This window comes from Thunnus thynnus, chromosome 8 (genome assembly GCF_963924715.1).
Source record: "Thunnus thynnus chromosome 8, fThuThy2.1, whole genome shotgun sequence".
Taxonomy (NCBI): Eukaryota; Metazoa; Chordata; class Actinopteri; order Scombriformes; family Scombridae; genus Thunnus; species Thunnus thynnus.
This window is the reverse complement of record NC_089524.1, coordinates 26,817,538-27,095,071: the sequence shown is the minus strand read 5'-3', so window position 1 is coordinate 27,095,071 and position 277,534 is coordinate 26,817,538. Positions and strand designations below refer to the sequence as shown.

Genomic DNA, 277,534 nt, shown 5'->3' with positions numbered 1-277,534 from the left:
TTCTGAAGTTATATAATAGCTTTTGTACCTTAAAGATCTCTTCCAGACATGTTTAAGATGTATATAAAGTACTTTACTTTGAATAATAGTTTGAGTCTGATATGTTTTTTTCCACAAAAAATGTTCAATTGTCTTGTTCAAATCCTTCAAATTACATCTACTCCTTCTCCCTCATTAAAAATTCCTGGATCTATAAATATGCAAATATATTTCATTACAGAAGTTTAAGTACTTCACAGAAGATGTCGTCTACTTCACTGTAAAAGTCTATTCTCAGTGTTTGTGCACTGGAGGCTTCAAGTTTCCACATCACACTTGTGTAAATTGAATATTGAACGAGGATTGGCTTCAAAACTACTGTATTTGTGACATCACAAATCATGCTCATAGGCCCACCACTTAAAATTAGATTCTCAATAAGCACAGAGAAGATAGATAGATAGATAGATAGATAGATAGATAGATAGATAGATAGATAGATAGATCGATACTTTATTGATACTTACAGGAAATTACTTTGTTACGGCAGCTACATTCACAGTCAAGACAACCACAGGAGACATCTAACGCTGAACATAACACATCTAAAACTAAGCACAAAAATACTAAAATAAATTACTTAAATACCTAATTGTACTAATAAAGCAATACAAAAATATATGTAATATACACAATGTGTAATGTGCAACATGTGACTTGTATTATCTATAAATATAAAATGAAAAAAATATATACATGTATAAATATATGCACACACATATATACATAAATACACAGTATACAATATTATACTGTACATACACCACAGTAATTATTTGTGCACATTAAACAGTCTGATGGCAGCTGCTGAACCACCTCCAGAGCATGAAGTGGGTGTGTGGGATTGTTCATCATTGAGTTCAGCTTTGAGAGCGTTCTCACCTCTGCCTCCTGCTGAATTGTGTCCAGTTCAGTCCCAATGATGGCGCTCGCCTTCCTGATCAGTTTGTTAATTCTGTTCCTGTCTGCTGCACAGGCACCCTCCCCCCAGCACACCACAACAAAGAGAGCAAACAGAGCACTGGCCACCACAGTCTGGTAGAAGGTGCACAGTAGAGGCCTGCAGATGTTAGGATTTTGGCCTTCTTTGCCCCTTTTTGGACACTACCTCCATGTAGATGGTCCAGTCCAGCTTGTTGTCCAGCTCTGTAACTGGTGACAAGTTCCACCTCAGTACCCTGAATGGTAACTGGAACTGGTTTGGGCCTCTTTCTCCTAAAATCCACAACCATCTCCTTAGTCTTTACATTGTTGAGCTGTAGATGGTTGTGGTTGCACCAATCCACAAAGTTCCCTCTATACAACCAACAACTGCTGTGTCATCTGAAAATTGTGCAGTTTGACACAGCCTTCTAGTGTCAAACTCATACATACATTATCCTGCACATTGAAGCTCAAACTTCCAACTGAAGGAACATGAAGAAACGGACATTTTTGAGTGGAGTGGGACTTTCAATTTTTAATAGGTGAAGTGCAAAATCCAGACATTTTAATCTAGATGTGAAATATTAATAGATATGAAGTAACATGTCTTTTTTTACCATTTAATATTTATTTCAGCACTCCTTGCACCCTTCACTTCTTTGCACTGTTTGAATCCTGTTTAGAGTCCACAGAATATATACATAGTAATTCCTTGTGTATATTTCTCAAGATTGTTGTGTTGTTATTCTGTGTAAGTACATTGAGAGCCACTTAACCAGAGTCATTTTTAGAGTCAGTCTGATGTTCATACAAGTTTACGGTGGAGTATTAGTATTAGTCATAATACTACGAGAAAAAAGTCATAATATCAGATTTAACCACTGATAGCCCTGCAGTTAAGCTTCCAGCCATTTCCTCTTCCACAAAAAGAGGCAATTTCTTCCTAGTCCATGTGGTTCTTTCTTTGGAATAGACACAGTCATTTGCACAATCATTTCAAAGTCCTGATACTCATAATCTGGTGTTGATGTGCCAACCCTTGTCAAAAAGTCCTGTAGGCTTTTCATCTTTTCCAAAAGAATCCTTTATGATTCCCATGAATTTCTAAAAATCCTATAGGAATTCTAGAGGAAAAGATTTTGGTTCTTTTTTTATTTTCTCAGTCCTATTGGAAATCAGCTTTGCTTGGTTCCAATAAAATCCCTTAGGATTCCTATAAATGTCTAAAAATCATAGACAAGACTTTTTATCCCCTTTATAAGAAAAAATGTTTGGTTCTTGTAGGATTTTCACAGTTCTATTGGAAATCTGTTTTATTTTCTATTATGTTTTACAAGACTTTTATTCATTTTTACAAGAATCACCAATATGACTTATTCCTTACATCAAAAACACACTTGGTTCCAGTGATCAGAATTAAAGATTTGAACGAAGTGTCTCCTTCATAGCTCCACTGAAAAACTGGTTTATGCATTAATCTCCTCTAGGCTAGACTACTGTAATGGCCTTTTTGCGGGACTTCCCAAAAAGACAGTGGGACGGCTCCTGCTAATCTGAAATGCTGCAGCCAAAGTATCACTGGGACAAGAAAAATTGAACATATTACACCTATACTTAGATCACTTCACTGGCTTCTGATAAAATACAGAAATGATTTCAAAAAACTGCTATTTGCAAATCACTTAATGGTCTAACTCCTGAATACATCTCTGACCTGCTCACTGCTTACAACCCCTCCAGAACCCTCAGATCATCAGACACTGGTCTCCTAACTACCCATGACCAGAAGTAAATCTGGTGAAGGTGCATTCAGTCATTATGGGCCCAATCTCTGAAACAAACTGCCCGATGATATAAGATGTACCACAGCTGTGTTGTCTTTTCAAAGCAAGCTAAAGACCTAGCTGTTCTCTCAGGCCTATGGCTAGCTAGTGCCTACATCTGTCTGTCTCTCTCTTTCTCTTTTTGGGTGTATGTGATTGGTTGTGTTGCACAGACATATGTCTGGGTGTGTCTGTGTAGGTGGGTGGGCAGGGGATTCATTATTTTACGAATTATACTGTATGTATTTAAAGATGTATAAATGATTTATTTTGTTTTTCATTTTGGTTCATATGTGTTGTGTGTAAAGTGCATGAGATTACTTTGTATGAAATGTCTTATACAAATAAATTTGATTCATCTTTTATTGGATGCATGTGGTGATTGTAAATCTTTTAAAAGATTAAGTATTTTGTTATATGTGAAACCTATACTAAAGTATAACTTCACAATATGCTCTACATTCTTCATTTTAATGCAGACAGCAGAATGCTCCTCTGATATTTCCCCCTTAGAGAGGTCCTGCACACTAAAGCGTGTTTTTTTTTTTAGCTGTAAACTACATTATATGACTGTACTGTGATGAAACACATCAATTCTGGTATTAATATTGACATTGACACCAAATTTATAAAAAATTAAAGTTAGCATTTCATGGATTGAAAATGACTCAACCTGTCATCTGCTGTCTAAAATCAGCGCTGAAAAGGCGGGGCCAATGCTGACGTAGAGTCGACCGTGGGGAGTTCTTTATTTCATGAAATTTATATACATGGTAGAATTATAACGGCCACCTCCACAGCCCCGCGCTCATTTTCAAATATATGCCGATTGAGAGATACAGTTTTAGCTTTAGGAGCTAACAGCTGCGCAAGCTTGCTGGAGGGAATCTCTCCGTCTTCAACTGTCCACTAGGAACAAAACACAACAGAAATGCTCCGAGCTTCTTGCCCTGCAGCTTTTTAAGTCTCCGGTTGTCTGTTCTTGTGGTTGTCTGCTGTTACCGAAGCTCCGCCGAAACTGTATTGTCTGTCATGTGAACCTGTCTAAGGAGCAGCTCTGTCTGTATGCCAATTTCGGCGGACCTGTCTCACACCCTCCTCTCATCTCATCTCCTTTCCTCTCCTCCTTTCCTCTCATCTCCTCTCCTCCTCTCCTTTCCTCTCCTCTCCTCTCTTCAGCCCCTCCCCGCCATGCAGTGCAGTGTGTGGAGTTAAGCTCAGACCTGCTGTTGCACATACACTTTAAATAGGCTAAATAGGCCATTACAATTTTTTTTTTTTTTTTTTACAGTTGACTCCATTCTATTTATCCTTTTGCTCGAAATACTATGACCTTATTCTAGAGATCTCCGATTTTATTCCTCTCAGTGTGGCACTTATACTCCGTCGTACAAGTTAAGTAAATTTCTAAGTTTATAGGCGAAAGAATACCAAACGGCTTGTGGTTGCTATGGAAAATGTCTACAGCAACAGTCCCTCTGGGGGTGGAGACTAAGGCCGCCATTCATCACGAAAGATGACGGACAGCTGTATAAACCAATCCACGGTCGTCACATATGACGGTGGCCAATGAAAATGCAAAAAATTGTAGCTGTAGTTAGATAGAGGGCGCAAGGGCAGCAGCAGGTAATAGAATTTCTGAGACCAGACAGCACCGCAAAAGACTAGCTAATGGTAAGCCAAGTATCAGCTAACTTACATGACTGCATTTAAATGCTGGGAGCAACGTTAATTACATATTTAATGGGTAAAAAATGTGTGTATGACGTTCTTGGTTTCCCGTGCCAATCTAGCTTAAATGTAACGGTGACGTTAGCAATCTTGCTACCGCTTGTTGTGTCTCAGCATCTCAGCCCGTCTAGGAGCAGCTCATTTTACTGTCTGACAGCAACCCTTGATGGAGCTGACATTACTGTATGTTCACAGGATGATACGCAGTCCAAATGACTGAAGTTAATAACAGTGTATTAAATTACGTTTTTACAATCTCTTAAATTCTTGTAATCAAAGCTTGCTCAGTTTCAGCATAGCTTTACAATATACTCTTTCGTCTCTCTGCAGAGCCAGCATGAGGTGGCAGTCATTCTACTAACATGGACAAGTACGAAAGGGTGAAGAAAATTGGGGAAGGTTCATTTGGAAAGGCCATCCTTGTAAAATCCAAAGAGGATGGACATCAATATGTCATTAAGGAGATTGGCATATCTGGAGTAAGCACCCCATGCATAATATTCCACAATTTCAGTATTAATTTGAGCTCCCCTTTATTACCTTGCTCTTTCACATTATCTGTCCCTCTCATTTTGACAGATGTCAAGTAGAGAGAGGCAGGAATCTCGGAAAGAAGTTGCCGTTCTTGCTAACATGAGTCATCCAAACGTTGTGCAGTACAAGGAGTCTTTTGAAGGTATAAATGATCCACAGGTCATCTACTGCAATGATATCCTGATGCATACACTTGTTTGAATGCATGTTACTTATGCTGTATAAAAAATCTTCTTAGAGGGGGGCTGCCTATATATTGTAATGGACTACTGTGAGGGCGGAGACCTTTTCAAGAAGATCAACTCCCAGAAAGGAGTACTTTTTTCAGAAGAGCAAGTAAGCTACTAACTCTTCTAGACAATCATGAATGTTTAGGATATGCCAGTTAATCTTTAAGGTGAAACTGCACAATATGTGGATAGAATTTATCATAGAACACTTGCTATTCCACTTTGCTGTACCCTTCTTTAAAATGTATTTAAACTCTTTAAATTTTTAAAATGATTTCCCTGGTCATTAGAATTACAAATATGTAGTGCAAGTTGATACTTTTAAGTGTGGCTTTACGTTCCTCTGCCTTTCCTAGATCCTGGATTGGTTTGTACAAATTTGCCTGGCACTAAAGCATGTCCATGACAGAAAAATTCTCCACAGGGACATCAAATCACAGGTATTGCTTCATGCACCACATGATCTTGCCTCAGCGTTTTTTTATTTGTATTGTATTGCCTCATGATAATGACACTACATGTCTTTTCATGATGTCTACATAGAACATCTTTTTGACAAAAGATGGGACTGTGCAGCTTGGTGACTTTGGGATTGCAAGGGTACTAAACAGGTATGTAAAATGTCATCTGAATGGATCTGCAGATTTCTATAAAGCCAAGATTAAAATGTAAATGGTAAAGCATAATACAGTCTGCTTTCCATTCTATTCTCATTTCCAGCACTGTAGAACTGGCAAGAACATGTATAGGAACACCATATTACCTGTCACCAGAGATCTGCGAAAATAAACCATACAACAACAAAAGGTACTAACTTGATGCTCTTGAACACCACGATGTGTTTGTCTCATTTGTGGTGTAAAATAACATTTAATAGTAATCCAGCGGACAAGTTCTCTCCTCACTGAAGTGACTGTGAGTCAAGCTGGATTAGGTGGTGGCTTCTGGGAGATGTCAAGGTATCATGTCTCCTCATTATTGAGCGAACCTGGATGTGTATATCTACAGCAGGGAGTTACTGTAGTATTGATTTCCTCTTAAACTATTTTAAGTATGCATGTAACATAATCCACTTTAGTAGACTGAATGAAGTAAATTTAGCAGAATCTCAGGGATAAAGGAAATGAGTCTAGGACTTGATCATTCAATAACTGATAAAGTCTGATATGTTGTGTTTTAAAATATATTGGAGCGTTGTCAATAAACTTAAACCTCCCAATCTCAATGTCCAATTTATGGTTTTCTCAGCAATGAAGTCCTTTTTTTTTTCTCCAGCTTGCAAGTGACTTGATACCTTATTGAATAAATGTAAACTTACCCTCTGAACTTATCCCAGCCTGTCTATTTGTATGCTCTCTCCTCTGACTTACCCTACTTTCCCTCCCTCTGCAGTGATATTTGGGCCTTAGGCTGTGTCCTGTATGAAATGTGCACTCTTAAGCATGCAGTAAGTATTCTGTGTGTGAGCTGTTTACTAATTCATGTAAAGCATAGCAATGCCCTCTCACATACTGATTTAGACCTCTTCACTGTATGTCTAATGGTTGACAGACAAGAATGGGTCATCTTTCCTTTCCTAATTTTTTTTCTGTCGTGGTTGTAAATATGTACTAAATGTGTTTCCTCTCAGTTTGAAGCTGGCAATATGAAGAACCTAGTTCTGAAGATCATACGAGGCTCCTACCCCCCAGTCTCTGTACACTACTCTGCAGAACTACGTTCTCTCTTGGCACAACTGTTTAAACGCAACCCCAGAGAGAGGCCCTCAGTCAGTAGTATACTGGACAAACCCTTCCTCTCCTGTAGGATACAGAGGTTCCTCACACCACAGGTGGGGAGCACAGTTAGTTGTCTTTGTTACAGTCTGAATTTAAATAAACCAGACTGTGCTCAGTTATAAAACATTTATTCTCTACTCCTTCCAGATTATTGCTCAGGAATTCCGCCATGCTTTCCTTCACAAGCAGCCTAAAGTGGGTGTGGTGCAGGGGTCACCAGGTAAGCAAACTGTGAATTTGAAATATGTAAGGGTGACTTCAAAACTTAAAGCCCCATATGTGTTGGTTTTTTCTAATGTGATTCTTGCTTTTTTATATATTTTATACATTGGCGATTTTAAGGGTGCTCCAGCACACCTAAATTCAGCATCCCTAAAACCTCTAAAAATTGTGAGAGTGAGTTAGTAAAACAATGTTTTGTGCATTTCTCCTTGTATCTGCTTTGCTGTAACTTGATCTTTTACTTACTTTGGAAAGTTCTGGTCATTATAATTGAGTCTTTGCCTCAGGTTTCATTAACTGACTGATGGTCCTCTCTAAACCAGGTGTATTATATTGAAATCTGTGATTGTTCATTCTGAACCATTATTATTATGTGAAATTAGTGATTTAGCAGGGGTTAAACACTTTTTCAAGGCACTGTATGCATGTCACATTTTCATAAGGGGCTGAGCCCCCCTAAAGCTCTGATCCTAGAATTGCCCCTGATTTTAGATATTCTTATATATATCTATTACATAGATTTTGTTTGTTTTTAAAAACAAAATGTGGTGTGTCTTTTTAGATGCTACCAGCAGTCACCAAATTGGAATTTTTAAAATCATACACATAGGAGGCTGTAAAGTCACAGTGAAATGACTTTCATAATAGCTTTCATAAGGTGATGTATTTCTGATTGAAACAGAATATATGGGCGGAGTACAGTTACAAAAGGGATTTGTTGAAATCATTCAGATTTGATTGGATTGCTTTAAAGTGGCTGTGGCATAATAAACAAGATCTTTACAAAGCTGTAGAGAGATTTGGAGCTGTAGAGCACTGTTGGCCTCCACCCACACATCCCTCATCTGTGTGGTCAGATCAGGAGGTGGATGATGAGAGAGAAATGAATAAATTAGACCTCAAACACATTCTTTGGATATAATATAAAAAATGTTTGCCAACTGATGTCTAAAAATTGATTAAAAAACTTTTTCTTTTTTACTTGTGTGACTAGCCAAGCGTCCTGCCCCTGGTTCCATACCACTTGCCCCAGCCCAGAAGATAACAAAACCAGCCACCAAATACGGAGTGCCTTTAACTGTGAGGAAGGTGTCAGACACAGCCAAAAAGCCTGCAGAGAGGAAACCGGCAATTAAACATAAACTGGTTAGTAGGCTGTTGATGTTGATGACAAGTTGCTATGATATCTGAGCTACATATTTTTCACTCTGGGTGTCAAACAGCTCTATTTGATGTTGAGCTCCTAGTCTGGTATGTCAGAGGCCTCTCCCATCTCTGTGTGTGTTTTTACATCATGATGTGTTGGCAACCTCTGAACCCCAGTGTTATATGTTGCTCAGGCCCCTCTCCCAGCAGCCCCCCAGAGAAGAGTGAGTCAAGTGGAGGAAGAGAGGAAAAAACAAGAGGTACAGCTGAGAGCCCCACATAACTTGTATTTACTATTAGATCTCCCTCCTTTTTCTCTCCCCATTTACTCACACATGAAGGTCCCTTCCTACCAGCATTTTTACTTTTCCTCCTGCTCATTTTGATTCCTATCGTCACCCGTCTTCCACTCCCGGGCCATTTGGATTGTTCTGCCTGATTTAGCTCTCTCTTTTAACCAGCCTTTCCCTCGTGGCCTACCTGCCCAGTGACAGAGCAGTCCTCCTGCCTCTTGCCTCAAAGTGGGTCTTATTAAGATGTCTGTTTTTGATTGAGATGCTTTTGCCTTATGCTGCAGGATGGTTTCAGAAAGAAGAAGATGGAGCTGATTGAGAAAGAAAGGAAACAGAGAGAGCAGGTGAGCACAATGTTAAATATCTCTGAAAGGTTTCTGATAGTTTTTTACAGTTGAAGTCATTTTCTGATCTGTGTCTCCTTCAGATGTTCCTGTTGAAAGCAGAGCAAATGAAGAGATATGAAAAGGAAAAGGTGGGTGGTAAATATGCGCGTAGTGAGTATATTTGATATTTTTCTTATTTTACATATCAAGTCATTACTGTAGTGAGTGGGCAAAGCATTGGAGAGGGTCAGTTCACCACATGTCATCATCTAAGACTTGAGTAAGCTATGAACCTCTTCTTACAGATTAATCGAATAAACCAAGCCAGAGAGCAAGGCTGGAAGCATGTCTTGAGTTCTAGTGGAGGTAGTAGCCCAGAGAGGAAGGTACTGGACACCTATTTCCTTTTTTATAATATAGAGCATTCCTCATGCTATTGACTGACACAACAAACTTTTGTCCTCCAAACTCAGGGTTTTGTAGGTGGTGGGAAGAGGGCTACAGGTGTTGGCCCTTATCCTGCCCCAAGCTCCATTCAGGGTCCTACTCCATCCCCTGTCCTAAGCAAAAGGCCATATGAGCACTACCATGCAGTTCTTGACCAAATGACTAAACCACAGTCCAAAGATGTCAGCAGGGAGGGATTTTCAGCAGGAGCAGGCGGTCCCATTCGGTAAGTTCGGATGTCTCCTTTGTTTGGCAATTTAAGGTGTATTGAATAATTGTTTTAATGGCGTTGCCTCCGTGAAAGAAGTGTACCGGCTGCTGCTGGCCCAGTGCTACCCAACGGCCCTGCCCGAGTCTTAAACCCTGATGTAATCAAGAGGGAACTACAGAGGCTGCAGCACGTTTCAAGACAAGCCCACATCAGTAGGTCAGTCTGGCAGCTTCTGTCTAATCAGTAAATGATGATCTGGATTGAAACTCTACATCCTGCTCTAAGTATCCATTATTATATTCTGTCTTCAGGCAGCGTGGTCACATGGGTGGTGAACGGGCCTATCAGGTTGAGGAGTTTTTACAGCGTAAGAGAGAAGCCATGCTCAACAAAGTCCGTGCTGAGGGACAGCTGGTACGTATTGAGACTTACACTGGAGTTGAGTTGAACCTGTTAAGAAATACTGATCCTTTTTCCATCGTAGCAATCATGACACCTTGCAGACTGGGTATGGTTTTGTATGAACAGAGCTGAAAAGTGACACTGATGTATCTCTTTCAAATATTGTAATTATTAAAGCTCTATTAAGCAACATTTCTAATATTAATACTGAATCTAATGGTCCTGTGTATTGTGAAAGGCTTACTAGTGCTGCCAAATCCACGGAGAAGCAGTTAAACCACACAAGATTATAGTATATCAAGGCACTGTTACTGTTAGTTTGTTTTAGATTTTTTTGCCCTCATAGTGGTAAAAGTGGTAAAAATAGTCTAAATTCTGGGCACTAGGGTTCACCAGAACTCCAAAAGAAACTAACAGACCAGTCTTGACATATTATCATCATCCATGTTGTCATAGCTAACATGTTATCACGCAAGTCAAGTCAATTTTATTTGTGTAGCCCAATATGACAAATCACAAATTTGCCTCATGGGGCTTTACCAACTGTAAGCAATACAACATCCTCTATTGTTAGACCCTTGATTTGAATAAGGAAAAAAACCCTAAAGAAACCTTTACTGGAGGAAAGAATAGAAGAAAACTCAAGAAGAGCAACAGACGAGGGACATGCAACAGATGTTGTGTGTACAGAATAGACCAAGAAAGCAAAATGACAAATAAAGCATGGACAAACAGGATGACAAAATTATAGATGGATGGATTGATAACATATGAATAATCTGATTGGGAGGATGTCAGGCAACTTCCAGGGGCCACCAAAAACAGATACGACATGAGCCACGTGACCTCCATGACCATGGAGACCTGGGAAGAGGACAGACTACACATACACACAAGGAAACTCACATCACACTATTCACATACACAGATGAAGGAGAGACAAGAATCCACACGCACAAGGGAGGGTTTGGAAGAAAGGTGCAGCTGAATCTCCTGCACGATGAGGAACCAGAAGCAAATCCTCTGGAAACCAGCGTCTGGGTTTTCAGCTCACCACAGTAGATGGTTAACTTTCCTCACCAGCCAGCTGCTAACTTTGTTGTACGGTCCTTGGCTGGTTTATCATCTGATTTGTTTAAAAAAAAAAAAAACTGCCTGCTGGAAACAGCGTTGATAAGAATGGCAAAATACAACCGGTGTCTAAAACTAGAACTAGAACTGGGCTGAAAAGCTCCATAGAACTGCAGACTTGGGTGATAACTCTGTGAGTTTGTCACTTGTGTGGCCCATTATTACTTTACATGTAGTCATTTGATTCAGTGTTAATATGAAAAACATTTTTTTCAATGTTAATATAAAAATATTGATCAGTGAAGCTTTAAATATCTCCTGGCCCCACCTCGTGACTGTTGTGGCAGTTAGGTGTAAGGGGCTGCGTCCTTCTAAAGTGTGCTTAAATTGAACGGTAAACAGGGTACTCGCCAAAACTTGACAGCAATCTATGGAAGCCGGACTGGTTCGATTCGGTGCAGGAGACCCAAAGCCAACAAAGAGGAGGAGGTAGGAGCCCAGGCCTGAATGCCCAGCCTCACACTCCACCTCACCCATAGCACGTCTGGCTTGGCTCGTCTTCCTTCATATGTGCACAAAACTCCCTGTGACGCACCCATAATTCAACCCAGCAGCTCAAACCCACTCTTTGCACAGTGTTTGGTGTCCCACTGTCCAGTGTGAGCTGTTCCACCATTTATTTGCCTTTCCAGTAACGGCTGTTGTTATTCACAACAATCAATCCCATAGTTTTTTTATTATTATTATTATTTATGGTGTATTTTGTCCCATTTTGAATAACCATGCCATCCTATTTTTGAGTTGTGTAATCAAGCTTTTTTGCTTTGAATGGAATACATAAATATATTCTTTTTTTATAAATGTGTTATTTTTATTCTGGCTGAATGGCTGATTTGGTCATGTATACGTAGATGCTAACATTATGTGGTCTGAGTGAAATGTTGCCTTTTATAAGTGGTATCTTTGTATGCTAATATTTTTGTATGATTTTAGCCGCAAATATCAACGCTGTATCCTGCTCTGTGTGCGTGTCTGTGTGGGCGTGTTCAGCATACTGTCTTTTAACATTTTTGTATTTGTTCTCAGGAATACTTGGCAAGACTGAGGCAGATCCGCTTGCAGAACTTCAACGAGCGTCAACAGATCAAAGCCCGACTCAGAGGAGAGAAGGTACTGTCCTCAGACACTTAAGAGCCTGAGAGCACTCTGAATGAAAGTGTTTTCATCTCCTGGCTATTGTTGGTGTCTGTTTCAGTATGACAGTGATGGTTCTGACAGCCAGGAGTCCAGTGAGGAGGCAGAGCTCAGGAGAAAGAAGATAGAGGCTTTAAAAGTGAGTCTGCCTGCAAGTATACCATTTGACGCTTTTCAATGTAAATCAAAGCTATATTTATAGAGCTCTTTTTAAAATATGTTTGGAATAAGAACAACATATACTAACATTACCCCAAACACTGGCACAATGATACAAATGAATAGATATTAAAAAACCAACAAAGGAGTCAATCTAAACCTGGAGTGGAACGACCAACAGTATTGTTTCAGACTGTCTCAGCCTTTGACTTGTATTCTCGCTTGTTTTATCAGGATTAGAGTCCTTGAGGTGAGTCGTGCAATCCTGTAATCAATCCTGCAATTATCTGGCAACTAGTGTAGAGAAAGCAAAACAGCTGCTTTGACTGCAGCCAAAGTGTGAATTGTGAGTGAAACAGGAATAAACATGACCAGAAATTAGATTACATTATAGAAAGGGTCACTTTTTAAGCAAAAGATTCATTCTTCTTTGTTTTGTGTGTATTTGTGCAGGCCCAAGCAAATGCCCGTGCTGCTGTACTGAAAGAGCAGCTAGAGAAGAAGAGGAGAGAAGCACATGACAGAGAAAAGAGAGCTTGGGAGGACCATGTAAGCTTTTTTATTCTGTGTTTCACCCTAAAATCCCTGTAGTCAGTACTATTACTTGTCCTTACTGGTGCATTAGTTTAAATATAGTCTAATGTTGAGTATTGTGTATTGTGAAAGCTTGCAGCTCGTGGGGTGAAGGTTGGCATAGCAGCAGGAAACATAGCAGCGGCAGCAGTAGCAGTATCAACTACCTCTGACAGTCCTCTTCCACAACCCAGTCCCTCTCAGCCAGACCCAGCTGCCAAAGCTCTAGCCCTGCCTGCATCCGAACCCTCCACCCCTGCTATATCCATGACTGCTGCCCTGAAGAATGTTGGAGCTGTCAGTATACATGAATATAGTCTGCATACATCATAGTGTTGTTTGAGAATGTATTCCTTGGCTATATCAATTTTGCAATTTGCATTTGGCAGATTACTTCACTAAAAGAAAACCTGCCAGAGCCAGAGACTGCTGTCGGCATCCAGGTGAGTTTATGAGTTGACATTAATAAAGCAAGGATTCTGAATCTTCCCTGATTCAATATTTAGAAAGATAACACTACTTGATGCTTTTCGTGTATCAGTGTGAGAAAAAGCAGATTCTGCGCAGACTTAACCAGAACCTAAAAGCCCAGAGCCCAGTGGAGGAGGTGGAGGAATCATCTCCACCCGCTGCAGAGCCAAGTCCTGCTCCCCAGCAGAACCAGTCTGACGCAGAGAAACGTCCCTCTTCAAACGGAGACCGCAAGAAGTGGGAAGCAGCAGAACTGCCTGTACTTCCTGTGGCACAGCACACCTTAGAGGAAACTTGTGTGACTACATCTAGTGAGTTAATGTCCAATAAGGATAGATTTACAAGAGTATATAATTATTTTTTGTGTTGTACACTGATGAAGTTTATCAGCTGCTACACTTGTCTCCAAAGTATGGTCTTTATTTGTGTTTTTTGCTTAAAATTGGAAGAACTATACATATTATTTAGCTTGCCTTTTATATAATGCCTGTCAGACATTAGTGCTTCTGTTTAAAGAGTCTTACATCAGAGGTTTTGCAAGATGTTTTGCTCAGCTTTTTTCTCTAAAATTCTCTCTCTAGCCATCTCAGTGTCTCCAGAAGAAAGGCCGTCATCTGTTGGAGACAGGAAGAAGTGGGAGGCAGGAGTTCCTCTTGTCCTCTCTGTAGCCCAACAAACTCTAGAGGACTCATGCATCAGGACTATTGGTGAGTTACCTTCCCCCTGAGACAGAACACATATGCAAATTTCCTGAAAATTATTTATGTGCCCAGTGTGGATTGTTTTAAGGCCCATTTTCTCTCATTCTCTGTGTATGTATGTGTAATGACTCAGAGCAAACAGTGGGTGAAGTTATACAGATGGACGTGCTACAGGTAGAAGCTCCTAGGAAGGTGTGGGGAGTGAGTCCAGACTCTCAGGTGCTGAAAGTACTTCAGGAGGCAGAGGTTCAGCCTCTCACCCAGCAGCTGGAGAATGTCAGCATCTGCGAGGAGTTTTCCAGCCCTGGTTAGTCATGTTTTTACTATCCAACCAAGGCTAAGTACAAGCAGTACTCAAAAGTACAAACAATTCTAACCTCAAAGCATTATTCAACTATTTTTAACCTGGACTTTGATTTTTTGCCACTGTTTTTGTCACTCCTTTCTGCATTTGGCGGAAGACAGTGTGTCTGCCCAAAGCAAACTCTGGACAACCACATAAAGGAAAGGGAAATGTTTGGGATTGAAGAGTACAGAACACAGTTGTGCTCAGCCAAAGGTTTACAGAACTAAAAGGGTCATGTACACAACAAAGTACAAATGGAGAAATATACACACATTGATAAAGTTTTGATGAACCTGTCAAATTGTTTGTCAGTTTCTTCAGTGTCGTGTTTATACATTTTCAGTTTTTGTTGACATTGTCAGAAAGGTGATAATTCTACTTTGTTTATTATTCAGGTCGTAGTGGGTGGCCATGGTGTATTGGAGTGCGTTATATTGAATGGTGTTCCTAATATTTTGTCCACTCCATTAACATACACAAGAAAAATTAGGAACACTTAATGCACTATAATGCACTTCAGTACACCATGGCCACCCACTACGACCTCAATAATAAACATAATTATCACCGTTCTGACAATGTCAGCAAAAACTGAAAATGTATAAACTTCATAAAAGTAGAATTTATGGCAGCACTGTTGTATTAGATTGCATTAGATTGTACAGGTGTTCCTAATAAGGTGGCCAATGAGTGTGTATGTATGTGTGTGTGTGTGTGTGTGTGTATATATATATATATATATATATATATATATATATATATATATATTGGTATAAAGTCATTTTTGTCATTAAGAAGATAAGATGAACCATTTGTTACATGGTTAAATTTGTACTCTTTGTGTGCTGTTTTAGAGAATGCATGAATGATTGAACTAGCAGTATATTCACTTACTCATTTACTTCACTTTCCAGATAAGCCAAACCAGACGGCGGTGGCAGAGGTGGTGAAGCCTCAAGAAGAACTGACCTCTAAGGCCAGTCCGTCAGCTGTGTTTCAGAGCCCAGAGGTTCAGAAGGACAGTGCAGCCACAACAGAGGCCTCACCCAACCTTACTGAGACTCAGGGTTAGTATGTCACTCAACCTTATGGATCAAATATTATAGCTTCTCATCTAAAGTATATTTGCAGCACAGTCCAACCTATCTGGCCTGAATTCTTTCAGATCCATCAGACTTGGAGTCAGTGGTTTTGGAAGAGAGCCCCAAACAGGCTTCACATCTGCCAGCTGCTGTGCAGCAGGCATGGGAGACGGAAGCCCAACAGCCAATGTGACTATTCATATTTATGAACCATTTATATTAAAAAAGACATTTTCCCTTTCACACCAAAAAGTGTTATTAATTCTGCTTCTTTCAAAATTCTCATTATTTACTTGATAAGAGGTAGAACTCTTTTTTTTAAAAAAAATAGATTACCCACTGTATTTACAATCCCAGTGTATTTCAATTAACAAGGCCACTGTTTCACAGCTCCAACAGAAGCATAAAATGTTGATTTTTTAAAAATTTTTTTATTCTGGAGTCAACAATTTCTTTAATGCTGAAGTTTACTTCACTTACAGGCCACCAGAGGGCGTTACAAGACCATCAGGCACCAAGGAGGTTGAGAAAAGTGCAGAGAAACCAACAGAACCATCTGGTGAGATTAATATTTAGTGACTCAAAGCCACTTTATTTTTCAGCATGATTATCATATAATTTAAATGTGCTCTTCCTCTCCCTCTCTCAGGTGTAGCACAGTACGAGGAGTCCCTGTTTATGAAGTTGTGTTCCCCAGCCCACCGACGCACTGCTGCCCTTGCGATCCTCTCAGCCCAGTCCTCTATGGATGAATCATCCTCCTCTCTGGCCTCTCGCTCGCGCTCTGTCTCACCTCTGCGCTCCAAACACCACAACGCCCTCCTCATTGGTCTCTCCACAGGCATGTTTGACGCCAACAATCCCAAGGTGATTACTGGCTGAACAGGAATAATATATATATATATATATATAAATATTCTTTTTTTTTTTTACTGGAAGTAACATAGAATAATAAAAGGTCTTTTTTACACACTCACTGTAATTACCTAAAGGATCACATGACCATGTGGGATTCATGACATTATTAGATGTTACAGTGATCAGGGGAACGATTGTTGCAGGGGTTGAGGAAGCTTACACTTGTTCTTGTGCCTGGTGTAATGTAGAGGCTTGTGTGGTATTTTTAGGTAGGATTTCAGTCTTCTTTATTAATGAAGGGGACTGGAATGGAGCCAGAGCCATTAATCACAGTCTAAACCTGCAGTGGGTCTGATAGGACAGAAAGAGCATCCATCAACCTATATCTTTCATAACCTTCATCAAGGACATTGAGAATTCAGAACCCAGCTCAACATTTTTCATATTTTCACAAAGAGCTAAATAGACTGTGAATGTGGTGGATTTTGTGAGAGTGCTTTTGGTTGTTCCTCGCTGTTTGTGGGTGTTATTAATGAGATTCCCCATATTTCTTATGTGTAATAAGAAATAATACCACAGGCGATTCAATTAACCTCTACATTACCCATATGAGTTTATCCTCAATTACTGTAAGTCACAATAGTTTTCTGAACATAACTGTTCAGAAAACTATGTAACATAAAATTCAAATGTTTTAGCATAATTTCTGTTTCAACAGTGATTCCAATCAAGACTTCCTGTCCTATAACCATCTTAATATTCATATTACTGTTTTTTTTTGTACTGTCAGATGCTGCGGACATGCTCTCTTCCAGACCTCAGTCGTCTCTTCAGCTCTCTGCAGGACTCTGCAGGGACTGCTGAGGCTAATGTCGCCCCAGACAACAACCTGGAAATCGAGGACCTGGATGAGGCAGCTAAAGATGACGACCAGTCGGAGGCTGAGGAGTAAGACAAACACACTCACAAATGAAATCTCAAAGGCTGTTGTATGTTTACTGTGTTTTTAAATGCAGGGTCTCATGATAAAATATAAATAATATAATGAACATATATTTGTGCAGCCCTAAGAGGGACCTTAATGGAGAGTGATATCTTGCTTTACCCTCATTCTGTCAACCTGTCGATGACACAACATGGGCTTTTATTCTGCAAAGAAACTCCTTCAATACAGCCAGTTGCTGTCATACTGTGTGTTCTAAAAATATGCCCTCTTTCCTAGCGCATATGAGGATGAAGACCTCCGGGACATCAGGGCCTCCATGGAGAGATTGCTGCAAGAAGAGGGCGACTTAATGAGGAGCCCTCCAGAGGATGGAGCTGGAGACTTTAATGGGAACCCTCCAGAGGGCGAAGATCAAGAGCTTTTCAACAGGATAGCAGCTGAGATTGAGCAGGACAACAATCAGATGGCTGTAGATGATGATGACGATGATGATGATGAAGATGAGGAGGAGGAGGAGGAGGAAGAGGGTGAGGAGGAGGAGGAGGAGGAGGAAGAGGAGGAGGAGGATGAGGAATGCTCTAATGGGAGTCCTGGTGATGAGGAAGCGGGGGAGTTGCTTACCAATGGTGTGGGAGAAGAGAACCACAGTAATAACAGTCAGCTCAATGAAGAGTGGCATTCAGGTAGGAGGAGTTTAAGTCTCATCAAATGATTATAATGTAGTTAATATGAATTATTAAGTTTTAAAGACAGCTTGCAAAAACTTGAGCTTGAAAAAAATATTTTGAAAAAATATTTCAGGTGATTTGTGCGTTTCATTATTTTTGCAAACTAAGACCCAAATGCAAAATATAGCAGTAAATATATGAGATGTGTAACCCTGCTGCTCTATAGATGGTAGTGGAGAGGACCAGGGGGGAGAGGCTGAGCATCACGACAGCATCTTCAGTCGTCTGGAAGAGCTTCGCTTCAACCTGGAACAGCAGATGGGCTTTGAGAAGTTCATTGAAGCCTACAATAAAATTAAGGTGTGAAATGGGTTTTTTTTTTTTAATCTCTCTGAATGTTGAGGTTGTCTGTGCAACCTTACACTTAAGTGTCTGGACATAAGACTAATCAAACATATGTCTTGTGTTTTTTTGTGTGTGATTCAGGCTATACATGAAGATGAAGATGAGAACATAGATCTGGGCTCCAGTTTTGTCTTAAACATTTTGGGAACTGAGCACCAGCATCTTTATCCCAACATCCTTCATCTAGTGATGGCAGATGGTGCATACCAAGAAGGTTAGTGACAATACTTTGCTGATCATTTATCTTTTACCTCCTTTTCCATTGTGTCTCTGAAAAGCTGCTTTTCTATTTAATCCATCACACTATCAGAGCCATTTCCCCTCCTTTTTTTATTTTATTCAACTCAGTTTTCCCAGCACTAGTTCCTCCTGAGTTTTTAGGTCACTTGTGGAAACCACAGAAATACATGTGCATCTCTTTTTTAAATGTTGTGGTCAGCAACTGCGTTCAGTTGTCCCCGTTAGCAACAGTGTTGAATTGTCCTCAATGGTTTTCCCACAGCACAGAGCTGTGCAAGAGCAGAGTGTTTAATCTAATCTCTGACATCCTATCCTCCTTTCTCACGTCACTATGGCTTTACCAAGTTGTGAAAGAACTAAATAGATGTGAAACAAACCCTTAACAGTGTCCGTCTGCTCCGTCTTGCTCTGTCAGACGGGGGCTACAGCAGATACAGAAAGAGGTGGGGGGGGGGGGGGAGAGTTATTGTAGTAGCTTTGTATACTTTACTGACTACTATCATAAACAAATTATTCATCACATAAACGAAATCTGGTCTAATTTCAATGTAAACAGACCAAAGTTTAAGAGGACTTGGCTGTGGCTTTTAGGTCAGTTCTAATGTTCCCCATTAAAAGTTGGGTTACAAGTACCAGTCCCATCTGTGTTATGGACAGAACTGCTGTCATTGTTTTACCAAACCTTAAGATTAGCTATAAGGTTGAAATGGTTATGTTAAAATTAGTTTAGAAATGGTCAAATTAAGGTATAGATTTGGTATGACAGTCCACTTCAACTACAATGGGATTAAACATCGTACGTTTTGCTTATTCCTGGTGTCTCTTTTTATGAGGATACATGGTCTAAACAGTGACCCCTGCCTCTGTGATTATTTATCTGTCTCAACATGATTCTCTCTCTCTCTGTCTCTCTTCCTTGTAGATAATGATGAATAATGTTTTGTGAAATGGAGCTGCTGGCAGCTATGACAATCTGCTAGCTATCTGATGTCTTCCCATGACGCACATCATTGGCAGAAGGATCTATGCATGAAGTGTCACAGCCATGCATCTAACAGTGTTTCAGGCACACTTGCATGATGAATAACTAGTACACTCGAGGCTGCTTTTCATACGTTGACTATCAGCACCTGACACTATTTTTCTTACCAGTGTTCATTCAAAAGTGCATTACCACGTACATGTTCGTATTAAAAAAAAGTTAACTTCAAGGTTCTGTTAAATGTTCATGAATGTCAGTGTCTGTAATTGAACGAAAACACATGTATTGTCACACTGATTGATAGCATAAACCCTGGTGTGGTTCACTTAGACTCCACAGTGGCATTTAATGTGGGCAAAAGATCTGGTCCTCTCAGGTGCTCTCTTTCTAACTGTCACACACTCAACTAGCTTCAAGACATAAACCAGGTCACTATCAAAACAATTGTACCATGGTTACTCATAACCAGTTGAACCTCCTTTTTCTTACAACTCTTTTCACCAAACAGGAAGTTAAATATTATCTAAAGCATTTTCCACATTTCTTACTGTTTCAGTTAACCCAAAGTGATGTTTGTGAGGCTGCTTTATGTTGCCAAGATACTGTAGCAAGACTGTGGCATGAGAGTGGTGGGCAGGATGCAGTGGGCCATGTCAGATTGATGTTCAGTGCAGCGATTTGTACTGATGATGTAAGCAATGGTATAGATGTTAACAATAAGTCTTATTTGATAATAAAATAAATATTGTAAATCTTTATATGAATAAACACTTTTTTTAAGAACCTGAGGACGTATGTTTTCCATTTCTTTCAACCTCACTACCATGTACTGACTCACTGTGGATACATCAGTGCTTCCAAATAGAGGTCTTACATTAACATGTTTATTATTTAAAACTTAGAATAAAATGTGATTCAAAAGGTTGAAAAGAAAATCAGTCTTTTTTTTCCACAGGTCACTACACTGTGCTGCCACTGGTGTGTTCACAAGACTATTTTCATCCACAGCCTTTCAACAGACCACTCACCCTTCTGTCAGCTAGCAAGATTTATATGTAGTCACAGTCCCAGTGGAATAATATAACAAGAGCCTCCAGTGTTCTAACACCATGTCTGATTTAGTGCAGCAGGAGAAGTGGATGTGTTAGAGCGTAACCGAGTAATTGACTCTAGCATCCCTCCAATAACAATGCATTAACAAGTTTGACAATGCAGTATTGCAACCTTTCGTGACTTAAATGCTGTAGTAATTGTTTACTTCTATTCTCTCATTACTCCACTGAAATCATTCAGTCAATTTGACATGAATTTCCCAAATGTGTGTTCATGATGTATGACAGAATTCAAATGTAATCTCATTTTTGTTTTTATTTACATGTTTGTCATCATATACATCAAGTATGAACTAGTCAGCACTGTAGTATGAAGTTGTTATGATAAGAAACCGTAAATCATTATAATCACATTTTTTAGATGCTAGTAAAACTGGCATTGGAGGTAATGAGCAGACATTACCATGGAGATTAGACCAGAAATGGGGGCAGTAATCATCAGGTCTCTATGGGGTGTTGTGCTCACAACAACCAACAACCAACTTTGATCTTGTCAACTAGCTTTGATGGATGACGCTGACTCATTTCAGACACCAACCGTGGCATAAATCTGCCATTGAAATGAATGCAAATGCATTTTTGCCATCTTGGCTAAAATCACGCCATTATTCAATTCAAATGTAAAGGCCCAACACGCCTTTTCAAGCCGAGGTTGCACACTGTGTGCCAAATTGAATATGCAAATGCAAAAGAAATTTAACACTTCAATTTCATTTTGCATCTCAGGTTTATGTTTATATTTACATTTTAAGCAAATGTAAAATAAGTTTTAACTTTTGTATTAAAATTTTGGTGGTAATGACATTTATATAAAACACACGTGTGGGATCTGGCTCAGCACTTAAAGGCGCTGTACACAACAGCAGTTCATTCAATATTTATGGTGCACAGTGGCGTAACGTTTGTTTGTTGTTTCATTTCTGATTTAGTAATTCTGTTTTATGTCCTGCTATGTGACTTGTATTATGCAGCGGTGGTTGTTTTATCTCAGTCGTGCATTTGCATTTTACTTGTTAAGAGGAATATGCAGTACATTAGGGTAGGCAACTGTCTGCACAAATACCAAGATGAGAACAAGAAGGGGGTTCTGACTAAATGCATGTGGATTTCTTTGAAGTGTTTAATAAAGAAAGAATATTATAGGCTCAGTTTGGAGTCACAGTACGGCAACATTGTTGGTTTTGTTCACGTCTGTTTCATTAGAGTGTCAACTTTTTCACCTTGAATTTGGCTGACTTGTTTTTGAAGTTGTAGTATACTGTAAATAAAGGTAAGGTAAAGTATACTGTAATAAAAGCTTAATTACATACACAGAATGCAACAGATTCAGAGCTTTGTTCATGAGGTCTGTTAAATTTGACAACTGCACTAAACTGAGACCTGGCTATGAGGAAATCAAGACAGATCAGAATATGACCTACAGGCTACAGCCTCATACTTTCCCACCCAGTTTCTCTGGCTGACATCATACTTGAGATGAATAAATTCAGTTCTCTTCCATAAGGCCCGTGTTTGACTTGATCCCAGCTCTCAAAGGAAAAATCACCCCACAGAGAAATATACGCACTCAACCAGTAACAGGCAGTGTTCATTGACATTCAGCTTGAGTCCTTAATCTAATTTAAAAGCAGGTTGCCTCAGGCTGAGTTAGTAAGTTTGAAGGCCCTATCAAAGTAATACAAATGGAGATCACTGGACGTGAGCGTCCTGATCTTAACAGTAAGCCAGAGAGATTTTGGTCTAGTTTCAATTAATCCATCATTTTAAAAAAGGTTAATTTAGTATTGTCAGCTTGTTATTTTGAACATTACAAATACACTGTGTTAAGTCTATTTACAGTAATGAACTGTACAAGAGGGTAATATTTCTGTCAAGGTTCGTGCCTTCATGGAAATGGGGACATATGTCTTGTCACGTCCTCTCCTGCTTTCCTCGTCCCCATTTATAGGCAGTAACACAGCTGTCACCTCCATCATATACGAGCGTGTGTCTGTGCGCAGTGATCTTGTTTTTGCCTTCAGGTGCTGCCATTCTGACAGATTATTGCCTTTCAAAGACTACAAATCATTCCTGGTGCCTTTCTGAATAGCATTAAATAATGTCTGCTGAAGCCTTTTCCACGAAACAACGCTGAGTGTGTGCAGAATGTCAGTGTGTGATAATACATAGGGGTCAAGCAGAAAAAGAGGGCAGGGGCTATTGTCTCAGCAGAGGTGGAGGGGCGGAGCGCTGCCTCCTCACAGTGTGGAAATATGACCTGAGGGCTCCTGCCAGCCCCCATGGGATCACATGTGACAGAAGAGCGCCACCTCCATATAAATCTCCTTCTTTATTGCTCTTTTCTTCCTCTCCTTCATCTCTCCCTTTTGCTCAATATGCAGTGTCCTCCAGAGGAGATAAAAATAAATCAAATGTTTATTGTCTAGCTGTGTCTCATTTGTTTTCCTCTCCCTCAAGTAGTTTTGTAGTTGTGTCTTTGAATGTGAAGGTTATTAAGAGTCAAAGGTCTACTCCAAATGTATTTTTTCATATTAAGCAGCAGTGCTTGTGGAAAACTGCTCTCCCTCTCCCTGTGGGCCATTTTGTCTATTTTTATATCAGACATGACAGATCCATCCGTTTGCTTTTGCCTCAAGAAAGGATACAGGAAAGTCTAATGTGAAGAAGGGCACTATTGTTTATAATCTCACTGAAGCAGATAAGGTTGGTTGTAAATGTATAAAACACTAAACCCATTAATAGCCACAACATTAACTCTTGTAAAGTAGGACTCTGTATCATTTTATCATCAACTGTATCATTGTATCATTAACTTTTGTATTAGTCTGATAAACAGTGCCCTGAATTAATTGCAGTACAGGCTACTGTTGCTGAAGAAAAAGTGAGATATCTTAAATCTGTTTGTTTTCACTAGAAAATGCTGGAAAATGTCACCACCAGATGTCCCTATTCACTCTCCGGTACTTGTTGAACTGATGTATATTGCAAAATAAGAATTAAAGTGTTCCTTAAAACGTAGGCCGCTAATTGATGCTTACTATATGCCCATGAGAAAGAGTAATACGTCAGCACCTCTCTTAACTGTATCTGATGTTTAGAAAACTGCAACCTAACAGAGTCTCCTTCTGAAATGTAACACAAAAAAAATCCAATATTATGGTGATAATTTGAATAGATGCCATTTACTGGAGTACCATAAGTATTGGCTTTAAGCTAAAACCATAACATATCCATGGGGCTGGCCATATATCGGAGAGGAAACCAAGTTATTTTCCACTCCGACCGGGAAAAGATGCTGCTCTTTGACACATCATTACACGATTCAGTTCACGCCCTTTTGACAACACTAGACGCAGACTTCAGGTGCGCCTCGGAAATTCCATAGTGAACGTCAGTAGACCCACTGTCTGGCTTTCAAGTACATTTATGCAGGTAATATGATAAATAAATGACCATACTTACATTGAGTATTTGTTTTTAGTGGTTAGTTTCCTCCATAATGGTATAATGACAAATGACAATCCTGTAATGCAGTGTCAGGACAGGACGACATCCTTTTGTTTGATTTCCCTGTTCAACAGTTGTGTTTTTGTAACTTAATATTTAATTATATCAATTTCTGACATTATCCACAACTTACTTACTGTTCAACTTACTGTATTTGCAGACGTTTGAGCTCAGATAATGTGCTGGTTGGTTCGTGTGTACTTTTCACACACCGTAATTTACTTCTTTCCCGACTGCTCTTGAAGCCCACATACTCCCTCCCCCTCTCCGCTTGTTTCCAGCAGCAGAGTCCCGCAGAACAGAATAACTAGCATGGCGCTCGGTGCACTCCCGTTCCCTCGCCGGTGTCCTTTTCGTGTTAGGTTTCCCTAAGCGTCTGACATAGGTATGTTTTTACTATACGTTGTACGCTTTTTAATGAAAGTCTGTCTTGTAAGAACAATAGTATTTGCCGGCTGAACACTCCAGATAAGTGGCTTGTAGATTTCTAGGTAGCTTGCTAACTAGTTAGTAACGTTAGCAAGGAGGCAAGAATTGGGAGATACGAGGCAACAAGAGGAGGAGTCCTGTTTTGGAAGAGGTAAGCAGGGCTGTATTTAGTGGGCGAAGTGTTTTTGAGTTTTAAATAAAATGCTTTTTGCCCGAGAAGTTATAAAAAATCATTTTTTGTCAAGTTTGGTTGTGGTAAAAACTTCTAAATGTTAGTCGGTTAAAAGGTGGCAACATTAAAGTAACATTACCCGCTCGCTAGCGGCTTGTCCCTGCTAGCAAATTTACTTAATTTTGCACATTGGTAGTTAAAATGTCTTGCATGTCTGAGAAAACACGACCGAGCTGAGTAGAGTGACTAAAAACTCACTGAAGTCACAGTACACGTTTTTCGTGCTGTGTTACGTAATATTGACATTTTTTTCTGGTGTAACGCTACACTGTTACAAGTTTGAAACACTGTGTGGATTTTACAATTGAAAACTCCTCCTGTGGTGTCAGCAGAGGACATGTTGGCTGATTTGTTTTTTTTTATCATTCTTAAAATAAAGTAAGTTGACTACATTCTTGGTAAATCCCCAAGCATGTTTTCGCTCTTGAAAGACAAATCACAGTCTTTCAGTCCAGCTCCATAGCTGTAGTTTTCTCTTTTCACTGCTGAACTAGCAAAAGTTCAGATCCAGGGATACAGGATCGCAGTTTACAGGTGTAGTTATCGGCTGTCGAGTAAATCAGATTATCTTGACCTTTAATCTCTTGTTCGTAGTAGTTTGTTTTTTTTACTAGTGTAGCTTCAGTATTAAATAACTATTTGCATAGAATAAAATAAATGTGGCGTCATTGTGTCAGTTTTTCAGTGGGGCAACTGAGATGTAACATTTTTTTTAAGCTCAACAGATGAAGCAACACTACACAGCTTCTGCCATATGTGATGTCTGTTGCATGCATACTATGACCTATTTCTTTTGTGCACAGTTGATTAATTTACATGTCTTGACCTTCTTTTCTAGCTGATGCCATGGCCATAGCCGAGGCATGGGAGTGACGTGACAGTACTGGTCCTGTATCAACCTTACCAGCATCATGTTTTTCTGCTGAGTTAGAGGCAGAACGCACAGAGAATGGACGAGTCAGTATTGTTGGATTTGCTTGAGTGCCCTGTTTGTCTGGAGCGGTTAGATGCCTCGGCGAAGGTTCTTCCCTGTCAGCACACCTTCTGCCGCCGATGTCTCCAAGGCATCCTAGGCTCTCGTGGAGAGTTGCGATGCCCAGAGTGCCGGACGTTGGTGGAGTGTGCTGTGGATGAGCTCCCCAGCAACATCCTCCTTGTGCGCCTGCTGGATGGCATCAAGCAAAGACCTCGAAGGGCTGGTCCTGGGGCAGGAGTCTGCACAAATGGTACATCTGGAGCCGTGGCCAGGGCACACAGCAGTGGGACCAGGGACCAGGGCACACCAGGAGCACAACCCCAGCGAGCTCAAGCCAAGAGCACCCTTGTGCGGGTTAGTATACTCACTGTGACTGAACATGGATCAGTGAGCATGAATCTGTGTTTCCCATTGTTGGTCAAGCTGAAACAAAACAGTGAAAATCTGTGTGGATTAAAAGCAGCATGTTGCATTACTGGCTCTCTAATCTTTGCTGCGGATTAACTGTTATCATGGTGATCCAAAAGCCAGCCAGTTGACTAACAGCCCAACATTGCTAATGGCAGTGAATGAGAGCAGTTAATAGTAGAGCCAGCAAATGATTCTGCTCTCTGCGCCAAGTGCAGCTGGGCTTTTCCCGTAAGGAGGTTTCTCAGTTCTTTCATAATTGCTGACATTGTCACATGCCAAAGTCTTTCTTGCACTTGAGATCCCTGCCGTAGTGCTGCTGGTCAATGTATATGAGAAATGCAGGGTGCAACTACAGGGTGGTTGTATTATCTGCAGTACTGAAAGTGTACTTAGAGGCTGAAGAAAAATGTGAAATGCTAGGAGTCTGTGTTTCAGCAGAATAATTCAAACAGATGAAAGAGAGATGAGCTTATAAAAACAAGGAGTAGTTTACGCTTTCTATAAGCCCATGGAGACACAGGTTAATAGTAATACAACAGTATTTTTGTTCCTTAATGGTTACATGGAACACAAGATGAAACCAGATTGAAGCCAACAGATGTCATGGCAATCCTTTAGTGTGTTCATGCTATTTTAATGTAATTTATTGGATCTGTGCCTCTAAAAAAAAAAAAAAAAAAAAAAAAAAAAAGTGCTTTATTTCTTGATTATTTACACTCCTCTCTGGGAAAGTCAATCGCCAGCCCTCTTTTTGCAAGACATTATTGGTCACATTATGTTTTATGACTGGTTTACTTTGAAAGTTATTGAAATCTGGGATTACTGTTTTTTTCTATTCTGTTGTGTACCCACTAACTGCTGCTGTTTATAAGTCATAAAACTCAAAGCCACATTTGTGTGTGAATGTGCTACTTTCTCTGAGCTGCCCAGACTAATTGTTATGGAAATAAAGTATTTCATTCAAATACATTCAAAACTTTCAAAATATATTAAGCAACAGTAAAAAAACAAAACAAAACAAAAAACTGTCATCTCTTTACATCACAGTTAATAGGATGGCTTTAAGATATATTATTGTATTATATTATATTTGTATTTATTACACATTGAAAACCTGGCTCCAAAAAAAGAGAGCAAAAAAATGTGGAAGACCTGTGGGCCCCTCTCTGAGCAGCTCTGGTCTCCACGAAGGGAGGATAGGGTAGATGAAAAGATGTCAAGGTCCTGTGTAGAATCATTGGAATGTCAAGGCGCTGATAATGTATCTGCCGAGCCATGCAGGTACGAAGATCAGAGACCTTGCTGTAAATCGCTACCGGGGACCCGCCTCATTTGCCATAGTATCACTTCAGAAGATTTGTGCTCATTTCAAAAGCTGTTTGTGCATTGTGGAATTCCCCTCAATTCTGAAAAGCCTGTTCAGTGGAGATAAAGAGGTAGACACTTGAAACTAGCACAGTATTTCACCTCTCTTATGTTTTTGAGATTGACAGTCAATTATAGTTCCTCAGTCTGGGCAAGGTAGAATGCTCTCCCATACACACTATAGGAAAGTGTTGTGTGTGAGTGTGTATAATCAAAACCTTATTTTCCTTGTATTCCAACTATTTTGTAGAAAGTCATGTTACTGACTAATGGTGTCTTTCGAGTCTTTCCTGCCGCCCAAAGGCATTCTGCTAATGACAGAGAACAAGAAAAGACATGGCTGTGCAGGTGTAACATTTTCAGAACATAAAAGGCAGAGATCAAAGCTCTTGCTGATGGCCCGGCCTGATCCCTGGCCAGTGCTCCATGGGGACTGAACGCTTCACTGCCCCTGGGTGACACCCTCACTCCCACTTCTTTATTGTCCAGCGTTGTCTGTCCCCCGATATTTGTGGTAACTCAAGGTTTGAACCAGTTCCTCTGGTGCTGTGCCCCTGTTCAAGCAAAGCTCCACCTCTGATTCTTATATTGCCAGAGAATGGCTGGGAGGGGAGAGTGCTGGGGATTGCCTGACAGATGCACAACAGGGTTTTGTCTTGGGTCCCCTCTGATCTTACAGAGTGACCGACACACATGGAGTGGCCAAGAGAGATTGTGTGTGTGTTCGTGTGTGTGTGTGTGTGTGTGTGTGTGGATGACTACCAGTAACAGAAGCTGATGAGTGTTAAGTGAAGGTGTCAGGACCAAAAGGGACAAATGTTTAGTGAGTAACCTTGCACAGTCAGCTTTCTGCCCCTCCTCTTACTATCTCCAGGGTTGCAGCAGTTGTTTGACACTCGGCCCTGGCATTTTCTTTGATGGTAGGGAATGAAAAGGCTTGTCTTGAATGTCGAGCTGTGGTTGTCTGGCCCTTCACAGTCAGGTTGATGACTCACCTCCATGGTGCTCCGTTACACGAATGTTTTTTCTTCCTCTTGCCCTTATTGACTCATATAACACAGTATTTTGTTCGCACAGATTGGGAACAGACACCTCAGTGGTATTTCTGCGTGAGTGAGTAAAGCCATTGGAGCTGTCTGGAAGTCAAAGGTCAGGGTTCAGGAGTCATGGTAGTCAGGGGTCGGAGCCAACGAGGGAGAGGAATTAGAAAGAGATTTCCCTGGATGTCTTCAGTTATCATTACAGTCCTCTGGAGAGTTGAGCCTGTACTCCCACAGACTTCAAACACAGCTTCTTATATGATTGTTTCTGCCTTTGTCATAAAAGCTTTAGTGTTCATTTTATTGTTGATGTGCATTAGCCATAGTTAGGTTACATCTAGTGCCCTAATATGTAAAATAATCGTTATGTGATGAGGCTTAAATTTACAATCATTTCAGCCAACTACCTATTGAATGCAAGTGTGTTTTGCTATGTGTCTGCTCAGGTTTGTCTGTCTCTTTATGTGTTTAGGTAATGGGAAATGAGAAACTATTCTCTGCTAAGCTCTTGGGGATGTAATTAGGTCATTCTCTTCTTGGGTAATGAGAGCTTTATACAAGGAAAGTTTTATTTTTCTTTTTATAGGCCTCTTACACTTGATAGCCCCTTCCTTGTGCCATTATTTCTCATTATCTTCAAATCCATTGAATCGATTCTCAACAAACAGGAAGCAAAACACAGCCTATTTTGGTATTATTTGCTGGTGATTGATTAAAGTTGTCTTGAACAAAATGTTTTTGTTCCCAGTTATTTTTATAGTAAGATTGTGGTGTGTTTTGTCCTATCACTTTGTAGTTGATTTATTTCTTCAGAGAAAAAGAATGTTGTTTATGGGTTCCTTATGCAGAGGTATCTCATTAAAATTCCTGTGCACCTCCCTCGTCTGAGGTCGATGAGTCACGCTGGCCCTCTTTGATGACATCATATTGTTGTTGAAGCCTTTCCTCTTGGCCGGCTGGCTGACCTCTGCCTGTGTGACAGAACCCCGTCATTACACCCTCACACTGCCCACATACTGGCAAACACATACTTACTGCTTTCCACTGGGAATTTTTTAAGAGGGCTTTGGTCTATTCATTCCTGCTCTCTCAACACACTCACACTTTTCTTTTGCCTCCTCTGTATTTCCCACGGAGGGCCACAAGTAACCGTGACCTTCTGGACAGTGCTTGTCAGGGATTTTGGAGCCACCTGTAATTTTCTCTTATGAGACACAGACACAGGCTGTATTTTTCTCCCATATTTCTGCTGTGTACCTCCTCCCTCCCTGCTGTCTAAATCCAGGCTGGAGCCTGTTAAAGGTCTAATGAGATTAGAGTTTATTAGACAGTGAGTCGGCACAGCTCCCCGTTCTCCTCTTACTGCTGACTGCTGACTCTCATTCTGAGGAAACAAAACACTTGTTATTTAGTGTAGCTTGTGCGCCTGTGTCTCTGGTTGCCACTATGTATTTTCTCACACTTATCTAATACACCTAAAGTCAGTTTGTTTCTTGTTGACAAGTGCTGTTTTTTCAGTGCCATATTTGTAAATTACATTTTAAATGCATGGCATGGATTGTGTTGTTGTCAAAAATATCTAGAAAGCGGAAAATAGAGGGATTTTCACACTATATCCATTCCCTATACTGCTCATTCTATTCAGGCTGAAGGTTGAGTGGCACCTATCCCATCATGCATTGGGCAAGAGGAGGTGTATCTGGACAGGTTGGCACTTGTACTGATAACATACATAGACAAACGCATTCATCATCACTTTAACACCTATTCGCAATTCTCACACATTCTCACTTTACCATCCCAACCATGTTTCCGAAAACATACAGTGAATGAGCAAGAGGTTGGTTATGCTGTGGGAAATGACTGTCCTCCATGTATGAGTTAACATAATTCCCAAGGAGAAGTTCAAAAGACCAAATCATGTAATTTTTAGGTGCAGCCATGGTTGCCTCCTCATTGTAGGGTAACACTGCCCTCTTGATGAAGGGTGTGTGGTTGTCTTTGTCTTTTTTGTCCTTCAAGATTTTCTAGCCCAAACACAAAGAGAAAAGACTTGACTTGTATTGTTCAGACTCCTTTTAACCTCTTTCCCCAGACAGAGAAGGATGTTTTGCGTTAGTGTGTGTGTCTCAGAGGAATGCCATGAGAAGTTGCAGGTCACTGTTTCTCCTCAAAACATTGGGCTTGTCTCATCTCGTCCCACTTGCCAGCTCACATTCGCCTTCAGTAAACCTTCTTAAAGTATCAACATGTATTTATGTGTATTTTCTGTCTGTTCTTTTCTGTAAGACATGCCGTTCTTTGACTCACAAGTCAATGTGGTGATTTGAAAGGATATTAGAGGTCTGTGTCATATGCATAAATAAGTCCTGTGGTTGTGTTGATAATCATGCATGCAGTGACATGCCTCTGCACCTGACAGCCCCTGGGCAGACTCTGCTGTGGCGGTTGTATCTTGTTGCAAGACATCTTTTCATATTAAGACAAAGTACAAGCCACCTGACCATCATTTTCTGGACAGTTTGAACTGTCTAGCTCCCTATGTGAACTGGTGATTACATTCAACCTCATTGTGTACGGTTTTTTTTTATAACGAAGATGGGTAAATGTTTGTTGTCATTTCCAGGGGGTTTAACACTAAACTCTGGGTGGTCCACCAACCAAAAATGCCATATTTGCCAATGGACTACACCCCCCCCGCTTCTTCCGTCCATGTCTCAACTCCTGCCAAGTCTGTCAGCATGACAATAGTAAGGGAAGCAGCCATGACCTTACTTACCACAGTGCTATCACACCTGTGGGGGCCAACAAAAGCCTTTTTAGCACTCGTTTTACGTGTGTGGTCCAGTGGACAGGGCTCCTTGAGAAAAATATATTGTTGAAATATCAACAGTTTGTTTTACAGCCCACTTTCAGCATTCATGTAGTCGTATAATAATGCAATTTATACCAGTAATTCCAGTCATTTTAGGTCAACTAGTGTCCTAGTCTGTGTGGTATACCCTGACAACAAATTGTTTTCAGTGGAAATGATTCTTTTGACTGTTTTGTCAGCTGTTTGACAACATGTCTCCCATTGTGTCCTTCCCCTATTCCCAAGGTGCCCCTAATACCTGCCTAGCCTTAACAGAGCAGTTTGACCTCTCACCCTGTGTTGTTATTGGTGGACCAGGGTTGGTCATCCATGGGCCGTTTGACTGCTGGCATGTTAAGTGTTTAGTTCCCATCCCTAAGGCAGAATCATGATTTGCGGGGAGTTTTCGTTTTCAGTTGTTTGACCTCTGACCCAGGAGCTATTACTGGCGCTTGATACATCTTCAAGCAGCAGTGACTACCTCTGGCTCACCTTGCTGCTCCATAAGAGATGTGTGGTCCCGGCGCTCCCTTGAGAGATGGGGAAAAGAATGATTCTCTCAAATATTTTAAAAGTTTTCTTCAGATTTCAGGACTTCTTCTGTAAGCCTTGTGTGTTTGCTGTTCTGCTATGTGCTGAAAAGTTTCCTGTTTTTCTTTGAGGCCCAAAGGTGCAGTTAATCTGCGTTTGTCCCCTGAATGACATCTTCGTTCTAGCTGTGAGAAGGCAGTGGGGTATCCAGTACTAAGTCCAGGGGATGAAGTACTGCGCTCCATCATTCAAAGTGATAATGTATTATTTTGTATATGTTCTCTAATAAGAACGGTATGAATGTTACTGTCCATCCACATCTGATGCACCATGGGTTGCCATAACATTCTCATCTGCAGGCAGAACAGTAGTCATTATCAGTAGAGACTTTGGAAACTATAGACTGCTCCCTAAAGCATACGTTTTTAGTTGAGGTTGTTTGTCAAGACTGATTTGGAGGTAAACAAGTGCTACTAAAGTGATGTGAGAGACTAAATTGCAAGATCCTTAGTCCAAATGTCTTATCATTCCAGTCGTACAAGAAATGTCTCTTTTCCTATACAGATTAGGAATAATAAGAAATAATCAGTATTTCATTTTGGAAGACAGTGACACAAAACCAGGCTGCAGAAAGCCTGTGTTCTCAGTTACTCCCCATGTGTAGGGTCTCTCTTGCTGACAGCATTTGATTAATTATTGATGTTGATTTGAATAGGGGAAAGTACTGACTAAAGACTTGGGGTTGGGGAGGCTTTCAGTGATAATATGCTTTCAGCACACACAAGTACTAACTAGAGAATAACATCCCCACTCATATCCCCATCATAACTGTTCTGATTATAGGCAAATGTACTTTGAGCCCATTTGTTTTACACAAACACACATCTAGCCTTCTGTGACTTTGGCCTGGGGAAGCCAGGGCAATGTTTGTTTTAATGAGTCACAGACTGATTTTAGATCCATGAGGGCTCATTACACAGTGCACACCCACAAAAACACAGGTGTGTAGTCAGTACACAAACAGACCCGTGACCACATTATGTTGAAATGTCAGTGCAGGTTTAAGCCAACCAGCTTGTATTTCTATTGATAGGAAGGTGTGGTCTCATGCTGATAATATCATGGGGAGGCTCATTAGTTCCCATGTAAATAGACATCCTGATTTGTTTTAGAGGCATCAACACCTGTCTCTCTTTTCTTCCTCTTAATCCTCTTAATGGTATTACTGTGGGCTGAGTAATCACAGCAACCTGGGATTTTTGAAATGTTGGTCTGTGCCAGCAGAATTGTCTGCTTGTCAAATGTTCCTGGTCTTATGAGCTCTGCCCATGAATTTGCCTCTAATGGCCACGTTGGTCATTAGAGGCAAATTCATGACGAGTGAAAATGAGTCCAAAGCGTCTTCCGATGTTTTTATTGCAGAAACAGAATATGTCAAGCTGCCCAGTACCACTGTCACAGATGACAAGGAGCTCAAACAGACAAACAGGCAGTCTTATAACTGTTAACAGCTAGAGAAAATAAGTGCCAGGGGGGCATCTTATGTTCAGGCCAATACGGTACTAGCACTATGCTGTACCACATAAAGCACAAGGACCTGGCTGCCATGTCCGAGGATGGTTCGCAGTCGCACCCAAAGGTCACGTCGCTGCTAGTCAGGGGGAGAAAGTGTGATGCGTGCCAGTCCATGGCCATCACCTAGTTGGTGTGCTGAATAATTGAGACCAGTATACTTCCAATCAGTGTGGGCGAGGGATTGAGCCCAAGTACGTTATGCCATTTACTAGAGCTACTGTGATGAAAGGCATTGAAAAACACTTTGAGGAGAAGAAGGATGAGCTAAAAGTCAAGCTAGCCAGGGCAGACAAGCTAGCTCTGACCACTTACTGCGGGACAGCTCTCACAAACAAAGTTACCAGTTAATGGGTGTCGGTCTGTCGAAAGCAAAATTAACCGAAACTGACATCCCCAATTCCCTGCAAATACTCATTTTCTTCTATACTCATATCACTGAGAATATAATTTGGCTTGCCCTGTTTTACATTCGATTCATTACTGTAAAGAAAATCTGAGCTGTACTCTCCAAGCAAAAACCTGAAGCTTTTGTCAAAACAAGACTGACATGAATTAGTTAAAACTGAGAAGTTTAATAATGTAACCTTTGCAGAGGAACAAGAATCTAATGAGGGCCCCCAACTCTGAGTTCCTCAGATTTCCTCTTTGACACTCTCGCTTCAGTACGTGATGCCTCACTAAACATTCAGTGGAGTTAAAGAAAAGCTAGCAGCTACATGTTACATCTGGGTTGAGTCGAGGGTGGAATGGACAAACACACTCACACTTTCTTAAGAAAGTGAAAAATGGTCAGTGCTGTGCAGCTTCTTGAGTCTGAGAACAGATGCAGTGTTTGTGCCTTGGCCCTTTGCCAGCACTGTGTCAATATCCTGGCTTTGTTTGTCCACTGTAGAGGCGTAGAAATACCAGCCAATGCAAGCAAATGTTCTTCATTTGCCCACTGGTCTGACACGCAACACTGGACAATTGAGAGATAAGCAGGCATATGAGAAACAGTCAGACACTTAATAAAGATAACTGAGGGACAACATAGTAGTAGAGGCTATAGCAGGTTTTGTTTGAGGTTCGGCAGCCTACAGAGTCTTGTCCAGTTCCTTGTCAAATTTCCCCTCGACTTCCAACACTGCGTAAATCGAAGTCAGCCCAAGCAGAGCAGGTGGCTCGCACTGAATGACTAAGAGGAACAAAAGGCCACAGACACTGCACGCTTTCACCAGCACAGTGGAGAGTAATGTGAGGAAATGCTTAGTATTCAGCTCATATTGACTGGTACTCAATACACAGATACTGTGACATTTGTGAACCAATCCCTCTGTAGCTTGGATACAAGCTAAGTTCTTACGTGCAGCACTTCTTAGTGCTAATCCAGCACTGAAATAATACTTTTTACCCAAATATTCTATTGATTAGTGAGGTATTCACTCACCTGTTTCCACTGGTTGTACATGAAAACTTTTTCATTGCAATAGCATTACAGTCCTTTTGTCCAGTGTATTTAAATAGTTCTACAGTGTAATCAGATGTTTGGTAATTCAAAGAGTGTTAGAAATAAATACTATGTGGACAATGTCCGCTACCATGCTTATACATTTTGCATTTGTTTGACTGTTTTCTTGATGCTTAAAAACTATTTGGAATATGTATCAAATGATAGTTATCATTGGCTCATCAACTATGTACCCTAGTTCTTGCCTGCCCGAATTGTTCTTGTTTTACTAAATTAGTCAGGGTTGTTTACCCAATGTCTGTGTCATAGAACGATGATATAGGTCCAGGATGTCATGCCTTGCCTCCTCTGCCTGCTTCATTTTCTTTTCAGTCTTTTGATGTGACAATGTTTCTCTGCCCTTCTCTTTCTAGCTTGTATCTTGCTTCCTTGCTCGCTCTGTCTGCTCTGAAATGTGAGTGGGTTCCTGTGAGAGCAATTGTTAAGCCCAGTGTATGAACTGGCACAGAGTTAAAGAGTTCTGTTCAAGCAGACTGGGTGATCCCCAGGCCACCCAGAACCAGCCTTTACCCTCATCTGAGGCCAGCCAGGTAAAGAAACCAGCACATACACATTAGGCTGCACAAAGAAATCATGTGCCAGTTCATGTGTTAGGGGTTTCGTGTAATTGCATTTTCACAGTAGAACCTACACATACACCCAAACACACGAGAGCTTCATGAAAACCGTATGTGTGACAGCTCTACAGTGTGTGCAAACGCTCTCCCATAAATCCATACTCCCTTCCTGCTAAAATGCTTTCTTTCTGATGATTAATCTGTAGCTTACTTAGTGCACTTGGCTCAGACATGTCTTGATTGTATATCCATGTGTTGAATGTTTTTATAGACCCCACCACCAACTCCACCTATCTCTTTAGACAGAAATCTCAATGTACTTCCCGGTTTTGCACATGGCAGCCTTAAAGGGCCTGTACCTCAACTGGCTTTGATCATGGTCTAGCACCCACATTCCCATGAGCCCCCCAGGCTACAGCTTAAGGTCAGGAACTGGCAGTAAAACTGTAGATTGCTGGGGTCAGTGAGTGGTTTAGTAACTGGCACTCAGGAGAAGAAAACATTGTCTCTCTTGGTATAGAAGTATTAGACTAAGTGAGAGATGCTGTCACTGGCCTGGGAAATGGATGAACATGAGGAGGAACAGGAGGAGAGTTTCGAGGGCTTTCGGAAACTTCCTGTTCTTCTCACATGTGATCCGGGCTTCCATCTGGCCTCCAGACTGTTCTCTTTTTGTGCCTGTACACTAATGTGGAACCTCATTTGCTAATATGTAGTGAGGGGAAACAAACAAGCACAGTGAGTTGTCATACGGTGAAGGTCTTGGAAAGCTTGAATGGATTATTGCCTCTTTCTGACTTTACGTAATGCAGTCAAGAAGATAAATGGTTCCCACAACACTAGGGCTGAGCATTTCTTAGATTTTATGGGTTCTGATTTCTGCTTGTTTTCGATTATGGAAACCTGGCTGGAAGTCACATTTCAGTAAGAAATGAAACAACAATAATGAAAAAGCAAACCAACTATATTTTCAAAAGATTCAGGCCATGTTCAGACTAGGCTTGCCACAGTAGTTGTTGTTACCGGTGTTACACAGTGTTCGGGCATACATTGATTACATTGCTTGCCCACTGTCCCCACCGTTGTTTTGCTTTTTAAAACCCATTTAGTTCACTTTCCAAGTCCAAGTATTTTTGTCATTGTATAAAACAACAAAATGGCGAAGCCACATAGTGCAGAAATATGATAAAAGTGGTAATAAAAATAGAAGAAAATATTGTATCTACACTGTGTGGGAGAGCTCGAAGCTGCTGCGTCTGTGTGCGCCGCCATCTTCCACCACATCATGTATCAGCGCCCACATTCATCAAATAATAAAACTTTTAATTTGTAAAATACTAAGCATATTATCAATACTTACTTGGACGACAGATGCTACAGTTATAAACTGAAAGTGTCTGCTCCGTGACCGTCCACAGCAGCAGATTTGCAGTACACAACAGCAGAGTGAGACGTCTGTCCTCCCTCTCTGTTGTAAACACACGTAGCTGTTAGTGAGCAGCTGCTTTCGTCACCTCGGGTCTCGGTTAGGGATGCACGATATTGGACTTTTTGCCGATATCTGATATGCTGATATTTCCAACTCATTGTGGCTGATTGCCAATGCCGATACCGATATATGCACATATTTTTTCCAGCTGGCTGAGGAGACTATTATGCATGCAAGCATCAATTGTACTAAGTATGGTCAAGAAAGACAATATATGAAGGAAGAACGAAGGAAGACTGGAGGTCAGGAGCTCAGCGTTAAAACTTTAATGAAGTTATCATATCGGCCTCTCATAATCAGCAGAATTCACCGATGCCGATATTTCATTTTAGAGCTTTTATCGGCAGATACCGATGACGTGCCGATAATATTGTACATCCCTAGTCTCGGTGCTTGTTTTCTGCAGAAACTCTCCCGCTCTCTGCCTGCTCAGCCTGTTCTCAGTATGTCTCTCTCCGGATGGCAGACAGGGGCTCTGGTTCTGGTTCTAAGCGGTGGTTGTCCTCTGGTTCGTCCCTGTGTCTGTGTGTGATGCAGCCCGGCTGTACACAGAGGACATCGCGCTGGCAGCAGCAGCCTGAAGCCTGCCGTCACTAACTCATAAGTAAGGGGGAGATCTAAACTAAAAATCAAAAGTTACAGATCAAAGTAAGAGCTCTACAGATATTGAGTATCATTGATGAATATCTTATCTTGTAAAATGTCCGGTGTAACCCGTAACACCAGTGTTGTCACAAGTTTATTAACCGGTGGGAAAATTTCTGCACCATGGCATCCCTAGTTCAGACCAACAATTGCACTGCATCAAAAATGTAGCCTCCTCATTAAATTCAAATAACCATTAGCATGCTGAGTGTGGTCCAACAAAAAAAACATGCAAGGTTGTCAGGCAAAGTTGATCCTCACCCAATAACCAAATGGAAATGTCAGTTGTTTGCCCAGTCCAATGAAATTAGTATCCGACAAATGGAGGTAATTTATCACATTGATGCACAAATCCTGTAAATCTAATAATGCCATGCAACAATTATAATTTCATTGATTTACAATATTTCTCGCAGAGATGACTATGGGATGATTATTGGAATAGTTGGGTATGTAATGCACATTTTGAACGTTCACAGCTTTACACTTGTTTTTAGTTGGGTTTAACACTTTATATTCTTGAGCATAATGAATTAATTTGCTTGGGTACATTCTCTATACCATGCTGCGGTAAAGGTTTTTTCATGTTAGAAGAATTTCCTCCTTTGCATGAAATATTTTTAAGTGATTAGTGAGCTTTAGAGGTCCTGCTAGGTGGATTTTGTTACCTTCGGACAGTGCCTGGTTAGCTGTTTTTCCCCAGTTTCTATACACATGCTAAGATAAACCGCTCCTAGCTTGAGTCTTATGTTTAACACGCAGACATAAGAATGGTATTGATCTTCTCATCTAACTCCTAGCAAGAAAGCGAATAAGCGTCCTTCACAAAATGTGTAATTATTTCTTTGAGGTGATGGCCAATTCACCACTGCCCTGGGCCCCATCACTGCAGCCTCTCCCAAGACTGGACGCTGGCTGGATTCTAAATGACACTCTTTCATAAGATTCACTGCACTGTCAAGAGACCCATAAATAGCCCAAAAAGTGCTCCTGTGTGGAGTTTCCATAGAAACCAGAGAATGGGAGTTTTTCTTTTGTCTCAAACTGAGAGAGAGACAACAGCTCTAGATGAGCAAGCTGTGTCATGAGGTTCTGCTGTGACAAGAGCTGCTCATCTGAAAGTCCCTGTGTCACAGCTTGATTTGAACGCCAGCAAATAAGGATTAGGCATATTTATATTATAATTTCCTTTATTTTAATTGAATCGTATTCTTAGTGATCCTCATATTTATGCTTTTTGGACATACTGCCCTTAAGAACTGTATATTCAGATCCAAGTAAGTTACTTGCACTGAAAGATATCCCAAATCTCTTGGTAAATTCATGGGCAAAGTAAAACAGATAGTTCATCTCTCATTCATTGGTATTGTTTTGCCCAACAATGAGGAAATGTTACCTAAGATTGCAGATATTTCTCAACAGAATACAAAGAATATAATACATACCCATTGTCAATATATTTAGACAATGGTGGTTTTTGTCACAACCATAGATGGAATAGACCTTAAACAAGATGGAAAACTCATTCCCAACAATACAAGTAGATGCACAGTTTCAACCTCTGCCTTCAACCAACCTGATTTTTTTATACATAGTGAATCACTTAATGTGCTTAGTTAGTTTTGGTTACATCTAAAAATACTTGCTTTGATAAGCTTGATATCACTGCCGTTTGTCTGCCTCTCTGTAGCCCACTCCCTGTATTTTATACCAATAATTCCTCAGGTTTTTAGACAGAGTGGGGAGTTGGAGAAAGACTGCTGTACAGTGGTCATTAAAAAGACCATTAGGAATCAATTTAAACTAATGCAGTGCTAATGGAAACAAGATGGTCCCTGCCCTCAGTATTCCTCATTTCCCACCATGTGTCACTTATTGTGCCACAATGTTGGTGGCAAGATCTTCAGTAAACAGTGATCTGGTAATGAACAACAAATGTCCTATGGCCACCTGGTCAGTGTGGCAGATGCTGCTTGTGCTCCCTCTGGTAGAACGTCTGACATGTCTTGTAGAAGTGCAAACCTGATAGACTAAACCCTCCCTTGCACATAGCGTTTTGGCAGTAGCACCACTCCTCATTTTGAACCCCCTGCAGAGCTCCTGGAGGTGCCCATATGGGAGTGTAGTCATGTCTGGCACTTAGACGTAGGGGGTAAAGGTTTCTGTCTACTGTGGTTGCACACAACCCTTGAACTGCTGACGGAGCAAAAGTTACCTGTAACCTTGATGCATTACAGCTGTTTCATACAAGTGAAAGAAAGCTATTTAATTTTATGTTTGATGCATGTCAGGTTCATAATGTTAGTGTGATTTTGTTGTCTGAGCCATGCTTATAGCACAACAGTTCAACAATGTATTTAAAGAATCTTTTACAGAACACCTAATTCTTTGTCTTTAAAACATTACTGTCTAAAAGCAAGCTGTTAGCGTGATTATCCCCATCTGACCTAGTCTTACCTCCATGGGTTGTGCTTTTGTGCCAGTCTGTTCACTGGTTGTTGACATTTGGCTGTGCTGTAGAGCAGAACACTTTGGTAATTCAGTTATAATCCAGTCCTGTGGAAGAGAACACTTTAACAGCCAAATCCCCTTAGCACACAGGTCTAATTGCATTATCTGCTATACAGGGGTAATTGCACACACCAGCTGATGCTCTGCACATTGAGCCTAATCTCTCTTTCTTTACCTCTCTCTATCTCTATCTTTGTCTGTTTATCCGTCTGTCTCTTGCTCATACACACACAGGTAAGTTAGCATTGTTAGCACTCTCTAGCGCAAGTCAAAACTTAATTAAGAAAGTGGAGTAAAGTTTCACTCCAGGTATAATGTTTCTATACTGATTTCCAGCAAAGCTCCTCAGTGCTGTAGCACATTGATGGATGAAGGTTTCAAATTGTACCACTACCTGTTATATACTTCACTGATCAGCATATTCACCGCCGTGTCAAGCAGTCTACGAACCAAAATATACCAAATCACTTATTATCTGGGTATCTTATTTGACAGTGCAGGTATAATCACCAGTTTGAGAAAGCTGGGCTGCTGGATACTGGTATACAGGTATTATTGTGGTTTTAAATGTTATTGGTAGTATATGAAAAAGTAAAGGTGCAGTCTAAGAATTTGTTTTTTGATATAGTTTTGTTCATAATTTGCTTATTGTAAAAAATAGGAGTTATAATTAGGCCATTTTGAGGGCCTCAAAATAAAGAACCACAAGCTTCTTGTGCCCCACAGACTGCTTATTGGTTACCTAGAGTCTAAGTGGGGTGTTGCAGCTGTGTGTAATCATGTACTTCAAATCTTGAAAGAAGCTAGTAGTCATTAGACGTTGCCTACAGATTCTCATTAGAGTAGCAACAGTCTGATACAGTAACCTAACAGTGGCTTATGCTGCTGTATAATTGCTTCCATAAACTTTCACCGCAGATGTTGAGAACAATTGAAGAGGTGGAGTGAGGAAAAAACTTGGTTGCCCCTCCTTTGACCAGAAAAATTCTGTCGGATGTTGACGTCTTCTCTTGTGGCTTTCTGGTGTTTGGGCCTGAACTTGAGGCAGAACCTCCCTTTTTTTTTTTTTCCTTGCCAGAGATTCATGCAGAGATGTACCCTAATGCAGTCTTCCTCCCCCTCGGGAGGAGTTAAAAGCAATAAAAGCAAGGAGGATCTTTCTGAGTATGTGATTGTGTGTGCTGCTAGCAGCCTGAGATGACGCTTTTTTATAGTATCTCTGTGGTGGCAAGTCTTAAGCTCTCTTCTGTACATTCCTATTAAAAGCACAGTCCCAACTCTTTTCCAGAGGGGACGTTTGGTCAGGACTGCTGGTGCTCCTTTATGCGGGTCCACTGCAGACACAACAGCACTGTCTCCATGGACGCAAACCGGATATTAACCCCCACCCCCCAGTTTTCCTCTGTCTTGCGCACCCACACCACCTCTTACATTCATAGGCCTCTACAGTCAGTCTCTCCCTCTCACTATGTTAAGCCGAGTGAAACATGGAAATGTAACTCTGCTGACAACCCGTCTTTCATGAGGCCAGGACAGGGAGATCAAGAACCAGCTGTGAAGTAGTGTGGAAACAAAACATACTACTCTGTCAGGAGTGAGTGTGCTCTATGTTGACCAATACAGAACTCCATCAGGGAAAAACCTCACTTTCATTCAGTTGAAATCAGTAGGAAAATCATGACTTTCCACAGTCTAACCTGGCTAACAGAAAGGACACATTGTTCTGGTACAGTATTTGGACATACAGGACTTTATTTACTAACATCTTTTTAGGAGTGCAATCACTTTTGGCATGTGCAAAAGCAGTTATGTAACAATGCTGACTTTGGACACTGTGCTGCTGCTAAAGGTTTTATTAAGTCTTGACCTCTGTGTACAAACAAGCACTTACAAACTTCACAGTTTCAAGAGGACAAGCATTTCATATTTACCATGTAATTAGATCCCATTGGTTTTGTGTAGCGTGAACCTGTTCTGTCATTTGAAACAAAAATGGCAGAGCTTCCACTTTCATTTGCATTTTCATCACGAAGCTCCCTGCCAGGCCTGGGTGGGCTCAAAAGCCCGTTTTCCCCTGAAAGGAGGCCCAGTTCCAGTGCAGTGTGCAGGGGGCTGCAGTACCCCTCCTCCCACTGCTCTCTCCCCACAGGCTGGACCAGCAGAGCCAGAGACCGATTGGCTCTGTGCTTCAGGCTGTGTGATTCTCTGCAGCAGGGTAATGTCACCCTGGCTCACCATCACGGCTCATTCTGTACTTTTATTCTCCTCTGAGCCTTTAAACGGTTCATTAGCCTTTAACAAGACTGCAGAGCCTGTTCCAAGCTCTGCTTTAACCCATCTCTCTCGGGCTAACTTTCTCACCCTGGCAGTATCCGCATGTGTCCTAGTAATTTTTCTTATCTCTGTCCATATTTCTTGTCGACTCTGCAGTTGTTGAGATCAGTCAGTTGGCAGTGTTTGTGATTCTGATCACTGCTAAGGATGTGTAACAGCAGTGGGATAAATGGTGGGGGGTTGGTTTGAACTGAAGCCTTCCTCATGGACACCCACCCTGAATGGAGAACATTGATGCTTCTCTATCCTGCTACTCCCCCCCCCCCACCCCCACCTCACTCCCTGGTCCCTCTTTCCCTGGATTGTCATTCCCTGAATGGGCCTTTCAGGACTCTGGGCTAGCAGACTGAGATACAAAACCTTCCTCTGCAAGATAAAGGGACAGGGCCCTGGGCCTTCTGAAGGCGTTAGTCGGCTAGTCACAACCAGCCGGGCTCATCACATTTAAACTGTGAACACACAACACATAGACCTTGTCACTGTCAGGGCATGTACTGTCTCTGTAGAAACACACACTCACAGATGTGTGAATCTTTTTTGTTTGTTGTGTTAAAAAACATACTAAATTCCCTCAGTGCCTGTTTTCTGGTTAATTAAGGAGTGACAAGGCTGACTGTGAACGCTGTTTTGAATTGTGATGGCTTCTATATCTATCAAGCTTGTTATAGTGCCTCTTTGAGCCCTCACTTGAATATTTTCCATTCCTGTTCTCTAGCACTGTTGTAGTACCTTTCTGAAAAGTGCGCTTTCGATTAATGATTCATTTTTCATGAATCTTGTCCCAATTCAACACCATATATTAAAACTAACTTCACAAAGAGAAAGTATAATGTTTTGCACTGCAACTTTTAAAAGCTGTGAGTAACCCTTAAATTTCTGTTCTACACTGAAAAGTCAAGCAACTTAGAAAGCATTCCATCATTGCTGAGTATACTTAATTTTGCTGCTTTTTCAATGTTAATCCACCACCATTACTCGTTAGAAATAGAATTAATATGTCTTTATTCTTGTCATCACTCTTTCTCACACCTCTCACCGTCAATCTCTGTTTTCAGGGTGTACCTCAGCTCCCTTGTGCCAAGGCGCTCTACAACTATGATGGCAAGGAACCAGGAGACCTCAAGTTCAGCAAGGGTGACATCATCATCCTGCGTCGGCAAGTGGACGAGAACTGGTACCACGGTGAGATGGGTGGAGTCCACGGCTTCTTCCCCACCAACTTCGTCCAGGTTATCAAGCCGCTGCCACAACCGCCACCTCAGTGCAAAGCCCTCTATGACTTTGAGCTTAAAGACAAGGAAGCAGACAAGGACTGCCTGCCCTTCTCCAAGGTGAGACTGCAACACCCACAGCTCTGCCATGTGGTCTCTGTAGTAAAACAAAAATAACTCTGATTACAGTGACACACTGTCATCTAAGCCTTAATTTTCTCAAGTTATGTGTGTGCTAGTATGTAAGGGTTGTTAACTTAAACGTCTAAAGAAATGGTTTAGATTCTGAGATGAATGTCATATAGAGCGAAGCACAACTTAACTACAATAATGAAGTGGTTCTATCTGTCCAGCTGTTTGGTTCATACTTAGATGCTTTTGTACTGTAGTCAGTTGTTTATATGCTGCATGAGCAAAATAGAAACAAGCTTACTAAGTAGTTTTACAAACAAAATGCCATGCCTCAGACGCCAGCTTTTTTACTCTTGGGCATGTTCCCTTTAATAAAACATTGACCCTACCTCATTATTTCTGTTCCAGTGTTTGTTCCTCAAGGATGAGAAACACTCTTAGTTAGCAGCATCATTAATTATGTTCTTCCTCATGCAGCGCCGCTCTCTGTCTTTATATTTCAGGACGATATCCTGACTGTGATCCGCCGAGTGGATGAAAACTGGGCAGAGGGAATGCTGGGAGATAAAATTGGAATTTTTCCCATCTCATACGTTGAGGTAAGAAAACAAACTAGATTCAGTGCTTTCAAAATGTCACCAGTCATTAGTGGAGCAAATGCCTTGTGAAGATCAGCAGAGTGCTAAGATCCTTTGAACACATCTTGCAAAATGTGTACAATACTCAATATATTCTCTTCTTTTGAAATGCTCATATGTTTTATTGAAGCGCTAAACATGTCTTTGAAGATTTAGATTCAGACAGTCTTAACCTCTCTGAGCTCCACAGGTATCACTTAAAAGCTTTTGGAATAATCCAGACAGAATTAAGTAAATCTTTGTCCTTTAAAGATCATTTCATTTTTTACTTAAAAGCTGTCAGTGGCAGCGTGTGCTCCATTCGTATCAATATCATAAACAAGCAGAAACAATATTATGTTGGAAAACTTGTGTGGTACAATGAAAGAATCTCAGAATAGTCTTTCAGTCTTGAATAAAGTAATGGGTTGCGGTATGTCTTTTTAAAAAAACAGTTTTCTTTTTTCCTTTCATATGTATTTTATCCAGGTGCAATAAATATTCATATTTTTATACACTGAGTGGGTGTTTTTCATTAAAAGAATATTTCAAAGGCTATATGTTGTTTTGTTTTTACACAGCAGGAGAGAATATTTTGTTTTGCTCTATCTAGATAGTATACACTCATGTTTCAGGTTTCATAAACACATACAGCAACATCACAGACATATAGAGAAGAACATAAAAAGTTTTTTAAGTGAACATGTAGGTCATAGTGTTGTTATTGCTCTAGATGCTTTTGTTGCCCCCTCTAGTTATTTATATACAGTAATGTACAATCGCTGTTAAGGGTGGTCTTGAATTTTATGAGGTTATGGTTCTCCACTTTGTATTTAAATTTTAATCCTGCATGTCTGACTTAATGTGCTGACATGTCAGTGATGAACCTGCACAGGCTCTCTCCTGGATTGGAGTCAAATGCTTAGCTTTTATGTCCTAAGTAGAGGGAGCTGCTTGGGGCGATGTGTGACAGCAAGTGAGAGCACCCTGTGATTAACTGAAATCTCTTTGATTTTTACTTACAGTCACACATGACAGTGCCTGAAAGGGTCACAAAGCCTGCCATTTCATACCCTCCCTCAGAGTAATATGTTCCGTGTTAAGACCTGATAGGTCATTCTGCTGCTCACCATCTCTACAGACTAGATAAAGACAGATAAAGATGGAGAGTGACAGTTTTCATGATCACTCTAATACTCCTAGCTCTGTCACTCCTTCCCCTCTATCTGTTATTTCCACCTTACTACTCTCTCAATTACCCCCTGCCCCTTTCTCTCTCTCCTAGTTCAACTCGGCAGCTCGTCAGCTTATAGAGTTGGACAAGCCGTCAGACTCCAGCGGAGACTCTGGTGAGGGGGCCTCCTCAGGGCCCCAGAGCAATGGTGCCCAGCGGGCAGGGGAGAAGAAGAACAGCAAGAAGCGACATTCCTTCACCTCTCTCACCATGTCCCACAAACCCATGCTAGCTCCTCCCCCCCAGCGCCACTCCATGGAGATTAGCGGCCCGGTCCTCATCAGCTCCAGCAACCCCACAGCAGCTGCTCGAATCGGGGAGATCAGTGGGGGGCTTTCCTGCAGCGCACCTTCACAGGTAAGATACTCCACAGGAAGGGAGGAAATGGAGGTCCCCTCTAGATATGTTGACTAAAATCATAAAATTCATATACAAAAGCATGGAACATAAGCTCCATTTAACCATTTACAACATGTGTCCTTTTTCACACTTTACAATGGGGCCACATTCGTCTATGTACTGAACACAAAACTGAGAAACATGCAGCACTTACAACATTACTATGTACCCTCACTCTGATGCTTATTGGCCACTTAAGCTGTTTTCACAGATGAACTCCAGACAATGTCTTCTCACCTACTGGAAATACAACATTTGGTTTAGGCGAGGGTTGCAGAAGGCAGGACATGACGTAAAAAGTAGGCTGCGGTTGTAATTCAGCATTTTTAAGCTTATTACTGGAAATAAAACAGCTTTTATTTTACGAGAAATCACAGGAAGTCCTCTCTCCCATTGGCGCTAGCTTCACAGCGGAGCGTTATGGCCCAGTCAAAACAACACAGCTTAGCTTGCCTGCTGTGTTTATCCAGTGCCAGCCACATGATAGAAACGTCATCAGCGCACCCATTTGCTCGCCGTGAATTCTCTGGAAAATTACCTGCTGTATTCACACATGGGTTCAATCAGCCATTACATAGACTTTGTACGAGGGAGCTGGCACGGTAAAGTCCGTTTCATGTAGGGGCCGACTGATTTGGACATTTGCGTTCACATATACAACTCCTCCAGATAATGTCTGGAAAATTTCAGGGTTGCAGTGCATGTGTGAAAAGGGCTTTAATGTGGCATTCTTAAATCCAGTGTACTGGACGAGATGACTCTCTAAACCATCTGACGTGTCAATATCCCGTTCAGTGGTGTTTAATTGCATAACTGAAAAAAGAACAATGTATTACACAAATCATGGAAAACAAAAAGTCCAGCTTCAGCTCTTTTTGTTTTCACAAGATGTTTGTTGCTCTTCAAAGGCCCCACTCTCCTTCTGTCAGCAATTAGGCCAACTTCCCTTTTCCCCATCATACCAAACAGGCCATTGCTCCATCCAAGCGTTTGAAATCATGGATGCGTGACTCCACTCGTCCGCAAAAACGACTCCAGCTTAGCCCTCAAGGTTTCCACATCAACCCCGACATGACAGCAACTCACAGCTGCTTTATGGTTGCCAGCCGCTGGAGACTGAAGGCTTTGACTTGGTGCTAGACAGTCAGAGGAACAGACATGCACGTGGACAGGACAAGTGTCATTTGTCTTTGTCTGAGGCTCTCTGAGTCCATTTAAAATAGGTAAAGAATAATAATCAGTAAACTGTATAGAATTACATAATCAGGTGAAGGTGATCTTTTTCATGATTTCAAAGTTATCTTTTTTTTAAACGTCAGCTGGCTATTTACTTTGTTGTCTAGACTGTATAAAGACAGTAAGGACAAGTGGTTTGACAATATTCTGATGGTTTGGCTGGTAGCTAACTCTGCTTTTGTATTATTTTTTGCTTTTTTGTTCATTTTTTCTCTTGAACATACCTTCCGTGCTGTCTGGTTATACCAGACTTCCTGAAATGCTGTGCTCCAAAACTCCCCGTTAAGCTCAGTCATTAATGTTTCATCTACAGTCTGCATGTTAATGTGTTTCTTTTGTGTGTAGGAGACGGAGAGAGTTTGTGCCTACAGTAAAGTGGATCTTGAGAACCCTCTGTCTTTTTTTTTTTTAAACCCAAAAAATTTTCATGTAGATACGATGATATGATTTATATTTCATCAAAGACCTACCATGCGGAAGCTGTAATCATGTTTTTAATGACTCCAGACTTGGCTTTTTCCCATCAATCATTATCAGGATACTTTTAGAATAAAAGAAACCTTTATGCATGCCTGTAAAGTGATCCTCCTTGGTGACAACAATATGTTTGATTTACAGATCACTGTGTTAAATAAAAACACAATAGAAAGACACTCCAGGCACTGTATGCACAGGCTCTTTGCTCTTCTCTCCCTCTCTTTCACCTCTACTCATCTTCTCTCCTTCCAACACTCAGACACAATGACAACAAAGGTAAGCCCTAGTTGCCTAGGGGGCTGAGAGTCTGTCTTGAAAATGAACACTCCTCCCATCCACAAATGTATGAGACAAGATGAGGAAAAATTGTCAAGGAACAAAAAAGGGCTGCTGTTGATGGCATTCTTCATAAAGAAAATGATTTTCTTTTAATGCAACATACTTGACCTTTAGCGTAGTGTTATTTATAACGATGTATACAATGTAGGCATACACAGACATGTCACTAACAGTGTCACTTTTGAGCACACTGTTACATTCTGCTTTCCTTTGGCACACCACATTGCACAATAGATAAGGAAGCAGTGAAGACAGAGTCTGGGGTTGGTCTGCTTTCTGAACGGTTCACCTTAAGAGGCGGCTTCTGTCTGGAGCAGTCATGCATAGAGAGAGACCACAGGCTACAGGGAGATATTGTGTGTCCAACAGTATAGCCTTGTTACCAAGACACTACCATGACTCACGTGGATGACTGGCCGGGAAAACCACCTCTCTTTACTTGCCCAATGAAATGTCCTGCCGGATGGTCACCTGATTTCAGTTTGCCAATCAGATCGTTAGACGACCAATGAGGTTATGGCTAAGTCACTTAGATACAAAGCCACATGTTTGCGTCACTGTTCAGTGAGAGTCATTTTCACACAGTGTGACAGAATGGGATAGTGTTTTTAAGATGAAATTGTGGTATGTTGTGCTCTAAAATACCATAATATAGTTATGAATGTCCTGATTGATTACAATCATGAAGTGTTTACTTCAGCACATTTCATATTTTTCATGAGTGAGTAGAGCTTTTCCACTACATTGGATTCAGTGGGCTTATTTATGTTGACAGGTACACATTTGCACAACTGGACTAATCGTGACCCCACCCCCGAGTAGTCCTGTTACTACAGCAACGGTCTTCACATTTCCCTCTGAGACGAGCTACACACCCATCCCTGTGGTAGGTGGAATCTTCTACAGGTCTGAATCTCACGAACCTATCAGCCAAAGCAACTAAAAAAACAACAAATATTGTTTCAGTAATGGATTCAAGTTAGTACGTTGCTCTATCTGGAATGTTACTGTGGCTCAAGCCAAAGAAAATGCATTTGTATTTTCAAAGTAAGTTTTTTGACAGTTGAGACAATTTGCACATTGTTTAGTTCAGACAATTATATATTATGTTATACATTCATGTGTTGATGTGCATTTGTCATTTGGTAGTATTGATAGCATTCATTTAATACACTTTTATGTGATCAATGCAAAACCTTGTTGCATTTCTATACCATGCTGCATGGAATAGATATTAGGGTTGAACATGTTTGCATAAAATTGTATAAAAGGACACTATTTTATACTATGCATAAAATGGTATAAAATGTTTCCATTGTACCGATAAATATGGGCTTGATTAAGCCGACGCACATAGTAATGTTACCTTCAAGAGTTTTGCTTTTCCCTGAGAAGATGAGTTATTTGAGATGAGAAGATCTTCTTCCTCACTTTGCATAAACTGTCAACAAGTAACATTGTTACTTCAGGCTGTTAAAATGAGAAACTGTTAATCTGGATTCTGTGTCAAATAAGATACAGTAGCTTTATTGTTCCGCGTTTTATCAACAAACTCTATAAAAGTAGTGACACCTTGTAATCTTTTAAGTTCACCTGTTAATACGTTTCTTACAGTTAATGCTGAGGAAAAATAAGTACAACTAAAAATGTCAAGCAATCCCTTCAGTCTACTCAAAACAGCACGTACACTTCCTGTCTGTCTATGTGTATGCTCTGGCATGTGGAGTTTCTGAATGAGCAGGAATGTGTACACAAAAGGTTGAGCTCTCCGCTTCACTTGGGAACTCTACATGATGTTTTTGTACAGATGATTTCTCTAGCCTGCAGGCAACCTAATTATCTCAGCTCAAGCGTCAGCAGTGAACTGAAACGCACATTGACACTCACACGTACACATCGGCCTATACACATACCGCAGGGCTGTCTGAGTGCCACTCTCCTCCCCCATGGTGTCATGGAAGCTATTACTCTGCTGCTCAGTGCTGGCAATGTTGAGCTTTTGAAGACTTGTCTTGCTCATAGGTGTAGGAGTTGGTTTCACTGTCATCCTAACGCACTGTGCCTATTTGGGCTTTCAGTTTTTCACAATTTCAAAAAAAAAAAAGTTTTATGTTTTCATGTGCTCTGTGTTGATTGAGCAAGTTTGTTACTTAGTTTTAATCCTGCTCTGTGAAATAACAGAAGAAACAACCTAGAAGTACACAAAGGATACAAGGAAAATGTAGCGTCATGTCAAAAGCTTGAGTCACTTTTGACATTACAGACATTCAACAAGGCAAAACAAGTGAGTCGAGATGAATCCACTCATGGTTTGTTTGAGGGTTCTTCTGAAGTGTGTCTACAGACCTGTTTTTCATTTCATATGGTCCCAATTAAATACTGCAATGGATTTAACATCTAGCTATGTGGTCTCCTAGCAACAAACAAACAAGCAGAATAGGAGATTCTCGTTTGCAAGGGGAAGTCAGGGACAAGACCGTAGTATCTGCCAAGCCTGACTCTCCCTTGGTATCGGCAAACTGGAGGGAATAACCCAGATGACAGATGATCTCTCATACTCTTTCCCTCTTTGTTGCTCGTAAACAAACTGGTTTCTCCTCTTACGCAACATACACTCTCTGTTTTTTTTAGGCTCACGTTACTTGTTTTTGTCTTTCTGCTACATACTGAGAGGAAGTAAATGATGAATTGTCGTCAAATTAAGTAATTAAATATTTGGTACTTTCCAGCTACTGATATGATTTTCTATTCTTCTTTTACAGGATGCTCTCCCACCACCCCCACCTCCTCCCCCACAGTCCTCTGTCTGTGGAGCAGCATATTCATTGGCTGCCGGACAGAGACCCTCCCCCAGCATAAGCGACCAAAGTGGGAGACAAAGACCCACAGTGTGAGTTATAAAAACAGTCCCACACAAAAATATGCAGTCTTCTTAAATGTGCAGTGAAATGTCAGAAGCAGTTTGCACACCAATGGCCCAGGGCTTTAATGCACACGCTCGGTTCAGAGGGGAAGGCCTCGCCCGTCTGTGACCCCTCAGCTGTCAGTGTGAGGCTGCAAAGTGTGAGCTTGTGCACAGGTGAAAGGGTTAAAACCTGTGGGTAACAGTCTCCTGGGTCCCATTGGAGATCCTCTCTGTCACCCTTGACTTTTGACCCCCTCACCCTTACCCCTCATTACTCCTCCAAGACACTACACACCTGATAAGAATTAGATCCACCCATGCCTACCCTCCCGCCGTCATCTGTGTCTGCTTGTGCATGCACGTCAGACTCTGAGGCATTCGTGTTCCCATCCCCCTGACAACATTAAAATCAGACTGAAAACATCCCAGCTGAGACTCCTATCTTCTTGGCTGCCATTCCAGGCCTGTTCTTGCTCTGCTTTAGAGAGATGACCCGCAAATTGTTTTGTCCCCCAGTGTTAATATTCTCTGAGTCAGAGGGCACAGTCTCTGCTGGAGGGTCTCAGAGGAAATGATGACAGATCTACAGCTAGACAGCGGGAGAAATCCAGAACAAATGGCATGCTGTTCGAAACATCAAACTGCTTTTATTTTCACAAGGGAGACGATTCTCCATATGTTTGTGAAATGCCTCATCTTTGTTTACTGTTTGTTCCGGATCCAGCTATGTGGCGATGTTCCCCTATACTCCCCGTAAGGAGGATGAGCTTGAACTAAGGAAGGGAGAGATGTTTCTGGTGCTGGAGCGCTGTCAGGATGGCTGGTTCAAGGGCACCTCCATGCACACCGGCAAGATTGGAGTCTTCCCTGGGAACTACATGAGTCCAGTCAGCAGGTCAGTCATTTATTATTGTCAACATACACTCAGTCACACATACACAGTTTTTTTTTTCACATATACTGTGATATATCTCAACTTCTACTTGATGGATTGGCACAAACTTTGGTAAAGACATTCATGATCCCCTGACTTTTCCTCTAGTGCCACCATGAGGTTTATTTTTTAGCAATTTATTGAAATATCTTGACAACATTTGGATGGATTGCTGTGAGATTTGGTACACACATTCACAGTACCCAGAGGATGAATTGTAATAAATTTGATCTTGTGACTTTTCATCTAGTGCCATCATCTGGTCAAATTTTGATGTTGTCCAATACTTTGGTGCCAAACTCATGACATTCCCATCAGCCTCAGCTGTGTAAATGGCAAATGTTTGCATGCTAACATGCTAAACCAACATGGTGAACATGTTAAACATTATACCTACTAAACATCAACACGCTAGCATTATCATTGTGAGAATGTTAGCATACTGATGTTAGCATTTAGCTTGAGCCTCACAGAACCGCTAGCATGACTGTAGACTCTTTTTTTTTAACATGAAGTCTTAATACATTTTATGAGATTAAAAAATGAGTTCTGTTGCTGTGATGTTTTCCTGTTAAATCAGACTGCTATGTCTCACCCCACTTCATGTCCTCTGTCCTCAGGACAGTGTCAGGGAGCACCCAGGCCAAAGTGCCCTTGAGTCTGTGCACTCAGGCTGGCAGAGGAGTCACCATCGTCAGCCCCTCCTCTGCTCCTCTTGGGGCCATTGTTGCAGGGCCCGACTTCAACAAACCCCTCGCTGTGTGCTCCAGCTCTGTATCTGCCAGCTCCCAACCTGCAGCTGTGGTAACAGCAGCTCAAACAGCCACAGGCCAGCAGCCAAAAGTCCCACTGCACGTCAGCTCACAGATGACTGTGAATCAGGCTCGCAATGCAGTCAGGACAGGTAAGTTCACTGGAAAGAGAGCAGTAACTAAATGTTGCATTTTTTGTATGAAAAGGGTTTCAAATGTCTAATATTGTTTATATCTCATTTACAGCTGCATGTCACAATCAGGACCGGCCCACAGCAGCAGTGACACCCATCCAGTCTGCAACACCAGTAACCTATCTCCCACACCTTGCAGTGTGCCCACAGCCCCCCTCCTGCCCTGCTCAAGGCTGCACCCGGGGCGGAGTGGCAATGGGCTGTGCCGCTGCATCCCTGACCCCACCCAATGTCAGTGCAGCATCCCTGGAGGGTGATGCTTTGAGACCTGTACCTGTCCTCACTGTGCCTGTTGGTGCTGGAAACAGCTCTGCTCTCAATCCCGTATCTAACAATACAGCTCTCGCCTGCAGACTGGACATCAAGGTTGGAAATGTTGAGATAATATCAAAGCTTCCATGAATAAAATTTGATTTTGTATCCATTAAACCATTGCTTTTGCAAATGTCTAATGATGTTTGCATGTTTTATCATGATGGGGATTTTGTCTGTATTTCTAGCATATTTTACCAGCTTGCTAGATGATTGAAATGCCTTGCAGTAGTTGTTAGTGTCTGAGATTCCTGATGGCATTTTTTAGAATGCTAATCATACTGAAAGGATTTACCAGAAACAATCAACAAGGAGAGGTTATTACTATGCAAAGACTGTTTGTGAAAGAAATAAGAATTTCTCCTACTATACTGGTGTCCGTAGTGGAGAAACAGTTCCAGGCACTAGATTACACCTGTCTGTGGTTTCTGAAAATCATTTGCGTCTCGTTGCCTCAGGAGTTGGTGCAGTTCTCTAACATAAAAAAATGATGCTGTCTTGTTGCTGCAGAGAGAAAAGAAAAGTCTTCTGAAGCTGTTGTCCTCCAATAAGAAGAAGTCTCGTCCTTCACCCCCCTCCTCTCCCACCCTTGAGGCGGAACAGGCTGCTGCTGGAGAGGCGCTACAAGGTGCCATGGGGCCTGACACCTCCCCTCCCTCTGGCTCTGTCAGCTGCCTGGAGCCCGAACCTTCTACTGCTGTTGCCTCTGCCTCTTCATCCTCCTCTTCCTCAGTCTCAGACTCCTCCCATCGGAAGAGCACTCCCCTTGACGGATGTGTTCCTATCGCTCCTCCTCCTCGCCAGCCGTGCTCCTCTCTCTTATCTCAACAGCATGATGCACGGCCCATCATATGTGAGAGGTACATTGATTTAAATCTACAAAATCCACAGTTCCACGGCATTGTTTGGGATTGTCCTGCTTATCTGCCTTTTAAATAGAAAGTGTAACACTATATCACAGGTATTCTGACTTATCAGTTGTCATTGTTGGAGTGTCTATCATTCACTGAATGTGCCTCTGGCTGTCTTCCCCAGGTACAGAGTGGTGGTATCATATCCTCCCCAGAGCGAGGCTGAGCTGGAACTTAAGGAGGGCGACATTGTGTTTGTTCACAGGAAGAGGGAAGACGGCTGGTTCAAAGGTACGCTGCAGAGGAACGGAAGGACCGGACTGTTCCCTGGCAGCTTTGTAGACAGCATCTAATACACACACCAGAACGAAGCATGGTCACCACCACCATGACCCAGCTGAATGCTGCTAGCCACCGTACAAACCAAACAGATCAGCTCTCGCAAGGTTGCTGGGACAGATGGACACTTTTCAGAGCCTGATGTGGCTCTTGTAACTGAAAAAGAACAATAGTGGCACATGAGAGAGAGCTGCAGAGAAGAACAGCGTATGTTGTCAATGGAAGCACAGTGGACAGAGTTAGACGAGAGCACACGACTCATGAACTTTTCCTTTTTGTTGGTTATTTATATCTTTGTAACAATTCAGCTGTTAAATGTGTGCCTTGTACTGTTCCTCACTTTATTGTACATACGGACACAAAGATGATTAGTCCTAAAACAACCAGTATGAACTATTGATATAGATATGTTACACATTTTAACTTATTTCATAGATTGGCCTTTTTGTAGTGCAACACATTAAGGGGTTAAGCTGGCACATGCCTTATGCCATATTCTACCATATCAAATATACTTTTCCCTCTTAGACTGCTGATTTTTCTGTTTTACCATCATTTCAAACTGTCAGCAGATAAGAAAGGTATATTAGATTCAGCAGACCAGAACAAATGAGCAGTGTCATCATCACTTGTGCGGTATAGTAGGAGAAAGGACACTTCCCCAGCTCCAAAGGCATTACCTAAACCTGAAGATCGTAAGAGAGATCTGCTATATTGCACATTTGAGTACTCTAGCTACATTTCACAGCCATGTGAACATTGCACATCACAGAATATTTCTGTGAGCTATTCACAGGCCTCCAATTTGTTTTCTCCTGGTGCGGCTGAGGCTGAAGTGCAAAGGACTGTTACCTGCAGTGATCAAATATTTGCATGTGATTAGCAAAGCCATCTGCAGGAGACGATGTGGCGATAGACGTGTTGCACGATTGTTTGGTTCTGCCTTTTTAATATGCGAAGAACACACTCCAGAATAGACTTTGCAGTCAAGTATTGCTTACTTTGTACCTTCTATGTATTTACTGACCAGAGTAGCTGCTCTCCTAACCCCTCGGCAAGAGCCAAACCCAGACGTAGCTCTACATCACAAGAGCGACATAACATTTCAGTATCAGTTCACAAGATTTTTTTTCAGTGTGTATTTATGTTTGTTACAAATTCCACAGAGGCTGAGACCTGCTGCTCTTAAAGAGTCTGTCATATAACTAACCTGGACACGCTGTAAGGCACACAGGACACAGTCACCCTTCAAACAGGTTCTCAACGTTTATATACTAAAACTCGTTCCTAATGTGACTTGTGGCAATAAAAACACAGCTAGCTAAAGCACAGAATGTTTGCCTAAAGTAACATATCATTATGTCACTACATAGGAAGACGTATTTAGTGTAATTCTGTTAAGTCTCAAAAGTTGTTGTTTTTATTATAGAAATCAATCACTTTGACCCCCTTGATTTTTTTATTTTTGTGGTTGGGTTTTGTTGTACATTTCTCTATACAAAGTTTTTAATGTAAAGTGTTGTATTGACTTGAATTACTGTAAGATTTCTTTGTGATTGAAGGGGATTTGGTTGTAGTTTTTGTGCTTGTTAAACACAAAACAAAAAGACTGAGCAGTTATACAATGAAAATGAAAACTAGTTTTTCGTCAAATCAAATATGTCAATACATAATTTCTCTTTTTATATGTATTCTCAGAAATGCATTGGATAAAGTAAGGAAATTGTACAAAGTAAAGGTAATATTAGGAATCATTATAGACTGACCCCTCCTGCCTCGGTGGACCCCACAACAGTTAATGTGACTTATACATCTGCTCTTCAGCAAGTCCTATGATGTCTGAGGGGGGTATTTAAACACTTACGAGTTGACTCAATCACTGAATCGTGCCAAATTTGATATTTGGCTTAGATAATGAATTTACTGACTGAATTTGACCCAGAGTTTCAAGTTGTTTTTCTCTTTGTGAGTGTTTTGTTGTTGATTGAGGGGGACCACTGTGTAACTGACTGCTGGAATATGTTGTAGTTTGTTTGAAATTTGAAGAGCGTGTGGAAAATGATGGTACAAATCACTGTTAGGGCCTTTTTTCTTTTGTCTTTTCTGAATTGGTACTTATGTAGAACTAACCTGATGTTGCATTGTTGTCTTGGCAATCACCACACCAACCTCAGGCTCTATGCTAAAATGTTCCTCTTGAGTGTCTTTTCATTTCACTGGTAAGCCTTTAATATCCACATCAGACTTACTACAACACAGATACACACATTTATCATGACATATGCACTATAACAATTCTAATCATACTGACTTCTTCATGCATATGCTGCACAGTTTCAGACTCAACATGAAGCATTACTTTCAATAGGTACTTAACTTTCATGTTTTTGAACACATGACAACTTAAGTTTGCTTGATTTAACTTAACACAATATTCCTCATGCCAAGGTGACTTACTTGATTTTTTTTGTCTGTAGTTAGTCTGTTGTATGTCTGAAAATGGTGAAACTGAAATCAACCTATTTGGCACAAGTCTATTATGTGAAAAACATTCTGAAGTATTTGAGGGAATAGCACATTTTGTAAAAATCTCTATAACAATAAAAGCTAATGGTTTCCATAAGTTCCTCAGGCTAATTCATTGTTTCATGACAGTAATGTCATGTTCTCTTTGCCTCTTTTTTCTCCAGTGACTTTGTATTTTGTTTGACACTTGCAGCCTGGGCAGAACCATCTAAGCAGAAGTATTATGAAAAAACATAGACTGCTTTTGACAGGACTGAGAACTCATGTTCCTGCTGAGATCCTTCTTCCCTGTTCTGTCACAGGGCTTGAATGGCATTAGTAGCTAACTCAGGTTCTGATTTTGACAGAAAGTATACACACATATAAATTAACTCAGCAGAGACAGTTGTTAAATGTGTTTGGAGTACAGCACAGTACAGTACATGTGGTCATCAGTGACTCTAGGATTAAACATTTCATGCTGTAGAGGAGTCTTTCCTCTTCTCCTGTGACATGCATTGGAGCAGAGTGTTGCAAAGAGAGGTGAACCTTCCCAGTGTGTTCAGCTGGGAAGCACTGACAGGAACTGACAAGCACCCAGAGAGGTCATTGTGCTGCACACAGCTCCCTGCAGAGGATGGGTTACCATGGAAATGAGTTATTCCAATTTATGGGCACAACACTATACTGAGCAGGAATAATAAAACCTAGACTTGCAGGCAAGTATAACGGGGTCAAAGCACCCAGACAAAATTCAGACCCGCAGCTTCACCAACAAAAGGCAGTTCGATCCTCAGCTCCTCCTGTCCACGTGTCAAAGTGTTCTTGGGCAAGACACTGAACACCAAACTAATCCCCATGATCAGACACCACCTGTCATCGTAGTGCGCTGTGTGAGTGTGTATCACAAGGCAAGTGAGAGTCAAATTGTAAAGCACACAGTATTCAAATTAATCCGTTTACCATTGTACTGCTCTAGCAGACACGCTACATAGCAAGAAAGCAGAAACTACCATTGTACCACTGCAGGTCCTGAATTCACACAGCATCTGGCATGTAGTCTGGACTACCATCCATTTGTTTAAAAGAACACTGAACTCCATGAAAATTGTGAGACAAGGAGTAGGAGGTGGAAAACCCAACAGAAGAAAAGCAGGCAAACAATCTGTCTCAGATGGCATTTGACCTTTAAATAATGCCTTTTATGCCCTGAAGCTATAACGCTACATATAGGGCATAAGATAGTGCGTGAGACCACACAAAGCTAAGTCATTTTAAATGTCAAACATTGTTATATTGTTTCAAGCAAAAAAAAATTATAATAGGAGAAAAATGAGTGTTTATTTGTAGCTATAAAATGATTAAATATATAGATGACACCAATTGAAAATTTAATAATGCATGCATTTAAAAAAATTGACCAGCATCTGATTTGCAAACCTGACCAAGGTGTAATTAAACCACCAGTTATTTGTGTGACAGGCTATGTCTGTCTCAATCAAGTTAAAAAGGCATCAGATATCCACACAGACAAGGAAACTTCAAATGATGTGAATATCTTCTACAGCTGGAAAACAAGAACTTTTTTCAGTGTATTTAAAAAGAAAAACACCACCACAGAACATTGAATTTATTTTTCTGTCAAAATGCCAAAAATTATAAATGAAATGTGATTATAAAAAATATTAGCCAAAAAATAAGCCAATTTTGACACAAATAATCCAGTTCTTTTCAGTATCTGCTGTTTCATCCAGTACTACAGTTTTCATACTTGAAAACTAATTGAAATGCTAATATGATTATCCTGTTACACAACCTTGTAATGTCACCAAGCATTATGCTGCAGGACTAACATCCAGCACAAAAGTCTTGAGCTGAAAGTCAATAGTACGTGCAAGGCCACATGAAAACATAGGCTGATAACACTGATAGTTGCAGTGACCTCCAGTTTGTGATCTTAAGTACCTTTGCCTGCACAATTACTTTTGTGTCATGTGCACTGACTCCACTATGGGCACCATAAAGCAATGAATGAAATGTCCTTCCTGGAGAAAAAGAATCAGTAAAAATACACTGTTTAGTTGGTTTGGACCTCATTTTTAACTGCTTAATCTAAAGGAAATAGTGCATGTGTAGCACATTTTACAGTAAAAGATACAATTGCATAAACGCTTTTTGTCATTTGGAGAAAGAACTCAGGAGGATTTCTTCACATAAATAATCCCGTAGATGTAAATACATGTTGAGAATTATCCTAGTGATATTTTTCAGTATGCTGCTGCTTCATCCACCACAGTTTTATTCTTAAAAAGTCAAAGTGGATATGCAAATAAGATAATCCTGTTGCACCACTTATTACGCCTCTCAGATCAACGTATTTTGCTACAAAACCAAGATCAATTCAAAATGACCATAAAAATCCTGACAGGCGTTGACAGGTTTTCAACTCGCAATAGATGGTGCTGATCCAGATGACAACCAGTCACTTAACACCCTGAGCTAAATCCCAGGACAATGGCTTGTGTACAGTGAGCAGCAGTAGACCACCACTTGAAAAGGGCTTTAAGAAATCTCAAGTATCACCAGTAGCTCTTGACTAACATTGACATGACAAAATACATGAAAATATCCTGCATAAACACATGATTTTTGGTGTCATTTTGAGTAAGTTTGTAAATCAGGAGGGATTCTTAATATAAATGAGACAACAGATGTATATACAGGTTGAGAATGATGCCAGAGATTTTTCATCATCTGTTTTTTCATCCAATAACAGTTTTACACTTAAAAAGTTGAAATACAAGTTAGATAATCATGTTTCACCACATAAATAATTGTGTGTCAGATGTATAGTCACAGTGTATTTTGCTACAAAAACAATATAATGGACAAGTGTCTTTTGGCAGTGCACCACACCACTGCGGCATGCTCATGGATGTATGCTAGCCGCCTTAGCCAAGTTAGCTTGGTAAGAACATTGCTGTCTTTGAGTTGTAAATAGGTTAACAGGAGTGTTGAAGGTGAGGATTTGAATTAGATGCATGTGTTTACATATAGGAGAGCCTATGTGTACAAAGTGCAGGTGAAATATTCGTAGCTGCCATTTAGAGTTCAGGAATTGAGTGTCAAGGTCGAGAATTTATTGTTAATGTTTAATGTTTAAGCTCAGGGTGTGTTCAGGCTCCCACTTTACAACAAGAACCAAATCCAAAAATGTCAGTTATTGACATTTTAGATCATGTTAATTGTTCATTTTTTATCCATAATAGTTGAAATAAGTTTAATTCATTTTGGGACCTACATTGATTAGTTCTCCTGGATCATCCTTTTTGTAGATTATTCTAAAGAGGAGAAAATGCATCAGTGTGGTCAAATAGTACAGGTGCATTTGTGAAGCAAAGTAGGCTACATGTGCAAAGTTCAGGACATTCAAACAATCAAAACAGGAAGTAAAATATATGTACACATCACCATGAAAACATATAGGATTGACCCATGACCTAAGCCTCAATACTGAATACTGATCAGGCAATGAAATACTAGATTTCTCTGAATTGGACTAGGGCTAATATAATGCGTGTGTAGATGCAGGGACACGATCATAGATCCACATCTGAGTGTGTACGGGTCTGTTGGCAAGAATCATTAGATCAGTTGGGTGTGAAAGTGGGGAATAATGTCTCAGTGCTCTGAAGGTGATCTGAATATAAATGAGGCCACATTTCTCTCTCTGTAACAAACATAGTTAATATTAATGAACATTGCAGTAAAGAGTAATAACATTTGAAGCAAATTACGCTGTTGGTTCTCTGTATTTCTCTGCTGCAGCACAGATGTGACTCATATGGCTCAGGGATCACAGGTCCTCTCTGGCTTAGACTGAATGTGATTTAACCTCAGCAGACCAGTCCTGCAGAGTGTGTCTCTCTGATGGACGGTCCAGGTGTAGGTCAAGGCCACTCTCAACATTACTCCACTTTTTGTACACCAGTGACAGTTTTGTTTTCTTCATGAGATGTATTTCCATGGGGAGCAGTGACACATGATGCAAAAGGATAATGAATTTACAATTTACAATCTATGTGCTATTTCAGCGTGCAGTGTAGGGCCATCTGGTCAACATACGTCAGTGTTAATAGAAATCTTCTAAAAAAAAATACTCAGAGAGAATTCATTGTGGCCTAATTATTCCTGTGAAATAAATGTAGTCTTACACAAATATCCCAGAAAATATTATCCCTGATATTAAGACATTCATATGATGATGCTAATAAACTACAATAAAATCACTATTTGGTACTGCACACACATCCAACAGCAGTAACAGAAACATTTTTCTGTACTGACTCTGATGACCTTTGCGGTTCTTGCTTCCTCAGCCAAACTGTTGCAAAAAATACACATACAAGGATGTATATAGGTTTTACTTTGCCACAGGTCTTTTTCATGAAAGACAGTTTGACATGTCACAGTAGCAAAAGCACAGGTGTGGCAATAAACATAATGATGGTGACTCCATTTGGACAAATATTAATGTGTACTTCAGCTACCAAGAGGCTTTCACAAAATAGAAAGAAAGGACTGATTAACATCGACTTATTTCTATACGGGCATCCTTGAGAGAGAGTGCCAGAAACAAAATGTAAGAAAGCTTTAAACCTCATGAGGAATGTATGTGGTTATGACTGGGGGCTGATAAACACTATCACTGTTAATTATACTGTATACCAGGCACTAATGAGATCCACTATTGATTATGGATGTATAGTATATGGAAAAACATGTAAAACCATTTTACAAATATTAGTCAATATTAAGAAATATGGTACATGAGACAGGACAGGAATGGAGTTTAAAATCACTACTGAGCTCAAGACAGACCTTCAGGGAAATCAGAAGGGAGTTGATAGGTTATATAATACAGACAAGATTAGGAGATAGTCTAGGGTGAGATTTTTTGTTTTGTTTTTTGTTTGTTTGTTTTGTTTTTCTATAAATCAATCAGTATCAGGTGATCCAATGCCATGAATCTACACACTCCGACAGAGAGGGTGGCGATATGCACCTTTAATGTTAGTTTGCCATCAGCCAATAACACGAGGAAGAAGCAAGAAGAAGAAGCGACGAAGAAGAATGAGACAGCCGTGTGTCCACTGCGCCATCTATCGACTAATGCTGAGTAACACAACAACACTGAGAACAAACATGGCGCCGTCATTGAGCACCTACTTCTGATATTCAGTCTTTTTCCAGTCAATAAACTCACTTAACGAGGAAAAGCACCGTCGAAAATAAGGTAAGTAACAGCTAGCTGTAGAAACTTTAGCATGTGACTGTAGTTATGTAGGTCAGAAAGTGCTAATATTACCAGACAGCAATGTGACCCTAAAATAACAGCCGCTATTAGCTTGTCATGACCTGACTGAGACCATTTCGCTTGATAAAATTGAAAAAATTATTATTAATCTCCGTTAGAGTTTGTTGTTTAAAGTCTGTTTTAAGTAACGCTGGAGTTTTACAAACGTTACAACCCCAGCTGTTATCAGACAGCTTATATACACTTCATGGTGACTTTATGCATTTTTTTTCTCCCTCTCCTGTTATTAAAGCGTAGTCAGTTAATCTAATAATGATAATAATAATAATAATAATAATAATATAATAATAATAATAATAATAATAATAATAATAATAATAATACAATTTTATTATTTATAGAGCGCTATTCGGGGTACTCAAAGACACTTTACATAAGTTAAAATAATGATAGAAATCAATACATTAAAACATATTTCATGTTATGGTATTTTCTTTATGTGAGCCACATGTTGTCAATTTACATACTTCATATTTCATCGGGGAGTCATTTTGTACTGTATAGTGTGATGAAAAATGTTATAATGCACCCCTGGCTGCAGTGTTGTGATGTGCAGTCTCTCCTGCAGGCTCATGTCCAGGCTGGCGGTGGTGTGTGGGGGGTCCAGGGGTATTGGGAAGGCTGTGTCCCGCCTGCTGGCAGAGAGGGGCTGCAGGCTGGCTGTTGTCTCCAGGAATGAAGATGCTGCCCGAGCCACTGTGTCATCTCTATCTGGAGGTACAGTACTGTACTGTGTGTATATGCACAGAGACATGGATACGTACACACCAACATACATATTCTGTATATCTATGTGTATGTTTCAATAGGCAACATGTAAACCTTATGCATTGAACCTCAGTCACTATTGTCTTTCTCTCTCACTTTCCAGTCCTGGGCTTTTCAAGCACTTTTGGTTTTGCCAATGTTTTTATTTCTTCACAACGCAAGCTCCATGAAATTTGAGCAATTACAAAGAATGCCACATTGTTTTCCCTGCTGAGTTGATCTCACCACAAAAGATTTTCTTTCATAAGCCAGACAAAATTAAATAAATGTTGAAATTTTGAATTCACATACTGCAAAAGCAAATCTGATGCTGACAGTCTACCCTCAGTTTCCTGCCAGCCCACACACAGAGGTGCAAACACACAGTGGCATTTCTTTTGCTTTTATGCTGTACAATAAAATAAATTCAGACCTACAGTACCTGCAGCTGGTACAAACAGATAGCAGTCTTGTAACCATCACCTTACTCACAGACCCTCTGCATCTGCCCTCTAGCTGACCATGTGGCTTTCAGCTGCGATGTCTCCAAAGAGCAGGAGGTACAGAAAACCTTTGAAACGATCCAGAAGACCTGTGGAAACATCTCTTATCTTGTGAACGCAGCTGGCATCAACAGGTGAGTAGGCACTTGAGCGGACTCCTCTGCTGAAGCCCTGCTGTATCTGCTAAAGTACATATGGGCATATTTATAAATGGATATAATGCTTTTTATAGAAGAAACTTTAGCAGACCTGTATTATTGTGGTTCTCTGTTTGTTCAGGGATGCTCTGTTACTGAGGACTAAGCCGGAGGACATGGTGGCTCTGCTTCACACCAACTTGCTGGGCACCATGCTCACCTGCAGAGCAGCACTGCGCAGCATGCTGCACACCCAGGGAGCTGCCATTGTTAATATTGGTATTTACTGCTTCAATAGCAGCCATGAATAGTGATGTGTTTTCAATTTGGTCACAAGGTGGCAGTGTGTATCACTGCTACTCATTAGAGTCACTTCATTTTTGAAGGATCATGAGTATTTTTGCATATTTTAGACCATTTACTACAAGTCTCTTACTGCCAATCTGCCTTTTATACATAAAATACATTTTTAAATGAATGATGAGAAGTTTGAAGATATTTTTTCATCAGTTAACACTAACACTTTATGATAATGCACTTAAAATCGAGGACATCTACAACACTCAAGAATGCAGGACGGCTGCAAATTAACCAGTATTGAATTTGCATAATGTGTAAGAAAATGAATCATCTGTAAATTGATTTCATTAGTATACAGACATAAATTAAAACCAGTGGCTGACTAGAAGGAAGGAAAACCTCACCCATCAGTGTGTTTTTGGCTGTAATGTAAATTATAAGTGGTTTGTATTAAGTGGGTTAAAACCCTCTAATGGTCCTTTAAGCATAATGGCTTCAAATAGTGGCTTCCTACCAGGAGTTTATTTTGAAACGTTTCTGTCATGTTCTTACTGGATGTCTGTTTCCTGTTTGTAGGCTCTGTTGTGGGCCTGAAAGGGAATGCTGGCCAGTCTGTTTACAGTGCCAGTAAAGCTGGTCTAGAGGGCTTCACACGCTCCTTAGCTAAAGAAGTTGCTTCACGCAACATCAAGGTCAACCTGCTGGCTCCAGGTACAGTACCACTCCACCTTTCCCTCTCTGTCCTGTCAGCATCTTCTCTGTCCTCTTTTTCTGTCATCGTATTTGTCTTTTTTTTCATGTTCCTTCCCTCTCTCCCCTCCAGGTTTCATTCGCACTGACATGACTGCAGGGCTGAAGGAGGAGGACGGGGTGCGCGGTATCCCAATGGGGAGATTTGGTGAGCCAGAGGAGGTAGCCCAGGCTGTCATCTTTCTTTTGGAGTCTTCCTACATCACAGGACAGGTGCTGGTGGTGGATGGAGGGCTGCAGCTGGCCATGTAGAAAACAATGCCAGAGTGAATGTCTCAATCTGCCTTTTCTTGATGCTCGATGTTACTGATGACTGAGGAAAAGTGAACACTTTGCACTTAACAAAGCTTCATGGCTGAAGATGAATGTTGCTCTGTGGACACATGAAATTCAGTCATATCTGGTGAGCCATCGAACTGTGAGATACAGTTTCTGTTATCTGTATCGACTGTTTTCTTGTCAGAATTATTTCTGCAAAATACAACAGCGCTACCTAAAGAATGATCAGAATCTTTGTACAAGTTGTAAAAAAGCAGTTACTTTTTGACATAGAGAGACAAACGCACATCTTGCAGAGGATCACTGTCCCGCTGCTCTCTGTCTTTCTGCTGAGTCACTCTGTCCAGCCACAGTAGGCGTGGCCTGATGTGTGTGACAGTCATGACTAACGCTGCTGACTCCAGAGTGTCTGGCCGAGTCCAGACCTCCGTGCCCTGAGGTCCTAAATTTGATCAGTAGATTTAACGCTGTTGGTCTTTTTCCATGACTGTAATGCGGCCGACACTGATCGCAGTGCTCATGTTTTGTTCCCCCACCTCCCCTGGGAGACCCCCTCACAGCCGGCACATGTTGCCCCTCCACCAGCGGCCCCCTGAGCCCACCTCTGGAGGGGCCTGTCGAGGGGCCAGGCATGTTGGGCTGCAGCTGGAGGAAATTAGAGGTGGAGGTGGGGGGGAGGGATATTTTTAGTTCTGGGAATGTTTTGAGTGTCTGGTTACAGCTCTGGTCCTGTAGTGTGGATGGATGGGGTTGGAGGTTGGCTGTCATGCTCAGTGATGAGATCTGAAATGCTGCGTTGCTTGTTACTCCTCCAGTTCCCCTCACTGAAACACACTGTTTTATGTGCACTTGTATCCTAAATGTTTGATTTTTGATTAAAGGATTGGATTACATTATACGCCGATTAGCATTCTGAACAAATTATTATTATTACTTTTTTCAAATGATTATATATTTCCACTGTGACTGATAATGTGTTTTTTGGCATTCTGGTATTGTTTTAGGAGGAGCCTACCAGTCTATAAAAACATCTCACGCTGTCTCTGAAGAGTTTGATTTTTATTAACTTTCATAACCTAAAATAATATCAGGAGAACAATCCATATACAGGCATTGATTGGCATAGAAATGTGCAGTAACAGTAACAGTCAGCTGATGCAAGCTCTGGACAGACACAGAAAAAGATGTCCACTTTGTATAGTATTACAGAGGTGACAAAAATAGTAGATATAAATATATCTTGCTTTTCACTTTTCATCAGCTTAGAGTGTTTGCTGCCCCTGAATACCGGAAAAAGTTGTGTTTTTATACACCCTGGTAAAGATTGTTTGGCATTGTACAAGTGTCCAAAAAATAACATGCAAAGAAATTGTGTTTGCGTTAAGCCTAAAAGTGATTTAAGGCAGTAAATATATTTATAAAACTTCATGATACAGAAAAGATAGTTTTATCGGTGAAAGTTTGACAAAAAAAGGTTGCTGATATAAGTTATGTCAAGATTGTTGGGAAAGTAAATAGTCTTTTTTTTTCATACAAAAATAAACTGGACAATCTGTGATGCGTGTGACAAATACACTGAAACCTTTCACAGCACCCTCTCTTGAGTGAGAACATTTCAATTCACACCACTAAAATAAACCATCAAAGAAAGAAAAAAAAAAAAATCACCAAAATGACCCGCCATCACCAAAGTTTTTCATATATTCCATTTTTCACCATCACGACTGTCGTCTTCACCACTGCCACACTCACTGCTTCACATCCCTTCATCAAATGTTCACTTACCACATTAAAGTTGATGTCCATCACAAAAACCTGCTTTTTCCATCACTGTCTCGCTCTGCGTCTGTTGAATCCAACCATTCTAGCCACAAACAAACCGACAGATCTCACTCATGTGTAAACATCCTTTTCCCCCTTTTGCTAAAAAACCCCACTAAACATACTGTTTGTAAGGCCCGGCCTTGTCCAATATCTGTAATACTATGCTAATCTATGACTTGACAACACTGAGACTGTAAGATACTCTAACTACAATCAGATACTGTAGATATCAGCACTGTGCCACACAAGCCCACATAATAAACATTTGTGTTCTGGGTTCTCTCCTTCATCAAAGCTACGATGCTTTGAGTCATTCAGTCTCTTAAAGTCATCTTTTCTCCGGCATGTCCCACGTCTACACATAGTTGGGTGGAGCGCTACTTATAGATGCGGTATTAGCCTGTGTATTGCAAATGGCACCACTTGAACATGCATAGTAATTCTATGTTTCATTTCAACTTGTTTTTATCTTTACATACATAAAAGGCACTTAAACAGGAAACCATACAGTTCATGAAACGTGAGAGAGCATATTTATGAGCAGTCTTTTCTTGTGGTAAACACTTCAATCACTTTCCAGGTCCAGTTGATAAAATGAAGCAAACTTGATGAATTCTGTAATATCATGGTTTGTGTCATACTATAAAAACATGAAAACACCGCCTCTCTCTCTGCCCACCGACCCTTTAGTTCTGTATCTGCAGTTCAATGATAGAGTCCCTCAGGTGGACAAGGTTATATTCTGCCCTTCCTCTCCGTCATAAAGTATCTGTTTCAGGAGTACTGGGAGTAAGGGCAGCTTTAAGGGTTTTTCTTTTTTGTGGTGACGTGCTCATCCTCGCGCCTCCCTGTGGTCTCTACAGGTCGTCACTCTCCACCAGGCCACCGGGTGGCAGTGGGCTGGAGTCAGGGAAGAAGGCTGCCTTCACGTCCAGGCCTCTCTCTGTCAGTGCGGCGTAGCGGCTGGTGGAAGGGCGCACCTTCTTGGGCTTAGGGAGGTTAGGCTGCTGCCACTGAGCTGAGGATGGAGCAGAGAGGGTTGAATGTATAGAAAAGAAGTAAAACACACAAGAAACGCTTCACTCAATGAGCAGTGTGCGTTTTAGAGTCTGAACTTACTGTGGACATCGAGGCGTGCAGTGCTGGATACGATGCCGGCGTCATTCTTGGCTGACACGGTGTACCAGCCAGCATCTTCTTTCATGGCTGGCTGGATTATCATGCACAGGTAGCCACAGTTGTCCTGATGCATGCTGGGAAAGAACATTGACACAAATTTAGGGGAGGTTCTAAGTATCCTGTGGACATATTTGGGTAAAAATGTAGGCTGAAACAATCATCAAAAAGTATTAAAAGTGCTATTTTGTCTTTATTTGTTTTATTCACCTGACTCTGTCGGTGTTGTGAGTGAATGATTCATTCTCCCTTTTCCAGAAGATTTGTGGGTAGGGAACCCCTGTGACACGACACTCCAGTCGCACGGGATGACCCTCCGCCACACTCGTGTTCTGCAGCTTCTCGACGAACGAAGGGGCCTTGTGCATCTCTTTAGCTGTGGAGAAAGTGTGTTATTGAGGCGCATACTGGCTCCAAATTATGTCAATATGTCTCCGCTGTGCCCGTGCCAGCTGTCACATGCAGGGATTGTGTATGTTTCTGTTTACCTGCAACAATGAGTTCCAGGTTAAAGGAGTTCTGGCCAGCTCGGTTGCTGGCAATGCAGGTGTAGATCCCTGCGTCACGGCTAGTCACTGGCTCGATGACCAATGAGTGCACACCGTTTTCCCTCACCAGCATCTTGTGAGCTGAGTCAGGGCGGATGGTCTGTCCGTTCAGCTGCCAGATGAGGTCAGGAGTGGGCAAGCCGCTCACCTACAGGTGATAAAAAAAAAACATTAAAATCCGCTGAATGTTGGAAGGCTTGTTCGTAAAGTGAGCGATGCTTGGAGTTTGTGCAGTCAGCGCTTGTTTTTCTTGGAGAAAACGAGTATATTAGCTGCATGTGTTCTGTGGGGGCAGTGCGTGTTTATTGGGAGTATGAAAACAGCAGTGTTTGGTTAATCTGTCTGTGTTGTGTTTGTCTGGAGGAGCCTGGTCGCCTGCAAGCTTTGTCATGGCAATAAACTGCTCTGCCAAAAGGCCCAGTTGCTCTTTTCAGAGAAAATCGACACCTGCTCCACCCCGCCCCACTGGAAACCAGGCCACTGTGGATATGTATATGTGTGTTACAAGTATGGACAGATATCACAAAGGAGTAGAGACTAGACTAAGCATTGATAAGTAATTTTGGAAGCAGCCCAATACTCTTTCTGCAGACGGGACATTTTTAGCGTGGAAAGTTTGGAAACCTACAAACGATCTGGAAATAAATATTTGCTATAAATATCTTTGACATTAAGGGCTCAGAAGGAATGGAGACTCAGTTTATTTTTAATGAGCATAAAAAGACGGCCTTTTTATAGTGAGTTAATTGCGGGTCTGTTTTCTTTTATTATATGTAACCGTTTCAAAGAGTTCCTAAGTGCTGAAGGCTGAAAGGAGGCGAGGTGAAGACGGAGAGGATGAAGAGACAAGAAGGAGGAGGAGAGGCGGGAGAGGTGTGTGGGGGGGAAATAATTGCAGAAAACCTGATCCCACTTAATCCCTGAAATGTGACACCTCTGTATTCTCCCTGTCTGCTGCGAGCCATTCATAACCCAAGGAAGTGATGAAACATCTCGTCTCCGCTAGTTTTTAATTCCCTAAAAAAAAACAAAAAAAACTCGAATGCACAGGATTGGAAATGTTTCTTTGGCAGCGCTGACATGGAGCCTCCCTGAAAGCAATACAGACATTGAATTAAAGGGCGGATCTGAAATGGGTTTCTCTATTACTGTGATTAACATATTCTCTTTGGTGCAGGCATTTTTCTTCTCCAGTCGTTTCTCTGTTATTTTAAACCGTCTTGCTTTCTTTCCTTTATCAAAGAATGGATACCTTCACCTACAGTATATTAGCACAGTAGGTTAAATCACAGCAGGAGTTTGGTTGTTGGCTAAATTATCCCGTAAAACTAAACCTGCTGTAAGTAAAGAGGCAAAGGCTTCAAGTAAAAATGGCAGATTTTGACATAAGCTGTCCACAAATTTGGCCTTGAAACTGCGGTCATATGAAAAAGGTCTTCTTCGCATTCAAGTTCATAGCTTGACATGCCATACTAGACAAAAAACACAGTGTATAATTTGTTCTTTTCTGCTTCTAAGTTTTAGCGCTGTGTCAACTCATATATTGTGAGAGCTGACCAATACACTCCAGTGACACCTTATAGTGACTGTTTTACCAAAGGAAGCTGCATTGTGATAAATATAAAATAGATTTTTGTGAGAAGGCAAACTGTGTCAACTTTAAGTGTTTTTTGAATAGATTAGGTTGCACTCTCAGGAGTAAGGGGCATGTATCTACCTTGCAGTCCATTCGGCACAGTCGGCCTTCCTGCACGATGAGGTCGCCGGGAGCCTGCAGGAAGTGAGGGCGGAAGTGACGCTCTTGGATGTTATCATTCTCATCACCGCTGTCTCTAGACCTGGACCTGGGCCTGATACACGGAGGGAAACATACGGTATTTGACATTAAAAATCAACATCTGGGTTTTTTGGAAGCATTTTTTAAACTTTTTAAACTTTTTAAACCATAAAACCTAATGGTGTCACATGCATTATTTACTTTCCACAGAGCCATTCTGTTTTAATTTGTTCAATGTAAACTCCTTTTGGAGCATGAAACCCAATGCTTTTTGGGGAATCATACATATTTTCTCAGTGAGAACACACAGGTTCATTTGATACATTTCTGAAACACGTGCAATACTCCTTTAAATATAAAAACTCTCCAATTTGCCCTCCACATTCATGCTTCCTTTTATATTTCCGCTTTCAAAGACATAATATGAACTTCTGAGGCCTTTAGTCTTTGTTTCCTGCTCTGGCTTCCGTCCACTTGCTCTTTCTTGATCTATGAGAGTCTCCTTCAGCCTTGTATTGCAAGTCAGAACCCCAAGGTGTTCCTGTGATTCTGCCCTATAACAACAATGACATCAGCACTCTGCCTGCACGTCAGCCAGGGAGGGAAAGAGAGTGGGAGACAGTGATTGTGATCTCCAACTCCAATCTTCTCACTCAAAACATCTCTGAGTTCTTATCTAATCAGGGAGTGTTCATCTAGATAACAGATAACAGGTGTTTTTTTTCTATGTTCTGTGAAGGGTGTCTGCCATCTGAGTGTCTGTGATCTTCTAAGCATTTTTCAATATCTGGACTCGGATGAATGCATACTGTATATACAAAGTCATTAGAGCAATGAAAAACAGAACAGAACCAACAGGTGTTCCCTCTCATTAACACTAAGCTTTTCTTTCCCGAAAGGACAGTTCAACAAAGGGAGAAAACTATGATTCAGCTCACAACAAACATTTGTGTAAATAGCAGCTTCTTGGAACATTTTACGTCAGAACAACACACTTGTAAAACTGCGCAGAAGTGCGAGCGAGCACAGGAGTCGCGCAGATGGCGAACAGCCTGCAGCACATGTGCCAGCCAGCAGCTCGAGCTTGTGAATAAAATACCAAGAAAGAGATTTCATCTGTCTTTTCTTCTCTCCTTCTCCTGCCAGTCAGTGAAGCCTTACCTGCGCATGTGTCCAGGTGTGGAACGCTGGCTACGGCCTCGCTGGTTCACCGCCTGGACCATCATCCTGCCAGTGCAGCTCACCCTGCCCTGTGAGGGGGGAAGAGAGACACAGAGAAAGAGGGAGCTTATGAGGTGTTGACACTCCACCGCGCCACAAGTAGTAGTCAGACTGTGAGGAGGAAATAAAATGTGAGTGTTAGAGCTGGAGAGGCTGTTAGAAAGCCTGTAGCACATGAACTTTTGACCCCTCACGGGGGCTTTAGTGATTTCCTGTCTCATTCAACGCCCTCTTCCTCTTCAGGCCGGAGACCATTATCTTGATACTCATTATTCTCTCGCTAATGAGGGCTAATGTCTGCTATGGGCAGCCAAACAGGCGTGTATATGCATTGTTATTTCATGAAAAGGTGCAAAGAATCTTCATTAATATCCCATGTTGTGTTTTTTTTTCCAGAGAACGGCATCCGTCTGTTCACCTCGGGGTTGCCTGCCATAATGGTGTAGTTGCCGTCATCATCCAGCGAGGCTGCAGCTGTGTGCAGAGAGCAGGTTCCATCAGCGTCACGGCTGATCCTGTAGTGCTCGCTCCTCTTGGAGATCTGCTTGCCATCTTTAAACCAGTAGACCTATGACACAAGATAAGAGAGAACAGACAAAAATGAAATGTCATCTTTAAAATGTCTTAATCCGATGCTCTAACCCTTTTTTGCCTCTATCTTTTTGCTTTTTGTCATCACTTCACCGTGAGGCCTGTCATCACCATTTCATTAATGCGGACAGAGCCAGGCAGCCAGCCCAGGCCAGTGTGAGTTCTTATCACAACACAGAGCATATGTGCAATATCTACACCCTCCATCATCAACATCACACATCAGCAACTCCCGAGCAAGGAAGCCAAGTCATCATAAATGCCTCAAAATGACTGAATATTTATCTGCTACTAATAATCAGCACATCACCCTCACCAAGTATGTTTAATCATTCAGGGTGATGAAATTCTTTCAGTGACATGTCGAAACTCCCACCTTTGGTTTTGGGTCTCCATTAACCTTGCAGGAGAAGGTGACAGGCATGCCCTCAAAGACTTTGAAGTGTTTGAGTTTCTGGTTGAAGGATGGTGCCACCCCATGGCCAGCAGAGTCTTCGTCGTGCTGCACGTCGTCGTCTGACTCCTCCACCGGAGAACGCTCCAGACGGAATTCAATCTCGCTGATCAGGCGCTGCTCAAAGCTAGACACCTTGTATTCCTAAATGGAAGAGACAGAAAAAGAGAAAGATTTAGAAAGACAAAAAAACGAAGCTGATCAGTAGTGAGAGTGGTTTTTGTGATCACGTGGCAAAGGCAAGCACATTTAAAAGCGTGCAATGTCTGAAGAAAGCTACACACTTATTAACCTGTTTTCATTGTCGACCAAACTACCAACTTTCTCCCAGTTTCCTAATTCTCTCTCTACCCTGATGAGCCACTCCTCCTACCCGCCATCTCCATCAATCTGTCATCACTGGATCTCTGCTGAGGCAGAGGGAACATCTGCAGAGTGGCATGGTCTGATGACACATCACAAACATAATGACAGGCCTCAGGCACAGCTGCATAGCCAGCATTTATCCTCCTAAACTCACTCTGCCGCTTATAAGGACAGCAATTGCAGAAGTGGCCTGTCCTGCTCTAGTGAGGCATCATCCTATAATAGAAGAGAGGCAGCTACTGCAGCACGAAATGTTAAAAAGGAATATTGTGTTCGTTTTACATAGTACTTTAATATCAAATGCATTGGAGCAGTAACATTGTAGCATGCATTGCGTGATGGTGGCAGATTAAGTACAATCGGAGTAAAACCAAACGTGCTTGTGTTGCAATCAAGCCTGAACATGCTTCAGTATCTGAATCAATTCATACTACACATACTGAACAACAACATACAGTAAAAGCTACAGAGGCCATGTTTCATACATGCTCAATCTCTGTCATCATCTGTTGTGTTTACCAGACACACCTGCCTTTGAATGGACTAAACTGTGAATATGGAACCACAGTGACTAAAAAGCTAATTCTGTATTGCTGCCTTTTGTTTGCCACTTTTTCTGTTATCAGCTAATTTTCCACACCCGATCCTGTTCCGTTCAAAGTGAACACATCCAAAGCTTTTAGCGTGACTTTGTGTGCACAGTAACGCATAGGGAGTGTCACACAGAGTGAATGAAAAACCAGAGAGTGACAGAGTGGAGAGAAACAACAGTTTCATTAACCTTTTGGGGGAAAGATTCTCTATCTGATGACTTGCCTGCCTGTTGAGAGAAAATAAGAGGTTTTATGTGTGTGTCCTGAGTGTGTTTCAGTGTGTATAATCTTACCTGCTCCCAAAAAGGAAAGACACAGTATCAAAACAACAAAAGACATCCTGCACATATGACTCATGATACATTGGCACTGATGCATTTCCAGAAACATTTCCAGAGCCATGCAGTGCTGCAGTGCCCCAACCAATCCTCCTCATGCCAACAGGCAGCATCACTCTGGGACAGCATGGTGTTAACTTGAATTTATCTGTCAGTGTGGACAAAACTTTGTGCTCTAGTGAAGTTCATTATATCTGCACCGTGACATCACCGAACCAATCAGAGTGTGCTTCCTGATAAAGGGGGATACAACGTAATTCAGAGCCAATTTAGCATCTGTGAGCCTTCCATTTTGTCCATTTAATCCTTCGAGTGACTGATGGTAAGCAGATAAAGGGTCAACTTCAAAAACCAAAACTGACAGGCCTAAATCTTTACTACTGTGATGGACTATAAAAAATGTACTTATATATATAATGCCAACAAATACTTCCTTCTATAGGATTAATATAAACCTTTGATACACATAAAACTGTATTTTCCTTTACATGGTAGTGCATCTATGATTAAAAAGCCAACAATGTGTGGAATTGCTATTTTTGCATTTCCACAGAACATTTTGGTGGCTTGCTATCAGACAAATAGCTACATGAGCCTTCGGCAGTGTCACTGCATGTTTGCAGCAACGCTGGCTTCTAATGAGTTTGCATAAACAGAGCTTTTTATGGAGGGCTCTGGAGGACTTGGACAATGTTTATACTCTGCTTTCATAACTCGCTGTTCAGCAGTGTTTAAAGGTGTTTACAGAGTGTTTACTCTGATTCAACAGTGTGTAAAGGAAAGCCTGTGGTCATAAGACAGACATAATACCAGGGGAGTATCGGTGGACAAAACAGAGAGGTGCTTCTGCCGTACACATGCAACAGTGGGATTTGCTCGTGTAAAAAAGTCAATGCTACTAGTGTAGACATGTTGGTCAAACGCTTCCATGCCTGCATGATTTCAAGTGAGAGTGCATATGTGTGTGATTTTCCCCTCCAGATGTGTGGATCCTAAAAAAAGAGCCACCATACCTGTGTGACCTGTGGCTCCTCCTCTGAGTCCTGTGTGTTTAAGACTGTGGCAGCGTTGTCAGCACCCAGCAGTCTGCGAGCCATCTTCTCCTCATAGGTTAACCTCTGGAAGCAGGGATTAATGGGGTCAGCGCAGGTTAGTGTGTGAGTTGCACAACACACACTTAATACACACAGTCAGCTAGCTACTGTATCTTGTGTTAATCAGGGATGGAGAAAACATTATGGATTTATTTTGAGGGAGCATGAAACAGAAGCTCGTTTTTAAGTACACTTTTATGGGGAGCGTTTTTCTTTCATGAACAGTTGTATGACTTGTTGGGACGCTTGTTAATCTGTGTTAATGACGCTCTCATTCTCTAATTGCCTGCAAACACACAGATGTTTCAGTAACTGAATAAGGCTTGAAAACACACACGCACACGCACACACACAAACACACACACACACACCTGTTGACCATTGCTTATGCGCTCCTCTTTAAAGCGCAGTTTTCTCTCCAAGTCCTGGATGACGGCGTCCTTGGACCCCTGGATGTCCGAGTCAGAGGCGATGCGAGGTGTCCTACTGCCCGAGGACTTTCTGGGAAACGCTTTGCTGTAGAGGGACAAAACAGAAACATTTGTCAACATCAGAGTGGTGGCTCGCCGCTCCGTGACACACACACACACACACATTATCTCAACATGTTGCAGCTCTTCTTCCCTCTCTAGTTCCTTTGCTCCCTCTCCGACTCTCTCACATCCACCCTTATCTGGACTTGTCCAGCTATGGCATTCCACAATGTGTCTTCTTATCTCTCACAACTCTAGCAGGAATGCCAGGGTGAGAGGGGGAGTGCAGCAGTGAGTGAGGGGCTGATGAAAAATTACTGGCAAAGAGCTGAAGGTGGAATGTCCTTGATGCGGGAAAAAAAAAGCAAATTTCTCCTTACAGATAAGCCATCACAAGATGATTTTCTATACAACAAGAGCTCAATATTAGAGAGCCCAACAACATAGCAGCAAGACTCTGTGACGTGATATATCTTGACAGAGAGATACCCTGCAACTTGGCCGTATACGCAAACTACGATACAGAAATCTGAGTGTTTATTTGATTTTGACACACCTTTCACTCTGAGGCCCTTGTGTATATTTTCTTATCATATGGGGTCTAAAGCTCTTGTACCTTGAGCTCACTTTTGTCTCTATGTGTGTGGGTTTGTTCGTGTTTAAAAAGGGCTCTTTAGTTAGAGTTTTCCTGTAAACATGCTGAATAAAAATGTAAACATGTCATCTTCCATCTAGGGTCAGACATCCCGCCTCCAACTGCCAGCAGGTCTATCGCCTGAGACACACTGTCCCAAGTTTGATGCTGTGTATAAAGAACTTACAGAACTTTATGTAACTTGAGAGACACTGTAAAGAAAGCTCTATCTGTAAATGTGTGTGTAAGGGTGACTCACACAGTCCCGTTGCCTTTAGGGAGGCCCAGGGCATTAACTGTAGGACTGCCAGGTGAGGAAGGTGTGGCGGGCAACACTGAGGACAGGAAGCTGGAGGCTGGAGACGGAGGGACGGAGGAGAAAGGCGAGGACAAATCTGAGTGGGCTGGAGACATGGGCATGGGTGGAGGTGGAGGAGGTGGGGGAGGAGGGAAGTCTTGGGCGGGGCCTGATGGAGAGGACAGGTTACTGGAGCTGAAGAAGGGCGGCGGTGGAGGCGGGAAGGAAGGAGAACTCGGGGACTCCAGGCTGCCGGCCTTGGTGAAGGGGGGCATGGTGACCCTGTTGAAGGGCTTGTGTGGGGTGGGAGGAGACAAGGGGGAGGACAGGCTGGACCCTGAGGAGCCTGAGGACTGGGTGACGTAGCTAGTCCCCCCGGGGCTCTGAGCAGCGATGAACTGCTTGGGCCGGGCGTAGTTGAAGGTGCTGGCCTGCATGGCTGCGTTGTTCTCCAACTCCTGGAAGGAGGGAGGAGGGGGGAGAGGTGGAGTTGATGGAGCAGGTGGAGGCACTTCCTGAGGTGGTTGCTCGGCTGGAGGCGGGACTTCCTGGCCTTGCTGCTCCTGCTGCTGCTGCTGCTGCTGCTGCCAGTTGGCTGCTTCCTGCTGCTCCAAAAGAATCTGGTCCTGCAGCTGCTTCAGCTGAGTGGCGTTCCTGCGAAGAAGAAACATGCTCATCAGTGACACAATCACAAGCTAAAGTCATCTTATGTTTTCTTAAAGCATTTTCATTCTTTATGGGGGAAGGGGAGGGCTCTGTAATAAAGTAACAGACTTGTAAAAATGTTACAAAAGAATACGGCTGTTTTCAATTTGTGCATGACACCATAGCCTGGTCTCTATCCAACTGTAGTCAGAACACAACTGGCAGAAATGTTGGATGCCAGATGTGAGAATAATCAATGTGTGTGTTAAAATGCCAATCAGACTGTTGGGGGGACAACCCAGTCAGGAAGAAAGACAGCAAGTTGTGAAGATGTTAATTATTAAAGATATGAAGAGGTTTGAGGATGACATCAACACACAGCCGTCAGTCTGAGGGTTTTGAGCAGTTGAAGTGAACTGTTTTTCCTCTGGTCTGAAGGTGATAGCTTGTCAGGCCTGAGGCTCAGGGAAAGTAGTGGTATGTGCACAACATGTGTATGTGTGCGTGCGTGCGTGTATGTGTGTGTTCTGGGAAGGAAACCACTGCACCAGCAGCACGGCCTGATAGGTTATCAGCCCCTAGCCTTTAACAAAGACTTGTTAAAAAGCCAGCCTGTTGACAATACATCAAGTATGGTAAAGGAATCAGGAGATAAAGTGTAATACTGAAGAAAACTGCTCTGTTCCTGTTGTTTAACTGTGCAGTCATTCACCCTGATGGACTGTGAACTGGTGAAGAGACAGAGCCCAGATATGTTTTTCTATCTGTGAAATGGGAAAAGTACGCAGTTAAGGTGTGGCTTCTGTTGTTTGAATGGCATCGTGATGAAAGAAAAACAGAAATGTAATGTTGCCGTGTCATTTTGCCAGGGATGGGTCATGATGATGATGAAGTATTGTGTTTTTTCACAGAGGTGTGGTTGTCCAGTCTCTCCCCCAGTGTGGTTGATTCAGAGCATTGTCACGCCAACGTGGGTGGGAGAGAATTTAGAAATTTTGTAGTGTCATCTGACCCAAATCTAACATTTCTCTTTTCTGAAACAAACTTTATAAGCATCAGGAAGGTTTTAAAAGAAGACTAACTTTGAAAACCACAAGAAAGAAGTGAACTCATAGAATCTCTCACGGATCAGGGAGATGTGGGTCGTTGGGAAAGGCTGAAGTTATAAACCTTCAGAGTATAAAGCTACGTATGTGTATCTGAGACTGATGAGTTCTTCATAGGCAGCCTGTTCAGAATATACTGTACATCCCAGTGGTGCATGTTGTCAGGAGTCCACCAGGACTGAGTTCACGTGCCCAAATCTTTTCCAGATGTTGAATAATCAGCAGAGTCTTTCGACTATTTTTCATCTGTGAGAATGCAGGAAAGAACTCCCTTCACCCCCCCCCCCCCCCCCCGTATACATTTGCAAACTCAAACAACACAAGTGAATATTCGACTAAACTGACAGTTGTAGCATATTGAAACAAATCCTCCGCTCACGCCAACAGCAACATGACTGATTAGTCTGTCCTAGCCAGTTATTTTGGTCATATGCTCCCCTCCAGAGGAGACTTCACATGCCCAAATAAATAGTCATTAATTCAAAATTGCGTCCATTGCGATCATTCCAGCTCGTCACAACCTGGTGCTCTCCTTACAGGATTCACTGACCGCAAGAGAGCCACATGAGCTACGATCTATTCTCTGTATACGTTTTCCTTTACATTCCCCAAAGGTCTCCTCTTCAGGCCTCGACCAAAAGAGTGCTTTTACAGGAATAGTTTGGCAGCTCCTGAGGCTTGCAGCGCTCCGCAGCGGTTTGATTCCTTTTTTGGCTGTGTTCGCAGAGCGTCAGGCAGAAGCACCCTGCCCGTCGGCTCCAGCAGAGAGGAAACACACTTCATTTCCTCACCGCCTCATCCCTCTCTCTCCCCGGCACACCGCTTTACTGCCTCAGCATGAAAGACCTCAAAGACCTTTACAAAAGATTACCTTTTTGACACCCTCCTACTGCATGTAGAGTGTTGTATTTTAGAAGTTAATTGTAGAAGTGAGTTTTTTTCCCCCCCTCTTCTCTCTTGTTTCTCTGAGTATGTATGAGCAGAAGGCAGAGTGGATGTTGTCCAGCTGTAACTGACATCATCCCTTTGCCTTAAAAGGTGCTCTTTACTTTCTATATAAAGCAACTACTGTTAAACAAGCACCTTCATTGATTACAAAGCCAAACTGCTGTGCAGGCGCCTCATAACGTACTTCCTCTCTTTTAGTATGGTCAAGAAAATCCTCAGTTACACAATTAAGTCATCCATCCATATTAAGATGCACTGACATGACATTTGACTTCCATCTTCATCATTCAACATAATAGATTTCTAATTTTGCCAGTTAAGATCTGACATTTGGCACGTATCATATTTTGACATTGCATGAAAAGGTCAGCTGGTGTTATTTGCAGCTGCATGAGTAGTTTTGCAGCCCACTTGAGGATTTACATCAAGCAAAGGACAAAGGATTATCTAGACTCTGTGACCCTGCAGCAGTGCAGCCTCCGGCTCTGATCGCTCAGACCACTCCGACCACAAAGTGCACGTCAAGGCCGTTGTATGCACACTATGTCCCGCCTGTTCATCCCAGCTGCCTCCATCTGCATCTGCACTCTAAAACAGTACAAGCCCTGCTAAAACCAGACCTTGTGTAAATGATTAGAAAAGGTATCTTGAGAAGCAGAGCAGGCCTCCATCACTCCCTCTTTCTTTGTCTCTGCTGTGGCGGAGCAGGGTTGAATTAGGAGGGAAGTGTTCCTCTGTCGCCATGCCAACAGCCCAGTGTTTTGCTGTTCTGGTCTGAGCCAACTGGCCCACAGAGCGCTGTGCTTTGGTGAGAGAAAATGCTCCAGCTCCTCTGTCTGTCATTCCAGCTGTAACACTGCATTACTCTTAAGTCTCTCCCTTTCATTGCCTCTCTTTTCTGCCCCAACTTTTCGTGGTATAAATAGGCAAAGCAGTTAAGTGTTATGTCTTCCCATTTTCATCCTGAAAAAGACTTTAGCTTGGGCTGGATCCTGTCTGTAAATTCTTTAGTTGAGTGGGGGGGGGGGGCGGGAGAAATAAGGGCAGAAAAGGCAAAGAGGAATCTGGTCTGAAGTAACTTTGTCTCTCCAGTTCCTGCATGGAAAAGCTCAATAAAGGGAACCCAGAACAGCTTGACAGTACCTTAAGAAAGTGTGTTTTACAACCCTGTGATGTATCAGTGGGACCCAGCTGAACACTGCGACGTGCCAGACACAGCAGGTCTTTACCAGCAGCATCTTGTTTTAATAAATGAAGAGCTCAACGTCTTAAATGGCAGTGTTGCTTGTTTGTGCTTCCTGAGCAATAACGACCCGGAGTGCGTGAGAAACATATCCACGGCTCCGCCGCATATCTGAGCAAGCCGGGAGCCGTCAGTGGGTTTATATACCGCCCATCTCGTTAGCTCTGAAGTTGGCTGAAAAGACGGAGCTGCTTTAGTATGACTTGGCCAGCTGATGACAGGAAGCGTGCAAGGGAGAACAGGAAGTTGTTGAGTGTACATGGCCAGTAATCAGGGGTTTCCTTCTGTAAACAACAACATGAGGGAAACTGAGGCCATGTCTGTTCTCTTTAAAAAGGTGTTTAGAAACAAAAAAATAAGGTTAAAAAGCATATTTCAGCAGTAAGTGGAACGAGGGAAGGCTTTAGTGTGTGTTCTGGCTACTTTCAGGCTATAGGCTCATTGTGTGTTTGCATTAAACCTCTTTGTATTTGTTTCTGCAAACAGCCGTGGCTTATTAACAGAATGACCTTGTCATTTGTAAATGATTTATATCCAAATAGTCAAATTGAGCTCTAGTATCACACCTACAACACAAACACAGCCTGGAAACCAAGCCTGAGATCATTGCACACACACAGTGGTTGATCTCAATCGTGACTTCATGACAGTTGAAATTCAAGATTAAATCACCACAGTTCTGTGGGAAAACATGATTTTCACTTGTTTACCCTTCTAAGACGTACACACCTATCTAGTCACACAAAAATTGACCTGCATGTTTTTCTGCGCCTACACACGCACACACCTGGTTCACGGTTCCCTCAGTTGTGTTCACCAGTGAGCATTGCATCACTGCCACAGTGCGTCAACCTCAACTTGTCTGATGCCCCCGAGCAAGAACAGAGCATCAGTCTGACAAAGCGACTGAGCTGATGTCTGAATCACTGTCAGACGGACAGACTGTGAGTAAGACAAGAAGCTGTCTGTTTGAACTACTGAATAAATTGTTTCTGGCTTTCAGTAGGCACGGCTTAATTGAATAGAAGTAATCATCTCTGACTGGAAATGTGGCTTTCTAAACACTTATTGAGAAAGTCACCTCACACTCACACATCTAACAGGAAAATGTGTCACTATAGTGTTGTGTAAATATAGTTTTCTGGATAAAAAGTTTCACAAGGATGAGTCAATAAACAGAAAATTAATTGGCAATACTATTTTTTTTAAAAATCGATTAATAGTCTATGTGATTTTTCAAGAAAAACTTGCCAGATATTATCTTCTCCAATCAGAGCATTTTCTGTTTTTCTCTGTTTTATGTCATTGAATTTTTGTCTGATCAACAGTTTTTGGACTGTTGATCAGACAAAACAAGCTACTTTTCAACTACAGTATAAGGTTACATGCAAACGTCATATAAAATAATTCAGAATGTACATGTGGGAATTAAGAAGAAGCCTCATAATACAGAGAAACTGAGTCATTGCACATACACAAACACACAAATCAGGCAGTTTAAGCATAATAATGTTTAAATGTAAAATCCTCATGTCTCTTCATCTCTTTCTCTGTCTCTGGCACACATCACTCTCCTGACTCCCTCCACCTCTCCGTGTCTGCCTCTACTTCTACTTTCACCAGAGAAAGCAAACCAGCAAAGGAGCCACTCCAAGTTTCCAAGAACATTTCAATATAATCTCACAGGCTGTCTGACCCCTAAAAACCAAACTGCTGCTGCAGGGAATTCAATATGTCACACATACTAAAAAGTGTTTTATTCCTTGTCTCCAGCTTCCATTCATTGACTTCCTCCCTGTCAGCTGACATGTTCTCTCTCAGCCTTTGTTCCTCCAGTATCCTTAACGTATTTTCAACCCCTATCCTCCCTGGGTACCCCCCCCACCCCCCCACCCCCTCGTTCTCTTTGGCTCTAATTGCACACACACCACATAAAACAGAACCAGACTGTTTTCCTTTCCCCCCTCTCTTTAAAACGTAGCACAGAGCGTTTTTCTTATTCCAGCCACGCCAACAGTTCACGGCTGCTCCGATCACCCACTTTCTCCCTGCCCCACTTTTCTTTCTTTCTTTCCGTCTTTCCTCTTCTACTATTATTTTCCGCTTCGCTCTCTATTTGAGCTCGTATTTCATATCCAAGTGTAGGTGAAGAGGGCTCTCCTCCACAATCAGTGAGCCCTGCTTTCCTCTATATACCTCCATCCCTCATCTCCCCTCTCCTGCGCCTTTCGCTATTTCTGTCCAGTGAGACAGGCAGTGCTTTTTTTTTTTTCTTTCTTTCTCTATAGCAGGAATGCTGAAGACATTCTTCTCTGGATTGGAGTGGGAAAGACATCGCCATCAAATGGGATTAGCAGCAGGAGTGGAGGGAGAGAAGGAGGAGGAGGAGGAGGAGGAAGGGGAAAGGAAGAGCCAGAGAGAGAGAGAGAAAGAGGGGCACAAAGTGGCTCAGAAGAAATCAGTCAGTGAAGAGTTACAGGCGAGCAAGACACAAGCTTTCTCACCTAACAGACTCTATTGTGTTAACTAATCCATCTGACTCCAGCGAGGAGCTCTGCAAACAAATGAACCTCGCCACATAAACATAAGTCGAGCTGTATCACAGACACAACACTAAAAAGAAAAACTACAGACTTATCTTTGTTAAAGTCACTTTTCTTTTCTCTTAATCTTTTTATGAACTCGCTACCGTTCTAGAGCCTCCGGCAAATGAATGGGTATCTCACTCAGTCTCTGGGTTCTCCCAGAAAAACCACACACCAATTCTGAGAACATATGATTTAAACATTAACATGCAGAGCTGGTAAACCATTCAAATGTGGAAAAGAAGAATCATTACCTCAATCATTTGTTCTCTCTCGCCCTTATTCAAAATCAGCACAATTAAAGTTAATGGCAAAGTGATTCATTTTTAGTCTTGGTGCTTTTTAAAAAAATTAAATAATAATAATAAAAACCCACAAAACGTTTTCTCTCTGAGAGCTCGAACACTAAAAGTCAAAGAAAAGCATCATTCAGTTCATCTTTTATCAATTTCCCCACTGTTCTCTCAGTCCTGCTAAAGTTTGCTTAATTTGAATGAGTTGTCAGTTTACACGAAACAACCAGGAAGAGTTTTACCTTCAGTGTTGTGGTGTTGGTGTGTGGCAGCTCTGATATTTCCCTGCAGGAGAGTGAACTACGTTGCAGTGCTGCCCTGCCAGGTGTGAGGAGCATATATAGAGCGCTGAGCGGCCAGACAGTGACAGACACAGTCGCTCCCTCTCTCTCTCCCTCTCTCTCTCTCTCTTTCTCTCTCCCTCTGCATGAGTCAGTCTGTCTGTGAGCTCCTCCTCTTCACAATAAAAGCTCCCAGTCTGCCCAAGACCAAGCCCTTTCAGAATAAAAGCTCAGCCATGTACTGTAACCAAAAATAACAAAACAGCTTTCGCAGAAAAAGAAAAGCTCTTTAAGAATGAGAAACACCCACATCCAACTGCTTTTTCCTTTACTCCTTTTGTGTAGAGATTCACCGATACTGATACTGATATCAGATATTGGTCCAATACTGACTCAAATAGCTGGATCAAATATGGTGACAATGGGCTGATCTGGTATTGGATACCATTATTTTAATAAATAACAATTCAGTAAATTTATATCAATGTATTTATTTGTTACATTTTGTTTTACAAAGTTAGGAAAGCAACGTTTAAGTCAAGTCTGATGTTGCCTTACACATAAAAGAATGATCCCAGTCTCTTCCACACAGTGCGGCATACAGCTTATTAATTAAACACTGGTATTGGATCAGTACTCAGTATTGGCCGATATTTAAAGCCCAGGTATCAGTATCAGTATCAGGACTGAAAAAGTCCTACTATTGTGCTAAAATTGATATTGTTTCCTGACTGGCTTGAGACTAGAGAGGCAGGATGATTGAGGAGAAAGAGTCAATTTTCAGATTTTTCAGACATTTATCATCTGAACAATTCTTTTCATAGTTTCAAGTAACACAAATGAGATTTGTCCATTGTGAGGCAACATTTGAAAAGACGTCCTGTCTGGGAATCAAATCCACATTCTCCGTACTCTTTATGGCCAAACAGAAACATTATCTTCCCTTCACACATTGACAGATCTCAGTAACTATTATCTACATGCCAAGCATATAGAACACAGAGGATAATAGTTTTATGTAAGACGAGGACCTTTGGAACAATTTGAGTATTGGACACGAAGTTCCTGTGCCACTGTGTTTGCAAACACTCCCATCACAACCGCACAGATATGGTTTCATTCACTGAAACATCTAAACGACTATTCGGTTACTCAATAAAAGAATTTTTCTCCCTCATTTTTGTGGGATGAAACAAAACCTTTTTGGGTAATTTATCATTTCTATTTTTGTGTGTAATGCCTCTATTTTTAGAGGCGGTGTGTGTTTTCCAAGCGGCTGATGAGTCACAGCGCGTTGAAGGAAGGTGGGAGGCCGGGGTTGTGGTCCAGTGGGCTCTTGTATGCATTTGTAAGTGTGCGTATAAAGTGTGTGTATAATTGTGTGTGTATTTTGGGGAAAGGTCAAAGAGTCATTAGGAGAGGGTCCTGTCTCTAAAGGTGCGAGTCATTCCCCATGTGTTGACTCACTGACACTTACAGGCGAGTCAGAGTGAATCTCCTCTGCGCTCAAAGTCGGCTTTTAGCAACATGAGTGACTACGCTGTCATGAAACTAGTGTGTGTATACATTATGCTGTTATGTCACACACACCCTGTAATTAGCAAACACAAGTGGAAGTTGTGGGAGTGTGTCTAAAGGAGGATACTGTCTATACCACACACGCAGCCACACAAACACACACCACTCGCACCACCAGCAGGGGGTTAGGATCTAATCAGAGGTTGATTGACCTCATCCGGAAACAATGTGATTCTCTGAGTGTGTGTGTTTATGGCAATGTGTATTTATCTGTGTGTTTCTCAGTGTTTAACATACCGAGGTGTTCTTTCCTGGGAAACACAGTCTGCTTTCTGTGAGGGGATCACTGAGGCCTGTTAGTTTCCATGCTGTCAACTTCCAAACATACACCCTGCCTGGTCTCTCGCTCCCCTTTTACATCGCTCCCTTTCCCTCTGCTCACCCCTCTTTCCTCCAGCCCCCGCTTCGTGTTATGAAGGTCAGCCCCGACAACTCTCTTCCTTATTTGGAAAGTTTCTCCATTCCATGCAGGTCATTCTAGCTCGACCGACCAATCCGGTGGTTAGTTGGTCTGTTGTCTCAGCCAATCCTGTGTCTCCCATTTCCTTTTAAGGACTGCCCATCTCTGACTCTCTGGAGGTTGATGTGAAATTATCTGCTTTCCTGCTCTCTTGTGTCTCCGGTGACTTCATTTAGCTTTTTATTCTCTTTCTCTCCCTGACAACAATAAACTTTCTCTCTGTGTCTTTTTCCATAGACTGCTAATCAAAAACCTCTTTGGCTTGCCTTCACTGAAACAAAGGTATCCATTAGGGAACTGATCCACAGTCAGAGTCTCACTTCCATTTTTTATTAGATATTTGATGATGGAGAACCGCAACTAAAGTTCTCAGTGTGTAGCCAGTGCCATATGTGGTGCTTAAACATGCATGTTTCCTGCTTTCCATAAAACCACAAGCAACACCTCGACAAGAAAGTGATTGTTAATACTTCATTAGAGAGTTCATGACTTGCACCTCGTAAACACAAACACACTGCTGAGAGGAAGCTCTGAGTCACGGCGCAGATATGCGACAAATCCTGGCAGCCAGAGCTCCTTGCTCAGCAGTACAACACAGAAAGAATATACATAGATCCTGCTTTAAAGGAAAATCATACAGATAGTCTGAATTTAAAAAAGGCTAAGGGACATACGGCAGCATCCAATCACCTGCTGCTGCTGCTTCTTCTGTAAACACTCCTGCAAGTAGAAGTTGTGTATGTGTGTGTGACAGTGGGAGACTGATGAGGACTGTTGGCAATGAGCAGTTTGTTGCCTTTAGTTTGTATGCTGTTCCCCTGACAACAACCTCATTGGGGTTAAAGAGGTTTGGAGCTACTGCAGAAATCATTTAATCTCAGTGGTATGGCAATTATGTCAGCAAACAGGGATTGAGAAGTATAAAGTCAAGCTGCATGCAATACAGGCCACATTAAAGTGGATTAGGCCATTCCTCCTCTTTATCGCTGCAGTGTGGAAGTATGCAGAGCCTGGAAACATTAAAGTCTGTTGGTGTCACTTACACGCTGACAGCCTGTCGCTCTAAGCTCCTGCGTGTTTGAGATCGCACATGCCGTGTTTGTGTGTGTAACATTTGGGTGATTCAATATGAGTGTATATCATGATGATTTGATCATATCATGTTATCGTTTAAGAAATGCTGTCGACCAAATTTCAAGCAAGTTGTGCTCACAAATTTGTGAGATGATGTTCGTCTGATATAATACATAACAGTAGAACACAGTTAATTGCACTGAACATCAATTTGATTATTTTATGTGATTTTACATTTGCTATTAGAGCTGCAAGGATTAGTTGATTATTTTAGTAATTTTTTTAAAGCAAAAACAGTAAATAATGAATTCTAATAAATCATAACAGATATTTTCACTATTTTCTGACATGTTATAAACAAAACAATTAGTCAAGAAAATAATTGATGGATTAATTGATGATGAAAATAATTGTTAGTTGTAGTGCTATTTACAATATTGTGATACATATCAACATCAGAAACATATTTTTATTAATATTATAATATTGATTTCAGCAATAACTCCCAGCCCTAGTGTGTGTGTTTGTGTACTGCACGTTGGATCATGTTGTTTTCTGACAATGCTTCTGGATATGGCAGTAATCTAATTGTCTGCAGTGTGATTCCCTCATTGACCAAATCTTTCTTCCTCCTCCCTTCACACAAGCAGACATAGCTCGACCTCTGCTTTCCTTACAGAGCTACTTCTGTTTCAGCTGCACTTCAAATATCAATTCAAAACTCCTTATAATCAAGCACAGGAACTGCTCGCTGTATTCCAGTCAATCCTTAGTCTGCTTAAATTAACAAACATAATTTCTCTTTCTTTTTTCACTCTCTGCTTCCCACCTGCATTTACAAGTCAGTCAGTCATGGTCGTTATTAGGCCCTTTGCAAAAACATCGTAGTGAGAAAAGTTGAGGCTCTGTTAAATGCTGACGTGTGCCTGTTTTTCATCATCAGTCATCTTAGCATACTGTGTGAAAATGAACATAGAAAAAAAGCAGCTCGCGTATAAAAAGCACTTGAAAAAGCACTGGAATGAAATCCGTGCAAGAGAACAATTACAACTGTCAAAGTTGATTCCTGGTCTTATGAAAGAGAGATTAAACTGGGGAATGATTCGAGGATAATTGTTGCCTCTGCTACTTGTGCTTGGTGTGTGACGCCCACCCAGACATTATCCCAACCTATAATATAATGTTTTACCCCTATTATCACGGTCGATATCGTGGTGGTCACACCTTAACGTGTTGCTCTGGCTCGTTGCTTTTGACTGTCTCGTCCTTTGTCTTGTAATCTTGATGTGGTTTCTCTCGTTATGTCTTAATGTTTTACTGCATTCTATGTAGACTCAACCTACAATCTGTAGGTATAAAGATGTCTTAACAACATAAGGAAGTCAACAAGACATTATTTAACTGCTACCATACAGAAATCCGGACATCAAAAATGTGAAAACACGAGACAACTTGCACATGTTTCTCCTCCAGTACTAGTAGGGGTGTGTCATAATGCCAAAACGTTCTTGTGAAATGTCACACTAGGCAAGCATGAACCTTTATTAATATAAGAAAGCTGACAATGTACACCAGCAGCCTGGACATGTCATCCATCAACACCCACTCACAAACATGTGCATACATGTGCGTGACTGCACACACACACACACACACACACACACACACACACACACACACACACAGATTTACAAGCTCCAGGTGTTATCAGTCTATTATGATGTGACTTTACAGATGGGTTACGTGTGCACAGTTAAACCCTGGAGATCCCTGAAGAGAGAGGAGTTGTGTTGTTGAATCAGGAGAGACCATAATTCTGTCCAACATGGCAGTGACCTTATTTTGAGATGAACAGTTTCATCAAGCTGAATTATAGCTTGTAACATAATATCCTCTCATATTATGCCTCATAGCTATACAGTAGCTTTATTTAGACCGTTCTGCAGGAGCTACAGTGTATCATGACCAGCTCACACAATCAAACAGGCTCCAATCCCACCATAACCTTTAGTTACCTCACATAACACGTCTGCTTAAAGTAATAAGTCACTGTAGCAAAACATTTTCTGCTTAATCCTCAAAGCAGTTTATGAGAGGGCTACCAAAACACTGGCTGTACATGGTGTCACTTGTTAATTTTATCCTGCTTACAGGAGTCTGAAAATAACACATCCATCAAATCACCAACCAAAGCAAGTAACCCAAATATTATATGTTTCAATCACTTTTTAAAAAATTCCAGAAGAGGCTACAATGAGATAGTGCTGCTAATTTGCCATCTATTTTCTACCATGTGGTAAAGGCTTTTGCTTTCTTTCCAGACCTGAGGGTTGGTTCAGATCCAACTAGCCAATCTGAGCCTCTCCCCTGAGAATTTCCTTTGATTCTTATCCTGACGTCTGGCATCAACACTGGCCATCAAACCCAAATACTTACCAACCCTAACCCCTCTTCCTTCGGCACTGAAAAACAGCGGTCCTGTTTTCACAACTCAGGTCTCTTGCAGTTCCTCTTGCCTGCCAAATCACACAGCTACTTCCTCCATCTCATCAGCTCAGTGTTATTTGAAGCAAAAATCATCCCTGAAACAGGCTTCCAGTATGTTATTCCTATGATTTAGACCAATTTATTCAAGATTTGTGAACACGAACACATTTCTCCAACAGCTATAAACACTGGTGTTAGGATTGTAATGTTATTTGATGCAGCTGCCTCTTTATAAGTAAAACTGGGTGCTGTGAAAATCCAGAATGATTTTTGGGGATATCCTCATATGAGTAACATTTACTTGGGAATAAAAACTTAACTGTGCAGAGAAATAAATAATAAATTCTAGGCCCTTGTGCCTCAAGTTAACTGCTCACTTAAATAATAAAACTCCATCCATACTGATCTACACTGCCTTTATGTAAATGCAGTGAAACAATTAGGCTATTACATGATATTGCCCTATTTAAAAAAAAAAAACAAGACATTAGGGTCATAGTTTCCATGCTGTCTATTGAATTTACAACAATTCAACAATTGGATGCATTGCTAGAAAGGTTTGTGCTTATTAAAAAGAACTCCTGTAAAACGGAAAACAAGCACTTAAAGTAACCAGCAAGGATCATTTTCAAAGGCTGCAGGCTTTGCTGTGCTCTGTTGATGTTTCACAGCAGCATGTGTCTCACAAAGAAACATCAGTCTGCCCGGGATGTGCCACACAACAAACAGGATATGATAAACTCTATGATGAGCTTGGGGGCTTTAGTTTCAGAGTGGTCATCCTCTGTTGCTACACGTTACCTGAGGAAACACAGCGCAGTTTGGCAGAAACATGAGCTTTGGTTAATGGCAGGGCTGCTGTTTTTACTGTGTAATTACAGAATTTAAAGGGGAGAGGGCAGGAGAGTGGCAGTTTATGTGTTCTAATTGCTTCACAGTTGGGAGCTGATTGTTTCTAGCGGTGTGTTCATGTTGTTATTGTGGAAAAACTCAGAGAGAAGCAACTTTATTGTCTCTCTGCTATTTGGAGCGAGAAATGATACCCAGCATCTCTCATTCATCGAGGTGTCGTACATAAAAGTCTGAACTGAAGATTAATCTCATATTTGTTTGAAATATATATATGCTACAGTTAAATATATGTGTGCACAACACATGGAGAATGTATTTATCAAAGACTGTGCTTATTCTTTGTGACAAAGTCTAATGGTATATTCATCTCTCTTGCCATATGTAAGATCTGAAATCTAATATTGAACTTTTTATTCTGACTTTTGCATCAAATAAACACAAATAAACAGCAAACTAAAATATTGAGGGCTATTCTCTCTATATATTATCTCTCTCTATAGGACTGGCACTTCCTACTGAGAAGCCCAGTAAGCAGGTCAGATCTTTTGATTCATCCAGGGTATGCAAAATTTGCTCCAACAAACATACATAAAACAAACATACATAAGTGTCATTTGCATCCGCTGATTTCACTCCGTTATCGACAAGCTTCCTCTGATTTATCAACCCACAGTGTAATTATGTAAAGTTGTTTTGGTGGCATGTGAAAGTGTAATGAATTTGATGTGACACGTGCTTTAATATAATTTCTACTGTTGATTCTGTGTTTTCATACCATTATAGCCATAACTTGGATAGGAAAGGCTACATGTGGCGCCACTCAAATCACACCCAGAGCATCACGCTCACAGCCAAATATTTACCTGTAATTTTCTTCCTCCTCCTCTAAATTCCCAGCTCTGGAAGCACAGAATTAACAAGTCATAACAATTATGTCAGCAGATATGCAACAACACCCATGAGCAGGAATCAAATCCAGTACACATGCAGTGGCATTGGGCTCTGCAAGGCAAGAGCTTCACTATACTGTAGCCAATCTTGAATACATGCAGCCTGTCACATCACAGCAACACTGTTACCAACTGTTGACATAGTGCACGTTGTTACATACTCTGACAGTCATTCTGTAATATTGAAAATAAAATTGCCCTATAAAGGTAAGTTAGATGGCGAGAAAAGGGAAAATGTTGACTGTGAAAAATTTTAAAAAGGGCAAAGAAGTGAAAGAATACACTTTATGATCAGTGTCTATGATTATTTATGATCACCATACCCCCACTCCCCTATTTATTTCTTGTCAGCCCTCAACTATATGATGTTTAATAAAGGCAAAAATACCTAAATGCATCAGCAAGTGCAATTAACTCCATGCACAAGAGGCTTGTTCACTGCAGTCTGTAGAATCTCAGGAAAAGGGACCACTGAAAACAAAGTCATTCAATGCCCAACTCTCATCTAACAACAATGACATCCTACCTGATCCCTATAGAGCTCACAGAAAGGTGCTCAGGAAAAAAACACACAATGGCTCTCTCCTGGGCTGGCCATGCAGGCCGAGGTCAGACAGAAACAATAGGAGCCATCCAGCAAAAGCCAAACAGATCTGTTTACAGCCACAGACAGATAGACAGCAGCTGGCAGACTCGCCCTGGCACACATGATGCCACACTGACACTGACATAAAGGCAGGGGAATGCTTTTGTTCTAAAACGGCCTGGGATTCCCCCTTTAACCCTTTCACAGCACTATCATTTCCACCAGATTTCAGGCAGTCCTCCCAGTCTGTCTGCTTCCCACCAGCCCCCCTTAGTGACAAGCTTGCCCCCGGGGCACAGACGCACGGGGACATGACAGGTACTCACAGCTTTGGTTTGGGCTTGGTAGGCAGAGGAGGGCCGTCCTTCCCAGGGGATGGAGACAGCTTTCCTGTGGTTGGAGGTGAGTCTGGTGCCACCTGGGCTGGACTTTGGACATCTGTCATAGGGTCAGAATGAGGCAGAGGTGCAGGAGCAGGTTGGGGTGGTGGTGTGGTCTCTTTAGGCGGGCTTGGAAGGGACAAGGGATGTGGAAGTTGGCCATTCTGTACAGACCCTTTCCCTTTGTCCTCCACCTCTGAGCCCAACTGTACTGGAGGCAGGGCCGAGACACTGGGCCAGATCTCCAGCTCCTTGACATGAACAGCCTCAGTGCTGGGCTGAGGCAGCATCTTGGGTGGCAGCTCCAGGAGGCTGATCTCTGTGGGTGGGGGAGGAGGGGGGAAGGCTGCCGCATCCTCAAACCCAGAGCTATCACCAGACATGCCATTACTGGATGAGTCCTCGGCTGCTGAGGGAAACAAACAATAGGAAAGTGGAAAATGTTGGACTTGAATGTTTAGTTTTTGTTCTCGCCATCAGTAGAAGATTATACACACACACACAAGGCTGCACCACAGCTGATCTGATCTAAAGCAGCAGCTGGAATCAGTCAGGCTGATGCAATTCCTGTTTATTCAGCCTTTCCTTTGACTGTGCGATGAGTCCTGTACTGTATATACACAGAATACATGCAGAAATATTTGTGTCCTGCTGTACTCACACAGAGCTGCATATAAACTCACTCCTCTCACCCTTTATCCCATACAGACAACATAATAATAAACAGGACGAAAGATGGTCATGTTGTTGAGACATACCATACTAGTTTTCAACATCAAACCACAGAAACTCCAGTAACTGCATGACTATCAGAGGTCAGTGTAATGACCAAGCACTGATTCATTTTCTTCCGTAAGTAGACTTAATCAATCGGAAAATATGCATTTAATTTTGTTGCATTTTTAAAATGATACTGTATTTACTTCAATAAATAGTGTAGCCCTTAAATCATCATGAGTAATAAAACATAAAATGGACTTCATCTTCAGTCTCAGCTTCATCACTTATCAAACAAAGTCTTTTCTCTTCAGGTAGAGAAGTAAACTGACCTGTTCCTACAACTGATGGTGATGTAGCTGAATGCAACTGTGCACACAGAGATCTTTGACTTTGGGATAAATTCTGCTTTACATGAGCTTCCACACTGTAGTTGTTTTTCATCAGACAACATGTTCTTTATTTAGGTTTCTACCAAACATCAACAGACCATCTTTCTTTGTACATCAGGAAGAGTTAGTTGCGGTGGGAATCATGAATATTATGCTGTAATCTGTTTTGGTAAATAAAAAAGAATCAATCATACAAAATAAGGATTTCACCTCATTAATCCAGAGGTGTCCATGCAAAATGTCCCAATCAAAAATCTCTCTAGTGAGCCTCTGTTGAGGCGTGTTCACAAGTCTGTTCCACAGTCAGATCATCTCACATTTCTGACATTAGGTGGTTTCATCCACCTCCAATCTGAAACATGACACGCACAAGACTTATACAGTTGTGTATAAGTACAAAATCCCAGATCTTTACAGAGTTTGCCTTTGATCAGCACTGATCCCAGTTCCCTACCTGCTGAATTCACTAAAACACTACTACACTAATTATAAGTGAGATGCTCATCCAAAATAAAACCTAAATATTTATACTGGTCACCATATGACAGCACTGTTGAACCAAGTTTAAAAATAACTGCACTTCTTGCAACTGATTGCTGCCTGAAATGTGCTATTTTTGTTTTATCTTGGTTTACCATAAGTCTCCATTTCCAGCACCATTCAGCATGAACATTTCCTGTAGATCTTTTTCATGTTCTGCTAGTAAAATTATATCATCAGCATAAAGTAAATAAAATAAATCATCCCCCAGCTTACAAGATTTCATTTAAAAGCTAAATCATGAACATAAACAGAGAACAGTGTTGGTGACAACACGTCTCCTTGTTTAACACCAAACTGTTGGAAACCATCTTGTTTTAAACTCATTAACTTGAACGCAGGCAACAGGTGCTCAATAAAGAGACTTAATGGCATTAAACAATTATCAATCAACTCCTGAAGTTAGCAAGAGAAGAGGTCTCTATTTACCCAATCAAACACCTTCTGAAAATCAATAAAACATAATAATGTAGACGTATTTTCCTTAATTCTTGTTTTGACAGCTGATGTAACAGTATATACATGTAATCAATAGCTTTTTCTGAAGCCATTTTCCTACCAGCAAACTTGTCCTACAAGTCTGTGATTAAAGAGCAATGAATACATTTATACACGGTGCTGATAAGGCTAATGCCTCTATAGCTAAGTGCTAATTTGGGATCATTTGTTGATGCTTTAGGGATAAGTTTAATGTTGATCTTATACCACTGAGAAGGAATAATGCCATCATCAAAACAAACCTGAAATAGCTAAAACAGAAAATAATTTAAATAATTCTCTTCACTTCATTAAAAATGTCATCGTTACCAGTAGATTTCCTAAATTTACTCTTTTCAGTCACCTTTTATATACATATGTATGTATAGTCTGACTGAAGATTTCACCCTTTCTGTATGTCCGTGTGCATCTTCCTGACACTTCCTGACCAGGTCATGTGACACTGGTGGAAAAGCTGTTCTGTGTGAGAATATCAGACACTATTAAGAAGTAATTATTCATTAATGAATTAACACAGACAATGCCATTATTGAGAGGCACTGCTCTGCTAAACTAGAATATCTCAGATTTAAGCTTAGACCTTTCTATCTGCCCAGAGACTTAACATCTACATACATCCCCACCAGATGCTAATGCTAAGCATGCAATGAAAGTATTGCATGCTGCCATTAGCAAACAACAGACTAAATACCCAGCTGATGCCAAGGTGTTCTAGTTCTTATATAGTGTCGGGGGGCATGCCAGTCCCCCCTCTACATCATGGATCCACCATTTCAGGCCTGCCCAAAAAGTTCTGAACACAAACATGGTGAAAAACAGTTTAATGGTCTAACTCTACAATTCAGTACTAGATCGTTCACAGTCTTTTCACAATTATTTTCTAAAATGAATAATGTGTTTCAAAAGAAATCTTTTGATTTTCCTTCACACAGACTTTAATAAATATATTTAGAAATATGAGGAAACTTCCCTCACATTTGCACCATTTCCAATTTAACGTTTTACTCCATAATTCCAAATTCTGTCTGTATACATTAAATAGATACTTTATGCAGTGTAGCACAAACGTATTCAGTTCTCTGAAGGCTAATAAGATGACACCTACGTAGATGCGCCTGTGTAATCTTTTAATGCAGTTTTAAGTTCCAGACAATTATATTTCTGCACATGCATTTGTCTATCAGATATAGAAAGAAGAGTTTGTCCTGCTCTAGATGTTTATAAGTAAAAAGGTACTGTTGTTGATGAGAAATTATATGACTGGAAAATATAAACTCCAAACTCATAATTTCAGTTATATCCTGACCCCAATTGTGATATATGTCCGGTAATTAATTGGTTAAAGAGGATTATTTAGTAAAAAGATCAACATTTAACTGTATTTAAACTGCAAAACCAAGACAATAGAAACAAAACAATAGAAACATCTGCAAATATAGACACAGTTTTCAAAAGTGTTTTTCCAATTTTTTAATGTGATTTTCCATACTGTGAAATTTCGAACTGTATTGAAAAAATATACAAAAAACATTTATTCTTTTGATGTATTTAATGAGAGAAAAGAATTAAATGGGTGAGAGTAATGGGTGTTTGTGTATGTATGTGTAGGGATACACACACACACACACACACACACACACACACAAACATAACAGGGATTAGGAAATGCATAAATATATGAAATGCATGCATTTCATATATTTATGCATTTAATAAGAGGAAAAATGGGAAGGTAAAGGGGAGATTAGGGGTGAGGGTTAATAGTTTTGGGGAGTAGGGTTAATGGAGTAGGATTAGTGGTTGAGGTCTGGTCTTGTAGGTATAGTTTGGATGAGCTGTGTGGGGGAGGATTTCAGTGCATGATGGGGTTGGGTGGTGTGGTGATGGGAGAAAGGTGCAAGATGGAGAGCTCCAGTTTATTTGAATAACTGGTGGAATCTTTTCCACAGAGATTTCTTCTTGCTTTTCTTGGGCTCTTTGGCTTCGATCTCGATCTCTTCCATCTGCTTCTCCAGATCAGCCATCCTGTCAGTCAAGCCACCGCTGGCTCCCTCCTTCTCCTCGAGGGTCTTGTTACTGAGAGACTCCAGTAGAAGGGACTTTTCCTCCTTCCACTGGCACCTCTCGTTCTCGAGGTCCTCTTTAGCCTGCTTGAGTGCTGCCAACAAATGGGAGGTCTCATCTCGCTGCTTGGCCAGGAGACGGGACCTGTCCTCCTCCCACTGGTGTGTTTTGTGTTGCAGGTCCTTGTTTGTCTGGACCAAGGTAGCCTCCATTCTAAATGTTAACTCCATGTTCTGGGCCAAGACCATTTCCATCTCTCCCTGCTCTTTCTTCTCAGCCTCCAGAGCGTTTTCTAACTGCCCAATTTTATTGGAAGCTTCACTGTTGGCCTGCCTCTCTTGAGATCGTTTCTGGACGCACTGGTTCACAGTAAGTGTTCACAGTAAGTGTTCACAGTAAGTGTTCACAGTAAGTGTTCACAGTAAGTGTTCATAGTAAGTGTTCACAGAAAGTCTCTGTGTCTCACTGCTGGAGGTTTGAGATGTAAGCTGAGATTCGAGAATCGTTTCAAATAAATATATAGATAAAGTTATTTAAAAAAAAAAAAAAAAAAAAAAGATTCTAGAATGCTTTATGCAAATGAGGCCTTTACTGCATCATAAAAACTGGTGATGTCACAAAGGAATCTCAGCTTCTCAGACCTCCAGAAGTAAGACACATACATCTTACTGTGAACACTTGCTGTGAACACTTACTGTGAACACTTACTGTGAACACTTGCTGTGAACACTTGCTGTGAACACTTACTGTGAACACTTACTGTGAACCAGTGCGCCCAGAAACGATCTCAAGATGGAGACAAGTGGAAACAAAAAAAGCAGGAAAGGCAGGAACAAGAGGATCATCAAACATATCCCGCGTACCTCCAATCAGGGTGGTGCTCCCCTCAGCCCAGAAAAAAAGTCTGTCAAGACCGAAGACCGGGCCATCAAAAAGGACCAAGAGGAAAGGGAGAAACCTCAACCGGTGGTGGAGGAAAAGAAAGAAAAACCTCAGCCGGTAAACCCATGGAAGAAAAACCTCCAAGAGGGGAGCAACCTGGTGTACTGCCAGGTACATAACAAAGCTGATTACCCTGCCCTGCCGAGACGACATTTCAGGCAGGGTCAGATGAGACAGGAGCCAGAGTTACCAACCACAGCTCCAGAGTCACAGCCTGCCAAATCACCTGAGGAGGCAGAGCCTGTCACAGCTCCCCAAGAGCCAGAGCCTGTCACAGCTCCCCAAGAGCCAGAGTCTGCAACAGCACCTGGAAAGCCAGAATCTGTCACAGCTCCTCAGGGGCCAGAGCCTGTCACAGCTTCCCAAGAGCCAGAGCTTGTCACAGCTCCCCAAGAGCCAGAGTCTGCAACAGCACCTGAAAAGCCAGAATCTGTCACAGCTCCTCAGGGGCCAGAGCTTGTCACAGCTCCCCAAGAGCCAGAGCCTGCCATGTCACCTGTGGAGCCAGAGCCTGCAACACCACCTGAGGAGCCAGAGCCTGTCACAGCTTCCCAAGAGCCAGAGCCTGCAACAGCTCCTCAGGAGCCAGAGCCTGCCACAGCCCTCCAAGAGCCAGAGCCTGCCACAGCCCTCCAAGAGCCAGAGCCTGCAACAGCTCCTCAGGAGCCAGAGCACGCCATTGCCCTCCAAGAGCCAGAACCTGCCACAGCCCTCCAAGAGCCAGAGCCTGCCACAGCCCTCCAAGAGCCAGAGCCTGCCACAACCCTCCAAGAGCCAGAGCCTGCAACAGCTCCTCAGGAGCCAGAGCATGCCATTGCCCTCCAAGAGCCAGAGCCTGCCACAGCCCTCCAACAGCCAGAGCCTGCAGCAGCTCCTCAGGAGCCACATCCAACCACATTAACCAAATTATTCGCTGATCTAGGGTTCACTGTGACAGCACAACAGCCTGCATGTCCTGTCCAGAAAACCAGTGTGGAGGTCTACTGTGAGCAGACCAACCAGGCTCTGCTCCAGATCCCTGAGCTTGAGCTTCAAAGGATCGGAGAAGAGAAGGAGGAGCAGATCTCTAAACTGGCAAAGGAGAAAGAAGTCCTGCTAAAAGAGGTAGTGCAATGGAAACAATTGCTGAAGAGCCAAACAACAGAGGCAAACCTCCAGCAAGGATTTCTAAAAGCTCAGCTTTCCAAAGAGAGGCAGGCCAACAGTGAAGCGTCTAATAAAATTAGGCAGTTAGAGAACGCTCTGGAGGCTGAGAAGAAAGAGCAGGGAGAGATGGAAATGGTCTTGGCCCAAAACATGGAGTTAACGTTTAAAATGGAGGCTACCTTGGTCCAGACAAACAAGGACCTGCAACACAAAACACACCAGTGGGAGGAGGACAGGTCCCGTCTCCTGGCCAAACAGCAGGATGAGACCTCCCGTCTGTTGGCAGCACTCAAGCAGGCTAAAGAGGACCTCGAGAACGAGAGGCGCCAGTGGAAGGAGGAAAAGTCCCTTCTACTGGAGTCTCTCAGTAACAAGACCCTCGAGGAGAAGGAGGGAGCCAGCGGAGGCTTGATTGACAGGATGGCTGATCTGGAGAGGCAGATGGAAGAGATTGAGATCGAAGCCAAAGAGCCCAAGAAAAGCAAGAAGAAATCTCTGTGGAAAAGATTCCGCCAGTTATTCAAATAAACTGGAGCTCTCCATCCTGCACATCTCTCCCATCACCACACCACCCAACCCCATCATGCAAGATACAAGACCAGACCTCAACCACTAATCCTACTCCATTAACCCTACTCCCCAATACTATTAACCCTCACCCCTTATCTCCCCTTTACCCTTTTCCTCTTATTAAATGCATAAATATATGAAATGCATGCATTTCATATATTTATGCATTTCCTAATTCCTATTATGTTTGTGTGTGTGTGTGTGTATCCCAACGCATACATATACACACACACACACACACACACCCAAACACCCATTACTCTCACCCATTTAATTCGGCACTTTTCTCTCATTAAATACATCAAAAATATAAATGTTTTTTGTATATTTTTTCAATACAGTTCGAAATTTCACAGTATGGAAAATGACATTAAAAAAATTGGAAAAAACCTTTGAAAACTGTGTCTATATTTGCAGATGTTTATACTGTTTTGTTTCTACTGTCTTGGTTTCACAGTTTAAGTATAGTTAAATGTTGACCTTTTTACTAAATAATCCTCTTTAACCAATTAATTACCGGACATATATCACAATTGGGGTCAGGATATAACTCTGAAATTATGAGTTTGGAGTTTATATTTTCCAGTCATATAATTTCTCATCAACAACAGTACCTTTTTACTTATAAACATCTAGAGCAGGACAAACTCTTCTTTCTATATCTGATAGACAAATGCATGTGCAGAAATATAATTGTCTGGAACTTAAAACTGCATTAAAAGATCACACAGGCGCATCTGCGTAGGTGTCATCTTATTAGCCTTCAGAGAACTGAATACGTTTGTGCTACACTGCATAAAGTATCTATTTAATGTATACAGACAGAATTTGGAATTATGGAGTAAAACGTTAAATTGGAAATGGTGCAAATGTGAGGGAAGTTTCCTCATATTTCTAAATATATTTCTTAAAGTCTGTGTAAAGGAAAATCAGAGATTTCTTTTGAAACACATTATTCATTTTAGAAAATAATTGTGAAAAGACTGTGAACGATCTAGTACTGAATTGTAGAGTTAGACCATTAAACTGTTTTTCACCATATTTGTGTTGGTGGATCCATGATGTAGAGGGGGGACTGGCATGCCCCCCGACACTATATAAGAACTAGAACACCTTGGCATCAGCTGGGTATTTAGTCTGTTGTTTGCTAATGGCAGCATGCAATACTTTCATTGCATGCTTAGCATTAGCATCTGGTGGGGATGTATGTAGATGTTAAGTCTCTGGGCAGATAGAAAGGTCTAAGCTTAAATCTGAGATATTCTAGTTTAGCAGAGCAGTGCCTCTCAATAATGGCATTGTCTGTGTTAATTCATTAATGAATAATTACTTCTTAATAGTGTCTGATATTCTCACACAGAACAGCTTTTCCACCAGTGTCACATGACCTGGTCAGGAAGTGTCGGACAGTGTAACAACAACAACAACAACACAGGAATATCGTGTAAACAATATAATTCTACTTGCTAAATATAAATCTCCCCCTGTATTTGAAGTCATTAAAAATCATTATCAAAGACATATAGTATTTCCTGTTTTTCATCATATTGGAGAAGCAGAAAGCGACAGGTGATTAAACAGACAGTAACATATTGTAAGGAAAGTCTCCTCATGTTTGAACGCAGACGGTATGAATCCTCAAGCAACAAGACGGCTCTTCCTTCAATCCCCCAGGAATGCTGGCCAACAACACATCAGTGAGATTTACAAACCTCTCACTGACCAGACCATCAACACAATGTCCTGTGAACACAAACTTTGACCGACAAATTCACAATCCAGTGTGAACTGCAAGCACAATGTGGATAAACATCACCTCACCACTGGATATCACAACTCACCTGTAGGGACCAGTGACCAAGTGTGTTTACCCATACAAGGAATTTGACTCCGGTTTCTCGTTCATCACTTACACACAGTTCCAAGAACAATGTTCAGGAAGATGCACACGGACATACAGAAAGGGTGAAATCTTCAGTCAGACTATACATACATATGTATATAAAAGGTGACTGAAAAGAGTAAATTCAGGAAATCTACTGGTAATGATGACATTTCTAATGAAGTGCAGAAGTCTCCTAAATTATTTAAAGTTCTGTTTTAGCTATTTCAGGTTTTTTTTGATGATGGCATTATTCCTTCTCAGTGGTATAAGATCAACATTAAACTTATCCCTAAAGCATCAACAAATGATCCCAAATTCGCACTTAGCTATAGAGGCATTAGCCTTATCAGCACCGTGTATAAATGTATTCATTGCTCTTTAATCACAGACTTGTAGGACAGGTTTGCTGGTAGGAAAAATGGCTTCAGAAAAAGCTAGAGCTATTGATTACATATATATATTGTTACATCAGCTGTCAAAACAAGAATTGAGGAAAATACGTCTACATTATTATGTTTTATTGATTTTCAGAAGGTGTTTGATTGGGTAAATAGAGACCTCTTCTCTTGCTAACTTCAGGAGTTGATGGATAATTGTTTAATGCCATTAAGTCTCTTTATTGAGCACCTGTTGCCTGTGTTCAAGTTAATGAGTTTAAAACAAGATGGTTTCCAACAGTTTGGTGTTAAACAAGGAGACGTGTTGTCACCAACACTGTTCTCTGTTTATGTTCATGATTTAGCTTTTAAATGAAATCTTGTTGATATAATTTTACTAGCAGAACATGAAAAAGATCTACAGGAAATGTTCATAATGAATGGTGCTGGAAATGGAGACTTATGGTAAACCAAGATAAAACAAAAATAGCACATTTCAGGCAGCAATCGGTTGCAAGAAGTGCAGTTATTTTTAAACTTGGCTCAACAGTGCTGTCATATGCTGACCAGTATAAATATTTAGGTTTTATTTTGGATGAGCATCTCACTTATAATTAGGGTAGTAGTGTTTTAGTGAATTCAGCAGGTAGGGAACTGGGATCAGTGCTGATCAAAGGCAAACTCTGTAAAGATCTGGGATTTTGTACTTATACACAACTGTATAAGTCTTGTGCGTGTCATGTTTCAGATTATGCGTCTGTCATTTGGTGATTCTATGAACATGTGAATTATAACATCAAACATTACACAGCTATTGGATGGGTTTTTGGAAGTTCATAAACTTTCAACAGTTTTAGTGGTGATATGGGATGAAACCACCAAAAGTCAAAAATGTGAGATGATCTGACTGTGGAACAGACTTGTGAACACGCCTCAACAGAGGTTCACTAGAGAGATTTTTGTTTGGGACATAAATATAACTAACTAACTAACTAACTAAATAACTAACTAACTATATATATATATATATATACAGTATATATACAGTATATTCACCTTTTGATAACAAGATCTGCTCTTATCAGATTTGCTTGAAGATGGTTTAGATTGAATTTTGATATTCATTATTTGATGCTTTTTATAAAGGGCATTATAAAGGACCAAAAGTAGTACAATTAAAAGTAAATGCATCTGTATGGAATATTGTTACTCGTCATTGATGAAATTAAATGCCTTTAGATTGTAGAAAAGCAATGATGTGCAGTCTCGGACATCATCAATAGATTTTTTAAGGGCCATTTTGAAGCCTGGAGTGGGTTTATGCTTTCCATCATTATATTACTGTTACTAAAGCTCAAAAATCTAAATTTTGGTTAAGGTTAACATGTCCCCCCCAAAAGCTTTAACATCCTTTAAATGGAGCAATAGTTTAAAAATTTGCCACATGGACACAAACTAGAAGAAGACCCTGAAGTATTCTGAATAGTCTATAGACTATGTAAATCAAGGCAGAATTTGTGTGTGTGTGTGTGTGTGTGTGTACGTTTTTTACAGGATAGTAAAGGAACTGCATCTTAATGCACTCCCACATTGGCTTCAACATGGTGCCTGTTGCTTGTTGGTGTCCAGATGCTGCCTTGTGACAACATGCTGACCATCTCTTTGTGTCTGTGTTGGACCCACCTGCAGTGACGGTGAGTTGGGCTGTGCTGTTAATGGAGCCGTACGGGTTGGAAGCAGTGCAGCAGAACAGACCTCCGTCCTCTGGAAAAGCCTCAGCAATGACCAGAGTGCAGATCTCCTCTAAGAAAAAAACAACCACCATCAATGCGCATTTAATGATCAAACTGTTTGTGATCCTAGAAATTAGATTTGTAGCCTGAAGTAAGTCATGATAAAATTAAAAGACTTGAAGCTGATCAACAACAGCGTCAGCACAGGCATGGAATGGATGTTGACACTCGATTTGTTTGTAATGAGACTTGACAGAAACATTAGATGGACAGGAAGACAATTTATGTGCATGGTAGAGTGATGGATATGTGGATATGTCATGTAGACTGGTGACTCACTATACACAGTCAGACACACAGAGAGCAGCAGGCAGAGAGAAGACAAACAAGCATGGACGTAACTATTCATGGATAACAGACAGACAGGCACACACATACCAACACACACATAAACGCTGGAACACAGATGTTCAGGGACGTCTGAGTGACTCACAACCTGTAAGTAACACCTGAAATGACCACTGAGTCACACAGGTGGGAAATGTCTGACGTAAATTAACGTATTGGCCATTGTTTATCTGTGATTTTGTGTGTGTGTGTGTTTTATGTGTTTGAGTTTGCGGATGGTGGGGTTTCTCAGACGTAACCAGGGACTCCTCCTGACTGGTAGATGTGATATTGAGAGTCCTGTGAGACAAAGACTTATTCATTCGTGATTTGCTGTAGTCATAACCAAGTGAAAGGTTGTGGCTGATAATGAGACCGTCAAATTCCAGACATAGCTAATAACCCATTACTAAGTTTAGCCACTTACTGCGGTTGGGAACATGTTGTAATTGACTAAGTCATACCATGATAGACCTGGGAGGAATTGAGGTGACATACCTGGCTCAGCTGCAGATCGAGGCTCTGATTGCCAGTAGAGAAGAAAAACAGAAATACTTAGATTATTAGCATATATGGATTCTTAATTTGGTGCTAAAAATGAGAACACAAAAATTATTCAGATACAATTAGCTTCATGACCATTAAGAAGAACGTCTCACTTTTCTGGAGAATACGGAAATCTGGAGAGTCCATGATCTCCTCTCCCTGGCGGTACCATCTGACCTGCAGAGGAGGACTACCACGGACCCTGCACTCCAGAACCACCACCTGGCCCTCGGATGCCTGGGCATCCTGCAACAGCTGCACAGAGGAGGGATAAATAAGACAAGGAGGGTTATAACAGTAAAAGAGAAGCAATGAGAAAAAGGAGTGAGTGAGTGAAGAATGACGAGGAAATGAGAAAAGACTGAAACCGGTAATGAAAAGAATAAATCTTCTTCAGAAGAGACAGATGTAGATGTAGATAGATGGAGAGAGAAAGAGGGTTGAAAGTGACGCTTTGTCATGCAACACCATTTGAGGAAATGAGCGTCCAGGAGAACATTAGTTTGCTGGTTTTAGGTCTTTTTTTATGGTGCCGTCCACTCAAGAATGAACTTGGAAACCAATTACCATCCATTCACTCCCCTTTTAGGCTAATGAGTACGGCTTGTCTTCAGATCAATCACAGAGTCACTTTTGTTTGTTTTTCCTCTGGCTAATATGATTCTGTAAAACATCACATCTACAATAATATGTTGGTATACACTCCTCCAAGCACCTGACATTTTGTTGGGGTCTATCGGGTCCATCAGCTGTGGTCATCATATAATCAAAAAAGTCCGTTCTGCCAGATGCCACTAAATTCTACACACTGCAAATTTAAAAATTTGGCAAATGATGATGTGAAAGTGAACATTTTATTTTACAGGTTGTCAATCTTAATCTTAAAGTAATCTTTTCAACATTTTTTTTATCATCATTGAACATCAGGATTTTTACAAGACAACCTTCTGATTCTTATGTATATTATATTCTCATATAATTAAACTAACCTATACATATGTGAAAATGGTGCCTTTATGGCATTACTATAGGTGTAGAGAGGACTCTTCCTCATCATCATCCTTACAAACTTGCAGTTTAACCCCTGTGTCTCACCAATCCTATGACACTTCATAGTGTAGGTGAACTAAAAAAACATCCGTGTAGGGGCTGACGGAGAATCCACCATCAGCGCTGTGTTGTCACTTCTGCTGGTTAACAGCGCCAGAGTGGTGTTGGCGGGTATATCCATCAACAAGAGGCACTCAGTGTCAGTGTGGATAAATGTGTTGTGAGCCTGAGCCTTTCTCTTTCTCTGTGCAACTGTGTGTGTCTTTGGTATGGGTATGTTTTGGGAAGACCAAGGGTGGACTGTACATCATGAGTCTGACAGCGTATGTACATGTGTGTGTGTGTGTGTGTGTACGTGTATGTGTTGTACGGGTGACATCACAGTGCTGACTTCAGGCGAACGTCCTCTCAAAGAGATGATTAAAGCCTGAAGCAGTTTGTAAAGGAGGTGGGTAGGGGTGAAGAAAAACAAATGTCTTTTTGTAATGAAGGGGAAAATGATTTAGGGTCTGACTGGCTGGATGAGAGTGAAAGAGACCTGACCCTTGTGGGTTTGGCAATGCTGTTTGAAACTCTGCCTTAGCCCGTCTGAGTCCCACCATCACAAGACCCACAGCCTGAGGCAGAGGGAGCCGGGGGGCTGTTGGGGGGAGTGTTGAAGAGTCTGAGTTGGCAAAGGGCGTTCTTGAGCTGGAAGTGGAGCTCTCATCAAAGCCTGTGTTTTATCTGACCCCCACTGCTGAAAGCCACAGCACTGCACACTGCTATTACAGAAAGGCAAAGAGTCTAAGTGCATGTGTTTTAGGTTCTGTGTATATACTGTGTGTATCTAGAGCTGTTGTCATGGTTTGGGCAAGGTCCCTCCGTTCCAATTACGGGAAATCTCAAAACTACAGTGTACAAGATATTTTAACCAATAGTATGCTTCTAACTTTGTGGCAACAATTTGGGGAAGTTCCTTTCTGATTCATATCAATGCCTCTGTGAATGCAGGAATGTCTATTAAGAAATGGTTTTACAAGACTGGTGTGAAAGAACTGGTCTGCACAGAGCCCTGACCTCAAACCCGCCCCTTAAGAATGAACTGAAACACAGACTGCAAGCTATGTCCTATCAGCCAACATCAGCACCGGACCTCACTAACGTTGTTGTAGCTGAATGGGATCAAATCTTTCAGCCAGATTACAAGATCTTGTGGAAAAAAATTTCAGAAGAGTATTAGTGCCCATGGTTTTAGAATGACATGTTCAACAATCACACACTGTATGGGGCTAATGTTTGAATGTCCACTTACTTTTGACCATTTGTATGCAGACTTACCTTGGTGAATATAGGAGGACCTGACACATCAGCACCATACAGTGATGACACCGGGCTCTGCATCTAGAAGACAACAAAAACTTACTTTCTGAACTGGTGGAGTTCATTCAGAAAGGGGTCTGCTCGTGTCACTGAAGAGAATTTTCCAGATCTTTGACCATGTGTCTGAACTTATGAGGCCCTAATTCACTTTGTACTTCAGATGGCTTACTCGCTGCGGGGGCTGAGACAGGGACTGGACCAGCGTGGAGCGATGAGGAAGGACCTCAGGGGTTTTGGGTGATGATGACCGTATTGTCAGGGACATTGAAGTGGTCTTCTTCTGCACTCTAAAATAAGCAAAGCATAAATCAGCACCAAAGAAAAACACTTTGCCAAGAAAAAAGGAGGAATTTCACTACTCTATATGCTTTTAGTTAAAATATGATACTTGAATCAAAGAAAATTGGCTCCACAGCAATTAAGATGATATCAGTGTTCTTGGCCTCAATGTATAAACAGAAAGGGAATCAGGAAGTGGTCCAAATGGAGGCAAATTTATACATAGAGATAATAATCAAAAATATTTAGAGAACTAGACATCACTCGGAGAGGGCACTTTTAAATCCTCAAATGCAAGTGAATTAGAACTATTACTAAACTACTAAATTTCATGGCAATCAATCCAATAGTTGTCGAGACATTTCACCCAAAACCATAAATTTCAACCTTATATATGGTTTCCTCATAGAGGAAAAGTCAGGGTGTCATCCTCTGGATACCACAAATATTTTTAGCCATGGTGCTAGCATGACTAAAAATTTAAAAAGTTCAAAGATGTCCTATTTTGCAATGTTGTAGGCTTTTAAGAATACATGCACCCACATCCACATCTGCTCTTTCACACATGGCCTAACTTCACACCAAATGAACAAGTAAAAAAGTTTTTGAGATTGCTAAATAACAGATAAACAAATGGGACAGAAAACAAAATCTCCTTGACAGAGACTACCTAGAGTTGGAGTTTGTGAACAAACAAGAGAGAGGCAAAGAAATACAACACAATCAAATATCTATTGGACTCAAGACAGTTAGATGTATAAAGACCAGGACTAACAAATATTTTCAGTGCAGTAGAAGAAAGATTTGTGAGGGAAGACAGAAAAGTAAAAGAAGAGAGTGAAAGTGGACAGGGGGTTAAAAGTTTAACATTTGACATAAGTACAAGGGACAACCCTGACAGTTTTTTTTTTTTTTTTTTACCATATTAACCCTCTACACCCCATTATTTAGATGGTGGCCTATGCACTGGGTCAGAGTTATGGCTCTTTAAGTGCCTTTTAAGGGTCTAGTTAAATAGCAGTAGGCAGCAGACCTGATTAGCAGCTGAAGGACTCAGTTAACCTGTTCAGGGGTTCAAGGTTCATTGGGTCATGGGGTCACAAGCGGTCATGCAGAAACACACTTACTGAGGCATGGTTCCTGATCTGGACTTTGATGCTCCTTCTCCTTCTGAGTCTGATGATGAAGCTCCTGCAATGGGACAAAAAGAATTCCTGTATGATACAGGCCACCTCTTCAATAGTAAAAAACTCAAATATAAAAAATAAGACAGATCAACAGATTCCTGGGAAACTGCGCTGCTGTTTTTATATGTGTTATTTGTATGTCAAAGCTGTGACTGTATTTCTCATAAACCCTGTATACAAATCATGTTGCTGCTTGTCCTTGTAGCATATCCACTCTTATCCACTAATGATGAAATCTCTGTTGTGCTGGAAGAACAGATTTTGTGCCACAAAGCAATATTCACTTTGTCCTGTAAAGCATTGCAGCAGATTAGCAACCATGGAAGCCCACATAATGTGAAAATTGTCAATTTCATTGCTGACCTTCAATGTAAACCTCAGCAGAGGTATTGTCTGCTCCGAGACTGTTGGAGGCCACGCAGGTATAGCGTCCTGTGTCGTCCTCAAAGGCTTCTGCAATCACCAGTGTGTGCAGGTCACCATCCCTACTGATCTGTATGTCAGGAGAGCTGAGCAGCTCACGGCCTTCGCAAAACCACCTGGGGGAGGAGGTGAATCACAATTTTGGTTACTTTCACATGTTATGCTAGTAACATTACATGCATGCTTTGTCCAAAGCAGCTTGCAATAAGGTTACAATGCAATAGAAACAGCAACTGAATTGCAGTTGAATTGATACAATGTTTCAAGAAGAGTGACACACATTAAGTCATGAAAGGACAGGTTCACAATTTGTCTGTCCTAAAACAACAGTCAGGTGCCCATATGAACATTGAAACAGGTTTTTCTCGCTGTAATCATTCAGACTGGTGCTCCACATAACTGGTGTTAACGCTAGCAAACTGCACCATCTTGAGTGATAAACACAGCTAGCATTAACCAGAGCAGAAAAACTGATGTTTAAACTTATAAAACATAAAACCTGATAAAACACACTATATCTCATTATGTCGCCTAGCCTATATACATACATTTCAATTAACTATTACCTGATTAAGCTGGATTGATTTTTGGAACTGTCTTAGGTATACAATTATGCATTCAAATCGCTGACATAATATGGTTAATCAATGGTCCCAGAGATTATCAGTCATATAATGTCACCGTTGTCTTGTGGCCTTTTGTCAAAAGATATAAATGAATATTCCAGTAAAAACTTACATTATAGACTACAAGTAAAAGGAATTATTACTGAAATGTATGTCCCTTTTCAATTAATCTTATCTGACAAGCAAAGGCTGTTACTCTTCTTGACAAATATTTGAGCTTAAATATACCTTTGCCAAATATAATGGAGGCCAATTTAACCAACATTAATAACTACTCACACACGCCCTCTGGGCATGTCTAAGTTTATCTGTCAAACATCAGCCACCCTGAGGCAGCAACAAGACACTGTGTTACGGGAAGCAGATACACCCTTCCCCTCCTTCCAATCAGAGGCCTGTGTGTCTGGGCAGGCGCCTGGGCCATGTCCCATCTCCCTGGGGTCTACTGACATGGACTTTGTTCCATGATCTAGGACCCTGGAGGGATGAGAGAGTCTAAAACACAACCAGCTTCATCCGTCTCATCTCTCTTCACAGGGTTATGATTAAAGCCGATCTCCCAGCACCATGTTACCACATCAAATACAGGATCAAACAACAGGGGTCACATAGCTCATCTCCTACAAACACACACACATAAGTGCTGCCCTCAAATGTCAATATTGTGTGAATCCGTTGCTTAGTACATTACAAGTACATTATGACACATTCATTCAAAATACTCACACTCCACACACTGCACAGCCTATCATACCCTATTAAAAAAGAGGGCATATACTGTCTGTTGTTCACCTCTCGACCTCTGCATTGACAAGTCAAGTCAATTTGATTTATATTGCGCCAAATCACAACAGAAGTTATATCAGGGCACTTTTCACATAGAGCAGGTCTAGACTGTACTCTTTAATTTACAGATACCCAGCATTTCCCCATGAGTAAGCACTTGAAGACAGCAGCAAGGAAAAGGGGGCAGGAATTCCCAAAATGCCAGAAGAACAGCTGTTCTGTCTGTCCAGAGCCCTGACCTGAGGACATTCCAGCTATCTCGGAAAGCTGCATAAAAATTCCCAACATCCTGCTGCGTGGCCATTATTCGATTTCATACACTCTGGTGTGTCAGTCATGCAGCAGGCCAACTCCTGTTCCAGAAAGCAATCCATCAGCCAAAATATTCAGACAACACTTCATACTCTAGGATTTACACCTGACAGAGTGGGTGTGAGAGCGGAGAACGAGACAGAGAAAGTGAGTGAATGAATGGCAAGTACAGGAACAGGAGGTGAACGAGCATGAGTCAGGCTGGGTCAGACAGGAAAAATTATACGCTCTGCCATTGTTGAGACAGATCACACTGAGTAATTCGTCAGTGCCAGTGACAGGTGGAGCACTGTAGAGCCTTGTCACCCTGTTTTTGCTCGCTCTGCCGCTGTTTTAACGCCAAGTCCCCTGTACAATAGACTCTTCTGGGTAGTTCTTCTGTCTTATCACTTGATGAAGTGAAACAACGGAAACTTGGCTGGCTCTGTCACGCTGCCAGACGTCGGTGTGTTAAATGATAGGAAACAGATCGTGGCGTGAGACTAATGAAGAGTTGTTCATGGCACGAGCAGGAAGACCTTATCCAACTGGAGTATCGGCCCTTGAGGCCAAGAGTCATCCGCCACGCTTCAAACAACCCCGGCAACTATCTGTGTATCAAATACATGATCTAGACAGAGAGAGGCTGAGGCAATAGAGGGATCCTGTATAGCATGATTTTGTTAGATGACAAAGTACAAAACTGACAGCAGCCAGCAATTGAAAGTAAAAAGTTGATTGAGGAAACCAATATGTATGTGTGGTTTTAAAATCCATTTTTCCGGATTATAACCCGGCGGAGAAAAGGGAAAACAACTCCTTTGGGTGACTGCCATGTCTGATGGGAATTTGCATGAGAAACTCAGGTTTCCTTTGTTGGTTAAACCTCACGACTTTATTTTAAGTCACTTAGTGTATTAATCATAATGGTTCACTATGGATTTGGCAGCCATATGCTCTGAGTTTGATGTGGACCACACAATACAAATCCCCTTCAATATAGGGGAAATCATTTGGACATTTTTTGAGCACCGTTAAATTAAACACATACAGGAAAGGGCTTAATGTAACACATGACATCATTGAACTAATGACTCTGGTTTTTGTGATGGGGGATGTTGGGGCTGTTAGAAGTACGGTAAGTGTGTGTTTTGTGTATGTGTGTAACTATAGTGAACAGAGGCGGACAAACAGTAGGGGGATGTGTTTTCAACAGGGTGGCCTGAATCTGTCGATATCCCAAGAAAAGAAATGACAGCATTTTCATGCAGCAACGTATGTGAACTAAAATGCAAAAGTAGAGTTGTAATTCAAGCATTCATCAGTGGTCTTGTGAGTTGGGGTTTTTTGTTAAAACATCTTCAGTAGTTTTCCACTCTGGTTATGGCTGAAAGGTTTACCAGGCTCTTCTTGCTGCATCTAAAACACAGACGATCTGCTAAGTGGTAGTAAAGGAATGGAAATGTAAATTTGTTTTGGGCACAAAATTTGACGAAACACAGAAAAGGGGCACAGGACTCAGCTTGTGTTCCTCTGAGGCTTGACTGAACATAAACTAGGAAGCACAAACCATTCCCAACAAGCACAACAATAAAACCCCTTATTAATCAACCTTAATGATCTACCATTATGCATAATTACTGAGTAAACTCATTTAGAGACAGACTGTAATGTTTATTTAATCCCTTCTCCATTTCTGTGGAATGTGCTGAACATTGTGCTAGGCCTAAACTGCATGGTGTGTTTTCCCCAGATGGGGAGTGGGGACTTTGTTGAGTCACATACAGTCTAGCCGGCAAAAAAGGAACTCAACCATCAATAGGCTCATTTTGAGGGGAAGCAGGGCGTGTTAGAATAGCAGTCACTCAGTGCTCTGAGAAAACCGAGTAAAGGTAGGAATCTCTTGGCAGAATATAACTTTACCACCCATTTCCTCTTAACACAATACCATTATAAAACACAGCTATTCAAAACATGCATACCAAATAGAGGAGAGTAAATCCTTCACGAGACACGCCTCACCTCTTCATTCATCTCCCACCCATGAGGCACCCACCCAGCCAAGATGGTGATTAAACATCCCGCCTTCACCATCGATCCTGTCACCAGCTCTCTGAGTAAAGATAGCATGTGAGAAAGCAATTATACGCAACTCATTTTAGACAATTGAGGCCAGATGATGGCTCATATCAACGGGAGGATGGTCTTGTTCTCATGGTGCTCCCTCTGCTAACCTATTCACATTTAGATGAAGAGAGCATTCCACAGAGGAGGCCAAACCAGAGCCTGTTGCCCTGGCCTCCACAGTGCGTGCTAAGGGCCACACTCTCCTCATCTGACCCTGTTGTTATTTGCTGCTGTTGATGGAAAATTTTTTGAAGCAAGGCTCAGTTTCACCACAAACCCAAACGAGTGGAGGCCAAAGCGGAGGGAAGAGAAAAAGAAATAAGGAAGATTCAATCACAAACTGACCTTGACAGGATGTAGGAGTGACAAGCTTGCGTAAACACACCCACCCACCAGTCATTCAACAATCAATATAGGATGTAAGGCATGGATAGAGTAGATATATATTCCCTGAGACATGTTTGTCTCTGTTTTTAACTCCCAAGTTTTCTCTCAGTGTGCAGTTTCTAGGCAACGGACCACAGAAGTCAACAAAAGTAAAATTGGACAAGAAGAGCGGCATCTAGGCTGTCTTTATCTCTAATTACAAACTACAATAGAGGTCAGCTGAGACTATCCAAACTCTATAGCAAGCAATGTTAGTTTTATTATCCACGACAGAGAAATCTCCTAATTCATGCAAACATAAAATGGAAAGCAGATTAGGTTCCCTCTTTCCCATGCATGCTGACTGAAGCCAACAATAAATGGAGTTCTATAAGGCTCAGTAAAAGCACAACCTCACTATAGCCGCAAAATATTGATCCCCACCACAGCCCTCCTTATTATACAGTAGTAATTTTCTATAATACCATATAATGCATAATTTACCTGCCTTACAGGTATGTAGTGGTACCAATATTGGAATCTATCCTCCCTAACACACAATCACAGAGAAAAAAGCATTTTATGTAACAACATTAAAGCTGCACTAATCAATTTTAAAAAATAAATAAATAAATGGTTCAAAGCCACTGTTTAGACCATGTGAAATGTGAAAGGGTTCGCTCATAATGACAAACCCACAGAGAATTATCATATGGGTCTGCAGTTCCCCTCAGTTCTGCACAGCATTTTAATGTCTTTCAGCTCATTGTTTTGGTTTTATGGCCTGCAACTTTCACTGCTCTCACAGCATTGTTTCCAGATACAGCAGGCAGCTGTTCTAAGTGAAATTGTTCTGCCCAGCACCAAATACCAGACAGACAAAATTAGCAACTAGCTGGTGAATGTAGCGGAGCATTTAGCAAGCTAATTACTGACTTATATTTCTCATGAGTAGGTGAAGACTGAAACAGAGCTAAAGGAAGAGCGAATACTGGAATTATGTTCAACTAGTCACCAGAAATACAACTCCAAATGAATGCTAATGTTGCTCCATGTCTGCTGGGTGTATAAGAAGGCCACTGTTTGCTAACATATTATCCCTATCAACATTAGAAGGCCATAATATGTCAAATGTTTGTGTGTGATGTTCTGCCCTCAAGTGGCCAAAAATGCAACTTGTGCTGCTTTAATGTATCGGTCTAATTTTATATTGCTTAGTAAACATTAGCAGAGGTAGTTTGTACCAGACTGTTCATTATTTAGTATTGATGAGTTTAACAAACATAGTTTAATGTTGGGAGAAAGTGTTGGTATACTACTATTTTGAGCATTGTGGGACTGAATAATCTTAAATGACAAATTTGTTCATAAGTAGTTCATGTCTGTGTGTTTATAATCTAAATAAAGCTGCAGTACATGTATTTGTCTTTAAGTGTTGCCATCTGGACTGACAAAGAAATATTAGCACTCCAGAGTTGAGTTTAAGTGTTCTGCTATGTAAACACAAATGTCCTGATTAAAGATGATAAATGCTGGAATCCATCTTAATAAAGCAGCAGGAGCCATTTGATGATGGAGCCACGCTAACTGGGGCACAGGATCTCGGGTCAGAGTTCACTGGAATATTCCGGACAACAGACAGCTGCAGATGACAGTTGGAGCTCTGACCGGAAGCAACTAAGGACATTTTTCTCCCAGGAATTTTAACCAAAAGGGAGGGTAGCTACATTTGCAAAGTCTCCTTCATGTTGTCCATCAACAGACATTGTCCACTGATGCATTACCTCAGCGTTAGTGTGCCAAGCAGACAAATGGTCCAGACTGAATCATCATGGGCATTAATATAAAATGTCAAGTATTCAGATTGTGATTTGTTTATTGGTAACTACTATATACACTGCTACTGTACACACAGTTCTTGCAGTTTAAATCAACTGTTCAACTGTATCAGTCAGTGCAGGAATTCATTTTTTAATTGAATCAAGTGTGTGTGTTTGTGTGTTTGTGTGCATCTATGAGTGTGTGTGTATGTGTGTGTGCATCTATGAGTGTGTGTGTGTGTGTGTGTGTGTGTGTGTGTGTGTGTGTGTGTGTGTGTGTGTGTGTGTGTGTGTGTGTGTGTGTGAGAGAGAGAGAGAGAGAGAGAGAGAGAGAGAGAAACAGGGACTGAAATAATGACAGACATGGGCAGCAGCTGAGCTACAAATGCAATCACCTCGGCATTCATGGGGATGCCCCCACCTGCCGTAACACACACACAAACACACACACCACACACACACACACACACACACACAAACACACACACACTTGCATGCACACATACACATATTCAACTTAATTTCAGTCAGTCTTGTCAGAGGGCCCAGAGAAATCAACAGATTTAAAAGAAGTGAAAGGCAAACAGGCTTTTCATAGGTTCATTCATACATTCAAACAGAAATTACGCACGTTCAGTGTATCAGCTGTTGTTTCAGAGAGACACACTACATTTTTCCTTAGTTAAAAAATAAAAGTTATCAATGTTCGCTTAACAGACCAAAATCCCCAGCCAGGTTCAATGAGATGTTAACCACATGACCCTACTCTCATTCAAGGTGAGTGAGTCCTGAGTCTGATAATCTCCCTTGAAACAATCATGTATGTCTCGACTGTGAAGATCAAATAAAAGAGATTCACCACATAATCTCTCACCTGAGTATACCAGCAAATGATATCGCTGATTAAGATGGTTGTTTAGCTTACCTGAGCCGGCGACCTGCTCCCAATCAGAGTAATCAAATTCACTAATGATTCCCTTGATCTTAGGTTGCACACAGAGACTCTCCTCCTGACAGCATGACACACACTGAGCCACTGACACTCTCACACCGGGACTGCCACTCTGAGTCATACAGTCAGACATACACACAATGCTTGGACTGAGCAGAGGGTTGAGAGGGAGGGAGCAGCCCAGAGCTGCCAAATTCCACACAAGACAGAGGGGCAAAAAAAAAAAAAAATGTTAAACACTAATTTAAAGACAAAAACTGTTTCAGTGCAGCCCATGTTAAATTCATTCATGTAATTCCAGTGGTTGGGAGAATGGTCTTCTTGTTTTTTCTTGTTGATACCCAAACTAGTCAGACCCATGGACTCTAATCCCATCATGACTAAACACAGGTAAACTTCCTCAGATGTGGTACATTTTGTTTGATACATTTTGAAAAGCAGATCAACAACATCATGTAATTTTCTGGCTCTTTCTTTGTGAATCTCCCAAACAAAAACAAAACTTGTGATTCGTTTGGTTTTGCTGCCTCTATACATGCCCGGGCCACAGTCTGCTGACCATCAAAAGCACCACAGCAAACCCTGGGCTTGGGCCAAATAACCCTGTCACCATGGAAACCCTGGAGGCTATGATCTGTGACTGCATGAAGGGATAATGATGAAAATAAAAGATGACAAAGCTACAGTATGTACTACAGTGTGACACAAATACAGGGGGTACTAAACAAACCGGACCTTGATGAATCCCACATGCCAGAAGTAAGTAGGCCACTTAAAAAGCCCAGTTAGGACTGAACAAAAATAGCTTGGATAAGTCAGGATCTAAATAGACCACTCTGAGTTGGCAGCACCTGGCATGTACAAGACAGATGGCTGTGGCTACTGTGTCTGGTCATGCTTTGTGCACACACATACACACAAAATGAGACCATATAATAATCCCGAGCGCTCCTAACGCCAAATTCACCTAGGTCAGCAAATATAAATGTGGTATTTGTGGTTTGGTTAGAGCAAGAGGGATGATTTCTGATGCACAGTCCAGCACAGAATGAAAGGGTGTGGTGTGTTTCACTCTCTGCAGGGGCTCCATTCAGGCTTTAAGACAAGCAGAAGTAGTGATATTTTTGGTCACTGTCAGTGAAGACCCTGAGAGCTCACCGCTGGGACGTGGCAAGTGGGATTATTTGTGGTGCTTGTTACTAGGAAGGTCTGCTCTGCCTGTGTTTGTGTTGACTGTACGACATAAACATCTACGATGAGAACAACACACACCTAACAATGTCCTGTCCTAGTGGCACACACTGTAATCATGCGGTTCTTTTATTTAAATTCTTCTGGTTTGTGGAAGAACTCGCTCCCATTTGTAGTGATAACAACATGAAAAGCACCGTACTTCCCCTAAGTGACTATAAAACATGGGTTAATAAGAGGAAGGGCTTTTACGGTCTCTGGATGTTCCCATTAATTAGCAAATGACTGACAGCGGCCTTCTCTGGCCCGCTGCTCCGTCTGACTGGTCTCCTCCTCGAGAATTAAAACAGAATTCAGGAAAATCTTTCCAAGATATGAGTCAACAAGAATAAAGAGATTCCTCCCTCGAAGCAGCATGCTGAATTTATTAATATAAAAACAAGCACAGGTGCACATGGACGCATGAAAGCGCTCTCTCACACACACAAATGCAGAAGAAATGTCTCATTCACACCACAAACAAGCAAACATTCATGTGTATTCAATCAGACTCCCACTTACGCTCACTGTTTCATTGTTTGAATAAGGACTTTCAAGGGTCAGTTGAAATCACAGAAAAATGGGGGCATGTTGCCACGGCATTTTCTGTTTTCGCTCCAAGGAGACCAAATGACACTAACAAAAACAGAGACTATGTCCTCTAATGATGTCATACAGTGAGGACAATATATCCCAGGAACTGTCAAATAATCCAGCATGAAAACCAACATAAGCAACATCCAGGAGAGCCCCAAATTAAACATATTAGACATATAAAATAAATGAGTCTGCATATTTAAACAGCAGCCTCTACTAAAAGGAAAAGTCAACATTAACAAGATCAGACTCTTTCTTGCTGTTTTTGAGACCAGCTTAGATATCACAAATGTTTTTGGCACTTTGTGAATTGTTTGTACAATAACAACCTTTCTGGGTACATGTGAGTTTAATTCTGTAACTGGATAGTTTTGGGATGGAGGAATTTATTTTTTAATTATCAGGGAAGCCATCATGGGCCTAATTAAGCCAAACTTTAGAAGTCCCCTGCTCACACCTTTAGCAGAAAGGATCGTTTAAATCAGATGTTTCAGAAAATTTCATTAATTTACAAAGTTCTTCCATTACCACAATCATCGATCTTCCTGCCACTGAGTAATTACAGCTGGAGACAAACCACATAACAGTCTGTGTCAGCGCTAATTTTAGGTATGTATCATAACTTTCTGGGAACAACAATTAGATGGAGTTAATGCAATAGCTCAACCGCACAGCTCAGATCTGTGGTCACATGTATGGTTATGTTCTGAGTCATGTGCAGCACTACTACTTCAGCAACTGTCATTAGTTTAAGAAATTCTCTCTTATGTATTTACTCTCTGTCCTGACTTAGTTGGCATCCGGTTCACTTATTTCCAGGTGCATCTGCTGACTCAAGAAACTTTTTATACAGAGGAAGCAGCATACTTCTGGCCATCTGTAGGCCAAGACAAGTAAATGTACCGAAAAAAACAAATGTGCATAATTCCCGTTCCAACAGCCACCCACGACCTTGCTGCAAACATACAAAAACATCTGTTTCCATGGCAGCCAAACCACCTCTGCAGGTGTGTGGGTGGATCAGTACTCTTGACTATTTTCAATTCTGAAGCCAAATCTTAGCCAGCCTGAGATAGTCTTGAAGAGTGGAGATAGTAAGCAACACACTTCACAAACTTGAGTCAGCGCTGAACTCAGAGGGGACCGGTTACACCCTGTTATTCTGCCGTGTTAAAGAATGAAAAAGACAAGATATTGCTGTAAGATATTGCCAACAAAATACTACTAGAAGAGATAAAAGGCAACATGCCAAAGTTGCTGTAGTCAGGGATTGAACTCTGCAACCTCTCCTCCTCACTCTGAATTTATGGACTCAGATCTAAACTCTGATCAGACACATATGAGCTAAACATGGAGCATCTTCCTTTCTTGCCCCTCCCCTTTCCCTCATATGAAACCAAACCCTGCAGACCCTCCACTCCAACTGTCTCCCCCCCATGATATCAGGAGCTTCAGCACTGAACTGAAAGGGGGGGGGAGAAGAGAGAAATTTTATTCAAGTGAAAGACAAAAGACAAACTGAGCAAGAAAGATACATATCTTGAGTTCCTACGCGAGACAGTTTAACATTCACACAGCTGTTATCCTGTCACATGTACATGGGAAGGAAGACTTGAGCTTGTTTTTATGAGTCCCATATGACCTCTCGTCTGCTTGTAAAGCAAGCACCCCAGTTTTTACAGTTTTAAGATGAATCCTGACACACAAAAAGCACCAAGGGACTCTGCTGTTATTTCTATACAGGCAACAAAACACTCAAAAGAAACACAAACACATACGTATAACAGCACACGCTAAATTCCACCACCACAGCATTGTCAAAGATGCATAATTGAATTGGGCTCAACATCAAACACGGCTCTTTGGCAGCCGCACAGGAATCCAACGTCCAGGAAAAATAACAGCCTAAAATATCTCATCAAAAGGCAGATTACTGTAAGCTGAATCTAATGGCCATGCCTTATCAAGCATGATGAATAGCAGAGAGTCATTTAACAGGTGAACAGAGGAATGTAACCCAGTGCTTACTGTTCACAGGCCAGCTGTGGAACAGACCCTGAGGCCCGGATGACTCAAAACTACAAACCTTAACTGAGTGCAGAACAGAGACAGACAGGACCAGAGTGTCTCGGGGGGAAACTGGAGTCCTTGCCATAAACAGGCTCTGGAAATGTGGCAGATCTGTGATGCCTCAGCCACTCCTAAACTTGTTTATGTGTACTAGGCTAAAGTTTTCAGTGCACTATACTTTAAATAGTGAAGTTTCTGGCCTGTATTTGCTGTGAGGTTGAAGTAATTTGAGCTGTTGTGATCTGGCTGAAAGTAGTTTGTCTGAGCATTCATGTGTCACTGACCATGGGAGGCAGGATGGAGATGGTTAAGTGTGTGTGTGTGTGTTTACTGATGAGGTCAAACAGGCCCACTGACACTCGGTGCGGAGGAGAGGCTTCAGTACAGAGGAAAGATTTATGGAGTGTCCTCTGCCCATCCTCCTGTTGAACTTGTCTTAGATTACCATCCTCCTGCCGTGCATGACTGCTGCCTTTGTCCGCAAAAGACATGCTTCATATTAAATCTGGTATTCCACTTCTTCAACTGTCACTGATCCACTTATATAACTCTTAACAAATCTCATTTCCCTCTACTCTCACTCTGCTCCCTTTCTTATTTAACCCTCTCTCGCCCAATTATTAGGTTTAATAGTAATCTATTGATGCTGTCTAGGTTGATTATCTACCACAGGTTAAAACATTCCTTTTTTTATTGTGTCATCTCATTAGTACATCCCAATTACACTGTTATAAATTAGGATAAAAAAGCTCACATGACAAATCCTTTTTCATTTTTTCATGCTATACAAGACTCATCCACTAAGCACTAAATGTGATTTCACCACGGTGTTGACAAAGAGCCCAGAATCTTTTTGACTGTGTGTATGATCCAGGCACAATTAGACGTATAACTGCTGGATTAATAGCTGCAAATATAATACACTTAATTTAATGCATATTATAATATATTTAACTGCTCAAGATTAAAAGATAGAAACATGAAAGGGACAAAAAAGGGAACAAACATCATGATTGAAGCTGCCTCGTGTAAGTCGTCCATGGTGGAAGCAAGTCGGTCTGACCGGATAAGAGGATTAGCATGAATTTTAGGATTGTACGTGATAATAGGTCAAAGTCAGGAGATTTCTAGCCTCTGAGGCTGGAGAGGGAGCAGGAAAAGTCTCACCTCGTTGGGTGAAAACTTCACACCCTGTCTCCAAGCCAGAGGAGGGCCAGGGGCCACCGCTGAGGCTTAGACAGGACAGCGCCATTCGTCACAACTGCCATTAACATACCACTGAGGAATCGCACTGACGTGTGTCCATCTGAGTGTTTTACTGCTGATATCTTGATGTGTACAAGTGTACAATCTGCAGTAGGCCAGATGTGACAGTGGTAGAGGTGGTGTGTAGTCTGTCCAGTGGTTGTGACAATGATACTCCAGCTCATAGTGCAAGTTGCTTTGTCTATTTATAGTTACCTCACAAAATTCTTTGGCAGCCTGCAGTGAACAAGCTCAAATGTACTCATGCCTTGAACACATCTTCTTACACGTATAGCACACAGTCATGAACACAGTTCAGTTATCAGCATGGTGAGAACTAAATCATACGTCAAACTGACTACCTCACATCAACTTGCAAAAACTCCATACAGTATCCATAGTTAAGCTTCCACCTTCTTAAATGTTTTCATGTTTCAGGAATGTTAAGTTTATGCGAAATAGCCCTCTTATAGTATTCATTTTGAGCATGAGTGCATCCCCACAGGCTCTCTCATTATTTGGAGCTTAAATATGAATGACATCATGCTTGCAAAAGTTTAACAAAAAAAAAAAAAAAGAGCAGGTATTAAAAATACTTTTTCCTTTCCCCTCCTCCTGCGGAGATCAAATGAGTCCATGAGGGAGAATTGAGAATTATGGCCCTCCTGAAACAGGCCAAACAGTCAGCATTACAGTCGGGCTACGTCATGAGTCAGCAATGGGTCACCTGCTATGACCTCATACCAAGACTGTTTCACAATATGTAAGAGGAAGTGCTACTGTAGCCATTTGCTAGTACAGTAACTACTTCTACAACAACAAGCTGGTGAGCCAAACTGACATCTTTCCCTCATCTGTGAGAAAATGTTGGAAGTCAAGTAAAAAAGTCTGCAAGAAATAAAGAAAAACAACTGACCAACCAAACCATTGAGAACATTTTTTCTCATGTCTTTGTATTTACTTAACATGGACATGTTTCATTGACATGAAATGGTTACAATCATGTAATTTTATGCTAAATGTCATTTTATGTTTTTTTATACTTCACATAAGTTGAATTCAAATGTTTTCTCCATTTTAGATGAACTGAAAAACATCTATATTGACATAACAGCTGGACCGGAAAACCATTATGGTAGATGTAGATGTGTTTTTTGGCCTATAAAAAAGAAAACATATAGATTATCTGTTTGATTCCCTGCCATCTTCATGTTTCATGTTTCTTATTTGCTTGAACCAGAAGAGCCCATAATGTGCATCTGTCCACTAAGCTGTCTGAACATTAAAACAGGGTCAGAATCTGTGGGAAAATACTGAGATTGAAATGAGGTTATAAGGTATAAGATAGTAGATGGTATACAAGGTATGATGTATATGATACATAATAAAACCAGGACAACTGATCATGTGACACAACTGTTTTTTAGGTGGGCTTTTTTCCAACTTTAGTTTCTCTGTCATGGTTTTGGTATCTCTGATCTAATTATTTTTCTTTCAGACTTTTTAATTGGTAATGTCATACAATGTCTCACCAACTATTTAAACTAAAATAAGAAAGCAAAATTGTAAAATGGTGAGTTGTAAGAGGGGAGTCAAATGGAAAAATTTGGGAAGTTTCACAACAAAGACATTTCGCAACAAATAATTGGTTTGTATGCGTGCGTGTGTGTGTGTGTGTGTGTGTGTGTGTGTGTGTGTGTGTCTGCGCGTGTACATTCTTTTGTGTCTATGTGCTGCTGGCCCCTATGGTCCAACTGATCAATATTAGCTCGAACTAAGTAGCATGTTTAAATTTAAACAAGGATCATACTATTTGACAACAAATTCCATCATCAATCTAAGGAATGTCGTCTTGTCCCGACGTTGGAGACACTGCCTTGTATGGATTTCATAGCAGAATTCATCGGCGGCCTCTCATCTTCCAAATGTTTCCCATGTGGTTTTGTGTATTTGGTTGAAACAAAGAAGCCACGGCAGCTCTCTACTGTAACTGCCCATCTCTCTTCATTCAACTGCAAGTCAAGTTTTCAAATACCTTGTTTGCACAGCAGGCAGTTAGGGTAATGACATGGAAGAGCATCAGACAAAATGCCTAAAATAGCACTCTGAGCACGCCACAATTGGAGATGGATTTTCTCTCTGTCTGCATTGCCATAGTGAGAAATCAGTCATCGGGCACCCGCAGCGTGTTTGGTGTTCTGCACAACCAGACCTCACACCATCAATTTTGTTTAGAAATGCTCTCTTTAACAGCACAAACACACACAAGGGTCTTACGCTGACTGCATGCATTCCCTGTTCCCTCATGCCAACAGCTAATCTTAACCCAAAACTCGCCCCTTAAAGACATAAAGAAAGCCCAAAATGACCTCAGACTGAAAAAATGCACAAAGTGCTTCCCACAAGGATACTGCACACACGCATGCACACATCCCAATACCAGAGATGCATCATTATAAACAGAGCATTGCATAAAACATTGTGTGTGAGGAGCATGAGGACATGCTGAAGAATACCAGGCGCTCAGCACCATACTCTGGCCTGAGACAAATTGTGGCTGGCCACAGAAGACCGCGCCCAGCACCCAACCACCAGGAATGTCTCTTTCACTGGCCGTGCAAAACGCTGGCATCAGCTCAGCACAAACTCATTAGTCTGAGAGAGCGAGGTGAGGAGGTGAGGAGGGGTGTCACCTGCTTTGACTGGCAACTGCATCAAAGGCCCTGCCCATGGGAAAGGAGCACTGAATGGAAATAAGGCATTTGAATTCAACCTTTGTGAGATTTTTTTAAGAGGGACACACATGCACACACATGCCTGTACACACAAATATAAATAACAGAATACACATACGTTCATAATCAAACTTTCATAATCATTGAAAAGGGGTAGGTTCTTAGCAGTGAGGAAAAAAAGTTGAAGGGAAGCCTTTTATCTTACTGTTGGAACACATAAAAACATGACCTAACCTCCGAGATGTATGCACACACATGCACTACGCTACACGTACACTATAAAATGTATGAGTTTAAATGGCAAACTAATGTTGAGCAAATTAATGTTTGAGCAAGTATTTACTGTATGGTTAGTGCTGATATTACATTTTAATTGTAGGTTAAAAGGTCTTGTGAATCATCAAGACATTCAGTATAATGTTCATTTGCAAGCCTTGTATTAAATTATATTGTAAACTCATCAAAACATATGTTAATAATGTTGCAGCAGAGAAAGCATTGACTCTGAGTTTCTCCTCCAGCTAAGATGCAGAAGACAAAACTACCACTGCAGCTGCACCTCTTAATATTTCACAATGTGCATATCTTAAAGATGCTTCCAGAAGATGTAGTTTTGTTTTGAATAATTAGTTATTTGCTGCCACCTAGTGTTCACAAACAGTAGATGGGCCAAAACAGGAAGTCACAGCATTTTTTTAACAGTGCACACACACATACACACGTGCACACACACATATGCACGTGCACACACACACACACGCACGCGCATGCACACACACATACACGATACTGAGTGCTTCTCATTGAAAGAACTCACATTGCCTTCAAAACACACAGTCCATCAAACAATTAAAACTGCAGCACACATGTGCACTCAGGTCAAGATTCTTCCACTGCGTTCTGTTATAATGGCTAAATTCACTTTCAACATGTTTTTAGAAGTTGCAAAGGAAAAGGGCAAAGTGCTTTGCTACACCTTTTACTTTTCCACTTCACTTCTCCCAGCTTTCCATTCATTTTCTCTCCATGTTATATAATGTCCAGTACTGCCACAATGTCTGGGCTCTCCTGTTTCCCTCTGGTTAAACATGCTACACACTACCTTCATATTCCCCAAGAAGGTGTGGGGAGATGTAGACTGGTGACTGAAAACGCCTTGTCATTGCATTGCCTGCATTCCTGTGCCTGGCTCCTGTTGGCCTGAAGACTATTTATACAGCCGCAGAAGAGGCCCTTCATGGCCTGCCGGGGAGATACATGTCCTGGGCCACTGACTTTATGTCCTCTGATTGCACAAACACCTAAAAACACATTGCTTGCTCAAAACTCCCTGAACCGGAAACTCTTTTACTCCAATGGGACTGTTTTGAAGGGTCTGTAATTATAAACTCAGACAAGACAAAGACTGGTTAAACCCACAGTATTTTAAATTCTAGGCAGGATTGCAAGGTTTCCAAAGAAGCCGAACATGTCAGGCTAAATGACACTGAAATGTGTATAAATTTATAACACATGTAGAGAAGTGCAGCTATAAACTGCATATTGTAATTGGATATTTCTCAAAATGCTGTAAAGTGCTGGAACAAGTAGACAAAGAATACATATGTGATGTTACATGGTGTGAAAAAACAGTTTCAGCATACTTAGATGTTAAGGATTAATTTGAAGGAACTATTTTGAATATTAGGGTTTAAAATAATCCGTATGGACAGTACAGTGATGCAGAATCACTCAAAGTCAGCCAGGAAAGCAACTATTTATGATGGAACACACAACAACACTCCGTGGAAAGACCGTCCTTACTGAAATCATGATATTCAAATAGGTTGCAACTTTAATTAGTTCAGGTATGTCTCTATAGTAAACAGCAAGGATGTTAACTGAGCTGTGAGGTTGACATATCTAGAAACAAGAGAGGAGTGTATTTTTAGTTTGCTGATCAACTGGTGTGAATAACCAGGGGCAGAGGTTGCTCTGCTCTCGAATGGAATAACAGTTCATCCAGGAATAAATTAGACAACGTCCCCGCTTCAACTGGCACAGGTACCAACGGATTAATGTGCTTACACAGAGTGGAAGATCCCCAACCCGAAACCAGGTGCTCTGCTTGTCAACACATCGGTAACTGTCACCCTCTGGCCGCCTCCCACCTCACTCACCTTATCTGCTAACAGGCAGACCAGTAAAGCTAGATCCTAACGCTCGGTCTGGTCAGCATCAGTCACACTGTGATACAAAGGTCTGTTCATATAGGTCAGTGCATTCTTGGATCATCTTGAAACTCTGAATGTTAGCAAGGAGGTTTTTACTAATGCTTGTGTGATTGTACTTCAGCAGGTAACATTCTGAATGATCAAGAAAATTAGTTTTCTTAAAGGATCAATTCACACAAATGAAAATCTAATTACTCAGACAGTTTTGATTCTATTTGTCCACGTTTTGAGATATCCACCTCTGAGATTTCTACCCCTATTCCAATAGAAATTACTTTTGTTTGTGGTGCATACAGCACACAAAAAAGAAGAAAATTCGGCAGAAACAATGTCTGTCCAAAAAACAATATCTCAGCTACTTTGGATAATCCACAAAGCTCACTGTCAACAGTTTTATTGGGACTTGTGAAAAAGAGGTTGTGATGTGCTTGAGGATTGTCTTTATCATGTAAAACACAAGAAAAATGCAGGTGCTCTTGAAGAAAAAGGTCATCACATGGAAGGAAAAACAAACTTCAGGTACTCATGCGTGGAGTAGGAACAAAAACACTAGGATTAATGTTAATCCTAGTGTTTTTGTTCCTGCTCCATGCATGAGTACCTGAAGTTTGTTTTCCTTCCAGTTTTTATTGGAACTCCTACATTTAAAAAATAATCCCATTGAAAGTATTTGACAGTGTTTTCTCTGGATTATCCAGATTAACAGAGATGCTGTTAATGAAAAGAGAGGTTGTTGTTGAAAACACACCATGACAAATATAATTTAATTTACTACCTCCATTGTATTAGAGTGGTAGCAGAAATCTCAAGAGACATATATCTCACAACCTGGGCAAATAAAACCTAAACTTCTAGCGGTAAGTGAGATGATCTTTTTTTAAACTGACCCTTTAATCAGGTTTTCATTGGCTCACTAATGTCAGGTCCAACTTTACAGTGGCCACCTTCAACAGTGTTAGTTTTTCAATATCAGAGAGGCCTTCACACATCACTTTGCAAACATACAAAATACAAGGTGTTACTATAAGAAAGCAGATTTATATCAGGACAATCAAGCAACTTTTCGCAACAGTGGACCACCCAACAACATTAACAACTCTGTCAAGGCTAAATGAAAAAGTCCTGGAATAACAAAAAACATTCTCCTTAATCTGTGATTAAGAAGTAATCCTTCAAAACCTGGTGAAATCACATGATGTTCACTGAGTGGAATAAGACAAGAGAAACTGAATAAGGCAACTGTTCTCTCGAACACTTGTCGTGTACACTTGAAAAATCTAAATCACTGGGGGGAATATATGAGGATTAATTCATGCCACTTAATTAAGTAATCACTTCATTATTGAATCAACTAAGAAATGTGCAAACAGATGTGAAAAGAGATAAAAGAATAGAAACACAAAGCAACAATGTGATCATCAAAAAATAATGAACAAATAAAACAAAAAAGCACTAGTAGAAGAATAAATCAAGCAAATGATGATTAAAATGACTACAATAAAACATATCATGACAGTGATTTAAAGTTATATTTTTGATTTGCTTATCTCTTCTTCTATTTCCCTTATATTTTCCATTTTTCCATTATAGTCATTACACCTGACCAGCTAATTAATAGACATTGACAGGTTCATATGCGAAACTCTAAATGAATTAGTTCAAAAGGCATTACTTATAGTGATGTTAACGATGGGGCTTTCAATGAGTGCATCTTGATATGCACTTCTTTAAATTTCTTTCACTGTTTCTTGCAGATAAAAAAGAAAAGAGCCCAAAAAAATATATATTCAAGTGTAAAAATCGCAGTCAGAGATACACTACAGTATTTACGAAGTGTGCTAAATACTAAATCTTATAAAAACAGCAGATACCAGTAAAATCCAACCCCCAAAATAAAGTCGTGTCAACCAGGTCAAACCTTACCTGACAAGTGGCTGAGGGTTTCCTGTAACTCGGCATTCCAGACGGATGGGGCTCCCCTCTGCCACCTCCTGACTCTTCAGCTTCTGGAGGAAGCACGGAGGTGACAGGGGTCCAGATGTGGCTGGAGCTCCAGAGTGTTGGTACCTTGCAGAACTCGCCACTCCAACCGGACCTCCAGGCGGAGGGCCCATGGCTGGCTGGCTGAACTGTGTCTGCTCTTGCTGGCCGGGAGGCAGAGAGGGAGCAGAGACTGAGCCCTGAGGGACTGGCCGCTGGCTATTAGGAGAAAGATAACCACTATCAGGAGAGGAGGAGTCCTCCTCCATCTGCTGCTCTAAATGAGTAGAACCTTTGAAGATGGATGAAAGCTCCTCGATGAAGGTGGCAGCTCGGCTACAGAACTCCGTGGCTGAAGATGCCCGATCATTCAGCTCAAGGCCTTCATGAACCAGCTTGGGTTTATCCTGCTTATAAACTGGCTGGATGGGTTTGTGGCAGACCACCTTCTCAACAGAGAACGGAGCCTCATTGGACACCTGTGCAGGATTGCTGAGGGGGGCGTTCTGACCGGAGGAGATTTTAACTGCTACATTGTCATCTGGGGAGGGGGCTTTGGTCTGGTGTTGCAGGTTTGGGCTCGTGGTGAGGTTTTCAGTAGTCTGGGTGGGTGTAGGGAGGGGAGGAATAGGTTGGAGAGCCTGCTCTTGAGAAGTAGGATTAGGGGGACCTAGATCTTCAGATTCAAATGTGTCACCAAAAGCCTCCCAGGCCAGGTCCAGACTACGATTAATCTCCTCTACGCTCAAGAAGGCAGTAAGATCTGCAAAGTCCCCATCTCCAGAATCCAGCTCTGTCATGGAGTCCATGTAGAGTTCCCCATCAGAGGATGCCTCGGAAAACACCCCCCCATCACCCTCCAAAATCCCGCCTCCTGCCGGGTCCTTCAGCAGCAGAGAGATGGGGAGTGGCTGATTCCAACTCCCGTCCTGCATCCTGAAATACACATCCAGCCTCAATATCCAGCAAATTACACACATTCACACTGTGGACAGTACAGTTAATACTGTAGATCAGCAGAGAGGGAAATGACAGACTGACAGAAGGGGAGTCAAGCTTAAAAAATAGACTTCACAATAGTGGATCACTTGCTCTACCATCCATAGCTGGCAGGATGAGTCAGGCCAGTGTTGTCTGGACACAGTTGGTGGGTATTAGCAGGTCATAGTGAACATGACTGGCATTTCTTACTCGCCCTGTTTCTGTCAGGACACTTCATCCTGTCACTCTGTTCTTTGTTGTTTTTACCTCACATATATTTTACTCCAAATTACATAAAGGTTGTATGAAAATAACGCTTCTTTTCATTATTGTTTGATTAATTTTTTGACAAATGAACTAATAATTTGGTCTATAAAATATCAAAAAGTACAGACAACATAGTCAAACCTTTTTGTTTTTTCTGACCAATAGTCAAAAAACCCCTCAATATTCTATATACAATGAGAGTAAGTGGAGGAAGGCAGAAACCAGAACATTTTCCTGATAAATTAAAGATGAATCAATTATCAAAACATTCATCGATTCATTTTCTGTCAATTGACTGATCCTTTCAGCAAGGATGTACATATTGCTACAGGTTAAAGAGATGAGCTACAGCTGTATCAGTCAAGTGACATCCTTTTATTTATATCATAGCTTTATGAAATAAATTTGTTAAATGTAACATTTTTTCCCAACTAAAGCTGTGCCATTTGGTGAACAAGTGACGTAGAACCTTCACATAGTGTCTGACAGCACGTGTTAAACCATCATCTGAAAATAAGGATGCACAAAACCACTCGTTTACATTTATATTCTCTAATGCATCCTCTTATGAGAGCTGTATGTAGTTTAGAGGTTGTATATTCAGCTTTGATCTCTCCAGACTTTGACTCTAGTATAGTATGTTGTGAAACTGTTGCTGTAGATGCATGTATGACGCAGCGTGACACTCAGCGCCTCATGGCGTCCTGAATACCAGCTGTTGTTATTTTTAATCCCTTGGGCTATGTTTCCCAGCAGAAGTGCAAAACCCACCCACCCTGAAGACAGGAGAGAGGTCCTTGAAACTCAGTCCCTATACCTTCACACACATACAGGTATAACTGGACATGCACAAATACACATACACTGACAGTCACTGGGTTGAAGGATTAAAGGAATAAACCAACACAGTCTCCTTCTCTATTATTAAAAGGAAAATAACAATGCAGCACTGATTAAATATGAATGTGGAAAACGTCTAAACACACAGACTGATTGACAGAATGTTAACAACTGTCAGTGCTGTTAAAGGCAGGGCGAGTTTCCATTACACTACTCCACCTCCCATTCCTCCTCGATTCATAGATCTTACAGCATGTTAACTTAAATTCTTGAAGTATTTCATATCCTCATTGTCACAGTATTTGTTAGATTTCATACACAACACTATATTTAAAGCAGCTGAACTCTTATAGTAAATGATTTAGGTCACTCAATAAACAATCAACAATCCAAACCATAAAATGCTGCTGAGAAACGGAGCAAAACTAACCTTCAAGTGAGCTTTTTTTCCAAATGCGTTCTCTTCGTTTTGCGGTTCCAGTTTTGTCTCGTTTATGAAGTAAGAATGAGCCAAAAAGAAGCTTCTCTTTCCAGAAGAGCAGCCTTATTGGTCAGACAGTCAGCAGGAACTCTCAGGTTCAGGGTCCAATTGCGTACTGCCTCTGCAGTGGCCTGCTGTCCCATCTGTCCCGGTCTCTAACTGCTCACTGTGTGGGGCTATATTTGGGCCCTGGCTCAGGTTTCACAGTCAGAATACTGGCAAGAGGAGAGAGTGTCGAGGTAGGCCGGGGGAACAGAAGGTATTGGTGACATTTTTTTCACAGAAACAGTATTTGTTAATCAAACATGGAAACACAGTGCTGGAGGGAGGCTTGCTTCAATAAAAAAATTACAGACTGTTGTACTACTGAAAACCACACACCCACAACATGTACTAATAAACCAGCACCACTGGGGTTCATGCAACATTCAGAAGCTTTCACAGTGTATTGGCCGCTGATATAACAGGTGTGGGTGATGGAGACAACCTTGGCTGGGTTATGGTTTGTCTAGAGAAGACGTCTAAAGACGTCTGACACTGAAGTGACAGCAGCTCATCAGTGTTGCCACTGTGTCCAGCTGAGTTAACCCAATGACCCCAGGCCACCCACTCATCTGTTTTACCTACCGTATGGCTAAGTTATCTGAAAATGGGTATAGGAGGATTTTGGAAAACTGGTGCTGAGATCAAGGTTCAACACTTGCTTTGGTCAAGGTCAATGCCGCTTACATTCAGCATGTAAAATAAAGATGCAGATCTTTAGCATTTTAAACTCTCTGCCCAGCCAACAGATGGCAGTTCCAATACACATAATTTCTGTATTTGGTGTACCAGAGAAAGATGGCTCAGACTAATGACAAAACAGTGGGTTAGAAGGGTAACAGACAGTCAGACAGTGGAGGACCATGCAGCCTCACTTAGTCTATTTCTAGGCCACTATCACATTTTGTGCTCTCATAGCTATTCTGGTTCTTCATCAATCTACTGATTACAGTTAAGTGCCAGTGATAAGTTCGGAAGGAATTTCCATTGTAATAACTCACTACACAAGTCACACACACACACACACACACACACACACCAGCTAATCAGTAACCTCCTATAATACTATTTGCGTGTCACCTTACCCCAATTAGTAATAACTCTGTGTAAGATATAATTTAAAAATAACTGCATCATTTTATGGTGACTTCTGTAGACCACAGACATGATCTGTCTGTGGTCTACGTAAGAATAGTACTGGAGCATATCCAACACTCTTTTATATCATATGTGCACATCACAACACTATTCCTCGCATCATAGATTATGTTAACATGGTGCCGAGCTGCCTACATACAGTATTTATCTTTATGTATAAAAATACCGCTGGATACCTCTGAGAATTTAGTTTAAAGTTAGGCCAGTATCGTCAGTCACAACAGGTGGAATACACTTGAAAAGAGTCTCTATCATTTTAGAAGTGACTATCATGAAGGCCTGTGTACAACTGAAGTTTCAGCTTCTATAGCTCACTGGTGTACTACCATCAATACAATTAAAATATTACTATTACTATATGATAGTTTAGCAAACACCAGTGTTGCTGTACTGCTCCTATTTAATAAAATATGAAAACAACATGGCAAGCTGTGCAGCTGTGCTAGCACACATAATGCACATACGCTGTAGGTTCTGAAAATATTGATACAACCTTTTGTTAGCTGTTTCTCTCTGTTTATTTATTTCTATGCACCTTGGAATTTTTGTAATGTTGATCAGGAATATAAAATCATGATTGTAATTGAGACTAACGGTGGTGGGAGACAAATGTTGTAATGTCCTGTGATATTTTTGTGTTGTTTTTAATGTGTAAAAAGTAAGTTTAAAAAAATTCATTAATTTAAAATGGGGAACATTTAAAATAATGTCCCCTAGCGTGGTCTGAGTTGTGGTGGGTTAATTAAAATAATTATAATAATATAAAAGCTGTTTCCGGGCTTTTTTTGTTGCTGTATTTTGAAATGTCTCCATTTCCGTTGGCTTGAGGAATTTAATGCGCTGATTCATCAACCTCAAGATGGTCAAGACAGACATAATAACATACATATACTTCTGGTGAAGACATTTAGATTAAAATTTCCAAATTAACAGACTGACTTTTGACTTACCGTCTTTTGTACAAATGATAGTAAAAACAGGGTTTAGCAAGTTTGAAAGAACAGCAGCATCTTTCTGACTGTCAAACATGCTGTCAGACGCATTCAAACTATGTAACATTATAAGACACGCGCGTTTTCCCCTCTGAGTGAAGTTTGTCTCTTCACGCTCGCCGTTGCTTCACAGTGATTGGTGGAAGGGAAATGATGGCGGTGTCTGTGTAATTGTGAAAACATCTCTAAGAAAACTTCTAAGTATCTGGAAGAGTAGAGCAGAGTGTTTTTGACGCTTTCACATCTAAATAGGGTATGTTTCATTTATTACTGTCACTGATTTTAATGTCCAGCGCGGCGAGAATTCGCCATAATTCGCCTAAATTAGCTGCGTCGGCTCGCTAACAAACCTGCTAGCAAACAAGTCTCTCTTTTTTCTGCTCTGATAACGTTAATAGGAGACCGCGTGAGTTAAAGGCTTCATTTAGCTTTCTAGCACTGTGCTGTTTATATAGTGACTGAGGTGACCCACCTGCTGTGCACACATGTGTAACACGTATTTTTAGCTAACGTCTAAATATACAATATGTCTGTTTATAGTTGTGCGTGACAGTGTAACGTTAGCTATTAACAGGGACCTTCAGGAGTCAAACAATAATGGTGATATTTACATTAAATGTTGTCTGCATTTCAGTCTAAAGGAACCTACAAGTTTCTGGACGTATTCTACTGTTGTTGCTCAATGAAACAATTAATGACAGACTCTTATCTACTGGCCTGTTCGGTTATCAATGTTGTCTTTATATCACCCACCACAAATTCAGATTAAATATTGTATGAAAGAACCGATAGTTGTACAATACTATGAAAGATCCCCTCAAGACATGTTTTAAGATGTATATAAAAGACACGACTCTGAACAATAATGTGTGTCTGATATGGTTTTTCCACAAAAAAGTTAAATTATCATGTTCCTTAAAATTACATCTACTCCTTCTCCCTCATTGAAAAATCCAGAATATATAAATATATATATATGTATATATATATATATATATATATATGTATATATATATATATATATATATATATATATATATATATATATATATATATATATATATATATATATATACATATACATATATATATTTATAGATTCTGGAGTCTTTAATGGAGTAGCAGCTTTTAACAAGATAAGAACTTTTTTATAGAAAAACCATGTTAGACACAATTATTATTCAAAGTAGAGTATTTTATATAAATCTTAGGAAATGCATGGATGAGATCTTTAAAAAATAGCAAGTTGTCCAGCTTTGCTGCATTGTAGAGATAAAAACACATCTGTAACGCAAAGGTTCAAATGTCTTGATTTTTCTCAAGTACCAATAATAAGATTATGTTATCACAGGAGAGCATTTCTTGAAATATTAAAGTATAGTTAGAAAGTAAGAGCTAATGTCTGTTATTTATGTAACATGTTACAGCTCACAACATGCCTGCCTTCCGGCAAGTGGGGGAGAAGCAACTTCCCAACCCTGTAATGTGTATGGCATGGTCTCCTAAAAGAGATCTTATCGCTCTGGCCAACACAACTGGAGAGGTACGCTTAAATACTGGTTAAGTTGTCCTGAAACAGCATGCCTTGATATATCATACAGTACCGGTCAAAAGTTTAGACAGACTGATTCTGTGTGGTTTTGTAACTTTATAATTCATTTCTGTCCATAGTTGCTTTTGCATCGTTTGGCTAGTTTTCAGCGCGTTTGGAGTTTACCACCCAGCGAGTTTACAGGGAAGGAGATCACTGCACTTGCCTGGAGACCTGATGGCAAAAGTAAGGAGTGACTGTGTTCATCTTTCACACTGAACACACTTTTTAGTCAGCCGCTGCTTGCTGATAGGATCATGAAGTTATTCTTCTTTTGTTCTCTCTTTAATCCCCAGTATTGGCCTTCAGCCTCGGAGACACCAAGCAGGTGGTCCTGTGCGGTGTAGAGAAAGCAGAGATCCTCCACATGTTTCCGATGCAGAACCCTGTAACCTGCATGCACTGGATGGAGGTGATGGAAGAGAGCAGGTATGCATGACGCTGAGCGATCAAAGCAGCAGCACAAAGGACCTCAAGGATAATGTGAATGTTTGGTCTGTTTGATGTGTTTCAGTGCCCTCAACTCCTTTTACAACTCAGAGGATGAATCCAAACTGTTTCTCCCCAAATTACCAACACTCCCCAAGAGGTAACAATCGCATTAATTGTGCATCAAATTATCATGAGGTAACTGAGTAGTAGTAGTGACTGAATAACATTTTTCCAAACCTTTGTTTTTCACCAGCTACAGCACAACATCAAAGATCTTCAGGTGAGACAGTATTTTAAAGCATAGCTCAGTGGTTCAATATCAGTCATCTACTTTACATTTTGGTTGTTTGTAATAGCAGGTGTGGTCTTATATGTATTTATCTATCTGTGTTGCAGTGAGGAAAAGTCTGATGAGATTATGAACCTCCTGGGAGAAGTCAGGTAAATGATGCTTAATGTTCAAGAAACACAGAAAAACAATTTCAAAAACGTTTGTTGGACACGGACTTATTTCACCTCCTCATTTTGTTTCTGTGCAGGCTGAACGTACTTGTTCTTGGAGGAGATGCTGGCTTTGTGGAGCTTTATGCGTATGGAATGTACAAGATTGCCAATTTAACAGGAGTGAGGCTCTTTCATTCATAAATCAAGTTTAGACTGATAAATTATATTTAGTCATGATAATAATAATACATGATAAATTAATAGCCAGCAGAAAAATTATATAAAGTGCTAAAATTTTAATTTGACAGTCTTATATTAAACGCCACTGTAGAAACATCATACAATAAAATTAAATTCTATACAACATTATAACAAACTTTGGCCTCAATGATTACTGTAGAGTTGAATCAACACCTGTCTGCCACAGTGTCAACAAAATTTAAATGTCACAAACATTGTATTAATCACAGAGCAATTAGGATGGATTGTATTTTATTAGATAACAATTTTGAAGTAAACACCAAAGAATTGTGTGGCATAAAAAAAAAAAAATTGGAAAGATCTTGACAAAAAATCTGAGGTGCACTACAATATATTGTGACTAAGCTTTTATTCACTTAATTGAATGACTCTCTGCAGGTTTCAGGAACCTGTCGCAGCCTGAGTCTGTCCAGTGATCTCAAGTCTCTGTCCGTCATCACGGAGGTCAGGTCTGCGGATAACAACCCAGAGATCTGCTACATTCAGGTGAGATGGATAAAGTTGCCTAATTTTTCATTTCCTATATCCATATCTGTTCTAAGATTTCATTTGCACATTTTAACATCTGTCTTTGTCTTTCAGTTGGACACAGGCTTGTTGTCAGACTGTCTACCTGAGGTCACCAGGATGGCACGCAAGTTCACCCACATCTCCACCCTGCTGCAGTACCTGCATCTCTCACTTACCTGTATGTGTGAAGCCTGGGAGGACATCCTCATGCAGATGGATCTTCGACTCACTAAGTTTGTTCAGGTCAGTAGTCATGGCTTGTGTTCCTAATTAGTTAAAATAAGAGAGTCTCAATAAATATCTTATCTTATATATCTTATTTTTCTTTTTTTCCTCAGGAAAAGAACACAAGCACTCAAGTTCAGGATGAGTTTCTGGAGCTGTTGCTGTGGGGACAATCGAGGTGAGAAACAGATGAACGGTGTCATGTTGCAATTCATAGAATGACCTGTAGATGGAAACAAAGTACCCTCAGTTAGTTAAACTGCTTTTAGAGGTGTAGATTTTAACTTTGTTTGAGGATATTTAGATATTAAATCATGCAACATGTTATTGTAGTAAAGATTGTAATTTTTCTTGGCATTGACTCTGCTTTCATTTAGCCCTGAACTACAAGCTCTTCTCATGAACCAGCTGACCGTCAAGGTGAGAGCAAGCTATGGTGTAAATGATCAACTCACTTAAAATTCAAAAAAAATAAAAATCTGCAGGGAACTCACAATTTACGTCCCCATTTTTATCTTTATTGACATTTTCTGATCACAGAAGCAGTTGGTGGTATAACTGAAAATTACATCTTTTTTTATGTTCCATCTCCATCAAAGGGCCTGAAGAAGCTCGGCCAGTCCATTGAGTCTTCTTACTCCAGCATCCAGAAGCTAGTGATCAGCCATCTGCAGAGGTATTTTCAGCCTTTCATCTCTCTCCTTAAAGGGGAACTCCTCTGATTTTACACATTAAAGTCTTTCTACATGTGTTAAAGAGTACTACTGCACAACGTGTCGTGCTGCGTCCGTGCCCGGGTTTATTTTGGCCGTTGGAAAGAAGTGAGGTTGCCAGACCTCTGTAGCCAGTTCCTCATCTCTGCTTTTTTCACTGTCCCATTCATTGTGGGTCCAGCAATGTTATAGGCAAGGAATGCTAATTCGGTGGAGTCCTCTTTCAATGCTGCCTGAGTGTTTCTAATTTCAAATCTCTCTCTCGCTTTCGCTGGCGGCAGTGGCTCCGAGGCTCTGTTGTACCACCTGAGTGAGGTGAAAGGCATGTCCCTGTGGAAGCAAAAGTTCGAGCCCCTTGGTCTGGATTCAGCAGCTATAGAAGGTACTATATCTTTTACATGCATGATGAGTGAAAATTCAGATTTTTACCATCAATAACCACATAAACATTGTTGTGTGTTTTCAGGTGCTATTACAGCTGTGGGTTCCTTTTCTCTGAAAGCCAACGAACTTCTGCAGTTAGTTCAATGATTTTTTACACTTAATTTGCATCTTCTATCCTTAATACTGTTCATGTTATTTCTTTTGTGAATCGTGTATCTGCTAATCACCGCTTGTATTTCGGCTTTTAGGGTGATTGACAAGAGTATGAAAAACTTTAAAGCCTTTTTTCGGTGGCTGTACGTAGGTAAGAATTAAACTTACTTCATTTGTAAAATACAACAAATGTGCAGGAGTTTGACTTGTTGGTATTGATGAAGAAACATTTGTTAATATGTGGTGTCATGCAATGTGACATGCAGTGGTTTTTAAGATCCCGAATACATAGTTTTGAGTCAAATCTGTTTTGTTTTATTTCCCCGTAGCTATGCTAAGAATGTGTGAGGAGCATGTACCACCAGAACTCAACAAGGTGAGTTTTGTTACAGTTTCCGTTTCTGAGAGAGTTATTTGAGATTTTTCAAGTGTTGACATGTTACTAACATGTTGTTTAATTCCTTAGATGACTCAGAAGGACATAGCCTTTGTTGCAGACTTCCTGTCTGAGCATTTCAGTGAGGTGAGATCAACATAATGGCACTGTAATGACCATTTAAGACCTTTGTTTAGGTCAACATGTTTATAGAGTTTTACAGTATGAGTTTAATTGCTCTGTGGTTTAACAGAACGAAGAACTCTTTGATCGTAAAGGGAAGTACTTCAATGTAGAACGAGTTGGTCAGGTAAGCAGTTTTGTGTTGTGTAATTTCAAGTGTTTTTGAATGCAACTGCTCTCCTACGACATTGTGGTTTCTCTTTCATATGGACATTTACAGTACCTGAAGGACGAGGACGAGGACCTCGTGTCTCCGCCCAACACAAAGGGAAACCAGTGGCTGAAGTTTTTACAGGAGAGCACACACCTGAAGGGTGAACTATGATTTTCACATCAGAAGTGTAAAAAAAATAGTGATTAATTTGATTGAATGATAGTTTAACTTAAAATGCCACTGTCATAACTAACAGATACAATATTTGAATATTTTTCTCTAGAGAGCCCTTTGCTGTTTCCTTCATATCCCCAAAAGTCATTGCACTTTGTCAAGAGGATGATGGAGAATGTGATTGAGCAGTGTCTGCAGAAACCTGCTGTGAGTTTCCTGTGCTGTCCGTCTTTTCTGTCTCACATGTGCATTTCATTCTTACTTGCCAATACAATTAAGCATTTAGTTACAATTGTCAGTGTTTGCAGCAGCCAGGAGAGGCTGTTGAAGATCAGTTCTGCTTAAGCTCAGGGGGAATGAAACAGTCAGATGTAGCTTCAAAATAGGCTTTGAGAATAGGAACTATATTATCCATCCTGAGTTTAGGTCAAAAGCTGTCCTGCAGCAGTTTGGAGTGTGTTTTGGATATTCTTCTTTGTTGGATAAAACAAATTCTTTGAGAAGACTTTTTCTTCCATTTCACTTGTTGCTTAATCATTGCTTGTTGTTTTTTTATGCAGGAAGTAATTGGGAAGTCTGTAAAACAGGCGGTCTTCTTGCCCTTGTACACCGTGCCAGAGAGGTATGATGTCATGTCCTTGTCAGTGATGTGTGTAATTTGAAATGACTCAATGCGAATAAAACTGAATTTATTAGTTTATTTCTTTTTCTTTTCTTTCCAGCTCCGAAAACACACCACGACTTTTTGAACTGCCATCTTTGTAAGTAAAACAGACATCCTAAGACTTTCCTAATGATCCGTAATGGTAAGATAGGGGTGTGTAAATAATGATCTTGTTTGGTTGTCATACAGGTGGAATGATAAGAAGGCCAAAATGCACTACGTTGTGTTTTGCATGCCTGAGATTTCACCGTGCAAGCTCTACCTATTACGGAAGGGAACAGACCCAAACCGGTACATATCTGTCTTTTTGTGTGTGTATGTGTGAGTTTCTCTAGCGTATTTATAACCTGTTTTGCTTGCACAGACACATCCCCAACAGTGTGGTGTCGATTGACTTCAGCCACCATCTTGACAATGCAGACGATGACAACGCTGCAGCCCAGTAAGTGTCTCAATTTGTTAAACAGACAAGAATGCAAACTAATTCCTCAGCTGATGAAGGTGTTGCTACCATGATTTACTTAAACTTTCTTTTTCAGGCCCCATTATGTCTACAGGTGCCTGGATGCTCGTTTCTATGACGATGAAATGTTGACTGTAGTCATGCAAGGAGCAGAAGAGAGCAGTAGACATGTCCTGGCTCAACTTCCTCTTGCTTCCACCTTAAGCTGTGAGACTGAATTCAACTGGGAGCCCAATCTTAGGTGTGTGTATTAATTATTAGGAATATCTCACTTTCATAACAATAATTCTCATCAGTCTGAACGTTGTGATTGTTTCACAATGAGGAAATGGAAGCTAAATGTTAGAATTGAGTGAGTGGATGAATAATATTTGAAAATGTAGTACAGTAGTTTAGGTGATTCTGAAAGACAGCAGAGATGAGGCATAACTTTAAGATGCTGCACTTGTATTAACAGGTTGGACCAGCAGAGCAGTGCTATCCCGTGTCAAGGCCTGGTGCTGGGAAATCAGTGGCGGGAACTGGAGAACATGAAGGCTCAGTTTGTGGCTGTCAACGGAATCCGCAAAGTGGCCTGTGTGGTAAGTCTAATGTATTTCTAGTACTTCCTGTTATATTTAGTGTGTGGGGGTTTTAGTTTCAGTGATCAGTAAGGTCAAATGACCCATTTTCAGTGTCCTCACATTTCTCTGCCAATTGGGGGGGTGCCAGTGAATAAATGTAATGAACTGTTCCCAAAGATTTCCTTCTTCTTTCCTCTCAGCTAAGCGCCAATCTGAGGCACATACGTGTTTTTGAGATGGATGTAGAAGATGAGGACGACGAGGGGAATGAGTCACAGAATGCCAGTGCCGACCAGGATGGGCTGGAGACTTCCATGACCAGCCAGGGGCAGGGAGAGGAGAGTGTGGAGGCCGGGGCTGAAGAGCATGGAGGTGATAGGTTTCAAAAGGCTGAGGAGCAGCTGGAGTCAGAAGAAGCTCTGGAGCTGTCATAGGACTCTATTAAGCAAACAGACTGAAACACAGAAAGAAGTGACAAAAAAAAGACTCAGCAACAATTTTTTTTACAGCATTTTGAAAAATACAACCTTTAGTTTATGAAAATAAAGATGTTTATGCTCATATTTGTTTGAGTTGTTGATGTTATTCTATCTTGTATGTATATTCTATCTAAATTTTTCAGTAATTTTGTCACCTTGTCACCATGCCATTCACCTTACAATGTTCTGCAGCTTAATTCATAAATATACAAGTATAATTTAAGAATAAATGGAAACATAATCCGGTAAATTAATAAATAAAAAATAATAGCCTCGCGTTACCCAAATGTAAACTGAGTGTAACTATTAATACAAAATAACTAGTTTTCTGTAGCAAAATATCGTCCAACGCGTTTTGTACTATAGTTGTTTTACGTGCACGTGCAAATAGGTGTTGGTTACGTGCTCGTTCCCGCTACCGAGCGTAGTGACGTAAGGTATCCGCCGCCTGTTGGTCTTTCACAGTTGGTGACGAGTATTATGAAAATGGCCTCGACCCTGCCCGTAAGCAAGAATATCCGAAGAAGATGACGATGTTGAGCTTTTTAAGTCAGTTGAACACCAAATTGTCTTCATTGGACACGTAGAGATTAGTGAAGTTGAGAAAAATAAAGAGACTGTCGGCAAAGAAACGACTTGAAAAAACAGCAGACCGCCGCATATTTTCGTGGGGCTGAGGAGCCACTATGGAGGATATCAACTCAAATATCAACGCGGACTTGGAGGTGCGGAAGCTACAGGACTTGGTGAAGAAACTCGAACAGCAAAATGAACAGCTTCGGAGTAGGTCTACGATGCTGTCAGGGAACCACAGACCCCTCAGTGCCGGATACGACTCGTCGTCCCTGTCAACGGGGATGGCAGCTGGTCTGGCCGGCTTCCCTGGGGTGGGGTTGGGTGGGCTATTGGAGAACAACCGCTGTCTGAGCCCCAGACTATCTTACGACGGCATCAGCTTCAGGAGGCCGTATGAAAGTGAGGGGGCATCGGCTGCCACCTCTGTGTCGAGGATGAACTCACTTTATGCCGACACCACCGGGGGCTTTATGGACGAAGGGGAAACCTCAATCCTAGATGAAGTGGAAATCTTAGATCTCGAAGACATGGATTGTCTACACGAAGACGAGGACAGCTGGTGAGTGACAGGCTTGTCTTGAGGAGGTATCTTTCCTTTACAGCCGTGTCTGTGTCACCGGTGCTGGCTGACAGCTATAATTGCCCGGGCACAGCTGCTCTTCACATTAGCTACCACGACAAAACGTCTGGCATAAACAGTCTGCCTGAAATCTGAAGTCATCTGTGCTGAAGGAGCCTCATTGTGGATCACTGACTGAAAGGATGTTGTTTGTCAAGTCATGTGGGCGATGCCAAGCCACTTCTCCTCTGCCTGCAGGATCATAATAGACATGCTTTGTCACACAGCCAAAGCCAAAATCCCGAATCCATTATTTCATACCTTTGCTTACAGTTTGTGCATTTGTTTCTGAGACTGCCCAGTAGGCCTCTGAGGCACACAGGCTCTCTCAGCTGTCAGGACCCTGAAGTCTCCCATCATCTGTTGAACCAGTTTGGTGTTGATGTGGCAGATTGCTTGGCTTGTCATGGCATTAGTGTCAGTCGATCAGTATGTGTGTGTACAGCAAAAATGAAAGTTGTTTTCCTGCTCGGCAGAAACCATGTGGGAGAGGTAGTCATGGTTATATTTCTCCTCTGAATTCCCCTTAGCTCACCAGTTGGCGCACAGCTACAAGTGCACTGCAGCTCAAATGAGAGAGGCAAGCGATGAGCAATAGGGCTGTCATCTTCATGGTGGAGGATTTAAAGCTATGTCAGTGTCAAAAAGCTGATCATGCGAAATGCTTTTACATGGATTACAACATCTGGCTATTAATAATGTGAAAGGGTCACATGGATTGTCTTGTGGACAAGGATGTCCGTTTGGCAGCATGGTGGGCTGTTTTTTTTTTTTTAATCAGAATTATCCTGACAGCCCACATGTCCATCTATACTCCTTTTCTTAATCCTCTCCCACTACATTGTGTTTGCATTATTGCCTCCTGTGCTCCGCATTTGTGGTTTTTAGAGTAGGTGGCTTTGCATAGATATACTTTTGAAATATAATCCTCAAAAGTCAAAGCTTACGCACACTGAATTACACAGTGAGATGAGCCTTTGTTACGCGGTGATGTCAGATGTGCAGACACGGGTACTGTAGATGTGTTTACAGAAAGTCTGTTAGGATAGGAAGGGAGTAGTTATTTGTAATGAAATAGTTACTGACAAGACATGAATGTAATGAAGGGTCTTCCTCAGAAGACGAGCTTTGTTATCTGTCTTGTCAACAAGAGTTTGTTTGATTGGCCTCCTTTATGGCAAAAGCACTTTAATAGGCTCCATTAGAGCATAGCTCCTTCAAAGTGGACTATGATCATAGACTAAGTTAGGTAATGGACTAAATAAAGATGGCTAAATGTTTTTAAAAATGACTAAAACCACTACAAATGTGGATCATATTAGCCTGAGAGCCAGCTGGCAGCTTTTGTTAGAAGTATAGTCTGGCAGTCACTCAGCATTTGGATATATGTGTGAAAGTTAAAAGCTGCAAAGAGTTCAGATTATCTTTGTCCAAGTTGTAGGTGTGTTTGTGAAAACATGTTAAGAGGGATGGTCTGAGAATAATGATGATGATTTTATGCCTATAATAGGCAGACTAGTCTAACACATGATCATGACTTGCTATAAAGAGGATGGACATAGATGCTTCTAATCAGTTTGCACGTTTCTTGAAAGCAAAAACTCACTTTTCATGAAGTGTTAACATTTCTTGATCTTCCAATTGTACGTATCATTAGAGTAAATAAGCAAGTCTTTCCTCCGCTGCTTGCAGCAGCTTGCCTGTGCAGGCCACTGAGCCTTTTGACATCAGTCTACTTTCAGGCATTGCTCACTCATGCCCAACAGAGCTAGTCTCATTATGCCCTGGCTGTTTGTCTGCCCTCTGGATCAGATTGATATCTGGGATTACCCAGTAGTGCCTAGCTCTCGCCAGCTCCTGTCATAGACTCCTGTAATCCTTGAATTAGCATCAGACTGGATTTAAAACACTGCCTGTTCCCGCAGCGCTCTGCCCATCAATAGATGCTTGTCGCGCTCTCGCTACTGCATGTGTACATGGCACATAGTATTGTTTCAGATCTGAGAGTTCATGTATGAAGCAAGAAGTGGCAGTAGACTATGGATTTACTATGTACTGGGCCAGATGTGAATGACAGTCATTGTGTTGATAAACAATGAAATTGTGCAGCCCCACATTTCAGGCTTGTATTCCTCTGCACTGGGCTGTCTTTGCCTGTTATGCTTCTGCTTTCATCATGAAAGGCTTCCTCTATGGTTGCAACAGAGCTGACAGCTGCTGACTCGGATTTCTCTTCTGAGTGGAAACTCTTCTCTTCTTACTCTCCTCTCCTCAAAAGGATGAGGGTAAACACACACTTGTGTTACTTGTATACTGACAAACAGAAAGTAAAGGCCAATTCAGTTAGTTTGTAGTCTTATTTTATACTTTGATGTGCTCCCATCGGTATTAAGAGGCTTTGACAGTTTGAATCAATGCAGCTGACTAAGCATTGAACCCAATGACTTTTTCAAATGATCTGGGCGACTGACAGTCATTCATTCTGCGGCAAGAGCTTACAGTTACACTGTCCTCATTGTTGATGGAGATAACTGCAAGTCACTATTTTGTCAGTTTTCAACTCATGGCTTATTCAGCACCATGTTAAATAGAGCTGGACTGATACATTGGCCAGGCCGATATTAGCTAATCACAGATATACTACACAGACTGTACTGTACGGCTCATATGTAACGAGGAATTGCATGTCATTATTAGATTTTTTTTAACTTCCAAATTTTGATATTGGTGTCTGGCTTAAAAATCCAGTTTTGGTCTGGCTATGATCTTAAATAACTGATAGGCCCCACTATTTCAAATATCTAAGTAGGAAATTAATCTGAATGAAAACAAACTTTCAATTGTCAAAAAGGTTTTACTTGACTACATAAGTCACTTGTTGCTCTCCAGCCTTATTCTGTCACTGCAGCATTCTGTGATAAAACCTCTTATCCCCTCAATCTCATTTCCTGCTGTCGGGTCACATCACATATGAGGTGTGATAGGTGCGCTGTCATCATTAGAGGTGGGAGATGACGATGATATATGATTGTGTAATGATTTCTTGTATTGCTTTTATAAACATGTCAGTTGTTTATGCTGTTCATGTCTCTCCAGGTTATATGAAGCGAAACTCAACAGTCCTCTGCAGAAGGCTTTGAGTCCTATCGTTTGGTGCCGTCAAGCTCTTGACAACCCCAGTCCTGATATGGAATCAGCCAAGCGCTCCCTCATCCACAGACTGGACCTCACCATGTCAGGTAAGCAGTGCCAGAAAACTTCAAACATGTAGTCTCAACTTTGTAGTAGCAGCAGCAGCAGCAGTAGTAATAGTAGTAGTAGTAGTAGTAGAAACTGTAACAACAACAACAATACACTCAATTAATCGCTTGTAAGGGAGGTCAGAGGTCAGCTAGAGCTGGAGTTGATGGGATTAACTGTGTGCTCAGTGACATTTAAACAGGAGAAAATATTTACTGAAGCAAAGACTTTGCTGGTGTTCTTTTGTTGAAAGTCATCCTGCGTCTGTCTATCTGTGTGCTGTCGTTCAGTCATTAGTGCTCATCATCTTCATCACACGATCAATCAATGAAACAATGTGATCTTCATGAGGACCAAGTGTGATAAGTGTAACCTGTCAGGGCACAGAAATATAAAGAAACGGTGATGTAACAGTTGTTCATATTAGTCTTAAGAATGTTCATTTATGGGAATGAGCCTCCACAACAAACTTATTATTACAAATGTATTGATTTTGAAGCACAAGAAAACAACTTACTGTATGTTGAACACATTTATTTCTTCACCTTCTGTTACAGCTACTACACACAACCACTGACTGAATACAGAAAGATGTATGATTCATCATATCTGTACATGTTCCCTCACGTGGTTCCCTTATTTTAAGGGGAACCTACTACACATTTACCTGCATGGTGAAACATTAAATGGCAGAGTCTGTAGTTTTATGAGGAAGTGACAGACACAGATGAGGTGACTTCATGTCAGAAACAAATCAGCGTCACAACAATTTTTGGATTAATTTCCAGTTGAAGTTATAAGTTACTGAAGGTATCAGGGTTTCAGTAAGTTGTTGTATTGTATTAATTGGGACAATATACAGTTTTAAACATAAAAGTTAACATTTGATGTACTGCATCTAATTTTCAGTCCCTTACAATTCAAACACATAACAGCACAATAACCAACAGTACAAAGCAAAAAACACACAGGACACATTATACAAAATACAAAGCTACACACAGTAGCACATCACAGGTGCTCTTTGGGGAGTCTGCTTGTTGTGATGATGAATTCAGACTAACATTAATGGAAGGAACTCAGTTTTTTCTCTTTTTGTCCTCCCTTTGCAGCAAAATGTGTGAGGAGTAATGCTTAATTTATACTGCGCCAAGGGGCTCTTATAATGTTTAGAGTTTTGTGCCATATGATTGCACCAAGGTGCTCAGGGCATGTACAGTATTTATTTATTCATATTAACATCTGTCAAAGTTTTTCCTCCTTCTGGTGCGTCTCTCTCTCTTCAGAAATTCAAGGTATATAGAGATGTTGCTACCAGCAATCTTAAATTGGTCCATACAATCCTATATAGCACCAGATTGGATATTGATTTCAGCTATAATATACATTCAGTTCCACCTTAGCTTCAGTCCGTTCCACCTGTGCTATGTTTGTTTTCTTAGCTTTTGGCCGCCACTAATTATAGTCAGTGAGGAGGACAGGCCTCAAATCCTCGCAGCTAAACTGAGAGGGGTCATTTCCATTTTGACTGTGGTATGCTCATGTGACGGTTAGATCATGTTGAGCAATAGGCTACTGAAGGTTGTTCGCAGGGGTTGATGTGATCTTCTCGGCTCTGTTGTGTAAGAATCTGCACAGCACCTGGACAGACTGCCACCTCCTCATCCAAGGATACTGAAATTGTGAATTTGTGGTTGCTGAAATGAATTGCAGTTGATCCAAATAGCACAGTGTTTTTTTTCTCACATGTTTGACAGATGAGATAGGAATTATGAACACAGGGAAGAAGCATATGGAATCTGGTATGTTCAGAGCTGTTTTGGGATGTCTTCTTAAGTGATGGCAAATCTAATTGGAATAGAAATCTGTAATGCAGCTTTCATTGAAACACCTTTTTTTCCCTTTACGATGACCGGCATGGGCTGTTACCCTTGACTGTACTTGTAGGTGAGGTTTATGTCTGAGATATAGGCAAATATTAAAAAGTGCAAATGTATTCTAAATGGCCCTCAGTGAACAAAGAACATTATCTGTCTAGTGGATGACACTACAAAAAACTAGCCACTGTGTGGAGTTGAGGGAAGCATGCTCATTAGGAGGATTACGTCATCCTCCATGGGCCTGAAAATATCCCTCCTGTCACTGATACCATCCACCCCACCCCTTCACTCCTCTCCTCAGTTGGCACTGGTGTTATCATCAGTTCAACAAAGGCTAGCAGAAAAACAAAACAAAACAAAAACTGAACAACAAAAATTATTTGTGGAGTCTTGTGATTCACAAATCATGTTGTTAACCCTCTGAGACCTGTGGGACTGGATATGGGCTTGGACGACATTACTGTCTTTCAGAGGCTGTAGTGGGCTCAGTTTTAAGGTTAGAATGAAGATAGGTATCATGAAACTAGAAGACCTAAGGCATCCACTCGTACCAACCATGTCATGCTAGCTTGTCGGGAAGGGGGATAAATAATGAGAGTCCCCTGACCTTTCACATCTCAAGATATCTGAATGAAAATGGGTTCTATGGGTACGAGTCTCCCCTTTACAGACAGGCCCACTTTATGCTAATGGATGCAGTTGTGGGCAAAAACCATGTGTTTTTTTTTTTGCATACAGTACAAATATGTTATTTCCGCCTATTCTAAAAGGGAAGTATTTGAATATTTCTTCATACTTGGGTCCCTAAATAGTCTTGGAGTTGCATAAATGGAATATGACTGTATAGCTGAGACTCTTGTGGATTTAATGAGCCTGATTGTCTTCATGTATGATGATATTAGTCTCCATTGTGGCCATTTCATTGTAGTGAGACCATTTTTTGAAACTTGACCTCACTGTATAAAACGACCTATTGTGACCTCAAGGATGATCACAGCCACATGAAACTCTACAACCACAAACTACAGGCCGAGGGCATTCAGAGGATATATGGCTTTCCTATGTATATTGACAATAAGGAGGTTTCTGAGCAATTTCCAGAACAGAAGTGTTCTCTATCCAATCGCTGAAAAGTGCAGTTCTCACAGAAATCTCCAAGTGTCAAAAGTTTTTGGTACCAAATCACAGCATGAATTTTTCTATGATGTTCCTCAAGGTCGTGGTGTCTTTATGTGGTATTTTGGAGGGATTTTTGACCATTTTTATCAATTCTGGAGTAGTCAAAATGGTTAGATTTTGCACCAAATCTGTGTAACAAAAACCCAAAAATCGCTGCTAACACAATGTTTATAAAAGATTTTTCAGTAGAAAAACTTGACCCACAGTGCTGATCTGCATCTCAAATTTATCTTCAGGTTCCCAGCTTTCAGATAATGTATACCACTTCTATGTGGCATATACTGTCAACCTGCTATCTCCCCCTAAACATCCCCTGTCCCCCCTCCCCCTAAAAAAGACAAAAATGAGTCTATGGTGGGTCTCTAAGGGTTAAATCAAACATCAAGGTTAAGACATTAGTAAAACATTCTGTAAACACTTGAGATCCTTTTTCTGCACACAAAAAGACTTCAGCAAATCTTCACCGCTACATTCAGAGAGCGTTTGTGTCTGAGTGAAAGAGAGTCACCACAGACACACCCTCATGGCTCCCAGCTACTCTACTTCACACCTGGTCTCTGGCAGGAGCTTGGAAACTCTGTTGCCATGGTGTCGGTAGAGTTTGTGTCAGCAAAGGGATTCCAAAGACAGTAATCTGAACCTCACTTGTAGCAGATTCAAGTCAGTCAGTCAAGTCTGTGCACGCGCACGTACTTACAAGACATTCACATATTTTAAACATGACTTTTAGTTTTAGTTTGTCTACAGTGACCAAGCCTTTCCTCAGTGCACACCCTGTAAAAATCACATCCCCAGATGCCGAGCCTCAGTTATGTAACTAACAACAGGGAGGAGAAGTCTGTGAGATAGTTGCCTGAGTTAACCGGACTAGTCAGAGAGCACAGTGTTATTCACGTCAGACTACCAGAGGCCTGATAAGCAGCGCACAAAACATGTGTTGTCATAGCCAAACAGTGAAACAGTTTTTCCATAGTGCTGCTTTGACAGCTGTCCTGCATTGTTGATCCAGTGCACATGCAAGACCCAAGAGATCCAACCACAGTGACATAGCTGAGCGGCCTTGTTTCTGCTCATAAAAGCTCTGACTTTCCTTAGACCTCTTACTGTAAAGTTAGTTCACTTCCTTCCTGCATGTCTCTGCCAGTGGTGTTTATGTCTCTTATTTACAAAAGCCTCTCTGTTTGCTCTCCTCTTGTGATGCGCTTGAAGCTCCCCGTAGCAGTTTAAGCCATTATTTCTTTGATTTTTATTTTTCATATCAAGTACACCACAATGCCCGGCATTGTCTTCCATTTCCTCTTCAGCCTTTAAGCCCTCTAGGCTTTTCTATCAGAATGTTGTGTGCTGCCTTTTTTTTTTTTTTTTTGGTCTGTGGAAACTGCCAGAAAGTTTCCACTGCTGAAAAGCCACGGACACAACGGAAAATGTTCTAGTACAATTTCACATCACAGTAAATCAAAATGGCATCAGTCACAGTGGATAGGAAAAGCAGTTCTTTTCTCTCTCTCTGCTTTCTCCTCTTGTTTGAGGACATGAGGATTTTGAGGACACTCTATTTTGGTTGGTCCCTGTGCTGCAGATCCCTTTAGATTGGTCTGGGTCTCTTTCTAGTGACAATGTACTACTGTACTGGGTTGCTGTGATAGGGCATGTCATCGAATCACTTCCAAACTGTTAAACAACAAACCCCTAGCTGAGTTCATAATGAACTGAGGCCCTCCTCATGACTCTGTAGCTTAGAATGTGTAAAGATCCCCTCCAGACATGTTTTAAGACATAAAAATACTCTGCTTAGAATAATCATTTGTGTCTGATGGTGGTTTTCCACAAAAAAGTTCAATTACGTCGTTAAAATGATTAAAATTACATCTCCTCCTTCTCCCTCTTTGAAAAATCCAGAATTCAGACCGCAAATATCTTTCAATTCAAAAGTTTCCACATCACACTTCTGTAAGTTCCATATTGGAGCGTGATTTGCTCCAAACTGGTTGTGATGTCACAAATCCTTCCCATTATGCACACGCCTTTAACTCAGATTTAAGGTGAGCACAGAGAAACTTTCCACTTTCGGCAGATGAATGTGAAAACGGCCTTCTAGTGTCAAACTCTGCACATACATCGCTCTGTGAAGCTCAAACATCACAGTGTAAGACATTTCTGAGTGGAGGGACTTTTTTCTAATTATAGCTACTGTGATTCCTCTGCTTCATAGTACAAAGACACACACAGATGATTCATGTATGTAAGCACTCATAGAAATATGTCATAATAGTTTGACAGAGAGTCACTCACTGACTACTTTGTGTTCAACATTGGAGGTTAGTTCACAAGGTGAAACGTTGTGTTGACCTTACTGATCTTGTACAGAAAACAAAGGGTCCATTAGTTAGAAGACCTACATGTTGAAGTGTTGTTGACATTCCTCAGTAGCTGATCCGTGTAGATGGCAGCGGAGTGGACATGATGGTATTTCCTAAATAATGCAGGAGGACAGAGTGCAGAACCCGAGGAGAGGCAGGAGGTGGAGGGAGAAAATGGAAAGAGGAGGTAGCTGATCTTAAAAGGCTCCTTTCCAGACACCACCCAGCTGTGTAAACACATCCAGTCAGAGAGAGAAAGGAAAGAAACACAGGGATGGATAAACCAGTAAGCTCAAGTGATGCTAACCATCCAAACTATCCTAGTGACCAGCAGCAGCCTGTCCAGGGTCTGATCTCATGACCGAGACCTGGTACTTTGCAGACTAGAGCCTTTGATTGCTGCATCACAGTGAATTGCTTTGTGCTCTGTGCGTACGGATTGAATGGCATCTATTGTTGCGCGTTTCTCCCGAGCTGATGATGTAGGAACTCTCTATCGGGCCCGCACTCACCATACGGTTCAAGAGACTGGAGCAGACTGCCAGCACACTGCAGAGCTTTCATAAAGGTGCCGACTCTGAGCGGACACTGTTGGCGTTGTTGTTAAATGCCAGGCTGGCCGACAGGCTTCGGCAGTGGTCATTTAATGGTTACAGTGTTAAGCCACAGTGTGTTAACATACTGGACCAGGAGAACAATGAATGTTAAGTGTTCAGTTGATTCTTTGTACTTTTTCCACATGAGATAATATATTTCACCCATCTTCTACCACTGACACTGTACCAGGGATGCCTAACTCTATTTATTCCACTGATTGGCCATATTCACAATTATTATTATTGGTTGAGTACTTAATGATTAGTTGTGCGTGCATTGTTCCACATTTCTTCTACACTGACTTGATAAATCAGACATAAAATAAGCTGCTCAGCACTTCTTCAAAACAAACTGACTTGCTCAGCTTCTAACTCCTTTTGTGTAAAGGTGTGGTTGAGGAACTTTAGACTGTGTAAAGGTTGTTTATTTGTTCTAAGGTGGAGTAATGTTAGAGTGGCACTGGCTGAGAACATGTAGTCAGGAAGGACTTTTACCTCTTTATCATAAAAACATAAAAAACTTATTTTAATACCATATCTGTAATGCTTTTGGTCTGTCCTGGGTTTTCAGACTTAATTTACTTCTGTTCTGTGCCTCTACAGCCAACAAGCGCAGGAGTCTGTATGGAAGCCCCTACAACCACCAGCTGGGTTATGGAAGTCCTTACAGCATGGACGCAGCCAACAGCCCTTACAGCAGTGGCTTCAACTCCCCCTCCTCAACCCCCAGCAGAGTGCCCATCGTCAGACAGCAGCTAATGCCTGGGAACGCAGGTACATGGCTCTCTGTGTAGTTCACTAGCAATTACACAATATCTGCTGCTGCTGTTGGACGTGTCACTAAAATGTTCACAAATGATTTCCTCCGCAGCACACCAGCGAAACACAGCGGCAGAGAGGAATCCTCCGGCTGTGAGCCCGCAGTCATCGGTGGACAGTGAGCTGAGCACCTCAGAAATGGATGAGGACTCAGTGGGCTCCTCAACTACCTACAAACTCAATGATGTCACTGATGTCCAGATACTAGCACGCATGCAGGAAGAGAGTATGTACCTGTAGTGGTGTCACCTCCTGTAATGTTCAGTTTTCTGTGATGAAAGAGTTGAGCTGTGAGCGTGTCCGTGTTTGTCATCAGGTTTGAGACAGGACTACGCTGCAACGGCGTCCAGACGGAGCTCGGGTTCGTCCTGCCACTCATTGAGACGCAGCACCTTCAGCGACCAGGAGTTAGATGCGCACAGTCTGGAGGACGAGGAGGAGGCGGTGCACCCGGCCTTCCACCTGCCCTCCAACCGCTTCAGCCCCTCCCCTCGCCACTCCCCCCGTGCCTCCCCCAGGAATTCGCCCCGCTCGCGCTCCCCCGCCCGCTCCATGGAGTACAGCCACAGCCGCGGCTCGCCTCAGCCCATCATCAGCCGCCTGCAGCAGCCTCGCCACTCGCTGCAGGGCCACGGGCACGACCTGCAGACCAACGTGGTGAAGAACGAAGGTACCGGACATCAGCGGTTGATTTTTTGTCAATCTGAGCTCTCGTTTTGCTTAAGCTAACTCTCTCTCCTGTGTTGCTGTTGCAGAAAAGCTGCGTCGTAGTCTTCCCAACCTCACGCGCTCCTCAGCGGCGGCGGCCCAGGCTCCTGAGCCCGTCAAGAACAGCCGCAGCTGTGAGTCCAACCTGCAAGTGCCAAACGGTGGCTCCCCCCGACACCAGAACCAGTCTGCAAGTGAGTATCAGGACAAACAATAACTAAAAAACACACAAACCCTTCATGTAAAAACAAAGTTGTAAATATTTGGCTGCAGTAGCTACCAGACTCAGATTGTCATGTTCATTATTGATATCACTGTCCTGTCCGCTAACTTTATATTAATATTTGTTTTGCTCTCCAAGTATGCTCAACATGACAGGCTGTGTAATCTCTTGGTAGTCGTTGTGCGAGTGGGAATTCTGTTCATCCTCCTGGCTGCACCTACAGTATACGGGCTGTGTTGCTTTGGTGACTTTTGATCCTCTTTGTCTTTGATCATTTTCAGTTGTAATATCTTTTTTTTCTTCACACGCATCCTTCCTCTTATCGTCTTGGCATAACTTTCACTTCAAAGAAACACGCTCATCCTGGAGAGTTAGAGCATGGCGCCAGCAACACTGAGAACCCACAGTGACTCCTGGTAGCAGTGACACTAACATTGTTGTACATTTTGCGTCCAAAGGTTTTATGTTGTTTAAGAGCTTATGATTCCCAACTCTGTGAGTTAAGACTATCCATTTGATGTAATCCTGTAATGGGAGATAAAGGTAATGGTGTTGTCCTTAATCCAGAAACAGTAATCCCGCTCTGTTACTGGAGGCAGAGAGGATAGGGGTCGAAGGTCAGGTTTCAGCTGGATAAAAACATGTAGCGACTGCCTTTATCCAGTCGTAACCAGCGCTCTGAGAGACAGGGTGCTCATGTGGCCTGAGCCTTTGGACTTTTTACACATTAAAGCAGATACTCTGTTTTCATCCGACTCTACTTGACTTTTATTTGTATACTTCATCTTAAAAATATGTTAAAATGATTATTTACTGTCCAGATAGTGGTACGTATTTTCCTATCTGAGCTGACTGTATGGGCATGTGAGACACTTAAATTCCTGCCTCTCTCACTGACTTCTCTTCACTGTAAAGCATGTGTAACCTCAACCAGCCTCCCTCTCTCTGTCTGTGCTGAGACTGGTAAACCTCACGGTGGCACTGACACTTTTCTCTGGCAGCCTGCTGCTCCTCCATCTGAATGAAACTACCTTTTTGAATGTTTGGCAGTAGAGCCCTCTAGAGGCCTCTGACTGCACCGCAGTCCTTGAACACCTCTGCAGCCCCTTTTTTCCTCCAAGTAGCGCTGTGAATCTGAAGGAGAGTGAACTCTGACTCCCGGTGCTGAAATATCCTGTTTTCCAGCAGCAGCTCAACTCCCGAGATACTCGACCCCTTCTCGCGCCTCCCCGAAACCCAAACAGCACCTCCAAAGCCCAACTGCCCTGCGAGGTAACAGCGTGCTCCTAATCCAGCTGGAGGCTGTGAGATTGATCTCACTCACATACAGTATATACTCACTTTCTGACATACTATAAACAGCCTGTGTACTGAAGGTATTGACTACTGATGCACACCAAGTGTACGTTATTAAATATGTATATTGTACGGAGCTGAAATGGATCTGAGGAAGGAAGGAAACTGAAAGGTTTTAGCCTACGTCTTGTTGCTTCTCTTCTCTTTGTGAAAAGCAGAAAGTTTATTAGCTCACATAGAAAGAGGCAGGCAGAGCAGGGTGGTTGTTGGCGGAGATGAGCACATACAGGTATGCCACCTTACTGAAAGCAGTCACATTTTAAAGAGAGCTGATTCTCTAGAGGATTGCGTCACGCTGTTTCTGTAAAAGATAAAACTATTGATCATATAGACTGGTTAATGTTCATATGGTGACTCACTGCTGTTGCTGGTCCATCGCTGAGAATCATATTCTCATTGCTGCCACTCACTCCCGGCTACATGAAAAGCATCAGTCATCTGTTCATCCTTAATGGCCACCTTAACCTAGATTCAACCTTTTTTTGTTTTTTGTTATTCACATTTTCCTTGTATCATAAACTAATAGGATTCCTTTATTCTGTACATTCACACTGTCTTTACTATCAGAATCAGAATCAGGTTTATTGCCAAGAAGGTTTGCAACATGCAAGGAATTTGCCGTGGTGTTGTGGTGCATAATAGTCAAAATATACACAAAAATTAAGTCATTTACAGACATTTACAAAAAAAAGGTAAAATGTATTCTAACTGAAAAGAGCTGTTACAAGTTCAAAGTTTTAATGAAATAAAATGTACAAAATATTGACCAGGACGTAGTATCTAATGATTATCTGTGTACATTAAGTACAAATTCAGCTTAATGGACTCCTGGACCTTTTTATATTTATATTTTACAATAAATAAAATAGCCAATTAAGAATTTTCATTGTTTTCACAGAACTGAGCATTGAGTTGACATCTGTCACTTGTGCAAACTGCTGCTTCATTGTGAGTTAGTGGAGACGCAGTGATTATTTACTGCTCTGTGTTCTTAGGCAAATAAGATGGTCAGTGTGACAATCAGCAGCAGTCACACTGTTTGTTTATGCTGCAGAGGAATGAGCACAGGTAACAGTACATGTGGGCACAACACATCATTATCTAAAACACAGATTAACAAAACATTAAGTTTATATCGTGTTAATATTTTTGGTTGTGTCTCTTGCTGCTACCTGTAGACTCATTCAGATGTTACAGAGTTACTGGACATTATGTAACATTTGTAACAGCAGGATGTCATTCAACACACTGTTGACTCCCTCACTGTCCCGTCGCTGTCCACCGCTACACCCGCACGGCTCTACACATAACCTGGAGGTCATTTGCTTTTTCAGGCGAGTTGAGAATGAAATGTACTTGGCACGTGGCAAGTAGGGATTTTTACTCATGTTGCTCAAGAGCCATGTAAAGTTTGTTAAGAAGACCAACGCCACACTGAATCCCATCCTCAGCACCTTCCTCCCTGCTCTGAATTAAGGCCTGTCTCTGTTGTCTTCATCTTTGTCTAGTCCCACTCTCCTGTTGCTTTGGAGAAGAAGGTGATTTCAGTGAGTATTCACTGAGGGTTTCCACCTTTTTTTTTAAATATTGTGATTGTGGTTCCACGCCGTGGTTGTATAGATGTTGTGCTTCTGGTTTGCACTAGTATATGAAGTGTGCGTGTGTGTGTGTGTGTATCACCTCATTCTATCAACACATCAAGAATCATAGTGGGCAGCTGTGGTTAGTCGGCCTTTTCTGTTCATTTATTCATGTTTTTAGTGAAGTTTATTTTCTAGTTGCTGAACTTCCATCATAACAGGTTTGACTTGGTTCATGATGGATGTGGTTAGTAAAGACACACATACAGTTTGTTTCCATGTTTCAAATAGATTTTTTGTTGTATAGTATGTATGTTCATATCATATCATATCTACCTCACACCATTGTGCTCTTGATCATAACTTCATCGTTAAACTACTGATAAGCTGAAAATCTATAAAAGCGTTTATTATCTTAAAAGACTGTTGAACATAATCCAGTTCTACCTGACTGTGTTCCTGCTCTGCCTGTCTTCAGTTCCCTCTCCCAGTAAGCTGCGGACTCCAGCCACCCCCTCCCCGCTGGCCTTGAGGCAGCCGGTAAAGGCCACATCCAACCCCGGTTCTGCCACCTCCACCCCCACCCGCTCCCTGGCTCCTCCACGGAGCGGCCTGCCCCGCCCCAGTGCTTCTGCAGGAGGGGGGATCCCTCTGCCCCGCAGCAAACTGGCCCAACCTGTGCGCAGGTACGTACATCCACAGAGACGCAACCTCCTCATCTGTGTACATGACTCATGAGTCTGTGACTAAATATCTAACCAGCAGTTAACCTTGAATCTGTTTCTTCCTCTTCATCTTTTTTTATTTTAGATCTCTGCCTGCTCCTCGGACCTACAGCGGAGCAGGTGACAACTGGAGAGAAGGTTGTTACTGAGTCGAGCCAGCAGGGGGCTCTCCAGTCAAACTATCAACACAAGGAGGCAGACATTATTACAACATGGCACTTTATCTACCTAGATAACTTTAACAGTGAAGAGAGAGAGAGAGAGAGAGACTATGTCCCAAAAATATATCAAATTCAGAATTCAAAAGAGGAGAAGAAGAGCGTCTGTATCGTGTCTGAGAGGACCTCCCACCGTGTCTCTCTGTGGGGACTGGCTCTGGAGGGGTCAGGCATGCAGACAGCCAAGAAAATGCCAAAGAAACCAGCCCGACTCCAGCTCCGCCAGCAGAGGACACGTCACCTGCCTTGGTTTGACTGCAATCATCTGTCAGACAGTCCGTATCACTACATTGTTCAGCTTTCCTCCCATTCCTCCTCCCCCCCACCCTCCCCCGTTCTTCTTTTCACCGCCCTCAGGCTGAAATGTTTCCACACATTTCTCTCTTTATGCTCTGTGTTTAACAGATGTTGGTGAGCGATCTCTATGATGATGCTGTGCAGGTGAAATGTCCCGTAATGTTCCGAGAATTGTTGATGTCTTGCAACAGTGAAAAGCACCTCTGTGTGGGTATGACGTTTAAGAATCTTTCCTCTTGTAAAATCAGCCAGAATGTATGCACAAGTTTGTTTTTGCAAATTATTTATTCAAATTATTTAAGAAGTGTATGTCCAAACATCCATATCAGTATTTTTGTTTGAAGATTTCAAATTGTTAAAAATGTACGTTTTGAACCTCAGCTGCAAGCTAACTCCCCAAAGCCTTTTGTTTTGTTTTTTTTCTCCAAAGTGTCAAATCAGGATTTGTAGGACACCTCGGCCAAAGCCGGTCCTGACTTACACCACAGTTTGCCAACATTATCAAGTGCTTCGATTGGTCAGTTTCAGTTCAGGTCGACATAAAGGTCTGAGTTACATCTGCTGTCTGAAACAAACTATCTATTGAGAAAGAAACCTGAGCTCAAAAATATATTTTATCCTCGTTCAACCCTTTCAGCCAATGAAAATAAGAGAATTTTGATTTATTTCCAGCAACAGATTTGTCAGTGTATATCATTCATGCCATGAAACAAAAAAAAATGGGAAAAATATCTTAAAGAAGATGAAAAGTATGAATAAGTTTTGACTGGCTTTTACCTCTTGTGCTATGAAAATGAATCAAAGGTGTGCCAGTGTTGGGGAAGGTGTTCTGGTAATTGGTGTGGTGGGTTATTAAACTAGTGCCTATAATTTTAAGTTTCACTTGAGTTTGAACATCATGTTTTGTTTGTTCGTTTATCATTTGGTGCCAATTTCTGGTTTTGCCAATTTTATTTGCAATTTTGCATCACTGCTTGATTGATTTGCTTGCCTGTTTGTTTTTTGTAACTGAAACTATACATTTATAATTGCTTTAAAAAAAAATGTTTAATATGCGCCTTCATATTTATAACTAATTACTCAATTCTGTAAATTAAACTATTTATTAAAGAGAGAGGTGCCTCTGTCAAAGCTCAGACTCAGTGGGAAGCTGGAAAGAATGTTGCAAAAAGACATACCACACCTTTTGTGTGAAAGTTTTTGTTATTGAACTTTTTTTTATATCCACAAACATGACATTCAGTTTCCCTGTGTAAAGTCACATTTCAAATAAAAGATGAAAAGTTCTTCTGTCTCTTTCTGTTTTTATTCCCTGCTGATTTAAGAACAAAGAAAGGTGTGTTTTATTTTGGGACAACAAAGGCCATAAAGTACATGATGTACTATGAACGAAGCAAAAATCAAAGCTTTAATAAATCTGCAGGTCAAGATTTGTTTGAGTGCAAAGTCCTGATTTTATATGTACTGTGCTCAAACTATGTCCTCACCGTATTCTTCAGCTTTCTTTGCAGATTCTAAGAACTTGAAAACATGAAATTACCATTTTTACACCTGCAACTACTAGTTGATTAATTGAAACATTCCATCCCAGTCCACTGAAAGGAAATTAATTGCAACTATTTAAATCAAATAACTATTTCACTCATTTTTTTAAGCAAAAATGCCAAATATTTGCTGCTTGCAGCTTCCTGAATGTGAGGATTTGAAGCTTTTCTGTGTCATGCATGATAATAACCTGAATATCTTTGGATTTCGGACTGCTGGTTGTACAAAACGACACCTGAAGGCATCACCTCGGTGTCTAAGAAATTATAACTGCTATTTTTTTTTTTACTATTTTCTGATGTTTTATAGACAAAACGATTAATCAATTAACTGAGAAATTAATATTAATCGATAATATAAATAATTGTTAGCTGCTGCCTTAACAAATGAAATAAAAGAGTAGACCCAAATCTTGTTGTTAGGGTCAACTACAGTGTTTTTTCAGTTATGTCTGTGGACAAATGACGACACTGGGAAGTAGCCCGGAGTCTGACAGGATGTCACTTCCAGCTTCCAGCTCAGATCCAAAGTATTTTACTTTCTTAATTGGAGTTTGGATGCAAGAGATACACACTGAGAGTGAACAACATTAAATACACACTGAAACACAAAACACACTCACCGTTATATCCTTTCAAAACATGTAGATTGACATCTGCTCGCTCAGTTTTTGTCTTTATAAATTAGGCTAATTTATTGAATGTGTTAGTCTAATATCTGATTAGATTAAATGGAAACTCTTTCCTGACAATCCTTCACTTATATGGATGTTGTCAAAATGAGAATAAATGGAGTGGATTTTATCAGTGACCTGCATATTGAATAGAATTATGTGATTACTGTCTGATAGGGTGTGTTATTAATTTTAGTGAAGCATCACCCAAGGAGACAGTTTTGACATCTTGTGACAGGTGGAGGTGTAGATGCATCCATACATGCTGCTTCTAAAAGGAAAGTGACACATTAGACATCCTGTACACATATAATGCCTGCATTAAGTACCTGGAGTCACCCACTGGTTAATGGGGGACATGGTGCATCTCCGGGAAGGGGAGGAGACTGATGACAGTCTGAGTCACCGACTGGCACAAACTGTCCCGTCCCACTCCAGCCTCAGTGCCCTGAAGATATTTGACGTCAGTGCATTTATTTTCTCTGGACGCTCAGCTTCCTCTGTGTGTGACAGCAGGGTTTGATATCCTGGCGTTTTGACTCGGAGGATCATCTTTTGTGAGCTGCAGACACAGACAGGGTAGATGTGGTCCAGTTAAACCACAACACACCTTCCTTAATACCAGAAAGGTGATGCTGCACATCACTGTGGGGAGCCAAATATTACAGTCACAGACTACAACGTTTAACAAATATTGCTTATATTAACCGACTTACAGGAAAGAATCAGACACTAATACCGTGGTGCTGTTCAGAGGAACAGACTGACGAGTTTAATTAGATTATATTAAATAGAAATTGTATGAAAAGAGGTTGTTGGATCTGTTAGACACAAGCAGGATCAGTTCAACATATGAGGTTTCACTGCAGGGATGGAAAATAACTATTCATATAAGTACTGTATGATTTATGTACACGTTTAAGTCACTGACTTTACTTGATTATTTCCATTTGAAATTCAGGTGTAGTTACTTTGCAGATTTTACTCTAACATCATAAAATATTATACTTATCATTTTAACAACCCAACATTAATACAGCAGTCAGACTCACGAGGACCATCCTCAACAACTATATACTTAGAGGTTACTTATTACACCAATAATCACCAAGCTTCACCATGACTTCTGGTTCTTGAGTAAGTTTGCTTATTTTACAATTTAACAAGTCTGTATTACATAAAAATACCGCGCATTGGCGAGACCTTTGAGCATTATTAACTCACATTAATAACCATCTATTAAAGCAAACCTGCACGATAACATGTACTGGTGCGTAATGCGCGCACTTCATGAAAGCAGCAGCAACCAACAAAAGAAACGGGCGCGCAGATTTTCACAGTTTGCTGCACTAATATAAAGATCAGCACAGTTTCCATTCATGTCGGCTGCTCAATCACGACAAACAGCTGTCTTCACTACAGTTCCATGTCCCACGCGTCTAAATGACCGCTCTTACGAAATATGAGAGACGGTGATATAAATGATTTCCAAAATGGGAAACTGTCAATATATAATAATTAGATTGATATTTTGGGGACCTTTCTCCTTATACGGCGAGGAGCGCGTATAAAAGGGCAGTCTGGGCGTTATTGATTGGCCTATCCACTCTCGCTGAAGCTTTAAACCGTGTGCAGAGCAGACTCCCCTCCAGCACTGTGCGTCTGTCGGGGAGCCAATCCGTGGCACCAGTCTGACTCACAGAGATGCTTTAAGACTCAGTGCCATGGCACCATCACATCCCCCGAGCACCGGATCCTCGGCAGTTTCTTATTAGTGACAGTGCGCCACTAGGGGAATCATTTTACGCACGAGCACCAACAGTCACAAACTGACTGTGGAGAGCCTCTGTCCTCCTGTTGCGCCATGGAGAACTCCAGCCTGTTGGGCGGCGACGCACAAAATGCTGGCCTGATAGACTTTCTTCTGACGGACGCTTTGCAGCAAGTTGTGGATTCTCGAGAGGACGCTTCCATGGATGGATTAGTGTCCAGTGGTGCCATCTTTCTTGAAGGCAGCGCATTCAGGACTGCCGCTGGAGCTGAGTTCATGGCCGCTCCGCCGTCGGAGTCCCCTCACCTGATGCCTGCCTTTTGGGATTCTCCGCTCAGTCACGGAATCAATGTATTTGTGGGACTTGTCCTTTGCTTCACTATGCTGGGGCTGGGCTGCACGGTGGAGGTCAGCCAGCTTGGAGAGCATATCCGCAGACCCATCGGGGTGCTGCTGGCTCTGGTGTGTCAGTTTGTTATCATGCCCTTGGTGGCCTTTCTGTTGGCTTTAGCCTTCTCTCTTGATGATGTGGCCGCGATGGCTGTTCTCCTCTGTGGCTGCTGCCCGGGAGGGAACTTATCCAACATCATGTCTCTGCTGGTGCACGGAGAGATGAATCTCAGGTAGATACACTGTACTTACCCAGAGAACCAACATGCAGTGAGTTGTCAAGTGAACCTGAAAAAATATTTCTCAAGGCTGAATTGTGATTTGAACATATTATTCTGCAAATTGCGCGCTGAAATAACAGAGAATAAAGCCATATAAACATTACACATGACTCTAAAGTTCTGCGTGTTTCCCTAAAGTGAGCGCAAGATTTTCTCAAACTTACACTGTGACCGATGATTCACTGCTATAACGGCGCGTCTTTGCTCTCCTCTCCCCCAGCATCATCATGACCATCTCTTCCACTCTGCTGGCGCTCGTGCTGATGCCGCTGTGTCTGTGGATCTACAGTCGGGCCTGGATCAACACACCTGTGGTCAACCTCATGCCCTTTGGGGCCATCATCCTGACCCTGTGCAGCACTCTCATCCCCATTGGTTTAGGAGTTATGCTGAGATACCGCTACACGCGTGTGGCTGACATTGTTTTAAAGGTAATTTAAGAGCAATTGATCAGAGTTACTTTTTCACACAGTGAATCTGTTAGATCAGTTCAATAATTTAATGTTGTGTCAGTTGGATACAGAGTATTTTCGGTTAACAAACACCTTTGCGCAAAAGCGCAGTGCGTAATTTTCTGTGCCTGTCATAAGTAGAGGGGGATGCTGACCGCAGGAAAAGTGACATCAGAGGCACTGTGACAGGAAGAGCTCCTCCCTCCCATTTCTGATAAAAGCCACACATGAAGGAGCGCCACATCAATTACAACAGGCAGTAACGTTAAGCAGCAGAGATTCCAGACCTGTGTTTGATAAGTCCAGTATGAAGCCAAGTAAAGTTTCATACAGCCAAAAGTCCCAAGTTTTCCTCAACACATGACAGTCTTTATCTTTAAAAACTCTCAGTTCAGATGAAAACTGAGCTGAACTGCAAAAATTAGTTAATTGATTAGTCAATCAACAGAAAATTAATTGCTAACTATTTTGATAATCGATTAATTGTTTTTGAGTAATTTTATAAGAAAAAATGCCAAAATCCTCTGGTTCCAGCTGCTTAAATATGAATATTTTCTGGTTTCTTTAGTCTTTTATGACAATAAACAGAATATTTTTGTGTTGTGGATTGGTGGTCATATTAGGCTGCATCTTGGCCTTTGGCAAACAGTGATCAACATTTTTCACCATTTTCTGACATTTTTTAGACCAAATGACTAATCAATTCATTGAGAAAATAATAAACAGATAAATCGATAATGAAAATAATCATTTGTTGTACTTCACACAAAAAACTCTTTGACAGGAAAACATGGGAAAAAACCTCATAAAGAGCAAAAGAGAAGGATGATGGACATGCAATAGGTGCCCTCACATGTAGCCTTCAGTAAACCATCCTGAATTATTGTGTCTCTCCAGGTATCGCTGTGGTCTCTGCTAATCACCCTTGTGTTGCTGTTCATCTTGACTGGAGCGATGCTGGGACCGGAGCTGCTGTCCACCATCCCGCCCTCCGTCTATGTGGTGGCTGTCCTGATGCCTCTGTGTGGCTACGCTGCAGGTTACGGCCTGGCCAAGCTCTTTGAACTGCCGCCCAACAGCTGCAGGTCAGTCTCTCTGGAGACAGGATGCCAGAACGTGCAGCTGTGCACTGCCATCCTGAAGCTGGCCTTCCCCCCTCAGCTGATGGGAGGGATGTACATGTTCCCTCTGCTCTATGCCTTGTTCCAAGCAGCTGAGGCTGGCATCTTCATCCTGGCCTATAGGATGTACAGGAAGGAGGTTCTGCACAAACCAGATCCCATGAAGGATGGCGAGGACACGGATATAACATATCAACGTTTTGAAGATGAGGACATTGGTTTTGACTCATCTTATGGCGCCGTGACAGTGAGTGACCCAAACACCATCATGTTGGATCCCTGTCCTCCTGATCCAACTCCTGTTTAATGTTCAAATCCCTACTACAGGCGTAGTGGAGCAGAATAAGACCTGCAGGTGGATCCATCATTTTGATCGCTGTCATTCATCAGGAAAAAGCTGGAAAAGAGGGAGACTGTGCAGGGAAATCCTGTTTATCACTGACCTGACTGCTGAAAAAGGTGCTTCATGCCAAACGCTTCATTCATTCATTTCAAACATGGTCTCTACTGTAGTGATGAATCATCATGTTAGAAAACATTGCTGTGTTACCTATAGAGCATTTTCATCAGCTAAGCTTAACTTCAATCTGTGAGAGTAGCATTTATCAGTATGTCACACCATCAAAGCAGGACAGGTGAACAGTGTGTGTGTGTGTGTGTGTCTGAAAAACATATCACTCATGTTACTCACGTGCAGACCAACCAGGCAGTGCCGATCCAGTATGTGTGCACCAGAGCTAACAGTCTGAACAAATGTACAATATGTGTATAATATTAACAAGTGTGTCAAAAAAATAAAAAGGTGTGTAGAGACTAAACTAAAACTTTTTTTTTTTTGCCCTCGTCACGTGTCTGCTGTTTTTGATGAGATAAGTCTCACACCTGCCTTTAATTAAGCCTGATGGAGAGCTCGTTTTGCTCAATCTATTTAAATAGCTACATCTACCAGCCGTGGTTGGTTGAACAAAATGGCAACGTATGGTGACGAGCCAGTCGATAGCTATTTCTACTCATCTTACAACCCTTACACAGGCAGATACCACAGGCCTAAAGACGCGGGGTGGAAATATAAAAGTTACCTCTCTCACTATGGCGACGCCTCTGACGCCTTCAACAACCACCAGCGCGCCCAGCTGAAGTCCATCTTATCTCAGATCAATCCAAAACTCACCCCGAGGCTCAGGAAGGCGAACACCAAAGATGTGGCGGTGCAGGTCAACCCGAAGAGAGACGCCTCGGTGCAGTGCTCCATCGGCCCGCGGACCCTCTTGGCTATGAAGCGAGATTTCCGGCGCAAGGGGAAGCCGGAGGGCGCGACGCCCGGCGACAGCGGCAGATCCAAGGCGGCCAGCGGTGTGCGTTACCCCCGCACCCTCGCCGTGTACTCACCCGTCGCCTACAGAAGCGTCACCTCGTTTCTGGGCGAAGACGACGAAAATAATAATAACAACAATAATAATAACAACAACAACAAGGCGGCTTCCTGTGGTGAGACGCCCGGTGACCCGCCGGAGTCTGCGGGGAAAGGTGACGGGAAGGAGAGCGAAGATGACCAGGCGAGAGAGGATGATAAGACCGCAAAGGTCCTGGAACAGCGCAAAAAACCCAAATCCAAACAACCGGTGACGAGTGAAGACACGCAGTCAACTACAGAGGGGTCAAAGGGCAAGGCGCGCGTGCGGTTCCAGGTGAGTTCATTCACGCGCTCAGGGACAAGGTCATGTAACCCTTTACTTACCAAAAAACAGCTTCTATTTAGGCCTTTTTAAAAAAAAAAAAACTTAACACCCATTATTTAAAACACATTGAAATGTGTCAGTTTCCCTCAGGTGTTATGTCTGCATCTTTTTACTGCTGTTAATGGCAGCGTGACCTCTGTTCAGTTCACAGGCTCATTACCTCAAATGTTCCTCTAAAATAATAAAAACTTGTTAGAGGAATTCAATAATTCTTAAAAGGAAAAAGAGCTACATATGGAAGAAAAACTTGCTCACAAAGTTCAAAGTTATGTCCTCTCTAACAGTAATAGGCCACATAATTGCATCAATGTAATACAGCTCAGTTTAAATGTCAAGTCTCATCTTCAGATGTTGTCCAGAGATCCTGCTGCCTCACAGTAAACGCTGAAACTCTTTGGATGCAGGGAAAATTTCTTAGAATACAGTCCTGATTCAGAAATGTAAACCTCGCCTTCAAATAAAACTATTTGTAAGTTTTTATAAATAAAACATTTGGATAATGTCTTAAAATCGTGTCAGTCTTCTGTGAGCTATAAATGGTATATCTGATCAGGATAATATTGATCAGCCATATGTTTTACATGTGACTCTCTCCTTGGTGTGAGGACAGTAAAGATGTGCTGAGCAGAACTGACTGACTTGTCTTTTGTCCATCAGTTCCTGGAGCAGAAGTACGGCTATTATCACTGCAGAGAATGCAACCTGCGATGGGAGAGTGCCTATGTGTGGTGTGTTCAGGGCACCAACAAGGTGAGCACCGACGTCTAACGCAACATAAAGTCAGTGATTGACCAATAGTGGCACTAAATCAGATCAGCAAGATGAGTTAATGCTATTATCTGGACCCTGGACAGCAAAGACTGAATTGTACAACAATAACTGCTGAGTTTCATGTATGGAGGAAACTTGTCTACTTTTGTACTTATCATATCAGTGCTCTGATGGGGTCCCTCAGTAAAATTGTATGGGATGGGTGCCATTGGCCAAAATGTCTATAATTTGAAATCTAAATGTGCTAACCGCAGCATGGTGTGTTCCAGGTTTACTTCAAACAGTACTGTAGGAAATGCCAAAAGGAGTTCAACCCATACCGTGTTGAAGACATCACATGTCATGTAAGCCCTCTTTCCTCCATGTTTTGTAACTTAATGGCTCGTGCTTCACTACTAAACTCCCTTCTTCTTCCAGACGTGCAACAAAGCGCGCTGTTCATGTGCAGTAACACAACGTCACGTTGACCCCAAACGGCCCCACAGACAGGACTTGTGTGGCAGGTGCAAAGGCAAGCGACTCTCCTGTGACAGCACTTTCAGCTTCAAATACATCATCTAAGGAAGCATCTCAACTGAACTTTGCCCTGTATGACATCAGTACAAGTCCTGTGGGGAGGGATTCCTCCACCCAGTGCCATATTATTTGCAGATGCAATAATGGCATCTTGGATGCAAACCATATATTGTTTCAATACTTTATTTCATGCTTGTTTTGTGTTTGAAACTGATGGTATGAACCACTCACTTCATGATGTAATAAATGGCTACCTTGCACTCTGTACTGGAGGTCTTTTTTTGTTTTGTTTTTTCTCTTAAACATCTACTGGGGTCAGTAGTGGAAATGACAGAGACACTTACAAATACTAGTGTCAATGCTTCAAGTGACTTGAAGTCTTATCCTGTGTATGATGCAAACTTGGAATAAGTGATACTGAATATAAACCTAATTAGTTAGGATCTGCATCCTGTAGTTCAGTGTTTTAAAAAGGTCCAAATTAAGACTCCTGAGAGTTGTATTTCTATTGCACTCCAATGTCACTACAGTTCACACTGACCTGAGACCATGGCAACCAAATTCATGTTTCTTCTGTCTAAATACTAAAGCTTTCACAATGGCTCTGTACTGTGAGTCAGTGCTGTAGTGCAGTTTTAGAATTAGGCGCAGTATAATCGAAATGAGTCAGTTTCATTATTACTGTACTAGTTTTATTCCTTATGCAGACTCCCAATCCCAGTAAGAAAGCACTCTTCTATTCATGTTTAATGTTCCCTCATTTAATAACTTAGACCAAGCTGGTACTGTATGATTAGGTTTTTATTCATCCAGAGAGAAGGCTGGTATGTGAGTGAACAAAAAAAAAAATGTATAATGCACCTCTACATTAAAAACATCTTCCAGGTAAATAATATATTCATTAAATAATTAAGAACAGCATTCAAATGTACCAGACAAGCAGGGGGAAAAAAGCTCTCTGAGGAATGAGTACAGTGACTGTTACAATGTGCCATGACAAGATTTCCAGAAAGCATTCAGATAACGGTTCATGTCCTGCAGTCACAGCAGCAAGTTAGGGCCATTCTGAAAGCATAGCGCAGCTTCAATGGCAGCCATTTCCCCTCGGAAAACAGGATCAAAATGTGGCGGAGGATGAGCGCTGCTTTGCAACGGGATCAACCTACATGGACAAACACAAACCTTAGTCTCCCCTTCATAAGACTTTAAGCAGCGCCTCTGCCGGGGTGCCATGCTAACAAAAAGATCACAGTGGAGAGAAGGAATGCATATGACTTGGCTTGGATTGGTGCGGCCCAACAGGAGATGGAGGCTACATTAGATCACCTCCCCCCTCCCACGCCGTCACCACGTCATCAACGAAGGCAGAGAGGTGGCTAGTCCCAAATGAGCCCTGACCCGCCTTTGCAAAACCACAACCAACAACCAAGGCAGCCTTTGGGAAATTTTGAAGTTCGTGTGATTGGATGACAAAGGTGGAGCAGATCATTAATGACTCAAATCTGGTCTTGGCTTTCTCTCATCACATTAGCTTTATACATAACATCCTATTCGGATGAACAGTGCATTACACAAAAGTACAAGGGAAAAATACTGGTTTTACACTATACATTTTCTAAAATATATACAGAGTAAAATAAGTTATGTTTCCATAATGAGTTGTAGCCAGTCTGCACTCGTGTGCAATTATATGCATTTTTGTGTGAGCGTATACCAGAATATCCAATATATATCACACAGTCGAGAGTCTCTAAAGGCAGCTACTTATTTGGTTAAAGAGTGAGTTTTGCGTGAAGACCTGTTGAAGGGGACTCTCCTCTCAAAGCAGATCGATAAACAGATATATTTCTCTTTTTACACTCCCTGAGGGCCAACATTTCCCACAGGGTTACAATTACATGTTAAATATCCTAACATTTACAACCTAGGATGTTAGCTCTAATAAAAAATACATTTCTCAAAAAATATTCTTGCAGTGCTTTTCTCTTTCAAGCATGCTTTTGAAAACTTTTTTTTTTCTTTTTAAACAAGATTTTTCTATGTTTGCTTATGAATCTTGACGGTGTGTCCTCACACATACGACACCTCCTCTGGACTGTCTTACATGCTTCAACACCATCTCCCAGCCCAGGCCCCGAGGAGGCCACCGGTCGGAACAATAGGCCCATCAGGTCATCAGGCAAAAAAATAACAAAAATGACAAAAAAAAAAACAAAAAAAAAACAAAACCAAAAAGAATAAAGTTATCATCCCACTGCGTCCTCTCTTATTCTTTCCCAGGCACACCACCACATGACTTATTGCAACTGAATTTTGCAAGTTGGCTTAGTCTGGGAAAAGATATTAGCTTTAAGCATTCATACATGTAATAATATATATTAAGAGTCACAGTTATTCCCACACATCCTTTAGCCCTTTATAGGTGGAGTCTCTCTCGTCCTCCTCTGAAGCCCCTCACTGTCTACCCTCTCTCTACAGCTGAGGTGAGGTCTGTGTAGAGCAGGGGGGGGTATTTTTGTCCAGTCTAGTCCAGGCTTGCAGCCTGCAGCACCGCAGGCTCACAGTCCAGTGCTGATCATGGTGGTGTGGGGCTGACAGGCTTGCGCCTGACTCAGAGCCTCACGGATCTGCAGGTTGAGCTCCATGAGGCGGGTGCTAGCCTGAGACAGGTCCCTGCTGGGGCCCACCACCGCTAAGCAGCCCGTCTGGCCCAACGTCTGGTGACGGAAGTAGATGTGCAGAAGGGTCTGGACTGCATTATCTGTCTCGTTGCCGAAGATGTCGTTGGGCCACAAAGACCTGTAGATAAAGGAAGGTCGGGGTTAGCACATGCAGGGAAGAGCAACAGAGGTATTTCAAGAAGCACGGTGAACATTCTCAGAAATATTTTCAGTTACTTTGAAGCATTATCAGTCAGTTTGTTGTGCACAGAGGGTGCCTTGTTTTATACTTGTGCAGTGTGCATTGTCACCAGACTTCATTGTAGCTTTTAGGTCTTGAGGAAAGCAGAAGAAAGGTTGGTTTTTACTTTCCAGAAAAAAAGTCAAGTGACACACTTTGGAGCATTGCCACTACAACAGATGGTAGCACTTCACAGACAGCAGTGCTACCTGTGTTTTCAAGTCTACAAGACATATTCTGTGATAAGGACCTGAAAAACTATTGCAATTTATTGTTACAACTTATGATTATTTTCATGATCACAGTCTTACATTCAACTGTTTAATCTGTCAAAAACCAAAAGGTATTCAAACTACATTAATATGCACGATATTATAATGAGAACAAGCACACAGAAAGCAACTTTCTGGCACTATGACTTGAAAAATAATCACTTCTTACTTAAATTGTATTTGATTAGTTTTTTTTGTCAATTGACTTAATTAATAAACTTATCATATTAGCACAAAACCCCAAAGTGAATTTTATGTGTTTTGTTGATCTTACCTGAAGATTTTGACCTGTGTGAGGGCAGAGCAGAAGTCTCTGGCTCTCAGGGTTTCAATCAGCGACTGGATGGCCGTCTCTGTGTTGGTCTGGGCAGCGTCTGACATACACACATCCTCCTGACCATCGTTTTCTGTTTCTGCCTCCTTCAAGCAGCTCTCTAGGATGGTGAGTTCTTCAGACATGTTGGTCACCTTGGTAAGAGGGATATAACAACACAGCACTAAATAATACGAGCATACATGTAATGTAACATGTAATCTTCCCTGGAGGTCAGCAAAATAAACATCTTGATTATATATGAACTTGAATAGCAAACCCCCCCCCCCCCCCCCCCTCACTCAATATGAGAAATCATTTAATTTCATTAAGTACTTTAATCTAATTAAAGCTCCATTAAGACGCAGCACAGATAGGGATCGACTACAGTACAGATTCAGCAATGATTGTTTGAACCATCCTGTGCTTCAATAGTATTTCATCAACACCCAACCTGTATTTACAAGAAATCTCACTACTGATTTATTATTACTTTATTTTTAAATGAATCAGCTGTTTAAAAATATGAAAAACAAGTCTATAAAGAGACAGCGAGGCAACAATCAGTGGGAAACAGTGCTTTTACAGCATGACGTATATAATGCAATTTGTCTGTTCTTGTTTCTCTGACAATGGCCTGTCACAGTGCTTTGCTAAGCCAAATTCAACTTAACGTCCGACTTAAGAAGATAAACTCTCCCTAAACATCTCAGATCTAAAAATGCATTTAAAACATAATTAAAGTTTTCATATGCATGTCAGAAATCTAAACAATGACGCACATCCTGCCCATGTTGATGCAGTCGAACAAAAACTGAATCCAGCTTGTTTTAGTCTCACCTCTGCCTCTCTCTTGATGGTGTCCACCCTGCTGATGAGCTTACAGTAGGCCTGGAAGAGCAGAAGCAGCTGAAAGTGCAACTTATAGAGCCTGCGACATAACTCCAGCTCCTACAGAGACAGAAACATAAACACGAGTCACGTGCCGGTGTAACCACCTAACATGCACTGAAATGATCATATGATTAGACGGATGGGTGTCCTGGGGTTAGAGACGTGGGAGTAGATGAAAGGGTTAACGCGGCCTAGAGCGAAGTGCCATCCGGTTTCGGGCCAAGAGGTGAGAGTCTATCACTAGCAGAATTAGTCGTGACGATCTCAATTAGAAAACTATCCATCACCACCTCCTGTGACGCTCTCTACAGGCCGCTGTGACCGGTTACAGCTAACTTGATGAATGACCCAAAGATGAGGGGAATTACTAAAAGTTAAGACCCTAAATGCAGGAAAACATGGAGGGAAAAAATAAATGGTGATTTGAACAGAAATGGGTATGGAACAAACAAACATGCAAAAATGAAAGCAAACTAAACCCGACGACAATATGATCTCTCCAGGCAGCCTCTGAAATCATCAGTAACTCTACACTGAATACAAGTTAAACATCTTCTATCTGCAGACAGAATCAGTGTGCAGTAGAGAGAAATTAAGACGTTGATTATCCAGTCAGGATGTAGCAACAGAAAAAAAAAACAAAAACAAAGGAAAACAAAGTACATTATGATTGGGTGGTGGGGGAGTTGAGCCGGGTTACATGACTTGATCAAGGCAGAGACAGAGATGCAGAGGTGGGCGGGGGGTTTGTGGCAGAGCACAGTCTGTGGCTGTCAATAGCGCGAGATATGCACAGAGAGATGAGATGGTCAGTGTTTTGTCCGGATGTCATGATTATTAAGAGTCCATAATATGAGAACCACTTACTGCTAGATTTTCCATTTGCTAAGCAAGAAGGTGAGCAGGTCACAAAACAACAACAAACAAAACAGAAAGAGAGAAAGACCAAGAATTAGTGAGCTTTAACATGGCAGCTGAGACACAGTGACCTGACGGCCGACGAGCTGTGCCTTCACACAGGTCGGGCGGGGGCTCGTTGCCGAAACACATGTGAGCTCACTTCAGCGGCAGTAACAGAAACCTTTTTAACTCTGAGAAGCTGAAACAAACAGCATGTAGAGTATGATGAGGGAGAGAGAAGATGTGGTACAGTAGAGGCTACAGAGAGAGAGGAAGGAGAGTGGAGTTAAAATCCTCTGAATGTGTTGTGACTAAAACAGCACATTAGCATTAAGCTAAAACAGTGTTTCTGTGTTGGGAAAAAAAAAACAGAGGGAAGCTGTGAGCGTAAAGATATGTGGCAAGGAGCTCAAGCTAAATAAAAGTGTCAACAATTCTAGCATGTGAAGTTAGAGACGATGCAAAGACTCAAAGAAACTGAGGTCAACTGAAGTGGAAAACCAGTAGCTCTGCCTTAAAATGATCATCACTCTTCATCTCTTTTTATTAACATGTTCAATTCTCATTTCTTAAAAAAAACACAATACCAAACAAATATTTGTCACAGATTTTAAGTGGAAGACTTGCTGTGTCAAAAGCCCAGATTTCACTCTGAAGAATATCTGTTGCATTCTTTAATGACTTCCCTACTGGATTCAACACATATATAAATCACATTCCCAGCAACTGAACCTGTGTGTGTGATCATTCTTACCTGTGCGTGAGTATTAGGTCGTTGGCTGCTGTCTTTGTCCCCAAATGTTTTCCTGCAGTTCTCCAGCCACTACAGGGTGAGCAGGATAAAACACATAAGGTTTAGGAGAGGAAGAGAAAGATTGGTAACAGACGACATATACAAGAGCTTTTTTTTTCCCTCCCTTGGATGTGTATGCATGTATGTTTGTGTGTGTGTATATAATAAAGGTTGGTCAGGGGAGTAGATTTAATAAGAGTGTTGTACTTAACGAATTAAAGAAGGCCTGTTCCAGAGAGCGGGATAGTATCTAGCCCTCCAGGGACTGTTGCCATCTCATTCAATTAGCGCCCCTGCATCCCAGAACTCTCTGCAATCTCATCTCTTTTCTTTATTCCCCTCCCCCTTAGTTCCTCCTCCCACCCCTCACAGCTCCTCCTGCCTGGCCTTCTATAACTGATTTAGGAGCGCTGAGGGTTATTTTTATCCCTTCAGCGGGGGATGTTGCTAGTGATGCAGACACTAACGGAGGCTAAATCTACTCATACCCAACACTGATTCAATGGCTGCCACTGATGAGGCAGACTGGGGCTTATCTTGTAAAGCATCAGCTATTTGTCTCCATGTCCTGTTGGTCTTCCATGATGCGATGGCATAGGGATGAAGGGCAATTTACACACACTTCCTAAACTCATCTCTTTTGAGATGAGGCGCCATTACTCCCACTCCCCTACACACACACACGCACACACACACGTGCACAGCAACTGAAAGTGCAGTTGTGGCGGTCTTAAGAAGGAGGATGTGAGGCAACGTGTCCTGAGGGACGAGGATCAGAGAGAATGGGGAAGCAGATACGGTGGATGTGGAAGATAAGTGGTGACTTACAAGCTCTGCTGCTTCTCTCTTAGCGGTGTAGGTGTCCAGGTGTTCCTGCAACTCCAGCACACTAAACTTCAGAGTCTCCAAGAGTCCACAAGAGACCAGCTACAACAGCAAAGCAGGACACCACATACATTAACTCACAACAAACACCCAATACATACACAGTACATGACAAAAAAAAAAGTCTGCAGCAGGACACACATACACATTAAGGAATATGCCTAACATGGAGAACTATTCTTGCAAAATATAGGAACATGTTATTTTATCAGTTTTATTAAAATTATTGCGGACAACCATGCACAACAGCCTCACCGTCTCTGCATCCAGCAGCACAGTGGGACATTGCGAGCGAGACGTCATGACTTCCAGGGAGCTGAGAAACTGATTACCCATTCGCTGGAGCCTTTCCCCGAGAAAGCGCACAGATGCATGTGTAATGGAGCCAAATTTCCTCTGAATACTCTGTATCAAACAAAGATGTGGAATAAAAAAAGATATAAAAAAAAATCTTGTTGAGAATTCTCACTGGTAAACAAACTTATTGATGCAACAGATACAGTGCAGCTCTGCCAATTAAAAAGTACAAAAACACCTAAAAAAGCATTTAAAAAGGCATTTACCTGAAAGAGTCTGGAGAACACGTGGAACGTGTAAACAGCAGCGGAACCATCTGTGTCTGACAACATCTGGTTGACATGGCAACGCCAGGCATCTTCCTCATTGTCATAGGCAACAGGCTGGAATGCTGCCAGGATGGCAGAGAGGAAGGGCGAAGGGGGCGGAGAGGCCTGAATCTCAGGGAAGCAGTCTGCGTCACCTTCATCTTGACTGAAACACACACACAGGGGCCAATAAGCTACAATCCGACATGTTCTACTCTCCACTCAGTCTTTACTGAAGGACGAATGTAAACACACACGCATGCTCGTCCTCATGCTGCAAGTAAACAACCTGGCATCTCTGTATCTCTGCCTCCCTCACTGCAGACAAATTTGCTGCAGTGTATTGAGAGCTCTAATCTACTGCAGTGCTCTAGCACAATAACAACATAAGAGCTATTAGCATTTTAGCATCGTGCAAACAAAACATCTGTGTCTCTCTCTCTCTCTCACCCACACACACACACACACACACACACACGCGCACATACACACACACACATACAGATACTCACAGGCCTGTAGGACCAAACAACCTGAAGAAGCAGACAGAATATAAGTATCTAAAGCCTGCGCTACCAAGCGCTGTAGCGGACACTGTCTCTGTCCTCATCCTCACCCTAACTATCGCCTCTCTTTCCCTTACTCTCTCCCCTTGTCTGCAGCACGACTGTGCTGCAACTGCTAACAGCACTAGCGCACTGCACTCCCATCCCACACAGGACTGCAGAGAGCTCTATACAAGCTAAGCATCTACACACACGCACACTTCTGCAAAACAGAAGCAGCTCCCATCCTCACAGTGGTAGAATGTAGGAGAGTTGTTTTTATCTTGCCCTCTCACATAAATCTTCATTCACAGAAGAACACTGAACTGTTTAGTGTCTCACTGTTTTCAGACAGACTATCACTCAGAGTACACTCCACTCACACACATGCCGATCAATCATATGTGGCTTAGCTAAGTGATAGTCCTTGAGTACAGTGATGAATGCTAGTGAGTGAGAGTGTGTGAGTGTGTGTGTGTGTATTTGTCCAGCATTGCTTCAGGGTGGTTTAAAACCCCGACAGTACAACTGTCCTCCAGCCAGAATTGGCCCACCTTGAGGAGGGAATGTTTAAAAGTGAATTGGAGCCAGCCTACCCTGGCCCACCTTCATAGTCCCAGCCCACATGGAGCCATGCCAGCGAAGAAATTATCACAAAGGTCTTCATCTCACAGAGGTTAAACTAGCCACATATATCACCATAAGCAGACATACCCAAACTATTCTTTTACACAACTAAAATACTTTCTGTTACTATATAAAACAAGAGTGTGTAAAAGCTTGTAGTTTTAATTAAAATCAACAAATGTTAGCTGTACCACACAGTAGTAGAGTAGACACTGCTTTTTTAAATGGACAGTTGCAACATGATAGCAGTTTGATCTAATTTTCTGCTTTCTCTATTATATCACTGTACACAGTTTAATGTGTTCTGATATATTTGTTATTTTTCCACATCTAAACTGGTTTATAAAGGAACATATTTTGAATTTAGAATATTTAATGTTCATGGTATAATTTTTGATTACAACTTTATAGCCTACAGCGGGTGCATAAAGCACATGCATGTAAAAACTGACTACGTTAGCACGCACACTAATATTCCACTATTATTCCAAATGTGACAATATTCCGAATTTAATATGGGTCACGTAAACAGCATATTCCATTTTTTATATTCTGAATTAGGCTTCATTCCAAATGTAGCATTTTCCAAATAAGAGGTGGGATATGCTGATATTATTTGGGTTTTAGGAGCATTCTTTTGACATGTATACAGCACATTTGGAATATGAGTCTCAATTGGGGTTTTTACCGCAGTTTGCGACACATGGCCTCTTACCTGTTTACATCTTTGTGTGTTGTAAACAACTACAGTAGAGATGCATGCCCAAAAGAAAAGCCCACATTTCTGGTCGGAAGGAGAAACATTCCTACTTTTAAACATTTTGGAAGACTTGGATATCAACAGGTTTTTGTATATGCATGAATATTGCAACGCCAACCTTTTCAAGAAGGTGGCTGAATCAGAGCCATATAAACTGAGGGTTGAATGAATGAAAGAGAGAAGCTGTGTTCACATGGTCGAACATGTCCGCCATCAGTGTAAAACTTTGAAAAAATCACTAAGTATTTTGTCAAAAATATTTTGACACAAAGAAGCAAAATGGCACAAGCGACTCCAGCTATTCCACTTTCCATACTTTGACATGATAAACGAGTATGCACAGCTGCACGTAAACAGGAATATTAGTGGAATATTAATTTTCATGCCGTGTAAAAAGCCTAATGGGAATATTGTCCTTTTCGGAATAAGGGCAAAAAACGGAATATTTTTGTCATGTAAACATAGTCACTGATGGGACAGAAAAAGTCAAATATTAATGTGATCTCATGTCATATATCACATAAAATATCACACCTGCTTTTGGTGGGTCCCCACTTCACATCAGCCCAAATGTGTGATAAAAACCCAGAGACCAGTATGATTTGTCACTTAGGTTACAGATGATTTACACAGATCACTGATGGAGTTGACCTGCATGAAATACAGTAGCTTTGCAAACTTTGCAAAGTGGTCATGATCCAAAATGAAATTCTGATCCACTTACCTGGACATGCCGGAGTACTCCGCCTCTTCTTCCTCACAGCGCTCATCCAGCTCCTTCAGGGCCTGTGTCACATCTTCCTCCCAAACTGAGCCACAGGTGCTGTCAGGGTCTGGGTCTGCCTCTGGCTTTGTCTCTGTTGGCATGGGTAGGGGCAGAGATATAGGCAGGACTGTTTGGGATTCCTCCTCACAGAGGGACCCCGGTGGAGTGTCTATGGCGGGCGGGGGAGGGGGGGCCGGGTCCAGGTCATCCTGAGGGTCCTGGCTCTCCTGGGTCTCCTGGGGGTCCTGAGTATCCTGTGAGTCTGGGAGGTCACAGAGCTCTGATGGGTCAGAGGGCAGAGGGGGGGCGCTGCAAAACCCCGTGTCCTCACTCACACTGCTGCTCAGCTCGTCCGCCGCCGTCATGCTTACAGCATCCTGTAACGCAAGCCAGAGGAGGGGGGGCACTCAGGAGCAGCTCGGCAGCTGATCCATTTAAAAAACATTGTAGACTATAAAATTCTTGTTTTTTTTCCCCAACAGTGAGACAGACTGGTTGTCATGACAACGGCAGCTCTTAAAGTCAATTTGAGAACATTGACTTTAATTAGGACTACTAAACCAATACTTAAGAGCACATATTAGTTTCAATGATACAAGAGGGACTTTTAGATCAGTGGTCTTTACGATGTTCACCTCCTCGGAGATTGCTCTTGATGTCATTCTGTAAGCTAACGTCTCTCACGAGAAATTAAAGAAAAAGAAAAAGAATCAATAAACAGGAGCCAATATCAATCTATCACTGAAATGCCATTAAAAAAACTTGACCCCAATGCTAATAAAACAGTAGCAACATGGTGACATGAGGGAGTGAGAGCCAACAGGACAGCAGATGAATGAAACGCTCTGATGCATGTTACATCTGTAAGGACTGATTTATGACCTGCACTCTATATGTACACATAAATGATGGACTGTAATAGTGACATAACAAAGCCACCAAACAGTGATCAACAGTAGGCACATCCTAACTGACACTTTAGTTTTATAATCCACAACTAAATATATTTATATTTCATAACATTAGCATTGAACCAGCTACAGTGTCTGCCTCAAACACAGGAAACTGAATTCCACATGTAAACTAACCATGTTTTATGTGTAAAACCATGTGAAGCACGTACACATAGAGGAGGGATACAAGCAGTTCTAATTAAAAGCTGCTGGTCTTTTCCTGCCTTGTTTTTTTCATTTAAAAGTCTAATGCATTAGTAAAGCTGAGTGTGGCAGGCAGCCAGTACATCACAGAGACAGCAACTATATTACAGAAAGCTTTTAGAAGTGGTCGTGGCCATCCTGGAGGGAATGAGTAAGAGTATTGATGGTTTTATTTAGGGCTCATTACGCTAAGAGCTGAGGCTGTGATGGGGGAGATGTCCTTGGGATGATATTGAGACCACTGACTAGATTGAGTTCTTCGAAAGTTACATTCAGTTCGGTGTATAGAGCACTGAGGGGCAGGAACGCCTGCTTGAAAATTGATTTTTATACATACCAATATACAGTATATGCATGAGCTAAGCTAACTTGAATTCTGCCATTCCCACACTGTATGTGCGAATGCAAATCAGGACAAAGTAATACACTCACCATTGTTAGTATAAGTGATAAATGTCAGTTGCAGTAGATAGAAAAGCTGTTCATCACAAGGAAGGATTAGCATGCTAATATTGTTGCAAATCCAGTGGCTGATGAAGGGCTTTAATTAGCTAGAGCACCACTGGTTTTCAGTTAACTGCACTTATAACGTTAACACACCACTTGAAACGGACTTATACTCACACATGCGTCTGCCCGAAGATAAAGGAGCTGGTGTCCATTTCACAAGTGTTTAATGGAGGATTTAGTTGGAATGGTCAGTTGCTGTGTTAATGGAGGTGAGCAGTAACAGCTGCCCTGAGGTGAGCGTTTATTTCATCGCTCCCCAAATCACACAAGCGAGCCTCGCCATAAGGCTTTTAAAAAGGAGCAAAAGCTAGCTTCAGCACCCACAACCAGAGCAAAGCAACAAAGCAAGCGGAGATAGAAAGGAGAGAGAAGCTGCAAAAGCAGCGCACGTCTTAACTGGACAACAGGCAGACACAGTTATAGACAAAGCACCTTTACCCCCATCCAAAACTCCCTGAAGGTAGCTGATCATCTGATCATGACAAGACGAGCTAACAAGTACAGCGGAAGCAGATAAAAGTTGTACAGAAAGAGAAAGGAAAGCTAGAAGGCACCCGAGCACCACAGTTTATTGCTGCTCCCGATTGATCGCACCTCAGGCAGCTGGCTGCTGGTGCTGTCTGAGTGGGCCATCTCCAAAATGGGGCTATCCAGTCGTGGAAGGGAAGGTAGGGAGGGTAGTACAGTTGCCTCCTCTGTCAGGGCACTACTGGACGATTCTTGAGACTGCTGCAAAGAGTCCACATGGTTGGACGCAGTGTCATCGGTAGCAGAGTCACTGTTAAGCTGGAGGAGAAAAATATAAGGGTTGGTTAGCTTCTCTGTTAGCTACAAAACACATTGTATTATACGTTGTCTCGTTTGATTTTATTAAAAGGTACACAAATGGTGGTCACTATGTCAACATAGAGACTGAACAAAACAAATGTAGGAACATTTCTAAAAAAAAAAATATTTTCAGAATTGTGTTAAAAATGGTAAAGTGCTTATGAAGCACTCTGCTGTCATGCTAGGTAGATCCTTCACTAAACCTTAATGCATTGTTACAAACTGCTGACACTGCTATGACCTTTCTGTGGGGTACGCCATACTTTGATGATGATGTGCTAGGTTTGATATATTATTATGCAATGTGCTCTTATTAACTGTACTAGAGCTTATTGATTAGTTTAGAACTGGTCACTTTGTTCATCATATGCTGTTATGTAAATGCAATACTGAATTAACTTTTACATTTCCAAGTCTTTACACTATTTACAGATCCACAGTGTTTAACAGTTATGATCTGTGTTGCTTACTATATATAACTGAACAAAAAAAATGACATAACCAATATGTTTGTATCAAGCAGAGCATGTTTAGTCATTTTAGTCTTCCATTCAATTGACTCAGAACTTTATATATAACTATATACACAGGAATAGCTTCAGGCAACAAAATAAGATCATGCTAACATAATTAATATCAATTAGATTAAATACCCTCTTTCAGAATTTGGTGCAACTCACATATAAATGCTGCATGCTCATTTGTTTAGTGTTACAGTATAATAGTGGATGACTACAAACATTTTTGGGACAAATATCCTCTACAGGCAAAAGCTCATTCTCTCACCGTGCACTACCAAGATCAAGAAGAGCAGAGGAAGAGAGAAAGAAAACATCCCCATTAGACTGAGGTAAAGCATTTCTATCAGTGGCGTTATTATTGGCAGCTTTAGATAAAGACCTTGCTTGCAATGCAAAACAAAGCAAAAAAGAGTTAGAGACAAGCAGCCAAACTGTTAAAAAGTGCAAAAGGAACATGCTGTTATTCTGAATTCTAACATTTGTCATATTTTACACTTTAACTTAACTTTCTTTGTCTTTAAGGAATGTTATTCAATTATATTTCCAATTTTTCTCTTCTTTTCTTGTTAATAAAACAATTATCAATGATTTACTTCAAGTCAAGTGTGAATTGACCCAATTTATTTGAATTTTCCTACACTATACTTACCTATTGGAAAAATAAAAAAAACTATTTTAAGAGAGGACAACAGCATTAATCTAGCAGTCAGAGATAGCGGGACTGGACTGAGGTTTGAAGGGGGCATCTACCACCAGCCAAGAAGCAAGCATCTAGCCCCTGTCCACACTGGCAGCAGGTCCAGCTCAGTACGCACTCACACACACGCACACCATGCCAGCGGGCTGTGTGAGGAGCATGGTGGGTTGGGTGGGGGGTAGGGAGGGTGGGTGGGGGACCCTGATTAGAGTGAGACTTACAAGGCCAGAGCGGGTGAGAATCTGGCTAGCGCTTAGTACCTCCTCCTCAGACGATTCATCCGTGTCCTCGTGGTTGGTGAGGTTGAGGCTTGGCGTGCTGCCTGTGTACTGGCACTCCTGCAAAGACGGCGTGTCCCCTTTGTCCATGCTCTCCAGGGAGCGGCGACGCACGCCCCAGTTGAAGTTGTCCATGCTCTCCCCCTACAGGACAACCAAGTCAACAGCAGGGAGACAGAGTGCACACAATAGTGAGGCAGATTTTACAAAACAAGGAAACAAAGCACAAGACAAACATACAGTACATTTCACAACTTAGAAAACAATGAATGCATGAGTGGGTGAGATGATTTCCCATTATTTTTTGGGATGGTAAATGATGCAAAGTTCTAAAACTATAGTAAAGGGTTCACAACCACAGTAACCATGATTTTATACCAAAGACAAATCAAACACAGAGACACCAGGGCACGGCAGAGAACAGTATCTCTAAGAAGCTTACTGGCCCACAGACTTACCTGCAACTCCTTGTGGCAAGAGAAGAGAAGGAACAAGTGTGTTAATAGACTAAAGACAGTCACAAAAACAGACATTTTTCTACTAAAGCAGTTAGGACAAATAAGAGACAAGTTGTACTAACAAGACACTAGTGTTGTCCATCTGGAACAAGACAACAAAATACAGAACTATCAAGAGTAGTCATGAAGCTAGCAAACTGTGTGTAGCTGTACTTGCTTCAGGGTCCCTACACTTCATACCATTTGAGTGGAAAAAAAAAGATTTATGCAAATAGTTGTACTATCCACCCACTATTAGCTCCTCAGAGTAATCAGAAAATTACCATTTTCAAACTTTAGAGATCTGCACTGAAGCCTTGATGTGTGTCTGTAAATTCTCACCTCAGCATCCTCCAACTCCACATCTAAGAAATCAAAGTCCTTGAAGACACCAAATTGTTGCTCACTGCCCGTATCTTCTCCCTGCACCTCCTCTTCTCTGACCACCTCCTCTACTGTGGGAATAAGACTGGTCTGCTGGTCCGCTGAGTCCAGGTCCTCATTGGATGAGAAAACCACCTGCATAGAAAGGAAGGGAAGTGACTATTCTGTCAAAAAGTAAAATACAGTTGTTGTATAGCCATATGATTCAAACAAAATCAAATTAATCAAAATAAACACCACCACCAAACAGATAAGACAGCAACAACAGCAGTATTTCCAACATATTCTTAACACTGAATTTACAGAGACCTTGTCTGAAGCTTTAGAGTAGGAGAGGAGTCTTACAGATGGATTTTTGGGTATGCCAGACTCCGGACCACATAGAGACAAGACATTCATCAGCCTCTCTCTGGTTCTCCTCTGTAACAAGAACACATAAACAAGATGAGATTACTTAGACCATGACAAATGTCTCTGAGAGAAATCTGTCTGTTGGACTTTGCGCACAGCACTTTAAAAGTGTGACACCAGGTTAATGAGCAACACTGAGATAGAGCAAAAGACAATTATTGATCATCATTTAAGCATTTGGTGTGTTTACAGGTTTTTTCTGCTTGTTGGACAAAATAAAAATGTATAGTTTGCTTGTGAAACACCCAGTTACCAAGTACCATGTGTGGTACTTGAAGCAAAAAAATTGGTTTATATTCCTGTTACAACTGTCACTTTGATTTAGTATTTTAACAAAGGGCTTTATTAAAATCAATGTGTATATGTGCTTCAAACACAGAGCTCCAGATTGCATTATAAAAAGAAAACGCAATGTGTTCTGTATCTGTTACGATTCTGGCTGTACTGGTTATTTTGGGTACAAATGAGATCCAAACAACACACATAAAGATTGATCAGAGCTGGATCTGGTGAAGCTTCACCATGAATGTGCTGCTTCCCGACATCTGGTTTAAATGAGTACACAGTGTTTAATGTTGTGTGTCTTTTAGAGCATGTACCTGAGAGAGTTGAGGCCTCTTCCAGCTCACTGGCACCAGACCATTGGAGTTGGATCCAGAAGAAGTTGAGGAGGTACTCCTGGTTACAGCAATCACCTGCGGCTTTCCATTCCGGCCTGCTGCAGTACGCTGGTCACCATATTTATGCCCTATGATTGGTGTCTATAAAGCCAAATGATGTCAGTTAGCAAGACAACACAGATGAGAACACTGACATAAGTGTATTGAGGAGTGAAAATAAGTGAAGAGCGCAAACTGAGAGCAGACACAGAGGCAGACACTGACCTCTGAGATGTCAAAGTGGAAGTCCAGAGTCTTTCCAGGCAGCTCCTTGGAAGAGTTATTGAAAATGCGTGTGAAGGCAATTTCTGGAGAGCCACACGATTCTGTGCTATAAGAGCGCTGAACATCGTCTGGAACAACAAGGCTGGCGGAGCGAGACACCACCAACTTCAGAATGTTTTGGGCCTCCTTCCAATGTGGGCTCTGTATAAAACAGAAATATAATGACTCCATTGTGACATATCAAGCTGTGTAGGCGTTTCTGCAGAATTTATGAATGTAAATGGACATATTTTCCCTCAAAGCCAAACCATCCCCTAACCACAGCAGCTATAGACTCAATCTCTGAAGCCATTTGTATCTTGTAACATTTTCTACAATGTGTGGCCTATGTTAATGCCAGAGAACCCTAAGAGGACGCCAAACAAATATATCTCACAGTGCACACCAGTGCACATGCATAGGCATACTCTATACGCACAAACACAATGCCTCCTACAAAAGGCAATGCTGGTAGTAAGTCAGTACAGACTTGGCCCGAGGCAATCACATTATAACAGATGTCAGATGCATTTCTGAGTGAGAGCCATATAGTGCCCTGGGTCAGGGCTGGTAAAAGGCTTCTATAAGGAGCTGTGACTGTATCAAAAAGGCCTGTGAACAATGACCCTGTGAGATATGTTATTCTTTCTTATTATCAATTGTGCCACTCTTTATAGATCAGATCATCCCATTATTCACTTACATTAGGCTGTATGTGAATATAAGCTGTGCCCAGTAAAAACATACTGTACTAATAAAATATACTAGAAGTACTAACTAATATTCAACATATAAACCCTACATAACCTAGGTGGTATATGGGTAAAGCTCTTGTCCACCACTGCAGACCTGGAATTTGATTCCTGGTTCTGATACTTCAAGAAAATAATATGTAATGTTACCAATTAAAAATAAGCAATATATTTTAGTTAATTAATTAATAAATATGTATGTATATACCTTATTTGCTCAGTAATAGGAATAACAGAAAACATTTTCCAAGTAACATGCACATATAGGACATATATACACGATAGTGATATTTGATCCAAAAAAATGATCAAAATCAGCCAGCTTTACACAGAAAGTGTAGTGACGGCTCACCTGAACATATTTGCCAATGATCTTCATTATCTCCAGGTTGAACTGTTTGACAGGAGCTGCTGATAGGTCAATGTGACTCAGCAGGCTGTAGATGATCTGCAACAAGGACTGTTGCATGCTGGGAAGGCCCTTCTCCAGCAACTGAGAGACAGAGATTGACATGTTCATGGTCAATACTTAATCTTACCGTATATCACTAAGAGCAAGAAGTGTTATCTTCATCATGCATACCTCAGCCAAGTAAGTAACCAGGTTCAAGGTTATCTCGGCAAAAGCATCGTGGAGGTAGCGGCAGACCACGTTGATCCAATTGGTGCAGTCACGGGAATAGCTGTGTGTGCTGTACAGGCTCATCATGTGGGCCAGGTTGGAGAGCGTGGCTGACTTCTCATCTGCACACACCTTGGTTATCTTATCAGCCGTCTCCTTACAGAAAGGAGTGGGGCTGTCAAAGTGCTGGATGAGATGTGGTAGGAGGCACAGGATATTCAAAGGAAAACCTGCAGACATGTCCCAGGAAGAAAAAATGAACATAGGAACATGTCACATTAGTACCAGTCTAATCTTAGAAATCTAAAGCAACAAATAATTTACGGTTATCAACACAAGTGATAACAGAAATGCACTAAATACAGTGAAGAGAACAAGGCTCATTTGTGCAACTGCATGCATTGCTGTTAGGGTTATTATACAGTTTCATATGTCAGATTACATTTGTTTTATCTGACAAACAAATTAGTTCTCATTGCACATTATTTTTCTTGATTTACACTGAGGTTTTATATTTTTTATTAAAAAAAAAAAACATGCTAGGCAGCAGCTTCGTGCAAAGTCATTCTACAATGGATGTGTTCAGGTGCAGTATTGAGCGTAGTTCACCTGCGTTTAGCAGCTCTCAGAGCCCAATGCACAATCAAAGTCATTAGACTTTGATTGTGCATTGGGCAGCCTAAAGAAGCCTAAAATTGTGCTTCAGGTCGAGGTTACATGTGTAAAACGCAAGTGAACGCAGCCTGTGTAGAAAACTGTATTGAATAAAATAGAAATGATCTGTTCTGTCAGATGTGAACGAGACAGACAAAAAGAAACTAAGGCTAAAACGCCTCCTGCGTGGACAAGCTGTTAGTCCTATACACTCACCTGCCACTTGTGATGGGTCTACCAGCGTGTGTCTGGAGACACTGATGAGCTTGCTGAGCAGGTGGATGGTGAGCTCCTGAGTAGAAGCAGAGGTAAAGCCCTTCAGGAAGAGCTGCAGCAGGCCAGGGAAGCTATACCACTTCAGCTTGGCCTGAACCCTCTCCAGACGTTCTCTGCTGTCTGCACGATCCAGAGGCAGCTGGCCCAGCAGCTTGTTAAGTAGCCGCAGGGCAAGCAGGTACTCAAACTCATAGTCCGACTCAAGCAATGAGGCGGCAATCCAAAATACAGTGGCCATCAGATTCGAAGGGTCCACGGGGGGGATGGCGTCCCCTCCTGGACCCCCTCCTCCACCTAGAGATGATAAGCTCCGTGTGCGCGCCAGATTTCCGTGGCTACCACCAAGTCGGTCAGCTATGTCTAAGGTGTTACTCCTACGTCTGTCAGCTTTTCGTTCACCCATCAGGCTGGCTCTAAGAGAGTTACTGCGAGTATGGGCATGATGGAACAGACCACCGCTGTTCAGGTTCAGCTGGCCTGTGCTTTTCCTGTTGGCAGCAAACTTGAGCCCCAACAAGTGATCACAGGTAGAGGATCTGCAAATAAAATGACAATTCCTTTTGTAAATGATTTTTGTAATACGTATTTCAGTCGTTATGTAAGAAAAAGTAAAGATGAGCTAAACATAATGAAATAAAGACGTTGTGAGTATGAGGACTTACTGTGCTAAGGCAGTGAGGAGGTCATAGTTTTTCACTGTGTCTGCTAGCGTGTCAATGCCTGACTCCAGTGTCAGGAGTAGTTCAATGACAAAGCCCTGAGGAGAAAAAACATCAGAGGTCAACATGTCAGACAAAAACTGATAACACTGGATAGCAGTGAGTTACAATATCTTACTCATATAAAGTCTGAATCTCTACATACTGTAGCTAAGAGTGTAGGTTAATTTCAATCAGATACAGGTTTTTCTCCAGGAATCATTCCAATGATATCTGATTTGAACACTGCAGAGCAGGACCATGTAATTTTGTCAAGTTCTTACTTGAGCCTCCTCTCCAGGGTCTCCTACGGTCTCTACCAGTCGAGAGAGAATGTCAGACAGTGTGGCAGGAGTCAAAGGTTGTTTGAGTGCCCTGAAAATCTGGAAGGAGCGACCAGCGTAGTGGCGAGACGAACAAGAAAGACCTGTTTCTAGGGCTATGTCACTCAGCAACGACTCCAGCTGGAAACCTGAAGGGATGAACATGCACATAGAGGTAAATAAGATAAATCCAAATCATACTGGTAACCCAAGTTTAAATCTAGCAACAAGTAGCTATTAACCATACAGACCTGACTGGGAGTGTTTGAAGACAGTCACTACGTGTCTGACAAAAACACTCAGCTGGTCAGCGCTCTTTATGTTGGGGTTCTTGGGTGACACATCCTCATGGTTCCAGAGTGGACCCCGCTTTCTACAAGGCCAGAGCAAACAGACATCAGACATGTTAACTGTTACAACTACAGAGTCACACCGCAACTCAAACATCAGTCAGTGTTATCACACCAGGCAAAAACAGCCAATATGACACTAACCCCAAAATCAAACCCATGCAATGTAAAAATACCCAGTCCTTTCAGACAGTGCTGGAGGCATGAAAGTAAATAATGGAACAGATTGAGTGACATGGTACAAGAGTGTTTCATACTGATAAGCACGTGGGATTATACATCAGGACAAGTTTGTTAGTTACAACAAACAGTAGTGAAACAGTAGTGACTGGGGTAAATGTAAATGACCTTTTCTGGGAAATACTCCTTTTAATGAAACAGGATCTGCTCACCTTGAGGTAATGAACTCGATGAGAGATTTGACCTTCTCGTCTTGCTCAGCAGTGACGTCTACCTCACTGAGGAATGTGGGGGAGAGGTGAGACAGAGCGGTCCCCCCTGCTCCAAGACTTATGCTGGATGACGTGGAGCTCGAGCTGAGGCCAGAGTCTGTCATAGGTGATGGCTGACAGTCTGGCAAAAAGTCCTGCACCCCTGTATGAAAAATACACACACACACATTTTGTAGATATCTCAAAGAATGTCCCTTCTCCATGATATTTAAACAACAAAATATGGAAGAAGTGTAAAACATGGTCTTTCTTTCAGCCATTATAAAGCAAAAGTGAAGGTTTCACTTGTTTTTTTATTTCATTCCCTTCTCTCACAGTGACAAGACAAGCAAATTATACAGCTGGTTGGAATTCAGTATCTTCGCAAGTACATTTTTTGGTTACCCAAAATTCCTTCACTTTAACTCTTTATTTTCCCCTCCTTATCTGATTCTAAAACTCCATGGCAGAACTGACCTGTGAGGTTGAACTCTGGAGCTGCTGGCTTCACAGTGAGGACTCTGGGCTCATTGTACTCTCTGTTGCGTAAAAGCACCATAGCAACAGATTGAACGCTGCTATTTGCTCCCTGGACGACAAGCAGGTGCAACAGTAGACGTTTGCAGTGCTCGTAGACCTCTGGGTGCTGGTGATCAAACCCTGGAGGAAGACACAGAAGAGGAAGAAATGAGATTAGATCATGTGACTTTAGGAGGTAAGGGTGTGATGGAAGTAAGATGTCAATTCAGGCATTCATAACAGAACAATTAGTGAGTTACCTATAAAAATCGCATGGAGCAAAAGGTGCAGATAGGCGCTCCACTCCACTTTGACCCCATGGTCCACAATGAGGTCTGTTAACAGGATGACTGCAATGTTGCATCTGAAAAAGAGACAATATGCATTGACTTACAAAATGAATACTATAGCGTGGTTGAGATAGAGAGTAAGGGCGTATGGTGTATGGTGTACCTGTGGAGTGGCACACCAGGGGCATTGGTCTCTGGCAGGTAGTCCACCAGAGGAGACCAGCAGCCCCCTGTTGGAGGGAAGGGGAGAGGCTCTGGCCGGTTGTGATCCATCACTTTCAAACGCCAGTTAGCATAAAGTGGCATGGAGTCACCTGAGGAAGGGAGAAGATTAGGAGAAAGGTTGGTGGGAAATAATTAGGTGTTGTTTTGAGTGTGGAAGTGGAAGAGTTTATTCTTACTCTTTTCTTCTTCATAGGAGCCTCCAGAGCTGCTGCTGTAACGAGATTCCAGGCGGTGGTGCTGGCGGTTCAGGTTACTGTTCAGACCACCGTAACTGATATCCAGGTGGGTGTAACTGCAGAACAGACAGTCTTGATTTAAAAGGATTGTGCCAGAAGGGAGGTTTTTTGCCCACAGTCAACAACTTTAATCCATTACATCAGCAAGTATTTTCGACGAAATCTCACCTTATAGCTCTTAGTGTCTCTAACATGTTTCTAAAATAAACTTGAGAGACTTAGTTTTTCATCTGAATTAATTCTAAAATAAAAATTCAAGCAGTCATTTTAGAGAAGAGAACTATGTGATGCCTGGTGTCTCCATTTTACTTGCGTGAAAGGTGAAATTTGATACTACAAATAAGTACAGACTGTCCATATCATATCTTCTAGGATATCTACTCAGCATTACTGAAATAGATGCTGTGATTGCACGCATTCTGGCTCATACTTAACTAAATTATAGAACTCGGCGCTGGTTACTGTTGGATCTCCACTACATTAGTTTATTTATGTGTCTCTAGTGTAAAACATTACTTTTTCATCAATTACACGCAGTAGTTTTGTTGTGTGACTGCTATATTTGAGCTCATACCTGTCCTCCATGTTTGAGTCTTTGATCTTGCTGTCATGATGACCATCGTTTCCTGGCACCATGGTATTGCTGCTGGAGGTTGTTCCTGAGAGAGAAGACATGAAACATTGAGTATGTAGCACTAACAAGGTGTGATTTAACATTGGAAACATGACCTAAGCTGTGAACTAGTGCGTTTACAATGCTCATTAACCTGAGGTGACTGAGGGGATCTTGTAACTGGAGGTGATGCGGTAATAGGGGGGGTTGTCCATGTGAGTGACAGCTGAGTTAACAGGATCAGTCAGCTCAAGCTCACACATCAACTCCTCCAACAGCTGCATAGTCTTATCTCTGCCCAAGTAAACCACCACTCGTTTCACCTGAGGACACACATGTAACACAGTCAGAAACATGAGGAATAAGTGGTGCACACTGCACACGTGGATAAGACAGATGCATTGCATGATGTAAATTTGCTGTGACTTACATAGGGCAAGAGGCTGGGGTCACTGTTGACTCCTGACATACTGATGAGGAAGTGCAGAATGATTTTGAGGTTCTTTGGCCAGCTGTCTGCTAATGTGGTCCATACATTCTCTATCTCTGACCAAGCAAACTCATCCCCGTACTGTAAAAATAAAATCATTTCATGATCAATCAGTGATCTCAATTAACATTTCTAAAAACCATCTTGTTAATGTAAATCTGAATATAATCGAGTGCCATCAGCTGTCTCACCTTGGCGGTCATGAACATGAGGTTGTTTAGCACCATGGTTGTTGCGCGAGGGGAGCCCCAGCCCTCTCCATGGAGCCAGCGTCGGCTGTTGACCATCATCATCTCCCGATCGTGTGCTTCCTCGTCATCCTCGACGCTGCCGCAATCCTCCGCTCGCCGCACAGTAGGTTTCAAGTCAACCAGCTCCACATTGTTCATCCAAGGCAGGAGGTAGTGCAGCATCACTTGACGACCACTTGGATGTGCTGTCTGGATACGCTGGCTAACCTCTGCAGTCGGGACAGTAAGAAGCTAGTTGGTAGTTGCAGTTGATTAAACATTTAAGTACTATTCTGCTAATCTTTTACCTAATTTCCATCTTCTAGTCACAACAATATTGTTACATCCACAATTCTTGCCATTGTTTTCTGTATTGCTATAGTAAGGTTAAATGGAGAAATGTTTCTTTCCTTCATCCACTGATGAATTCTAACATTTATGGTTTGTGGAAAAGTTTAAGTGGCACTTAAGTCATTATTTTTTGCATTTTTTTTTAGTGGCATCAGCAATATTATACCAGTATATGGTCATTTTTGTTAGATCGTAAAACAAAAATGTTGCTTTGAGGTCTAGGTGTAAATGCATGTGATCATAGCACAACGTGGCTTTGGAAAATCTCAGTGGTTTGCTCACACACACAAACACAAAAGACAAAAAATCGCTGTCACAGGTAAATGAAAATGTGATAACTCCACACATTACAGCACCCTGCTACCTAAACAGCAGCTGTAACAAATTGCCATGTAGCAAACCTGAGAAGATGGGTAGAGTGAGCTCCGGGTATGTCCTTGCAAGCTCCTCAGACAGCTGGTAGTAAGACACAGAGTAGAGGTGTGGCAGAGGTGAGGGGGGCGTCAAGATACCATCTGTTCGCTGGATCTCCAATTTGTGGGCGTAACGGAAGAGCTTGGGTTCCAGGATCTTTTCATTTCACACAGACAAACAATCACAATATATTTCATTAACAACCAAAATGTATAAAGCAGTGTAGATGTAGCGTAGTGTAGATGTGTAATAGTGTAACATTTTTTTTGTAAATAAATAAAATCCTGACCTGTAACAGCTGCATAGCCACTTCATAGATATCCCTGGAAGAATCAGCCGCCTTGAACAGAATCAGGTTCAGCAGCACCACAGTGTCAAATTGGTAATCCCTGAGAGAAAACATAAAACACATGCAGTGTTTGAGTTGCAGTTAGCTGGTTTCACAGGAATGAACAAAGCCACAAAAATGAGTTCAATTTGAAGCTGGGAATGTGTAGTACCTGTTGTGAAAAACATTGGCGATGGCCCTAAAGCAGCCGGCAGCCACACGACGTGAGCCGGTGTAGCAGCGGTCCACAGCCCAAAACATGAGGTTGCTCTGATCTGGATTCAGCTCCAGCAGCAGCATCACAGCCTCACAACCCAGCTGGTGAACCTGAAGGAGACAACGCAGTAACTATTACAACCATGAGTTCACTTATTTCAAGAGTCACACAATCCTGCTAATTTTAACCCCATTCACTATATGGCTGAAACACTAATGTACAGTTAAAAATGGATTCGCATCTTGTCACAATTCAAAGTCAACCAATATTCCAATTATATTTACATGTTACAAGGTCCATGTGGACTGGCCTTTTTGCACAGGGAATAGTATTATGAAAAGACTGAAACAGATGGAATAGTTTGTGATTTAGCCTCTAATTATAATGTTTTCCAACAGATTAAATTCTGATGATGATTTCAAGTTCTTTCTATAAATACATATTTTATTGTGTAGGCCTTTATCTGAATGAAACTTTTGCCATTGACCTCCTGCAGTACTTCTGAACACCACTGTGTAGTGCTAGTGCCATGATATGTAAACCTGCGATGCATAAGTTTAACCTCTGAGTCTTATGGTACAGACACATCAACTGACTGCTCCTTGTTAAAAACAAATATGATTGCTAAATACATTTACAGCAGGCTGAAACATGGAAGAGTTGCCTTTGTGTGTAAGCCAGTATGACCCAGTGAAAAATTAGTTTACTACTTCTTTTTTTAAGTTCGAATATGCTTCTTTCCACTTCGACACTCTAAATATTTGGTTGAGCATTCAAGACTTTTCTTTGGCAATGCACACTCTTACCTCAACCTAATACGCAATACTCCATCCATTATCGTCAGCGCAGTCACTGGCCAGACTATGAAAGATCATTTTAGTGATAATTGAAACAGGCTGTAACAGTGACACTGCTCTTACCTTCTTGTCCTGAGAATCCAGGATGTTGTCCAGCCACTTGTAGAGGTAGCCATCAGAGGAGAGGCCAACATTGTCAGCTACAGGTCCACAACACAACACTGCAGACATGGCCTGGAAGATTGAAAAAAGATGTTTGTTTAATTATATGTATACAATATAATCCATCCATAGATTATATAGTATGGAGAAAACAGAATTCAACATTTTACATCTTTATATGTTTGTGTGTACCTTTAGTGCACAGTACTGATGGCGGTTGATCTGCATATTTCTGTCACTGTAGCGGTCAAGGGGAGTGAACATGATGCTGAAGGGCCCGGCCCAGTGACTGAACAGCATGAACAGACTGTGTCTCAGTGACTGCTGGGGGAAGATGGTCCTCCTCTGGTGTACTGAACAAGTAATGACAATGATGACACAAGTTTTTATTACTCTCACTTTAGACATTCAGTCACAATAAGAACCTATTTTTAAACTGACTAAAACAAGTGAGCAAGTGAATAAGAGAGATACCTGGGACATTCTGAATGATATTGGCCACAAGTGCACTGAAGTGACAGCGAATGTCCTTCAGTGTGTCAGAGTCCTTGTCATTTTCAGCCTCAAGCAGCTGCCTGGTCAGATCAACATACTCAAGCAATGTACTGTTAAGAGAGTGGCTCTCTCCATCCAACCCTCCGCTGCCTCTGTAAAAAAGAAACAAACAACGAAGAAAAGATTAATATGGTTAATATAAACCAGATATACAAGAGTGCAAATCAGTTTCTTATCATCATGTTGGCCAAGTTTGTTGTGGGTTACATACATCTGACTGATGACACCAGCATCAGCCAGCAGCTCAAATATCCGGACCAGCTGGACCCTGAGGATGTCACGACGCCTGCGTCGCTTCATGTTCTGCAGAGTAAAGAGAGCACCATTGTAATTCAGTAAATTGTCTTGTGCTTAACATTAAACTGTGACAGAAAGGATTTCAAGGTATCAATTAACTGCACTTACTTCAGGTCTTCTTTCTAGAGCTTCTTTTATGATGGGATTTAGCTCCTCTATCAACTCTCTGAATGACAGGAAAGTTACATGTAAATAAACAACTAAAGATTCAGACAACATTTTTTCAGTGTCAAGGTACAGTATATTAACTACACCATGGATTATGTCGAGAGCTGTTTACCTGAAGGCTACGGGGTTGGTCCTGCCAAGCCCCAACACAAGAGACTCTGTGATGTCCATGCTCTCAGAGCGCATCATTGGAACAATGTGTTTAAACAGGGAGGAGGGGGAGGGAGTGCCAACAATCTATTAACACACAGACAAAGAGGAATGTCAAGGTTGAAATGTTAAAATAAACGAATTGAGATTGTCATTCAACTATTCATTGTTAACTGCTGCTATATTACGTGGGTGCTATATTGTTATGACTTCCCAGTCACACATAATACGTAGTCATACTTGTATTGAAAATGGATAGCATTTTTCCACACTATGTGCACACGTGCCAAACCTTTCAATTCCTGGAAATTAGCACTACATTTTTGTCTGTTGTTGACCATATAAATGTGTGTGGATAGACTGAGGTTCTCCTGACCTTTGAATCGTAACTGTAGCCGCTGTCCGGCGTGGACGCCAGCGTCTCAGGCGGGGAGCAGCGGACGGAGCCAGAGGTTGAGGATGAGGAACACATGGAGGGGGAGGAGGAGGCAGAGCTGCAGCAGAGAATCAGGTAGTTTCTCCAAAGGCCGATGTAGGAATCACTGCTGTTCAGACTGTTCAGTTTCTTGGCATTGATGGGGCTACTGCAAGTGGACATACAGGAAAGATCAGAGATGAATGACATGACATCAAAAGGGCAGAACGAGATTGCAGCTTGTTGTTCAACGAGCACGACTAGCCCCCTGACCCTCTCTGGATCTCTAGAGCTGCATTCACATGGGGGCGGCAGGTTTCATTAGTTTTTGTCATTTATTTATTGCATGTCAACCCAATTATGCTGGTGTTATTTGGTGAAAAGTCTTCACCAAATAACAATAACACAAAGCACCCTCGCAGAGACAGTCTATAATAAAAAAACCCACAATGACAGAAAAAACACACAATTACATAGATGGAAAAACATACAGAACTCAAAGACATGGAGGCTTGAGTAAACATACTTAATGTCAACTTGTGGAGACAGCAGCTGCAGGCGGGTGTAGGCAAACATCCAGGCATAGTTGAGTGCAGTGGGGCAATGCTTGGGCAGGTGCTCCTGCCGCAGGTAGCTGGAGAAGCTGATGACCCAGGGGTCCTGGCCCTGAGTAACGTGGGCAAACACCCAGATGTGGGAGGGGCTCACTACATCAAACTGGTGGCTGATGGGAGATGAGCTCCACTCTGCTAGCGTCTGAAGATCAATCCCACTGGGACAGTACAGCAGGTTGGTCTACAAAGAAGAACAAAAGGGGACGAGCTGAGTCTCAGAGTATCTGTGCATATTTTATGACTGTGTAAACAAGCCCGGGCATTTTTACCTGGTCAGCTCCTGTGAGATGAATGAAGCTCTCCAACACTGATGCACTTAATCTGTCCATTACATCAATGGCCAATTCCTCATCCCCCTAAAAGATCGGGGGAAACAGAACAAATGTAAGGAAACAGAGTGCTTTTCATAAAAACATTTGACTGTTATTTGTCAGTCACAACAAAATGCACTGTGGTCTGAGTCTGATGCAATTACCTTGCCGATGCCCAGTGCAGTGTGCAGCGCACGGACCTCCTTGAGGACATTAACAGCCAACCTGCGTGTGGCAGGACGGCAGCTACAAAGCACCACCATTGCTAAACCCTCCACCACATGTAGCACGCCTAATGGAGGAGTACGATCCAGGGACAGAGAATGACCGCTGCTTGAGCCCTGTTTGAGAGAACATGTATTATAATTTCATTACGTGATACATGATAGTCACTATACAGGTCAAAACCCCTGAACAAAAAAAATAGCAACAAATTTAATACAGCTGAAAACATCCTTGACCAACCTGTGCATCATGGCTCTTATTGCTGCTCTGCACTGCCTGCCTCCATTGGCTGATGAGCTGCAGCAGCATTTTGACAGCATTGTCCAACAGTGTGGGGTGGACGTCAGTCACCTCTCGGACAATGAAGTAGACAAAGCCTGAGATTACATCCTCACGCCACTCTGGGAAGTCCACCATCAGGGCCTGAAGAGTAGTAAAGGCTAGGCCACGTAGCTCCTCATCCATATGGATGGTCAGTCTGGAGGAGAAAACAAAGGTGACAGGAAGAAAGACATTAAAAGACATGTGGAAGACCACCAGAGCTACAGTAGATTGAAGTAAGGTTAGAGAGGGTGAAATACTTGGCTAGAAGCTCTATTAGGTCTTGTCTGCTCATGCCATCTGGTATCAGTCTTGGGATGGCGGCCACACACGTGCGGAACAGATCAATCTTTGGCTTCCTCTCTCCCCTGTAGCACAAACAGCTTATGAGAACCTGCTACAGGTTGGAAACACACGGAAGCATGGACAGTAACAAAGGAGTAACTGTTTGGATCCCGGTTGTGGTTACATACGTGATCATGTCCTCAGGCTCCTTGTTGGACATTTGCACATTGGTCATGCTCATGGAGCGCCCCACCTCCTTGTCCAGGTGTCGAAGGATGTTATCTAAGGCCTTTCTTACTTGTGGGTAGTACAGTGACATGCCTGGAAACACCCAGCAGAGTAATTACACTACACTGCCTAAAATGCACCTTGTTGACATTCTCCCAAAAGTGAAGTTTCAACAGTCAAACCTACCTATGACCTTGGCTTCTTCATCAGTGAGGGTGGTGTTAAGGAAGATCTTTTTGACCCGCAGGGTGTTGCCAGATGGCATGATAATCCCTGTTGTAGGCATAGGAGGCTCCCCATCTTTCTGCTGTAGGCTGTCAGCAATCACCAAGAAGGCTCGCAGACCAATATTCATCCTCTGGCAGGGCAGGAAGAGGGAGAGGATGAACGGTATGAAGTGGAAGAGAGAGAATACACCAACACTACAACAATAAATGTAAACATTGTAAATATTTTACCTCTGGATTGATGGTAAAGGTTTTGTGAGACTTGCCCACACACAGGAGGTCATAGATAATCTCCTTCATAGCAAAGTCCAGTCTTTCCTGTAACAACCAAACAAACCAGCAATTACTAACACACAGCTACTACATATACTGCATACAGTTTTAGCTCAGCTGTAAAATCCAGGTATGTCAACTCATACTCCAGGCCCACCTGAGCTATGAACTGGATGATCTTGACAAAGATGTTGAGGGGCGTGTCCCTGGGCACCACACTGCGGGAGCCTTTGGGGAAAAGTGCTGAAACAATGCTGAGTAGTCGACTAGGAGGAAAAAAAGGGGGAAACTTGATAAGCATATTTACTGCTGAACAACAAAGGCCCTGATTTAAAGGACTTCTACCTGATAGGCATAGATTGCCAAAGGGTTTGATTGTGCGTGCTTGTGTGAGAGTGAGTGAGTGTTGACTTGCAGGCACTGGGACTGACCTCTGTGTGACAGTATTACTCTCACACTTGATCCTGATAATGTAGACCCATAGCAGTCTGTAGAGAGACTCCAGCGCTACACGGGACATTTTGGGGTCTTTGTTCTGTGAAAGTAAAAACAAAATTATGTGTTACATTTCATTACCCAACCGTGAAATTATAGATATCAGGCTGTTGTTGTCTGAAGGAACTCAGATCAAACACATTCAAACTGTGCGACTATGCAGAAACTAATAATACCATCATTTCCTCAGTCTCTGAGCATGATTTCTAATGAATCACTAATTGATGTAGTCATCAGTAAAACTAGTAAAACTAATTTATGGGCTGTAGGATGTAAGCAGACTGTCATTCCCAACCAGAGGGACTAATCTTTAGGAAAATAAACAGATCATTTTAATCAAATGCAACCATTTAAATGCTCAATTTAATTGTACAATTATCATGTCCCGGAAAAGCACAGATCCAGTCAACATTTCAGGAATTATATGGGCCGACCACGTTACCTCCTATAAGCAATAATGATATTGTTGAGATCATTCACAGTGCTATACTGTGACCAACCATGCTCAGAGTGTGTGATGCGTCATGGTGCAGATAGATTTCCATATGACAACTTTACCTTGATGACATAATGGAGGTTTGCGGTCTGGCCATTTAGCACCTATGGCTTAAACCTCTCCACAACTGTGTCCAACCAGTTTACTGTGGCTGCATCTCCCCTTACCATTCCTTTATTTTAATATTTAAAAACGATTAACCAACACACTGAAAAACGTGCATATTTCGATGTAAAACAATGTTTAATCAACACTGAGTTTTTAACATGAATGGTAAAGAGACAGTTTGAGAACAGAGACCTTCTGAGCCTGGCCCTGCTCCCAGGTTAGCACAGATAACCCCTTATTGGTAGGGTGCAGTGGAAATACTTGCGAGTATAGCACACCATGACTTCGCTTAAGCATATGTAATACTGCAAAAGGAGGTGGTAGCAGATATGTCAGAGACAGATCTCTAAAAACCACAGTCCAGTAGTCCCTTTTTCTGCTGCATCAATACTATATGTCTTATCTTTCTATCAGCAACTCAACACAGTCACACAGAACAGTAAATCACTGTGCACAAATAAATGCAGTCTTAAATGTCAAGTAGGGCTGATTGAAGTCAGCATTTTTATGTAACTTGTTTTTTTTTGTTTGTTTGTTTTTTTAAATTACTAACATGTGATGTATGATTTCATAATCCCCAATTGCTTTTGTATAGAAGGCAGAAAATGATTAATGGAGTTTCTATTTAAAGAACCTGATGAGTTCCAAACATATTAGGCAATAGTAAATATTAAAAGTGTAAATGTTGAAGCTTCTGTGTTAAACCCTTCTCAGCTTTTGGTTCTTCTTATCTGACTCTACAATTCCGAAAACAGGTCAATGATTCAAAATAACTAAATTTATGTTAATTTATACAATTGTACATGCATGATTTATCATCACTTGCAAGGCTTATTTTTGTCAGCAACAAGCCTGACATCCGGTACTGGACACTAATACAATCACTGTGTTTTCAAGCACTTAACCTGGTTAGCTTGATCTGCAGTGACGTCATTCCTTAGGTCATGTAAATGTATATCTGGATTTACTAACTGTAGTAAGGGATTAAGAGACCCCACCACATACAGAGCAATATGTTTGCTGAAAAAAAACACAACAACAACAATCCCTCTCACTTCAGTGCCGTGCACATCAAGGGTGTCTGTCACACATTGTCAATTAACAATTTAATAAAAATAATAATCTTCCCTCCACATCACTTGCTATGCAATAGCTGCCACATTGGCTGATGACATGGGGCTGAGAGGCTGCTGTGAGCCAGACTATGACCAACTCCAACAGAAAAACACGTTATCTCATTGCCAGAACACGCTGCAAAAAACACCAAATTCCATGATGGCCAAATGAACGAAAATTTTCACGCATCTAAAACATCAGACCCTCAGGTAATAAATACTAGGGATGCACAATTCAGATTTTTTAAATCAATACTGCATTGATAGTAACCATTATTTCTTTTGGCCAATAACAACATTTTATATTTCAATGCGTTACTACCATGTGTGTATTTTCTCTACTATACTACTGTTTCACTCAGTGTAGATGACTGAACACAAACCCTTTTACATATGCAGTCTGTAAAACTGGGTTAATGTAATAATGTGTAATTATCAATTAAATCATCCACATATGATTCAGGCTTTGTATGGAACAGCTTATGTGCAGACCCCCACACCCTGGACAACAACCTGTTCCAACTTCTCTCCTCTGGTAGGCGCTATAGAACACTGTACATCAAAACCACCAGACACAGGAACAGTTTCTTCCCCCTCACTGTCACACTTATGAACATTTAACTCTCTGTGGCACTGTGCGATAACCCTGTAACACTATAATACCCACTGTGCCTACAAATGATATATAATTATTTTAGTCTAAAATACAAATGCATACATTTCACTCACTACTGTATATACTGTATATTAAATAATGTCTGTTTTTTAACCATTTAACATTTATCTCATCACTCCTGGCACTCTTGACTTCTTTGTACTATTTGTATCCTGTTTACAGTTCACAGAAACGGTTTCACCTGTATGTAATCATTCCTTGTGTATATTTCTGAAGATTGTTGTGTTGTTATTCTCAGTACCAGATTCTAATTCCTTGTAAAGATACTTGGCCAATAAAGGCGTTTCTGATTCTGATATCAAATATGCCCAACATTATGGACATAATTTAATCTCAGTCTTCATAAAAATAGACATTTTAAATCAAATATTGCTCAATATCAATTTATTGTGCATCCCTAATAAATACCCTTTCTATGGTACAAATCTAAATATGTAACTAGAGGACAAAAGTCATCACCACTGCTTGTAAACACAAACCAGCTCAACAAAGCCTACGACAACATCACAAGTTCCTCTTTTCTATTTTTATTGATTAACATTGAAATGTCATTGTCAATACAGAAAACATCTCATTAACACTTCCCATTAGCCAAGCAGGCAGAACTGTACCACGTTCCGTCCTGGTCAGGTGACAGTTAAAGGGGGCACCAGGCAGGTCACTGACACAAGATAACTCACCTGCAGCGTCTCAATCTGCTTTCGGATGCTGTTGTTAGACGGCATCTGGAGCGAGTCAATGTGAGAAAAAGATCAAATGACAGGAGACAAAGAATGTAGGGTTCGGGGAGGGACACATGCAAGTTATAAGCAAAAACAAAAAAAAACATAACCTAAACAAATATGACAAGAGAAGTCCAAAATATTCTAACTCTTGTCAGTGTGACATTAAATCAATAAACACTAATTTACTGAAATGAAACACAATGGATTGTTTAACATGCCACTTGTGGGATTTTTAGTGGCATGCTAGTAAGTAACAGTCCATTTGTATTTACTATGGGATTACATATTTTAAAACAGAGTGAGCAAAATCTAAAAATTTAGAAGTGCAAAACAAAATAAGGTGTGCTGTGGTCTGTGTATCAGACAGTTGGACAGAGAAAATACACATAAAGAGATGAGCGGAACACAGAAGGATGAGGAAAAGGATGTTGAAGGATGTGAAAGGAAAATGGAGAAAAAAAAAGCAAAAAAAAAATAAAAAATGCCTGTTTCACCTACAAAGCCGACAAGCAGCGACACCCAACTCAGCAATTCATTCAAATCCATGTCAAGCACTCAGATACAGTTACATTTTAACCCTGTGGGGATCTAATTTTAAAGTATGGTTGCATAATTATGGCATGAATGTTAATCTCCACTGGTTTGTAAAATATTTGAATCACCAATTTTGATCAGATTTAATGAAACAATCTTTTTCTCCTGCATACATTTTCTCTCCTTTCAGTGCAATATTTCAAAAGTAGTAAAAGCTGCTTCTTCTTTCTGTAGTACATACAGTACATGCATGACATACTGCATGCAAATGTATTTGGAAAAGTAAATTAATCATATAATTACATTATAATCATCAAGTTACAGTGGAAATATTAAGTAAAACTTTGAGCTATATCCACATTAGAGTGTTGTAATTTGGTTATAAAATGAATAAAAAGTGTAGTTTGCTTAGAGGTGGAGCCCTTTTTCATTTTTGACTTCATAAAAGCCAGTTTAAGTAATTTATTAGTCCTTACATTAAGAGTTCTCAAGAACAGCCACAGGATTAAAATTACTGTTTGGACAAGGAGCCCTAAATCACTAAAATCATCACTACACTCGAGCCATCACACAAACCCGTAAAATCATCTCAATCACAGAATCAACATCACCCCCCTCAGGAGACTGATTACAAGTTTCAAATTAAGGAAATCTAAAAAGATTGCAATGATGAAAGAGAATGCTGGGATGAGATCACTGAGAAGACAAGACGGCCATTCAAAACCATCGGATACCACCATCACAAAGACGCAAACGGAAATTTATCCACCACAAGATCAAACAATCTCTAAAAAGGGTAATCAATGTAGAATGGAAAAGACAGTCATTGAGTCAGTCAGTCAGTCAGTGATTTGGTCCATCAGCCTCTGGGTTGAGCTGGCTTCATGATAGTCAGGCTTCATGATGGTCAGGGATAGGAGGAAAAGTAGGTTTGATCTGGTTGTAATTGGTTTACAAGGAGTCATTAACAGACCTGAGTTAAAACAGCACTTGAGATATAATATAATATACAAGGTGCATTATATTTGGATTAGCTAAGATGTAAAATATTTTTTGAGGTTGAGTTCAAAGATGCTACACATTAGGATTATTTCATTAGTGTGTCTGTAAAATGAGTTGTGGTTAAACTTGTGATCATTAGTGACACCTAATAAGCTTTTAATGTTTGAAATTTGTCCATTTTGAGCATAAATCATACAGTATCTTGTTCAAACAAAGGCTCTATTGTTACCTTATCAAATCAAGTGCTATTCCTGTCCAGATCTGGTTGTTGATAATGGAGGGGAAAGTACATTATGATCTTTAGACAGAACCACAGAGCACACCCTTCACAACCGAGTAACTTCTTCAAATCATGGCATTAAAGTATATACTGACCATCACAACACCGATAATTTCTTTCCTAAAATAAATGTTGATGTCTTCACATTCAAAAGAGTGAAGTTATTAGCTTGAAAGAGGTTTATGTCACTTTGTACTGCCACCAAGAACACCAACATTTCATTGTAGGTTTCATAAGAGTCATAAGACCTCTGAGGTTCAAACTGAATTAGGCATTGTCAGGCCAAGTATGATGCCCTTAATATACTTTAGTGTGCAGAATACAGTCATTGTGCTACTCTTTAGAGCTACAGAGTGCAAACTTTCTGAAAGTGATTGGTTTGTAAAGGCTCAGGCTGGCGTTACCTTCAGGTGCGAGAGGCAATTCTGGAGGAAGATGTGCCAGTTGTTGAGGAAGAACTGCTTCTGACTAACACACAGCAAGCATGTCACCAGGGGATACAGAGCCTAGAGGGAGATAAAGAGTGTCAGCATCAAAACAGCAAGGGGAGAAGGAGTTTGCCCACTGAAACAGAATTTTCTGATTGGAGGTTTTGTAATACATCATCTGAAAAAACTGTTTTACACACAAGCCTTGCACACTTCCTTTAATTCCTTGCAAAGTTTGTGTTACAAAACAGAACATAGACCTCAAGTAATGATGATTCTCACATTTCTGAGGAGCAAACAAAGTGCCAAAAGCAGTCTAACAAGCTGGGAATGGAGCAACAGGATTGCTTTTAGATCTGTTTGGATCCCGGTTTGATGAAGCATATGTCAAAGAAGTCAATATATTACTGAACTCCTTCAATCCTGCACAGCAGCAGGTAGTATGGTAGAGACACTTTGTCTCTCCTACAGCTAAAGATAATTCAAAACACAGATTTAACCTCTATTTGTCATTCTGACAGACACAAAAAAATGCAGAAGATCAAGTCTTTTCTGAAAACATTTATGACAGATGACACTTTCTGATTGTAAACACAACAGACTAACTGTGAGGTTGTATTTATTTAAATCCAAGATTTCTGTATAATAATGACTTGATGTGCTGAGGCTAATAGAGACGTTGACAAAATAGAGAAGAGTGAAACACCAAAGGAGAAGGAAGTAGCAAAGATAAAGACAGTGGTAAGGGTGGGGACGAAGAGAGAAAAAACTAGAACTCTAAATTATTACCAAAGAGTGCTTTTTTCTGGAACTAAGGTCAAATGTCGTCTGGTACAGCATCTCCACAAAGTTCTTCAGGCATGGCACATTGACTTCATTTTTCACCGCCTGAGAATTAACACATCATTAACATGGATCTGTCAAATTGACAATTACTTTCAGTGATTCATCTATATAGAGAGGAAAACAGTGGAAATGGTTTTAAATGTTACTCACAGCAGCGACAGGGATGAGGATCTCAACAAAAAGGCCTGCAAGTGCATGCTTTATGTCCTTATCCTTGACTTCCAGGAAATACTGGGCACACTCCTAGGAAAGGACAACAAAGGCACACATGTTAAGAAGACTATATAGCGGATACAGACATAAACATAAGGAAACTGGCAGAAGATGGTATGTACAGTTTGACGTGAACATACAGTATTGAGACAATAATACTGCCAACCCTGACCCGAGTTCATGTTAGAAACTCAAATCATGTTTTTTTCTGTTCCCATATCAACTTCATCTTTTCTGCCTCTGTCCTCTTTTTTGAGTTTGTTGTGAAGCACTTTGAAGCAAGGGAATACTTCTTAAATGTATCACTACCTTTATTTAGACAAACTTTATATTGTATGAGTTTCTTTTCTTAAACCAAACTCATACAAATGTCTTAAATTCAATACAAAATGTAAACATCAAACACTGGTCAGGCTCTAACAGGACACCATATGGGTAGAAACCAAGATATGTACTGAAATGGAGTGGTGGACATAAACCATAGTGTGCTCCATTAACACCGAAGAGAAGCCAGCGAGTGATTTTTTTTTTTTTCTAAACCACTGTATAGAGATTAATGAAAAGCTACTGCTCCATTCACAGCTCTTAGCAAAGCCTGAAACACACATACACTAACTTCTTGGCAAACCTCACCTTTGATCGTTACTCATCTGGCTGGCTTTATGAGCCATCGCTACGGAGAGCTGCTGAGTTTGAACAAAGGGCCAGCAGTAAAAAAAAAAAAAAAATAACGTCTGGTGCAATAAAGCAAATACACATATGAACCACATTTACTGAGGCTACACCCTGACACACATACATATATATAAACTACTATAATTTACCTGCATGAACTGAAAAGAAGCCTCAAAATCCTCCACCGGGTACATTTTAACCCGGAAGAACTTCATGCCCATGATGAGGCTGATGATGCTCTGGACTACATAAGGACTCTGCTCTTTTTGCCTGAGCTCCTTCAGTTCTGTGATGAACTTCTTCCTCACTGCCTGAAACCTGAACACACATGAACAAAGACACACATGTACGCTTACACAAAAACCTGAGACGTCATAAAGAGGCGACTGAAAATGTGACGAGCTGTGAACATTATAGCTAGTATTTAGCTAAGAGGCAGAGCTGAGCTTGCTTACTTTGACTGTGTAAGGACTCCAATGACCTCAGCATACAAGTCTGCGATGATGTGCACATTGCCAGTGTTGGGGCCACAGTACCTGGGGATGGATAAAGCACATGCCATTAACTCAAACAAACAAGTCTCAGAACATGTAGAATGTGGAAGTTGTGCTTTCTCACTGATGATACATCAAAACAACGATGCACAAAGCAAACAGGAGCTTATTTGCAAGTGTGCTTCCTTGAGGCTGACTAAAGTTGCTCGACAAGAAGCACTTGTGCTTTGTGTAAGTGTCATTAATGATACAGACAGTTCATTAAGTGACACAATGACCACAGTCAGTCTATTCAAAGAGTCATAAATAAATGACCGAATCCCGACTGCAGAGCCAAATGTCCAATATAGTGAGAGTGCCACAGTGCTCTCACTCATCAGCACTTTTTATTCATGACTTATTTATCTGTGTCACTGGTTTATCTGTGTGTTTATGCTTACTTACCCCTCTTTGTGTTTAAAGTGCTTGAACGCCAGGTTTAGAACTTCATGTACTAAAACATCTGGCACGGGATGAAGAGGAATCTGTGACGTAAACATGGAATCATTAGTCTTATTAGATGCGTTGATAAGGCTTCATTCTTTCTCTTTGCTACCATTCATTACCCTCCCTACAGGAGCAAAGCCAAGGACGACTTAGCGCTGGTCTCCGGGGATTGGCTTTTAGTTAAGAATGCTGCTTAGATTTAGACAGTCTGCTTTAGAAACACTCTCAGTTGGGAGTTGGTAGGGTGCCATCGTGTTTATTTACCAGGACCTCACTAAAAACACTACAGTTCATTCCTGTATGACAACAAATAAGTAAATAAAACCAGTACAAACCTATTAAACTATATGCATACCAGCCAACACTCCTCATTTTTAACCCTTTCTCCCGCTGTACTCCTGACTGGTAATTTCTCCCGATTTCATAGTGATACAAACTGGGTGTTTCTCAATTTCAACTGGGTGTTTCTCAGTTTTTGTGTGGGATATGTGTCGTGGTACCTAGCAACCTAACCCACAGGCAGGGGTGAGCATGCGCAAACGACCCTGCCTGTCATGTGTAACTCGTCACTGTGCTCGCTCAAGCCTCTGCTCTGCTCAGTTTGCCACTGAAAATGAGAGGAGGGGCTGGTTTTTCTCAGCCAGCAGCTAAGTTTACAAGAATTTGCCAAATTTGAAGATACGTGGCAAACTCAGATAAACAGGCTACATACAGACAGCTTTTGTGTTATTATTACATAACTTACTAAAACAATATCTGGTTGATCTACACTGTATTTCCTCCTCCATATGTAAACATTTAGTAGTCACAGGAGTGGACACATGACCCCTGCAACCCAACTGGTTAATACTTCTTGTGTGTGTCAGATAGCTTACCTGTTTTAGAACTTCCACTGAAACTAAACAAAAAATGAAATCTATGGCTAAGTCCCTCCGTTCCAAAAGGTAATCTTTATCCCGGTGCTGTTCATCTCTACAAGGAATACAAAGTGGGAGAGAAAGTAATTTTAAGGAAGGAATTTTGAGCAAAGTTTGTGTTAAAACACACAAAACCATTGTAATCAAACAAATGACTTGTTCATGAGAGAGAAGACAGGTGTGTATGAAGGAAAAGAGCATCTCACCCTTTGGACTTAGTACTAGAGCGAGGCCTGTACTCATAAGACTCATCTTCAGTGCCACTCTGCCGCCGGTACCAGTCGAACAGTGTGCGCAGTAGGGAGGGCAAACAGTGTTCCGCTATTGAGCTCATAGAGCTTATTAACTGGAAAACATTAACATACAGGCAGTAGATTAGTAACAAGTAAACCTAGTTTCAACCACATATTCAGCATTTTCTTAACATGCAAATGTAATAAAATGACAACATTTGTGTAGAGAATGCTGTCACACAAGCACACATAAAAAGTGAATATTCAATAGCTGAGTAGCACAGGGTGAACACAGACCAGGTGTTTTCTGAACTAGTGGGTGACATACTTTACCTACTGATTGGAATTGGGAGTGTGGTGTTGGGTGACATATTAAGCACATCATAGTGCTGCTACACTACCGAGCAGCTTCACGATACAAATGGCCTGTTTTAAGACTGGAAAAAATAACAGGCTGTCCTCCAAACACCTCATCAGCACCTTGATTGCGTCACTGATGATGTCACATGAATTCATTGTTAGAGATGAACTATAACAGGTATGTGTTTGCACTGTATAGTAACAACTGTAGTGAGAAAACAGTAAGTCTTATTACTAACAAGTAAACTGAGAAAACAAGAAATCAGCACTTCAGCAACTCAAGATTACACTGAATAGTTTTAGACAATACATAAAACATGAGATGAGGTGGTCAGTATGAATAAACTATTTAAGTGTACCTGCGCGTGTGTGTGTGTGTGTGTGTGTGTGTGTGTGTTTAAGGGCCAGTGCAGCGTGATGAGGGAGGTGGATGATGGATGCTAGGCAGGAGAGTTATGCAACTGCTCCCTCTGCCCTTATGGCGCGAGGCAGATACACTCCAGCACCCAATGCTGATTTACTGCTGAGGATGACACAGCGATTCTAGACTCTCACTTTTGCGCTCTCTATACCCATTTTCTCTCCCTCACTCACAATGGGGACAGCTGGATCTATAGCACCATATCCTCATTGGCTTTGTGTTGTGCTGAACAAAGCACTCTGCAGCAGGCAGGCCTATTGTATAGAGTTCTGCACCAGCTACAGATGAGGGACAGACGAGCCATTGAGTGGGGGATTGATTGGGTGGAGCTGGGGATTCAAATACTGCGTACACATAGAGAGGTAGGAGAGAGCTGCTGTTGGTCCAGGGAAATGAGCATGGCACGTTCATACACCCCGGCCTGATACGGTTTTTAACCTTCTGGTCGTAACTATGGCTGGACTGACCTGGTCAAATTGTGCATCTTCCCCTCTCTGGAGGGATCGGGACAGGGGTTTCTCCTGTTAGAGGGGTAAGACAGAGAAAGAGAATTAGTTATTAAGAATAAGTGTGTACTAACCCAGCAGAGATACGGTTGGTTACTTGCACAATAGCAGATTGCTGTCAGTAAAGCAGTCGGCTAGATGATGAGTAAGCAAATGATAGAGACAAACAATGGAGGGTGAGGTAAGACTTCTACCAGCCTGGTTATTAGCCCGCCTGAAGCCCCCCATGTAAAGGAAAGGAACTGGGCTCAGTGATAAAACATGAATGGAGGCAGAGTCCCTCAGACAAAAGAGTATGTATGAGGGCATTCAATCCAGTCTGTTCATTAACTATTTTATCATTTATATAGATCATAAACAGTAAATAAGATTACAGTTCATAAAGATTATACGCCTCTACTGCCTGTTTCCTCACACAGCTTTCAGTTTTTTCTGAAGTGGCTTAAGGCATGGCAGTTAGTTGCAAAATAGAGGAGGTTATCTCAGCAGTGTGTTCCACATCACGTGTTGTGTATTGACTTTCATTTCCTTTGTTTCTTGACACTAGCCTTCACCCCCCCGTGGACTCACCAGCGGTTCAGCCATCACCATCTCGATCTTCTTCTCAGCCAGCACAGCAAACTCAGCAAATAGACTCTTGATGACAAACTCCCCGGGCTTGAGCTCGGGGTCGATGGTGATGCTTGACATGGCGGCAATGTTGTGTTTATCCCACGAGAGGGGAGTCACCGAGGAGGGGGCACGGCGCCTACTCACGCTGCTGCTGACTGGTGCAGAAGCTGCAGAGAGGGCAGAGGGTAGAGGTTAGGAAATAATACAGTAGGAGTTGAGGCAGCAGGGTCAGACAAAGAACAACACTCCTGTAAAGTATGCAATGTCATGTACTAGTCCTAATCCAAACAGGAACAGAGACATTTCCTAAAGAGGCAAATCAACTGAATTGTTGAAAGAGCGAGAACTATTAAAGTGCAGACTAGAGCACACCGTTTTCTTTCTATGATAAACTCATATCGCCCATAATAGGCTCAAATCCCCTAAAAATAGTGCTGGGCGATATGGACAAAATAGAGTATCAAGACATTTTTGACCTAATACCTCGGTATCAATATTGTGACAATATTGTAGGGATGACTACTGGTGGTTTCACAAAATATTTACAGAATGAGATTTTTGATAAATAATCATCAGTAATGTGGGTATAATGACAAAGTGGGTAAAGGCAAATAATAGAACAGCTAGAACGGTCTGGTAAGTTCAGGAAATTACATCACTTTACTGTAATGCAGCATTTAAAACCAGGAAAAGACAACACTTATGCCATATCATGATATTACGATATCCAAAATCTAAAACAATATCTGGTCTCATATCACGATATCGATATAGGCCTATTATCCATATATTGTCCAGCCCTACCTTAAAAACAAATCTAAGGATTATAATAACTCCTATTGGAGCTATGTTATTAATTATCAAAACAATGCTTTAATATCTAATGGTTAGGGCTGGGCGATATAAATGATATATACACTCATCGCAATATAAAATAAAACGATAAGAAAATTGGAAACTTCTATATAACTGTCTGTCAGTAGGAAACGTTACCTGACAGTGCACCACAGCTTATTAAATCACAGGAACAAAGCTATTTGTAACCAATCATATGGCAGTACTTTAAACAGCCCACACACCCAGAAAGGATGGTTGGCTTAGCTGAACAAACCACTGAAAGAGATGAGTGCTTCTTCAGAGGAAACATCAAGTATCGATGAAGGAAGTGACAACTCAGTGGCCACAACAACCGGAAACAAAGGCGATATTGTGGGTAAACGAGGCAAAAAGACGTCAGTGGTGTGGTGGTATTTTGGCTATTTAAAGTCTGACTGGCAACAGAATGGAGCATACATTGTAAAGTCTGCCGAAAATGCGTGCCAACTAAAACAGGAAATACCACATCTTATTTCATTACCTGAAACACTGTCACCCAACAGTAGACACTGAGTGCAAGCATTTACAGTAACAACCAGCCGCAAACCCGTCCCCTGGAACCAGCAAGAAGCTGCTCAGAGAAAAGCTCCAGCAACAAACTGTCCTAATGGTGTTTTCTAGCTTTACACTACACGACAACAAAGCAAAAAGACACACAGACATAACACACGCTGTTGCTTTTTTTTCTTGCAAAAGGCATGAATTAAGAAGCTAATGAAAGTGATGGACCTGAAAATTGAAAGAAACACAAAGAGTGTGTTCTGACATTGCACTTTTGGAAACCAAAGTTTGTGTAAGTGTACTTTTTAGTGTCCTGCAATGCTCGAATGCTGTTGCACAACAAAGAGTTAACACTGAGAAGATTTCAGTTTTTTTTGTATAATTTCTTTCTTAGAATTGATTTTCTGTTTGCAGCCGATACAATACCTGGTCATTTTTCACATTCTGAATCCATTTAAGACAATTTTAAGTTGAAGGGATCTTCGAAGTTCAAAAATATTAACTTGATTCATATCGTGATATATATATCGATATTGGCTGATATAAAAAAAATTATTGTGATAAAACATTTTGCTGTCCTACTCGTGGTCTGTGTTTATCACTAAATCTAGAATAAGTCAATATTTGCACACCAGCTATTTCAACAATGTTGCTGTTCTTGCAAAACTGATAAGGCTTATTTGCTTTCTTGCTGAGCGTTAGATAAGAAAACTGACACCACTTTTATGTCTGTATGGTAAATATGAAGGTACGGCCAGCAGCTGGTTAGCTTAGCTTAGCATAAAGACAAGAAACCAGGCAAGCTGTTTCCCCCTATTCCTGAGTTTGGACAGAGCCAAGCTTGCAGTTTCAAGTCTTTGTGCTAAGCTAAGCTAACCGGATGGTGGCGATGGCTTTATATTTACCCTACAGACATGAGGGTGGTAAACTACACCTTTAAATAAGATTCTCAACAGTTATCATCAAGACTACTAAATCATTGCTGAAACACTGGACACACTAAAATATGATATGATATATGATTTAGTGAATTACACAGTAACATTCCATACCATGCTAAACTTTATCTGTTTAAAACAGTAGATTTATTGATTTCAAACATCTGTCAAATCGCTATGACAGCGCTGTTAGCAGCTAGCAGGAGAAACGCTCCACTGTGTTTTTGAATTTTTTAACTGAAATAATACCAGGAAGCAAGCTTTTTATTTCTCTAACGTTTTCACATCACAAACGATGAACAACAGCATTAAAACACAAATCTTGCAGGTAAAACATGCGACTCATGCAACTGTTATGTCAGTTTAGTTTGGAGTGGCTGCTCTGCAGGTGCGCTTGATTTGACTGTAAGTGCAGTAACCGGGCAGAGATAAGCCTCCTGAATTTGCACCCAAAATGCCGTCAAAACTTTTACAATTTACAATTTCCACCACAGCCTCCATGATCACATCGGCCGGGAAAGACGCAGAAAAAGGCGCATGCACAGTTAAAGCACTCCAAATAACAATCACTTTGACAAAACACTCAGTGCAGAGTGAAAAACCAGAGATGTCTGCAGAGTGAAACAGATGAAAGAGCAGCTGGAGTTAACCAATTGGTAGTTAGAATAGTTATAATCAGAATTAAAATAAGTTCTCTTAAAAATCAAACATCCCAAAATATGAGTGGAAAGTATTGTTCTTCCAAATGCATTCATACCCTTTTTTTGACTCAAACGTTGCTTAAACCATGTCATGTGATATACTACTTCAGTACACTTTACTGAGATGATAAAAGTTGAAAAAAAAAAAAAACAGGCTACAAGTACTATATCTATCTGTTGTCAGATATTGCTCAAATTCCCATCATATTTCTCAGCTGTGAATAACACACAAAGTAACAACATACCCTCTGCTAGATGTATGTTACAGATCGTTTTTTTCCTACTGCATTTATATTTCATATGAGCACATTTGCAAGATTAAGTACCAAGAAAAACATCAAGAGTCATCAGCAGTCATCTACATATTTATGGAGTGCACATCTGTATAATTTGTGACAAATTAGGAGATATTAAAGTGACCACAGAAAGATCTGTGGGTTTCGGTGCATACAACATAAACATGTTGTCCTTGGTTCAACTCTTATGCAAAAGAAAAAAACTGTCAACTAAGGTGTAAAATAACAGTTTAGTGTCATGGTGTTTAAAGAATAACTTTGTTGTTTATCCGGATTTCTCTTCTTTTCTTTTACTTCAGAAAACGCTTTGTGCCAATGTAAATTAGTCACTGTGGTTAGAGAGGATTACATGAATCCTCGCAGGTAAAATGTCAGCTGCAGGCAGTGTTGTAACAAATTGTGCTGTGTTACTACAACACAGTAGTAGTAGGCATTTCATTTCTTTTTCATACTACCATCATATGGAGCCAGCTGAATGACACCAAAAACAGAAGGAATGGTTAGTTAATCAATTTGTACAACACCTTTAAAAAAGATTTTAATGTTATGTTTAAAATGATGTAAAAAGGGAGGACTGAAGATCAGTAGTGAGAAAACAAACATACTAAAACTGAATGTCCACAGAGACCCATTCGCAGACTGGCTTCCTGAAACACATTCATCTCGGGTCACTAGGAGAACCCAGAGCTCTCTGCACATTTGCATGTTGCACAGATCATTTGGTCATCCTATTCAAATAGTATAAGCAAATATTAAGCTTGGGTGTTAAGGGAGACGGCCTACAGGTGTAAGTCCATATGGATGTAATGTTAGGCTGAATTTTGTTAGGCTGCCTTTATATATCTTTGGCCATGTAGCCTAATTACTAAATCAAATGTGCAAAATGTGCAAGATCAAACAGACTTGGATATCAACTGCCGAATCATTAATGACAATGAATCACTGTTCTCACCTGCAGAAGCATGTGTTTGCTTTTCATAGCCAAATAAAAATAATTAACATCTCATACAAGCATATGTTGTGAAGCAAATGTGTGAAACTTTTAATGCAAGTGAAAAGAAGAGTGTCTACATTGTTGAGAAAAGGAGTGAAGCTTATTATGCCTCATTCACTCACATTCCCTTGTAACTGTTAAATCATCTGAGGCTTACCAGACATATGTAAGCACACACACAACACAATTACCTAAAAAAGTACTGAAGTACCAGCTCTGTATCATTTGCTATTTATAAATAAAATGTATCATGAACACTGTATTACCATTATGAAATACTTGTCTAGTTTCAAGCTCAGACAGCCAAGTTCATATTGTATCTATTCAAAGGCTTCATAACATTCAATGGTGCCCTTGAGACTTATGCTACAGCTGGGACAGAACTTCCAGTATACTCCACAATGGTTCCAGTCCAGCCAAGTAGACAATCAGTAGTAAACTGACCCTTTACCTCATTCCCTCCCAGGAAAAGCCTTGTTCTGTTTCTTCCTGGTTGTCACAGAAACACTCATGCATACTGAAGAGTCTGAATACCATTGAGGAGCTGAGCTGCAGTATAACAAAGGTTTTTCAGGAGAGGAAAAACGTTCACACCCGGCATATAAAGATTTTTGTCTGAGAAAAATATGCGAAATATTTTCAGGAGGTGACATACTACATCTATGCACTGATCAAGAAGAATCACTAGATAGGATACTGACTGTCTGGTATACAGACTACTTGGATACTCCAAACCAAAACATCAGAGATGAGATTTCAGTTATCAAGCAATGTTTTGTAGTTTGTTGCATTTCACAGACTACTGGCAGGAATTCAATGAGAAGTGTAGAAATTTGAATAGTCACAATTATTTTTGCTGAATACCAAGTTAAAGATCTTTTATCATGATTATATGTCTATCTTTTCAAACTAAATATGTTAACTGTACTTGAAGTCTTTTAAATGAACAGAAAGCAGCATTCTCTTTTACATTGTAGACTACTTGATGAATCTGTAAATAAAACCTGGTTGACATTTGCATATTTTTAAATAAGAAAATACTTTTTAAATGAATTCAATGTGTCCTTGAAGGTGAATATGAATTAAAAAGGGAAGTCTATTAAAAACAATTATGCCATCACAGCAACTATACACAGAGCTTGCAGTTACACTTAAAGGTCTGTGTACTGAAATGCTTCTGCCTGCAGCTGTAACTGAGTTTGGGAAGCAGAGACCAGTTAATCATGGGATGCTTGAAACAAATGCTTTGTTTACTTGTGTGTCAGAATACATCATACTTAAACTGATGCACCAAAACAAGGACTCTATACTGTATTCCTAAAGTGCCAATATTATATCTGCTCAAGTTAAATAACAGGGACTATTTGTGAAGACCTAGATGGGCTCTATAAAATGTCTGATCACCATTTTACTTTAACTCAATAAAATGTAAAAATTTACATAAAATAAAATTATGCTGTCATCCACACACCACTACCCCTTTAAAAACAAACTAAATTTTAAAATAAACATAGAAAAAATTTAGTAAAGAAATTCTAAAACATATTGTAATTTAGTGCTTATCATTAAATTCATCATAAATTAATATTCATACATTTTTTTTATAGAGCAAACTGAAGTGGGGTGGTGGCAGAGGCAGCGTGATAAGTGTTGGCTGTGTTGTGGTCATGTTGTCCAGCAGCACAGAGAGCCTTTCAAGCATTTCCCTCTTTGTTTACTGTGCTTTACCAACACCCCCAATGATGTCACATAGCCAGCTCCTGATATCCAATCAGTGCCGGGTCCTCTACCCCCTCCATCCTTCTTTTCTCTCCCGCCCCGGGCCAGCTGGATTGTTGACTGGTTAACACAAATGAATACCCCAACACTGTAATTTTCCAGTTAACAACAAAATGAGAAAAAAATGCAAGGCATCCTTTTCTGGGCCAGGACTCTACATTGACCCTCCCCTCCCTCTTTCTTTCTCCCTAGGACATGCCAGTCATTTGTGGCATGCCAAACTACACTTCCCTTCCAAAGCTGACCCCATTGCACAAATCTTAGCAAACTATAAAAAAAAAAATACCGCAAGGTTGCTTACAAACATCTCACTTTTTTAAGCCAGGGACTGTACTGACTGAAACTCTAGTGACTCACTCATCAACCCTCAGGCCATGTTCCTTTTCAAGTCAAATCTAAATACTAAAGTTCAAGCATGCTTTGCAAATAACATGTAAAAAAACAAGTATTTCCCGTACAATCCTCTTGACTGGAAAGATTATGTCCCTAATTTGAAGTTTCCCGATAAATACAATTTTATTTTGCAGTAGACTGTTGGATGTCATCAGTTCTGTATTCCCGATATTCAAAATGGAAAAAGCTGGGTTTTAAGTGCTGAAAGAAGCCTTTGGTTTACTATTTTCTGATTTACCAGTTGCTCCGAGTTTTTCTTCCTTCTTATATACCTTCAAGTCATCTGCCAAAATACAGTTTAATGGTCTACCTTAGCCACATGAAATCCTCTGCACATGAAAACACTGGTATCTGAGAGATTCAGAACAACTTGGCCTAAAAGGTGGACAGCACTGCAACTATACTTCTGATAAAAAGAACTGATAAGCTGCTGCTTAACTGCTGTGTAAGAAAATGCTTATCATGTTTTGTTGCGAGAGGCCTACAAGCTCCTCTCTGCCAGACTTCCATGGTTGCACTTAAGAAACAGAGCACCCCGCAGGATTATACAACTATTAGAGCAGTGACTCCACCTTGTCACAGTTTCAATAAAGCCCTCCCAAACGCCTGCTCACTTCCCCTGTCAGGACAACCAGAAACAACAGCACAAATACACATACAGTTGGAATGCAGGGCCGTGAGTGCGTCCATTTTTTTTTAGTGAGAGACAAAAGAGTCACTGCCAATGTTTATGTGGTGTGGCAGTGCCAATTGTGCTATTGTGTCTCAACATGCTCAGACTCTGACGAGTTACTACTGGTTTACTCTTCATCATTACTACTTCCAACTAAAAAGAACCTAAAAGATACCCAACAAAATCAATCTGTTACCCAAAGCCGATGAGAACCTGAAACCTCAGCACAACATAGGGGTAGATTGAGAAACCAACATGTATGCTCTGTCATGACTCAAAAATGGATTTAACAGTAAAAGTGCCAAACTGTGACCTCACTCTAAGTATTAATTGCTAAATATATTACTGGGTGTTCTGACTTATGTCTAAGATCTGCTCTATACCTTAGGATAAAGAAAACAACAGTTACACATTCAACAACATTTTCTGTATTCATTATAACATGGGGGGGGGGAAGTATCACAAAGAGAGAGTACGTGGATGGAAGTTGTAGCAGGACAGCATAGAAAGGGTCTCTGAAATTAGGTCCTCTTTGTTTGAGAGGCCCAATGACGAACTGGCAAGCAGCATAGGATATGTGAGAGAGGGGAGAGAAGGGAGAGAGGGGAGAGAGGGGGGCAGTAATTACAAAGAGGGGCTATTGGAAGAAAGCAATTTACTTAACAGGTGAAGGTTTTACTGCTAAGCAAACAGGAAACATTTAATACTATGTGCTCCTGCTGACTTAAAACATTGTTTTGAAAAATAAAAGTAATCCAAGATCTAGATTTGGGTGTTGGGAAGGTTAATTAACAGTAATGATGTACATAAGCCCTTTTCACTGGTAGGTATCAGATGCTTTAGGGATACAGAGTACAACATGTTTATGTTTTACATTATTTTTGCAGTTATTCTTGCCCAGAGGGAGATAATAAAGACTGTCCTGGAATGCATACTGGTCCTCCATGTTTTTTTTTCGGGGGGAGCAATAGTTGACGAGTTCTAGACAATGGTTGCTATGTTTCATTACTAGATATTATAAATAAATATCTGTTACAGTATTGTTCACAATTTTGTAAATCCATATCCTGTTTAGGGTCATGGGGGTTGAGTCTATTCCAGTGCACACTAGATGAGGAGCAGGGTACACTCTAGGCAGGTTAGCAGTCTATCACAGAGCAAAATATAGACACATACATTCACACTCATATTTCACACCTATGGGCAATTAATGTTTCCTATTTGCCAAACCTGCATATTTTTGGATCGTGTGAGGAAAAGTAGAGACAGGGAGAGAGCTAACGTCAACACAGAAAAGCATAAAACCAGACACATTTTTGAGGTTTCTGTGGTGACAGTCTTAACTACTGAGCTAAAAAAATAAGTGTTTTCTTTTTAAAGTTGTAACCAAAAATTATACTGTTCACATATTATGTGCCACAGTTAATATGCTAATTATTTTTCAAGTGCCAATAGCCCCCAATCTCCTCTTCATCGACTCTTGCAGTGAATTTGCCTTATTTTTCATTGACGAAGTTCAACTGCTGGTAAATTCATGGTAAATATAAATGCTTCATCATCTCTATAATCAAGTAGAAATAACCTTATTAATATAGAAAACCCTTGAAATGTACAATATCTAAGATCATCAATCTGTTGTGCTTATTTTAACTGCTTGATGACAAATTTTCTACAGATAATTCTGCTATCTGAGGTTATGTCTGTCACACCACTCCCCATTTCCTAGCAAGTGTACTGTACTCATCCTTCCCCATTCTATTTAAGTGTGGCATACAGAAAATGTCCCATATATTTTCCCTAAAATCCTAAAAATCCCCACAATGGAACAAAGAATGTAGTGTTCACAGAATGTACACTACTTACATCACTACTGTATCCCGCAATGCTTCACATTTGATGTTTGTGTTGATTACAATTATGTGACACTGTACCTGACAGGGATGGCACAAAATGATGATCTGTGTCCTGAAATTTCAATTTACTACTCATTATTGAGTGAACTATGGCATGTTCATCATGGGGAATGCTGCATTCAACACTGTTGAACAGTCCACTGCTAGACATCAGAAAACTGGTGGAGTTTTTGGCACAATACTAAGTCTTTCTTAAGAGATTGGGACTACATCATGTCTACTGGCAATAGTGAATCACGGCAAACAAAAATGAATTAGAGTTCCCAGAGATCAATCCACACCACTACGTGCTCCTATTAGCTCAAATTATGACAAACAACAACATTTGTTATTATGGTGATGACGCTGATATTTCTATCTTTCCATTACCAGAACATGGTCTAAATGGTCATCTCACTCCTTGAATATACGGCCTTTGCTGTGTGATGTAGCACCTCTGCTCATTTTCCATGCTTAGTAATTTCTCCTAGTGTTGGTTGAGGCGTTTTATTTCAGGCAAGGTGATCTGCCTTTTCTGTAATAGGCTGTGGGAAACCCTGGATATTACAAGATAGCTACATCCATAAACCATGAATCATAATCTGTATGGGATGACAAATCTACCATCTATTGGTATATATCGTCACATTCCCATCCATACCTACCTACCATTACATCAGGGACCAATTTTTGATTTATCAATTAATTATAAATTACTTGGCAATGTGAATGATAAAAATCTTTGTATACAAAAAAAACACTGAAGCTGATCACATCAGTCCACTTCTCTAAGTACTGACAAAGAACAGATACATGTGTATAAACAATAAAAGGTTTAGGACTAAATTAAATCGGTGATCTCACCTGCTCGGATCAGCACTGGTCTGCTGATTGTTTCCAAATCAAAATCCAAACATGGTGAAGTCACTTTTAGTTACCATGCCGCGCATATCTAGACCAAACTTCAAAACTTCCATATCTAGAACAAACTTGTAGGATATGTTCCCAACCACTATCAGCCTGTGTGTGTGTGTGTGTGTGAGAGAGAGAAAGATAGAGAGTCAAACAGAGGAAAGCTAATGTGAAGCTCTCACATTAGCATCTATAATACAAAAGATATGATCAGTCAGTCTGGTCTGTACTCTGAACTGACAACCTTTCCCTTGCTTGGCCCTCTAGGGCAAGATGATGTCGACTGTGACGATACTGTTTATAGCATATGTTTTATGGCAATATTGGATTTTTTTATGGTTATGATTTCTTAATCAATGTAATGAAGTATCTTGACTTGTTTAATTTGCCATAAAAGTAACTATATCATGAAATACAGTATATTGATATTGTGACATAAAATTAAATATACTGTGATAGAGAACTTAATCCATGTTGTCAACACCTACTTGATCCTGTGATCACAATAAAAAGGAACTGGCCCCCAAATATAAATTCCCCTTTAATTTTAACACAAACACCACAACTCAGGTGAGGAGTGACAAACGGGTGATCCCTCATAAAAGGCACACCAAACATTCCTCTTTCGGACAAGAATGGCTCACTGTGTGGCTGAGGTTCTGCAATCACAGCAAATCTATGTATTGTAGGCTATGTGCTGTTCTCTGTGCAGTCAAACAGCTTTGTGGAAAGTGAGATTTATCAAACTGGAAACACACTTCAAACCATGAAGTACCATGAAAGCCACCATCTAAATGTAAACACAATCGTAGCCCCACAGCATTTGAAACCTACAGCAAGTTATTCTTCAAAACTGTACTGAAAATGAGTCATGAACAGCATGTATGGTCAAGTTGCATGAGACACAGGGTTACGTACATGTTTCAGGAAATATAAAGCAATACTTCAAAGTTTCTAACATTAATGCAGGTAAAACTGGAGTGATGAATCAGCAACAGCAGCTGGACAATTCAAACGGCCGTTTGCCATACACCTATATCCATCAATACATTTCAGTGAGAATGAAGAGCTAGTGCCTTTTGGATTTCTGATGTAATGGGCTGTATGGGCAGCTAATAATAGGAGGGAAGCAGAAGACAGATCAATAGTAGGGAAACATTAGCTGCCCCAGAGGGAAGGGAGAAGAGGGTTATAAAAGTAGGAGGAAAAAAAAAAGGAGGGATGAAGATTGCATTGAGTGCTGCTGAGGGAAACAAGAGACAAGAGAGATTTGGGTGGTAAAATTAAAAAAAAAAAAAGTTGACCAAGATGTAAACAGTAATGAGAGCAGGCAGTACCATAAGAACAACAGAGAGACTACATACTTCAAGTCCACCTGTAAGTAATCTGTTATGTATCAGTAGTATCAATAGAAACATTATCTATGGGACAACCAGGGGCCAGCAGAACGATGATAAACAGGGGGGAGGAGGACTGACTCTGCTGAAGGAAGAGGTTAACTGCTGCCACCTGCATACACATCAAACAAGCCTGACTAAACCTGGACTAAACATAATCCGTCATCCTGACAACTGCATTAATAACCACTTTTCATATACAGGTAGGAGATAGGAAAGCTCAAAGCATGGATTGCATGCAAGTATGTACAGTGCTGCACGGCCCTGCTGACTGTGTGTGGTAGATAAGTCTGGTGGTATGTAAACATGTGTGCAAGCTTGGCAAGGTACTCACAGCTGCTACTCCAAGACTTGAGCAGAGATTTGATGCTGATCTCAAAGAAGACCGAATCCTGCAGGCTCAGCATGGCGGCTCTCAAAAGTTAGGCTTCACCAGAAGGCACAAATTTTACAGAGCTCCTGTCACTTTCATTTCACGAAACCCAAACATTCCACTCGTCTCGAAAATAAACACCTTCAAAAAAAAATCTTTAACGCCTCTCACACTTGCAGCTCCTCTCCCCTGACTGGAACTGAGCACTACCCTCCACAGGTGCTAGTTAAAAAGGCAGCATCCTGACCGAGTGTGAGCAGTCGCTGAGGAAAGAGACCCAAGAAGTGCTACCGGTTTGTTTCCTCTGCCACCTAGTTCAGTGAAGAGTGAAACTGCTCTGGGAGAAGAGGAGAGAGAGCATTGCCTGGCTAGAGAAGTATTCCACCCCAGCGCCCGCTGCCCACTTGCCAATCCACAGAGTCCCTCATCCCCATTTCAGCACAGAAAAATCCAGAAAGGCGAAGGACAAAACTGGGTGAGAACTTTTGCTCCTGATAGGAAGAAAACAGCAGCAGAACAGTACACGCTAAAAGTCTTAACAATGCACGGCAATATTCCCTCTCCTCCTCTCTTCCTGTGTGTGTGTGTATGTGTGTGTGTGTGTGTGTATGTGTGTGTGCCAGTCCTAGCCCGCTAGCACTGTCAGCCACCCTCCGCCTCCCCCCAGAGCTCTCTCCCTCTCCATTCGCTCGCGAGCAGCCCCTCCTCTTCCGAGCTAGCTCTTGTTCTTTTACTGATGCCTGCTCTTTTCTCTCTGAGTGAGAGAGAGCTTGTTTCAACAGCAAACAGAGGGAGGCGGGAGCAGAGTGTGGGGGTGGGTGATGTCATCAAAATGCTGCGAATGTTCCCTGGCTGTGGTTCAGCAATGCATACGCATGTCAGAGCTGCTACTGTGCTGCCTCTCCACTGGCCTATCAAGACGACACTTCCTGTAAGCTCCACGGCAATACTGATGCGTCATCCCTGACTGCAGTAGGAGGGAAAGGAAAGAATGGGAGGATAGAAGAGAGAAAGAAAAGGGAGGATAAACTGAACATGAGGGTACACGCACCACAACTAGTAGTCCTACTCCCATCTCCAACCCTAAGAAATAAAAATATCACATTCCTAAATTATATGAACTACATATCCCCATATTCAAAACAAAGTAAACTGTGCTCAAGCTTTACTCCAAAATTTTTACTGGACCAAATCATGGGACATGGACAGATGACATTGGATTATTAGTACTTCCTACCAGTTTCTAATCTCAAATCATGTCATGATAGCAATCACAGTTCATCTGTTTGCTAAACTAACCGCTCACACCCAATGGAGTCATAGGCATTACATCATTGCTCTGTCCAAAAGCTACCAGGCATAGTAGCACACAGAATGATACACAAACTCGCTACACACTGCATTAGTGAGAAAACAGCCATCTGTGTTTTCTGTGAATGTGTGAGAGAGAAACAGACATGCGCATATACACACACACACACACCTGATTCATCTGATAATTTAATCATTTGTTGATGGTAGTCTTTTCTGCCCTTGCAGAGACTTAAAAACGGATCCGCATGACATCAAGTAATTTGTAGTCAAGCGCAGGATTAAGTTTGTTAACAAAATATTTTGAAGGAACAGTACTGGGAAGGCTGCAAAAGACAAATGTTCTTTGTCTTATTTCAGTTTAGTCTTCATTTCTCTCTCGCCCTCAGTCTCTCCGCTGTCACATGCCCTCCACTACACAAGTTATGCAAAATGAGGCAGAGCTCATTGCAAACAAACAACACAAGCAGATGCTTTGTCAAGCCCTGGCTGGTGCTGCCCTGATGCAGGCTTCCACTGTGGCTTGTAATAAACAATCATAGATTCTTTACAGTCCCTTTGCACATTTGCTACAATTACATATTGCTCCATTTCATTTGATGATCTGTTTCAGTATCTTTTTGAATACAATTAAATGCAGTTTAACAATCATTAAGAGACATTTAAAAGTTACATTTTCTGGCGAATAACAATAATAATAATGCATTAAAGGAATAGTTCAACATTTTCACTCTTTTAATTTTCTTTTTTTTTTTTTAATAAATTTTTTGGTATTTTATGCCTTTTTTGGAAAGTGACAGTTGCGAGGTGGCAGGAAGTGCGGGGAGATAGAGACAGGAAAAGACACGCGACAAAGGTGCTGCTGGAATCGAACTGCACACGTTGTGGTTTGATGCATCTAACCAGTAAGCTACCAGGGTGTGCCTCTTGTCGCTTTCTTGACAAGAGTCAGATGAGAAGGTCAATACTACCACTTTCATGTCTGCCTGACATGAAGTCTTGTCGTCACTGTGAGGTTGCCAGGCAACCAGCAGAGACAGAAGGAAGTCACTGAGCCCAGCTGAGGAATAGTCCTGCACATAACCTCACATAAAACCACAACATACTTTGCTTTTTGTGTGGATAAAACAAACGAGAAGTGACATGTTAAGTGAGAGGTGCTTTTTTTCCTTCCCCCCTTGAACAAAGCCAGATCAGCTGTTATCCTCTGTTTCCAGTTTTTATGTACAGCTTAGCTAACCACCTCCTGACTGTAGTACCGGCATGCTTGTTTAGGTATACTAAAGCCTTTAGCTCAAGCTGGGCAGTAGAAGGAAGGAAGCAGTATTTGGCAGAAGCTAATCTGTATCCATTATGTTCAAAAACAGAATCAGAGTTCATATAATCACCATTATCAGCAGACCAGTTAACACACAAACATGCAGAGACCTCTGCAGGCATTGTTTTCTGTAAACCAGCTTTATTGTTTAAGGAATGCAGAGGAATAACTGACAACATCATCTCTCTGGGAGCACTGGTGTTTTGAGCTACTGTCCAACAGAGCTGACACTGAGGACTTCAAATAAGCAACATTATAACTGACTTCCTGGAAAGAAGAGCTCACTGATCAAGTAATCTCAACTAAATGCACAAACGAGGCGAATAGTTCCATTCACAAAGTGGGAGCAGTGATTGACAGCTAGTCATCCCGACTGCAGACAGTGTAAGGGAGCTGTTCTTCCCAGGAGCCCACAGGGTGGAGGATGTATTTCCTGTCCTGGCCTCTCTGAAGGGCAGTGGTGGGAACAATAATCGATAGGAGCTGTAATTCAATCCCTGACCTCCCCAGTGGTGCCTGGGCTGCAGAGGACATGCCATTTAGATCCATCACAGCAGTCTGGGTATGCAGTATGACTCTACAACCTGCACAGCTCCTCACTCCCAAACATTCCCTTGAGTTAGGAACCAGCAATTTTATACTTCCATAGTCAAGACAAACTCTGCACATTCAGATTATGGTTTTGAGCCTTTCACCTCACAAAATTTGTTAGGCTAGATTTTCAGGCTTATCTTTGTAAATAACTCCTATTACAAACCACAGTATCTTTCTCCTCTGTTCAAGCTGAGAATGAACAATCACATTTCTCAGATTTGCCTAGCAAATCAAGAGAGGCAACTCCTTTCAGCAAAGAGTCATTCTTAGGTCACAAGCATATTGCCTCTATGGAACAAGAGAGCAGAACACGAGGCAAATCTGAATTAAAACTCATCTTAACATAAGTACATAAAGGTCAGCAAGTTATTCATAGCACATCTTCAAATGAGCGGTCTTCAAGTTGTTCACTATGGAGGAGCATTTATCGGGACAGCTAGTAAAAAACAGAGGACCAACAATGACTCATAGCATTAGTCTCCCCAGCTATGACACCATTCTCCCACTAAGTGCACAGTCTGCAATGAGCTGCACCATTATGAGGTTTCTTTCACTACAGTTGGCTAACAGCTATTTAAGAAACTTGATGAATAAGTTTGTCCGGGCTGTCTGGATACACACCCTATGGACTGTTCACAGAGAAATCACATGCACATCTTTCATTACAAAAGCACAACCCACCAGTGCACACTCATGTTCAGTCACATGTTCCAAACACTCCCAAATCACAAACAGGAAATCTGCTGCACCCATTAACCAAATACTGTCCTAATCAAACCCTTCACAAAAACTCAGCTGTACATCTAGCTCCTGGGTGATGTCACTGCGTGCGAAGAAAGACAAATGGCAAAAAGAGAGGAGTAGCACCACCTTAAAAGCCAACTGAGGCTATGCCAGTTCTGCAACAGGGAGTGGTACTCAGCACTGATTAAAACGTAGAGCAAATTATCCTGAGGTATGAACAAACCATGCTACCATTTCTATACGTCTCTCCTTCCCCAAATTACTGTGGTCATCACATCACTTCTTTTATTACATAACTCACCATTGTGGCCCTTGCCACCACCAGCATGATGTAAAAAGGAGATTTTTCTAATACGGCTGATGTTTCCTAGTTGGAAAGAAAGAAAGGAAAGTTTGAAAACAATTTGCTCAATCCAGGCTGTAGAAAAGTCATCTTAGGCAAAATATTTGTAAAGCTAATAAAGGCTTCAAACCAAAGTGTGTTCAAGAAACAGCCTATCATTGTTACAGTGGGTTAGTTTAGCCAGTCTGGTCCTATTCTTAGAGGCTAGGTGAGTTGAGCAGAAGGGAGAGCTCTGTCATGCATTAGCCATGAGCAAACAGGGAGCAAGCGTGCTCTGACAGGTAACAGTGCAAAAAAGCCACACTAAGAGACTGATGACAAGTCATCACCCCACTGCTTATGCAAACTGGCTGGCCTGCACGCACACCTAATGCGTATGTGCACAAACATCTACTAAACCTTTAACTACTGTATCCATAGACACAATAGTAGACCTACTTCAGAGGATTACCATTGTCAGCACAGCTCATACCTTAGTACCAACTCTAAACTTTTGCTACAAACTCTAGCTTGGTTTTTTTTCCCCACAATATTATATTTTTGCTTATTTTTTACTACTTAATGTAGTTGTATACTGCAAATTAAGCTTACATTAAACTTAGCAAAACAATTTATACATGTCTTAGAACAGAAAAGTTCTGGATTAGAAAAGCATAAACTGCATCACAGCTTTCTGTTCAAATTCAGAGAGAATACTGCACACTTACTGTACAACTACAGAACAACACTGAGATTTTCATATATCATACAGGCTTCCTACTGCAACTTTGACAGTGGTGTTCGTATCTTACAAGGCATGTATGTCATCATTAAACAAAAAATAAACAAAAAAAATCCAGCAAAAAACACCAGCTGTGTTATGACACTCTGTTAATAATCAAATAATTATCTGACATGTGCATCACAATGCATAAAAATCACATGGTTAAATGGTGTTTATATGAAAAATAGGAGGGGGGAATAAAATTTCAGCACAGGATGCAAATGCAAATCCAAAATCCACTGTCATTTTAACTATGTCTTGGTCTTTACAAACTCCAAAAGAAAAAAAAAGGAGGGGGGTCTTTAGCTTGCTAGATGTTTACTAACTTTGTCATTTGCTGAACAGGTTACATACAGTCAGTATAGCGATGCTAGCAACAGGGTTAATGAGAGCGGTGAGACTAAATCTTACAGTAAATCTGTGGGCAGTGAAACCAAAGCGATGTCCTAAAACTAATCATTTTCTGAACATGTGTTTTACATTCACAACAAATTCTAACAAATTCTAATATAATCAAGCTGACAGTCTACTCCTGACAGCCATTGCACTGTGTTAGTACTGTCACACATATAACTGAGGGCTCCTCCAGCACCAGCTGCCACTCATTTTGGTCTAGTTGCTACTCTTAAATACTGCTGTGAAGTCACATTTTTGGGAGGTGGTGGGCCAACTATGCTGATACATGATAGACATGATGTATATCAGTGCAAGCCTCATCACCTCTTACCTTAAGTTAAATCAATCAGTAGCAACATGACCTATGTGATCTGATACAAACATAAGTACTGCTCTGTATGCTGTAAAGGAAGTTAACGTTACAAAAATGCTCAAAATTTGATTATAAAATATTTTGTATTTTGTGTAAGTAATTCAACTCCAATTATGTTGTGTTTTTACTTTCTCATTAGACTATGCATATCCAGAGCTGCTATTTATGCTAATTACACCTCCTTTTTCCTGTAACTGAAGCTGATATTGGATATTTTCTATTAACTTAGACTCTTATCATTAATATAACTAGAACTGTGGTGTCATCTGCAGGCAGCAATGTAGTCAGTCTCCATTGTTCTACATACTGTCCATTCGTATGCTTAAATATGTGAGCATAGCACAAAGCTGAGCAGACTCTTCTCTCTGAAGTATTGACAGTCAGAGAGTTTTGGAGGTTCCCTGAAGACTTGGGTGAGCCCCACTACCATATATTGGATAGAGCTAGGCCAATATGTTGGGCAACATTAGCTTATTGTAGATATATCAATCTGGGTGTATATGACAGCAGTTAAGTAATAAGCAACTGTGGTACAGAAATGCCAAGTAAGGTTGAAAGATCCATATCAAAGTTTGTTGTGTATATTATAAATTCAAGTTTTAAAAAAGCTCCTATTGGCTGATAAATTGTGATCAGAGTCTTCAAATTCCAAAATATTGGTATCAGTATCAGCCTCAAAAATTGTATTGGTCGGGCTATAATATTGAGAATTGTCAGTCAAAACAATGAAAATCATAAAAGAGGGCACTGCCCAACTCAGCATGTAAACAACATAGTGCATGTATACAGTGTATGTGTATGTTAATGTGTGCACACGAAGGGGTTGGGGATGAGGTAGAGGTAAAGCCAACATTTGCTAACATGTTAAAGCTTTAATATATGCTGAACTAAAAATGAAACCTATGAAAAGCTCCTATGAAGTGGCCTAGTTAATTAGCAGAAATGAACACAAAAATCAGTAGAGATCACTACTGCATCGTTATGCAGTTGAGTCAGTCATACCTTTGAGGCGGCTTTTGTTACTGCTGGCTGCCCTGGAGGAGCCGATCACCGGATCAACCTCCATTAACATGTCTACCGGATCCTCCTCAATTGTTTGTCCCATGGCTAGCAGGCCCAGTCGCTTCATGCGAAGAAGCCGTGGACCCGTCTCCCTGGGCAAGGCTCCCCCATGTTCAATGGGCCCCTCCCCGGAGATGACAGCTGGAACCAGGCTCTTCAGAAACTCCATGTTCAAGACTTTTTTCTGTCTTTCACTCTGGTGCGCAGTCCAAAAGCCTGTGCCATGCCATTCTCCCACACAAACTACCTGTCTGCCTCAGCTGCCCCATTTACAGACAAGCAGGCAAACAGGTGGTGCTACCTACATGCAGCACCTACAGTCACTCACCGCCAGGGCCTTTATGTGTGAGCCCTGAGATCTGCCCTTAGAGACAAGATGAGACACTAACTGACTGTTTCACGAAAGTTGTTTGTCTAGACTAACTAGTAGTGGAGAAGCTGTGTACTGCGGCTAGCTTACATGGCAGAGTGAGAAACTTCCTACGCTGCAACATTACCTGTCTGCACAGTGTGAAGCGAGAAAGCAAACAGACATGGCACTTTTTCATGGGTTGTGATGTAATTGTGAGTGGGCAGGGCTATGTTTGAGTGCCAGGCACTATCTGGGGTGCGACTAGAACATGTTCCACAGGAGATAACACAAGCCTGGGCCACCAGCCAATCACAACAGAGACGACACCAGCCACACCCTGCTAGCCTGCGTTGCTTACCAGCGAAAGAGACCGAGAGAGGAGGAAGAAGATTGACAGACACTGTGAGAAGTAGGAAGGCTTCATGGAGCTGGCTACACTTGCTCGCCTGCATTTACTGATAGCCCTTATCATAGTTGGTGTCACTTGTTAGCATTCATACACACATGAACGCTTGTTTGCTGTCTTGCTAACTCCCTCAAATAACAGTACTTCTCCCCTTGCTTTGACTTCTGCTGAGGTATTATGAAGAGAAGCAGAATGAGCAAAGTGATGGGGTCTGTGAAACGGGGTGATGACAGACTGCTGTGCTCTGCTTGGCTGCACAGCTTGTACCTGCAGCAAACTCAAACTCTTCCAAATATCCATAGATGTGGGGTAAGAGGGACTATGCTGTGCTGACTCCCATAAAAGCTCACTGAAATCATCAATTTGCTGTTCTCTGGGACTGAGTGCAAAAATTAATAGCCCATCCAAGCACAAACATAGCCAGTCCTCAGTAGCAATACAAAGCTGTAACACTGCACAAAAATTACAGATGACTGTAGCACCAGTGTGCAGCAAACTGTTAAAACACTTTTAAAATAAGCACTTTCTGCTGATTCATCATTGCCTCTGCACCACAATAACACAACTGGGCAAAACAACACAATACTTTTGTTTTCCTCCAATTAAGACTCCATTAAGCAATATTTTTGATATTAATACTGAATTGAGTGACTCAGTGTAATGTAAAAGGGCTGGTAGTACTACAGAGCCCGATGAAAAATTAAACTCAGCTTTGCAGCTTTTAACATCCGCTCTAATTTTTTGATTCTGTAGCTGTAAATAAAGCTGATGGTTGAGTCTCAGGGTTGAAAATGAAACCTTGTCACATACAACAGTCCTTTCCAGCACAAAAGGCTGGGTGCATGTTACCTGTGCTGTGCAAAACAATGGAGAGACAACATAAGCGAGACATTGGTCAAAAAAGTTGAAAAAGAAACAACTTCTTTGAATACCAGTATTGCTCTGTGGCAATTATTTTAGTTATCCATTACAACATGAGAAGCCAATAGGTTCATGACTGTGTTTCCATTGGTTTATTTTGGAATCTGTTGACCAATTGAGGCAAAAAGTTACATAATACTGGTTTAGGTTTTATAAAATGAAGCACTGTTTTAACACAAAAACTGTAAAATGAACAAGTCAGATCATGGTCCCAGTGTCAAGTACTGGTACTACAAGGTGTCAGATTTATCAAATGAAAGTTAAACAACATTTAGAAGAAGCTTTAGCACTTTGCTGTACACAATGGCAAATTATTCATGCAATGTATGGAGCTACGGGAGGGATACAATACCCACTTCCCAAAAGATACAATTCATGAAACAACGAAAAAAAATGAAGTCAACACACTGTCTATTAGTATGCTAGTGCTAACATTTCAATGTTAGATGTTCTTCCAAAAGCAGATATCTAAAGCCATTCCAGTTTGTGCTATAACAGTTATATGATAAGCCATTTGAAGTGGATAACATGATGCTTTAAGTAAGCATTAACTCTTTTCAAAGTACAATTTAATAAGAGCTTGAAGAACTATTCTCAGTTTATTCGGGTTGCATGTCCTCGTGACCAAGTAACCATCTTCTTCACAGAAAATGATTTCTCTGGGGAAAGTTTCAAAGGCGACATTGCATTGTGTGCAAGACCAGTGTGTGTGGTCAGAAACTTTTTGTGCATACACCCACTACTGCAGCGTGTGAAAATGTCAGTGAGATGATGTAACTGTTTCAGTATACAAACCATGTCAAGAGGCTGAGAGGGAAAGCAAAGGGGGGAGAAATATTCATCACTTTCTGTCTTTCCCTGTGTGATTTCTGAAAATACTATAAAAATACCTTTGCACAGTACAGTCATCTGTTTATTTCAACTATGCCTTTTGATTACATTTATCCAGCAACAAATCTAGTCTGCAGAGTAAGCACAAAGTGGAAGAATGCAGTGCAGCAGCAGTTGTGCAAAAAACTCTGCCCTCTAGAGGCCAGCTGGCAGAAAGCACACCAAGCAGCGCAAACAAATAGTTAAAAACCTACTGACAAGCCCCAAATTGCTGGGGAAAAAGAAAACACTCAGCAAGATTTGATGGCATACCACATGAACGCTGACTGGAGCTGGACTCTGGCTCACCAACGCTTTTGCAGAAAGCTGGACTCTGAAAACACGCTGTTTGTCCAAAGCTGTTAAAATTATGATTAATGGAATGCACTTACTTTTCTCCTCATATATTCATTCATATAATATTCATTTATTGGTTAATCAATTTTAAACTTTTACAATCCACAGATAAAGTAACATTAAATAGTTTATGCCCACTTATAAAAGCACAGGGTGCTTTTTTTTGTAGAGTTCTGGTGAAGACTGTAGATGCATACAGGACAGAAACTGATTTGAAGTTCAGATTTAGCATTTTGAATATCAAGACAATTTCACAACACTTCTGTAAATGGACGTGTTGTCCATTATCATTATGTGCACCAAGATCATCAAGTTACTTGCCCAACTGGTCTGTTCTAGTGTCAACAAGACAACCCAGAACTCAGTTTTCTAGACTTTTATTACAATGCCAAAGATACATAAAACTAATAATCAAGCACCAGAAAAAAAGAGGAAATGTGCTTTAAGTTAAAAAGGACAGATATTTAGGATAGTGCGAGGTTCTGAGGCCTCAACAAAGATGCAGAGAGGCTGAGGCAGCAGATCCTGGTAAGAATCACTTAATGAGTCAGAAAAAGAGAGAGAGAGAGATGACTGATGAGGCAAAGATAGCCATCACTCGGCCTGAGCACCACAATGGTCAGCGAAGGCAGCTGTGGTTTGCTGGGGCCAGGTCTGTGGTGCTGTTGAGTTAGAACAATACCCCTGTACAGGAGGCCCAGATCCCAATCAGCCCAGGAATGTGAAAGAGGAAGCTCTGGGAACAATGTGCAGCGTTCCTATGCCATACTGGGTCCCACCCGCCTCAGCCTTGTTCTGCTTCTAAGCAGGAGAAAACAGGAAAACTGGTGGGCTGGGACCCAGAAGTCAGAGTCCGTTCTGCTGTCAGCTGGGGGGCTGGACATTACACCGTCAGAACTAACCCTACTACAGTCATGTTGCTCACTCTGAGTATGCACTTATCTGACCTACTACTCCCCCGCTGGATGTCAGTAAACAGTTTGAGGTCCATGTCAGGTAAGCTGAACTTTAAAACAACGATTGCACTGCCACCTATTGGTGCAAACAGCCACCACACTATCAAGGCTGCATTCCTGCCTTCCTGTGCACAGTTAGTGCAACCTGAAATTTTGCAGCGATCTTTGCACGGGTCTATGCGATTCACCTAGTGCAACTTTACTTTTACTTTGATAAGGTTTACATAAACATATCAAAGAGGCTGTCGAGGAACAAATTCACACTCTCTGACAACTACGGTAAATGTTCAGTTGCGGTTCATTCAGAGCTCTGCTGTGTGAGGACACACTTTTCCTTTCTGTTCTGGCCTACAACATACCGTGTCCTTCCCACAGGCTCAGTGTGAGAACTGCATGTTGTTACTTTGTCCGTCTACTTGACTTTTCAGATCTGGTTTCAACAAGTTAAGCACGTAGTCTTGCATTTGCAAACTGGAACAAGAATTGCAATGTTTAACATTCAGACACTCAGACAAAGAGGTCAAGCTGGTTCTTCACAGTCCTGAATGACAGTTGTGAGGCAACCCACAGAGAACTTGGTTGTCACTGCTGAAGAATGTGAGAATGTGACCTGACCAGACCCTGCATCAAAATCATCCTCTTTTTTGTCCTGACCAATTACCATCCTGAGATGACGCTCATCTCCCAGAGGCCACACCAATACGCAGAAATAGTATTTTAAAACATTATTTAGAGGAAGACACCAGTACAGCTGAACTTTACAACATTTACCGAACCTTGCTCAAGCAGCATGACCACAGCCTTTTTACCGTTACTGTTTTAAGGATGTTGACCAGCACTACAACTGCAGCTAAAGGTTATTTTCATGGCAGAATAGTCAATAGGTTATTTTTTGTGATTAATTATCATTTAAACTGATTGCTCAGTCTAAACATGAGAACAGGTTAACTCTATAATTAGAACAATGCTAAATGCCACAAGATATTCCACCTGAGGGTTAATACACACTACACCCTCCAACACAGTACATTGCTTGATGATGCTGGACTTTGCTGCGGTAAAAGCAAAGTCACAGCTAAGCAGAAGTGCTTAACACATCTATGTGTGTTGGAATTTTTGAATTCACGTGTATAGCAGTAAGGGCCCAATTCAGCAGAAGTGGCCCAACATGTCACTTGTCCATGCAGTATGTAATTGCGTGCACACCCAAAACCAGTCTGTGATAGCATGATATTCATAAACATGAGGCAATCTTCTTCTTGTTTTTTGTGGCACGCATGCTTTTTGATCTGACACACTAAATACTTCCCTTTGACAAAAGTTTTGCTCTGTGTGCTAAGAGGGAAGTTAAATACAGAATGTTTGTTCATCAGATGTTAATTATATCATCCCATTTTCACAATGAATACTTGTTCTCTTATTCATTTGGGATTTTTTTCATGAAAACTGAAAATAATAGTCATAATGTTTACCACTTTCACATGACAGTTGTTGATTTGCTGTGACAAGGATATAGGCCAAACCAGCAGCCTCTGCTTCACCATTTTGATATTCTAAAAATATCATATACACACAAGTGTATATGATATGCCTGTAGACGGAAACTTTTTGCCTGTATGGAGATGCTTTATATCTGCAGACAAAGTAGAATTCTCCAACTTTTGACTGCAGCAAGAACAACTTTTCTTGACAGAATACAAATTAAAAGGAAACTTCACAACTGTGAATATGATGATTTCTTAAACTAGGTCACCTATGTAGTAGAGATGTGCATTTATTTCTGAACTTGGTGCCCCACGACTAGAGAAAAAGGCTGTAGATTCCCAATATCGCTCTTAGGGGGAATCCTACAAAAACCAGAATGCATTGTGCCCAGCCCCGCCCAATCCTCTACTGATGGTGTGTTTACAGGTGGTGGGTTTCCCAGCAGAACAGCCGGTTAGCAGAGACAAAGTTAGTGAGTAACATTTTATCTCTTAACTGAGGCTTACTTTCATTTACAAAACGTTTTTCCTCATTGAGTCTGGATATAACGTATCAGTGTGCAAGGATCATTTTGGACGATGAGGAACCAGGACTTTAGTGCTCAAGCTGAATACAGCCGAAAAAGTTACAGGTAGCACACAGTCGTTGATGTGCTGTTCTGTATTCAGAGTTGTTCTGTCAGAGAACAAAGTCAGGTTTACTAAAGCACTACGTAGTTTGTTGCAGCGCAGAGTTTTCAGTTCTGTCTCCATTCTCTCTGACGATCATCAGCAAGCAGGCACTAGTCGTTGCTGCAAAGCTACCCCGGCTGAAGCACCTCTCTTTCAGCTGCCGCTGCACTGTAGCTCCGGTGGTTGCTTTCTCCTCCACAGTCTGTTGTGTCCGATTCCACAGCACAATATTCGGCCTATCATGAAACTGGTTTTCTTCCAAATATGCTGATATTTTAAAGTATTTAGTCGTACAATATTTAAGTGTCTGCTTTAGACAGAGTGCTTTGGGAGATTTTACTGTCCTTGAATGCACCACTACAGAAAATGAGGAAACATAGTTTGTACTCTAAGATCTCCAAAGTCCAACCAGATGACGCATTTTGTGTCACCCAGCGGACTTTAGCAGCAGGATGAAGAGGGATATTTTATTACAGGGAAGACAGAAGAAAGTTTCATGTCATTCATATATAATTCTACCTACATTAAAACCATAGGAATCAATTTGAAAAAAAAGGTGACGTCGTCCTTAAAGTTTCTCTAAGCAGAAGGAGAAACAAATGGCAGCTAAAAATACTCTAAACTCTTCTTTGCTTCTTTCAGAATTCAGCAAAACAAAGAGATTAATCCAACACCCTGCTCATTCCCACACTACTTAGCCTGCAGTTCCTGTAAAAGCTAAACCACACCACACAACCCACTTAACCCGTGTCACGTACCTTAAGGCCATAGAGCAGGGGCTGACAGCTGAGAGAAAAGGGGAGTCCGCAATCTCACTGCACAAGAATCTGAAACAGAAAAACACATAAACCACTTCTTAGAAACACACTGGACACAAACCAATTCTGTAGTTTATCACTGCTACAAAATGTCCTCCTTTAAGCTCAACGTTAAGGCAGATCCAATTAACCTTTGACTTGTCAGAAAACTAAATATCACTAAATATTTATATCTTGGAATTTTCTTATTGAAAAAGGGAAATAACACTTTTGAATGGTAGCCTCTATGCTTTATTTCAGTCACTCAAACATTCAACAAATATAATATTTGTATGTTTTGTTCAGTGAAAGTTGGCTATGACACAGAACGCCATCCTGTGTAGCCATGAGGGCTGTAAAGGTGGAGTGCTGCTGGTGCGGTCACGGTCACAGCAAAGTGATAGGTCGACCTACTGTTGGCTTCAGCGTGGTTTGCTCTGTGCTGGGACAGGATTAAAACCTCCTCCTGAGCAGAGTAATAATCTGAAGATTACCCACTACATCCAAGAGGCAGTTACATAAGCGATCTGAGCCTCCAAAACTGTACTTTCCTGCCAGTTTATCATTATAGTGGCTGAAAATGGCTCCTTTTATAGTCAGGTAATCTCATATTCAGTCATACAATCACTGTTACAGTCTCTAGTCTCTCATTGCATAATGAAGCATATTCATATTTTTTTTCGAAAGTAAAAAAAGGGTACTGTGCATAAACGTAATCCAGTGACAGCACACTGACATCAATAAAGAAACTAAGTACGTGAGGGCTTAACTTTTAACTATTATCAAACTGCAGTCAAACAAAGGAAGGAAGAACAAGCCACTGAGTCACATAGCAGCCAGACAGAGAAGTTGAGGTGTGTGAGAACTTCTACCCCAGTACTGTGGAAAGATGGTGAGAACAGGTCAGTGTAGATATCAAGTCAAAACAAAACAAAAAATGTGACAGCAGAGAAGTAATGTCACCGCGACATACCATATCCCACTACCACGAACAAGCAAGAAAAAAAAAGAGAATTCTCAGATGCAATCACTTGCTTCTCACGCTGACAGACCTGTGAATAATACATCTGACTTCCTGTTCCAACTCAACGACTCCAAAAAACAAAAAAAAAAAAAAGTGTGACCACAGAAAAAGAGTAAGCCAAACTCTGTGCACGTCCTGAATGCTGTAACAAACACAGAAACAGACAATGCTCCTGCTCTATATTTAAAAACTGAAACACATGGGTTTCTCTGGTGGTGCTGAGAAATATCTCATATCTTAACATAGCTCACTCATTCTTTAACCAAATCAGCACATTTCCGGATCTGTGTAAGTTTATGGCGTTTAAACATTGTTCATTTTGATGTAACTGCAACACACAGGGAGGAGCTAAAGGTCAGTGGAGGAGAAACGATCTAATCAATGGTTAACTTGACTTCATCTAATATTACCCTGCAATATTAGCAGCAAGGATGCTGCAAATAGGGGGCTGATCGTCCATCCAGGAAATAGGAGATAACCCTGACAAAGACAAGATTGTCCCGTCTCATTTTGTTGTGTTCTCTTCTCTTCCCTGCCACATATCAACTTCCAGTAACCTGCAACATTTCTGTACAGTTTCCTTCAAGTTCACCCTTATACATGAATCACAGTATGCACGACGGCCGTAAACATTTAGACAACAAACTCAAGAATGTCTAATGCAATGTATCTGCTGTGTGCTGTAAAAACTTTGGTACAGCGCATAGCCAGTAAAAGGCAGTTCGCTACAGTAAATTGGACGAAGCCTATATCTGGCTCCCACCAACGCTAAATGACAGGCCTGGCCCTGTCGTAATCACTACCTCTTGAGCGGAAACATTACTAGCTTCTTCCGACCGGGAAGGGAAGTACACAAACGCCAATCTTTTTCCATGTTTTAACAGATATTCCTCTGATCTTTATCTTGCTCTAGATGACATGTATAGCCAGAAAATATGAGATATTAATGGTACAGTCGATGGATCTAAACATGGAAAAAACACTTGCGACCCAGCTAGGGCTGTCTTGAGGGCAAAGACAGGGTGGTTTCTTTGGCGAAGGCAGACCCAAACATCAATTATGCTCCAAACCCTCTCTCCCAAAGCCAAGGATAATCTTCCTCAGCAGGACTCAATTATAGGTTATTTCTAGCTAGACTCATTCTTATTGTGTGCTACATCATGCCAAGTCTCTCAATGCAATAAATGAAAAAAAAAATCCTAACCCAGGAACTCAAGGAAGCAATGTTGTGCTTTAATCTACAATGCACTGCGATGAGGAGGAGACCTTTAGACGGAGGTTAGGTAAGTGAAGGTCACAGAGATTGGCAACAGACTCCTAATTCTCAAAATAATACAACACCACCATTCATTACCTCTAAAGGCAGAAAACACACAAAATCTATTTAAAAACTCTTTTTGTCAACCACTGACTTATGTAGGTTACTATCCAGTACAAAGCAACCTAATTTACTTCACTTTTGTTTTCAACCGTTTGAGAACAACGTCATCATTTTCAAGCAGCGGATCTTTCAATCATTTATAAGCTCGTGAATATTCTTATCTTCACAGGAAGTCTTCACCGTAGCTGTGAATTTCCCACAAGCAGAGTTAAAAGGTACAGAGGAACATGCTGTTCAATCTAAAGTGCTCTACAGGTACAGTTTGTATTGGGTTCAATGCAGTGCAGCACAATTTGATGAAGACAGGTGCAAACACACAAAGGAACTGGATGGGAACAATATTCAACTAAACAAGGTTTTAAGCCACATTTATGTGCAATTCCTTAACAAATTCTTTGTTCAATTGTCCAGTTAATAATTGAGCCATGTCCAAATGCAAACACACACAAACACCTGGATCCAACTGGTCAGTCTAGGTCTAGATAAGAGGTCATCTACCATAATCTAGCAAAATACATGAACGCTGGTATTATATGACATAGAAACATCACATAGTTTTGGAAAAGGTCCATGAGGATTTCTTATAGGCGTTGACCATATGTGACCAGGTGAACTGCCAAGAGGTTAAGGGGTGGAGAAGCAGGTGCTGAAGGAAATTCACCAGCCAAGATATTTGCGCAGTCGTCAGTTCCAAGCCCATGTAAACAGAAGGACACCTTATGTTTACTTTCTGCAGATGACAACATGACAGTCAGTAGAACAAAAATATAAGTTAAGAACAGGAAAACAGTTTCAAATAACAAAACAAGTTGGAGTAAAAAAAAAGCTGCTAGTATGCCGACAGCTGATAACAGGACAGCCAAAAATTTTAACTGTGTAGTAATTCAGTAATTCATCACTGCTGTTCAAATCCTCTCAAAACAGACCTCAAAGCAGCCAAAGTTTTGATTGATAGCATTATTACATGAAAAAATTAAGAAATTGAGTTGTTATTTCTGTATTTCATAATATTTTTTGTAGTCACAACTGAACTGCTGAGTTAACAGTTAATCCTTGCAGGGGGCAGCTTAGTGAGGGGCCACTGTGGGGGCGTTTTACAGAGTTTGGTTTTTCATCCCAATACTCTTCGGTGCTATTAATGTCTTACCAGATTTAACCAAACACACTAATTCACTGGAATTATGCCCCAGATAATGACAGATAGATGGCTCTCTTCAATCTAGGGGGATTCCCTCTAGTTTGTGCGTGTAGAAGAGAATAAACTACACATCTGTACTGCTATCAGAGGCTTATCCTGGAAGGGATGAGGGGGAAGGGGTCAGCCAGTTGCACAGACTGATGGTCTATTAGGTCGGGCCTAGCACAGCATTGCAAAGTCTTCTGTATAAAATGTTTAAACTGTGTCACTACATATCAGCTTCACATCAGCAGCACTGCAGTAGCCAACTGAAACTACACTGCAGCAAAATAAAACAGAAGATGAACGTACATGAAATTAGTGTCACCTTCTTTCTAACAGTGCCGCATGAATACACAGGTGTATCTGCTGAACTGGTGTAACCTATCTTTTTCCAGCAAATCTGCAAAACAAAGTTGTCGTTGCTGAGCGTGGTCCACCCTCATGTGGGCCCATGAGTGAAGACAAACTGACTTTTCTTCTGTCACTCAGCCTTCCTCTGAAATAGTTTGGCCATCTCCACCTCCAGCAGACTGACCAGATTCCTCTCTGTCTGTATCCCAGTGTTACTGCTTGGGTCTCTACAGAAAACAAATGCTTCATTGTATGACTGATACACTCTGAACGGGGAGAATGAAGTCCTCCAAGGAATGTTGGATGCAAGGCTGACAGTTCTCTCACTGTTGTGCCAATGCATAAGAAACTACCATGCTTGGGCATGTTATGGCTTAGTCCCTTCAAACACACCATTTTTTTTTATTAAGTGTGACCTCTCACAAACAAAAAAGTTCTACATTTAATGTAAAACCGCTGCATTATTCAACTGTTATATGTCCCAGATAAATACAGTGCATTCAAAAACACTAAGCTCACTGAGTTCTGCGTGTGTGCATGGTTATTTTGACATTGCGGATAAACATACTTGACAATTTTGCTAATTATGTTGTTGTCTGACGCGTATAGTTTTACTAACAAGACAAAAACTATGTCCAAAAAAGGAGAACTAACACTGGACATGTTAAGACTGGCAAATAGCATCTACTAAAGGTAACGTTAACGGTAGCTTTTAGTTAGCAACTAGCCTGGTGTTGATGCTGTACCGAGCAAACTGCTAATGTTGAGGAAGAGGCCAGTTGTCAACTATAAGTTACAGTTCAACATGCTAAGATGAGAGCAATGTTAACTGTCTGGCAACGATAAAACTGATGACAAACGGAAGCTGAACGGTTTAACTTGCAAGGTAGCTAGGCGATTAACTCACAGTAGCAGAGGAGCCAAACTCCTTCTTTAGCATGCTACGGCAGCCAATTTTGATACCACAGTTGGAAAGCTAACGTTAACCTCAACAAGAAAGTAAATCACGGAACTTGACCTAAGCCAACGTTAACTTACATTAGGTAGCAACCGCCGTGTCCGCAACGACATAAATATTCGTTAAACTGACGTTACTCACAACTTTTTTGTCTCCTCTCCCTTTAGTTGAGCTAGTGGGTAGCTAGCTTGCAGACGTTCTTCTCATTTGCCGAACAAGCTTCAGCGTCCTGGCCCTCCTCCATGGGAAGGATTTGCGTAGTGGTGTGATTTTTTTTCTCGGTCTGTTTCGTGTTGGGGAGAGCTCCACTGTCAGAGCAAACGGCAGCCTGATTGTCCCGCCCTCCTTGCTTAGGATTGGCTGTGGTGGTGTACGCCTACATAAAATATAGCTTTCTATTTCACCAAATACGTGGCAATCCCGAAAAATCGACCTGTTGATTGGATGACGTCTTTAAATGCACTTTTTTTATTCACCGGCGTACACCGAAACTTACACAGGTAGGCGGGTATGTCAGGGCCGCACGCTGCAGTTGTACACCGAGTATAGAGACTGTAGAGTACACCACTATGTTTTGTGTGTAGGCTACATCTCACTCAGCTCAAATAACTACTACTAATGAGGCGATAATTATTTGAGCTCGACGTGGAAACACCAAACTGTTAACACTGCTAAAAGATGGTGGAAAACTAACTCTGAAAGGCCCCCTTCACTCAAAAATGTGTTTCGCTTTTTGTTACTTAAGTTGGATGTTTGGGCTTCACTGTGCAGAATGATGTATGTGCAGAGTTTGTTTTCTCATTCATCTGCTGAAAGTGGAAAGTTTCTCTGTGCTCACTAAAAATCTGATTTTAAGGGTTGGGCCTACGAGCAGGATTTGTGACATCACAAATAGTTTTGAAGACAATACTTGAAGCCTCCAGTGCACAAACACTGACAATAGACTTTCAGTGAAGTAGGAGACATTTTGTGTCCAGCAGTTAAACTTTTTTAAATGAAATACATTTGCATATTTATAGATTATGGGATTTTTAATGAGGGAGAAGGAGCAGACGCCATTTTAAGAATTTTAAAGTGACAATTATACCTCTTTTTTTTGGTGACATTCCATATCAGACACACATTATTGTTCCAAGCAGTGTATTTTTATGTCTTAATACATGTCTGGAGAGGATCTTTAAGTTCACTATGACATTTACAAAGAGAAAATACTTATAGTTAATTTAGCACTTAAAATGGTTTATAACATATTATAATAAAGTTGTAAGCAAATATAAAAAAACTTATGAGTGATGCATCCATGTCATGTAATATACTGTATAATATGATTACAGCTGTATACACTGTGTTATCAATCATTCAATTTCAAAGGGGCTTTATTGGCATGGGAAAAATAAGTTAACATTGCTAAAGCAAAACAGAATGTAGTCAAATATACAAATAAGGATAGGTCAAATTAACTTAAGATTACAAACAAGAATTGTGATTTTGCTGTTAAAAATATACAGATAAGTAAAGATAACTTACAATAAAATAGGGAAATCTATTTAAATGTATTTAAGGATGTGTGTTTCTTCATAATGACCATCAAACAATAGAGACCAGAGCCGAAGTATCAAAATTTAACAGAATTTATTTTCTTGTACAAGATGGAGCGTTTCGCAGGATGAGGTTCCAAAGAAACAGGCTCTCAGTGGAGCACTTATAACAGGGTTTTATACACCTTAAATGGGTGTTAAAGTTATTTTTTTAATCTATCAAATACAGACTTATAGATAACGTCATGTCTGTTTTCAGTTCTCCTGTCCAGGAGGATCTTGCCCAACTGACCCCCAGATGACGTGTCTCACCCTGTCTCCAATGAATTTTAATTTCTACATCTTCCTCTTTACAAATATAATGCTGAACTTCCTTTAACCTCAGCTGATGAGTCGGCTGATGTTGCAGAGTTGTAGTACAAGACAGGAATAATTCATCATGATCTAGGTAAAATAATAACACACATACACCTTGTCTCTCTGTTTGTTATACTGTCTGTCTTGCTTTGTCTTTCGTGTAAGAATCATGTGTAGTGCATCTTCATGTTTTGGTGACCCGAAGACAATTTTCCATCCTGGTGGACAGTAAAGATATACATATGGGTAGTTGACAAATATGCAGTAAAAATGCTTTTTTTGTAAAACACCATTTTTTGAAGAAAAAAATACATATATTCACGTAGTGTGAAATCTATTATTTGAGAAAATATAAAGGGTCACTAACTTTGTCAATTCTTTCAGTTTTTTTCCCCACTGAACTGCACTGTAAATGTGTCCGATGGTGTGACCAAAAAAAAAGAAAAAAAAAATCTTAAATAATATACAAATAGCATGAGAGAGATTAATCTTCACTGTTAGACACTTATTTTTCATATAGTGTTATTTATTTAATATGAAATTATTAATAACACAACTTTTTTCCATAACTTGTTGGACTTTTTCAATAAATACAAGTCAAACTTTGTTGTCATCCTTTCAAAACTGTTGAAAATTATGTACCAATGTAAGATGACTGATGATTATATCTCTCCTACTGCAATACTCAACTGTTGTTTTTTAAGATATTTTGAGATAAAAACCAAGTTTTGGTTCTTTTTGAGGTGTCACATTGAAGGACAGAAATGGTAGATATTGCATTAAAGAGAAAGTGAGAGGAATTACATGTAAGTCTTTTTTATTCAACTTTTAATTTGTTAAAGAGGAAAGAAAGTTGAATTTTGATGCAAACAACATCAACCATGTTTTTTGTTTTAACAAAACAAAACAAAAAAATAAATAAAAATAATTTTCATCAACAAAATGAACTGTGACTCCTTGACAGAGCAAATTTTTTGGAACATAAACGCCACAAAATCTTTCCTAATCATGTAATTTGTGTTAAAGAAGAAAGAACATTTAATTTTGATACAAACAATATGTTTTTAAAAAACAGAGCATCTTTTTTCATCAACAATGGTGCAAATACTTTTAAGTCTTGAACACCAAAAAATCTGTCTGGACTTAATTCATGTATGTATTTAATTTCAGTTTGGTAGTTCAGCCACTGCCTCGTCCGCTAAGTTTTTTGGAGAGTGTGGGGTCGTGTTTAGAGTAGCACTGAGTGTCTTTTCTCTTTTTGGGTTTTTTCCACTTTTTGCACAGTTCATTTTACTTCCTGTTTGGCAGCAAGTTGATATTGAAGATTTCCACTCTCCCCTCAGCCTTCTTTTCTTTGAAACCTGTTTGAAAAATTCATAAACAATACATTACAATCCAAGTAAAAAAAAAAAATTAAAAAATCAAATATTGACATAGCTTCCCCCAGAAAAATGGGAGACACAGAAATGACTATGACTATAGTCATTTCTGTCAGTGACTATAACTCATTGCAAACATACTTATGTGTTCCAGTGTGATAACCCTACAGTTATAAGCACTCAAATATTCATGTATTATAAAAAAATAAATTAAAAAAAAAATCATAACTCATTATAAAACGATTAGCTCATTATCCACCAACGTTACTAACTTGAATGTAGTGTTAGCCATGCCTAGTACTTTCAACAACGTGTTGTCATTCAGTCACCTCAGTATCTTATCGAAACTCTTCTGGAGTCTCACTGCTGCACCGCACGGATAAATATGATTGATACTGAAACTATATTCATTAAGATATGTGGTAATTTTTTTAAAGCATGTAATGGCTGCATTTTTCAAGGCAACATTTCAATTCTATTTACTTTCTGTCATTCTCGTGGATCTCTGTTAATTTTTCTCTATACTGCCATGTCCTCTCTCTCTCCCTCTCATTTCTCTCCCTCAATTCTGCCTCAAAAAAGACTGAAGTATCATATTTTATACTTATTTTCATGAAACTTCATAACAGTACAAATTTTCTGCAAAACAGCTGAAAATATTTTAAGTAATGTAAGTGTTGCCTTTAAAAACACTGAAAATGATCAAAAAAGTATAAAAAGGAGTTAAATATTATTTATTTAAAATGCTTCTTAAAGAGACCTTTTCCTCTTGTGTGTCTGTCATGTGTGTCCTCCATTGTGACAGTACAAGTGTCAGTAAAAGTCTGTCACATCACAGGAAGTCTCAGCCTTTTGTGTCAGTTAATGACCTTTCTGTTCCTAGCTAACCTGTCAATAGCAGTTAGCGAGACACATTTGCATAATTTCCCATAGTTAAGTAGTTTAACATACAGTTTTTAATTAAAAAATATAATTTACAAGTGTCACATCAAAGGATAACAAAACTTAACAGTTTTATAGTGGTTTGAAAAAAAGTTAAATATTTGAACAATTCTGAGACAAAAACTTACCATCATGTGCACATGTCATAGGTTTCACAGGGGGCTTCAGTAGTGACCTTGAATGGGGTCCTTCAACTGAATAAAGTTGTCTGTGGAATTGCCTGATTTAAAATCAGGATATGGTGTCACACCAGAGGACATGGTTTTCAGGACTCAGGACTCAGCCATCATTAATGTTATTAATTGCACCTATCCTTTTCCTGCTTTATCATGTCTGCCGTGAAAACAGTCAGTTTGCTGACCTCTGTTCGATCTCTACATATTAGCACTTGCTGAAATGATTCAAAGCAACATCCCTTATGACACGACACTCAGATCCACGTAGCTGTAGGGAATGACTACAGTCCCATGCAATTGCTCAACTAGTACATTGAGTAAATGAAAAGGTCTGCCACATGTTTTGCCAAAGGAAAAAGATTTAAAGTAAGTTCTCAATGTGAATTCAACAGTTTTAAAATATATCTCATTAAAATCTATCAGTTGGTATTGAAGAATTTATGACTATACATCAGTCTTGATGGTGTCATTCAGGACCCTTCAAAAAAGCAGTCAGACTGCTCATTCAGAGCGCTGGTGCTAGAGTTTTTACTACGACAGAAATGCTGAGCACAATACTCCAGTTCTCAGATCACTGTCCTGACTACCTGTGTCAAAGTATTGATTCTAAAATACTTTTGTGGTTTATAAAGGTCCAAATAAATCTCTTATGTGCCTCTTCTAGGTAGATAAATTGTCTGTTTGACTTTTATGTTCTTTCTGTACTGAAGAAGCAAACATGAAGATAGAAAGAATGATTGTAATTATTAAATAAACTGTACTGGCGGTAACATTTCCATAATGCATGTTCTAAAATGTGTATGTTGGTTCGCTGATTCTTTGAAATGGCCTGATTTGCTCATTGGTAATCAATGGTCACCTTTTCTGTTTTCTGTTGTTTTGCGAAAGTATACTGCAACTAATTATTAAACCAAGTGATTTTGGACTGTCTATCCCTTTGTTGCATTCCCTGTTGGACTTTATACTCTCACAGATAAAACTGGAAATACATTAGATTATAATTGAAAGGACAGTAGCTCCCTCTAGGGGCAATTTTGTGCATGTCCCGAGTCAATATATCAACAATGTCACACAATGAAGTACAGTGTATCCAAACAGATACTTTCAAAACATTAAATGCAGTATTTATTACATTTAAGAAATAGAAAAGCTGCAACTGATCCATGCTGAAAGTCCCTCAGTGTTTACGATGAGGCTGAAAATGAAAAGGAATACATAAACAGTGCATTCAGGATATTTTAACATGAGCGTGTCAATGTGCAAAAGTCACTAGACGACAAACTACACTGGAAATAGGAATGCGCACATCAACAAGGTTATTATAGGTTAACGGGCAATGATTGGAGTAGTTTATTTCCACTGAAAAAAAGGCAATAATATCAAAGCAAACAGATTTCCTAATAGTTGCACAGATGTACGGTCTTGCACAAAGACATTTCAACAGAACTACCCAGGTTCTTCAGTTAAGGAGCAGCATTAATTTCACTACTGACTATTCATTGAAGATCTCATATTTACAAACTGTTCTTGTTTTCTTTTATAGTGAAGCACAAATTTGGAAGAATTGCCTCACACAGTAAAACCATCATCCAGTGCGGTAAACACAAAGTCCTAAGGAGGCGTAGTGGCAGTCTTTTCATAGACAAAGCATGACAACTGTGTTTGGGTCAGCCAACCTGCATAAATTTGAACTGAACTAATAAAGAAAAAAAAATGACCATGACCTCATTACACACCACACATAAATAACGGCAATTATGCAGCTGGTTTTCAGAAACAATAAAAGTATATCATATTTAATGAGATGATAGTATGTTTTGTGAGGAAAATTGTAATCTGCAACATACCAGTAATTGTCAGATAAATGTAGTGAAGTAGAAATTACAATTTTTCCCTTTAGTGGAGTATAAGTATAAAGTAGCATTAATTGGAAATATCAAGTGAAGTACTTGTACTTGTTGTCAGTACTACTGCTAGTGGTAGTGCCACTGCATTAGCTCTTTGATGCCATTAGCTTGCACATGAGCTCTACTCCTGTGGGCACCAACAGGTGTAGTAGATCCTATTAATCATAAACCTGGGAGAAACCTGGCAGACTGTTATGGTCTTGCTACTGAACAGTCCCTCCAATGGTCTGCCAGCACATGCATGCAGGTTGCTCAGCCCCATTTTAACATGAATGTACTAAAAAATGGTGGCATCCAGGTGGTCTTTTCTATAGGCTGGTCAAGTTGTGTCACCTCAAAAATTCAGTAGGCCTATTATTCTGAAGAAGTGGAGCAGTTAGTATAAAGAGGCCATATCATTAACCTTAACGTTACTGATATTAAAAACACTTCGGGGTTGAGTGTATCTGTTCGTTTTGGTTCACAACTAGGACTTTCCGTCACCTGACAAGCAGTGCTCCACCATGCTACATTTGACAGAGTAACTGAGGCATTATTTGTGTTGCAAGACCTCTGCAAACACTCCGGCGCGTACAGAGAAGATAAGCGCTGACGGCTGTGGCAGTAAAGTCTTCGCATGACAACACCATCGTAAAAAATGAGAACAAGCACAAACCTCGACCCGGGTGGTTGACATTAAACGAACCCAAACAGCAGCCTCCCACCCACCAGGAGGTCGACTTATGACTCAATTGACCAATCAGTTTCCATCGTGGGCAGGTTTTCAAGCTTGCACGAGGAAATTCTGGTGATTGACGTCCTTATAAAAACCTCGACACCAATGAATCGTAGAGGTAGGACAGCCTGTTTGGGAACTCTGACTAATCACATTTGTGCACAGGAGGGGTCTATTTCTTTTTGTGCCTTGTCGTGACATGACAGCCAGAAGAGCCGATCGACGGCGAGCGAAGGCGGAGCCCAAACAGACTCACGTCCAATCATTGTCCGCGGGCGTGGTTTACGCGCACAGGGCCCGCCTATTGGCCGGTCTGCGGACTTCCCACAGACAGTTGTATGTTTCATAAAAATGCACTCTGATGCGGCAAGTAAGTAGTAACGTTACACGGGCTTTTTCTCGGTCAAATTACGACCGTTCACGGATGATGCCGGACAGAAGCAGGTGGACGCGTTGTGATAGCACGTCTCCTTACACCCCGTGGCTCTGTAGGATTTGATGAGGACGCATGAATTCCGTGCTATTTGCTGGTCTCTTTGTATTTGCCAGTGCTGTCTTTAGCGACAACAAAGGAAGGATAGCTAGTGAAATTTCAGTTGCATTGGACATACAGGAGGCTACTTTTGACACGGCAGTATTCCTGAAGTTATTTTTTTGTGTAGCATTAGCGGTGCTTAGTTGAATGCAGCCGACGTTAGTTAAATTCAGAAGGTTTTCGATGGTAATCTGGGTGCGTTGTGATCTTTATAGTCATCGTTACTGAGGATGCACTATGCGTTTCTACTCAAACTTGGGATCAACGCAATGCCTTTGTAAATCGGTCAATTTTCTGGTCAACTGCGGACTATTACAGAGAATGAAAATTGTGACGCAGTTTGTGTAAAACATCTTTCTTTGGCTGCTGCAGCAGTGCTGTCGGGCTCTGCGGCACCTATATCAGCTGCTGCAAAACGTCTGCGCAATGCTTATGTGCAAGTAGGCATATAATGTTAGATTTTTTTTAAAAAAAGGCAATGTAAAATGCATTCAGTCAGTTGGGGTAAATGTTGGGGGGTAGAGGGGTCTGAGAGGAATAGTTGTTTTGTTGAGGCTTGGGAATTGTAGTTCATTATCCCAACCACAGCTGACGTTTCAATGGCCCCTTGGAAGGAAATGGACTACAACGCCCATACGCCCAACTCTCTAGATACTTTGTAAACTCTGTGCAAGTTGCGCGTCTGCACTGCTATTTTAGGTATGCAGCTAGTGCTATCTGCTCGACAGTGTGTTGGTTTGTCTGGTTTTGGCCTCTGGAAATAAATTAATAGCAACGACATTTGATGACAGCTTTTGAACGCGAAGGCATAGATGACATTTGACGACAAGGTAGCATGCACGATCCAGTATTTTCGAGTTTGCATGTCTGTCGAGGAATGCTGAGAGTCACTCCCTCATTCGTGTGAGATATTTTTCTGTCGTTTTCCAAAACATAAGTGGAAATCACACGAAAGTGATCACAGCACTGTAGAGTTTATATTTTCTTTTACGGAGAAACTTGCAGTTCCAATCACAGGTTCTTGTTGGCGATATAATGATGTCACCTTCTTGTACCCTTGTACTTACACCCGGCTTATAAGTTTGACTAGCAGCAGAAGGTTGTGTGTTAAGCTTTAGGTTGAATCTTTGATGCAATTTTTATTTTTTGTGGAAATAGATTTTCAGCTGAATTCCCACTTGACTACACTGGCCAGCATCCATAAGATCCACCACACCTTGCACAGGCTGGTAAATACATATTGGCAGCTTGTGTGTTTTATTAGTTTTGTGTGTGTTTGTGTGAATGTGCAGAGTGTACACATCTGTCTTGGTCACAAACGTGGTGTTTCTATGTATCTGTGTTGACAGAACCTGACAGAAGACGTTGGACAGGATAGCCACCCCTCAGGTAATAATACAACTGGTTTTTGTGTCTTTAGAGGGCAACTTAAAACACTGTTACTACTGTAAAACAGTCATGTTTAAAACTACCACCAAGACTCGGTGTCTTTTCACAGTTTAAAAAAGCCAAAACCATCAACTATGAATTGTTTATAATTCCTTGCTTTTCAATCTGTCTTCCACTTCCTTCCCCAGCTTGTTGCTCTAGAGCCATGCCTCCTAGGAAAAAGAGGAGACCCTCCGCTGGAGATGACATGTCAGCCAAGAAAAGTCGCCAGGACAGGTGTGACCCTTTTTGTGAAAGATTTTTAAAAATGATCACTTCAGTGGCATAGCTATGGCTCATTGTCTTTTTCAGTTATGCAGGAGGACTTAAATGTTGACATTTGTTTTTTGTTTTGTTTTTTTTTTAAAAAAAGGAAATGTGAATACATGTTCTATAAAGACTTTTATGAAATAAGGAAACTGTGATCTAAAATCACATCGACTAGTTTTGAAATTCGTCTGTGTTTGCGATGATGCTGCTGAGCTGGTGACTAAAACTTTCTTTTCCTCTGCAGTGTTTTCAGAAAACATGAAACGCCACAGATCCGCGAGGAGGAGACATTTTCCAGCAAACGATGCTTGGAGTGGTTCTATGAATACGCAGGTGAGACATTACGTCTAGTGTCGGAAATCACACTGCTCACAACATCGTACATTCTAGCTTTATTCCCATTCAACCACTGATCGGTCCTGTAGGTTTTTTAGCCCCACACGTTACATTGATGCTACATGTGGCTTCACACTTGTCTGTCTAAAATAGGCTGTGATGACGTGGTGGGTCCAGAGGGCATGGAGAAGTTCTGTGAGGACATTGGAGTGGAACCAGAGAATGTAGGCGGCTGTTTTTTTTGTTTTTGTGTTTTTGAATATTAAGACAGGTCTGATTGCAACTGTATGGTCTCAGTTTGCTTGAGACTGTATGGTCTCAGTTTGCTTGATTCATCACTTCATTATGTGACTGTTGATATTTTCTGGCTGCTGGTCAGACTATACAAGCAGCTATAAGACACTATGTTACCTGTGGTAATGTGAGGGCCTTTTTTTTTTCTAAAATGTAAAGTTATAATTAATAACATAATTGTTAGCAGCTCTAGTTTAAATTAGTTAGGTGCGCTCATCTTTTGTTTCAAAGGTTGTTGAAGTCAGTTTTTTCTATATTTGATATTTAACAGACATGTCAGTTCAGCTGGACTGATGATATGAATGACGCACCTTCTATTTAAGGATATCTGTAGCTATAAAGATTGTTGTTTGTGCCCAGGTGGTGATGCTGGTGCTTGCTTGGAAGCTGGACGCCCAGAGTATGGGATATTTCACTCTCCAGGAGTGGCTGAGAGGCATGGGCTCACTGCAGTACGTCAGTTACCTACTTTTTTTTGTCTTTTAGCACATTGTTCTCAACATGTCTTGTTCCCTTGCTGTGTTTTCTATGTCTCGGGTCATGTTTTTCAAGCATGCCCTTCATTCTCAGTAGAGAAGGTGGTAAATTACAAAGCATGTCTAAGACACTTTTCTGCTGTTGTCAGGTGCGACTCCACAGAGAGGCTGAGGAACTCGCTCGACTACCTGAGATCTGTCCTAAACGACAGCACCAGTTTTAAGCTCATTTACAGATACGCCTTTGATTTTGCTCGGGTGAGTCAAGCCAAGTTTTGTCTGCAAAGATGCCTCACACAGTGCTCCCAAAACAAATTCATTCACATTCAGTTCAGTAGTAATGCAAACATACTTGTTTGCTAAGTATGTCTGATTGAAATTCATGTAAGGTCAAGCCAGCACTCAGACCAACCTTGATGTTTTGATAAGGTTGAGATCATTTTACAGTTTGACTTGGAGAGTGAAAGCACTTATCAAGTTTGTAGCCCATTTACATAGCTTGACTTTTCACACATGTAGACATTAAACCACAATTTAAATAATGTCTCTGAATTAGCAAATGAAAATACTAATCGTGAGTAAAAACAAGATGCAGCGCTGATAACAATGTTTTATTTCCGATGGGTTAAGGAATTGAGCCTTTTTTGTGTATTAGGCAAATGTTGCTGATTATGATGTTATTAGGCTATCCCTCTTTTTAAAATGTGGTTGACATTTTGCATCGATTTCACAAAGCCCTGGGTGTTTTGATTGGACAGGAAAAGGATCAGAGGAGTTTGGACTTGAACACAGCCAAGTGTATGCTGGGGCTTCTTTTGGGAAAGACGTGGCCTCTCTTTCCTGTGTTTAACCAGTTTCTAGAGGTAAGGGCCATCTTCAGAAATTGCTTCTACAAAAGTGTGCAAAATCAAAGATGTCTCATACAGAGGTTGAGTATTAGATTGTTTCAATAGCAGTTTTGTAACTAAAGGAAAAGGTTGTGGTGCTGTATTCATGTAAGGCATCCTTGTATTATTCCTCAGCAATCCAAGTACAAAGTCATCAACAAAGACCAATGGTGCAATGTTTTAGAGTTCAGCAGGACAATCAACCTGGACCTCAGTAACTATGATGAGGATGGTGCCTGTGAGTGAACATTTAACTACACATAAATGTGATGACAGAGGCTCACAAATTACAGTGTTTTACAATGTTATCTTCTGTCTTGTCCTTTTTATCAGGGCCAGTTTTGTTGGACGAGTTTGTGGAATGGTACAAGGAAAGACAGATGTCATAGCTGCAGAAGCAAAATGGAAAATGGAAAAAAAAAATACAACTGTGACAACAACGGCTATGAGAATCAACAACCAATAAGTAAACAATACAAAAATGGTGAGACAGTGACAGGGGGTGCTTCCCGGTAAAGGAGGGGTTCGGGCTGTGGGTGGGCTAGGGTGGGGGCGCTGGGTTTGCTGCCTGGGTGCGTGCTGCCCAGAGCGTGGAGGCGGAGGGCTGTCATTGTGGAGTTATGTTCCCTACCGAAGTTGCATAGTGGGCTAGCTTGCAGCAATCCCCAGTGGCATTGCTCTCTCTCACTGTGACATGTCATATTGCTGTCTGTGTTAGGATAACATGGTATCATACATGGATGATGAAAGCAAAATGGTATTGTGTGGGAGAACCACTCCTCACCCCTTGTCTTCAGCACAGAGAAACCAACGGAAGTGACCATTCATGCGTTGTGTCTGAGTCTTAAACAGGGTCACTTTGACCTGGGCACATTTAAATATTATATATCTGTGCAATGAACTTGAACTTGAGCTTTTCTGGACAGATGGCACTAATATAGTTTGTCATATTTTGAGTTAGATAGGAGTTCTTCAAGAAGCACACTGTGTCAAATGGTTGATTGCAGGTTTCCGGTGCCTGTGCTGTTTGTTTTTTTGTTTGTTAATTTGTGCCAGTGATTTTTTTTTTTTTTTTTTTTCCCTCCAGTTTTTGTTCCCTCCTGCTGTTTTGCTCCAGCTAATGCTAACAGTTTGCTAAACCCCTGCAAAGGCTTTAGACCTCATAACACCAAACAAATCAGCATTGCTGCTTACTAACTCTTATTACAGTACAGCGGTGAGCCACTAGTGCTCTGATTAGCATTTATTGGTCTGATGACCAATTTATGTATCTACGTTGTGTAGGTAAGAGTATTCCTGTGCCTCAAAACATGGAAGTCACTTTGTGTGTGCCACACACATACCAACAAACCCAAATGTATATACACGACATGCTCATGCACACACAGACACTGAGTGGTCAGGGATTATTTCAGGATGAATTCAGACTGTTTGGGCTGTGTTAGAAGATGACATAGAGCTAGTTGGTGTCCATTTTGTCTTGATATGTGGCATCTGTTTTGTCTTCCTTAGTCCACTGATAGTTTCAGGTCTCCTCTTACTAGTAGCATCTCTCCCAACACTGACAGTGTTAATATAACTACAGTGGAAGACCAGTGACCCTCTCAGGACGAGGTCCTTTAGGCTTGAGTAGAAAGCTAGGAAAGCATTGCTTTGCACCACCCATAGGATCTAATCAAAACAATGGACACTGACAGTTTGGAACTGTGTACTGATGCTATGCTGTTCTTTTCGCCTAGTATAATGTTCTTGTAACACATGTATAAATTTTTGTCTTTGGCTGTGGTGTGATGCTGAATTGTCAGAAGATTTAATATTTGCATGCATGCTCCAACAGAGCCTTTTGTGAATGGATGAGATTTTTTGAAAACATTTTTCAAACACGTTTTTGTTTTGTACAGGAATTTGTGCAAGTGTTTTGTGCTTAATTTGATATTCACGATCATGTTATCTTAATTCTGATGAAAATCATGATTGTGTCTATTAAGACCTGGAACACACCTGTAACCTCACGGTGGAACGAGAGTTCCCTCCTGCATTTACCCAATCTTACACATCCTCACACATTCTGTAAAGCTCTAGGAAGCTGCAACCAGTATACAGGTTTTTAATTTATTTATTGGAAGTGCATAACTTGTTTTGCAACTTTTGCACAGTCACATACATCTAGAATACACATTTAAATCAGCTCTCATTTCATTGAAATCCAATACAGATGAAACTATATGAAAGCCTCTATTGTCATAATACAATGCATAAACCATTAGCATAAAATCTGAGACTAGGGTAGTTGTTGGATTGCTTACCAAATGTTGTGTACAGATAAATGTTTTAGTATTCTCCCATGACAATGCAGGAGGATGAACAGCCTTGTCCCAACTGTATATATGTATGTAAACTCTGTAAGTGTCTATATGTCTGTTTTCACTATAACCTATGTCTATATACTTAAATAAAAGGGTTTATTAACTTACAGTGTTGTATTTGGACTCTTTAGTTAATAGTTGTCCATAACAATATAAGAAGTGTCTTACCACTGGGATTTACATTATTTAGGTTTACTTATTACTACAAATGAAAGCTCTGCATTTTATTGTTCAGAAATATCTTTCATTAAATTTCTCTTAATAAGTGCATTAATAATGTATTTCCCTTAAGATTATATGATTTTAATTCTGATTCACAGAAATAAGGCAAATCTGAAAGATAAACATCTATTTTTCTCCACAACAGTTAATACAATAACAATAAATGATTAGTATTTACATTTCATTTCCAGTTTAATACATATAAAATACAATATAATTAAAAATATTTTTTTATAATTCACTAGCTAATTTAAGATCAAACAACAATGGAAATCATTTGCCTGTTTTGTCAGTGTTTAAGATTCAGTGGCTTCTTTATTAAACCTCAGTAATCTCATATGAGGAATCAAAATAGACTGCCAGGTTTTCTGGCGTAAGTGAAGGGTCAGGCTCCTCCATGCTTCTCCTCTGTTGCAGATTTGATCTTCTGCTTTCATATTCTTTGTTTGTACTGTTTTGTGGAGACCTCCATGTAAGATCTGCTGCTTCGTCTGGCGGTGGTGTTTCTGGAACAGGAGGTGGAAGCTCTTGGGGTGGATCAATAGCTTCAATGACATGGCTCCTGTAGCGAGGAATATCATACAACAAATCTTCTGCACTTCTCTCATTTATTGAAGTAGAGGAAAGAAGTGCCTCTGGTTTTGTCTGTTTGGCCAGGGGTTTGATGTATTCTTCTGACCTGTGATGGTTAGAACTCATGTCCCTTTGTGGGCCCTGGTCATCACATAGGGGAGATGTACCTATATCTAATTTTTCATCTTCTGTGTCCCACTTTTGTCTATCTGATGACATGGCTTTTAGGGCACTGAGGCCTTTCCTTTCCCCTCTGTCCGTGGATACAACCCTCCAAATCTCATTTGTGTTGGTGGATGAGTTGTCAAGCTTGCCAAACACTCTGCTGGATGAAAGAGAAATACTACTGGAACTAAGAGATGAGTATTTATGCATTGATGTTGCATCTACTTTCCCTCTTCCTTGTTTTATTTTATCATCACCTTCACTACTGGTTGAGTTGGAGGAGTCAGGTGGTGGATGTTCTGGCTTTGCAAATGGAGCCTGCTGTGGAGACAATAAGTTTACATCCAGATGCCTCCTTGGACTGGAGATGGAAAGATCAGACAGATGACGGCCAACACCTGTCCACCTTATCTCAGGTGGCAGATCCACATCTGTGGTGTGTCTGAACTGCTCGATCTTTCTCTTAACCGCAGCATGAAATGAACCTCTTTGTGGAGTTACAATTTCAGCCCCAGTATGTCTCTGTCTTGTATGGTCTGTAGTTTGAGCTTTGCCATTGGAGGGGAAAGATTCAGATGGTAGTGATGAAGATTTGATAATTGAGCGCTTATAATTTATTAGTGAGTCATCGTCTGTCTTTCCTGACAGATTTGATGCATGTCTGCTGTATGTCTGTTTTGCAGTATATCCTATCACCTCATTTTCACTGTCGCTGCAGGAAGATGGGGAATTACTTGGCTGTGGTGATGGTGCCTTGATGTTCAGACGCCTCTTAACATGAGGGACACCAAGACTCAGGTCTGGTACACTGTGGTCTTCAGTTGAGGGGAGGCTATAGGCTTTTCTTAATCTATTCTCAATGTCAACTGAGTTGTCAGGGTTGTCATCTTGACCCTTCAAACTGAGAGAAACATTAACTTGTTTGTTTTCAGGGGTTTGTTTTGTTCTACTGTTTTTACTCTTGATCCCACTTTCACTGCTGGAAGAAGAGGGGGAGTCAGGTGGAGATGATAATGGCAGATTTGGTGGTTCATTTGTAGGTGGTGTGATTTCAAGATGCTTTCTGAAGCGAGAAAAACCTAGATTCATCGTGGCCCACCGTGACTGAAGCTCTGGGTTTATCTCTGGTGTTGTGCTGATGTTGTCTCTTGTGGTTTTGTCCCCAAAGTCATCTGTAATAATTGTATACTTCTCTAATTTGATGTTGTGGTCTGTCTTTGGTCTGTGTGAAATGTTTATCGCTGGGGTTTTTGGAGACCTAATGAACTCCTTTTCTTTGGCCTTTGATACAGCATATGCTCCCATGCTTGGTTTAGCTTTGTGGTCGCTGTCCTCATCCTCACTATCACTTGTGGAAGAGTTTGATTTAGATTGCCGAGAGCCTTGAGATGCACCATTGGATAATGAATCAGAAGGTGGTGATGAGGCTTTGATGTCCAAACGCCTCTTGATGCGAGTAATTCTACCAAGATCTACAGCAGGCCACTGTGTTCCTAGATTGTGACTTACAGTTTGAGATTTCTGAAATGATAGTCCTGAAAATTTCCCCACCCCTGGCCTCTCTCTCTCTGTGTGGTCTGTGGTTTCATCCTCACTGTCAGACGAATCAGAGGCTGGTGATGGTGCTTTGATATCTAGACGCCTCTTGATGCGAGTAGTATGCTCAAGATCAAAGGCAGGCCACTGTGTTTCTGGATCACGACTTTCTGCTCGAGTTTCTTCATATGGAAGAGCTGCAATGTTGACCTTTGCTGGTCTCTGTTTCTCTATGTAGCCTGTTGTTTCATCCTCACTGTCACTGCTAGAGGATGAATCAGGAGGTGGCGACGGTGCTTTGATATCTAGACGTCTTGTGATGCGTGGAATATGTTCAAGATCAAAGGTAGGCCACTGTGTTTCTGGATCATGACTTTCTGCTTGAGTTTCTTGAAATTGAAGCCCTGCAATGTTGACCTTTGCTGGTCTCTGTTTCTCTATGTAGCCTGTTGTTTCATCCTCACTGTCTCTGCTAGAGGATGAATCAGGACGTGGTGACGGTGTTTTGATATCTAGACGTCTTGTGATGTGTGGAATATGTTCAAGATCAAAGGTAGGCCACTGTGTTTCTGGATCATGACTCACAGTTTGAGATACTTTGATTGGAGGCCTTACCATGTATGTCTCCCCTTGCTCCTGTTTTTTTATGTGGTTTGTTGTTTCATCCTCACTGTCACTGCTAGAGGATGAATCAGGAGGTGGTGACGGTGCTTTGATATCTAGACGTCTTGTGATGCGTGGAATATGTTCAAGATCAAAGGTAGGCCACTGTGTTTCTGGATCATGACTTTCTGCTTGAGTTTCTTGAAATTGAAGCCCTGCAATGTTGACCTTTGCTGGTCTCTGTTTCTCTATGTAGCCTGTTGTTTCATCCTCACTGTCTCTGCTAGAGGATGAATCAGGACGTGGTGACGGTGTTTTGATATCTAGACGTCTTGTGATGCGTGGAATATGTTCAAGATCAAAGATAGGCCACTGTGTTTCTGGATCATGACTCACAGTTTGAGATACTTTGATTGGAGGCCTTACCATGTATGTCTCCCCTTGCTCCTGTTTCTTTATGTGGTTTGTTGTTTCATCCTCACTGTCACTGCTAGAGGATGAATCAGGAGGTGGTGACGGTGCTTTGATATCTAGACGTCTTGTGATGCGTGGAATATGTTCAAGATCAAAGGTAGGCCACTGTGTTTCTGGATCATGACTTTCTGCTCGAGTTTCTTCATATGGAAGAGCTGCAATGTTGACCTTTGCTGGTCTCTGTTTCTCTATGTAGCCTGTTGTTTCATCCTCACTGTCACTGCTAGAGGATGAATCAGGAGGTGGTGACGGTGCTTTGATATCTAGACGTCTTGTGATGCGTGGAATATGTTCAAGATCAAAGGTAGGCCACTGTGTTTCTGGATCATGACTTTCTGCTTGAGTTTCTTGAAATTGAAGCCCTGCAATGTTCACCTTTGCTGGTCTCTGTTTCTCTATGTAGCCTGTTGTTTCATCCTCACTGTCACTGCTAGAGGATGAATCAGGAGGTGGTGATGGTGCTTTGATATCTAGACGTCTTGTGATGCGTGGAATATGTTCAAGATCAAGGGTAGGCCACTGTGTTTCTGGATCATGACTCACAGTTTGAGATACTTTGATTGGAGGCCTTACCATGTACATCTCCCCTTGCTCCTGTTTCTTTATGTGGTTTGTTGTTTCATGCTCACTGTCACTACTAGAAGTTGAATCAGAAGTGGGTGATGGTGCTTTGATATCTAGACGCCTCTTGATGCGAGTAGTATGCTCAAGATCAAGGATAGGCCACCATGTTTCTGGATCATGACTTTCTGCTTGAGTTTCTTGAAATGGAAGCCCTGCAATTTTCACCTTTCCTGGTCTTTGCTTCTCTGTGTAGCCTATTGTTTCATCCTCACTGTCACTAGTAGAAGATGAATCAGATGTCGGTGATGGGGCTTTGATATCTAGATGCCTCTTGACGTGAGTAGTATGCTCAAGATCAAGGATAGGCCACCATGTTTCTGGATCATGACTTTCTGCTCGAGTCTCTTGAAATGGAAGAGCTGCAATGTTCACCGTTGCTGGTCTCTGTTTCTCTATGTAGCCTGTATTTTTATCCTCACTTCTAGAGGATGAATCAGGAGGTGGTGATGGTGCTTTGATATCTAGACGTCTTGTGATACGTGGAATATGCTCAAGATCAAGGGTAGGCCACTGTGTTTCTGGCTCATGACTCACAATTTGAGGTACTTTGATTGGAGACCTTGCCATGTATGTCTCCCCTTGGCCCTGTTTCTTTAAGTGGTTTGTTGTTTCATGCTCACTGTCACTACTAGAAGATGAATCAGAAGTGGGTGATGGTGCTTTGATATCTAGATGCCTCTTGATGCGAGTAGTATGCTCAAGATCAAGGATAGGCCACCATGTTTCTGAATCATGACTTTCTGCTTGAGTTTCTTGAAATGGAAGAGCTGCAATGTTCACCTTTGCTGGTCTCTGCTTCTCTAAGTAGCTTATTGTTTCATCCTCACTACTAGAGGATGAATCAGGAGGTGGTGATGGTGCTTTGATATCTAGACGTCTTGTGATGCGTGGAATATGCTCAAGATCAAGGGTAGGCCACTGTGTTCCTGACTCATGGCTCACAGTTGGAGATACATTGATCGGGGGCCTTGCCATGTATGTCTCCCCTTGGCCCTGTTTCTTTATGTGGTTTGTTTTTTCATCCTCACTGTCACTACTAGAAGATGAACCAGAAGTGGGTGATGGTGCTTTGATATCTAGACGCCTCTTGATACGAGTAGTATGCTCAAGATTAACTGTAGGCCACTCTGTTTCTGGGTCCTGACTTACAGTTTGAGATACTTTAATTGGAAGGCTTTCCATATGCATCTCTTGCTCGTGTTTCTCTATATGGTTTGTTGTTTCATCCTCACTGTCACTGCTAGAAGATGAATCAGCAGGTGGCGATGGTGCTTTGATATCCAAACGCTTCTTGATTTTTAAGTCATGTCTGTAATCACCATGATTAATTCCTAATGAGGGCCTGACTGGGTCTATATTGTGGATCTGCTGCTCAAAACAGACGTCAGGTTCAGTGTAGTTCCTTACTATATCCTCCTCTTCCTCTTGGTCTGAGTTCACAGTGTAATGTGAAGGCTCGTCCTCACTGACATATGAGCTGGAGCTGGACATATCACCCCCCCTTTGCTTATCTGATGTGGGTGCCACAATCAATTTTGAATGATTAAATGAACCAAACATGCTGCTGGACCGTGCAGATGTACTTCGAACAGAATCACTAAATTCAAATGGTTCTCCATCCTCCTGCCACAGTGCAAGGTCTTCTAGGTTGTGGGTATTTGTATGTGGTAACCGATCTACAAAGCGCTCAGAGGAAAATTCATGAATTTCACTTGTGCCCTCTATGGCACATTGTGGCACATCTACTTTTCTTGCCGTTGAGAAATCAACACTCTGCTGAACAGAGTCCTCTACTAGCTGAGGAGACTTGGGTAATGTGTGGTGTCCCTGGGTCATTTGGTCCTCTTTTAATTCCTTGTCAGATAGTGAAGAATCTGAGTGTGAAGACAAGCTTCTTCTCTTCTCTAGCACAACACGATCTGGGATGTCTTCAACCTCCATGTTGTGTGTGTGGTCTCTAACATCTCTCTGGTTATCTTCTGGACTATTCTGTCGTAAGCTGTTTTCACTTCCTGAATCATCAGCTGTGTGCTTATCCTTCTCAGCCTCAGCTGCTTTACATTTGATTACTGGACGACTATAGATGCTTTCCTGCCCCTCATTGGTCACGGCATCATAATATTGCACATTTATCTCCTCTCTAAAGTCTACAGTGCTAAATGTGACCCTCCTTTCACTGTATGTTCTTGTCCCTTCCAGTTCCTCAATATTGGCATAGGCCTCATTGTCATATTGACTTTGTTCTACAGATGAGACAGAGTGGGTTTCAGAGGAGCTCTTGTTGGTGACCCTTCTGCAGAGAACATCAAAAAGAGGTCTTGCTAGGACCCCAAGGATAAAGGCTATCAGAAATGTGATGAAAACAGAAAGACACACAGCTAAAACAAAGTCAGACTGTGTTCTTTGATTCCCTTCCTGACCCATTCTATTTGAGGTGCCTTGTGCCATTATTTGTTGGCTGGTTCTGGATAAACTTCTAGTTTTTCTTCTTGTTCCTCCTATCCTACTAATGTGGAGGTTAAAAACAGAAATAACTTCATGTTCCTCAGACATACACACATAAAGTCCTGTGTCTCCCTCTGTGATGTCCCTGATGAGCAGACCAGCCTGGGGTTGACTCACAGATGCTTGATTATTGGGCGTCCACCAAAATGAATCTACAAAAAAGAAGAAAAAAAAGACATCATTGACATGCAGTTGGACTGACGAGCTTTGTTATAGTGTTATAGTGTATGTATTAAGTGTACAGTACCAGTCAAAAGTTTGGACACACCTTCCCATTCCCATTAATGGGAAAGTGTGTCCAAAATTTTGATGTACTGTATGTATTATGCTATTTATAGGTTCTGTAACCTGGAAAAAACAATGTTATAATTTTTTGACTGTTACCTTGCATAGAGCAAGACAGCAGTATCTCGGAGCCACTGTAGACTGTCACATCTTGGTGGAGCTCTGGCCTGCTTTCAGTACTAAAACAGTTAAGGTCATTCTCCTCCAATTGTAGCAGGTCTCTGCCTGAGAGGATAGAGGGGGAAGCACACACTATGCTCCAGGACTGCAGGCTTCTGCTGCTGTCATAGGCCATCCGTCTTCTTAGACTGCGCATGCTGCAGTCACACTGCCACCTGTTCCCACCTAGGCTGACGTCTGCCCCAACGTTACGCAGAGAGAGGTACATCAAAGGATGGAGACTGGTCAGCATGTTGAAGCTCAGATCGAGGACCTTTGAGGGGTGCACAATATGGACATAAAGCAGATGTTGAGACATATAATTTGATTGCAAAAACAATTACAATGTACAGCTAATCTACATTATCTTTTATTTAGAGAATACTTCTCTAAAAATGATGAATAAGCTTATGAGGTTATTATAGGAATACTGAATATTGTGTGTATGTTTCCAATAACTTGAATGATGAAGGGACAAGATGAACAGATAGCAGGAAGACAATAAACTGCATTTTAAACATAAACTACTAAACAGCAAAAATCAGTGTTACCCTGAGCTGGGCTAAATCCTGGAACATCTGTGGATGGAGACTCGTGATGAGGTTATGTTGTAGGTGTAGCTCTTTCAGTTGTCGAAGTTTGCTAAGGACCCCTGGTTGTAGAGTTGAGATCCTGTTGAAGGAGAGCTGCAGAACCTGTAAGGACTTCATACCATCCAACCCTGGATAACAGAAAAAGAGAGCTAATTAGAACTCGACAATAACCATGATGGGATGGCTGTTGAAGGGAGCAAGCTATGTACTGTATGTTACAAGTTAATAACAGAGGTTGTCTGTCTCTCGTTTCCTTAGTACTGTAAGATTAAATAGTATAAAAAACAGGCCTCTCTCTCCCTGGACTTCTAGATAGTGAATAGTGTAAAATGTCTTAATCAATGAACATCCCTTTCCTGGAATATGAATCCACATTCTTCTGGCTTATTTTCACTGTGAAAACTCTTACAATATAACTAATTTGGGGCTAAGAATATTTCTGTGGTGCTCATTCTCCCCTGCTGTCTCCTCCTTTTCACTAGCCTGAGACAATCTCACTGAGACTGCTGGGCTGAAGTAAGGCACTGTGGGTCTGTGCTTCATTAGAGAGGCACTGAGGGTTCTGTGAGCTGAATACCAAACAGGAAAGAAGTCTGACTGTCAACACAGCTCTTGCTAAGTAAATGGGCTGTCTACACATGCCTTTAAAAGAACCACAGAGAATGCATTTATCTGAAACACACATATGTTCAACCAAGCAGAAGAAATTCTATGAGATGCAGGAGGGAATGTAAATGTTTCATTGCATGGTTACACCCTCCTTTAAGCAACCGGAAATGTCAATAAAAACTGTGACTGTCTAAAGGCCATACAGTGTCATTATCTGGGTTTAAGGTTTAATCATTTCTAAGTGGAGCAAAGTACTAAAGATAAAGGATATCAATGAGAGTCTTTGTTTATATGTGAAAATGAAAGAACAGTAATAGTAAAAACTGACAAATTAGAAGACCCCCTTTCCTTTTTAAGCAACATTTGGTCAACACTAGCCTGTGAATTGGACCTATCCTTTGGACTCAATGAGATTCCAAGTGGCAATAAAAGGTGTGCATCATGTTGATTTTACAACTTCTCTATCAGATTTACCTCAATCTTTGATAACCCACGCAACATTTTCAAGTTCAATTATTCCCTCCCTGGGAGTCAAGACCCAGTCTTTTCTTTGTTAGTGAGATATTAGATAGTTTTATTTCTTCAGGCCTGGAACATTTATTCAGATAACACAATCTGAAAAGCTCAGAGGTGAAAATTCTGAACTCATAGACTTCTGACACCTGTGACGAAGGCACACAAGAAGACAATCTTTAATTTTAGGGGTGGCAAGCCATGAAACAATGTAGCCTTTTAACATATTGGGTGTGGTGTATAAATCATTATAAGATATAATGCAATATTGTCAATCAGATAAGATTTTACGTAATTCAGTATGATTTCTTACTCATGTCTGCTGTCAATCGTCAGTGTTAGTGGCTAATATTTAAGATTTTGTGATTATATTGTTATTCTATTCTAAAACTTTTCATTCACTTTTCATTGTGGTGAAAACAGTGATGTAAAGTAACTAAGTACATTTACTCAAGTAATGTACTGAAGTACAGTTGTTTTGAGGTACTTTGCTTTGAATATTTCCATTTTAGGGTCACTTCATACTTTTACTCCTCTACTTTTCTGAGAGAAATGTTGAACATCTGAACAGCAATAGTTACTAGTTACTTTTCAGCTTTTTCACATCCTTTCACATACAAAACATATGATCAGTTAATAAAATATAATGCATTGCTGTAGATTAAACTACTTGTCACCAGCTTCAGCATTCAAGTGCTGTTTACATGTAAATGCATCATAATGATCAAATCATATGATCATTAAACGCTGACCATTCTGCCATTCTGCCTAATGAGTGCTTTCACCTTTGATATTTCAAATGCATTTTTTGCTTTTTGTTTTTGTTTTTTGCATTTTTACTCAAATACATTTCTGATTGTAAGACTTCTACTTGTTGTGAAGTATTTTTTACACTGTCTTCCAGCTACTTTTATGTAATTAAATGATCTGAATACTTCCAACACTGGCTGATAAGAACAGTCTTAAGTTTGACCAGATGAAAATTCATCATTTATATGAAAATGCCTAAATAAAATATTGTTATGGAGTGCAGTAATGGACACTCTGCTTACATTTACAGAATATATAGATAACAACAGCTGATAGGAAAGTGTTAATTTGAGCATGTGAAGATACTTCAATACCAGAGTGTTCACCATTGCAAGACATTTATCCCAACCTTCGACAGTACCACCTGACAGTGATAGGTTTAATTAAATATACACATTTTTTAATATCATGCTCACTGGAAGCAATGGTAATTATGCTGGTCATGTGTTATGAAATTGTTTTATGTGTGGGTGTATGACCATATTACACTGACTCACCCTCTGGGAGCTGCACTAGCTGATTCCTCTCAACAGATAGCAGCTGCAGGGTGGGGGCCCAAGATACACATCCTCTGCTCCATGGTCTCAAGCGATGTAGACGTCTACCTCTGACATATTGGCTTCGTGGGGCTCTCTCAATACAGAGAGACAGGCGTGTGATACTGTTGTTTCCCAGCCACACATTCCTGAGATTACGATGTGGCCGGTGGAGTGTTACAAAGTCGAGGAGGTTATGAGACAAGTCTAGCTCAGTGACAGAGTCTTGGATGTGTTGAGGTACCAAAGAAAGACCAGAGGAGGAACAGTTCAACAGGGGAGCCCTCTGGCAGGTGCAGGACTCTGGACAGGCAGGTGGGGTAGAGGAGCAGTGGAACCCAGAGGAGACCAGGAGCAGCACAGCAGCCAAGAAAGGCACCTGTGCCACTGCCATCACTACCTATCCTGAGAGTACAGATACATTATGAATGACAGTAAAGAGCTTCACACAAAAACATGAATAAGATCAATTTTTACCATTAGGATTGTTTGTATGAGAGATAGATTTTATGTAATATCTTTGATGAAATTACTAAATCCTATGTTAACAGACCAGAAACTTTTATCATTCTTCATCACATAACAATTCATCAACTAACATAAAACAACATAAAATTAAAATAAGTCCATGATGTACAATAATACAAATAGCTAATTCATTAAAAAACAACAAACTGACCTGTGTATCCACTCTTTGCCCAGCTGAAAGGAAAACTTGTGACTCTCTTTTCACACTGTAGTGCTTTCAGGGTAATAACTTTGGCTGTCTCTGGCCGTTTCCGATCAAAGTCTGAGGTGTATTTTGCTGCGTCTGACTTAACTTACACCCTTCCCAAGATGCCATTCTGTGATTCATTCAATCATTTACATGTCTAGTTAATGTCTTACTGTCATTCTTTTGCTTTTTATGCATTATAGATAACTGCAATCCTGGAGGTTTATGATGAAGCCATGCCCTGGCTGCACATTTTATTAGATAATAAAACATCATAATGAGACACAGTCTTCTTTTATGGTTTTAAATGACCATGTAAACAAACTGAAAACAAATCACAATAGGTTTCACATAGCAGCAGTGTTTAAACATGTTTCTTTATTGAAACAAACATAGCAATGAAATGTTGGACACATTTTCAAATAAAGCCGGTAGCCATTTTTTCTGTTTTCCATTTAGTTGATCAAAAACACTGTTCTCTCACATCAGGCATCAAGCCTCAAATGCTCTGAGAACAGCTACTTCATGACATTTCTCAACATCAGTATGGTTAACAGACAAGATAATCCAAACTTGTCAAATCTTTAATATTATATTGCACAAAATTCAAACCACTCAGTGAAGGCTTAGACCCAAGTTGCTGTTGATTTAAACTTTCCTGACATTCATGAACATCAACATTTAAAGAGATTTGCATTAATCTGTAGCATAACTTAGTGCAAACACACTCGTTCTGTTTTTCCAACATTGTATTACTTCACTGTAAAAAAGCTTTTGCAACAAAATTTAAATATTACATATATATCATGTTATATATCATCCCTTGTAAATCCATCGGCACGTGCATGATTGACAGTCCAAGATGTGCAGAAAGAGACCTACTCTGCTTTAACACTACTGGATGGCTTAAAATATATCTTATGTATTACAGTTTATCCAAAATTCTGTGCATTTTACCTGCAAGTATTATTATCATATAGTGTTTCACACTTGTCAGTACATGTAATAGGGAAAATATCAAACACAGCTGCCAGAAACAATGCACAGCAAATAAAATTTTATACAAACCCTTGACAGGTTTTGTATATAGGTAATACTGGACGGTAAGGCAAAAAATAAATACTGTAGCTTCTAAACACCATCAAAAGTGTGTAAACCACAGTATAATATTAAATACCGGAGTGTTAAATGCTGATATGGTATTATGAACTTTATATTATGTTGGCAAATCTGCAGAACATTAAAAAAAACTTCAGCACTTATAGGTATGTTAATATCTTTGGCCAAGCGGCAATGATCTGTAACACAATTGCTATTTGGCAAACTAAATAAGAAATACAGAATTTGTCAGATGAACTGTAGAGGTATTATGTGCGAGCTATGAAGAATATCATATGATTTGCAATAATACAGTATCAAAATATGTGGTTTATCTGACTTCAGTGGTGACAGATTGTAAGGAGATCCAGCAGATTTCAGTCCAGTTTCCTAGTGAGCTTTTCTACATGGGTTATCTGATGTCTGGCAGCCCATGTTGGGATACTTCACCTGCACACGGAACAGAGTTCCATCTGCACACATGCAGAGCTTGTACCTCTCCAGACCCTCATCAAAATACACATCTCCTGCAGAGTTAGGGATGCGTGTAGCGTTGAACATGACCGATCCGTTGAGGACAATGCTGTTCTCCTGCAAAGAGAAAGTCCTTAGCTTTTCATGGCATTCATGCAAAAAAAACCAAGTTAAACTTAAACACAAAAATTTGAAGGTTTTTGTACCAAATTGAGAAAACTCTGCTCATCTGAGAATGTAGTGTCCCACACTAAACCCAGTGTCACAAATCACACATACTTACAGCTCTGAGCTCGATACCTCCAGCCATTTTGAACTCTACAGTCCGGCCCATGATGTTGACCCCCTCATTACCACGAATGATGGCCTTGCCGTCCCCTTTGATGTTCAGGTCGGATGCTGCACTGCTGGTGATCTAAAATCAAGAAAGAAAATATGAGATTTGCCAACACTTTAAAAAGCAGTACAGTACATGGAGGCTTTGGATAGTACTACAACTCCATTACCTTTTCCACATAGTGTATATGTGTGTTCTAAACTTTATTTAAATGCCATACCCCATAACTAAAGTGTGAAAGCAAACTTGAAAGATTATTTTTTCCACTTTTATTAAAGATGTATAACTAAAATATTTAATCTATATCCATATTCAGGCTTTTGTTTTGAACTTTGTAGAAGTACCTTTAGTAGTGATTACAGCTTTGAGTCTTAGTGGACCTGTATTAAGCAGCTTTGTACACCTGCTTCTCTTTCAGATCCTCTCAGGCTCTGTCAGATAGGCCAGGGAGCATTGGGGAACTGCCAACCTCTCTCAGTATTGAAATTTCCAATCTAAGCTTTGACTGGGCCCCTCAAGGGCCTGCAGATACTTGTTTGAAGGCTACTATAGAATTGTCTGAGCTGTGTACATTTTGTCCCTGGGTATCAACACCCTCCCCTTTACACTGATGGAGCTCAATGTGTTCCTGGGGACTTTCAGTGCTTTTGTACTTAATTTGCAAAAACTTTACAAACTGTCATTTAACTTTACGATAATGACTTATTGTGCATAGAATGATAGTAAAAAACTATTTAATCCATTTGAAAGTTGTGTATAACACAACAAAATATGCCAAATGTGGTCTGAATACAACAATACCACCAATTTCTGAAGGGACGATATGCTACTTTGTGCCCCGGTTGTGAAACACTGATACAATTCATGATTGGCTCTTTTGTAATAGTAGTCAGAGAGTTATAAGCAACATACACACCCTTTCTGTGGAAGCCTTTTTAACACTGAGGACTTTGACTCCTTTGGGCAAATGAAACTCATGGTTTTCAAAGTCAGTGCTGAAGAATGTGGTCTGTGTACGAGGGTCGGTGAAGGATATGCCAACATCACTGACAACTGAGGTCTTGTCCTTTTCTACACTCAGCTTAGTGGTGCCTTGCTGGAACACGACCTGGAACAACACACATAAAATAAAACAGTTTAAAAAATGTGAATTATCCAAACAACGTGTCACTTACATGTTTTTAAAATGCTCAGTGTCCACTGTAAATGTACTCTGAGATTCTCACTGGGTTGTCGTTGCCAACAAGGACCAAGTCCTGGTCCTTACGACCTCCTACTGTGCTCTTGTGCAGTGGGTGAACAATGCCCATGTCCGCCTTCTGCTTGAAGCGTAGCAGGCCAGTCTCATGGAACTCCATACTGTCACAGCCATTCGGGCCGATACGGATCACCGTCCATATTACCAGTGTGATCTACGGGACGGTAAATTAAATACAGATTTTAAAAGACCATGATTTACGATTATTGAAACAACACATTGTTATCATTCTTTCTCAGCTAGTATTCTTTGGATGCACAAGTAGATTTAGTACTCACAATAAGGTTAATTAAGGCAAGGAGGAAGAGGAGGACGATGATGCAAACAGCCATGTTTCCCTTCCGTCCTCTCAGCCCTGTCTTATGAAGACGCTCCTCTTCAATGGGTACATAGCCTGCTTTAAAGTTACTGTTGTGTTCTTTGTTGATATTGCGTCTTTCTATAGCCTTTTCTCTCATGGACTTCTTCACTGGCCCGTTGGAACTTTCCTGGAATGCAAAACAATCTCTTTACTACACCCGACAAGACTAGTTTTACACTGAGCCATGATACAAATGACTAAAATCCATTCTTTTTGCACAGATTAAATGAATATTCACTTCAAAATAACTTTTTACTTAGTTTTATAGGCTTATAAGACCCTCTACATGCACAGACTGGAATTGACCTTTTAAAATCTTATGTCCACCTCCATTCTTGAATACATTCACCTTAAAATCACAGTGTAATTTTACACATAGGGGTCATATACTAGTGGTTTTCTCGCCCAGTTTAGTAAAAATGTCTTTCTCTGTGTAAGAATGTCTCCACCAGTCTTCATTTACTAATCAGAGGCATGACAAACTTTAGGTTTTAGTTTCTTGTTATTTCGAATGTGTGTTGTGCTCTGCGCTGGTATGCATCTCAGTTAAATGCCCCGCGCCTGCCTGTCTGTGGCCATAACTAAAAATAAACTGCACTCATTTTAGCCGCAAAATGGCAATAAACTCGATTTTTTTCATTATCATGCAGCTTATATGATCTTTATATTAGCAAATTACTTCGTTGTCAAAAAGCAGAGCTACTAAAATAACGGCATTTTCATGTCCATATAACGGTACCTATTAGAAATAACGAAGCGGAGGCCAAATTTATTACACTGACATTAAGGGCCGACAAAAAAGCCCAGTACATTTATATAATATATTGTATTATATATCAGGTTACTCGGAAATATAACTATATCATTGCCCTCTTAACAAACACTACCACAAAACGGAGAAAATGCAGTAATAACAACACAGATTGGGCATAACGGACCTGCTCAGACGCCATGTTGACCCTCCCTCTCCTGCTTGCAGAGTGACGCGGAGCATACCACTTTTCAGAGAACATAAAAAACGGGTTATTTGTGATCATTGACTTTTCGATACTTAATTATGAATAAAAGATGATTTTAATACAAACTTTGAGAACAGATCTAAAATATTTTTATTTGAACTGAGCTTATTCAAATAAGGGACGTTTCTACGATAATACAAGATGGTACAATCCAAGTCAACAAGCCAATGACAGAAGGATCCCAAAATAGAAAAACATGTCCATTCATATTTTCCATGGACTCTTATCCTAATTCTAAATGGTTGTTTAACAGTAAAGTCTAAAGAGTATTTGATTTTAAAAAGTTACAACAGCTGCTTTATTTTGTCGGAGAAGGGCAATAAATAGCCTGTTTTAGTAAAGTAAGTCTTTTGTGAGTGTTCTGATCAAACCCCTTTGAGTTTTTTTTGTACCTCTCCATCACATTTTTCTGTTATTTATATGTATATCAATAAGTATCTTTTGCATTTGTGTAAACAAATAAAAATCAAATCAAATTTTCTACTATACAGACTATGGTAAAGCAAAATCTGTGACAACTGACAAAGCAGATAGACAGTGTGTGGATTTAAATTTTGCAGATATTCATGTAGCAAAAAATAATGTTCAATAATAACAATGATAATAATAATAATAAGAATAATAATTATTATTATTATTATGTTGTTGTTGTTGTTGTTGTTGTCATTGTTGTTATCATTATTATTAGTGGTAGTAGTAGGCTATTAAATATCAGTCAGTCAATCAATCAATCAAACTTTTGTATAGCACTTTTCATACAGGTTAAGACAATTCAAAGTGCTTCACAGATGACTGACAAACCAATAATAAGACAGAACAAGTATAGACAGTAAACAACTGTATAATTCAGCTTCTGATCATTCTTGGTAAATTCCACATCTGCAAATCGAAATGGTCTGGCTCCAAACCTGCTTTAATCGGTTTGTTGTTGAACTCAAGCAGAATGGCACTTTAATTGAAAATGGGACAAAAAAGCTACAAAGACTTTCAATATTTTTAAGGAAGTACATTTTATCTGAACTCTAAAAGGACTCACAATGAATGTACTTTGGACTCCTCTGGCTTGTACAAAGTTGCTTTTTACTGCTTTACTGTTTTTGTTTGACAATTATTATACCTCTTTGTTGTAAATAAATAAAGTTTTCAGGAAAAAAATAGTAGACAGTAAAGTAAAAATAAAAATTATGAAAATGTAATAACATAAAATAGATTTAAAAGCAATAATAATAATAATAATAATAATAATAATAATAATAATAATAATAATAATAATAATAATAATAATAGAGTGAAATAAATATATAACCAAAGGCAACTGAACATTAACACAAGTGTGTGTGTGTGTGTATTCTGTATAGTGCACAATTAAAAACAAAACAATGCCTTTGGCGGAGACTTCAGTGTTAATTACCTGCAAGGTTTGGTGTCGTTTGACAGTGTGACATTACAGTCGTCTTTATTTCACGGTAGCACAGCCAACAGTGAACTGAGTCGTGCTCTCAGTCTCTCCGTTATTTAAAACACTGAGCGGTTATTCGTCAGCTCGTCTCCTCACTTGGTTGCCACAACTGAAGCGGTGCTTGGCATCTGCGTCGTAGGTGGAGAAAGCTGCTGGGACAGGAAGTTTTACTACACACTCTACAGAATACACCCCCAGGCTGTTATCCTCTCGTCCTGGGGCTTTTTAAACCTCCGAGGATTAGCCAGTTATTACTGACGGACATGGCCGACACTTTAAGGAGACTGGCGAACACATCTTCCTTCAGCGTGTTACAGGACAAGCTGGAGAGCTGGTACAAAGACTATCATGTAAGTTCATCAATAAGTAATGAAAGACCTAAATCTGACCAAACCACTTCGTTGGAACTTGCCCTGTTCCACGATGCTAGCTATTCAATTAGCTACTGTTCACAAGGTACATTTGTATACACTTGAAATGTAATTGTGGTCAAATATTTTCAACAAAATGACCCCTTATTATAAATGATAAATTGCTATGTTTACTCCTGTAGAAGTGGCGACTTTTTGCACTTGCTAGCAAGGAGAAATTCGACCAATTATTATTATTGTAATTATGGATAACGTTATCGAAGGACAGTGGTTTTGAAATGGTTGAAATAATTTAAAACATTACAGCAAAGGAATGCACTTGTTAGCTAGATACTGGATTTCCTGGGAGAGTTTGGTTGCCATGGACGCCAGTCGCCATGGCTACTGTCGGACTATTTCAAAGATCTCTTACTTCACTGTTAAGATGGTTCACGTCCTGTTACTTGCTGTGGAAGTCTCTGTCCGCTGGGTGGAAGTACTTTGTGTAAACTTCAAAAATACCGGGCTAATATTTTGCAGGTTATACTATAAATGTACACGACAGTCAATTTATATCATTACACATGTCGATGTCCGTAGTGTCGTTTTGTCGCCCGACGCGAGACGGTAGTTAGCTGTTTTAATGGAGCTCGACAATAGGCAGGAGGGATACCTCTTGATTTCTTTGGATACTCTTTGACTCTTCCTTTGGTTTGTCCCGCGGATCTATTATAAGAGCTCTTATAATACATCCATAGTTTGTCCTCGCCTGTCTTCTACAAACATTTATTTCTGTAGATTTAAAAAACTTAAAACAACAAAAACATTAACACAACAACATTATATCTCATGACCAAAAATACATACAACTGGTATCATTTTATGAATCAAATACCTCATGGTTTTTAAATAAATAAAAAAAAGCTTTTCCCAGTGTACTCTAAAACACAAACATTAGACATGAAGGCTGATTAAAGTTTTGCAGCCTTAAAATGTAAATGCCACGTTTAGCCTATCTGACAAAGAGGCAACCATTCATCAATAAATTACTCTCATCAGTTGCAAAGAAGGAAGGAGATCCCCTCTTTTTTAATACATCAAACAGTTTCCTGTTTTGGGGGTCTTTTTATTTAATTGTATTACAAAAAAAACTTGGAAAAAAAGTTACACAGCAAAAATTAGTCTTGTTCATTGACCAATTTTTGTCATGATTACCCTCCCAGGTGATTTCCTGTGACCAGAATCTGAACAGATGTTGTGAGCTGATAGAATTAACTGCCAAGATCCAGGGTCAACTGTTTGCCATCCTTAACCTCACAGCTGCTGAAGGTAAAACTTTTCATTTACAGTATAAGACATTGTTTTCTTTTACGAAGCGCCAACCAGATTATAATCACTCATGAACTTTTCAACACATACTCAGTATTTATCTGTCCCTGTGAAACAGGTGGACACTATGCTGGGGTGGAAACTCTCAAAATGCGCCTGCTGCCTTGGCTGGGCACCTGTTTCTCAATGGCGAGGCCCTCGGTCACTGAAGACACCAGTTTACAGCTCATCCAGGTGACATATTTAATACACAATGCATATGCAAGACTAATCGTGTAACACTAATTCATAGACATAAAATTACATTAAAATGTTCAAACAATTAAAACCATTTTCTTCTATTGTGGCCATTCGCTATTGTGGTTACTGTTACTGTACTGTATCATTTGTTATTATCAGGATTCAGTGGAAAAGGACAGGAGGATCAGGGAGCTCTCAGCCTCCCATGACAATGAAATGCAGAAGATGGAGACTCAGCTGTGCTCCACTCGCCTGCAGTTGGACTCCGTCAGAGCAGAGTGAGTCTCACAGATATAAGACAGCATGTGTAATACTGGCTCACAAAACCACAAACAGTTCACACACAGTTTGAATTAGAATGGCATGGTGATACACCTTTTTGTTTTGGTGATAACCACTTCTGCTGTTAGATACTTCTCACGCAGAGGTGCATTACATCACTGGCAATCAGATGACAGCTTTGTTCATAAAGGTTTGACGACAGTAGCACAGCTGTTTTGGCATGCTAACATGCAAACTATCATAAATCAGGACCGCAGCCGGTTTCCTAAGTCAACCCTTGTTTAGATGTGGTTTGGATAGACTGAAAAATTATATGGTAAAAATACAACTCCATGGGCAAGATGATGAATATGCGGGTTTTTTATACGTTTTTCTCTCCTTGTAGTTTTCTCTTTGTACATGTTCTGAAACACATAAAACATACAATTCAATTTTCAGATTTTTGTTTTGACAGATTGGATGAAGCTCAGAAGGAGCTGGAAGAGACAAAGAGCAAATCTGCAACCACTCTGCTGGCCACCGAAGATGAAATATTACAAATGAAAGCAGAGTGGGTGATACAGTCAAACATTATATTCATTTTTAGATGCAATATATGCAGTCCTGTGTTAATGTGAGGTGTGTGGTTTTTTTTCAGTTTACGATCCGCACATGAGCAGGTGGAGATTTATAAGAGGAAGCTGGATGCCCTTGATGATTATGAGCGGCAGATTCTCCTCCTGAGAGATGAAGTGTCATATCTGAGCACAGAGAAGGCCATGCTGCAGGAGAGGTGCTGGCGTGTACCAAACACACACACAGACACACACACACATACTTTACATACACACCCAGAACAATTTCTCAAATTACGTCTGTGGCTTTATGGGTTTTTTCATTCCCTCTCTCTCAGATTGGTGAGAAGTCGCTCTCCGAGCCCGTTGCCCAGGCTCAGCCGCTCGTCCAGCCCCATTAGGAGTGAGTCACCCACCAGAGCCCAGCTCACTAACTCCTCCCGTCACGCACGCCTGGTATCACGCTTCAGCGACCTGTATGCTGTGGAGCGTCTGGAGGCCCAGACCTTGCTTCGACGCTACGTTGATGACTTAGAGATGGTCCAGAAAATCATCTTCATCGCTGTCGTGGTATGACTGTAATTATTTTTTACAGATAAGCAGAAGTGTTAGAGACAAATGAGCGCTACGTTTGGTTATTTGGGCTGCCATGTTGTTGATTTAGATCAGATTTGTGCATCACTGGTATATGGATCAGTTGACTTTACAATCGGTCTTATGTTTTTTTTGTGCTATCATTACTCAGGAATCCTTTAAGACAGCAAAACTGGCTTATCGTCAGTTCAAGCTGCGCGTGAGAAAGACTTTGTCCCCATCCCACTTTGGACCAGAGAGTCTGGAGGATGCAGCTGTGGACTACATCGTTAGAAACCTGGACCTCTATGACGTACAGGCCAGCATCAATGTAGGAAAGAATTCTTCTGCAACATTAATGAAAGTTACTGTAGTTTAACACTTAGTGCTGAAAAAGGCAGTGTATCTGATGTGTATTTGCTCTCCCCAGGATGTGATCAATGCCATGAATGTGAACCCTCGGATCTCTTTCCCGCCAGAGGTGGACTTTGTCCTTATCAGTGCCTTGATCAGGGAGACATGCAGGGTGGCCTTCGCCATGCAGACCCTGGACCCACCTCTTGACTTGGCCTTTGCCAGTGATGGAGAACTTTACAACGACAACAAGTCAGTCCTATATGCAGCACTGTCGAAATCCTGTATCAGGGCTGCACAAAGTTTGTTCTTTCACAGGAATCTATTGCTGAAACATTTGGTCAGTTTTTGATAGACTTTAATTAATTATAGACCGTTTGAATTAACTTATGTTACCTGCTACATTTCCAAATCGTCATTGTAAAACAGTATATTATGGACTGCAGCTTATAACTTAAGTTATTTACCGTTCCTACCAGTGGAGGTCACCCTAAACACACAGATGGCACTCACAGAGGGTCGCTGTTTTCCCTCACTGTTCTGCCTTCCCTCTCTGCCTGACAGGTATCGCCGTAGCTATGACTCAGAGTTCACTGCTCCTCTAGTGATGTACCATGTGTGGCCGGCCTTGGTAGAAGGAAATACTTTAATGGTGAAGGGCGAGGCTGTGACAAGAAGAGGTGCTCCGGTACTGACTTTATAATACTTGAAAATAGCATAATTAATTCAATTGTAGCTGTAGAGAATAATGTAAGAGCATGAAGGTAGCGGGGGAGGTTCATGTGTTTACTGATGCTGTGTGTTTGTTTTTACAGTGGAGTAGAAGCCGCAGCAGGAGCAGGAGTTCCAGCCCTGTACGCGCTCGCTCTCTCAGTCCAACTCGCAGTCTCGTAAGTCTTTAAAATTTGACAATCCAACCAACCACACAAAAACAAAGGCACCCTTTGTGGGTTTTGGTCACAAAACTAATTGCATCCTTTTGCTGCATTTTAACATTGCTCAACTACTCTTGAAATTCAGTTTTATTTTAAATTCATGCCTATCACTCTTTCCACTAAACAACATGCTTGCACACTCATGGCCCTAAGGGTATGTATTTCAGAATCTCTGCCTAGTTTTGACGTACTAAAAAGTTGTAAATATCTCAACTTCATCACTTTGTCTAACAGCTCTCTCCTCTGATTCATGCTTTCAGCGATTTAACAGCAAAAGAAGTCTGTCTCCTGTACGCCTCACAGCCAGCTGCCTGTGAACTCAGGACACAAATCTACAACTGTACTTCATGTCAGTGAAATGAAATGTGAGGTATTTTCAAATCTCTATGCTTCCACCAAATAAAGCAATGAAATCCTTCGGTATTTTACTAACCAAAGGCTTTTCAGGGTTTACATTGTTGGAGGGTAGTTTAATGGGACCTTGACAGTAAGTAAAGGTCAGAACAGATGGAGCAAATAGTCTGGCAGCTAACTAAATAGTTATCATAGTTTATTAACTCTGTGACTAGGATTTTGATAGATGATGCTAACGGTATTTTAGTGATCATCAGAAACTTTAAGTACATTTTTCAGGGGAAAAGTAGACCTGCACAGTAGCACTGTCTCAGTCTGACTGGTACTGAAACAACTATATATATAGAAAACATATCCAACCTTTACTCCTCCTCTTTACTTTTTACCAAAAGTCAACGTCTATGTAGCAGAATCTTTGTCAGCATGCTGCGGGAGATATGGTGCTAATGATCTGTACTAACTTTAACTCCTCCAGTACTTGAGTGACTGATATTGGTCATTGTGATTTTTAGTTTAAGCGGTTGCTGTGTTGTTGTTCATTTTAATTCTTATTTTTATTTCGTTGGTGCTATTTTATATTCTGGAAACTCATAGAACAAATAACTCCCACACCTTGTCTTCTGTGCTCGCAATTAGAGGAGATTTATTGGGAACAATGTTTCGGTGCACAGATCTTCATCAGGTTAGATATTATCAGGTTAAATAACCTGATGAAGGTCTGTGTACCGAAACATTGTTCCCAATAAATCTCCTCTAATTGCAAGCACAGAAGACAGGGTGTGGGAGTTCTTTGTTCTATTATTTTCGGTCTATGGTCTTCTCCGGCACACCTGTCTATCTGCAGGTGTGGAAAAGTTCTGCTCCTTGATATTCTTCAAACTGAGACAAAGTGAGGTTTAAGAATATTTATTGCTAACATAATAGCCTCTTTATACTTTTTAAGGCTGAAAGATTGGTTTTAGATAAGATTTTTCCAACAGTAGTGTTTGTTATTGTGTATGGGAGTAGGGCCAGTAGCTAATTATTTTGCAGCAACGTCTGGATGCATTCAATATGACATTGTATTGTTTTCACTGTGTTTCCTCATTTAAAACTTGTTTACTGTATATCACCATTTACATGATCATATCTGATACTACTGTACTTAATTTGCCTTTTAATGGCTTGAATTAGCAGAATATAGTAAATATTGAACGCACATTTTTGTTGATTCGCCATGATTCGAAATTGTGGTTTGTGATGAATAGAATCTTTTACTGTGCCTTTTATGAGTGATTTTTTTAAAGAATAAATGACAAAGTTTTAATTTCCTGTAATTCCTGTCCTGTTTAGGGTTTTTGTCAATGATTCTTTTTTTCAGATTTTCACTGAGCAAAGTAGCAACACCTTTCAATACTTTTAAACACTGTTCAGAAATACTGCTTTACTGACAAAAAATTAAGCAGTGGATGTCCATCAACCAAGTTATAATCTAAATTAGAAAGAGAACTGAATGCAAGCAGTTACAAAGTTGTAGGAAACCTCTATTTTAATCATGAAAGCTGCCCTCTCTTGTATATGTGGCTGTCAAAGGACTCCTCTGTAGTTATTTGTCTCCAGAATAGGCACAATAATTCCCCCAATTTACATTTCCAGACATCACAGTCTTACTACTACCCTATTTCAACAATAGATGGTGCTGCTGCTCCATCATTTATCTCGACCATAAAGGGTGAAACAGCACAGTTTCTCAGCTTCTTAAGTTTCTACAAGCAAAGTTCAGACTTAGATATCCTTGGAAGTCAGAACTGATTACCCCTGTGTACAAATGTTTATCTGGCCATGACCTCTTCAAAAAAGAAGAAACTGAAGAGCAAAAATGGACACAACAGCCAAGAAATAAAGCGCGTGCATATGAGCATGTGTATGCCTATGTGTTAGTGTTTGTGGGTGGGTGTGCTTGGATGCATGTATGCAAGTGCAACATTTCACATTCACATCTGAATGGAGTCCTTGAGGGAATCCCAGCAGCAACATCCCAGTCGTGAAATTGTTTTAGCAATCTCTGCTATCTAATTAGGCCCTTTTCTCTCTAGGCCTTGCCTAGTCTTTCACCAGCCAAACCAATTATATTGTCTGCTCTTCAAACCATATCTAAAATCAGGCTCTGTGGAGCAGAAACTGAGATGCAGCAGGCCGAGAGTCCTAAGAGGTTCACTCACTGACCACTGCTGCAGATGAGAATTTACAGATATCCAGGTTAACATCTGTCCATTCATACAAATTCTTTTGTTCTGTTAAATACTTGGAAATCATATTCATCCACTAGTGGTTATGCTCAGATGAATATGTATAGCCTACTGATGAAAGATTACATAGTGGGTTTGTTGCTGCAGCAATTAGCATCCTAAATCAGAGGAGGCTGTTCTACACTGTGATTTTGTGTCAAGAGCAAAAAATCCTGAATGCTAAGAATGACATATAGCTCACATAATATCATCTTATGGTTCTACCCACAAAGAGAGTTGTGGTTTCAGTGTCATTCCAGTGTAAACATGAATCCCACACTAACTTATATGCCAGTTCTCTAGAGGCAGATATCCAAATTCACATGTATCCTCACAAAAAACACAAAATATCCTTTCTGAACCCTTGCATTACAAGTCTGTGACAGTTGGAGAATATGTATGGAGAATATGCAGAGACCCATGTCATGGAAACTTCCGCCATGCCTCCTCATCACATTCCCACACAATGAGTGTCTTGTCTGAACTGCAGTGGTTTAGAGAGGTCCTGGCTCCTGGGAGGGAGCCTGCACACTGTGTCTCAACTCAGATGTCCTACTGTGAGCCTTTGGGGGTGAGTGGGAGGGTGTTGTGGTCAACTATGGTGGGCAGTGTGATCACAGAATGTGGATGGATGGAGATGAGAGAGGTTCGAAAATGGTCCTGCTCCCCTATGAAGCACCAAATCTACTTTTTATTTGTGATGTGCACAGACAGAAAGAGCATTTGTCAGCAGCCACATCAACATGTACCCTGTTTCTACTGAATGACTGAAGCTGAGTAGGTGTGGGTTTGGCTAGTACTTGGATGGGAGACCTCCTAGGAAAAACTAAGTTGCTGCTGGAAGTGGTGTTGATGGGCCTGTAAGGGGCAGTCTTCCCTCTTGTTCTAATAAAAAATCCCACTGTCCCGGTACAATGACGAGGACGCTGTCCTGTAGGAGATGCCGTCTGTTAGATGAGACGTTAAACCGAGGTCCTGACTCACTGTGGTCATTACAGATCCCGTGGCACTTATTGCAAAGAGTATAGGGTTCACCAGTGTCCTGGCAAAATTCTCAACCTGGCTGTCTCCATCTGGCCACCTAATCACCCCCCAGTGTAATTGGCACAATGATTTCCTCCCTCTCCACCTCAAACTGATGTGTGGTGAGTGTTCTGGTGCAAAATGGCTGCTGTGCATCACCCAGGTGGGTGCTACACATCAGTGGTTTCCCCTCTTCACTGTGAAGCACTTTGTGTATCATGATAAAGCACTATATAAATGTATTATCATTATCATTGTGGTTATTATTAAGCTTTCACATCCAAATTAAGTCATTTTTTGGTAAAATCTTAATCCATGGCCCCACTGGAGAGACAGTAGTATTTGGAGCTCACCCTAAACAGACTCAGAGCTGCAAATCTAGCTAAAGTTTCCAGTTTGGTGGCAGAAGCCTGACTCAACGCTCCTGGAGCGTGTGATGTTTCCTGTGGCTGTTCTTAATGTGCTCCATTCTGGCGAGAGTTGAGTTTCTGGAGATTAAGCATGATGAGTGCTCGCCCTGATCCCGCAGCCAGACCAGAGGGGAAATATTAATGGGGCTGTATATCACAGCACATCATGACATGGTTATGGGTGACCAGACTACAGTGTGTAAATCAAACACAATATCAAAATAGACAGAGAGGGAATGGAGCAAATCAAGGCAATGGATGCAAAAATACACACGGGGCAAGAGAGGACAGAAAAACAGCTAATTTTTTGGTAAACAACTAGTTTTTATCCTTTAATCTACAGAAATGTCAGCAGGGGTGTGTCGATCTGATGGAGTCACCCTTCAGCAGAGGAGTCAATGAGGCACTTCAGGTCAACAAGGCCTCTGTATCTCTAAAAGAGGCAGTGATGTTTGTGGCCCAGAGAGGCCATTAAACACATCTGGAATGGAGCAGGATGCAGGTTTGCACAGGAGGACCTCACAATTTATGACATGAGGGACAAAACCGAGGCAGAGAGAAAGACAGAGTGCTCATGACCGTGGCTGTACACATCAGTGCAATGTTGTGGGTGAATAATTGTTAAGTGCACCACATGGACAACCCAACTCCACCCTCCTCAGTCTCAACCAAAGGCGATTCCTTGGCACTACTGAGCCTATGAGATCATACTGAGAGCTGGCTGCAGGCATCAGCCCGATGGATGCTGAGGAGCAAACAGGCGTGACCACTGATCTTCTTCGTTCCAGTGAGATCAGACATCAAGTGACCAAATACTCTGCCAGAGATACCACGGATAAATACTTCCTTCCTTTCTCTATGATGACTCGCATATCAAATAAAGAAAAACGACTCAGAATTTGGACTGTCTTTTTCCCAATGCGGACATTTATCCAGGCTTATTCCTTTTCCTGCTCTGTCATCCGTTGCACATCTGGGCTATCATAAGCAACGGACGATTAAAAATATTTGGAAGTTGAATAATTTTGCGTGCTCTCTTCAAAATAGTTAGCTTCTCACAAAGGTTGACACCTGCATTAATTTCCTGACATCAGCAGACACTGGGGAAAATTAAATGTACATTTAATCTTTATTGAAACATGTCTCAATGATCGGTTGAAGTGCAGGAAACATGTAGCTCTGTTCAAACTGTAATATTTTCCTAATGAAAGGCCAGGTCCCTTACAAGCACCAGACCTGGCCTGGCAATCATGTGCCCTGCCTTTCATGATCTTGAAAGAGCTGTGACACAA

The 277,534-nt window shown here is 41.0% G+C and overlaps 14 protein-coding genes and 2 long non-coding RNA genes across 53 annotated transcripts; 11 read left to right on the top strand and 5 right to left on the bottom strand.

Annotated features, from left to right (window-relative positions):
- Positions 1-4,289: 4,289 nt before the first annotated feature.
- Positions 4,290-20,590, top strand: nek1 (NIMA-related kinase 1). 5 transcript variants are annotated; one of them, XM_067597649.1, is made up of 36 exons: positions 4,291-4,460; positions 4,848-4,996; positions 5,097-5,193; positions 5,290-5,387; positions 5,638-5,721; positions 5,825-5,892; positions 6,002-6,088; positions 6,674-6,728; positions 6,912-7,112; positions 7,207-7,279; positions 8,276-8,427; positions 8,622-8,687; positions 9,005-9,064; positions 9,148-9,195; positions 9,352-9,432; positions 9,520-9,719; positions 9,798-9,920; positions 10,016-10,118; positions 11,580-11,666; positions 12,264-12,347; positions 12,433-12,510; positions 12,984-13,079; positions 13,197-13,400; positions 13,493-13,546; positions 13,645-13,885; positions 14,156-14,281; positions 14,409-14,582; positions 15,536-15,688; positions 15,787-15,892; positions 16,186-16,262; positions 16,353-16,570; positions 17,352-17,509; positions 17,784-18,190; positions 18,402-18,535; positions 18,662-18,794; positions 19,743-20,590. In XM_067597649.1, exons 2-36 carry the CDS (start codon positions 4,880-4,882, stop codon positions 19,754-19,756), a joined length of 4,257 nt encoding a protein of 1,418 aa, XP_067453750.1. In that variant the 5' UTR covers positions 4,291-4,460; positions 4,848-4,879; the 3' UTR covers positions 19,757-20,590. The 5 variants fall into 5 exon arrangements, with proteins under 5 accessions (XP_067453754.1, XP_067453750.1, XP_067453753.1 ...); XM_067597652.1 differs by having other exon boundaries at positions 4,292-4,460; positions 9,801-9,920; XM_067597650.1 differs by lacking the exon at positions 4,291-4,460 and adding an exon at positions 4,609-4,700.
- Positions 20,591-24,699: 4,109 nt separating this feature from the next.
- On the top strand, positions 24,700-57,432 carry sh3rf1 (SH3 domain containing ring finger 1). Of its 3 annotated transcripts, none has more exons than XM_067597647.1 (12): positions 24,700-24,806; positions 25,921-26,412; positions 43,933-44,208; positions 44,724-44,819; positions 46,123-46,428; positions 49,298-49,408; positions 51,285-51,412; positions 52,152-52,322; positions 52,982-53,265; positions 53,360-53,673; positions 54,130-54,479; positions 54,655-57,432. In XM_067597647.1, exons 2-12 carry the CDS (start codon positions 26,032-26,034, stop codon positions 54,821-54,823), a joined length of 2,586 nt encoding a protein of 861 aa, XP_067453748.1. In that variant the 5' UTR covers positions 24,700-24,806; positions 25,921-26,031; the 3' UTR covers positions 54,824-57,432. The 3 variants fall into 3 exon arrangements, with proteins under 3 accessions (XP_067453748.1, XP_067453747.1, XP_067453749.1); XM_067597646.1 differs by having other exon boundaries at positions 24,701-25,001; XM_067597648.1 differs by lacking the exon at positions 49,298-49,408 and having other exon boundaries at positions 24,701-25,001.
- A 5,030-nt stretch (positions 57,433-62,462) lies between these two features.
- On the top strand, positions 62,463-66,305 carry cbr4 (carbonyl reductase 4). 2 transcript variants are annotated; one of them, XM_067597645.1, is made up of 6 exons: positions 62,463-62,610; positions 63,248-63,408; positions 63,955-64,075; positions 64,221-64,357; positions 64,955-65,089; positions 65,202-66,305. In XM_067597645.1, the coding sequence occupies exons 2-6, from the start codon at positions 63,264-63,266 to the stop codon at positions 65,378-65,380; spliced, it is 717 nt and encodes a 238-aa protein (XP_067453746.1). In that variant the 5' UTR covers positions 62,463-62,610; positions 63,248-63,263; the 3' UTR covers positions 65,381-66,305. The 2 variants fall into 2 exon arrangements, with proteins under 2 accessions (XP_067453746.1, XP_067453745.1); XM_067597644.1 differs by having other exon boundaries at positions 62,465-62,610; positions 63,260-63,408.
- Positions 66,306-66,447: 142 nt separating this feature from the next.
- palld (palladin, cytoskeletal associated protein) lies at positions 66,448-130,118 on the bottom strand. Of its 8 annotated transcripts, none has more exons than XM_067597626.1 (23): positions 129,917-130,117; positions 127,342-128,334; positions 108,301-108,476; positions 107,878-107,941; positions 106,641-106,758; positions 106,430-106,492; positions 104,173-104,314; positions 104,012-104,035; positions 103,077-103,196; positions 92,209-92,671; positions 91,210-91,245; positions 76,756-77,448; positions 75,761-75,905; positions 75,309-75,413; positions 74,146-74,184; positions 72,921-73,142; positions 72,372-72,521; positions 71,894-71,982; positions 70,673-70,805; positions 68,896-69,103; positions 68,618-68,783; positions 68,351-68,484; positions 66,448-68,249 (listed from the first exon to the last, which is right to left on the bottom strand). In XM_067597626.1, the coding sequence occupies exons 2-23, from the start codon at positions 128,331-128,333 to the stop codon at positions 68,089-68,091; spliced, it is 4,443 nt and encodes a 1,480-aa protein (XP_067453727.1). In that variant the 5' UTR covers position 128,334; positions 129,917-130,117; the 3' UTR covers positions 66,448-68,088. The 8 variants fall into 8 exon arrangements, with proteins under 8 accessions (XP_067453727.1, XP_067453728.1, XP_067453732.1 ...); XM_067597627.1 differs by having other exon boundaries at positions 92,209-92,668; XM_067597631.1 differs by lacking the exon at positions 75,309-75,413 and having other exon boundaries at positions 129,917-130,118.
- LOC137188166 (uncharacterized) lies at positions 69,745-75,403 on the top strand. The gene is made up of 5 exons (XR_010929336.1): positions 69,745-69,828; positions 70,639-70,829; positions 71,879-72,084; positions 72,350-72,700; positions 75,277-75,403. It is a non-coding gene; the product is annotated as an uncharacterized lncRNA (long non-coding RNA).
- LOC137188162 (proteoglycan 4-like) lies at positions 97,141-99,474 on the top strand. Its single transcript, XM_067597641.1, has one exon. The coding sequence runs from the start codon at positions 97,266-97,268 to the stop codon at positions 99,087-99,089; it is 1,824 nt and encodes a 607-aa protein (XP_067453742.1). The 5' UTR covers positions 97,141-97,265; the 3' UTR covers positions 99,090-99,474.
- A 2,154-nt stretch (positions 130,119-132,272) lies between the features above and the next one.
- anapc4 (anaphase promoting complex subunit 4) lies at positions 132,273-140,010 on the top strand. The gene is made up of 28 exons (XM_067597635.1): positions 132,273-132,412; positions 133,587-133,702; positions 133,831-133,936; positions 134,047-134,179; positions 134,265-134,339; positions 134,436-134,462; positions 134,579-134,623; positions 134,722-134,806; positions 135,266-135,373; positions 135,470-135,640; positions 135,736-135,800; positions 136,000-136,042; positions 136,222-136,298; positions 136,617-136,717; positions 136,802-136,853; positions 136,968-137,023; positions 137,202-137,248; positions 137,339-137,395; positions 137,502-137,558; positions 137,652-137,745; positions 137,869-137,966; positions 138,320-138,381; positions 138,482-138,520; positions 138,613-138,714; positions 138,788-138,865; positions 138,963-139,127; positions 139,344-139,467; positions 139,650-140,010. Exons 2-28 carry the CDS (start codon positions 133,595-133,597, stop codon positions 139,881-139,883), a joined length of 2,409 nt encoding a protein of 802 aa, XP_067453736.1. The 5' UTR covers positions 132,273-132,412; positions 133,587-133,594; the 3' UTR covers positions 139,884-140,010.
- A 362-nt stretch (positions 140,011-140,372) lies between these two features.
- slain2 (SLAIN motif family, member 2) lies at positions 140,373-157,590 on the top strand. 6 transcript variants are annotated; one of them, XR_010929334.1, is made up of 11 exons: positions 140,373-141,063; positions 144,220-144,362; positions 150,982-151,152; positions 151,250-151,423; positions 151,514-151,867; positions 151,953-152,099; positions 153,314-153,400; positions 154,993-155,031; positions 155,543-155,750; positions 155,875-156,282; positions 156,413-157,590. XR_010929334.1 is itself a non-coding variant. In XM_067597637.1 (10 exons), the coding sequence occupies exons 1-10, from the start codon at positions 140,615-140,617 to the stop codon at positions 155,936-155,938; spliced, it is 1,833 nt and encodes a 610-aa protein (XP_067453738.1). In that variant the 5' UTR covers positions 140,373-140,614; the 3' UTR covers positions 155,939-157,590. The 6 variants fall into 6 exon arrangements, 5 of the variants coding, with proteins under 5 accessions (XP_067453738.1, XP_067453737.1, XP_067453740.1 ...); XM_067597637.1 differs by having other exon boundaries at positions 153,317-153,400; positions 155,875-157,590; XM_067597636.1 differs by having other exon boundaries at positions 155,875-157,590.
- A 2,499-nt stretch (positions 157,591-160,089) lies between these two features.
- slc10a4 (solute carrier family 10 member 4) lies at positions 160,090-163,576 on the top strand. The gene is made up of 3 exons (XM_067597642.1): positions 160,090-160,916; positions 161,185-161,395; positions 162,314-163,576. Exons 1-3 carry the CDS (start codon positions 160,387-160,389, stop codon positions 162,842-162,844), a joined length of 1,272 nt encoding a protein of 423 aa, XP_067453743.1. The 5' UTR covers positions 160,090-160,386; the 3' UTR covers positions 162,845-163,576.
- On the top strand, positions 163,467-165,830 carry zar1 (zygote arrest 1). Its single transcript, XM_067597643.1, has 4 exons — positions 163,467-164,225; positions 164,934-165,026; positions 165,317-165,391; positions 165,465-165,830. Exons 1-4 carry the CDS (start codon positions 163,506-163,508, stop codon positions 165,606-165,608), a joined length of 1,032 nt encoding a protein of 343 aa, XP_067453744.1. The 5' UTR covers positions 163,467-163,505; the 3' UTR covers positions 165,609-165,830.
- A 519-nt stretch (positions 165,831-166,349) lies between these two features.
- fryl (furry homolog, like) lies at positions 166,350-237,339 on the bottom strand. Of its 12 annotated transcripts, none has more exons than XM_067597623.1 (63): positions 237,179-237,339; positions 232,105-232,173; positions 206,658-206,866; positions 206,049-206,102; positions 204,774-204,913; positions 204,526-204,622; positions 203,609-203,688; positions 203,126-203,206; positions 202,820-202,988; positions 201,933-202,025; positions 201,726-201,824; positions 200,913-201,014; positions 198,648-198,692; positions 195,509-195,612; positions 195,235-195,343; positions 195,036-195,122; positions 194,764-194,935; positions 194,538-194,670; positions 194,325-194,432; positions 193,984-194,221; positions 193,683-193,859; positions 193,477-193,563; positions 193,120-193,388; positions 192,555-192,762; positions 192,141-192,265; positions 191,969-192,026; positions 191,775-191,866; positions 191,483-191,655; positions 191,201-191,361; positions 190,970-191,080; positions 190,005-190,159; positions 189,794-189,893; positions 189,492-189,660; positions 188,701-188,969; positions 188,450-188,590; positions 188,174-188,342; positions 187,981-188,065; positions 187,347-187,462; positions 187,109-187,259; positions 186,916-187,019; positions 186,614-186,796; positions 186,098-186,299; positions 185,607-185,728; positions 185,317-185,504; positions 184,997-185,091; positions 184,275-184,870; positions 183,366-183,634; positions 183,135-183,275; positions 181,992-182,192; positions 181,707-181,868; positions 181,006-181,116; positions 180,655-180,831; positions 179,759-179,959; positions 178,086-178,277; positions 175,783-176,201; positions 173,085-173,292; positions 172,777-172,926; positions 172,465-172,563; positions 171,598-171,666; positions 170,811-170,828; positions 169,890-170,000; positions 169,011-169,204; positions 166,350-168,362 (listed from the first exon to the last, which is right to left on the bottom strand). In XM_067597623.1, exons 3-63 carry the CDS (start codon positions 206,775-206,777, stop codon positions 168,122-168,124), a joined length of 9,300 nt encoding a protein of 3,099 aa, XP_067453724.1. In that variant the 5' UTR covers positions 206,778-206,866; positions 232,105-232,173; positions 237,179-237,339; the 3' UTR covers positions 166,350-168,121. The 12 variants fall into 12 exon arrangements, with proteins under 12 accessions (XP_067453724.1, XP_067453725.1, XP_067453718.1 ...); XM_067597624.1 differs by lacking the exon at positions 237,179-237,339 and adding an exon at positions 235,144-235,173; XM_067597617.1 differs by lacking the exons at positions 232,105-232,173; positions 237,179-237,339 and adding exons at positions 222,693-222,758; positions 225,269-226,026 and having other exon boundaries at positions 179,798-179,959.
- A 2,188-nt stretch (positions 237,340-239,527) lies between these two features.
- Positions 239,528-244,338, bottom strand: LOC137188153 (uncharacterized). Of its 2 annotated transcripts, XR_010929332.1 has the most exons (3): positions 243,992-244,331; positions 241,382-241,473; positions 239,528-240,293 (listed from the first exon to the last, which is right to left on the bottom strand). It is a non-coding gene; the product is annotated as an uncharacterized lncRNA (long non-coding RNA). The 2 variants fall into 2 exon arrangements; XR_010929331.1 differs by having other exon boundaries at positions 241,382-244,338.
- dcun1d4 (DCN1, defective in cullin neddylation 1, domain containing 4 (S. cerevisiae)) lies at positions 244,316-250,752 on the top strand. 5 transcript variants are annotated; one of them, XM_067597613.1, is made up of 11 exons: positions 244,316-244,421; positions 245,745-245,815; positions 245,936-245,975; positions 246,164-246,251; positions 246,529-246,617; positions 246,774-246,844; positions 247,275-247,366; positions 247,540-247,648; positions 248,149-248,253; positions 248,413-248,515; positions 248,611-250,752. In XM_067597613.1, the coding sequence occupies exons 1-11, from the start codon at positions 244,403-244,405 to the stop codon at positions 248,664-248,666; spliced, it is 843 nt and encodes a 280-aa protein (XP_067453714.1). In that variant the 5' UTR covers positions 244,316-244,402; the 3' UTR covers positions 248,667-250,752. The 5 variants fall into 5 exon arrangements, with proteins under 5 accessions (XP_067453714.1, XP_067453711.1, XP_067453712.1 ...); XM_067597611.1 differs by lacking the exon at positions 244,316-244,421 and adding an exon at positions 244,428-245,416; XM_067597612.1 differs by lacking the exon at positions 244,316-244,421 and adding an exon at positions 244,428-245,489.
- Positions 250,438-261,673, bottom strand: LOC137188150 (uncharacterized). Of its 2 annotated transcripts, none has more exons than XM_067597607.1 (5): positions 261,530-261,673; positions 260,812-261,255; positions 258,341-258,510; positions 257,730-258,063; positions 250,438-257,497 (listed from the first exon to the last, which is right to left on the bottom strand). In XM_067597607.1, the coding sequence occupies exons 2-5, from the start codon at positions 261,242-261,244 to the stop codon at positions 251,184-251,186; spliced, it is 7,251 nt and encodes a 2,416-aa protein (XP_067453708.1). In that variant the 5' UTR covers positions 261,245-261,255; positions 261,530-261,673; the 3' UTR covers positions 250,438-251,183. The 2 variants fall into 2 exon arrangements, with proteins under 2 accessions (XP_067453708.1, XP_067453709.1); XM_067597608.1 differs by having other exon boundaries at positions 260,812-261,250; positions 261,530-261,671.
- A 250-nt stretch (positions 261,674-261,923) lies between these two features.
- On the bottom strand, positions 261,924-266,086 carry sgcb (sarcoglycan, beta (dystrophin-associated glycoprotein)). Its single transcript, XM_067597606.1, has 6 exons — positions 266,032-266,086; positions 265,011-265,220; positions 264,701-264,886; positions 264,391-264,582; positions 263,421-263,552; positions 261,924-263,254 (listed from the first exon to the last, which is right to left on the bottom strand). Exons 1-6 carry the CDS (start codon positions 266,044-266,046, stop codon positions 263,054-263,056), a joined length of 936 nt encoding a protein of 311 aa, XP_067453707.1. The 5' UTR covers positions 266,047-266,086; the 3' UTR covers positions 261,924-263,053.
- Positions 266,087-267,487: 1,401 nt separating this feature from the next.
- On the top strand, positions 267,488-277,125 carry spata18 (spermatogenesis associated 18). 2 transcript variants are annotated; one of them, XM_067597605.1, is made up of 13 exons: positions 267,488-267,921; positions 269,145-269,250; positions 269,369-269,484; positions 269,650-269,768; positions 270,227-270,322; positions 270,410-270,544; positions 270,665-270,896; positions 271,072-271,230; positions 271,330-271,505; positions 271,818-271,941; positions 272,069-272,143; positions 272,449-272,553; positions 276,586-277,125. In XM_067597605.1, exons 1-12 carry the CDS (start codon positions 267,835-267,837, stop codon positions 272,503-272,505), a joined length of 1,482 nt encoding a protein of 493 aa, XP_067453706.1. In that variant the 5' UTR covers positions 267,488-267,834; the 3' UTR covers positions 272,506-272,553; positions 276,586-277,125. The 2 variants fall into 2 exon arrangements, with proteins under 2 accessions (XP_067453706.1, XP_067453705.1); XM_067597604.1 differs by lacking the exon at positions 276,586-277,125 and having other exon boundaries at positions 272,449-273,848.
- The last annotated feature ends 409 nt before the right edge of the window (positions 277,126-277,534 follow it).

Coding starts and splice junctions, on each gene's coding strand:
- anapc4 (XM_067597635.1), top strand. CDS start 133,595: ATGCCTGCCTTCCGGCAAGTGGGGGAGAAGCAACTTCCCAACCCTGTA. Junction 135,641..135,735: donor GACTCACTAAGTTTGTTCAG/GTCAGTAGTCAT, acceptor TTTTTTCCTCAG/GAAAAGAACACAAGCACTCA. Junction 135,801..135,999: donor TTGCTGTGGGGACAATCGAG/GTGAGAAACAGA, acceptor GCTTTCATTTAG/CCCTGAACTACAAGCTCTTC.
- fryl (XM_067597614.1), bottom strand. CDS start 225,497: ATGGAGTTTCTGAAGAGCCTGGTTCCAGCTGTCATCTCCGGGGAGGGG. Junction 193,564..193,682: donor CTGCACTGGGCATCGGCAAG/GTAATTGCATCA, acceptor CCGATCTTTTAG/GGGGATGAGGAATTGGCCAT. Junction 191,867..191,968: donor CTCTAGAAAGAAGACCTGAA/GTAAGTGCAGTT, acceptor TTTACTCTGCAG/AACATGAAGCGACGCAGGCG.
- slain2 (XM_067597636.1), top strand. CDS start 140,615: ATGGAGGATATCAACTCAAATATCAACGCGGACTTGGAGGTGCGGAAG. Junction 153,401..154,992: donor AAGCCCAACTGCCCTGCGAG/GTAACAGCGTGC, acceptor ATCTTTGTCTAG/TCCCACTCTCCTGTTGCTTT. Junction 155,751..155,874: donor CTGGCCCAACCTGTGCGCAG/GTACGTACATCC, acceptor TTTTTATTTTAG/ATCTCTGCCTGCTCCTCGGA.
- zar1 (XM_067597643.1), top strand. CDS start 163,506: ATGGCAACGTATGGTGACGAGCCAGTCGATAGCTATTTCTACTCATCT. Junction 164,226..164,933: donor AGGCGCGCGTGCGGTTCCAG/GTGAGTTCATTC, acceptor TTTGTCCATCAG/TTCCTGGAGCAGAAGTACGG. Junction 165,027..165,316: donor GTGTTCAGGGCACCAACAAG/GTGAGCACCGAC, acceptor GGTGTGTTCCAG/GTTTACTTCAAACAGTACTG.
- cbr4 (XM_067597645.1), top strand. CDS start 63,264: ATGTCCAGGCTGGCGGTGGTGTGTGGGGGGTCCAGGGGTATTGGGAAG. Junction 64,358..64,954: donor AGCTGCCATTGTTAATATTG/GTATTTACTGCT, acceptor TCCTGTTTGTAG/GCTCTGTTGTGGGCCTGAAA. Junction 65,090..65,201: donor GGTCAACCTGCTGGCTCCAG/GTACAGTACCAC, acceptor TCTCCCCTCCAG/GTTTCATTCGCACTGACATG.
- LOC137188162 (XM_067597641.1), top strand. CDS start 97,266: ATGGAGACAAGTGGAAACAAAAAAAGCAGGAAAGGCAGGAACAAGAGG.
- dcun1d4 (XM_067597609.1), top strand. CDS start 245,717: ATGCAATTTTTATTTTTTGTGGAAATAGATTTTCAGCTGAATTCCCAC. Junction 247,649..248,148: donor ACGCCTTTGATTTTGCTCGG/GTGAGTCAAGCC, acceptor TTGATTGGACAG/GAAAAGGATCAGAGGAGTTT. Junction 248,516..248,610: donor CTATGATGAGGATGGTGCCT/GTGAGTGAACAT, acceptor CCTTTTTATCAG/GGCCAGTTTTGTTGGACGAG.
- LOC137188150 (XM_067597607.1), bottom strand. CDS start 261,244: ATGGCAGTGGCACAGGTGCCTTTCTTGGCTGCTGTGCTGCTCCTGGTC. Junction 258,511..260,811: donor GCTAGTGCAGCTCCCAGAGG/GTGAGTCAGTGT, acceptor TCTGTTATCCAG/GGTTGGATGGTATGAAGTCC. Junction 258,064..258,340: donor AGGATTTAGCCCAGCTCAGG/GTAACACTGATT, acceptor CACCCCTCAAAG/GTCCTCGATCTGAGCTTCAA.
- sh3rf1 (XM_067597647.1), top strand. CDS start 26,032: ATGGACGAGTCAGTATTGTTGGATTTGCTTGAGTGCCCTGTTTGTCTG. Junction 52,323..52,981: donor TACATGAGTCCAGTCAGCAG/GTCAGTCATTTA, acceptor CTCTGTCCTCAG/GACAGTGTCAGGGAGCACCC. Junction 53,266..53,359: donor TCGCAATGCAGTCAGGACAG/GTAAGTTCACTG, acceptor TCTCATTTACAG/CTGCATGTCACAATCAGGAC.
- slc10a4 (XM_067597642.1), top strand. CDS start 160,387: ATGGAGAACTCCAGCCTGTTGGGCGGCGACGCACAAAATGCTGGCCTG. Junction 160,917..161,184: donor CACGGAGAGATGAATCTCAG/GTAGATACACTG, acceptor CCTCTCCCCCAG/CATCATCATGACCATCTCTT. Junction 161,396..162,313: donor TGGCTGACATTGTTTTAAAG/GTAATTTAAGAG, acceptor GTGTCTCTCCAG/GTATCGCTGTGGTCTCTGCT.
- spata18 (XM_067597605.1), top strand. CDS start 267,835: ATGGCCGACACTTTAAGGAGACTGGCGAACACATCTTCCTTCAGCGTG. Junction 271,506..271,817: donor GAACTTTACAACGACAACAA/GTCAGTCCTATA, acceptor TCTGCCTGACAG/GTATCGCCGTAGCTATGACT. Junction 272,144..272,448: donor TCAGTCCAACTCGCAGTCTC/GTAAGTCTTTAA, acceptor TCATGCTTTCAG/CGATTTAACAGCAAAAGAAG.
- palld (XM_067597626.1), bottom strand. CDS start 128,333: ATGCAGGACGGGAGTTGGAATCAGCCACTCCCCATCTCTCTGCTGCTG. Junction 104,315..106,429: donor GTCCTCCTATATTCACCAAG/GTAAGTCTGCAT, acceptor TCCTCTGTGCAG/CTGTTGCAGGATGCCCAGGC. Junction 75,414..75,760: donor GCATAAGCAATGGTCAACAG/GTGTGTGTGTGT, acceptor CCCTGCTTCCAG/AGGTTAACCTATGAGGAGAA.
- sgcb (XM_067597606.1), bottom strand. Junction 264,887..265,010: donor TTGCCTTAATTAACCTTATT/GTGAGTACTAAA, acceptor ACCGTCCCGTAG/ATCACACTGGTAATATGGAC. Junction 263,553..264,390: donor AAAAGGCTTCCACAGAAAGG/GTGTGTATGTTG, acceptor TCTTGATTTTAG/ATCACCAGCAGTGCAGCATC.
- nek1 (XM_067597649.1), top strand. CDS start 4,880: ATGGACAAGTACGAAAGGGTGAAGAAAATTGGGGAAGGTTCATTTGGA. Junction 7,113..7,206: donor AGAGGTTCCTCACACCACAG/GTGGGGAGCACA, acceptor TACTCCTTCCAG/ATTATTGCTCAGGAATTCCG. Junction 13,886..14,155: donor AACTTGTGTGACTACATCTA/GTGAGTTAATGT, acceptor TTCTCTCTCTAG/CCATCTCAGTGTCTCCAGAA.